Below are 288,358 nucleotides of genomic sequence, written 5' to 3'. Positions count from 1 at the left end.
AGAGAGAATTGAAGAAGTCTTGGAGGATAAAATAAAAAAGCTTACTAGCACCACCAAAGCAGCTCCACCAATAGAGGCGAATAAACTCTGGCTTGGCCAGGAATTTCCAAACCAGCCACAGAGGCCAGCTTTCCCCAGAAGGGCCCCAGAAATAAAAATAACACCATACTCTGATGACAATAAATATAGAGTAAAATCACAAGTTGACAACACTGTCACGTGTCAGCCCAAAAACCACATTGTCTTCCTCAAGACGCACAAGACTGCTAGCAGCACCATACTAAACATTCTCTATCGTTATGGGGAAAGCCATAATCTGACCTTTGCCCTGCCGCTGAACATGCACAGCCAGTTATTTTACCCAGCATTCTTTGCAGCACACTTTGTGGAGGGTGTCAGGACTCGCAGTGTGAAGAAGTTCCACATCCTGTGCAATCATATGAGATTCAGCTCACAAGAGGTCAGTCCGAGAGCACAGTACCCATACTGTTGGACCAAAACATGCATCAGAAAGTAGCTGTTTTGCAGGATTGGATGAATAATAGAATATTCATGACATTAAGTCAATACACTACAGGCACAACATTATGCAGACTCTCACACACTGGTCAATCTTGAGATTTTTGGCTTCAAGCTTCAATGTCTTCTTTCAGACTAGTGGATACAAAAGATACACAATACACCTTTAAAGGGCTAGTTCACCTGAGAAAATGAAAATTCGTCCATCTTCTACCCACCCTCGAAGCATCCTAGGTGTATGTGACTCTCCTTTTTCAGAATAATCCAATCAAAGTTATATAAAAATTGGTCATGTCTTCCGGTTCCTCACAGTCAGCAAAAGTAAGAAAAAAAGTGTTTATTATGTTTGAAATTTGGATATTTATCTTACAAAAACGCATGGATTGGCTACAGGGGGCCTTTATTCACCCCCCGGAGCCGTGTGAGGGATGTTTTATTACACTTTGTTTCACGTCTTCTGAACAGTTGACAACAAACACCCGCTTACCCCTACTGAAAAGAAGGAAAGAGCTAGGACAATTTTTAATATAACTTCGATTGGATTATTCTGAAAGTGGAAAGTCACATACACCTAGGATGCTTCGAGGGTGAATAGAAGATGGATGAATTTTCATCCTCGGGTGAACTAATCCTTTAAGGGTTTATTTTGATAAACTTTATCTATTTGTGTCAGTAGATTTCAACTACATATCTTTAAAGGCCATTTCCTCAAAATGAGTTTTCTCATGCACTGAGCCAGAAATCTCCACTTCAGAAGCCTTTACCAAACCCATTTTATTATTATCTATATTATTGTGTATTTTATAAGGTTTGTTGTTCATATATCATTCACCTGATTTAAATTACATTTTAGTCCTACAATCAGTGAAAACAGTATTTTCTGATTTATAGTGTGATAAAAGAGAAATCCCAAATTACCTCTGTAAAACCCTTAATCTCCAATACGTCACCAAAATGAAATATGCACTTTGAACCTAGCTTTATTCAATTTTCAGATTTCTGTTTTGCGAAGGTATGCAAATGTATGCCAGTTAAATTATATAATGCGGAATTTGCATATATATACAACATTTCAGAAAACTTGTAATATGAAACAACTGTCTTAATGTACTGTGATTAATCAACTGGGGAATATAGTGATATATATTAGTAAAATTATTTTTTTTCTTTACCATTTTCACCTAGTATTTTGTCAGAAGCCCTTAAACACCAGAGACTGGGGGAAAAAAAGAATGATAGTAAATGATACATAATAAATAATGCAATGCATTAAGAAATGGCGACTGTTTTTTATTAAATTAATAGAATGATAGGAGTTTATTTTTATTTTATTCTAATTTTGCATTTGAGCAGATAGACTAAAATATAATGCTTTGTCTTGTTTATTTTTATTTAATCTTTTTTCTAATTCATTTATAATTTTGTATTTATAATGCTACATTTATTTGCCCTTATATATAACTGCATTTACCATTAAGCACCTTTGAGGTGAATATGTTTGCAACTTTATCAAGACTGTAGTGTGAAAGCAATCCTAGATATGCGTAGACCACTTAGCAAGCACATAAATCATGATACAACATACTATTTTCGTCTTTAAGAGGAAGACGAAGCACCCAGTGCTAGATGTAAGTAGGCAGGTGCAGATCTGAGTGATTTAGAGAACATTTGCACTGATTGCATGTAGATTGCATTCTGGGATGGAACTTCAGTTGAGCGGAATGTGTTTATAATTCTGAAGCAAAGAGCAAGAGGTCAAATTTTTATCGACTTTGATGGAAACCTGAATAAATTATTTTATTCATTTTGGCTTATCTGACTTGCAGGTGAGGAAAGTGATGCCGAAAGACACATTCTACTTTTCCATTCTTCGGAATCCAGTGGCAATGATGGAATCCCTGTTTGTTTACTACAAAGCGATCCCAGCTTTCCGTACTGTCAAAAGCCTTGAGGACTTTCTGATCCATGGTGGGCGGAGCTACAACGCCTCTGTGCCTAATAACCACTATGCACGTAACATTTTGACCTTTGACTTTGGTCTGGATAATACAGCACCTGTGAACGACACTGAGCTGGACAGACGTAGCACTGAGGTCATCGCTGCCATTGAACGTGACTTTCCGCTAATCCTCATCTCAGAGTATTTTGATGAATCGCTGGTGCTTTTAAAACACGCCCTCTGCTGGACACTGGATGATGTGTCATCTTTCCGCCTCAATAGTCGCAGTGAACGCTCGCGCAGGCCCTTAAGCGCAGAGACCACAGAGCGAGTAAAAGAGTGGAATTCACTAGACTGGCGATTGTACCAGCACTTTAATAACACTTTCTGGAAACGCATATACTCCACACTCGGGCAGGCGAAGCTCCAACAGGAAATTGAACTTCTAAGGGCAAAGAGGAGGAATCTTGAGCAAATGTGTCTTCAGGAAGGAGGGGCGGTAGATCCTGCGCAGGTCCAGGATTCATCACTGAAGCCGTTTCAGTATGGTGCAGCAGTTATTCAAGGTTATAACCTCCGACTGGAGTTAAATAATGACACACGTCAGCTTTGTCAGAGGTTGATTACACCTGAACTACAGTACACCTCAGTTTTGTACACCAAACAGTTTCCTCTGCTGGCAGCTGCGCGTGCCACTGCTGCAAAAAAGATTGCGGCTTCCAGAAACACTGCAACGCACAGAGCTGTTAAGCGCAATATTGAGACAAATGTTCACACAGCAATGCCGAACAATACCTCACATAACAATACAAATAAAGCCATTGTGGATGAACATAGCTTGCACATTTTAGCTTACTCTGTTGTTCAAAATGAGAGGCAAAACAGTTTTGATGTAACAAGACACTATAAAGAAATAAAAAGAAACTCACATAAACATACCGCACGAAAACACTTTATAAACTCAAACATTCATAAAGAACCACAAGAACCTGGTTTACTGAGATGAATTCTTTAAACAGAACTCATAACAGAAATAATTAACTAAGGAGCAGTAAGTGAATAAAAGATTTGATTGTGCAAAAATCTGCTGTCCAACGTAAATAGTGTAACTGTGAATTATGAAGCACAGCGCATTACCAACTTGAAAAAGGGAAGTTTTCGGCCTCGCTGACTCCTGATTAGGCTTGAGTATGATTTAAATTGGATAAATTTGCATTCTTATCAATTCCCAGTTTCGATTCAAATGTGGTTAAAAAAAATGAAGTTAAACATATTAATTCTTTGTCTCAGTGTTCCCAGCATCATTAAATGTGACCTCACATTTAGAATACAATCAACACCATTCCATTAAGCACAGTTTATATTTTTTTTTTTTACAATGCTTTTAACAACTTTAATCATCCAAGTGCAACTTTATACAGATTTAAAGCGTTATCACCTGGCGAGCAGTGTTTCTGCATCACATTTTCAGCAAATGCTTTCCTCCGGTGCTCAATCTGCAGTGCTACAGCAAAAGAAATCATATTTATCCCTGAATTGTTAATTTGATTTTGTTGTTTGGGTCGAATGTGATGCAACAAAAAGAAATGTTTTGCTATTAAGTTCTCACAGACTGCTCGTTATAATAAAAATACAGTACAATGATAGCAGTGTAGTCCGATTCACGAACAAATGATTCTTATGAGCTGGTTCTTTTTGTGAGTCAAAAATATATGGAACGATTAACCATTGACTCCTACGATGAGATGGTTATTTTTAGTGAATCAAAAGCATATATCGAGACCAGTGTAGTCCAGTTTCAGAAGGAAATGACTCTTATGAGCAAATGCAGTTTAGCGAATCAAAAACACACATCCCAACTGGAGACATTGAAGAATGAACCAGTTCTTTTAATGAGTCGTTCAAAAAGATGAATTGTTTGACAAAATGTTGACTGAATTGAATTCAAAGACAATGACTCATCATCTGACTCACTTAATGAACTAGGCCTAGTTATCATTATAATGATGCCCGTATCAAAATGAATCAATGTTTATATTGATGTCCATGACAGTGGTTTGTTAAAGATAGCCTACAGTTTTTTTTAATAGGCTAAATTAAACAATATTTGTTAGGAATGGTAGCCTGTTATCAAAGTTTTGAATAAAATATGGTGTCTCTGTGTGACATCTATTAATGTATTTCTGCTTTACCCTCCGGCAAAACCAGTGATACCTAATTTGTGCTCTTAAATTGACACAGACTATGATTATGGTGTGAGACAATAATAAACAAGTGTGATTCATTGTCTTAGAAGACTAAGTAATGTCTCGTTTACCTTGTTTGCACTTTCTGTTTGGACTTAAATCATCTCATTTTTATGAAAATGATTTTCCAGTTGTAGACCAGAAGAGGCTTACTGTTCCTCTTCAGCTGTGTTTTGCGTTTCGGAAAATGCAAAGCTTTCTGTTCAATATAAAACCAATGGTTCGATTTTTCAATGTGAGTCAGAAGTTTATGTAACCTGGATAAAGTGTGTGTTTGGTCTCTGCAAAAGTACAGAATCAGCTCAACTAGGTTTTTGTTATAATTGTAATTGGGAATTGACCTATACAGCAGTATTGTGAATAACTTTGATAATAGGTATAAACTTTATAAATCCAGCTATCGTGTGGCTTTTCAATTCGATTTGTTATTAAATGTCACTGGAACAAAGTGGAAAATATGTCACTGGCGTTTTCAGACACATGAATCAAAGCCTAATGTAAAATACACCGAATGGATCTATTAGATTTTCCTTTACTATTTCTGACATTCCGTTCTTTTATAAATACAGTGGCTTCTAAACGTATTCAGACACTAAGGACACACACTTAAAGTTTGCTAGTGCTGTGGCATAGTTGTGCACAGGACAATAAGAGCTGTTGGCTCAGGTTTGAGTTTGACCTGGTTCGTGATCCCATTTTATCTTTCCTATCTGCATTCTGCTGTCCTTTAAATAACAACAAAATGACCTAAAATAAAATGATCTATAAAGAGAATGTATGGACTGCATTGTATTAGATAAAAATATCAAACCAGGTGAAATCAACAAACAAAACATAAAATATTAGAATTTTCTCAGGATTGACTGATGTTTATGTTATGTTTATACACACTAGATCGATCACGTGTAGTTCACTATGAACCTGATCCAAGTCTAAAAGTCCAAATAATTTGGTCTTGTTGGTTAATTAATTTATAATAAATGTCATTTCATACAATAATTTAATTGAAAAGTCTTTAAAGTGAACACTTCTTGGTTTGGTATTTTATTATGCAGTACAATGGCAAATATTTAATAGAGCCTTTGTTTCTCACAAGCGGAACCCTAATTAATGTAAACATTCTTTATTATGATGGATTTAATACAACGTACATGTACAAAACCAGTTTGAAAATCCAATGCATTACTGAGGCCAAATTAAATGAAGAAAGCAATCAAAATCAATGAAGAAAGCAGACTTATGATCAGGGCTAATGATTACTGGCAGGTCTTACTGAGTCTCTGAAGGACCTGGACCCAGAATGACTTACTAGCCTTCATAAAAGATCATCTACCAAAGTCTCAGAGCTTTAATCTAAATTTCTCTTTAATGTTATACAGAAATATACTGTATATGTATATCTCTGAAAGCTACAGTATATTTGGTACTGTTTTGTATTTATTAATAAAAGATGCTTCTCTGGTGATGGTTGTCTTCTGTCTACAAATCAAGCATGAAACCTGCTTTGTGCCCCGAGTTCAAATATTTTCTAGTGGAATGGGTTTTGTGGCATTTAAGTTAAGAATCAAACCAACGTCTTGTGTAACAGTGGGTTTGTCACACACCCAAAAGCCAAAGAGCAGAGGCGCTGCTGTGTTTGAAGGTTAGCTCTCTACGAGATGTTTTTCATCCGCGTTGTTAAAAGAATGTGTTTGGACAGACATGAGAGACTTTTTTAATCATCTTGGATTTTGGAATGGAGATCTGAATTTGTCACCTACAACCAAAAAAAAAAAAAAGAAGAAGAAGAAAAAAAGAAGAAGTAGCTTGTATCTCAACAGCACATTAAACAAGTTCATAAGCAATTAATCTGCTACATAAAAAAACAGTTATTATCAGGCTGCAATTGTATATGCGCTATAACTAGACAAACTGATGTTTAAAACAAACAGTAACAGTTAAATTAAAACAACTTAGATTGTCTTGACTATGTTTACAGGGTAGTATTTAGCTCCCTTTTTAAATTCAAATAATTATATATTGGTTATGGGTGTCTTATTTGTTTTGTAATGTGCATGTGTTACTGTGAAATATTTTAATATTAATCATCCATCTGAGTCCATGCGGTTGTGGAGTCCGAGCACTTAAGGCTATATCTACACTTTAAGATGAGACTGAAAACATAATACAATAAAAATAAAAGAAAATAATAAATGAACTATAATAAATTACATATTGCTATTATTTTATTATATACAAGATAAAATTACACTCAATTTGTTCAATAACCATGCTTAAAAATGATAGGTGAACTTTTATTTTGTGCCAACGGTTGTCTCCACACTTTAAGATGAGTTTAAAAACCTCTTTAAAATAAAATAGATTAAAATATAATAATAATAATATGTGTTTTCTACTGCATAGATTATAAAATTGCATTCCATTTGGTTAATAACCATGCATGAAAATAATAGTTGAAATTTTATTTTGTGTTTTTGAAAGTAAATAATATAAAATAAAATAACAACGCCAACTTCAGTAATAATAATAATAATAATAAATCCCCTATAATAAATGTTGCATTCTAAATTTATTATTATTATTATCATTTATTTTTTTATTTTTTAAATACTGTTTACGTGATAAAAACTGCATTCCATCTGGTCAATAACCATGTGTAATTGAAACAACTTTTATTTTGTATTTATGTCGATGACTGTCGCCCTCTCGTGGAGACATGTGAAAACACTTTAGCTCGCTGAACTGCAGACTTTAGCAAGCTGCTGCAGGCTCACTGCCTCCCACCAAACAACACAACAGCTGAGGATGTTTTTTCAGCTTTGCATCTACAGATCCAGTTGGAGATGAATCAGTTGGGCTGGTGAGTAACTTACCAGATATTACATGGCTTCTCAGCAAAAAGTGGAAGAGTTGTGCAAAATGTAGGCTAGTTGCCAGTGCTTTAAGTGGCCCAAAAGAGGTGCCGGTACTCTATTATAGCCAAAAAAAATAAAATAAAACATTCTGTTTTTGTTTTGTTTTGATGATTCCCCTCATCCCCTGAGGTAACACCAACTATATTGAAGGGCTTTTATATACAGCAGTCAACAGGCAACCTAATAATCCTTTTACTAGTTTGTGGATTTGCTTGAGCTAGAAAGAACAACTGAACATAAATAAAATGTGCAAAAGGATTTTGATAAAATACCCTTAGAAAGAGCTACTGCATTACTGCATTCAAACTTACAAATTGACTCGCATGATTCGCGAACCAGCTCCGAGCTCCTGAACTGACTCAAATGAATCACGCGCCGACCTCCCGAACTCATTCAAATAATTCGCGATCCCCAAACTGACTCAAATGATTCGCGAACCCGCTTTGAACTCCCGAACTGACTCAAATGATTCGCGATTCCGCTTTGAACTCCCGAACGGATTCAAATGATTCGCGATACACAAACTGACTCAAATAATTCGCGAACCCGCTTTGAACTCCCGAACTGATTCAAAAGATTCGCGAACCCTATAAGAACTCTCGAATTGATTCAAATGATCCGCGAAGCCGCTCCGAACTCTCAAATTGATTCAAATGATTTGCGATCCCCAAACTGACTCAATGATTCGCGAACCCGCTCCAAACTCCCAGACTGACTGGTTCGCGAACCCGCTCCGAACTCTCGAATTGATTCAAATGATCCGCTAAGCAGCTCCGAACTCGCGAACTGATTCAAATGATTTGCGATCCCCAAACTAACTCAAATGATTCGCGAACCCGCTACGAACTCCCGAACTGACTCAAATGATTCGCGAACCCGCTCCGATTTCTCGAACTGATTCAAATGATCCGCGAAGCTGCTCCGAACTCCCAAACTTTTTCAAATGATTCACGCTCTGAGCTAGGAAAAGCTGCAGTGAAGGCAAAGGATTAAAACCTCTATTAAAACAGATGTCCAAATGAATGTACCATATTTGGAAGTGGCAGTGCCGGCCCACTTAAAGCACTGCTAGTTGCCACAAAACTTGAGGGAAACCATACAGAATCTCAGAAAGGCATTTACCCTGTTATTTAACAACAATTTCTAGATTTTTTTTTTACTTAATAATGAAGTCCGACATATTATAATATAGGCTAGTGTTGAAAAGTTATCATGTGTCCATAAATAGTGTAAACAGAAACCTATTGTGTTTTAAGCCAAATCATCTCAGTTTTGTCTTACTGATAACTATATCAGCAGTGGTATTCTGTTGGAAACTGGTTAATGTGCTAATAAAGTTGGTTGTCTTGTCTGTTTTGGGATTTATAATGTAATATGAACTTTTCAGACAGCATTTTTCACAAGCCTACTGTTTAATCTTTGCTTTCATAAAATGTGAACTTCTTTCATCTTTCTGCTTTTGATCATTCCCCAATCGACAGAGAAGTGTGTATTCAGAGGAAGGCTGAGGCTGATGTTGTAAAGGCCTCAGGATTGTGGATCTTTTGGAACGTAATGTGGGTTGAAAACACCTCTATCCTCAGAGGTTTCTGTCTTTTAGGTGTGTTGCATTTGGAGAAGTGATGTAATTTTGACTTTATTTCCACTGGAGGTTTGTCGTGATTGAGTCTGTGCTGTGCCTGGAGAAAGAAATTAAGTAACGTGGATCAAATGAAAAAATACAGGAAGACTAGAAAGTTGAAGAGGGTTTAAGAGAGACATGTTTGAAAACTTTTTCTCTCTTTTCATTTGTCATAATTACAAGCAGTCTAAAGTTTCCCCCTCCCACAGCGACTCCAGCATCCTCAGACCCGATCTGAAACACCCACACCATCCGCAGTGATGCAGTCATTAGTGTCAGAGTTTCAGCGTGAATCATGAGACCTGAAAAGCACACGCGTTCACATTATTCTGACTGACGATCCACGAGTTGCGATTCACTGTCACATTGTTCTGAAAGTTTAACCATAATATAGTTAAGCATTAGTGTTGATGGTGTGAGACTGGAGTGATTAAATCATTACCGACCTATGCAGAGTTATAATCCAGTGCTATTGTTCACCTAAAAACAATATTTTTGCCGTACTCAATATTACACAATACAGTACAATTCAAGTAGTCCATTTGACATTTGTGCTATATTTCTTCTGAGGCCATTTCATAGCTTGTGGTTTTCATCTAAACTGTAGCCTTCAACATTAAAATATAAAGCAAATTATGAGAGAATTGAATTGGAATTATGACCAATCAAATACTGTTTAAATATATACAACAATGGAACAACATGAGGGTGAGTAATTAATGAAAGCATTTTCATTTTGGGGTGAAATAGCCCTTTTAATTAACAGCACATACACTTTCAGTCGGAAGTTTGGCGTTGGTAAGATTTTGTTTTTGAAAAAAAAAACAAAAAACCTGAAGCTGTATTTATTTAATCAAAAATATAGTAAATATTGTAATATTGTGAAATATGATGGCATTTTAAAATAACTGTTTTGAAGTGCAGTTTGTTGAGTGGAGCTGAACATGTGCTTTCTGATGACGTAAGACATCACGATCAACGATCAACCATGATTTTTTTTTTAATGGTTACACACAGTTTTAAGACTGGTTAAATTAAAGGACATTGTTTAACTTGAATCCATTTGTGGGTTTATTATAAATGGTAATAAAAAAAGCAGTCAAAAACAGACCAGATTTCCTCAAACCAGGCTAATAATAACTGCCATATTCATCAAGACTGATTTATGTAACCCCACTAAATCCAAGAAAAACACGAGTCCACAACCCAAAGGGGAGTACATTTAAACCAAAATGTAATAAGCTGTACCACAGAAGAAAGGGAGTATTTAACTGCTCTTTAATTACTGGAAAATGAAGAACAGATGCGCTGTGACTGAAGCAAGTCTAAAGAGAGCGCCCTCTACTGACTGATACACATATTATTTTATTATTTGGTTTAATGTTTTTTAAAAATGTATTTATATTTTAAATTTGTATATTTTATTATAAAATATGTAATATTTTATTTTATTATTAACTTTGAGTATTGTTTTATACATTTTTTTTTTCTGGACCCATTTAATGATCATTACTTTGCTGTAAGTTGACTGCATTCTTGTCTTAGATCATAAGCCAAGACCCAGACCAGGACTCTGCTGTAAGTAATGAGACCCGGAGGCAAATGAAGGCCAGGTTAATGTAGTTTGAAGAGGTCCCAGGACTGCGACCGCTGGTTAGGCCTCCAGCTCTGCCATATGATTATTTTAAGAGCTTCAGCAGGTGTTCAGTACCTGCAGGCAGAGCCGTTCACAAGGGGGAACCCAGGGGTCAGAGATTGACTGGTTAGCATGGCCCGGTTAGCCTCTGCTAGCAGATGTCGTAGCTGCACCATCTGGCAACAAAAACGTCTTTCTTCATTCACACTGACAGCCATTCAGAAGGAGCCTTGTGTTCTGGTGGAATACAGTTTTGTGTGTGCAATCTTATGGCAAATGAAACATTATATTAAAAATGTAGTTATATATGTAGTTAAATATTTTATGCAGTCCAAAATATTTTTCAAATATATGCTAAATGTAAACAGCATGGCCTAAGGAAATATATTTTTAAATGGACTTGTTTAAACCTTCAAATGTACTAATTTATTACAAAACACAGGCAAGAGAATACATTTCCAGTCTTAAAATATTGAGAAATATGATTTAAATATGATTTAAAAATATTATTTAATTTAATATAAATTTTCAGTTTGAGTATATTTTAAAATGTAATTTATTCCTATGATTCAAAGCTGAACACAATCCTTCAGAAATCATTCTGATATTCTGCCTTTTTTGTTTTTAAAATAAATTTAAAACATCTGAATTTAGATATTTGTATATTTTCTAAATTATTTTTTAAAGGAATGCAACAATCGAACAATTCATAAGGAAATGAATAGTGATGCTAAACGAAAGCCTTCTCCAGATATTATGAGATTTGTATTTCTTTGTCCTCTTGGCAACTTCATAATCCTGTGCTAAATGTCACAGCAGAAATTGATCCTGACTTTTGTTATCTTCCCAATAATTGCTTGGATGCCAATATTAAAGGACTGTAATGCCGTGATAATTGCTTAATTGACTAGGATCAATAACAGAACAGTCCTTTTCAATTAAAGTCCAGAGCAGATATGCTGGATGTCATGACAGTGTGCACTCTTTCACATATCATGAGGGTTTCGTACGGCGAGGACTTCTGTTAACAAGGCTGCTCTGGAGGCCAGTATCTGTCTCTACACAGGCTACACACAGACAGACTCTTGGGTGAACTGTCATGTGTGACTGCTGATAGAGCACAAGGTGTTAGTCAGGCAGGCAGTTTGTCTTCCTGACTGTAGGGTTTCAGGAAAATAAAGCAGCCACTGCGGCTCGTCGTGCTATTCCTTCTGAATACTGATTCCTCTTGAAGTGGTTGTGCGTGTTTGCTTGTTTCAGTCATATGTACAGTATACAGATATGCATTATATTTTTTTAAGTCTCTTCTACTCTCAAATGGTTATACAGTAAAACAATCATAACGTTTAGTATTATCGCAGTTTAGATTAAATTATCTCTGTGGGAATATATATATTTTTTTAATCTAATTTATTCATGTTATGGTAAAGCTAGATTTTTAGCAACGTTACTTCAGTCAGTGTCACATGATCCTTTGGAAATAATTTTAATATTGCTAATCAAGAAGAATTTTGTATCCATATCATAACAAATATTGAATACAGTTGTGCTTTTTCACATTTTTGAGAAGCTGATACACATTTTCAGGTTTCTTTGAATAGAGTTTTCAAAATAAAAGCATATATTTGTATCTGTGTGTACAAAAACATGTATAAATATATATTTTATTGACTATACTTCTATAATTCTTTTTATGGTGTTTTTTTATCCTTTTTGTAATGTGAAAGGTTATTCTACTTAAGTTCTGCTAAACATTGATAATGCACTATTAAGGGTCTTATGGGTTTCTATGTCAGAATAATGATTTCTGGGTGAGGTATTGCTTTAAGGAACTGAAATAAGGAACTCCTATTGAGACCTGTCAGACAATCTCTCTCTTACCAAACAGCCCTTAGGCCCCTCGTGCAAAAACGCTGCCACAGAGTTTTATGAGCAAAAGAAGTTAAACTAGAGGAAAAGCAATTACCTTCAACAAAGCCAAGGTTTGACAAGAACATTTATATATATTTATGTAGGCGACCTTTTTAGCAGATCATGTTCTCAACACTAGGTGGAGCTGTGGATGAAGCCACAGTTCATTCCTGTACACGCAATTTGTATGTCTTAATCCTGTAAATAATACTTTTTTAAAAAATGTTTTAACTCCTTAACATTTATGAATTAAAAGGAGTAAATGAATATGCATGTTTTTGCAGTCTAAATGTATCTTTGTAGTTGAGGAGTTTATGATAAAACATAGGCTAATGTATACTCGCATGCATGTGGCCGCACATAAATCTTTCTGTTTCCATCTGTGTATATCCATATTCATAGCGCTACATGCTGAGTGAGCGTGTATGTCTTTGAGAGAGACACTTGTTGTATGGATGGCATGAATCATGCTGAGGGGTTGAGATTAGCACTTCAAAAGGATTATTAATTTATCAAAGGCAAGATGGTGCTGCAGCACCGGCTCAAAGCCAGCAAGAATAATCGACTTCACACTCACACACAAAGATGCATGTATCTCAACGTCTCTCAAACACAATGGCACAACCCTCACAAACACACTGGCACACATCCATACACCCACACACTGATAACCTGCTGACATATTCATTCTACAAAAATGAGACAAACACAACCAAAAAAGTCAATTAAGTCTGGATCGTTTCAGTTCACACCCACCCACACACACACACACACACACACACACATATATATATATATATATATATATATATATATATATATATATATATATATATATATATATATATATATACATTGATAGATACACATAGTTAAAAGTAAATCACTAAAACATTAAGATAATATTTCAAGCTCGAATTGATCTGATGATATGAAAGGGCTTTAATTATTTTATTTTTTATATAATGTACATGGTGAGGATGATTAATGGCATTCTTTTCCTAGTCAACATTGTTTTCGTTATAATTGAATTACAGTAAAAAAAAAAAAAAATTGATTTTATTAATATGCAATAATTCAATTTATGGATTATCCAATAATATGTACATATTATAACATATTATCTAATAGCAGTGCTGAGATTTTCTTTGAGGATTTATTTTAAGATTTTTACATTTTTATGGATTTTTATTTAATTTCACATTTAATAATTTGTATTATTATTTTAAATAAAGCTGATTTCCAAAAGAAGGGCACCTTAAAGTATGATGCACCAGGCTGTATTCATGATTGCTTACTTTAGTTCTCATACTAATTTTTGTAGTATACTGTATATAGTGTACAAAGCATTGTTTTAATGCATTGAATACTTGCGACTTTTGCAAAAATGTGTAATATACAGCAAGACACATATAAATAAATACTGTGTACCATGATGAAATGCACTCAGATCACCAATAAATAAAGCTGGACTACATCCACGGAACATGCATAGTTTTTAAAAAAAAAATTTTTATTAACATCATATACGCTCTCAGTAGGTATACATTCTGATGTACTACTCTCTTTACATATTGTTTTTCACATATATGCATGCCTAGTCTTTGTACACTACCATCCCTCTAAGTAAAGCAGTATGTGTATCACATCAAGCTATGGGAAACTCAGGTGGAAGCATTTGTTTCTTAGCAGCTTCATTTTTATTTACTGGTCTATGCAGCGCAACAAATGCAAATGCATTACACATACTCAGACACACCTGGCTTGTAGAACAGCAGACACCTTGATTTGTTTTGCACACAAACAATGTGTGAGCACGTAAAAACCACAGCCAGACAGTCGTGCATGTTTTCTCCTCATGCGCTCACACACACACACACACACACACATGCTCAAACACAAACGCGCATCTCGGGGGACGGTGTTGCATTCAGGCATTACAAAATGCTCACACAAGTCTGTTCCACACCTTCACAGATTCAAACTGCCATCTGGACCCATCTGGAGGATTTGGCCACCAGAAAGGCACACATACACACAGTATCTCTCAAACACACAGCCTACATGTTCATGCATGCATGCAAAAACATATATGCATGTGGGCACAGCTCAGTTACTGATATAAAGAGTGTTGGTACACTATAAGGTTTACATACATGAAACTGGGGGACATTTTCACTAATGTAAACGTGAACGTGCACATGTTGGAAAGCTGCCCAGATCACTCTTGAGGACGAACAGAACATCAGTTCAGTCTTCCAATATGTTCCCTAATGTGGCAGTTGGCCAGCCAACACACGCATACATTCACAGACACTGAATGGGGCAAGTTAATGAGAGGGAAAGCTGGAAAGAAGAGGATATTTATTACAGGTGTGATACAGCATCTGCTAGTACAGTAGAAATGCAACAGAGTGTGTGTGTATATGTGTGTGTGGTTGTTTACTCAGCTATACTTAAGAGACTAAATTGTCTTGGGAAATTTAAATCTGACGGAACATTCACGGAAAAGTTCACCCAAAAACTAAAATTTGCTGAAAATGTGCTCAACCTAAGGCCATCCAAGATGTAGATGAGTTTGTTTCTTCATGGGAACAGATTTGGAGAAATTTTGCATTGCTTCACTTGCAAACAACCACACACACATATACACCAGTGGATCGAGAGTGAATGAGAGTCCAGACAGCTGATAAAAATAATCCACAAGAAATCTTCACCACTCAGTCCACTAATTAACATCTTATGAAGCCAAAAGCTGTGTGTGTTTGTAAGAAACTTCAGTTTTCGACTTCAAATTGTCCTTTATAATATTGCTTTCTCCAGTGAAAATGTAATCTTGTCCGAATCAGGAGAGTAGTATGCACAGATCAAGCACCATTTACAATAATAAAAAAAACTAACAGCCCAAAACACTTCTAAATATAGTAAATAACTATGTTGGTGGATTTTGATGTGAGAAGATGACAGTGAATGGGGTTTTTTTCACTGGAGGAAGCATTCTAATGGATTATGGACTGAAAAAAGACCAAAATTATGGTACTTTGGCCAAAAGTGATCATTTAAAATTAAAATGCCTCAGTAATGGATTTATTTATTATAAACAAAGTTTTTGATTTGTTTTACAAGACATTAATTGATGGACTGGAGTGGTGTGGATCACTTATGGATATTTGTCATGTTTTTCTGGAAATGTTAATTTTGTGCTAAACTATTCCTTTCATGAAGTAAATTGTTGTTTATGTGTGTGTGTTTTTTTTTTAGGATTTATTATAGAGTTGTTTGTGAGTGTTTTCATGAGCTCTCCTCATCCATGCATGCCTGCTTTACTGATGCACTGCAATACTAGGATTTATTTGAGCTGTTAAACTGCCGAATTATCACCATCAAACTCTCTTGACTGGACTGAAAGCCCTTGGTGTGTTTCTCCCATCATTATTTCCACTAGTTTATACAGAAATGCATGAACACACACAATGCTTATATATGCATAAGAGGGAGTATTGTTAATGATATACTTGTGTGTGTGTGTGTGTGTGTGGATGTGAGTTTAAGTTGAAGGACATGTACAGAAAGACACAATCAACCTCTCCCGGACTTTCTATTACGCATTCAGCAGGAAGGTTTACGTGGGGCATGTTTGTGTCATCTCAGTGCAGACTGATGAGGTCAGATACCTTAGTAATGATGAGAGAATAGAGCAACACACACGCACAGTCTGGTTAGCCATACACTGTAAAAAATTGTCCTGTAAAATAACAGTAAAGAGCTGGCAGCAGAGACGCCAGCAGTATACCGTTATTTTTACGGTATTCATACGTAAAATGACTTTACGGTAGTAGTCTGTAAACCAGAAAAACGGTATGTTTCTGTATTTCTATAATTTACAGTAAAGAGCTGGCAGCAAAGACGCCAGCAATATACCGTTATTTTGACGGTACTCATACGTAAATAGACTTTACGGTAGTAGTCTGTTAACCAGAAATACAGTTTATTTCTGTAATCACACTGTTAAATGATTTCACAGTCTAATACAGTTAAAAAAAATGCAGCATATATCTATGATTTATTTGAAAACTAAAATAATATTGTTTAGGTTGTTACTTTAACTTATAACATCTACTGTGCCTGTCTACAGTAAACTGTGAGAAGTTAAAGTAACAACCTAAACAATATTATTTTAGTTTTCAAATAAATCATAGATATATGCTGCATTTTTTTACTGTATTAGAAATAATCCTAAATTTAGCTGTTTCTTAAAATTCTTCATTGATATTTAAATACATTAAATACATTGATAATCAAATACCTTTATTTCAAAGAGCAATGCCAATGTCAACATGAATACAAAAAAAAAAATTCCTCACAAGTCAACTTAAAAGATGTATATATGTATATATACATATATGCAATATATTCTCTGCTGTCTGTAAAAATATACTTTCATAATAACATTTGAACATATGCAGAATTGGCAACATTTTTAAAACATACTTAAGAACATTTTGAAAATGGCCATTTTGAAACTAGAACATTTTAGCAGGATGAATCAAAAATATGCATCAATAAATACATTTAAAAATGAAACAGTAAGGTAGGCAACTGTGCCACTGCAAGCTAGACTTGCAGGTTACCTTTTAAAATTGTCCTATGAGGCTTGTGTTTTTACATCTTATTTGTTGATCCAGAAGAGATGACCATCACTTTGGTAGTTGCTGTTCCTCTGTGCAGCATTATTCCAGTACTTCCACTGTCATAAAACAACAAATATTCATAATGATAAATAAACTATACAATCAGGAATGTACAACATACACTCCAAGCTAATGCTTATAAATTTTATAATAACAGTTCTCTTGTGGCTTAATCCGTGTGTGTATGTGTGTGTGTGTTTGTGTAGATGTGTGTGTGTGCGTGTGTATGTGTGTGTGTATTGAGGCTTGAAATGCAAATTTTATGCAAAAAAATACAAACACATTAATTTAATTGTATATATCCATATAATGATGACAGGGAATGAAGGGGTTTACCTTTGAATGAATTCCAGAGTTGCAGGCTGCCTCTTCTTGATACTGAAGGTTCAAAATGTAGTAGATTGCAAACATATCAACAAGTCCTGTTGCAAATGTTGGTGTGATGCCCTCAGAGATTACAAGGCCCTCAAAGGTGATCACCCAACCCATAATTGTGATTTGCCCTGTTGCACCTGAAACTTCAAGTCATAGCAACATGGGAATAATTGTTGCTTTGTGTAAACATTTGTAAACTCAAGATCAATGGGCGATATGATATACAATTTGTCTATCAATGAATATAAATTAAATGTATATTACCAGGCAGTATCAGGCGAGGACTTGCAGGAAGACTGAGAGTTGTCTTAACGTCAGCTGCAGTGGCAGACACCTGAAGGGAACAAGTACATTATCTTTATCATAATAAGATTTTTAAGAAGAATATTTATATAAAGAACAATAATTAGTAAACACTAGAGGAGAATAACCTAGAGATGAAAGAAGTAGGCTTCTGAAGTACCTACAATCAAACTGCTAAATAGTTTTGGCATAAAAAATTTAAAGGGTAACAATTTTATTTTTACAGGTTTGGGGAGTTCTACTGCAGACGTCTAAAATGTAGTTTGAACCCCTTTGTGGCTCTAGAGGAAACTGCACATAATATGATAAATTGCTTCCAGTGATATCACTCAGTGGTCAAGTTGCATTGTGGATAATGTAGGCACCAGGTTTTGAAAAGGAAGAAGAATATTTGGAATAAAAAAGTTAAAACTTGCGTTTCTGCTGTATTGATTTGATCATTTGCTTTTAAAAATTTCAACAGTGTCATAGTAGGGCAAAGAAGACAAGTGCAATACTTTTTAAAACCTTGCACCTACTTTACCCATAATGCAATATAGTAACTGGCTGACAACATGGAGGTAATTTATCAGCTTACACGCAGCTTCCTGTGAGCTACAAAATAATTTACACTTCCGTTTTCACTAATGTAGTAGTATTCCCCAAAACACACTTAAAGGTTAAATTAGGTGTATTTTTATGAATTCTCATGTGCCGTACTGTATGTCACTATTATGGCACAGTTATGACAACAGATCTGACGGGAACATTTTGTTATTGCCCAATGGCAAATTCCTTGTAGACTGAAAATCTACAAACATGTATTAGTCTTGATCACGGCTGCTGGCTGATTTTTAGTTACACCGTATCAGTGATCATGCAAAAAAGTTTAACCTTAACCGAGTTGCAATGTTAAGATAGTGAAAGAAAAGCTAACATTACCAAAATTAAATAAAATACCACCCAAAAGTAATATGGTTTTGACTATTCAAATCTAAGCCCCACTGTTAAATGACATGTTCAAATCCCTAGCAAGACAAGCTCCTATCAGTCTGATATCAAGCATTCTTGGCAATATGAATAAGATTTGAATTACCGTTTAATTTGTAGATGCAAGACCAGATGGTTGTTGATGAAGAACACTCAACGATGTGCAGCACGTCATCTAAATTGTGTATCCTGTTCTGGACAATCTCCTATCCAAATGATGGTTCCCGAAGTCCCTCCAGGGGTTAATGGCTAATTATTTCTGTATTTCTTAAAGTTGACCAAAAGCAGTAGCCTCAATTTAAAAATATTAACGTTGTAACAAGCTTCTGACCATGCTCCAAATTACCCAGTCAATACGCAGTTTCAAAAAAATACTGTATTGTACTGTAATTTAAAACATCAGCATACTGATTAGGGCCTCTGTCTTGTTGTTCCGGTTTAAGGAGCCCACAATGCATTGCGAACTACAGTACTAAACTGTTTAACATGAAAACGGTATTTTAGTGTTGAAAATCAGCTGTAAATTTACAGCAATTGCTTACAGTGTACTGTACAAACCTGATTGTCTATCGCCCTACACCAACCCTCAATTTAGGTCCCCATCATGACAAGAGTCCACACACACACACACACACACACCGTGACACTGACACAGAGGGAGTATGAATACATAGTAAGGCTGCATGATTACGGTAATGAAATTAAATCAGAAAGGCAAAATTCCATACACTGAAATAAAACAAGGTGTAGAAATCATTTTCACAAAATTTTCAAACAAATGGCAAGTAACACATTTAATTAAACTTCTGAAGTATGAAAAAACAAAAGCATTTTCTTGTAAAACATACAAGATTTTTGTACAATGTACTTTTTTTTTTTTACAATGTAGAATAACTAATAGTGAGTAAAATTGCATTTCCATACAGTTCCAGTTACATTACATAGAGTTAAATAAAATTATATTGTTGCTAAGTTTATTAATTTATTTTGTGATGCCTGACCCCTATTCAAAGTTTGAAGATGAATCTTGTATGGCAGTTCAACATCTGTACTGTGTATATTGTACCTTTAAACGTTAATGCTGTAAGTTGTTTTAATTGCTGTTGAATCAGATTTGCAAGTAAATGATACTTTATAAACTGAAATATATTTATATCTTTATTTATTATACATTATTTTAATTTAGTAGATTAAATAGATTTTGTACATTTGTTCAAAAGAAGAAAAAAAAATGCTTGTGAAAACTGACTTGAGCTGATGCCACTAACCTGGCAAACTTTGGCAAATTCAGTGATTTAGTTTTTACTCAAAAGCTCTTAGAGTAGCAGCCCGGTGGCTTGTTAATGCATCTGTTGAAAGTCTGTTTTGTCAGCCAACCAGATTAGAGCTTGCCATGCTGAGAAAGTGCCTGTTTTGTGTGTAGTATGCATCAGACGTTGTGTGAATGCACTGCGGATGTGCCATCTGAGGATGAGACAGAATGCATCTGCCTCACTAGACGTGCTGCATTGATTCAGAATGAAGAATAAAGTTGTGTGCGTGTAAGAGAGTGTTTGACCTTGACTTGCAGAAAATCCAGACTTTATCAAGTTCTCGGTGTGAGCGTTTGTGCTAAAATGAGACACAGTTGGTAAACATGAGATATTAGAATATATTTAGATTTGCTTTTAAAAATTTGTGCCAGTCACTTCATCTTTTTAATTCATTTTGTATTAGCAAAATGCTCTGACAGTATTCTGCTTTAATTTATTGCTCTACAGGGTCTGTGCCTAAAGAAAATGTCAGTTTAATTGCAATCTGAATAAAAATGTGTTTCACTTATCATTTCATTATTTGCACTCGCATTTCTCTTCGTTAAGGGACTCTGGTACTTAAATGAACAGACTTGCTACCAGTTTACAGCTCCATCTTAGCTATCAAGAGTTTATAAAGGTTTTGAAACATGTTCTTACTGCTGGTTGTTTTTCAGCACATTGCACAACAACCATCTGTTCTGCTTAAAGTACGGTAATAAATAACCCCAAAAATAACCCTCAGGCCATCCAAGATGTAGATGACTTGGTTTGTTCATGGGAAGAGATTTGGAAAAGTGGAAAGTGCATTACATCACTTGCTCAACAATGGATCCTCTACAGTGAATGGGTACCGTCAGAATGAGAGTCCAAACAGCTGATACAGACATCACAATAATCCACAAGTAATCCACAAGTAAACCACCAGTCTATCTAGTAAAGTCAAAAGCTGCATTTTTTAATTTACAGTCATCACTTCCCACTAAAATATGAGCATTTTTTTGAATTATGGACTCATATTTTGGCCAAAAAGTTAAAAGTTAAAAGTTTTAAGCTTCACAAGACATTTATCGATGGATTGGAGTGCTGTGGATTATAGCCTACTTGTGGATAAGTGTGATGTTTTTATCAGCTGTTTGCACTTTCATTCTGACGGCACCCATTCACTCCGTTGGTGACCAATGATGTACATAATGCTAAATTTCTCCATTATTAAACAAACTCTACATTTTAGGAGGCCTGAGGGTGAATACATTTTTAGTAAATGTTTATTCTTAGGTGAACTAAACCCTACCATGGTTAAAACAAACACAATATTGAACACTGTCTGACTCTACAAATGATTGCAGTGTCGTGGCACAATCATAGGTGAGCTAGTGTGTGTGTTTCCGCACCATTGCATGTGTATGAAGTGCACACGTGTACCTGCCATTACTGATCGACAGGGTGCCGAGGCAGTGTCCTGCGTGGGAACAGACGTGACTGAACATCCGACTGATTTTGGCACACATCTCATCTCACACACACACACTTGCCCTGAAGATAAATGGTTCTCCTGTGCTTCTGGACTGCTGGATTGCTCATCGTCTCTCCTCTTGCCTCATACAGCAGATTACCTCACTGAACACCTCTGTCTCTGTCTTTCAGTCTGTTCATCCACCCCCGTTTTCATCCTCTTTTAACATTTATTTCTGATCTCTTGTGCAGTATGTGTCTGGCTGTGTAACCTCTGCTGCTGTAAGTTAACATCTGAATGTGTTTGTGTTTGTGTGAAAGAGATTTGGTTTGTGTTAGAGATGTCAAAAGTACCATTACTCTTGGTAATGTTTGTCGATGCTATATTCTTCAAGCTGACAGGTGGCAAAGCAGAGAAAATATTATAGCAACAGCCAAGAGCTGTGGGAAGTAGTAGTTTACAAATCTTTACCAGTTAACCAGGAATAATATTACTAGTTCATGTACTCTGATCGTGCTGGAAAAAATGACTTACTGAGTTTTTAATCAGTCTTTTTTTGCCTTGTTTTCCAGTTAAAACATGTCAATCATTAAAAAGAAGTTAACTTTAAATTTTAACGTAAATATTTTTTATTTTTACGTTTCTTGAACATGAGTGTATAATTTTTCTGCACTGGCAGATTTATTTTAAGCATAAACAAGTTAAAAACGAGAGGAAAGATGTGCTATGCTGTGAGTCAAAAAATCAAGATAAAAACTATAAAAACAAATCTTAATATCCTATGCAGTGTTGCAATGAAATATGCTGTGAATTTTCTTGTTTTAAAGATTATTTTTATATTTTATTAATATCTAATCAGGAAATAGTAGTGGAAAGTAGTACTTTACCTTTTAAGTGTAATGTTCTCTAATTATTGCATAGCAATCATTGACTTATTAGCAAGTTTTTAGTACAAACATCTAAAGTTCTATCTATATCTCTGTCTAGATAGATAGATAGATAGATAGATATGCCTGTTTCTTTCTCTAGAGCTGAACAAACATACTTTTAAGTTTGTAATTTATATGTTTGTACAGTCAAGTGATTTGATGTACACAGAAATCTTCACAAGAGCCTGCATTTATTTTAAGTAAAGTAATTTAACAGTGTATTATTTTACCATTTTAATTCATTGTACAAATACAAATGTGCTTTCAGACTGAAATGCTCAGTGCCATCTATTTTACAGGTTAAAACACTGTGCTTTTTATATTGTTTGGCATGTTTATTCTCGACTATGAAAAACAATGCATCTGCGTTGCTATCTTTGCTTGAAATACATCTAATGGAAAGTAAGTTACATCAATTTAGGTGTATGGCTCCACAAAGCAGGGCCTTTCTTTTCTCTCTCTCAAGTAAATTCCAGGCTGATGTGACTAAGCATATGAATGTGTTTCTTGGCCAGAATGCCTGTCTTGGCGAGGTATTAATGTAAACACAGTCACTTTGTCTTAGGTGAATGGACACCGGCAAGAAAAAGAAAATTGGATTTGTGTCAAAATATGGGATTTGTGCGATATGATTTGCAATGTAAATGCAGCCTAATAAACCTGTCAATGTCGATTATGTTGGTAATATTAATAAAAAACAATATGTGCAATTAAGACGAAACCACTAAATGTATATCTTTGTTCTTAATTATTGACTGTTTACAAGAATAATAAGTGGAAATGCATAATATTTACTTTGATAATTATTAAATGAATGCTGTAGGTTTATTTGGAGTTAATGGCTGAGTTAATTACATTAACTTAATTAATTATCAATGCAGTAGCTAATATGAAATGGCAACAAATCATACTTTTAAAGCATTCATTAATCTTGGCTTATCGTTATAACTTTTAGCCTTAATTTATTTTGCACAAACATGAATAGAGCATTTATCAGTTTACATTTACCTAGATTCATAAATGTTGTAAAAGTTGTTCATTGTTAGCTCATGATACCCAACAATTTAAATGTTACTGTTAATATAACTTAATATTACTAATATAAGCTAATATTTAGAATATAACTTTTTAAACGAAGATGTGTGATCCGTTGTGTATTATTATTATAATTTTTTTTGTGGTTTTAACTGTACAGTATATACTACAGACAACTGACAACTTGGCATTGTGACAAGCCCAGTCTGTACGCTGTTAGCTTTTGAACGGTTCCTGTTGACTAGCTGCGGCCGAGTGGAAGAGCGCAAGTAAAAAGGAACCAGTGTTTCTTTCTGTGTATTTTTTTTAGGCTCAGTCTGTTGGGAGAGTGGAGATCTCAGCGGTGTGTTTCTACTTTCCCAGAATCTGTTACAGTGCCTCTGCAGCTCTGAGCTGAACTTCCATCAAAGCGTGTCAGGCCGCAGCATGCTCCACTCGCACTGTGTATGTGTGTTTTTAGCAGTCCAGAAGTCTCTCTCTCTCTCTCACACACACACACACACACACACACACACAGAAGTTGTGCTGGAATTCGGTGTTGCTCTGTTCCAAATCCCAGTGAACTGTCCACCGAGGCAGCATTTTGAAGTCATCACAGGTGCGTTCTCCAGTTCCAAAAGAATACTAGAGCCATTTGTACATCGTTTATTTTTAGTATGCACTGATATTAAATTTCTGACTGATTTAGGCTACTGGTATTTACAGTTGTAAATACAAAACACAAGGATTATTGGAGTATGTTTTACAAGAAAATACTATTGCATACTATTTTTAACTCATGTTAATTGCTGTTTTTCTTTTGTAAATATTTGTTTCATTTACTAGCAATTTATAATTAAAATAATAAATGAATAAGAATAAGAAATGTCAAGTCACACATTAAATTAAATGTGACATTTTGATTTATTAATTTATTTAATACATATATATAATTTTTATTAACTTAATATATAATTTAATATATATATACTTTATTTTAATATTTCAACAAACGTATTTCAGTTAGTTGCAACATTTCAAATATTCATGAAATATTTTTATTTTGAACTTTAGGGTTTAGTTTTAGTTTCCAGGAAAATGTAAATATTAATGTTTTTAATATTAACTTTGAGCCTTAGATGACCGCAAAGTTGATCTAAATGTAAAAACAGGGAATAAGCATGCACAATTAAATATGCAATTTTTGCTACTGCTCATTTAAAATATTTAATAATGAATATATTACCAGTATAAATTATGCATTAATAATGTTTTTGATATTAACCCAGTCATGATGCAAAAAATCTAAACAATTGTTTCACTTTACATGTCAATAAGATGCAGAATTTGACAAGACTTTGCCAAAGTCAGGCTGTGTGACACAGTGTTATTTGATGTAAAAGCAAGCCAGAGGCTACTGACTTGCAGTATGGAGACCAGAGGTTGTTTCTCATTGTTGACCGACACTTCAATTGTCATATTGTTCTTATGATTCTCTTCCCACGCACGTTCTGCTATCTGCTGCTGTTGTAGATTTAAATTAGAGCAGTAATGACCTTATATTCCCTCTGGCTGAGAGACAGACAGAGAGAGGACGAGAGGCAGCGCCTGATCACGATGTCACATTTGCATTGATAACGGTTCAGCAGGTTTAATAAAGAATTTAGCTTTGTTAATTTATCGGCAGTGGCATGGACATGGAAGTGCGTGCATGCATACAAAAGTGATATTTCTGTGCTGAATCCGGGTGTGTGTTCAATAACGTAAACAGTTTGCACAATATACCTCATTTTTGTCTTCTCTGATGATGAAAATGAAATCAAGTCCTCCTACACATAATGCACCCAAGAAAGGGAGGCCTGACTGATGGCTTAAATGTGCGAGTGAAATAAAATGCTTCCATTAGGCATGAAGTGGAGAGAGAGCCTATCCTTTTTTCCACTCTTTTTCTGTCTGCCGGCAGCAGCGGTGCATTTCACACCCAGGTGTTTGAACATGGATTTCCAACCTTGTGTTGGAAATGAGCCAGTTTAACATCCATGCTAGCAAGTTCACAGGCGCACATGCTTGGTCTGGCCAGTGGCCACGCGGTCTCACCGCTAGTCTTCTTAATAGGTGGTGCTTTTCATTTGCAGCCAGGACTGTTGTGGCCGCGCTGATGCTAAAACACTCTGATCTGAACTACCCACAGTCTAACCTCATTCATTATTACAGTGTACACAACACAACGCCCAGATCTATAGCCAAAGATGGCTCTCATGCTAGCAGCTTTATCGTTGCTCACACTGCTAGAAAGAGCATTAGCCCTTGTGCTACCTGGAGTCTATGTCTTTTGAACGCTAGCCCGTGCTGTTAGGTGAGTATTTTGTGCTGGGAGGTAAAGTGTTAGGGTTGAAGGGTGGCATATGTTTCAAGAGTTTTAGTCTTGCTGTTTACCCTTCAGTGTTTTAGTATGAGCTGTGAGATTGATACTGGGGCTTTTTATAGTAAGCGAGCCAAACTTGAGCTTTGGGCGTTTTTTTTTTTTTTTTTTTGGGTCAGTTTAGATGGAGCCTCCATTGGGACTTAAAACCACAAATGGGATGTCAATACTGAATAAAGTTATATGGAGTGAAAAATTAGACAATTAGCAGCAGGACTTTTGCTCAAAAACTCAAACATTTCTCTGTGAATATTCTATTTAATTCAGTTCAGTTACATTTTATTTGTATAGCACTTTTTACTACAAAAATCTTTGCAAAGCAACTTTACTAATTTTTTTTGAATATATTTAGAATATATATTTGTACAGAAATTTAATAGTAGCCTATCAATTGTGAAACATTTCTTTGGTGAAATATGTCTTACATTTATATATATATATATATATATATATATATATATATATATATATATATATATATATATATATATATAGTTAATATATAGCAGTTTTTCGACAAATAATATATGCCCTGCTGTTTCATAGTGAAGCGCAGCACTGTGTTTATTTACATGATACAGTGTTTCTTTTAGTGGCTCAATTTGCAGTAAATGAACTTAGCCTCCCAGTATGTAACTAATTTGTTTAAATTAGCTTTTCTCTTCATTTTGGCGACAGTTGTTACATGATTGACCTATAACATCTGCTTACATACCTTAACTTAAGTTTCCTCCCGATTATAAAAGACCACAAATAAAACCGACTGAACAGCATTAACAAACAGAGTGCCTCCAGTACAAATTGATCCGTATAACCTCTTGAGAAATAAAAGTTGGGTTTGAATGTGCTCTCCAGTGACCTGCGGGATGAAATCTCTGTGCACGTTCCTCAAAAGGCATCCCGCGGTGAGGAGAAGATCTCATTAGTGCACCCAGAACTTTGATAAGGGCCCTTAAATGGAGAGAAGCACTGTACTAATGGCGGAGATGAGGTAGCCGGTCATCAATGATACAACCAGATATACATTCATCTTCATAACCGCGAGCGCTTCCATCAGTCTGACAGATATCCATTAACACTAACTACTGAGAATAAGAGAGGAGAGGAAGGGAATGAGAAATGCTTCTGCTGTTATGTGTGGAAAAATGGGCTTGCTAGGACTTAGTACAGTGTAAATGTGATTAAATGAATTTACATTTTCTGAATAAAGGTGTTCTTAGTGGTTAGAATGTCTGGGTGGTTTTAGTGAGTTACGATACGGTTGCTAATTACGAGATGTTTTAGTGTGTTTCCATGCTGTAACAAAGGTATTCGGAATCATTTAAGTGCAGTAATGGGGAAAGTGACTTTTAAAAGTGATACAGTGCAATATTTACGTAAAGTAATGCATACTTTCGCTTTGCTTTTTAAATCTGGGTGGGGCTGGCTTGCTTGTTCTGTTTCTGGCACTTGTAAAATGCTCTTTCACACCAAAAGTGAACTGAATAAGCTTCAGGCTGAAGGAAATCTAAATTCTAGAATTCATGTCTGTACAGTAGAGGGCGCAGCTCAAACAAAACTTTCATCTGTGCTGCCATTCTGGATTGCATGGAGAATAGGACACTGGAGAAGAAAGTTAAACACTCTTCAGCAATAAATGAAACACAAATGTTATGTTTATCTAAAGTCATTTTTGCTTATTAATATGGTTGAACGGAATCAGCCAGAGATTGGTTCATAAAATGTGCATTGGTTAATAAGCATTTGGCAGATGCTTTTATCCAAAAGGTAAATACTGCAAAAAAAAAAAAAAAAAAATCCCCATAAAAATTCATAAAGCAAGATAAATGGTTGCATAATATACAGTATTTAGATTTGTTTTCAGAGATTATAACATAAGAAAGAGTATTTGGTCTTATTTCACTGGCAAATTTATTTTCACTTGTTTTCAACTTTTGTATTTGAAACACTCGTATTAAATACACTTGAAGAGAGATTTGATTTCGAGAAATTCTCTAAAAAACAAGTCTTAATATCTTATGCAGTGTTCATTTTTAAGTATCTTATTATCTTGTTTCAAAGATTTGTAGACATTTTAACTGGAAAATTTGACCAAAGTACTTAAGAATATGATTTAAGCTGCAGTAAGCATGAGCAATATAATGGCGATTCTTCACTTGGCAAACAACACTAATTAAGATCTGATGGATTTCTGAATCCTTGATATTTTGGTAAGGTGGACTAACTACACAGGAACAAACTGATCTGTTTGGAGAGAAATCGGAGAAAGATGAGCTGATTTCTTCAGGGGCAAAGGAGAGAGGACCGATTTTTTTTTTTGCTCTTGGCTTGCGTGACGTGGGAAGACAGAGAAAGAGAGAGTGTGTTTGAACAGCGAGTCTGCGGACTGCTGATACGGATTTGGTGTTTGATTGGCGGGTGTGTTGCTGGATTGACCCAACACCACATTTCAGAGTCACTCAAAAGAGCACTGCGACACTGTCCCAAACACACTGTGTGTGTCTGAGACTGAGAGAGAATGAACGTATCTGCGCTTCACAATGGTGATAATTATTCACAGTGTCAGAGACAATAACAGCTGCTTTATAGAGATGCTGTTCTGACTTTCTGCCGTCTGACAGGCGAATTGTGAAAATATCTCTGGTGGTGAAATAATGTGATCATTCAGACAATCTCTCCAAATCAGTCAAGCCTCCACAGCTAGTGTTTGTCTGTCACTGCAAAACTGGGTTGATGAGTTTGCTAAATGTAGTTTCTAATGTCAGTAGGGGTTTGCTCATACTTTGGATTATCTGTCTACATTTTCTATTGCTTGTATTCATAATTTTTTTCATAATGTTTATTATAATTATATAAATTAGTTATGTTTCAGCAGTGGTGGACGAAGTACACAAATCAAGTACTTGAGTAAAAGTACAGATACGAATAATAAAATATTACTCCAGTAAAAGTAAAAGTACTCCTTTTTCAATTTTACTCAAGTGAAAGTACAAAAGTACTCAATTTTGTATGTACTTAAGTAAAAAAGTACTGAAAGATAGATGTTTGCAATTTTATATAGGCTAATTTAATTTTTTTATTTTTATAATCCTACTGCTCAAAATACCTTTTTCCAAAATAACCACTATATGGAGTCAAGATATATTTTTGTTGATATGGACTACCCTTACGAGAGTAATGTTCACTGTGAAGCTTACACTGTGATGTACCTGAGAGAAAACAGAGATGATAATCTGATTTTCACCAGTAAGAAAAAAGTATTTTAAAGTTTGTGGTTTTACAGAACACCACAGTTATATATGACAAGATAATAAGGCCTGCAGTTAGGAAGAACATCTTAAGGAAAATATAATTATATTTTCTTAATGATTTTTTTCCTTCTCAAACCTTGTCTGCGCTGTAAAAACACCCCTGGCCAAACGGGGTGCATCTCTTCCCCTCTTTGATAATTACTGTAGTTACCATGTTCTGAACATCACATCCTTTCTTTTCTCCCCAGATGTAATCTATCTATCTATCTATCTATCTATCTATCTATCTATCTATCTATCTATCTATATATATAGATAATATATATATATATATATATATATATATATATATATATATATATATATATATAGGTGGTTGAATAAAAATATTTGGACATTATTTATAAAAATTACCTCAAGTTAGCACCAGCAAGCCTGCTAGACATTTAGCATCAGCTACAATATTTACTTATTTTCAGTACCGTTCTGAATAAACATTCATGTCTGTCTAACGTTACTCGTCTAAAAAAAAAAGCCTCAAGTCCAAATATTCATTTATCACCAATTAACTGTTTGACAAGCACTTCCTGCTTCGAGATCTGAATTAAAAAAAAAAATATATCAAACATGCTCCGAAGTCCCAATCTGAATCAACCGAGTCGCCAACAGGCTCCGAAGTGCCGATCTGAACCAACCGAGTCGCGAACATGCTCCGAAGACCCAATCTTAATCAACCGAGTCGCCAACAGGCTCCGAAGTGCCGATCTGAATCAACCGAGTCGCGAACAGGCTCCGAAGTGCCGATCTGAATCAACCGAGTCGCGAACAGGCTCCGAAGTGCCGATCAACGGAGTCGCGAACATGCTCCGAAGTGCCGATCTGAATCAACCGAGTCGCGAACATGCTCCGAAGTGCCGATCTGAATCAACCGAGTCGCGAACAGGCTCCGAAGTGCCGATCTGAATCAACCGAGTCGCGAACATGCTCCGAAGTCCCGATCTGAATCAACCGAGTCGCGAACATGCTCCGAAGTCCCGATCTGAATCAACCGAGTCGCGAACAGGCTCCGAAGTGCCGATCTGAATCAACCGAGTCGCTAACATGCTCCGAAGTGCCGATCTGAATCAACCGAGTCGCGAACAGGCTCCCAAGTGCCGATCTGAATCAACGGAGTCGCGAACATGCTCCGAAGTGCCGATCTGAATCAACAGAGTCGCTAACAGGCTCCGAAGTCCCGATCTGAATCAACCGAGTCGAGAACATGCTCCGAAGTGCCGATCTGAATCAACAGAGTCGCGAACAGGCTCCGAATTGCCGATCTGAAAACTTCGACCAAAGAATGTAAAAAATAATTCTATTTCTCTAATAACTCTAACTCTACAACTCTATGAAAGACTCAGATCACGTATCTAAAAATAAATCGCTATAGTAAAAGAGAAATAATAAGAGGAGTGAAGTTTCCTACCGCTCTGCTGTGTTTGGTCCTCAAGCGCGTCTGACGCTCCGCGGCGCGTCTCCGCCCCTCACACGCGCGTTTACAGCGCTAAATTAATCATCTTTGCTAATTATTATACATTTACTTCATTGTCAGCTTCAGGTACTTCATTTATTATTGTTCAATGAACTGTTTGAAACAAAAAAAAGGTTGTATTTCAGTAATAATTCTAAATTATCAAAATAAAATATATAAAATAAATAATAAAAAATATGATTTTCAGTTACAATAGTTAATCCTAAATTCCGACATTAATAACTTACTTTTAGCAACATCAGACGCACGCGCTCACAAGATCTCAAGGTTCTTACTTCTGTAGACTCACACTAAACGGTTCATTTGAATCAGTGAGTGGTCGACTCCAGAACAGCTGCAATCGGATCATTCTAATTCGTAAACGAATCGTTTGGTGCGATTCGCGATCCGATTTAAAGGTTTATTTTGAAAAGATCAGTTCGTTCATGAATCAGACACCGCTTCTGCGTGTCGGAGCACGTGATATATTATAGGGAGTAACGATATGTTTTATGAAATGTAGTGAAGTTAAAAGTACGATCTTATGCTTTGGAATGTGAAGTAAAAGTAAAAGTTACTCAAAATAAAACTACTTCAGTAAAGTACAGATACTTGAAAAATGTACTTAAGTACAGTAACGAAGTAAAGCTACTCCGTTACTGTCCACCACTTTGTCTGTCACTATTTTATTAGTGGTTTATTACCTATTATATTATATTATATTATTGAATTAATCATATTAATGAAAAAAATACTTCAATTTTGACCAACTGTGAGTTTTGCATGAACACTCAACACTCATATTTTCTTCAGGAAAAACAAACAAAAAACAATGTATGTATGATGTGTATAAAGAATGTGTAGTATGGGTTTATGGAAACACATTTTAGTAGATGTACTAGGACCACTTCGGTCTTTGTTTCCATGGTGAATGAAATGATGCTGGCAGAAAGACCGAACTGAGTGAAACTCGTCCAAAACTGTGTTTGCAGGATTATATTCAAGATGCTTTGTCAGACAGACGTTGGCAGACTTGCTGTGTTGAATCTTTGCAAGCTTCAGGTTCAAAATCCTGAGCCTGGTCAACATAAAATCAGAGCTGACCCTATTTACTGTTCTACCTATTACACATTTCTTATCATATATTAACAATTCATCAGTGCATGTTATGCCAAATAAAAAGGTGTGCTGAATGTTTATCAAAATTTAAATGAATCCACCTTTAAATTGCTATACATATTCAACAATTTCTTGTTCAGACACTTGTTTCCATTCTGGTAATGTGAACTTTTAATCATCAAGTCATTTCCAGATGGATAAAAGCTTTAATGTTTTTTCTCTTGTTGAATAAAATGGTTTTATCAACTGTTTTGTATTGATTTTAACTACTGCAGGGTAGAAATACAGTTTCTTTTGATTAATTGTAGTCTTCTCAATTTAGATTTTTAAAATAGCACTGAATCTGTCATATAATGAAATATTGAATAATAATTAAATATTCAAAGTGACCTTGATGTAATTTTTTAAACTTGATTTAGTTTATTATATTTAAAGTTTAGATTATAATCATCATGGTAATTATTGCTCTTATTATTATTATGTATTATAATATAGGTAAAATATTGAATAACAATATAATATGACAGTCAAATTCAAGTGTTTTTTGACTTTCTACTGCTGGGTAAAAATATAGATTTTTGTGAGTGAGAATCAGTAGTCCTCTGAATTTTGATTTGACACTTTTTGGTTCTTCTTAAATAAATGTATATTAAACAAATGACAGTTGAGCGGCATAGTTAGGGCCCTGTTGTCTATTTATCTTCATAATTTTATAATGCACAAAGTTGCAAAGTTATTTTTATAATTTATAGAGAGATAGTCTTCCATATATTTAAGCAAACTGATTTTTAACGAAATAAATTTGAATTTGAATTTGAATCAGAAATCTGAATTGATGTTGATACCCAGCTCTCACACTCGTCACACACTAGTCACACTCACACTAACCTCAGTGTTGTGTTTCCAAGCTTGAACGGTCACAGTCACACACTGATTGAGAATGAGGTTTTGATGGACATTTGGAGGGCAATTTGAAGCAATTATTTGAGCACTATTTGTTTTTGAAAATTCTAATAATCTCTTCCTATTGAAATTTGAGGTTTGGACCAGACTGTCTGTCTGTCTATCCTCTATTACATTTCTATAGAATGAAGCACATGCCATGACAATGTATCAAATGATTTTTGCAGAATTGCAAGCAGCCGTGTTGTCCACTTTCTTGACCTCATTGTCTTGTGTGGTTTATGGATGGTTGGACACATGACTGAATTTGTGACAGGCAGGTGGACTCAAAAACTGATGTGCTAAGTTACTGTAGACAAGATGTTCTCGGTTGCTTTAGAGTAGCTGTCCATCACAAGCTCAGCGGAGCAGCATCATGAGTTTGCTCTCTGAAAACTTCACCTGTGCTCTTCTTTCAACACAGCCACAACCCTAGCACTTAATCACAGGGTTATTACAGTTTACTAAAACTAAAGCAAAATTGTGTTACCTTTGTTAATAATATTAATAATAACAAAAAAAAAAATACATTTATATAAATTATATATATATATATATATATATATATAATTTATATAAATTTAATTTTTTTTTGTTCTCATTCATTCATTCATTCATTTAAAGTTTCAAGTAGCGAAAAGGTCTATTTAAAAAAAAAATATTTGAGCTATTACACCATTTCTCAGTTTCATTTATTTTACCTTTATGTATAGTATGCTAAAATAATGAAATAAAAGACTAAAACCTATAGATATCTTAAAAAAATTATCACAGGGTTAGTAACTAAAATATAGCCTACTTCATAAAAATAATAATAATAATAATAATGTTACTTGCATATACGAAAGAAAAAAAATATTTGGCAACATTTCTCCTTTTCATTTAGTTATTTTATGTAATAAAATAAAACACTAAAGCAAAATAAAAATTTTATGAAAATATGTGCATGTAAAATAAATGTATAATCACTGTTATTATGGTTAGCTAAAACCATAAAAACTATTTTTTAAAATATTTTATTTATTTTACAACTTTTCTAATTTTTATTTAGTTTAACTTTATGTACTAAAATAACTAACTGAAAATGAAAGGTCTTTTCTTTTTCATAAAAATGAGTCATAAAAATCTACATAAGATCTAAAAAAATTACTAAATGTTTAAAAGTATGAAATATGAATAAAACACATTAAACACATAACAAGTAAAATATTATTCAAAAATATGAATAAAACTACTAAAGTATCTCACTAATACTTAAACAGCATCACTTAATCAGCGTTCTGATGGAGCACTGCTTTGTGTTCTCTAAGGAGCCGATGCAATTGATGATCCGGCCAGACTTCGTATGATCTGTGACTAAGCGTTCGCTTTAGGAAAATGTAGTCTTTCTTTAAGTGCAGACAGTAAATAGTATTAGCTTTAGCTTGAGTGGCTAAATCAACCATTAAAAAAAAGTTGGGAAATGAGTAATGGACTAGCATAGCAGGTTTAACATTAGCGAAGAGCTAACGCGAGCAGTCGCCCCTTTGACTGATCGTCCCATTAAAGCTGAGTGTGAAAGAGTAATGGGCCCTGAGCCTCAAGCCAGCATCGGGTTTAGCTCCACTGGTTAAACCGGCTATTACAGCTTACCACAGGAAAGCGCCAATGTGTGTGTACAGAAAAGAGTGTTTTTGCACACATAAAAACCTATATACGTGTGTGCCAGACCGGCTCTGTGAGAAATGGATGTATCCTTCTCCGTTTCGGCTCCCTTGCTGACCGCACAGCTGTGTAATGATGCCCAGTTGTGTTGTTAAAGCGGCTCCTCAAATGATTTCTAAAGATAAAAGCTCGACGTGAGTCACTCTACAAGCGTCTGTCTCAGAAAGGGCTGGAGGTGAGTTTTAGCCTGAATGCCTTTGATCATTTACCAGCATGGAAAAGAAAACGCAAGTAGCATTTTGGCAGATTTGGGATGTTTGGACGGATAGGCAGGTAATTCGACTGTAGGGTTTAATTGCTTGATTGAAGTCTTTAATTAGATAGGAAATTGCTTCATCTGGTTGTCGGGAGAGAGAAAGATGGTGCAAAAAATCAGACAGGAACACATACTTTTTGTCCTTCACACAATACAGGCCTCCTGCCGACTGCAGAAACGCACAGATGCTTACACCACGCGGCGAGCTAACAATTCACTGCACTTCCTGGAGACTTGAGTGGGGTCAGCGTGACAAATGGGCTGGAAAGCTCAAATCAATGGTGTGTGTATAGACATGCAAGCAGTGCAGGTTCTTTTCTATAGATCTGTGGTACGGTGTAGATGTGTGAACAATATTTTTCATATTTTAGTTGATTCAAAAACCTGACTTAATTGCTTGATATGCTTATTAAATTGCACTGAATTAAGCACATACATCAATTTTTGCAATATTTTAAAATATAGATTAATAGTACATAGATATATTAAGTTATATTTGTATATTAGATATATTTAATAAACAGATTGTTTCTTTGAGGGGCGTCATGCACTCATTATTTTTGTTATTTATTCCAGATGTGTAAGTTGCCCATGCCACATGCACTCATGCAACCCCATACCATCAGAGATGCAGGCTTCTGAACTGAGCGCTGATAATAACTTGGGTTGTCCTTGTCCTCTTTAGTCCGGATCACATGGCATCCCAGTTTTCCAAAAAGAACTTCAAATTTTGATTCGTCTGACCACAGAACAGTTTTCCACTTTCCCACAGTCCATTTTAAATGAGCCTTGGCCCTGATAAAATGCCTGCTCTTCTGGATCATGTTTAGATATGGCTTCTTTTTTGACCTATAGAGTTTTAGCCGGCAAGGGCGAATAGTACGGTGGATTGTGTTCATCGACAATGTTTTCTGGAAGTATTCCTGAGCCCATTTTGTGATTTCCATTACAGTATCATTCCTGTATGTGATGCAGTGCCGTCTAAGGGCCCGAAGATCATGGGCATCTACTATGGTTTTCCGGCCTTGACCCTTACACATTGTTCCAGATTCTCTGAATCTTTGGATGATATTATGCACTTTAGATGATGATAACTTCAAACTCTTTGCAATTTTTCTCTGAGGAACTCCTTTCTGATATAGCTCCACTATTTTTCGCCGCAGCATTGGGGGAATTGGTGATCCTCTGGCCATCTTGACTTCTGAGAGACACTGTCACTCTGAGAGGCTCTTTTTATACCCAATCATGTTGCCAGTTGACCTAATAAGTTACAAATTGGTCCTCCAGCCTTTTCTTATATGTACATTTAGCTTTTCCAGCCTCTTATTGCTACCTGTCCCAACCTTTTTGGAATTTGTAGCTCTCATGAAATCCAAAATGAACCAATATTATTCCATTCCATTGTAATTGGGTTCTTTGTATTGCTCACATGGTAGGAGAATCCTTTTTAATGCAATTTATGTTCACTGTGTCACTGCTGAATTGTGGATGCAGCCAATATAGCAACACTGAAGCTGGTGAGACAAGACTGAATTTGCAGTCATTCTGCAAGTGAGGTCAAAACTGACACATTTCATTTTTACTATAGATTTGACCGATATAAAAGCAATCAAACACCTTCTAAAGACCTTTCAGAATGGGTCAGTGGAGGAAAAAAATTATGAATCTCATGTCAAGCGAAGGTCACGTTGACTTTACAATCTAGCCAGAAAGTTGAAATGTACATGTAGTGTTTCACTGAGTCAACCTGGAAGCATGAACTTTGTCTCAAATGTTTCGCTTAAAAATGAAGGTTCATCGTGGCATTGGTGGATTCAAGAAGAAACTTTTACATCCAAGCAATCTTTCATAGTACAGAAGGTTCTTTATAGTAGAAAAGGTTTATTAAAATGTTCTTTCCACTAAGGCCTGGTTCACACGGGACGATTTTAAAATTGTCGGCAGATTTTCCAAACCTGAGAGACCCCACACACGGCGATAAAAAATCACGGGTCTAACAGTTTTGGTCGCTCCGTGTGTGGTGTGCAGCCACACGGCAATATCAACACATCACACACGAACCGATTTGACTCCCGAGCATTCCCAGGTCAGATGGGAAATCTCGCAAAATCCCTCGAGATCAAACGTGACTTTAGAGTAAACAATCATGGCGGACAAAGAGGATGCAGTGGCCATAGTTTGTGCTTTGTTTTTAACGGGAAAAAAAAAAACATAAGAAAAATAAGAAAAGGCGATGGTCAAAGAGGTGGAGACGACGCGAGCATGGACTATACTTGCTATATCATGATATGGAGATAAGTTGTTGTTTTATCTCATAGAAATGTTGTTACGTACTACACAGATTAATAACCGTTGAAATAAACGTTCATATATTAGTTTCCATGTACTCTGGTGGACTGCAGTTGTGGATGTAGTTATGCCCATCGACTTTATTTGTATTTGTTATATTATATACGCCGGCTGTTTTGATTTTGTTTCCCGGTACTATCACTGCCTCGTCACCTCGCTTTCTGATTGGCTACACGCCACAGTCCACAGGCTGCGTGATTGTTTGTCCTCGGGGGACACCACACACGAGAAGAAATCGGGCAAAATAAATCCAACATGTTGGATATCCCCGATTTGAGATCGGAGCGGTCCCGACATTCTTCCGAGCAGAGGAGATTAGTCTTAACACACCACACACGGCAGGAATATTTGATCAGATTATTTTACGATAATCGGAGCATCCTAAGATTGTCGGAAGGGCTGAATCGGGGCTAAAATCGGCCCAATTATCCTGCCGTGTGAACCAGCCTTAAGAAAAAATGGTTCTTTTTAGAACTAATTACTGAAAGGTTCTTTGAGGAACCAATGGTTCCAGGAAATGGTTCTTTAATAGAATTGCTGTGTTAACCATTTTTGGGAACATTTATTTTTAAGAATGTGAATAGACATACATTTATTTTGGTTTTAGTATAAATCTAAAACGATTAATGGGGTCCATTTCTCAGAACATAACCTGAAAATCAAAAGCAAACATGTCAATTTCCTTTCCATTTGATCTCATTGCCGACTAGGAGAAGTGGCAATCTAACTGGCGATTTATCTTTCCTATGGACGCGTAGTAAATTTATAATTTCTCATTTTCACCTCATTATCATCACTGTTATCCCAGAGTCTGTGCAAGTCTACTATTGATTTATTGGTTTCCTACATAAGCTTCCAAGTCGTCTCTCATATGCTAATATAATTATCCTAATGCGTATGCTGCCTTCAGGTCACGTCGCAATAATTATATTTACGAGATGAGTGCACATGAACGCCACCGCAGTGTCGTATGTACCCAGATTTTCTTTAAGCTCTGACTCGCAGTGGAGGCCATGTCGATTTGAAGAATCGTGGTGGAAGCAAATTGGTATTGATCATAATTAAGTTGACTTCAGCATGCATCTTGTATAGGCTACCGTTAATGCAGAACAGCAATAAATTTTACCCCAAAATCTTCTCAGCCTGTCTCAAAAATGATAAAATACTCCAATAAACTTCAATTACACACCTTGTGCGCATCCTTCGCAGTTTTATTTTATTAGTGCTCGAAAACTTCTGTTGTTTATCGCCAAGTACTGATAAAGAGATACGAAATTGCCCAATCCGTCAATTTTATTATGACCAAAATCACTTGAACACCCATCACATCATAATTACGACTTCCGCACTTGTAAGTAGGAGTGTCCCAGGCGGATTTGAAAGCAGCATTGGGCCATTTGCCGAGACTGATGGAGAGATGCTGTACTTGAAGTGAAGTTATTCCCACATAAACACTGAAGGGCACTATATCAGCCTCATTCATTTAGAGTAACCAAGTTGCACAATTAGCTATGGAAAAGCATCTAAATGTTCTTGAGAAAGAGAAGCTGGGCTATGTGAGAAGAATATGCAACTGGCCGCAGGTTTTCAGTCTTTGAGCACGCAAAACTGTGTGATATTGATTATACATGGTGAGAGCATTTTCAATTACCGTGCTCAGAAAGAGGCTAATCAAATTTAACCGTGTGCTAATCACCCTGACTTGAGCGAGTCTGCAAATGAAATGCTGAAGACTCACACCTGATTATGCTTTCTGTTTTCTACATCCCTCACTCTCTCAGCCTCTCCATTTCATTTAAATGAGCATGATAAACATGTTTCCTGAGAGAAATGACAGCGGGATGTTGATATTGGATGGGAAGCAAATTTTCTTTGATAAAAAATGTAGGAGTACAAACAACTCTGCATTCAATATTAACCACATATTTTTCAGAAGTCGTGTGATGTTTTCTCACCTCAATAATCAGACTCTTCATACCTTATAGACTTGACTCTGGACCGGTTTGGATTGGTATGTTTATTCTTTTGATTCTTCTTATAAGACTATTCCAAAATTGTGTCTTTAATTGCTTTTGTAATTTGGCAAGAATCTACAGCATCAGAGCAAACTTTTTTGTTTGAGTTACGATTGCTATAAAGTTATTTTATAAATATTATTTAAACCAGATTTTGTGAAGAAATGGCAAGTAACACATTGAATTAATGTTGTACTGTATATGAGTTATGTGACTTAATCCAGTCTGGTTCATATAACATAGCTAAGAAATGATGATGAAAGATTTCTATAATAATAGTGCTTTAAAGTATTACAAAAAAGCAGTATAGTTTTTGTTTAGTACATTTATTAAGTATATAATGAAGCACAATTATTCTTAAAGTAATGCCTAATGAAAGGATCGTTAATGGAATCATTAAGGACGTGCAGCAGTGAGATTAATTGTAAAAGGAATTGATACTAAATCTCCTCCTGTTAGATTTTCTTCTAAGAAACAGACCCTTGTAATGTTGTGTCTCCTAGAGTTTCAGAGGAGATCTCAAGGATGTCTCAAATGTCCTAGTGATGTTCAGTCTTTCATAAAGCCCAGCTTTAGTCTCATCAGACCATCAAACTTTTCTTTAAAGTTGTGGCTGCTCTCTTGGGGGCCTCTCTCTTTTCTCTCCTTGTTTTTTAGGACGGACTGTTCTAGATAGATTTATAGCTGTGCCATACTTAATTATTGATTTAACTGTCCTCCATGGGATATTCAATGACTTGGATTTCTTCCTGTTACCATCATCATCCCCTGTCTTGTGCTTTTCAATTACTTTTGATGTGCCAGGAGTTTTCTTTTTCCTTCACAATGCAAGATGTGCTACAATACTGATTCAGCAAAAGTTAGACCTGCAGACAACGCTGTATTTATACTACAAACGACTGAAACCATGTAAATACAGTTTAACAATTTATTGTTATCAGTTTATATAATTTATATTTATATTAGTATTGTCTAATGATTAATCGCATCCAAAATGAAAGGTTTTGTTTATTATATATATATATATATATATATATATATATATATGTGTGTATATGTGTGTGTGTGTGTGTGTGTGGGTACAGTGTATATTTATTATGTATATGTTAAATACATATACATATATAATGCTAAATATAACAACAGTAATAATATAGAATATAAAACTAAAACAATGTAATACTATAAACTGCATATTTTAACATTTTATTACACTTTACAATGATATAATACAGTGGGGAATATATATACATATATATATATATATATATATATATATATATATATATATATATATATATATATATATATATATATATATATATGAATGAATGAATGAGTGATGCATTTATATGGTGCTTTATTGTGTATTGTTGTACAGCCAAAGTGCTTTACAATAATTTGGCGGGATCTATATATATATCTATATATATATATATCCGAAGATTGCAACAGAATGAGAAACAAATACTATTTAAAGAAATGGTATTTATTTATTTTTTATCCTTAGTCTTACATAACCTTTTGACAAGATTTTATCACAGAGAACTAGAACAACCTAATTAGCCTTTTAAGGGTGTCATGTTAGATTGTGTAAATTAAGTGCTAAGTAAGTCTTGAGCTACAGAGGCTTGACCACTGACCTCTCCGTTTAATCTGGTGCTGCATGTACGTCACATGAGTGAAGAAATATGATTGGACATGTTGAAGCAGGTTTCACATCTTAAGTTGATTCAGCACCATGGACAGCAACGCAGCAGAGCCTGACCACAGCACACAATGAGCCTGAGCTTAATATTCACCCATCACTCCAGATTTGAGATGATGAATCCTTGTTCTATTGTTCTTTCTTGCTATTAGGAGTAAATATGCTCTTAATTTATCAAAGTAATTTTTAAATTGATTAATGAATCTGAATTTAAAAGCATGAAATTATCTTGAAAATAACAGTGTTGTCTTGACGTCATAACATTGCAGCTTTCTAATGATAAGTCACATGATATTTACGCCTCTGCTGATTGGCTTAAAAATTCTGTGGTAGATTTCACATCACATGCTTCCTTTGGAAGCCAGACACCTGCTGTTGAGATGAATGGGAATGATAACGGATGTCTCTTTCTGGGTATTATAGACTCCATGGGTGTGCCTATGTGTCAGATTATCATTTATCTTTTAACAAAGATGTGAACACACTTTTGGATCCGAGGAGCCTTGTGATGAATGCAAGGATATCAATCCTTATTTAGTACACAGACAGTTAAAGCATTCTGCTGTCTGCTCTATTGCTTGATGAATGGCCTCTTTTATACGATGAGTGTCGGTGATGAAAAGACTCACAGTGAAGTTTTGCATAAGTGCTCTGTTCTGTATCAATGCTTTAGTGCATCATGTCTCGAGAGGACCGGCATCGCTCTAGTGCTCTCTCTGAAACTTAAAGCCACCCACATACAGGTAAGAGTGTGATTAATGCCCCTTTTGCATTACAGGCCCATTGAAGGACCTCCGCTCCAATAAATCAATCACCGATTCATGCCACTCTCACTCTCTGTTCTGCTGTTTAACTCTCTGATCACACAGTCGCTGGCTGAACTCTGGAAATGAGAACAGATTTACAACCCGGCACGCAGGCCACTATCGCAGAGATTATACATAGAGAGCAGGAGGGAATGAGATAGCAGGGAAGAATTGGGGTAAAGGATTCAAAAGTGGGAGAAACAGGAAGTAGAGACGCAGAGCAACAAAGTAAGAAGAACAGATGCCTGATGTGAGGAGAAACCATCTGTATTTATCTGATAAAGTGAGCTGGTCGTTAACGCAAAATAAACAGGCAGGATGATCAGGATGGCCCAAATTGGTTTATCTTGCAAGAATGACAGAGGGGCAATAAGTTATCTGGGTTGTTAGATAGATACTTTGACATGAAAAAAAATTATATAAAATATACGTTTGAGTTGAAATTATTAGTCTTTTGAGAAGTGAGAGAGCATGAAAGAAGCACCGTAAAGGAAATCATTTAATACTAGATAATGTTTGTCAAGACTAAATAATAATAATAATAAAAAAGCTTGGCCAGAGAGTTTTGAAATGGTCTTAAGCTTTAAATCAGAAGGTTTAATGGTTGAAGTAGTTATAAGTTTGAGTAGATAGTTCATTCCAACATTCATTCTATTTTTAGAAAATTGATCAATTAAAACTTAAAATCAGTTTAAACCAATCATTGGATAAAAATATCAATAAAATAAATAACGGCATCAATACAAATTACTTTTAAAATCAATTAAAACCATTATTAATCAAAAGTATAAAGATATAAGAAGTAATAACCGTATCGATACTGATTACTTTTAAAATAAGTTAAAGGGGTCATCTGGTGCCCATGTTCCACAAGTTAATATGATTCTTTAGGGTCTTAATGAAAAGTCTGGAACTTAGTTTGGTTAAAATTTCTCAATGGAAGTGTAAAAAATACATATATATTTTTTACCATCAACAACAGCTCTTTTCAGAGCAAAACGTTTTGTAGCATTTTCTTTTAAATGTTAATGAGCTCTTCCGACCACGCCCCTCTCTTCCGTGCTTCTCTCTGAGGGACTGTTTACTTTAGCAGCATTTATCGTGAAACTTGCTGATTAGCACATTATTAGCAATGGTTATTTGCAAAGATTCATTAAAAAACCTTGTACCCACTTCTTCTGTAGGTGAAGCTGGACCATGAATTATTCGCATGAACATTTAGATTAGATCATGGGTGCATTTCCTTCAAAAACAGATGAATCCATTGCGTCTTCAGCGGCTCAGATGTCAAGAGTAAATGATGACTGCTATGTTCATTTATTATATCTGACAACGAAACACCTCAATCGCTTAGGAGACATTTTTGTTTACATCTGCTCCGGCGGTGAAACAATGGTGGACTGCTGGCAGACTGTCACTGATTACTTTTAAAAACAGTTAAATGTCCAGTAAGTTAGAATAGAAACTATATAGCAATCTCATTCAGAACAGTCTGAAGGTCTGAACAAAGTTTGGTGGTTGTAGCGGTAAAGTTCTAAAGGAGTTCAACAATTTTATTCCCAGAAGAAGATATCAATCTTTCTCAATCTTATGAATCTGTGTGATATGTTTCATAGGACAACGTATGCTTTTCAGTAAAAAAGTGGGATCAGTAACCATAAGCAGGTCCTATAAAAACATACAAATGAGATTATTATATAATGTTATTGCGTTAATTTAATTTATACATTTTATTTCACCAGAATACGTGGCTACTTTTAAATGGCAGTTGATTATAGTCTAATGTTGCAGATGCAAATTCCTGCTCTAACCTGCCAAGTCAAACAAAACATAAGACATAAAGCCAAGGCATTACGATTAACTTGCTCTAAATTTGCAAAGACATCAACAAGTTTAGTCCAGGAGCAGTGACACTGTCATTGTTCAGACGTTGCAACTTTTTGGCTGAATGACAGATCATTTCTTTCCCAAATGCTTGTATTATTCCTCTACACCTTTGCTTTGTACCATCTCCTTTAAAATAAATTGATTCCTAGTGTTATCTAATAAACTTGTGTGTAGACGCCCGTACCTTTAGTGTGTGGGTTTGTGTGTGTGTGTGTGTGTGTGTGTGTACGTGTGTGTATTTGTCACACCTGCCCTCATCATATTATTCTTACTCAATAACCTTATCGCTTTAAAGAGAAACCGAGAAAAAGAGAGAGAAGAGACCTGTCTTCTCTCAGCCTTTGCTTCCTGTCCTCTAGATGTTGCTTAATTAATTATGTCCGCATTGATAATTGATGGGTGTTGAGCAACCTGTCTCTCTCACACACATGCACGTGGAATATTAAAGTGTGTCTCAAAGCAATATGTCAGGTGTGTATTATCGTAATGGTTCATTAAACGCCTTGCAGTGTTTTGACTGTTAGATTGTCAGTGCGCTCTGATTCATTTAACATCTAAACCTAATGACAGTAACACCCACAAAGACCCCACCCCGTAAATTAGAGGTCAAGAAGCGTGTGCATTTAAGTGTGCAAAACACGTATGCTATGTGCTGGGGTTTTGTTTTGCACATTGCCTAATGATAATCAAGAGTGCTACATGTATTGATCTATTGGTAAGCCCCGCCCCACTTAGTTACCGCCCCTTTAAAACAAACAAAAACACATCTTGAGAGTCAAGAAGCATTCACTGCGCGATGAAAACAATTCGATTGCAGTTAGAATGCCCTCATATAATTCAAGCAATGAAAGAAAAAATACCCATGTATGAGTTATATTTTTTTTATAAAAACCATTTTAGACAAATTTTGTAATCATTGTGTAAAATTAGCTAACCCTAAACCACCCCCAAAGAAATTGACCACAACATCCACCCTGATTTTTTTTTACAATTCGACCACTGTGCATATCGCACTAAAAGAGGTGTGGATGATGCAAAGCTTTTCCTTCTAAATACCATACATCAACTTTTAGAGAATGGAGGAACATTTGTAAATGACCACAAAATGGTAATGTCACTGTAAATTTGTTCTGAGCATTGTTCTTGCTTTACGCAGTGGAGGGGGCTAGGTGAATGCAAAATTGTCAGATCAGCTAAGCGAAGAGTGTAGATTCATGTTCCTCCACAGTGGATGATAATAAAAGATAGTTTTATGGTGAACAGAGCTCAATTTCCACCTAGTACCCTTTGGTAAAGCAGAGCAAGGTATATGTAAAGTTGATGTATGTTACATTTTGTAGTTAATTTCAAAGTCATATGAGCTCGTTTTTATGTGTATGTTAATAAGAGCTCTGCTTGTTAATTAGTTGTTTCAAACTGTCTTTATTCATTGCATTGTTTATTTTTCATCTGTTTCTCTGTAAATGTGAACTTTATCGTAATTTTCTGTATACGAGTTGTATTTATTGGTTTAGTTTTTTCTTTGTGTAGTTTCACGGTACTACGCAAACTAGAGTTTAATGGCACTCTTCACGAGTGAAATAAAGAAAGAAGCACCTGTCAGAAACTGTGTGTCCCGTTTATGAATGCCAAAGGGCATTTACAACATTTGCTAGTATGTTGTTTGTTGATTTTTCCTCTGCGTTCAACACAATGAATCCTATAATTTTAGCAAAGTATGTGAATTTGATGTAAGTCATGGTTTAAGAAGTAAATACATTAATTAATGACATAAAAATGGCACAAAAAAGGACTAATTGATAATAATGCACATTTGTTTTCCATTTAATACTATCTTCTTGGCATCTGTGGCAACAAATTAGTGGTTCCAAATGGACAAAATGGATTTCAGCTCTCATTTACTATCAACATGATAACAGGTTTTCATTCGTGTGGCATTAGCCGGTCCAGTTTCACTGGGTGACACCCAACCCTGTATAATGTGACGAACCTTCCCACATTTCATGTGTCAGTTCAGTTTCATTATAAATCAGTTTTTCCTGCCAGCAGAAATCTACAGACATCAAGACCTGTAAAAATGAAGGTAGAATTGTGTTTATTTGTCCAGCTGAATAGACTTTCTATGATCTGACAGAACTAGCAAGCCTGTTTTTTGTTCAGTTAGTAATATTTAATGTCTATTCTCATCTTGAATATTTTCTACAATTAGCACATTTAACATTTTCATGTTCAGTTAAAGTTACGGAGCCCCGCACATTATATGCAGGAAAAAATTGGAGGCTAAATCGTGCGCACGATTTAGTTATTCGTTCCCCCAATGTACTAAAACGTCTACACAATTACTCTTGCGTTCCCTCTATTTACTATTTCGTTCACTCAATTTAAAAACTGTGCACACAATTTACTAATTCGTTCCCTCGATTTGCTAAACCGTGAAGCATGAAGCAAATGTTATTCATGGCTTATTCACCACAGTAAAATAAATAAGTTTTGATTAAAATACATCACATCCGGTTGCACTGTACAGTCTCTTGCTTATAAGAGATAGTGGAAAGGTGGCTTTAAGTAATTAAAATAATTTAACACATTTAACAGCTCTTCTCTGTCTTCCTGATTCAAGACTCCAGATCCAGTATTGACCGGACGCCACCACCCTTTTTGGGTATGATGAAGTAAGGACTATAAAACCCCTGCTTCATCTCAGCTGGAAGGACCGGCTCATTTGCAATTGCAATCTCCTCACTCAAGACAGGTGCATCTTGGACTGCCATTGAAGTCTCAAGAACTCTGCTGAACCAGGTAGGTCACCTGCCGAACTGAATTGCATAGCCTAATCGGATTGTGCGAATGAGCCAACGGGATGGGTTGGGAAGCACAAGCCCCACCCCCAAACTCCATACGAGTGACACCAAATGGGCAATATATGTACCCGCGGCGGGGCAGCGGAGGGGATTGAAGCTGGATAGGCCAGAAGGCATTGTGTAACTGCAACTGCTTGGCCGCTGGCAAGGAGGGGCATCATAGGAGAGAGTGAGGAAGTGGTGTCACTCATTGTCAGCCGACGGGGCTGAGAACCCGGTGGCTGGTGCCTCACGCTGGGGCAAGATGTGCTGGATCACCTTTGTCTGCTTCTGTACTGCAGAAAACTGCTAGGCAAAGTCTTTAACAGTGTCGCCGAACAGTCCAGCCTGGGAGATGGGAGCGTCAAGAAAGCAGACTTTGGCGATGTCTCTCCTCTCTGCCAGGTTGAGCCAGAGATGGTGCTCTTGGACCACCATAGTGGACAGCGCCTTCCCAAAGGACTGTGTCATGACTCTCATCCTGCATCAACCCCGAGTTGTTACTACCTTCTTGCATTTGTTTCAGAGCCTTGGCCTGGTAAACCTGCTGGATAGCCATGGCATGGCGGGCAGAGGCTGCCTGGCCCAAAGCAATGTAAGCATTGGATGTGAGAGCAGCTGTCAGCTTACAGGCTTTGGATGGGAGGCACGGATGATTCCAGGAGCACCGCAACCGCTCTCTCCACATGGGGAATGTCAACATTCTTCCTGGCAGACTCGCCATCGATGGTATTGAGGAAGGAGACAAGTGTCTTCTGGCAGTAAAATGTGCCTTCCATTACTTTGTTTGCTCCTCATGCACCACTGGAAAGAAAGGCACAGGAGCAGAATACCGTTGTGAGGTATATCCTGCTTTGAAAAACCAATCATCCAGCCGCGAGGGCTCGGGACTGGGCGGTCTGTTGACCTCCAGCCCAATACTAACAGCTGCCAGGGAAATCATGGTCATCAGCTCTGGGTCCGATTTGGCGGTGGCGACAACACCCAAAGGGGTTTGGGAATCTTCATCTTCAGAGCATCCCCCGATGCTGCAAATGACATCGTGTTGGATGCCCAGACACTGAAGACAACGATCGTGTCCTTCCTCAGAAGACAGATAATGACCGCAACCAAGAGGACATGGATGGAACGGCATCTTTAAAAAGACGTGAATCACAATATGTTGTCACACAATAACTCGTAGTGAACGACAGATAGGGAAAAGTTATTTTGGTGTATTTTTTCATCAGATATCACTTGGTTTCTGTTATACTGGAAAAAGTGAGACATTTTCTTTTTTAGGTTAGTGGTTACAAACAATTTTAACTACAGCAACAAAAACATGTTGAAAGATAATCAACTAAATTTTTTTATTTAAATGTAGCTAAAATTTATTGAAACTTACCTTAAAAAAATGCATGTTTTTTTCCTTTCTTTTTTTTCAGTGCAGTATCTGTTGATAAAATGCGACAATAGCATTTCACAAACTTTCTAAAGATGAATATGACTAGATCATTTCCAAGTACATGTATCATAACAATGCTGACAAATAATTCCATTACAAAAAGCAGTTTATCAATGAGTATACACACATAAAGCACAACAATACAGGACATGCATCATTTGATTCACTGAATCCCATTACAAGATGAACACTTAAGTCATGCAGATTTCATCCAGTTGAACATGCTGTAATGAGTTATTTGATAACTATTATTGAAAAGTCATAAATAAATCATCAGCAGTCTGGTGTGAATTTCTCACACATGATCATGCTGTATATCAGTAGATGTGGTCTGTCTCATTTCAATCTGGACTCTCTTCAGATCACATTATTATAAAAAATTAACGTGTGTAGAAATTATTCTAAAATAATTCCTCATTTTATTCAAAATGCATCTTGTTTATAGCTTAATGGAGTTGAGTAAGTCCTTTTTATTATCCAATGTTCCTCTTCACCAAAAAAAAAAAAAAAAAAAGAAGAAACGCTGAAACCATTTCATTATTAGTATAAATCATAACATTTAAAATGAGATTAATATATATAATTACATGAAAGGTCAGGACTCTGGAACATAAAGTTTGGATCTCAAAGTACTGGTCATGCAAAGGCTGATCATTGCTAGATCAAGCCCTTCTTTCTTATAATCTGATTGATTTGTTGAAACGTCATGTGAAATTTGGGAAAGTTTCCAAGATCTAAAACAGATGGGTATTGTTCAGTTAAACTAGCAGATGATTCCCCCATTTTTTTATTTTATACATATAATGAGGTCTGACTTCCATTTCATCCATTTAAAACCACTAATATGATGACATTTGACATGTTAATGATGAAACACTAATGGATATAAAATGAAGAACAGAAATGTTTCTTTATCTGCTGTTTCTGGGAGAATCATTTGTCATTTTCCTTTAAAAAATAAATAAATAAATAAATAAAATCTTTAAATGTATCAGGAATCATGCTATTTTATTTCATTACTTAACATGTATCAGTTTTTAATGTTAGTTCTTAGGAGAAAAAACATAGAAAAAATGTATTAAATTTCTCTGGGTTTATTTAGATTTCTTTGCTATACCCAGCAGCTCTCATATACAAAATCCACAAAGGACAATAACTGTAACTATAAAGTCTGAATAAAAATCATTCTAATTTTATGAGTTTGTTAAATTGGGTGTTATTGCAATGCTTTGAAATACAGATTATTCAGACACAGCATTCAATCATTCAATAGTTAATACTGTAGATGCCTAAATTTGCTCACAAAACAAAAATATCTACCAGGATCATACTGTTTTTTTATTACTATTATTATCTAAATACTATTTATTTTCTGTTTATTTTATTATTTCAGACTTGTTTCATCGGTTTAGAAATATCTCAGTTACTGAAGAAGTTTGGGAGAGGAAATGGTGGCTTTCTTTATTTCTCTGTCTGTAAAATGTGACAATAGCATTTGACAAATTTCTCAACTTTCTAAAGATGAATATGACTAGATAATTTCCATGTGCAAGTATTATAACCATAGTGACATATTATTCCATTACAAAAAGTAGTTTATCAATAAGTAATGTGTAGACATAAAGCAGAACAACACAGATGTATCGTTTGATTAATTGAATCCCATTACAAGTTAAACACTCAAGTCATGCACATTTCATTCAGTTAATCATGCAGTAACGAGTTATTTATGAACTTTTACTGTACATTAATAAATGAATTGCTGTCATCAGCAGTCTGGTGTGAATCTCTCACACATGATCATGCTGTACATCAGTAGATGTGGTCTGTCCCGTTTCAGTCCAGACTCTCTTCAGTCTGGAGCAGCAGTGAGGCATCCTGATGATTTTCTCAGCATCGTTCCTCATGAACACATACAGCATACAGTCCACAAGTGGGTTTAACAGATAAAGCATAAAAGAAAAGTCAAACAGAATAATTGGGTAATCGTTATTATTAAAAAACAGTAAAGTGCAAATTTGGAAGGGGAGAATTAGACAGGTGTAAATGATCACAACAGACAACAGAGGAGCCATAACTAACTGCTTCTTTAGAGGAGTGAGAGAGATTGAGCGAGAGAGAGACCTGCATGTGCCTACAAAACACACAATGATCACTAGATAGGGGATGAAGGGCAGTATATATGCCAGTACATTTATAAAAATGCAAACTAGAAAAACAATAAAAGGTATAACCCAACCGGTCAGTGAAGTACACACAAAACATTTGACTGAGCTATGACACCTGTGCCAAATGGGATGAGCGATCAGAACGTATCTCTCTACGGCTATACATGTCATGAAATACAAACCTGTGTAACCAGCCCACATTATTATGCCAACAAAGCTAAAGCTAACATTAAGTAACAATATGCCAACAATCTGTATGAGATCTGAAATAAGTAGATTTATGAGAAAAACAAGAGGAGCGAGTTTAGATTTGATGAGAGAATAAACAGCATAAATAGCCAAGCAGATGAAGGGAATTTCAATGCTAGCAATGATTGAAGCAGGGACAGTGAGTTCACGGTGATAGTGTGTTTTGATCATGCTTTGATTGTCAGAATCATATGGGTCAGCTGTGGTGCTGTAAAGATCGCTGTCAGATGTTGAGCTGAATGGAGATCTGGAAGTTTCCATCACTGGAAGTGCAGAACTAGTGAATAAATTTAACAGAAAGATGTGTTGCTTCTCTCTCTTGCTGTCTGGTCTTCAACGGAATAGATGCCAGATGGGAGCACTCGGGACTTTTTGCCTAAAACACATCAGCTGAGTCACATTATTATCAAATCAACACGTTTAGACATTATCCTAAAATAATTCAAAATTGTATTCAAAATGCTGCTTGCACTCAAAAAAATGACTCTTTAAACTTACTTATGTCAATTATGGACAGTGGTTCCACACAACCAAATTGTGTTTTGATAACATTAATGGAATTTTTTGAATCTATGCAAACTCCTTGTGTTGTGACAACACAACTGAATGAGGTAGAATCTATGTGAAATAGTAATGTTCAACCAACTCAATTTATTGACTTTGCTTCAACTTAAACTGGTTAAGTTAACTCAACATGTTTTGGTTTATTACAATCTAGCCAAATTTGTTTCACTCTATCAACATAAGGAGGTTTGTTTCAAATTACTCATTTCAATTATGGACAGTGGTTCCACACAATTAGTTCTAGTTACTTTAACACAATATTTTCTTTTTGAAGTTACTCCCTTCAACAAAGCATTTTTTGTATGTTTTGTCTTGTAATGAGACAAAAGACAAGATGTCACAAATGATCAAAGTGTATTTGTTAAACAAGCAATAAATAATTACACACAGTAAAATACAGTTTAAACCACATTACAAAATTACACAAAATAGCAAATACAATTCTAATTGGCATTCATGGGCAACCAATCAAACCTTATTCCAGGAACAGGAAGTGGCTCCAGAAATAACTTCTTCAGTATTCCAAATGTGTACCTGAGTTCAGGAGGGTTGCTCAAGTTCAGTCCATAAATCAGTCCCAGTAACATGGTTTTACAGACTGTAAACTGCTATAGGTCCTGAAGAACTTTATCCTTTAAAACTCCAACTTCTGCTGGACTGTCTTCAATGATGCAGCTTCAAATAGATTCCCATGAGTCTTCTGGATCACCTCCTGACTGCTGGCAACGTCTGTATCCTAGAAGTATTTAAAAGCATGGAGAACTCAAATTATTGTGTATTATCTTTAACAAATAATTTATTAACCTTGAACTCACCATATACTCCATACTGCTAGGGTCTTCATTTGGATACTTCAATTTCATTAGTCTGAAGATGAAAACAACAAAATTTAGCCTTTGTTTTTTTTTTCTAAAATTACATGAAAAAAAGTCAGTCATTCATCTTCTTATGGGAAATCCAGGCAAGCAGTCAAGATGGGATTCTAACAAACATTACAGTGGAAAATGTTACACATCTGGACCCTGTATGGTTAACAACAGAACTGGAATGTTCCCAGACCCAGAAACATAGTAAGGACATCAGTAAAACAGTCCATGTGACACCAGTGGTTCAACCATAATTTTACAAAGTAAACAAAAATACTTTTTTGTGCAAACAAAATTAAAACAGCGACTTTATTCAACAATTCTTCTCCAAATCGCATCTTCCACCATTATCAACAGCACGTAAATAATTCATGCACATGGTGCTGCTGACCTACAACACGCCTGCACTGAGCCTTGATTACACGCAGAGGAAAGCAATGTTCATGCCTCTTGTTACTGTCCATAATGGCAGAATATGTGATTTGGAGAAGAATTGTTGATTAAAGTCGCTATTTTTGTTTTCTTTGCACAAAATGTATTCTTGTACCTTTGTAAAAGTGTGGTTGAAGCATTGATGCCACATGGACTGTTTTACTGATGTCCTTACTATGACTCTGGGAACATTTCAGTTGCATTGCAGCCTTTATGGAGGTTCAGAAATCTCTCGCATTTTCATAAAAATATTAGGGATGCACCAATTGACCGGCCATAAATTGGAAACCAGACGGTTTTTGCTTTAAATACGCAATTGGTAATCGGCCGGTCTTTGGAATTTTTTTCAGCCGATTTTTCCGGAAGTGCGCCCGCGTGCTCTGACTACATTACTTCTGTGTGAAAGCAAACACATCCCGGGATTGATTCCAGCATTGAACTCGGGTCGGGGACGTAGTAACATTGCTGGGTTCAATCCCGGGACAAGCGCTGTGTGAACAAAAGCCAGATCTAATGCCGTGTCGTAGTGATGACATTATCGTGTGACTCTTTTACTGGCTGTTTTGAAGGAAGATCAACGTTCACTGAAAAAAAAAAAAGTGCAAACTGTATGAAGCAGAGATCAGTTAGTTCCTCACTTTCCACGGTGACACCGAGATCGTTCGCCAGATTCAGTGAAAGTATTACATGCCTAATGTTTTCGACTCGTACATTACACGTCACGCCCTGATGTCACGTGTCGTTACGGGATCTGTATTTGCCGGAATCGCAGTGTGAAAGGGGCTTTATTGAGCTTTCCCTCAATTTTGGACTGTAGACTGTGGACTGTCCTTCCTTCTTGTTTGTTGCTTAAAGATAAAAAAAAAAAAATCGTCCAGTTTGCTTGTAAAAGAAATCGGTATCGGCCATGAAAAATCATGATCGGGGCATCCTTAAAAAATATCATAATTTGTGCTCTGAAGATGAATGATGGTCTTACGGGTTTGAAACGACATGAGGGTGAATAATGACATGTTTATTTTTGGGTGATCTAGCCATTTAAACACACCTGAACCAGCTAATCAAGGTTCTTGGGAATTTTAAAACAAAAAAGTCTTACCTGAAGTTCCAGGCAGGTGTGTTAGAGCTGAACCCCACAGAACACTGGCTTTCCTAGAGCAGGTCTGGACACCCCTGCCTTGCATCAAAATAAATCTATCAGTTTATAGATATACCACATATTTTGTATTTATTGTATTAATAAACCTTATCTTATCTGTCTTTTTTTGTCAATTTCCAGTAACCAGTGAGAGAATAATGTTTTAATACAAGGTTGTGTTGAGTGCAGTTATTCTTACCTGTGTAGTGGGCACCAAGAGGGTTTCAGTATTTGTCCAAGGTCTCTTCTTCAGTATGAAAACATCTTCGTAAATTTTGCAGTCCGAATCAAGTTTGGCAAAGATTGTTGATTCTAATGGGCCTATGGTAATTCTGGATGTCTCAAATTCTGCACAAACCTGTACACATGAAGTGCAATGTGTTACAAAAAAAAAAAAAAAAAATTGAACAGCAAAAACCAATTCAATGATCAAAATATTAAGTGATTTATTTGTGTGAGTGATGAATAGTGTCATGTTTACCATTCCTAAAGGAGGACCTGATTACATATCTGGAGCATATGTATAATGTGAACAGCTCAGAGTAGTGTCCGGTTTAAAGTCATTGTATGACCACACCGCCATGTTCATAAACAAAGCTTCAAATACTCCCACTGTGCTGAGCCAGGGCTCTCAAAACTCGGTCAACATCTCATGGTTGGACATTTATTGATTATTTATCTTTTTAAATTAGTTAAAATATACATATTATAACAAATAAAGGTAATTACTTCCACTTTTTAAAGTCATTATGTATTACTAATACAATTAATTTATACAAATATATTTGGCACACAAAATGAGATAAGAGAGAAACTCCTATTCGCCATTTGATTAGTTATATGAGGAAGTAGCTGAATGACAAATCATTCTGTCTCTTAACATCTCTTATTGTAAGCCATATGTATAATATAAAGTAAAGGTAAGTGATAGGACGTTTTATTTTTGGATAAACATTTTATTAATAAATACAATCTCTCTTAAAATACCTTATTGGGTTATGATAATCAAAACAATTTGGTTTGATCTAGCGCAGAACTAAGACTTTAATGAAATATTTCCCCCACTTATAAAATGATTTTATTATTAGCTAGCTCCATACCGGAGAGCTGCTTTATAAAAGGAAATCAAGTTATAATTCTAGCGACACTTACTCTGTATTTTCATGTTTAATATTGAAAAGCTATCGATTGCATAAAGGACTGTTATATAAATAAACGTGACTGGACTTTTCTTTACTGGAGTGCCTGGAGAACCTCAGAGTTCGTGCAAACATCCATATCTCTGTGTTCTTAAGAGCTGCTTTTACATCGCGGTCAGTTTTTTGTTGTGTTTATGCAGTTATTGAGAGGAAGGCGTGCAGTATATATTTACATATTCATCCAAGGTTCGGATCGGGTCGGTTTGCCTCAAACTGAAGTGCTATCTTCTTCTTTTTAATTGAATCAGGAGAGTGTATTACAATCTTGCGCTACAGCGCCACACTGGTCAAACTGCATTAATGCAGGCTTTCAAATCAGGCAGATACGAGATCAAACCACTAACGTTACTCAAAAACATTTGCTGAAAATTTTATTTTTATCGTCGACGTTGTCGATAATGTCGAGTAATTGTTTCAGCCCTAGTGTATATATATATATATATATATATATATATACTAAAGTAAATACATTACAGAGAGTCGTGCGCTTTCACATCTCCCAACGCTTCAAAATCATCTATTAACGGTGCAATAAACCGATTACACAATACTAGACTGCAAAACAAAAGCACCTCAAAACAGAAACTCTAAGAGAAATTAAAGACTTTGACTTAACACAATAAAAACTTTAGATTTTCTTACCTGACTGATACCTCTTGCTCCCCTCCACACCGTCATCAAATGCGTTGGAAATCGTCACTTCCGGTTTTTTTTGAATCACGAAATTAAACCCTTTACGTTACTTTAACGATTGATAATTAAGTAAAATTTAAAATTAAACATTTTAAGTTGATTAAACACAATACAATTGTGTTTTGTCGGAAAACTAAATATATTTGTGTTGTTTTAACAAAACATATATGTGTAAAACGAACAGTGCCGGAAAACCATTTTTTTGAGTGTGTTTTGTAGCTTGTGTTTGTAGCTTACTGCAGTTGAGTAAGTCCTCCTTAAGGAGGACTTATTGGGGAAGTCGTGGCCTAGTGGTTAGAGAGTTTGACTCCTAACCCTAGGGTTGTGGGTTTGAATCTTGGGCCGGCAATACCACAACTTAGGTGCCCTTGAGCAAGGCACTGAACCCCCATCTGCTCCCCGGGCGCCGCAGCATAAATGGCTGCCCACTGCTCTGGGTGTGTGTTCACAGTGTGTGTGTGTGTTCACTGCTCTGTGTGTGTGCACTTTGGATAGGTTAAATGCAGAGCATGAATTCTGAGTATGGGTCACCATACTTGGCTGAATGTTTTTTTAGTTTTTTTTTTTTGTCTTATATGCTAGTGTTCCTCTTCATCTAAAAAACCTGAACACATTTTAGTATTTGTATAAATCATAACATTTATTATACAGAATAAAAGTTGGGATGCTGGGACATGAAGTTTGGAAACAAGTTACTAGTCATGCAAGGTTTTGTGGATGTACAGAAACACATTCCTACCTTCTGGGTCTTGTTCTTGTTAGCTGATCATTGCTGGATCAAACCCTGACTGCCCTGTAAAAATGTCACGTGATATGATGAAAAGTTTCCCACATCTGAAACAGCTGGGTGTTGTTCAGTAATACTAGCAAATTTTTTCAATTTAAAACCACCAATATGATGCCACAGGTGACATGTTTAGTAGCACAATGATGGATAGAAAGATATATCTGCTGTTTCTGAAAGAATCATTTGTGCTTCCTTTAATGCATAAAAATATTTTTCTTTAAAAATCTATCAAGAATCATGCTATTTTGTACAATAATTAAAATTGATCGGTATGTTAGTTCTTAACCTGTTAACTGTTACCCGTCCACCCTGTGGGACACCTACATTTACTTCACTATATTACAATTAAATCTAATCTAATCTTGACAAACTATAAATCGTTGGAAAGGTCTAAGACTCCCAGATATATATTTTACCAATACTTTTTGTTAAAAATTATGTAGGAAAAGTAATCGATTAATGTATGACAAGAGTGCACCCTCAAAAATCTAAATTATAACTGGAGGTTTCACCTTTGTTTTAAAAAAAAGACTTCTTCGTTACCTTTTTCTCTATCACATTTTAGAAATCATCAGAAATTATATATTGAGTGAAAACTTAAAATCTCAAAATTAATCCTTTAAAACCCATTTTAAAATCAGACATTGCATTACCATAAAAATGGTACATCAATATCATGTTACAAAATATTTTCATTCATTAATTTATACAAATTTAAGTTTGGATTGTGCACTACAAAGTCAATGTTCAAAAATGTGAGTGACAGTTAAGGGGTTAATAGACAAACCATGGTAAAATGGATAACCTACATTTTCTCCGGGATTCATGCAGATTTCTGTGAAGTTTAATAATAATCATTCTAATTCTAAGAGTATAATGAAATCAGGTCCTAATGCAATGCTCTGAAAGTCTGAATAGTCAGTCATGGCATTCAGTCATCAGATAGTTAGCACTGTAAATGTCTATATTTGCTCATAAAATGGACACATCTACCAGGAGCATAACAATTTTCTTCTTCACCATATTTTCAGTTCCATTAGAAAAAAATGTGTTTTTATTATTATTATTATTATTTTATTTGTATTTTTTTTAATCAAATACATACAGTATATAGAATCACACATAAAATATTTTGGTAGATATCCATTAAATATTACTAACTGAACACAAAAAAGGACTTTAGCTAGTACTGTCAGACCATGCAAAGTCTATTCGGTTGTACCAATAAACACAATCCTACCTTCACTTCTTCAGGTCCAGATAACTCTACATTGCTGCTGGCTGGAAAACCTGGTTTATAATGAAGCTGAACTGACACGTGAAATGTGGGAAGGTTCCTCACATTATTCAGAGTTGGGTGTTGTCCAGCAAAACTAGCTAATGCTATACAATAAACTGCTTTTATCACGTTTAATAGTAAATGAGAGCTGAGACCAGTTTTGCCCATTTAAAACCACAAATTTGGTGCTGCAGCTGCCACTACTTTATTCATCAATAAGAAGATGGTGTTAAATGGAAGACAAAAGTGCATAATTACTAATAATTTTTGCATGTTTTTTTTCTTCTCTTTTTTTTTTTTTTTATTGAGAATTTACCTAATTGAGAAGTCTACTTATCTTTATTTCAAGACCATCATGTTAAAAAAAGTTAAAAAGTTTATTAGATTTTTATAAAGCATAAATTTGGTCTATTTGTTATATTTTTGGTATTATTTAGATTTTTGACAGAATTAATTATTTTTGTAGGCTATGGCTTTACTCAAATTCGTTGGGCTTTCATGTCATTGCATACATTTTTTTATTAAAATACTTTTTCCCAGTCAAATATAATGTGCACAGATGGCTGTAATAATATTCTGATTGAAGTCTCTCTCCGGTACAGTTCATTTATTGGCTATGAACCTGTTGTGTTTTGTGCTTTTGTTGTTGACCATGTATGCATGAAGTCAGAATTGACCCTGTTTTCTAAATCATGTTCTTCTAATAAGCAATTGCACTTCATATAGTAAAAAGAAAGTTACATTTAGCATTATAATGTGCACTACTATGGAGTCAATATAATGCCATATATATATATTTATACGCAAAAAAATAAGTTTTGCAAAAGAAACTAGTTTTGCAAACAAAAATTTAAGTATTGACGAAAATAAATGTGCTTTTTGCAAACAAAAATAAAGAATTGCAAAAGAAAATAAAGTATTGGGAGAAAAAAAACAAAGTTTTGCAAACAAAAATAAAGAATTGCAAAACATAAATGAAACAATGATTTTGCAATACATATTTTCCATGGTCATATCTATTAATTTATTTGCAACGCTGCTTTTATTTTGCCTTTCAGACTAGTTTGAGCTTGCAATGCGGTTTTCCCTTTGCGCTTCACTTTTCTGCGCATCTCTCTTTGTGGCACTGTTTTGACCTGGGGGTGGAGTCAAGAGACGGGGGTGTATAACAACATGCTTCCCTGGAAGTGACGTCATTGGCCAGAGACGCAGCTCACTGATCCAGGTACTGTCATGATGATAATAATAATTTAATAAATGACTGTCATTGTAAGAAAAAAAAAAAAAAATGAAGCTTGATTCTTTTTGGTTTAGTTTTAGCTTTATTGTACAAGTTGGGCATTTACTGTATAGGCTATTATTTATTAACTTTTTCCAAAAGCATCGTTAAAACTAGCAGTAACTCTGAACTAATGTGAACAAAGAACGCTTATGTGCGCTGCCGTCCCTATCACAAGTTAAGTGATTTTAAACAAACACCGTTAATACACTTGCAGTTAACCAAATGAAACAATGCTACAAAAGTGTACACACTGAGAGAAATAAACAGCAGATGTTCATGGTAACAACTTCTTTAACTTGAGCCAACGCTGCTAATACAGATATACATTTGTTAATAAATTTAATAAAATGAAAACATGAATGTTTTTATGCTATTGAATAAAAAGAAACGATCCACTCGCGAGCCTCTGCTCATGTGTAGACATTTATCCTAAAATAATTCTTCAGATTTGAAACAAAAAACACTTTGTTTGTGCCTTACTGCAGTTGAATAAGTTCTCCTTAGGGCATTTCAGTAAATGTATAAATCATAACATTTATGAGGAGATTATCATATCGAACAATATGAACTGAATTTGGTACTGCAAATTTGGATAGGAAGTTACTAGTCAGGCAAAAGTTTTTTTTTATAGACGTACAGAAACACCTTTTTTCATCTAGGTCTTGTTGCTTATGCTGCTGGATCAAGCTGTTATTTTATAATTTGACAGACCTGTTAAAATGTCACGTGAAATCTGGGAAGGTTCCCTACATCTGAAACAGTTGGGAGTTGTTCTAGGAAGTGATTCCCAATAAACAGCTTTTATTTTTAATAGAGGATGTGGTCTGACTTCCATTTTATCCATTTAAAACCACTAATATTATGCCACATGTTTATTAACACACAAATGGGAATAAAATGAAGAACAGACACATATCTTTATCTTTTATCTTCTTCTTCTGGAAGAATCATTTACGCTTCCTTTAACGCATAAATAAATAAATCAGGAATCATACTATTTTTCAGATATTTAAAATTGATCAGTATATTATTGCTACTAGCAATGCTGCAAAATCCACCATAAACTGTTTGGCTGGTTTTAGAGGGGGGGTGGGGGGGTGTTTGGACACTTTTCATTATTTTAACCACTTTCGCTTTAGCTCTGCTTCTACAAATGAAACGAATTCTGTGCGTGTGGTTGTGTGTGTGTGTGTGTGTGTGTGTGGTCCTTCAATTCTTGTAGCTGGAGGTCAGTATTGTCACATTCTTTGTGTTGTGTCTTCATATAGGCACACACTCGCTCCATGCTCGCTCTCTGGGAATTTATAAACAGTGTAAAACAAACTTCAATAATGACATATGAACTTGAAGATAAAAATTGGGTAGCAGACAAGACATGTCTAAATTTGGTCAGACTACTCATCGTGTAGTTATATATACAAACGGACACACAAACGTTGGCCAGCTCTGGGCTTCAGGGTGCCAAATAGTGGTACTGTATTTTGTGTTCACACACACTTAGGAGAAAGGCTCCGTATAGAACCTTTAGTGAGACACTTCATAAATATAACTTTTTAGGGGTTTCCATTGTGGGATATAATTTTATTGATTTATTTTTATTGTTTTACTTCATTTTTGTTTTGATTAGAAATCATGTTCCAAAGGGCCCCTCAGTAAATTGTGTTCTCCCCCTCTGGGGGCCCATCGTCTGGCCCTAACCTTCCCACCCCATATGGCTCCCCTGGCTGAGAGAATGTTTGTGCTTTATTTTAAATGCAAAAAAAAAAAAAGGAAACAACCAACTCAACTTTTAACCATGTTTCTCTTTCTAAAAATACTTAAGTCTGTTGGAAATAGTCAAATATACTGTATCTTCCCATTAGAAATGAAAGGGCAGGTATAGTAGCCAAAATTAACCACACACACTGTAAGTTACTTTAGCTATAGAGCTATTGAGTTTATGTGAATACTAGTATAGCTCTATTGTTCGGTCTTTAAAGAATTTGAAAAATGGGCATTTTGCTGTCAGATCTCAATCTAAATCACATTTTGCATTGTGTTTTATGCAAAACCAACTTGACTAAATCAAAATAAATAAATTAAAAACACCATAACTGTACATTTTTATGTTTTCTGAAGTGAAGCAAATTCAGTCCACTGAAAAGTCCACTGAAAACATATCTTCCCATATTTTTGGTCATAAAGGTGAATTAAGGTGCTTAAAAGGTTCTTCCCAGCGATGCCACAGAAGAGCTATATTTAGTTCCACAAAAAATATTTAGTTCCATTCAGTCAAAGATTCTTTACCATTTCTGTCTTACCTTTTTATAATCTGAAGAAGCTTCTTTTGCCAACAGAATGTTTCTTCATATGGAACCATTTAGACTTTAAGGTTCTTCTATGGCATCGTGAAGCACCTTTATTTTTAGCAGTGTAGGCAACGTACAGGTGCTTCTCAATAAATTAGAATGTCGAGGAAACGGTCATCAAATTGTGAGATTCATGTATTAAATAAATTCAATGCACACAGACTGAAGTAGTTTAAATCTTTGTTTCTCACATTTAACAAAAACCCACCAATTCACGATCTCAACAAATTACAATATGATGACATGCCAATCAGCTAACCAACTCAAAACACCCGCAAAGATATCCAGAGCCTTCAAAATAGTCTCTGACAATCATTGACACCCTTCACAAGCAAGGAGTGTAAGTCACAAAAAATGTATTGCCAATAAGCTGGCTGTTCACAGAGTGCTGTATCCAACCATGTTAACAGAAAGTTGAGTGGACTGAAAAAGTGTGGAAGAAAAAGATGCACAACCAACAGAGAGAACCACAACCTTATGAGGATTGTCAAGCAAACTGGATTCAAGAATTTTAGAGAACTTCACAAGGAATGCAATGAGGCTGGGGTCAAGGCATCAAGAGACACCACACACAGAAGTGTCAAGGAATTTGGCTACATTTGTCGTATTCATCTTGTTAAGCCACTCCTGTACCACAGACAACATCAGAGACATCTTACCTGGGCTAAGGGGAAGAAGAACTGGACTGTTGCCATTGGTCCAATGTCCTTTTGTCAGATGAGAGCAAGTTTTATATTTCTTTTGGAAACCAAGGTCCTAGAGTCTGGAGGAACGGTGGAGAAGCTCATAGCCTAAGTTGCTTGAAGTCCAGTGTTAAGTTTCTACAGTCTGTGATGATTTGGGGGTCAATGTCATCTGCTGGTGTTAGTCCAATGTGTTTTTTGAAAACCAAAGTCACTGCACCTGTTTGCCAAGAAATCTTGGAGCACTACATGCTTCCTTCTGCTGACCAGCTTTTAGAAGATAATGATTTCATTTTCCAGCAGGATTTGGCACCTGCACACACTGCTAAAAACACCAAAAGTTGGTTAAATGACCATGGCATTGCTGTGATTGACTGGCCAGCAAACTCACCAGACCTGAACCCCAGAGAGAATCTATGAGGTGTTGTCAAGAGGAAAACGAGAAACAAGAGACTAAACAATGCAGATGAGCTGAAGGCCACTGTCAAAGAAACCTGGGCTTCCAGACCACCTCAGCAGTGCCACAAACTGATCACCTACATACCTCGCCAAATTGAGGCAGTAATTAAAGCAAAAGGAGGTCCTACCAAGTATTGAGTACATGTACAGTAAATGAACATACTTTCCAGAAGGCCAACAATTCAATAAGTGTTTTTTATTATTATTGCTTTTATGAAGTGTTCTAATTTGTTGAATTGGTGGGTTTTTGTTAAATGTCAGTCAAAATCATCACTATTAAAATACCAAAGAATTCAACTTCTTCAGTCTGTGTGCACTGAATTTATTTAATACATGAGTTTCACAATTTGAGTTGAATTACTGAAATAAATGAACTGAACCTCGACATTCTAACTTATTGAGAAGCACCTGAATGTTGAAGATATACATTATTGTCAACACGTCTAAGTGGTAAATAATAATAAAAAAGTGTATAAAAATGTGAACTATATAACATTTTAAAAACAAACATCAAGAAAAGAAAGAAACATAAATCCTCTGAACATTTTGAACATTAAGATGTTATTGTTTGAAACTGAAGTGCCACAGTCTTTTCTTCCTTATTGTGATGTATGTCCAAGTAAAATGTTTTTTGTTTTTCAAACATAGGGCGGAAATTGATTATGTTCATAGGGAGTTGATTGGATGGTTGGAAGGTTGTGGTTTGCTATTGGTTGATTTCATGTGAGTAACATGTTCCCTGCCCTCACAGTGAAAAACACTTTAATTTAATGGTGCCTCTGAGCAAAACATGTTAAGAGAAACAAAGGAGACATTATAGAGATCTCATTTGTTATTTTTCTTTTCAGTTTGGCTTCCCTCTCACGTTATCTCTCTCTAAAAGACACACACACACACACACACACACACACACACACTGACTTTCTATCAGAACCAGACACCCAGACTGCAGTTATCCTGTTTGTCAATGTGAGCACTATCTCTCACGCTCTGCTCAAATAGAGGGATAAATCTCTGAGATAAATTAAATATACCACTCTCTTCCCTGCAGAGACACATGGCCATTAAACAGACCTGATTTACCTCAAAAACTTCATATTAGTGTGTGGCCCGAGGATGCTACTAGATTTTATGCTTGTTTTTGCCTTGATTTTTATTGCTTCCCATGTTACCTAAGGCAACAAGCTGTAGTTTAAAGTCACTCACAGCTCTCATCTGACTTGCTGTAAAGCGCTGACCTTTTGTGTAAGCTGCCGCTGATCCTTTGGTGGCACACAGGAGAGGTTGAAATTGTTTGTATTGCTGCTGATCTCTGCCTGGTTAATAGGACGCCATTTTATATCGTATCCCGGTCTGTGCATCATCCAATCATTTATTTAAATGTTTTTTTTATAAAACTAATAGTAGAAGAAAAAATTGAAAAAGGGACCTTTGACTTCCAGTCCACCTGCAGCACATCAAAGTCCTGCGGTTGAGCTCATCATAAACTCTCTGATGAGCCTCTGATTGCTGTTGTTAAATTCACCGCTGACCCATGAGATCGGGAGTGCACAGGTCTGTGTCATCGTTCATTTCCGGCTGACCTGTAGGAAAACAGCATGAAGTTGTTTGTGTCACTACTAATGAGGGCTGATTGGTGAGGGGAGGCTTGTGCCTTTTCACCACGTCGACTTCAATGAGACAGCACATTCATCAGCGATTACCACTCTTCTCCATCCCTCTCTCTTATTTCATTACGGCTTCGCTCAGACCAGAGAGAATCGATGTTTCCTTATTAAAAGCGCTCTTATTGAAATGAGTAGCAAACTGAGGTTTTAATGTGCCATAATATGGCACAGCTGGTGAAGAGCATTTCCAGAGCGGGAAATCAGCACCTGGGGTGAGAGGGTGGAAAAGGACACACTCATCCACAAAGAGCTAAAGAAACAAACAGAACAGATGGAAAAATATGGTATTTAAATGATGGTGCAAAATATATGTGAACAGAAAATGAAAAAGGAAAAATGTGATCAGATTTTATGTGCATCCATAAGTAATATAAGCACTAGGTAATAATATTTATTGATTGCATATATATATATATATATATATATATATATATATATATATATATATATATATATATATATATATATATATATATATATATATATATATATATATATATATATATATATATATATATGTGTGTGTGTGTATATATATTTATGAATCACAAATCATTATGCTTTTTTTCAGAATATATAAATAAAAAAATACATGTTATGAACATGCTTATTCAGTGCCAAAACTAGAGAAAGATAATTTTTCTGTAAAATTGTTGTTGTTAGCTTATTATCTGATTTCAATAGTTAGCATTTGTGTACGTTAACATAAATATTTTGTTTCCTTAAACCACAAAAGAAATATAAAAATGTATTTTTGTTTAGAATTTGAAAAAAAAGGGAAATACATATAACAAAACAATTGTATTCATGTCATTGTGTGTATGAAATGTCTTTTTGACATTAAACATAGAACAGTTACATAAAACACAGGTAAAAATAATGGAAAAATGTGATCAAACTTGTATGCCATCTAAACGTAATATTATAGTATTATAGTTTTTACTAATATTTTTTATTTGATTTATGTTTTATTTATTATGTCTATAAGGTTTATATTACTTAGTTTTAGTTATTTTAGTACTCCAAACTTTATGTATATAATGTTTTAATATTTTATTTTATTTCAATTATTGTTTATTTATTTCAAGTAAGGAAAATCTGTCAGTTCCGATCATAACCCATGCAGTGATTTCTGTGGATGTGCTATTTGAGACTCAACAGGATCATACCCGAAACCTGTTTCCCCCGTAACACACCCTAGGAAATGAAACAGCTTGTAAAGTTATGTTCAGAAATCACCCAAAGAACTTAAACATCACCAGGAGCAACATAAATAGTTCGAACGGGCTACTTATAGAATGAAATACAGGCAGACGTAGGAAATTGAGGATCCCACTGCATAGATAAAACACAGACAGCCACAGCTGCCAGCAGCCACCAAACACAGAGAGATTTCCACCGTTAGCTGATCGGCCAAGGGATTTAGTTTTGAACAAAAGCAAGGTTACTGGAGCTCACAATGAATGGAGAAAATAACCTTTTCATTTTACACTGATAAAAGCATCAGGCCAAAGTGGAGGAAATTACAGATTAAGAGTGTCTAATTGTTCAGTGTTCTGTTGGTTAATGGGTCTGAGAAAAATAAGCAAGCTTGAGGTGATGAAAAGTAGAAATGTTTGAAAAACCTGTTTAAAAAATGAGTCGGCCGAGTTTTCATTCATAGATAAGTGTTGAAAAACCTTTACCATCTTCATTTTAATGTTCATCACTTGCAGAAAAGTTAATTTATTCAAACCATTTTACACATAATAATTATTATTGTATTTTTTTATATATATATATATATACATATACTGTCATTTAAAACTATGGGGTTGGTAAGACAAAAAAAGTGGTTTCTTCTACTCATGAAGGCTGCATTTAGTTGATCAAAACTAGAGTAAAAAACAGTAATATTGAGAAATATTATTACAATTAAAAATAACTATTTTCTGTTTAAATATATCATAATTTATTCCTGTGATGCAAAGCTGAATTTGCAGCATCATTGCTCCAGTCTTCAGTGTCACATGATCTTCAGAAATCATTCTAATATGATGAATCACTGCTCAAGAAACACTTCTGATTATTATCAATGTTGAAAACAGTTGTGCTTCTTAATGTTTTCTCAGAATTCTTTGATTAATAGAAGTCAAAACAACAGTCTTGAATATATTTACTGTCTATTTTTACCATTTTAATGTTTCCTTACTGAGGAACAAGTTCTTTAAAAAAAGAAAAAAAACATACTTACTCCTTAATTTAGGTTAACATCATTTGTCTACATTAACATAATACCTTTTTTTTCTGTCTTTTTTCGCTCTAAACCACACAAGAAATATCAAAATTCATTTTTGTTCTGAAAATGAAAGCATGTTTGGTGGATTCATGCCATTGTTTGAAGAGCTTCAATGAGCGTCGATCACACCACCGACACAATCCAGCGAACGCTGGCATGTGTAAAAGCTTAACAGTGGAACAAGAATTCATCAGCAGTCAGATGTTTACAACAAGCAGCCGCTCTGCGTTATTCCCAGGTTACATGCTCTATTAGACCTGGTGATTAATAACGGTTTATTTTGTTAACTGTGCAAAACACATGTGGAAACGATCTGAGGGGTTTAAAATATCCTCTTTATTCCAACGAGGCTGACAGATAGAGTTGAACAAAGACGTCTATTGTGGCTGATCAGCAGCTGGCTGTTTTATTAGCACGGGTGAAGCCTGGTTTAGTTATCTCTCGAAGCAGAACAAGCCTCTATTTTTAATTTATGACACGAAAGGTTGGGCAGGGTTAGAAGTGTGAGTTTCTCAACCTGTTCTTCTTCTGTTTCCTTTATCTTTTCGGAGCATGTCTCTTGGGAAAAGCATTGGATGGATGTTACATATTTGACACATTTTTTCATTCTCTTCTCCTCTTGCTGGTGTTTTGTGCATGCATGTTGTGTTTATGATTTGCCACACCTTCCGACACACAATCTGGAACTAATTAAAAGTTACTAAAGTTGTTCTGAGTTTCAGAAGTTCACAAGTGCGAGAGTGACTTTTTGATAGCAGATGTGGCACAACAGTTGCGTGGAGCGTGTGGGCCTTTCTGCTGCCTCTTGAGACAAGAGCCGCTCACAGCCAAGCAATCAACAACACTCTCCATCATCACAGAGACCAGCAACCACACAGACCACAGCAACTGAAAGGAACGGATTAGGGAAAGGGAAAAGAGGGAAGTGATACGAAAAGAAAAGGGAAACAGAGCGCAGGCGAAAAATATAGGAGGGTAGGAAAAGATAGGAAAGGATTAAGGAAGAATAAAGAATAAAGAAAGAAAGAAAGAAAGAAGGAAATTGACATAAACAGTGAAAGTGGGAAACAGGAAAAGAAAAGAGAAGAGGAAGAGGATATCAAAAGGAAGGAAATTGAAAAATATTAAGAAAAGGAAATTAAAATAAGAGAAGAAAAATAAGGAACAAAGCTATTCATTGAGAAAGGGAGGTGCAAATGATAAAGATATGTAAAAAAAGAAAATTATACGGAAAAAAGGGAAAATATAAAGAAGGAGAAAAAGTGAAGGGAATGGGAAATATAAGGACAGAAAGGAAATGAAAAGGAGAAAGCTATTGGTGGGAAGGGAAGAAAGAAAGAAAGAAAGAAAGAAAGAAAGAAAGAAAGAAACATCACATGAACAGTCAAAGGGGGAAAGAGAGAACAGGAAAGAGAAGTGGAAAAATAAGGAAAAAAGCAATAAAATGAGAAAGGGAAGGGCAAATGATAGGAGGACAAATCTCAAAAAGAAAGGAAAAAAGGGAAATAAAAGAGAAAAGGAAAAGATAGCGAAATGGAGGATGGAAATATTGGGAATGGGAAAATGGAAAGATATAATGGTTTAAGGGATGTGGAAGGAAGAAGTAAAAATTATATTGGAAAAGTGAAAATATAAGGAAGGAATAAGGAAGTGAATTGGAAATTAAATGGACAGGGGAAGGAGAAAGCTAACAAAAGGAAGAGGAAAAAAGGAAACGGAATGTGGAAAGGGAGAAGAAAAGAGAAGGAAGGAAGGAAGAAAAGAAATGAGGAAAGGAAAAATTTAACGAAAAAAGTATAAAGTAAATGGGTAAAATGGTAGGGGAAAAGGAAAGAAAGCTGAAAAGGCAAATGAAGTAAATGAAAAAGGGGAAGGGGAAAATATAAGGAAGTAAAAAGGAAAAAGACACAAATTTAAAGGAAAAGGAAAAGACACAGAAGGGAAAACTATCAAAAGGAAGGGGGAAATAAAAAAGGGAAATGGAAAAAATAGAGAAGGGGAGAGGAAAGATATCAATAGGAAGGAAAATCATGAAGGACAGGTGAAGAACAGGAAGTGAAAAGGACAGAAATGAAAAGGACGTTATAGGAATAGAATGAAAAGGAAAAGGCAATGAGACAGAAACAAAAGGAAGAGGAAAATATAAGGACGTCAAAGCAAATGAATGATAGGGAAAAGGAAAAGCCAAGTAAAAGGAAGGAAGAGAAGAGGGAAAGGGTACAGATTTTGAATGGAAAAAAAAATGATGAAAGGGAAATCTGTCCTTCAAAGTTGTTTTCGATGAATACAGCAGGAAGGAAAGCGCTCGTGTGTGTGTGTGTGTTACTGACAGGCTGATTTTTCCACTCTGTCTCACAAACACTGATTAGAATCTGGTCATGGAGCCGTTGCAGAAACACTGATGTTAGAGAGAGAGAGAGCTGACCCAAACAGAACAATGACGCTGCTGCATTTTTCATTAGAAGCAGACGCAGAATGCAGTTTAAGACTCCTGAGAAGAAGAGAAAAATGAAAGTTCAGTGAAATGAAATGAAAGTGCATGCTGCTACAGCTGTCAAGCTCCAAAAAAGACAACAGAGCACCATCAAAGTAGTTCACACGACCCAAGAGCAGTAGCCTTCATCTTTTAAAGCCACACATCAGTGTCACAGCCAACAAAAATACTTTTGTTAGACAATCTACTAACAATCCCACAGAAAATACATATAATCTTCGCTTCAGTCAACAACCGGGTGAGCAAATGATGACAGATTTATAATTTTTAAATGACTATGCATTGAATTATTAAAGGTGGGCTGCTTCATCTCTGCACCAAATGCAGTTGCTAACTCATTGTCTTCCATTGGTCAGAAAAACAGGTAGTCCCGCCCCCAAACTCATGCTATTGATAAAGTTTTGCATTTCAAGTGGGAAAACCATCTTTTTTATATAAAGTTGGAGAAGAACAATTATTTGAACATTCAGAAAACTATACAGCAACTTTAACTTTTTGTTTTTATTTAGTGGAGTGTTTTTTCCCACCCTTTCTTCTTGTTTTGCCTCCAGCCGGGCTTTAATATCAGCAGTCAACAGACGGCCTCTTCAAGCGCTGTGTGTGTGTGTGTGTGTGTGTGTGTGAGGGTTTTGAGGTTTGTTGCAGCCTGAGGTCACTGCATTACTGCAAGTCCCACTCAAGTCTCTACATAAGATTTTTTTGCACTCTTTTTTTCCTTCTCAACTTGTCATCCTTGGTTTATCTCTCTCTACTAAAATCCTTCTCCTCACTTTACTCTACAACCACTTTGAAATCGTCTTTTTCTCTTCATCCCTTTTTCTCCTCACTTTCACATTTCATATTCTGTTTATTCCTCAGCCCTCTCCATGCTCTCTCTGTCTCTCTCTCTTTCTCTCTTGCTCTATTTTTCTCTGAGAAAGTATGAGCGGTTAAAGCACTTTCATGAATAGGGTAAAAAATAGGTCCTGAAACCTTTTTCCTTGTTTAACAAATGGTCAGTAAAGGAACAATGCTTGACCTGCAGAAAATGTTAAATGTCAACCTCAGGAGGTCCAAGGCCCTTTGCTTTTCCTCGACCAACACCTTTCTTTTTCTTTTTCTCTTATTTTTACACTATTACCATGCATTTCTGCGTGAATAAACTTTCTATCTATTTATCTATCTATCTATCTATCTATCTATCTATCTATCTATCTATCTATCTATCTATCTATCTATCTATATATCTATCTATCTATCTATCTATCTATCTATCTATCTATCTATCTATCTATCTATCTATCTATCTATCTATCTATCTATCTATCTATCTATCTATCTGTCTGTCTGTCTGTCTGTCTGTCTGTCTATTTATCTCTGTCTGTCTGTCTGTCTGTATAGTTTTCAATTTAACAAATCAATTTAACAAATTGTCAAAATTATGAAATTATTAGATTTTTCTTTCTTATACATTTTACAATAAGCTTGTACCTATTATGTTGCACATATTTAAGGTGGAATACAGAAATTTTCTTGAATATTATAGTTAAAGAAAACATTTTCATTAACATTTTCCCTACTTAAAATAAAATAATCATCATCTGAAATAAAATACTAAACTATTTAATTCAGCTAGTAGCTAAAGCCACATTTTTCATTTTAACTTGATGTATTAAAGCATCAAGTTAGCTGTGTTTATCTTTAGTAAAATGTTTAAGTATATCTCTGCAGTTTGATTTTCACAGATTGGCACTATGCTTTTTTGCCTTCTCACCCCCAGTTTTCTACAGCAGGATGGGCTTTCCTTAAATGACAAGTATTATCACATCTTTAATCCCTTGTGGTTGCCATGGAAACTCAAAAGTCCCGGGACATCACACACACACACACACACACACACACACGGCTCTATGATGGCCCTGTCTATGGAAACACACTGAGATACATACAATAGATATGGGTATAGATGGATATGGATATGTAACGTATGCAGGAACCCCAGTATGAAACATATACATACAGTACATCAGAGCTCTGTCCCATCCATGCACGGTTTGCATATCGCTCTCACGAAATCAGTGATTTCATTCTGTGCATGTCCGCTAAACTGCAGTCAGCTATTAATCTTTCAAACAGGTTGGAGTCACTGAGTGTGTGTGTGTGTGTGGGGGGGGGGTGCTCTGTTTGGTCTGTGCGACATTCAGAATCCAACTGAAAAAGCTTTTAAATTCCAGTTCAGCTGTAGAATTTCAATTGAATTTGAGATGTTCAGCATATACATACGGAACATTAGAGTAATTATGCATATTTATTCTTATTTTGAAGACTCTGGGATAAATTAGCAGTGTGCTTTGTAGAAAATTAAATGATGTATTTAAAAAAAAAAAACTTAAATGTAAATGTCCTGTTGAATTAAATGTGTATTAAGTATTTTAATTCAAACGTAATGAATGAGTTGCTTGATGAGGTTTTAGGGTTTGTTCAAGTATATGAGCAATAATTTTTGCTCAGCATGCGCCAATCAGTATATTAAATGGGTACTCCACCCCAAAATGAACATTTTGACATTGTCGTTACAAACCCATGAAAGCTTTGTTCGTCTTTGGAACACAACTTAAGACATTTTGGATGAAAACCGGGAGGCTTTTGACTGTGCCAAGTAAGTTACTGTCAAGGTCCAGAAAAGTATGAAAGACATCATCAGAATAGTCCATCTAACATCAGTGGTTCTGAATTTTATGAAGCGACGAGAATACTTTATGTATGCCAAGAAAACAAAAATAATGACTTTATTCAACAATTCATCTCCTCTGTGTCTCTCAGCATCACCGTAGCACCATTTTGGAGAACATCCGCTGAACTCAAACTGCCCACACTCGGTTTTCATTCAAATCAATCAAAGCGTAAATACAAGTAGAACATTTATCTTTGTGTCGCAGCCGAGAGACACAGAGTAAATAGTTATTTTTATTTATTTTTTATTCGTGTCCAAAAACTGTTCTCGTCACTTCATAAAATACAGATTGAATGGCAGATGGACTATTCTGATGATGTCTTTCATACTTCTCTGGAGTTTGACAGTGTATTTTATTTGGCAGTGAATGGGACAGTCACAAGCCTCCCGGTTTTCATCCAGAATATCTTAAATTGTGTTCCAAAGATGAACAAAGCTTTTACAGGTTATGAACGACATGTGAGTAAGTGATTAATGATCTTCATCTAATCTTCATTTTGGGGTGGAGTACCCCTTTAAAATATTAAAGGCTATGTATAGAAGAGCAGAAGTCTGCAATAGAGCATAATATTCCTGTGCATAATATGTGCAGCATAATATGTGCAGCAGGGACATTAAGAAATCTCACCAGTGACCTTTGCAACAAGACAAACACTAAGCAATTACAGCGCCCAATGTGTGTGTGTGTGTGTGTGTGTGTGTGTGTGAGAGATAGGCACAGCCACTAAGATCAAGACAAATAGTCTGTAAAGTCATCAGCCTTTTAAAGCTGACCTTAGATCAGCAAAAGTCCGAGCCTCAGCCAATCAGATTTAACACTCAATCTAAAGCTGCCAGTCGTGTTTAACGGAAACTAGCCAATCATTATGTGTTGTGACAACCACAAACTGCCATTAATTAATTGTAGTTTCAGAAAATGTAATATTTATATATTTATTTTGAATAAACATTAATTAACGTGTGTGTATGTATAATAATACAATTTAATACATTTATTATATTTCACATTATATAAATTATGAATATTACATTATATAAACTAAAATTAATTAAAATAATGAAAGATTTATATATGTATTTAATTTAAAATAACTAGGTATATTAAAATGAATCAAAATAAACTGTGTGTGTGTGTGTGTATATATATATATATATATATATATATATATATATATATATATATATATATATATATATATATATATATATATATATATATATATATAGTACAGACCAAAAGTTTGGAAATATTACTATTTTTTATTTTTTATGTTTTTTATGAAAGAAGTTTCTTCTGCTCATCAAGCCTGCATTTATTTGATCAAAAATACAGAAAAAACAGTAATATTGTGAAATATTATTACAATTTAAAATAATAGTTTTCTATTTGAATATACTTTAAAAAAGAATTTATTCCTGTGATGCAAAGCTGAATTTTCAGCATCATTACTCCAGCTTCAGTGTCACATGTAACATCCAGTCTATCACATGATCATTTAGAAATCATTCTAATATTCTGATTTATTATGAGTGTTGGAAACAGTTCTGCTGTCTAATATATTTGATGAATAAAAGGTTAAAAAGAGCTGCATTTATTCAAAATAAAAAAAATTCTAATAATATATATTCTAATAATATATTTTCTTTACTATCACTTTTTTATCAATTTTACACATCCTTGCTGAATAAAAGTATTGCTTTTATTTTAAAAAAGAAAGAAAGAAAAATTACTGACCCCAAATTACTGACCAGTAGTGTATATTGTTATTACAAAATATTTATATTTTAAAAACATAGCTTCTTTTTTTCTTTTTCTTTTTTTCTTTTTATTCATCAAAGTATCCTAAAAAAGTATCACATGTTCTGAAAAAATATTAAGCAGCAGAACTGTTTCCAACTTTGATAATGAATCATCATATTAGAATGATTTCTAAAGGATCATGTGATAATGATTCGAAAAATTCAGCTTTGCATCACAGAAATAAATGATAATTTAAAGTATAATAAATTTAAAAACAATTATTTTAAATTATAATAATATATCACAATATTACAGTTTTTCTGTACTTTTGATCAAATAAATGCAGGCTTGATGAGCAGAAGAAACTTCTTTCAAAAACATTAAAAACAGTAATGTTTCCAAACTTTTGGTCTGTACTGTATATATATATATATATATATATATATATATATATATATATATATATATATATATATATATATATACACACAATTTTTTGACGACAGTCTATCTTTCTGGCTCTGTCTTTATGTATATAAATGGATGAGGGGGTGGCATGTGTGCAGCAGCTCTTCTTCAGAGCAGCGGTTCGACTGAAGGAGGAAATGCTCGGAGAAGTGGAGTAGTGGCACAGAAAGCTGATTCGGGTTGCAGGACAGGCCATCACAAAGTGCCGGGGCGGCCCAGTTCAGTCTTCATCCCTGTCTTTAGAGCATAAGAGCAAAAGAGAAGAGTGTGCACTTCTCTTCTCTTAACTGGGTCGTCTGCGTCTCTTTTATTCCCTTCAACGACTCCTCTGATCCGCCTGGGAGCCATGTGCATTTGCTGTCCCTCTATGAGCTGATGCGTATCTGCATAAAGAGAGACACAACAAAGACTAAGCATCAATTCTTATAATGATTCAGCTGGAGATGGATGACCTGCCCGCAGGAAAGAAAAATCGCAAATGAGATCTCGTCAGTTCCTTTATTGTTTCTTCTAAACAGCAAGGAGAATAAATGTGGACTTTTGCTCAGAAGTTTCAGTAGAGCCTTAAATACAGGGTTGAAATATTTTACAAAAACGAAATCCATGAAATAAATCATGAAATAGCCTTCATCTGAAATAAAAATTGTATTTATTTATGCTGAATGGCAAGGAAACATTTCTGTTTAATTTGATGTATTTAAATTGCAGAGAAAAATGAATAAATAAAAAAATAAGAAAATGTAAAATATTAATGACACTATAATGGTATCTCATCGATACTAATATAACACTGTTTAAATCTCAAGAAAAGTCTGACATTGTGCTCTGATCTGAGATTTCGTTATGTAAATGTCCTCATTAAATTTTTCCCAGACCAAATTATATGAGTTGTAGTATACTATCCGCATTAAATTTATAGCACTATAGTTAAACTGTGTCTGTCTTTGTAATACATCAAAGCATATGGGAAAGTTCTGAAAGAAAGTAGTTGCATAAATTAAATATAAATATGGTACTTTATTACATTTCTTGAGCTATGAAAGAGCATCCTCCGAGCAAATGTCTCCTCTAGGCATTCTTCAGATTCTGAGGAGGAGGAAGGGAGATCACATGAGATATATAATGTATCTGCATGTGTGGCTTTATATTTCTAAGCATTGATTTCATTTCAAAAGTACTGTAATAGTTATGATGTTCAAAATCCCGTCTGATTACATAATAAATCAGCTGATGCATTATGTGCATAAGCACTTAAAGGGATAGATATGCCCAAAAAAATACAAAATCAATTGCTGAAATTTTTCTGAAATTTAGCATCACTTGTAGTGAATGGGTGGCCAGTCAGAATGAGAGTCCAAACAGCTGATAAAAACATCACGATTATCCACAAATAATACCACTCCGGTCCATAGGTTAACATCTTGTGTAGTGGAAAAACTGCATGTTTGTTAAAAAACAAATCCATCATTTAGGCATTTTAACTTGAAATTGTAGCTTTTAGTCCATAGTCACATCTCCTCTAGTGTAAAAGTCCATCTTCTGTTGTCCTCTCACATCAAAATATACTGATATATTTGGTCAAAGCTGTTTTGAGCTGTTTTCACTTGTAAACTGTGTTTGATTTGCATATTGCTCCCCTGATTCAGTCAAGGTGACTTCTCAGCTGGAGAAAGCTATATTTCAGAAAGAGGACTTTTTTTTTTTTTTTTTTTTTAGCTGGGTGCAAGGGTTTGAAGTTAAACATCTCTTGGTGGATTTGTTTCTTACAAACACACATCTTTTCACTGTACAATAAGTTAATTGATGGATTGGAGTGGTGTGGAGCACTTGTGGATTATTGGGATGTTTTTATCAGCTGTTAAGACTTTCATTCTGACGGCACCCATTCACTGCAGAGGATTTATTGGTGAACAAGTGATGTAAAGCTACATTTCTCCAAATCTGTTCTAATGAGAAAAAAAAACTCATCCACATCTTGCATGGCCTGAGGATGAGTTAATTTTCATTTTGTGGTGAACATTTCCTTGAAAGGAACCACATATGCAGACTCCAGTATAGAACTCAGATCAAAGACTTTTAAACAAACTACTGTATGTGTAGTCAGCCATATCTACGGTCCCCTGTTAATGTGTTCATATAATGTTTTATTTGTCCAGGACACTCTTGAAATAGAGATTTTACCCTCCAGAGACTAATGTGGTAAAACAAAGCTTCAGGCGTGCTGCCACATAAGGGCCAGGGAGTCATTGATCAACACAGATTAACTGATTTTAGTTAGGTTTTCACTATTGCAGCGGTCTCACATTTTACGGTAACCAAGGGCAACCACATGTCATGTGCTTTAGGCTATGCTTTAGTATAGTGCACCTGCTGATGGAGACTTGGATACACATGCAATCATTTTTACTGCACTCGCACACACACTATGAATAGACCAGTCTAAATAAATGCACCTATTTTGCATGACTGATAGATAGATTGATCTATTAATTAGTTGTTTAGATGAAGTAAGGGGAATTCACTAACAATGAATCACACCAGTTTGCTTCCACATGTTACCTGCATTGTACATATGTGCTTGTCTGCATGCCGCTCTTCTGCATTTGATGAATTACTCCTGCCATGAACAATAGAAAATGTACACAAACTGTTTTCTGTGGGCGGTAATGGTGTAACGTTAATTGCGGCAGGAGTTTTGCGAATAAGGTGTGATCTATAATGAACCTAATTTACATATAAAGGAGGTGTGTTTATGCTGAAATTACTGATAATGGCTAAGTAGATACAGTGCAATGCTATTTCAGTGCATTTAAAATGCATTGTGGGTGGCTAGTAAATAAGGCAAGGGCTTTTCAACCCTGTGTGCTGTATGTGTGCAAGAGTGTATTTCCCAATGGATAATAAATAAATAATACAAACACAAGTTCATATAAATTTTATAAATCCCACTTCTGCCCTTTCCACAGGATATTACACCTAAAAACTAGCCGTTGGTCTGTGCATCAACAATTTACACCCCATTCTGCAATGTTTCTCTGACGTTATGTATTCATGGTGCTTACAAATGAACAACACAGTGACAGAAAGGTTTAAAATCACTAAGCCAGAGAAATAATGTGATCCTGTTGACATTTAATTAAAGAAATGAGCCTCTATAGGCCATGCGTTGCGGTGATTTTGACGGGTAAGGGGTGTTCTTGGTTGCCAGACTAGAGAAATTATCAAAAATAAGAATACAAATAATCAAAATAAACAAGAAAAAACACTTTCTGAGGCAAACTGCAGGATATTGCCAACTTCTGTAGCGATTTAACATAAGAATAGAAATTTTTGTCACAGAGGTATGTTGTTAGATTAATTTAGAGATTATTTATAATTAATTTAATAAAAGTGGTTAGACTGCCCATTCATGTTTGAAATTAAGTCTAAATTAATTACATATATTTTGGCATTTCTCCTTAAATGATGGATTAGTTTGTTGATTGACTGATTAATGTGACGTACTGTTTTCTTTAAAAGTTCAGTTTACTCAAAATAAATGTTTGGAAACTGCTTAAAACCTTATTTTAAGCAAACCTAAAGGGAAAATTTTAGTTAAGGAACCAAGTAATCAGCCAAAGGTAAAGAAAGCTAGGTTTTCTTGAATGAATTAAAGGAACGGTTCACCCAAAAAAGAAAATTTGCTGAAGATTTGCCAATAGAATCTCTGCAGTGAATGGGTGCTATCAGAATGATAACAGCTGATAAAAACATCACAATAATCCACACCAATCATCTTGTGAAGTGAAAAGCTGTGTGTTTGTAGCAAAGAAATCCATTATTACGAGTCCATAATGCACAATATTGTTTTATCCAGTGAAAAGTATCTGAATCAGGAGAGAAATATGCACAGATTAACAGTGTAAAGCAGTTACAATCAACTATGTTGGTGGATGTGAGAGGACAACAGGCGGTGGACTTTTTAGCATTATTATGGATTATTGAAAAATGTAACTCCTTATTAATGGATTTATTTCTCTCAAACACATAGCTTTTCACTTTTGAGATGTTAACTGTTGGACTGGACTGGATTATGATGTTTTTATCAGCTGTTTGGACTCTAATTCTGACGGCACCCTTTCACTGCAGAGGATCCTTTGGTAAGCAAGTGATGTAATGCAAAATTTCTCCAAATCTGATGAAGAAACAAACTCATCAACATTTTGGATCACCATGTTTTTTGTGCATGCATCATGATACTATATAATAAATAGATTCAAAGTACTACCATGTAAATATTTTTATTTTAAGTATGATGTGATGTATATAATTGCTAGTTTGCTACTTCAGTACCTTTTGTAAGGAGTAGCTTCAACCAGAAAAGGCAGATTTACCGATCACGGCTCCACCGAGTTCCTCTGGGCTCTCATTGTGCGTCACATTCACAGACTTAATTAGGTCTATGAATAGGTCAATAAATAGGTAGACTGTAATTATACCATGTGCTCTAAAGAGAAAAGCGGTAAAAAGAATCGCGAGGGTCAAAGCACGAAGTGTCTTTTTTCCCTCTACAGTTTCCTGCAGTTGCACAGACTTTCTTTATTTTTCTCTTCCTGTGTCAGTCGTGCTAATTAGTGCTTCTCTACATCAGCGATTTTCTGACTGGAATGCGGCGTGACAGGAGAAGTGTTTCCTTACACGCACTGCACTGTGTGTGCGAGCGTTAGACAGCGAGAGCGATTGTGTGCATAAGTTTTTGTTGAGGACGGAGCCTGTAATAGAGAGTGACTGGAGTAGGTCAGGTAAATTCAGCAGTCAGCACTGTGGGCAAATTAGAGAGACAGAGGCAGAGAGAGAGAGTGAGCGAGAGAGTAGTCCTAACACTGAGCCCAGGGCCTCGTGATCAGAACATGTGATTAGCATCTGCTATTAGAATAACTGATTAACTTCCTCAGCACTGTCGCTAATGCTAACATCAGTTCTGCAGTCTCAACGGCTCAAGCAATAACCAACAGTACATTTATATAAGCGTTTCTCTCCTTTTATGCAGTATTTATTATGTGTGCTGTCAAAAAAGGTCATTTTCATGCTCCAAAAGCATTTAATATTTTATTTGCTGATGCTAAAAATTCAACAACAATATCAGAAATGTACTTTCATTAGCTCAAATCATGCTAAAAAGCTGTATTTTTCAGCCCACCAGTGCATTTATTCAGTTCTGTCATTAATTTCAATATTTGCTGTCCACTCTGTCGAGAAACCTCATTTTCATGCTAAGTCACTTTGGTTTTTGGCTAGAGAGCAGAAAATATATATTTTTAGCTCAATTAATTAGCGAATGAATGAAAATTGGTGGTAGATAACATTTATTTTCTTCCACATAAACAATTAAACGCTAAATTATTTTCAAATGTTAGTGTTTTGCTAAAGCAAGCATTACTAGTGCTCATATTTAAGGTTTGTAATTTGAACAAAAAAAACCCTGTAATTTGTTTTATAAATGCACCTTGTTTGCTACACTTTATGAAAAAGTGTGCTTAGTATTGAATTTGCATATACTTCAAATCTTGAGTAGTTCTTTATAATTATAATTTCATTGTAATGTTATTCAATATTTTATTTTAAAGTAAATATATTTTAACTGTACTAAAGTGCAATGTCAACATTATGAATGAGCATTACAAATATTTAAAAACATGACATACAAGTTTTAATAGAAATGCATTAAAGTTTACCAAAAATACTTGTTATACATTTATCAGTACACTTTAACCATATTTCAAAGATATTACAAGTAATTAAGAAATTGCACAAAGATGTATTAACTCTGACTTATGTCAAAAACATACTCTTAAATTCAATTTATTGTGTTTAATCTGAATTTATTTTCTAACATATTTTCCTTTTACATGCAATAAATCATCTGAAAACATTTCTTTCAGTTTGCACAAAACACAAGTATATTTGTGTATATACACAAAGTGTATACATAATTTTTACAAATGTGTATTTTTAAAGTATACGCATATTCAGAAAAATCTGCTTTTACATTATAATTTTTCAAAAATTAACAGCTCAAGCTATATGCATTAATGCCAGTACAGTATATTGGACTGTTCTGACTTGCAGATTTCTCTCCTAAATCAGATAAGACAATTTTTCACTAGAGAAAGCAATACTGTGGATAGAGGAATCTTATTTTAGCCAGAAGTTAAAAATGTATTTATTTTGTACAAACATGAAGCTTTCACTTTACAGAGGTAAATTGATGCACCACCCACATTTTCATCAGAAAACTAAAAAATACAAAATCTTTTTTACATTCTTACTTTTCCAAAATCTAATAGCTTAAACATTGAGCATTGCAGCCAGTAAAATTATATTGTCAGAGTGTGCTTAAGTACTTCAGACAAAATCAGCTGTAAGAGATTTGCTGATACACCAGTATGAATAATCCTGGAGAGTGTTGATTTGAGTTTCTCTGCAGTGAGGGCTGAAGTGCCCTCAGGCCCTGCAGGGCTCAGATTGGGAGCTCTGTGTTAGCTCTGTCCATCCAGCTAATGCTAGCAGACTAACAATTTATACTCCATCTCGAAGACCTACATAGCATACTGCCTACACTTCAAATCATTCACAAACATGCTAACACATAGTCTAATTTGCAAAGAAATGCAACAAAAGCACAATGGTATTATTTTATAATATTCATTGTATTAGTCACTCACTCAGGAATGAAACTAGTCTGAATGAGTGGGTCCACTGAATCACTCCCTCAACTGATTCCCTCAGAAATTAAACATGTTAACTGTAAGAGAGTATTTCATTCATTTTCGACACGGCTTAATTAATAAACAGTGTTGCAAAGTCTGCTATTTTACAGCAGAACTGGCCTCATTTACACTGTAGCTGTGGGTTGTTTTAAATCAAAAACAGTCTTCACCAAAAAACTATTTTGATGCAAGGAAAACCACAGAAATAAACGTTATTGGGGTCTTTTTGAAAGCTGTTGGACTGATGTTATTTCATAGACCTGACAATCCTCGCCAGGAATGAAGCTAGATTGAATAGAGTCATTGATTCATTACATTCGTCAATTTAATTAATTTAACATACTACTGTGTATTTCTGATACACACAACTGTGTATATGTATGTGTGTGTGTGTGTGTGTGCGCCTGTGTCTGTATATAAAGTATACTTAAAAAAAAATGATATACTGTACATATATAGGCCTATATATAAATTCATATACCATGGTATTTAAACTAGGATACTTTCAGTAATATGGTATTATTTTTACAGTCCAAAGGCTATATTTAATTTCAACACTATTGCAAGGTTGTTACTAATTTTCTCTCATTGCATTGTTTTGTTTTTCATTAAATATGGCATTTACAAGTTAAGATTTATATTATAACATGATAATTGATTTGGTGCACATACATTGTCTATCACACTTTAAAGCATGAAATGTAAGTATTTGCATTTAATATTGCACCACACACGTTCAGTACATGCACATATACTGACGTGCAGTTTCATTTTAGCTCCGAGATGTTAGGAGAGTGTCAGCTATCTGCACTTCACTCATTAGACGCTTCCACTCCTTCACATCGTCCCGCAGCTAATTACGGTCTGTTGACAGATGTGGAAGCCTTCTCAGCTAAAAGTTGGTTGTTTTGAATTATTTGCATAAATAGGCGATTTCTAAGTTGCTTGTTAGGCTGAGGCGAACACAACACACCTACGACATCCACCTCTGCAAAAACTTCACGGATCAATGCTAATCTTGTTCACTTTTCTTTCCATTTCCCCCTTTCACTATCTCTCTCTGTCTCTCATACTCTCAATGTAGTACTGCTGAAATGTGGGCGAAGTAGAAAATTGAGATGTAAAGTGCTATTATCTATCAGACACACACACACACACACACGCCACACGACCATGTCATCACGCCATTCATCAGCAAATTCAGGAACACGGCTCCGGTGTCCAGAAGGTCAAAGCAATGTATCAGTAACAAATAACATGCCACTGTTAGCGTGTGCGTGCACAGATGCTTTAGACATATATACTTTACTGTAACCAGTTCATAATGGACAGTAAGTGCACTGAAACACTGTTTTACACTCGCCAGGTTCAGGAACTCCAGCTGACTCACTGAAAAACTCAGTTTGGCATGTTTGAAATGATCAGGACCTTTCTAAAATCTCAGAAGTTTACAACGACTTTAATAAATACTAGGGTGTAATCACGATCTTCACTTGAGAATACTGATGAGCAACTCGTTTATAAGGATGTAGTAACACCTGAATAATTACTATCCGGCAAGATATAGATAATATTCAGTCCAGAGATTCTTGTTAGTTACTAGTAGTTACTAGAGTGCTAATATTGTGTTATACATTAATGATGGAACAGTATTCTAAAGTGTTACTGACTATTGTTTGTACATATCAAACTGCAAGAAACTGCTTTTTAAATACAAAGTCTGTGTGTCTCGGTTTTTTATTTATTTAAAGGGTACATAACATACACAGTTTCACCTAATCTCATGTTAATCTTGATTACCTATAGAGTAGTACTGCATCCTTCATATATCCAAAATGTATTTAGTTTTATCATTTTTATAAAAGAAAAATAAAGCATTCCGATTCTTTCAGGTAAAAGCCGAGCTCCTGGAGTTTATAACACTGATGTTTCGTGTTGTTTCCATTAACATATATTCACTTATGTGCCGATTTCCAACTAATGCAATTGTACTTACATGAATGGGGTCTTATATCACAGGGACCACTCCATGTTTTAATATCAAACGATGTGCAAATCCAGCGTCGACTTGGGCCTTGTTTATGAAACATTCGTCACTCAAATGACCAGAACACACAAACACACTTGATACACTCCATTGCTGCCGCGGAAAAACAAACTGCATGCACTCCTCTTGTAACGCTGGGTTCTTGGGGAAGCTGAACACGGTGAACTATATGGAGACATTCTCGAACAAATCCTATGCAGTGCCGCCAACGATTTTGAAGCACATTGATGTGCACTCGCCGTTCCGTTCTCATTTACGTCATTAAATCCACGATCGAAAAAAAAACAGCCTAAACTTGTACCAACCCAGAAGTAAGATTTTCGGCACAGAAATTCTCAGTCATTCTTCTAAATTATTTTAAAAACTTTGGCCATGTTTAGCTTGAGAATCCATCTCTTTAACACTGTGAACAACTCTGAATACACGAAACACCATTGTACCCCCCCTTTAAGATATAAAAGATCACTGTTTTACAGGAAAATGCAGTTTCAGTCTTTCTACTTCAAAATTTTACATTTAATTCTATGCTACCATCGTGCTTAATTGTGAAATTTAATTCACTTGCAATTTCTGAGAAAATTGTTTCTTCATCAAAATTTGAGAGCTGAATGTACTGATCAAAGACAATAATAATAGTAATAGGGTTTATAAAAAAATTGCTGAAACATTAAGAAATTCTACACAGTATCGCAATTGTTTACTTACTTTTTTTTTTTTTGCCCCCCAAAGAAATGTTTGAATTTATTTATTTATTTTTTTCCCTCTGTAAAAAAAATATTTTTGAATGGAAAACATAGAATTTGTGAACTTCTAACAGAGGGCTCTGATCAAAGTCCCACTGTCATCTGAGCTTTCTCATACACATAGGCACAGTGTTATCGGTTGACACTAATGGTTTCAAGATCCACTGATGGTGAGGCAGGATCGGCTGGTCGATAGTATTGACGATTCGTCAGTCACTGGCAACATTTACCTGTTTTGGTCTGCAATAATCCTCCACTTATCTCTGCCATCAAACACCATGAACACGCTGACCTGAGAACAGCCCTAATCGGACCCGTAATGTCTCTTATCAGGGGCCAAATAGAGAAAGCATGATCGAAAGGTCAGCTTTATGGTACTTTCATAGCTTATGAAATGATTTCAGGCCATTTTGTTCTTATTTTTCTGTGCAACTGAGACTGTGGTGTGCAGCTGGACGATGATGCAAGAACTGACATTTTGATCTACATTTTGCATCATTGCTTCGTCTAAAAGTTGAAATCTCACACTCTACTATTCAAAAGTGTTGGGTCAATAAGATTCTGTGTCTCTTATGCTCATCAAGGCTGCATTTATTTGGTTAAATATCCAGTAATGTATTTTTTAATATTTTATTACAGTTTAAAATAACATGCATAATTTATTTCTGTGATAAATTTTCAGCATCATTACTCCACTCTTCAGCGTCACATGATCCTTCAGAAATCAATCTAATATGCTGATTTGCATGTATATGAGTTTACTGCAATTTTTTATCAATTTCATGCATCCTTGTTAAATAACTGCATTCATTTCTTTCAGTTAAAAAATAAATAAATTCCCTGTAACTTTTCTGAAGTCTAAGTATTTTATCCTGCAAGGTGCTATTTTCAAATCTCTTTTAGATTAAATTCCATAATTGAAAAACCATCAGTATTATTTGCAAAGTAATTTCAATGTCATGGTTTTACCCAGCCAAACAGAAGGCATTACCTCAAAAGCATGTGCATAAAACCATGGATTTTAAAATATATTTGCAAAAATACTCACTTAGCCAGACGCTGTTTTAACAAGGTTGTCTCACATCTTTGACAGCTTTTTTACACAGAGTTAGAGTGCAGGTACATGGAAAGAATATTAAAGCAATGTAAGTTTAGTATGAAACAAACAGAGATATGCTCTTGCCTCGAGTTTGGTCGTACGAGATCTTGAGGAGTTACAGGATATTACATCATCTGTCAGGTGCAGAGAGAGAGAGAGAGAGAGAGAGAGAGAAGGGTCTCTACTTTCTGTCCTGTTTCTTTATTCATTCTGTCTCTTTGTCTACATGCCTTACTGTGATAACTCATTATTGTCCTTTTGTGACTTGTCAGGGATAATGTATGTGAATGCTGGCTTACACCTACAGTAGCTGAGTTTATTGGGAATGGTATGCTATCAAACTATACATTTTGTGTAATATTCATATTTCCCTTTCCCCCTCCATTTTATATGCCAGCATGATTTGTGCAGGTCTGCTGGGTTTATAGGCTGTTTTGCAGATTGCACTGTGTATGCACTCATGATTTCCCGCATTTGTGTACAGCTGTTGGATTGTGAGTTGGACTATATTTGGATTTGCGTGCTACTCATCTTACTATTTGTGAAACGTGCAGTTTGTATATTGTGCATGATATGTATTTTCAGCAAAATGCATGTAACAATACGATAATGCAATGGGCTTTTGACCTTCCATTTCCATTGTGATGGAACCAGAAGACTTTTTTATCAATTCTTTTTTGACTCATTGTTTTGATTTGATTTGACTGTCAAGAGTCATTTACAAAATGTGAAGCAACAGTGTTCAACACTGTATCCTACAATGCATTGCACACTTCTTAATTTAGAATGTTTAAAGTTCTTCTCCTTTGCTAACTGCTGCTAATCAGGCTGTGAAAATACATTTTATACAAACGTTGATTTAAAAACAGCATGCAATTAAAAATGCATGGAATTGAACATTTTGACATTTTACACAAATGGTGATTACAAAAATGCATGCAAATAAAAAATTTGACATTTTAAATAAAATGGCAATAAAACATTATATGCAATTAAAATATATTGATATTTTACACAAAGTTGCAATTAAACATTTCATGCAATCAATAAAGTTGACTTTTTACACAAATTCACAATAAAAAGTATTGACATTTTACACAAAATTGCAATTAGAAAATTGCATGCAGCTAAAAAATATTGACATTTTATACAAAATGATAAAAAAAATGAATTTAGTTAAACATGTTGACATTTTACACAAAATGGTGATTACAAATTACATGCAATTTGAAATATGTTGACATTTTACACTGAATTAAAATAAATAAAACTTTTTTTCTGTATATGATAACTGGAGACCACTTGTTGCATTATTGTGGTGAGGTCATGTGCATACTATTTGAAATGTTTTTTGTCATGCATTTTGTGTGTGCATGCATTCAATGCAACATTTGCCAAACAGTGTGCACGATGCCATCACCCACATGCTAACAAACCAATGAGAATTTGCAACAAAATTGGCGAGTCATAGCAAAAGAGCTCGGGCTGCAAAGTGGATCTGCTCACCCGAATCCCTACATAATTGGCACAGATTTGCAGAAAATTACTGTCGTTTGGCAAAGACAGTTACATTAATATTACCACATTTCATCATGCAATCTTTGTTACACTGTTACACCTCAGATGATCAGGGAATTTATAGCAATGCTAGTATTAAGTTTCCATTCTCTCAAATGGCTTGGGTGTGCAGTGCCATTCGCAGTTTATATGAACTGAACGTCCCTGATGTATAGTCTCTTGCAAATTATACTAGTATCCCACTTCACACTGGTTTATTAGAATAAAAGCATTTCTGTAAAAGGTCAAAAACCCAGATGGTTATAGACTCAAAATCTGCATTCTGTTCAATTTGAGAGAGATTTGCTTTGCTCTTTCAGCACATGCACATTTACACATCTGTCTCTCTGGTGACAGTCTCACTTGTGTGCCATATCAAATAATCATTCATTTCTAATCAGATGTCCAGATGGCAAAGCACAGCCGATATAACGCATACACATCATCACCTTGTCCGACTGCCTTCATATCACGCTCATGTTTGTTTGCATATCACGGTGAGGATTCCTTTACTGGTTTATTCCATCACTTCTAACCCTTCTTCTTACCTTTTGCCATTTATTACAGGTGCTATTTAACAGAATGCCGCTTTATGAAGCCCTTTTCCCTACAGTGTTGATTATTTCTGGTTGTGCCCGCATTGTTGAGGAATTCTGTCCTCTCGAAGCTATAGCAAAAGCTGCCACACACAAAAAATGTTCACTGTGCATTTCACATGGATGAAAAAATTACATGCAATTATTAGAAGGTCTTTTCATGGCGAGATTAAATAGGCTTTATTTCACGGGGATTACCTACTTCTCAAATATACTGTGAAGAATTGCATTGCAAAATCAGAGCAAAATTTACATTTATATACATTCCCCCTCAGTACTGTAAAACTTCTGGCTTAAATAATATTTTCATGGTCCAAATATAATGCTGAATTTGGTTCATAAAGTGTAAAATACGTCCGAAGGGAGACTATGGAGAGATTGTGTTGATTTTTTTAGCTTGTTTATTTATTGTGTGTGTGTGTGTGTGTGTGCGTATGTGTGTGTGTGTGTGTGTGTGTGTGTGTGTGTGTGAATTCTTATATGGTTTTATATATGATTTAAAAAATACATGTTATATTTATTAATATTCATTATTTCCTTTAAGTATGTATTACATTTTAGATATAAATACGTAATTAAAAATGTCAATAATGTAAATAATGCACTTACCAAGTTCAATGATGTATTAAATATTATACTTAAACACATAAAAATATTAAATTATATATGTTTGTGTGTGTGTGTGTGTGTGTGTGTGTTTCACAGGTCTGAGACAACACTTTTTTTAAACCTGGAAATAAACATCATTTTAGGATGAATATATTTTCCATTTTCTCACTGTTTAGTAAATATGTGAGCAATTTAATAGTGTGGCTCCATAATAAATGCAGAATTCATTTACTGGGGCCACTGTGGAAACATCAGCTTGAAATCCTCCATCTGATTAGATTTTTCCTTTATGAATTTTTAATCTCAGCCGTATTGTTGTTATAGCTTGTGTTTGAATGATCAAATGTGGGTGAAAACGCTTAATCAGCCAGACTTGGATCAGAGGAATAACTCTACAGCTGAAGAAAAATAATTAGATAGCACAAGATGTCTTTTTCTCAGGAGACGCTTGAGTTAAAGAGTATAGAGTAGATATGTGCTGTAATCACAGGGGTCTGAATCTCCAGGCCGAGGGGAACTAGATCCTCAGAGCAAACCCAACAGAAGCTAAGTTTCCTTTAATGTATCCCGCTAATGCTATATATATATATATATATATATATATATATATATATATATATATATATATATATATATATATATATATATATATATATATATATATATATGGAGAAGATATGTTTAGTATGCATTAGGTCTTATCTAGCTGAGTGCTAATGAATTCTGAGCCGAGTGTACGTTAGGCATCAATTTCAGATAAGAAAGCTGATGCCTTTTTGATCTACTGAAGACCCCAAATATGACTGAAGGCAGGAGAGAGAATACGAGTAGGTGAAGCATCATTATTGACCTAATGATGAATTTGATCTCCCATAATGCCTCTGTCCATTTAGATTTCCTTCTCTCTAGTGTACATCTGCACTCACCTCTTTTCACCTCTCTTTCCTTCACTCCTTGTATTTTCTTTAACTCTTTTCATTTTAGTAACTTAGTCACTTTCCATGAATAGACAACAGAATGGGGCAGAAATTCATCTTAATAAATAAGTAAATAAAAAATGAAGCTCATCAAAAGTGTCAGTAAAGACATTTATCATTTTGGTAACACTTTAGATAGAATAGGTAACACATGTTAACTATTAACTACGACATTTCTATCAATAAAATCTTAATTTGGTTGTTAGGTTTAGGTTTTGGATAGGATTAGGGATGTAGAATAAGGTCAAGTAGAATAAGGCATTAATATGTTCTTAATTTGCACTAATACATGGTTAATAATCTAGTAATATGCATGCTTATAAGCAACTAATATGTGTTACCTATTCTAAAGTGTTACCGTATTTTTTTTTCAAATACATACTGTTCTTTTAAACTTATTTTTCATCAACAAAACATGAAAAATTGATCACTGTTTCCACAAAAATATGAAGCAGCGCAGCTGTTTTCAATATTGATAACAATCAAAAATGTTTCTTGAGCAGCAAACTAGAATATTAGAACCATTTCTGAACAAACATGTGACAATGAAGACTTTTTCTCAATATTAATGAGTTTTTATTTTACTCTATTTTTGGTCAAATAAATGCAGTCTTGGTGAGCATTAGAGAAACTTCTATAAAAACTGAATTAATAGTTAATTTTACATAATACATTTAATTTTATTAATTTTACTACACTGCATTGAAAGTCAGTTTAACAGATAGCAAATATGGAAATGGTGATATTGTTTTGTCATTGTAATCGTGGAATTCAGTCAAGAATCTGTGATAATTGTGAAGTGACATTCAGCCAAGTATGGTGACCCATACTCAGAATTTGTGCTCTGCATTTAACCCATCCGAAATGCACACACACAGAGCAGTGAACACACACACTGTGAGCACACACCCGGAGCAGTGGGCAGCCATTTATGCTGCGGCGCCCGGGGAGCAGTTGGGGGTTCGATGCCTTGCTCAAGGGCACCTAAGTCGTGGTATTGAAGGTGGAGAGAGAGAACTGTACATGCACTCCCCCCACCCACAATTCCGACCGGCCCGAGACTAGAACTCACAACCCTTCGATTGGGAGTCCAACCCTCTAACCAGTAGGCCACGACTTCCCCCTTAAATGTGTGACAGGCCAAAAATCTATTTTAATGATGTTAAATGTGTATGAAACTACCTTCCTGTATTTCAGTAGACTTTGGGAATTTATAGGGAGATTTATGTTAAATGATAGTATGTCTAATATATCTCATAATTCTCACAAAAAACATGTGCCTCTAATGATTAAAAAAGAAACGGGACACCAAAGCAAACCCTTTGTGGATAACTGCATTTTCATTCTCATTATTTTTCTATTTCCCACCCACTTGTCCCCATATCGGTGAGTCTGTTTTTTAAATTCAGATCCCCTGCTTTCCTCTGACATGCTCCAATTTCGTATTCCTTCCCTCTTTCTCCCTCTTTCCCTTCTCTTTCATTCTCACAGGCTGCATCTCCTGAGATCTCTTGCTCTCGCTCTGTAACCCATGAAAGTCATGATGACTTTGACAGCCTAGCTTCAGAAACAGGTCTAATTTAATTTATTTGATTTTATTACGGTAATCAGCCTGGCCAGGCACTGAACCCTGTATATATATATGTGTGTGTGTGTGTGTGTGTGTGTGTGTGTGAACACATGCATTAGTTTGATATTACTTCATCTCAAATGGATAAGGTTTATCATTTTTTAAGTATTTAAGTCTGTCCAAATCAATGTTCAAACTCAGAGCTGTCTGATTTCACAGACGTGACTCTCTCATAGCTCAGGAGACTTAACTTCAGTTATGTTCATTTTTTTTCACCTTTGCCTGAAATTATCAAGTGACAATAAAAACAGAAACTATTTATTTATTTATTTTTAGGAAATAGTTTGAAAGGATTTTGAGGTGGTTTTCCAAGTATATAAAATGTATAAATTAGTTTATATAATAGTGCATGTATATATTTAAGAAAAATATGTTATGCTAATATATTTAATATAAATATATATAATATAGATCATATGAATATAAATATATACATGTAAATAATGTAAATATTTTCTAAATATATACTATATGTGTGTGTCTTTAAATATACACAATAAATATACACAGTACATATATATTATGTACACAAAACTTAATGTTATTAAGAATTAATGTACTGTAAATTAATGTTTTGATGATTGATGCATACTGTTTGCTACATTCATATTTGGTTTACGTCATCTCAGTTTATAATTTTATGACAATACTTATGACAATATCTGTTCAATTCATAATCAATAAAAAATAAATAAACATATATACAGTACACACACACACACACACATACTGTAAATACATACAATGCAAAATATTATGTTTATAAAAAGAAATATACACATATATTAAAAAAAATATACATTAAATAAAAAATTGTAACATATTGTTATATCGTACAATGTAGATTAAAAAATAATTTCTATAATATAGAGATATTTGACTTTTTAAACTTTTTGATAAAATCAAGAGATTATAGATAGATGGATAGATAGACAGACATAAACAGAAAAGTATAGAATGATCCAGAGATATAAAACGATTGAATGATAGACAGACAGACAGACAGACAGACAGACAGATAGATAGATAGATAGATAGATAGACAGACAGACAGACAGACAGACAGACAGACAGACAGACAGACAGACAGACAGACAGACAGACAGACAGACAGACAGACAGATAGATAGATAGATAGATAGATAGATAGATAGATAGATAGATAGATAGATAGATAGGACAGGAATTCTGGAATGTGTATATGTGTACTGTATCTCTTTGGCCATGGCTTGGGCCTCATTTGTGTGTGTGTGTGTGTGTGTGTGTCTGTTCATGTAGTAGTCTCAGGGTCAGTTTTTAAGCATATTTTGATATATGTAAGAGGCGCTGATTTCTGTCTGTTAATTTCACACTTGGATGACCACTCAATATGTTTTAACCAGAGGAAAATCCTCTCCATCACCTTCCCCCTTCTTTCACTCTCTTTTTTGCTGACAAAGGTATAAGAAAGAGAGAATAAGAGAGAGAGAGAGAGAGAGTGAGAACAACAAAGACACAGAGCCAGAGGCATACAAACGTGCGGGTCACTAACCAAATCCCTGCTCGGGATCTCCGGCTCTCAGACCTCTTTTACCGCTTCTCATATCCCCACCCCAGAGCTCACACCACAACCCCACAGCCTGGGGCACACTACCCACAATCCCCCGCTCAGCCACAACATCAGAATGAGAAATCAAATTAGCAAGAACTTCCTAAAAATAACAAAAGAGGAAACTGATTTAAGGTGTGGTTTAAAATGCTAATTGTTTATCCTAGACAACAATATGGTAAGCAAACTGAGACTTTCACTGCAATTCATCAGTTCAATAATATTCCACAGAGAAATGTCTTTACATTACATTTACATTTAATCATTTAGCAGACGCTTTTATCCAAAGCCACTCACAAATGAGAAAATTAGAAGCAGTCAGGTCAACAAGAGAACAACAACAGAATACAAGTGCCATGACAAGTCTCAGTTAGTCTAGTATAGAACGCATAGCCAGGTATTCTTTATTTTTTTTAATAATTGAAAAGACAAGAAAAGGAAAAGTGCTGGTGTTAGTAGGTTAAGTGCATGCGAAAAAGATGAGTCTTTATATGTTTCTTGAAAGTGAGTAAAGACTCAGCTGTACGAATTAAGATTGGGAGGTCATTCCACCAGCTGGCCACAGTCCAGGAAAAGGTCCGTGAAAAGGAAAAGGTCACAACATCATAATGAGAAAGGTGAAAAGGAAAAGGTCCAAATATTGCAAAGGTCCGTCTTTGCAATATTTGAAAAAAAAAAAAAAAAAAAAGATTAGCTCCACCTATGAAATGACTTTCCTTTTTGGCATCATAATATATTTTATTATTATTATTATTATTATTATTATTATTATTATTATTATTATTATTATCATCAGTCAAAACGTGATGTAAAAAGGCATTCTTTTCTATATCATGTGAACGTAAAATAAAAAAATAAAAATAAAATGTGTGTGTGTGTAGTGCTGGACAATTATAAATTGCAATTAATCACATCCAAAATAAAAGTACTTGTTTATATGATATAAGCCAGGATTTGTAACTGTGTGCGTTTGATGCTGTTTGGTTGCTAGGGGGCATGACTTGGTCGCCATGGAAATGGCTGTAATGTCAAATTTATGTTGAGAAATATCTCACCTGTTCATGTAAGACCAAACTGTTTTAAAGCAGTGAAAACACTAGTTCAGAACTGAGGACCAAATGTGTTGCCTGCTCTGCCCTTGATAGTGTGAGCACAAAAAAAAAAATCCATAACCCGAAACTTTTGTGCATGTTCAGCATCATTTTTTTCTCTCTCTTACCCACTCTTTTTCTTTTCCATCAGTCTGTTTTGTTTGCTGGAGCTGGATGTGAATAACCTTGGCATTCTCATTAGTCAGAGAGACTGAGCATTGAGTCGTTGTCTAATAGAAGTGCACTGACGCTGATTGGTATATTGCTTTTTCACAGCGGGGGGAAAATAACCATCTATTAAATATTCATCTCTTTCCAATCCAGCTCATAAGACTGCAAAACTCTTTCTCCAGCTGCACTTCGATTACGAGAGTCACACGCAGACACACACACACATTTTTATAGCTGTCTACATGTCAAGGATGGAGTGTCCAGTGCAGACGTTCATGGTCTGGTAACATGAAACTGTCAGAACGTGTGATAAAACACACACACACACTTTAGAAACAGACAGACGTGTGATTGTCTCTGTGGACGGTCTGTGAAAGTCATTAGACATTTTATACCATCTCTTTGTGATCTCAAAGACCCCCATCTTAAACACACACACACACACACAACCCTGTACAAGGTCTCACTCCTCTAAGAATAACCTGACACTTACATCAATCTGATGCCTTTTAACCTGTGACTACATACTGAGTTTAACACTTGCATATTGCTTACTACACAGAATATACATGCTATGTATGTTTTTTTGTAGTAGAATGTGAAACAGTAAGCCAAACAGTACTACAGTTTGCCACACTGTTGTCTAGTTGTCATTAAACAGATTTTGCATTGCTAAGTTATTTTGCATTTTAGATACAATTTAGTGTAACAAATAATAAGTAAAAAAAAAAAAAACTTGTCAAATCTTTAATGAAAGTCCAAATCAATCACATTGCAGTGTTCAAATCAGTACCTGGTGACTCTTTATGCAGGAGTCATTTGAATCATTTGCTTAACTGATTCGTTCAAGTACAAGAACGACACAAGTGACCATCTTTATGAGTGAGTCATTGCATTGAATCATTCATTAAACCGATTCGATCAGAAACTTCATTCTGGAGTGTATCTGTATTTATTGGTGAGTCACTGAAAAATGTAACTGAATCATTTAAAAACTATGGATCATTCAGGAACAAAACAAAGGACTGTTTTTATGAGTGATTAATTAGCCTAAATCATCATTCATTCATTCATTCATTATTTTTATTTACTTTGTTTATTTTTTATTTTTTATTTAACACATAATTAAATAGCCTACATGAACAAGTAGATAGCAACTATGTCTAAAATATGATTTACATAGAGTAAAAAAAACTACATTGTATACAATGTAGAAGAAAATAATAATATAACAGTTAAATTATATTTTAAAATAAACTCTCACAAAGCCACAAAAAACTTGCATTTGTGTTGTGAATAAAGCAGAATGAATCCAAGAAGGAAAGTTTTATTTTATTTTATTTATTTATTTTAAGATCAGTTTTGTTTATGAATGAACAATTTGGCATACAATATCAGTTGTTAACATATTCAAGGCATTCAACCGTTTTTTTTTTTTTCCAAAACTATCCGGTCTCGAGTCATTGAGTATTGATTCATTGAATCATTCCAGCGATTCATTCCAGAACACTGATTCACCACTGTGCCTGATACTCAGCAACTAATTCAGCTTTGTATATTAGATAACAGTACTTTAGCACGTAGAATTAAAGTTAACAGCAGCTATGCAGGCTTGCAGTTCAGTTAATTATAACAGTGTTGGCATGCGCTGCTGGTTTGGATTATAGACAGCGGTGTTTGGTGATTTGATGCTAATGCCCCGCTGAAGTCTTGCCTACTCTGATCAGAATCCGATCTATTTTAAAAATTCAGTGAAATACAAAACATCTCGCAAGTCTTTCTGGCTGAAGAAAAAGCAACTTGAACTTCAGAGGAGGAGAACGACAGAGAGAGAGAGACCCCTGCAGAAACAGCGTGTTTGAGAAAACAGCCTCATTAAAGACTCATGATAGCTCATGTAAGGTACCCTTTTTGGAAATGTACCATGGTAACTATAGATTCTGCCAAAATGCCATACTTAGAAGTCATTGTTTCCATTGCTCACACAAAAACAACACTTCTAGATTAGATAACATAACTAGCCTATCATAGAGATGTGCTTACCTTTGTACTATGGTGGTGAAGTGATGATATCAAATAGTTTTTATTATTGTTATTGTTTACCTTTATTTAACCAGGAAATTCAGAATTCTTGAGTTTATTTAAAATCTTATTTGCAAAAGGGTCCTTGCCAAGCAAGATTTCATTGTACTTTCATGATTAACATATGTATAATTCTTTGCAGTACCTACTCGTTTCAGTGGTATAATATGTGAATTTGTTTAATGGTATTTATTAAAAAACCATGGTCTTAGCATCTCATACAGTGGAATCACTGAAAATGGGGTTATTTTCCTGTTGTTCATAAAGAATTCATTATCATGATGAGAGCGTAATCCGATGATCTTGTTCAATTAATGAGAAAGCACTTATCATCTGATGCTGTGAAGGCTGAACACAAGTTTTAATGGAAGGTTTAAGTGTCCATGACCCAAAATATAGCAATGAACAAATTAGGAATATATTTCATTAAAAGAGACGGATAGCTCTCAGAGGAGACTTATTTTGGAAAACAATAATAGAAAATATAAACTGGAAAAGGGCATGTCTTCTGCTAGACAAATAATGTTTTTTGGGGTTTTTTTCATCAAAGCAAGATAATGTTACAATCATTATATAAAATACATCTCACTAATGGAAAAAGTCTTCAGAAATGATAACTTGCCCCATTAATCTAGAGAGTTTTAGCATTTGAAGGTTTGCCTTGAAATCCCATCATAAGTTCGCCTGAACATTATGTGATGTAATATTATATTTTTCATACACTACTGTTCAAAAGTTTGGTATGTTCACAGAGGCTGCATTTATTTGATTAAAAATACAATAAAAACGGTAACATTGGGAAATATTATTACAATTTAAAATAACATTGTTCTATCTGAATATATTATAAATGATATATGCAGTAAATATATATATATATTTTTTTTGGGGGGGGGGGGGGGTTCTTTGATGAAAGGAAAATTCAAAAGAACAGCGTTTGAAATAGAAGTCTTCCGTGACATTAAAAGTTATCCATCAGTTAAATGCATCCTTGCTAAATAAAAGTATTCCAGTTCTTATGTGTAGTCATATGATGCACATAGTCAGCATTGTGATTTGGCTGAATAATTGTTTTCTGCTACCTATTAAATTGTTTAGTTTTTTTATCATGTATTTAGGTATGAAGGCTTTTAACATCATATGTCGCCTTGTGTCATTTGATTAGTTTCTACTACGTGACAGATACATTTGCATCAAAATAACGTTTAGATATTCTTTGGATGCACAACCTGAGACATCAACAACCAAAGATATCCGTTTACAGCCTTTTAAAAGTTAATTAGTCCATTTAGTTTACTAAGTTATACTTGATTACTTTTTGCATTCAGTCCACAAACCATTTCTGGTTAGAAATCTGGGAGGAACGCTGCTTCTGTGGTCTCATCTGTGATGAATTTATATTGGTCATGAAAGTGCTGGTATAGGAAGTGATGAGGGTTTGATTTGATGTCACCCCTGAAGCTCGCACACAGCGCCACGAGCGCCTCTGGCCTACACGGTGGTTAATGCATTCCCTCTGCTGATGCGTGTGTTTTTAATTCAGCTTTAATTAAGAACGACGGTCTGAGAGGGGCTCGGGTGGAGGAAAGTTGGGTTAGCAATCTGAGATGAAAGAGTGCTGGAGAAGGAGCGGCAGATCAAAAGGATAAATGGTTTCAAAATGATGTCGATTGTTTGCTGAGAGCTGAAGTTTTTCTAATACAAACAGAAATTAAACAAAGTTCAAATCATAAACACGTTTTATAACTCGCTCGCTTTCTCTGTCTCATAATTTCCCCATTTATACACACGAACTGTGACAGTCCTAAACATTTAAACATATGATCCCATTTTCTTGCATTTTGTGTAATTATTGAGCTATTTATTAAGCTAAAGTGTGTGATTTCTGCTAAACTAGTGTTTTCAAGTAGGTCTCCCATTGCTTAGACAATCAGATTTTCTATTGTACATGATTCACTCAGTGACTAAGTGGATCCACAAAAACACAAACACACACACACACACAAGTCAGGTTAAAATGCAATTTCCTGCCCCGCAAAAACAAGCATCAGAGACATGTTTACTTATTTATGGGTTGTATACGTAGTTCATATCTTTTCTTATTGTGACATGTCTCTATGGAGAGAACGTTTGCATGACAACTGTCACCACGAGCATGCAGCATAGCGCTGACCAATCCCACAGTCCCACACTTCATACATTTATAATGTGAGACTGGGATTGAACAGACCGCGAATAAACTTGACTCCATTTCAGGCTTCACGGGACCTGAGACTTTTAAAGGAATAGTTCACCCATAAATGAATGTTTGCTGAAAACTGTCTTACCCTCAGTCCATCCAAGATGTAGATGAGTTTGTTTCTTCATCAGAACAGATTTGGAAAATTAGAAATTTAGCATTGCATCATTTGCTCAGCAATGGTTCCCAATGGGTGCCATCAGAATGAGAGTCCACAGCTGATAAAAACATCACAATAATCCACAAGTGATCCGCACCACCCCAAAAGCTGCATGTTTGTAAGAAACAAATCCATTACTAAGAAATGCTTAACTTAAACCATTGCTTCTGGCCAAAATATCACAATCTATAATCATGTTTTAAAAAGTACATCTTTTGTTATAAAAATCCACCCACCTATTTATTTAGAACTGTTTTGGTCTGTTTTTGCTTATTGTTGATCTGTGCATGTTTCTCTCCTTATTCAGATTTTTTTTTTCACTGGAGAATGCTATTAACATAGCAGGAAGCAACGGTTTGAAGTAAAAAATATTTTAATGATGGATTTGTTCCTTACAAACATGCAGCTGGTGGATTATTGTGATGTCTTTATCAGCTGTTTGGAATCTCATTCTGACGGCACCCATTCGCTGCAAAGGATCCACTGCCGAGCAAGTGATGTAATGCTACATTTCTCCAAATATGATGAAGAAACGCTCTCCTATATCTTGGATGACCTCAGGGTTGAGTACATTTTCAGCAAATTTTTGGATGGAAAATTCATCCGAAGTCCATTTTTGGATGGACTTCCTTTAAGCAAGCTGTTTGGTTGTTCGTACCTTGACCTTTATAATAATAATCTGTTTACACCTCCAGTTCTGTCCATTTTCAGACCGCAGTTCACGTCATTCCAAACTATGTCTTCTGTAGAACACAAAAGGAAATATTTTGCATAATTATTCATTTATTCAACAAATTCCTTAAAGGCATATTTTATGCTAAAGAAGGCCAAGAACAAATATAAATAAACTATTGAAAATTGGAGCTTGTCCTTCAGGAGGATGGTTTTATCGAATGAAAAACGGTTTTCAGAAGCTAGACACAAACAAGACCATCACTTGAGGATTCACTCTTTCCTTGTCTGAAAACTTCAATACAGTGTCAGCCGTGAGAAATATCATCAGAACAAAGCAATAAAAAGGCTTGTGCAATCAGAGCTGAGTTCATATATTCTGCTCTGAAGTATTGAGTGTGTTTGTCTGACGCTTGACCCTGCATTAAACCTTCACATAATTAACTTTTTATTGGGAAAACAGCTCTGGCATCCTGAATAAGAAACTCCCGAAAATGATTAAAGAAATATGAAAACGACAGAAAAAGGCTTTTTGGAACAGATCACACTGTTTAGGCAAATTAATCAAAAGGCTCCTCTCAGTAAAATCTTATTGACTGGTAGTCAATCAAATCCTGAATTAATTTAAACAAGCTGCATTACAATGAACTGACAAGACTGTGTTGAATAAATCCACCTAACAAAGGCATGTTTAAAGGGGTCATATCATGAAAAATTGCATATCTCTTTTCTCAAGTGTATGAGGACTTTAACATACAGCAGCCATTATTGATCATCCTGTTAGCGGTTTAGCAATTCTGTTCGCTCAGTCACAGTGAGATAATGGTTACCCAGCATGCTCTGTGGCCGTGGTCAAACCAGAGCAAGGTTGATTACTCACTAGGACTGTAAATATTTCTGAAACTATTTCAGGTCTTCACTTTGATATTGTGTGTTGGCAGTGTTCTGTTAGTGTTATTTATATACTACAGCATCTATACATGTTTTGAATTAGCCTTTATTTCAATGCTTTTGTTTTTGTTTTAAATACAATTTTAAGAATTTTGTTTTGTAATTTTTATTATAATATTTAGTTTTGATTTATTTACATTTTAGTTATTGTAGTATTTCAATGTATTTATATACTAATACAGTATTTATTAATATTTTGAATTGGGTAAATTTTTTATATTTTTAGTTTTCGGTTAAATTTGTTTTAGTGATTTCAAATGCTTTTGTCCATATTAGTCGGCTTTTGTACCGTGTCAGTGTTAATTAATGTTAAATTAATATTTTGGATTAGCTTCTTTTAATTTTTATTTCCAATAATTGCCAAGGCAATTTTTCTTATTTTATATGTTTTTCATCTAATAGTTATATTTTATTTATATTTTTATTTCAAGGAATGAAAACTATTTTTAATAGTTTTATTTAACAGTGTATGATGATTGTCTGTCATGTTTTTGATATATATAGTATGTATACTAGCACTAGGTATCACTAGATTGTATTTAATGGGTACTTCACCCAAAAACGACAGTCTGTCGTCATTTATTCATCATCATGTTGCTCCAAAACTATAGCACTTACGTTCTTCTGAGGAAGTTCTCCAGGAGAAAGTAAGTCATACGAGTTTGGAACAAGATGAGAATGAATAAATGACGAAATTGACAGATTTTCATTTCTAGCTGAATTATTCCTTTAACCTGATGCAATCTAATGCAGGCTTTGCAAAGAGGCACAACTCTACTGTCCCTAACAGTCACTGTATTCTGCAAGAAACTGTCATAAGACTGCAAGAATAGCAAGATCCGCTTGTTTTGAATCCGCAGGTCATGTGAAACCAAATAATGACTTTTATGTGCAAGAAACTATCTCCAAAGAACAATAAATGCTTAAATCACATAAGATCCCTTTAAAGATGCTGATATTCGTAGAGCTACACAGTCACGGCCATTAATAGAGTTTAAATTGGTCAGGAGATTTCTTATCCAGACAGGCCGCTGACAAAGACACACGAGGCAAATGATGAAGCGACATCAAGCATCTCGCTGATTAGTTTGCGTCTCTAATGAATCAAATCAAACAAACAGCAAGAAATCTACATTCCCGCCAAACATATGTGAAGCCGAGGGGAAAAAAGCAAATGAAAGAGATTTCTCTCCAAGAAATGTCATAGATCATTTAACTGCTCCGAAGCAAAGCACTGTGGGAAGGTGTCTTCAATCCTCTCTTCATAAAGGTGACTTAGAATTCTAAACTCACTTTCTCCGCGTCTTGACTCCGAACACCGTCATAGATCATTTTCCATTTCATAGCTCACATTTTCTCTTCGCCACTTAGGAAAATAAATAAAAAGAAGGAAAACGGGAAACTGTTAGACTGGTTTGAGCAGCTCTTGTACACACACACACACACACACACACACACACAGGGCCAGTAGTTGTAAATTGACACATTACCAGTTTGCCTTGATGTATTCATGAACAGCTTTTCCGGTGTTTTTTTTTTTCTTCTTTTTTTCAAAATAGCAAGATTGAGTCTCAGTTGCTCTCGAACAGAAATGAGATTACAGTCTTCCTCACTCTGTTCCGCACTTCTATTGAAAATATCCACTCGCAGGGATGTTTGAATTAATGTAATGCAAGGTGCGACTCCGAGTGTTTGACAGCGCCTCTCTTTCTCTGCAGTGCTCAATTATTAATGGCCCGATGTGCCATATTGATCGTCCATTGCTAGAAACGTCTGTCGCTCTTTTCGAAACGGTTACACAAGGTTCATTTACTGTATATAGCTAGATAGATGCCGTATTCATTATGTGAATGTGTATTTGTGCAGTGGGTAGACATGAGTTCCTGCTATATTGAGCTGCTGAATCATAGGGGACGGGGATGATGATTGTGGTGATATATCTTACCGTCTGTCTGCTGGCTTCCTCTAACGGCGTTGCAGTCTGATGGTATCCTACCCTCACATATGCACTTAAAGAAATAGTTCAGGCAAGAATTGAAAAGTCATCTTGAACTCACTCTCATGTCACTGCAAACTTCAAATATGACTTTTTGAGTAGAACACCAAAGAAGAATTGGCCACTTTTATTCCCAATATACAGTATTATAGAAGATTTCTATTTCTTTTGAACTTTCAATTCATCAAAGTATCCTAAAAAAAACTGTTTTCAACACTGATAATAATAAGAAATGCTTTTGAGCAGGAAATCGGCCTGTTAGAAGGACTTGTGAAGGACTATGTGGCACTGAAGATTGGAGCAATGATGCTGACAATTCAGGATAAGTTACATTTTAAATTATACTCAAATAGCAAACGGTTGTTTTTGAACAAATAAATGCAACCTTAGTGAGCATAAGAGGATACTTTCAGAAACACAGTTTAAGCAAGCAGGGTCTTAAACTTTTGAGGACCAAAAATAGCACTATAAAAGTTTAATGAATGCAGTCCAAATGACTCATGCAGTTGTTTTTTTGTGAGAAACGGATGGAAATTTAAGTCATTAGTCACTGAGAAACAGCTCGTGACCTCTGGCGACCCTCACAACCCACAGCGGATACTGTAATCCCCCAATATATGCATCATATATGCAAATTATATAAACGGTAGCCTACTGTAATTTCTAGTTGATGTATGGGTGTTTCTTCAACTATGAGCATTTTGGGCCCTGTGGACTTAAGAGAGGGTAAACTATGAAAACACGATTTCAAACTCTAACTAGTTCATTTATTTCGCCCACTAGCATTGTCCAACAGTGTAAAGACAGTTTTACAGCATTTTTTGTTGTTGTTGTTGTTTTAATTTCTTATCTACCTTTATGGTCATTATTTATCACTTTTACAATACAGACTTAGATATCAGGAGAATTTGGTTCTCTACAGAGATGTTTTGCCACATTTCTGCAATTAAAGATATGATTGCTGCTTAGTATGGCTGTAGTATAGTTTCCTTTTGCCTGAAAATCTTCAAGTGAGTGGCGGGGCAAACCGAAAGTTGATGCTGAAAGTCCAGCACTCTCCTTCACTGCTGATGCCGCGACTATTCTTGTTTGATGTGTTCCCTTCGCTGGCATTTTCCACATTTCGTTTTTCTCTCTTAATAACCAATGTATCCATTCTGATATTTTACCGAACTGATGGCTGCTGATGACTATTTGAATGGAATTCTGCCAAAGTGCACGCTTGTAAGTGTTCGTTAAATGTGTAATGTTAATTACATGTCTGCTCATGCCTGAAAATAAAATATGAAAAACAAAATAATTTTGCGTGACAAAAACATTATAACTTATATTTGTTTAGTGCATTTTTTTAATTACTGTAAAAACTAAAATAAACTGTACTGAAACTATTTTTTTTAATTGTGTTCAGCATGGTGGGCTGTGGAAAAAATGTTATGTGTGCAAAAAAAAGGTTGATAACCACTGTAATACTGCACCACTACAGCCAGAATGGAAATTATACACAATTATATTGTGTCTAATTTTAACATGTGACACTCTTCAATTGCATTGTTTCTTTGTTTTACTTACTTTTTAGGGGAATAATATATGCATCTATTTATGTATGCATTTATGTATTTTCCATTGTCATAAATTCTAAAAAAAAAAAAAAAAAAGATTTTGTTTTGATGTAAGTTCATAGTGTTAAATCTAAACTCTGGCAATTGTAATAAAACCTGTGTGTGAAAGACATTTGAAAAGTAGCAGAAATAAATCAAGTCCTGGTTAAAAAAAAGATAGTTTTCACGTGACCTTTATATAACAACAGCACAACAACTGCATTCTCTTTTACCGTTTCATAAAGAAGCAGCCTTTGAAACATTGAAATGCCTGAAGTCACAATAAGTTTCACGTATGTCTTTCTTACAGATGCCGTGTTCATTATGTGAGTGTGTCTCAGACTGTGCTGTAGGCAGACTTGAGTTCCTGCTATATTGAGCTGCTGAATCATAGGTGACGCTGATGGTGATTGTGGTGATATATCTTACTGTCTGTCTGCTGGCTTCACAACTCCTGCAACAGCCATTTACTATGATGCTATCTCACAGTCACATGCACACGGGGATGCAACACAATTAAAGGAATACTTCGCCCCCAAAAATGACATTTGCTGAAAACTCTCTCACCCTCAGGCCTTCCAAGATGTAGATTCGGTTGTTTTTCTTCATCAAAACAGATTTGGATAAATGCAGCATTGCATCACTTACTCACCAATCAATCCTCTGCAGTGAATGGCTGCTGTCAGCAGCTGATAAAACATCACAATAATCCACAAGCAATCCACATCACTCCAGTCTATCAATTAACATCTAAGTGAAAAGCTGCATGTTTTTAAGGATCAAATCCATCATTGTGACATTTATAACTTTAAACTGTTGCTTCTGGTTAAAATTCATAATCCATAATAATGCTTGCTCCAGTGTTGTGCTGTCACATCACAATCCACTTTTGTTTCGGAATATTTTTGATCTGTGCATATTTCTGTCCTGATTCAGATTAGATGACTTTTATAAACCAATATAAAATAGAAGACGATATAAAAAAAAAGATGTAAATAAATGAATATAGTTACATGAAAAATTATTGCTGACCCAAAACTTGTAATTGGTATTTGTGCATTTCTTTTCAACAGGGTCTTATTTTATGTTATTAAACAATGTGTTTATGAAGTGGATGGATTCAAACTTTATAATCATCTCCTGGGTTTTGACTACACCTGGAAAACAAATCTAAAGGGAAAATAATTACTCTTATGTTTTATACACATACAGCACTGGGGGCTCTGGGACCCCAAACACAAAGGAAGTGAAGTCAATTACAGTCAGTTGAATTTGTTTTCTGCTTTTAATCTCTCTCTCTCTCACTCTGTTTGGGTTTGAAAAAAATCAATAAATGTACAAAGGCACTAAACTATTGTACATGTGCTTTATGAACTTTATGAAGGTTAGCCAAATTGATCAAAATAACCAATTATTGTCACATCACGTATACATTCAGGGCAGTGTAGAAAATTAGTTTGAATCCAATATGAGTGTTGTTTTTTTTTACTTCACACTGAATTCTGCTCACACCGCATTGCAAATGTACGTGTGTTTGTTCTGAAGCGAGAGGAGTGAGTCTTTTGTCGCAGTCCCTGTTGCATCCCTGCGTGCATGTGTTTGTGTTTCGAAATGCCCTTTACAATTGACCTCTATCTTCTTGCAGTTGATTAGAATCTTAATGTGTCATAATGTTATTTGCTCAGATCCGTTCATTTCCCTGAGGTCTCTGCACCGAGAGCTGACCGAATCAGTTTGATTCATTCATTTGGTCATGTCAAACCTGTTTTCTGAACTCAGGTGTGGATCATCGAGTCTGCATGGAAATTGAATTTAGTATGACTTGCAGTTAGTATGAATAACAGTTCTGTTGCTCAAACTGTAGAGTATGCTGTCATAGGTTTGAAGTTCATTTTTTGAATGCAATATGAGTCCATTTGAGACTCGCTACTGATGATGGCAGAGATATGCAAATATAAATATATATAAATTATAAATATACATATTCATTTATGCAATGTTTGAGTACATATGAATACATCTGTGGAACATTATGCAACAAATATGAATTCTTATTTAATTCATTCTTAATTATTCAATATTAATATTATTAAAACAAAATACTAATTATACAATTAGTGTTACATACAGTAAAAAAACTAAAGAATAAAACAGTAAAATTACATATAATAAAATGTTAAACCATTAACAGTCTAAGTGGTAAACATCCTTCTACATTGTTAATTATATGATAACTCATAGTCCAAAAACCACAAATTTGACAGTATTTTATAGTAAAATTACATACAATGTTAAAGCATTTGCAATCTTTTACTGTACAGGGTTTCATCGTATCATTTAAGAGTATTTTTGAATTGAGCAAAAAAGCCCAAAGTGTCGTTTAAAACCACATACACACTGTACAGTAAAATGACATAAAATGCTGTTTACCCATGAAGAGTGATTCTTTCACTCTAAATTCTACAGTATATGATAAGGTTACACGCAGTTTACCAATTAACATTTTTACTGTAGAATTTTTACAATATTTTTTTCTGTAAGAACTCATTTTTTTGGTTGCACTTTATTTTACAGTACGTGTACTTAAATGTACTTATAGTGTACTTACAGTGTATTTATCTAAGAAAGTTCTAGTAATACAAGATAACTACAGTGGGGTAGGGTTAGGTTTAGGGGTAGGTTCAGGGTTAGTACCTAGTTATTACATAGTTATTGTATTTACTATAATAAGTACATAGTATGTACATGGGGAACAGGACTAAAATAAAGTGCTACCATTTTTTTTTAAAGTGATTCCTGTTGAAACTGGACAAAACAACCCAAAATGTGACTCAAAAACGTCGCTAAATTGAATAATTGCACTATTCTGACACTTCCCGACCAACCACATACTCTCATTCCAAACACTTTGACCAGTTACATGCCCTCTAACTCCCAATAAAACTCTTGAACTTTCAAAAGAACGAAACTCTCAGACTTGTGAGCTCCTCATGGAGATGTTTCTGCTCAGTGGTGTGAAACGGCAGATAATGAAAACGTGTAGTGGAGATGGATGGGGACTCGGAGGAAGCTGATGCAGCAGGTGAACCTTTCCCTTCCCCTCCAGGTGTTTCTGTACGAGGGAATCGGGTTTAAATATAGTCGATCAATATAGGAGAAAATACCAGAGTTCATTACCGGACGCCTTCAGGCAGCAGTAGAACTGTATCAATACAAACACACCACGTTTAACTCATCCATATTAAATATAGCAAGAACTTATGTAAATTGGAACACTTTTTAACATTGAGATGTCTCGAAAACATCCCAAATTAACACCATAAATGTATGTTTATATTTAAAATGGTCCAGCCAAACGTGTAAATATGAGGTGTGAGAATGAAGGTCTTTTGTCGGTTTCATGTTGCCTTTCTCTCTCTGTCGTTCTCTTCGTGACAGATGTTACAGTGTCTCAAGGGTTTTCATTGGACAGTGCAGAAAGAACGGTGGAGCTGTTAATATTTATCTTACGCTCACACACACACACACACACTCTCATTCAGTCACAAGTCCTTCCTGTGACCTTCATAACTGTCATTAAAATGGCTGGCAGACTGAATGGTAATATACACACTATAACGGACACACACACACACACACCACATAGACATGTGGCTAACTTATGTATGGATAAATCACAACCTTAATGTGGTTAGTTGATGAAGCATTAAAACAATTAACGGCTAGAGGTCATTTGAGATGGGAATCTCTGTAATGGTCGAATTGTCATTGTATCGTCTCAGCTGATCTCTCTAACAATGATCCAGACACGTCACAGAGATCTTTTGATGTTCAAACACATTCTTTAAAGGAACAGTTCACTAAAAATTAACATCATGTCACAATGGACCGACCCTCATGTTTATTTCTTCAGCTGAAGGGAGAGAATGTTAACCAAACGATTGATGGTATCCATTGACTTCCATACTATTTTTCCAAAATATAGAAGTCAATGGCTACCATCAACATTTAGGTTACCAACACTCTTCAAAAAGTTAAAATTACATATAGTAAAATGTTAAACCATTAACAGTCTTTTACTCTAAGTGGTAAACATCCTTCTACACTGTAAATTATATGATAACTCATAGTCCAAAAACCACAAATTTGACAGTATTTTACAGTAAAATTACATACAAAGTTAAAGCATTTGCAATCGTTTCATCGTATCATTTTAGAGTATTTTTGAATTGAGCAAAAATCCCAAAGTGTCATTCAAAACCACATACAGTACAGTAAAATGACATAAAATGCTGTTTACCCATGAAGAGTGATTATTTCACTCTAAATTCTACAGTATATGATAAGGTTAAACACAGTTTACCAATTAACATTTTTACTGTAGAATTTTTACAATATTTTTTTCTGTAAGAACTAATTTTTTTTTTGTCAATGGCTACCATCAACATTTTGGTTACCAACACTCTTCAGAAAGTTATTTTGTTTTCAGGAACTGAAAGAAATTCATACATGTTTGGAACAACTTTCATTTGTGAGTGAACTATCCTTATCCTTAAAGTTTCAGTTCCTTTATAAAAAAAAAAAAAAGATCTTGCTGACCCCAAACTTTTGAACAGTCGTGTACAGTCATGTTCTTTCCAGAGGAAATGTTTGCATCAGTAGTGCTTCAGCATGCGGATGAATGGTGGCCTGTGAACCATGAATACAAGCAGGAATGACATGAGACTTGAAATTTTCTGCCAAATCGAACCCGACAGCTCTGAATTACTCTCATTATTGTAGCTTTACTGTAGTGAATTGGTAGAAGAAGAGTCTAGAACAATGATTTTCAAAACTCTTAATGGTCATTTTCTAATGATGATTATAATTTTATGAGTTGTTTATTATGAATGTACCGTAGCATTGGCTGTTTGCAGATGTTCTTCATAAATATAACATTGGCTCTTCTTTAAAATCTCGTAACATCTCAGATTTATCTTCTACTCCCCTGCTGTTTCTGAATCTTCTTGAAACATTTGTTCTAATCTGCGACTTGCTCTCCCAGAACTGTTCTCTTATGTTTCCCAAACATCATTTCTTTTAAATGTTTAACTTGACACACTCCTGCAGTGTTTCATTGGACTTCCTCAAAACACATCTGAGATATACCGGTATATTTAACGCAGCATTCGCTTTGTTTAGCTGGAACTAATGTCATAATCCTTCCTTTGTTCTTGTGTATTCCATAAAACTGTCACATCTAGATCTCACCAGTGTGCGATTTAACAATGAGTCACTAAGGCTTGCTTGAGAGAGATAGAGAGTGACAGAGAAAGAGAGAGAGACATAAAGGTGATTTCCTATGCATAGCATGTTAATGTGTCTGTGTGAGGGAAATGGATTGCTCTATACATCGCTTAGCTTAGAAGACAATAGATCGTTTTGTTCCATAAAGCCTTCTTGGCTACATCTTGAATCATAAGACACACACACAACATCTGAAGAAAGAAAGAATAATTCTCCATAGAGCAAGCAGATACTCCCTTACTCACAATGCATTTGTTCACACACACACACCGCTTTTGCCCATTTGTCTGACCTCGTGGTGAGAAATCCCATGAATGCAACCAGATTAACCCTTCTAACACACACACATAAACATACATTATAATTAGGAGTGCTAATTTAACAAATTCATATTGAATAACAATACCAAAAAGTTATATCTAAATGCACTTTTTAAAAACATTTTAAGATACATATTAGATATTATTACTTTTAAAATTGTTTTTATCTAATAACTTGTCTAAAAATAATGAAAGTGATAAATTATTAAGTTATATAGGCTTATTTATTAATATAATTCAGTGTTATTTTTGTATCATTGTAATAAAAAAAAACTCTAATATTTTGAATCATTTAAGTTCAAGTTAAATAATTTAGTTATTTTTTGTCATTTTTAGTCTGTTTGTTTTTTTGTCTATGTAATATATGTTAATTTTCTTTCAGTTTTTGTTAATTTTAGTACAAGTAAAACTAAATTAAAATGAGAAATGTTGCCCAATAAAGAAAAGAAATAAATAAAAATAAAGTCAAATAAATACATTTTTATTTCAGTTAACATTTATTTCAAGTAATTCATTTTTTATGGTTTTAGTTTTAGTTCCAGTTTTATTATTAATTAGCTATAATAACTCTTACATGTTAATTTGTATTGTATATAAACATTGTTATTTAATACTTATTTAAATAACATAAATGCATAATTTACATTTACATGGCTAATGTAAAAAAAAATGGATGTTAGGCATTATTCCACATTAAAGAATCATTTTAAACAATATTATGCGACACTGTCACATGACCAGCATGTTTCATTCAGTGAGTAATGTCCATTTAACATCTTTTAAATAAGAAATAAGAAATTAGTTGAAATTGCATTGCAACTGATGTTACTTCAGGTTCATCCTAATGGAAATGAAAGAATTGCATCTTGGGAAACCATGTTCTGTGCAATGTGTACTGTTGAATACTGCATATTTAGCAAATGTAGGTCAAAATAAAGAAAACATGCACTTAGTGTAAAGGTATTATGCTGCAATAAAATATCCTCAATATAGCCACTGAGTTCCAAAGTCACTTTTTGTAAAGCTTTTTTAATGTTTAGTTCTAATTTTAGGGCTTTTCTCAGCAAATATTGATATATGTGATTAATGTGATTAATTAAATGCCATACCAAGTAATTAATTCAATTAAATTTTGCAAATGATTGACAGCCCTAATTTGAATGCATTCAGGTTCTCCTTCATAGGATAAAAGCACCTTGTAGCAAAGCAGCTAAAGAGACAGGCATGTCTTAACTTGGACCTTCATATGCTTCTGCTAAGAGGAGACAAGGGTGAGTGATGTGTTTCAATCAGGGTGGGAAAAGGGCTTCTCATGTTTCACAGTGTGACCATTTGAAGGCTCATGGGCCTTGAGTTGATGCTTTAGGTTTTTATGGTTGGCCCACTGTGGTCATAACATCCACAGCGATGATGCAATGAGACAGTCTGTCACCTGTGGTCTCCCTCAAGTCTGAGTAGACCTGCACACACATACTGTACATGCATGCTAATTTTTCCATATGCACACACACACACACACAAACACACACTCATCTGAGCAGGCGGCAGGAACTGAAGTGGAGAGAACATCATATGAAAACTCATGTGACACCTTATGATTTATTATTTTGATTCTGAATGCATTTTATCTAATTACTTTGCAAAATCCACTAGTAATTTATTGAGTATAGCTGCCTATTATTTCCTGGCTTATGCTAGATATTTAATGACAATAAGATGTATTGTATTGGAACAGGGCCTAAGAAAGTCTATAATACCTGTGGGAAGTGATTGCATCCATCTCAATGGCAGTTGGTGCTTGTGCAGGACTCCTGGGAAGTCCATTTCATGCTTTTAAGAACTTGCAAAGCAAAATCAGTCACTATTAAAACATCTACTATTAATTTGCAATGTATGTGTTGCTTGCAACAAAAAAATATTATAGTTAACTAAAACTAAAATTGTAAAATAAAAAAGTGCTATTTAAATCATCGTTAACTGAAATAAAATATTGACACATACAGATCAGAATGTATTGTTTTATATAATATTGGGGAAAAAATCAAATAAAACTCTGGTTCTACGAATGGCTACACGATTAATCGCATGTGATTGTCATGCTTGTCTCTTTGGTAAAGCCAAATATATATATAATGTACAAACATATGTAAATATCGATAATTGCGACATTGTTTTCTGTCACATACTGTTGCTCAAACAAACTGTTGTGGTCACTTTGAATTCACATTTCTCAAGATTTTTGTCAAAAATTTGTTAGAGAACTGTTGCAGAATGTATAGGGCATCTATAGTTATGGGCAGTGTCAACAAAGATGGCCGCTTTTTCCACTAGCAAAATAATATTGTGACGAGTGGGGCGGGGCTGAGATCCGGGGGAATGGAGCGAGGCCGGTGGAGTGATTGGAAATGAGTGACACCTGCGACACTCACCGGTCTCGAGTCCCACGGAGGAGCTCTGGAAGGATAAAGGGAGGAGTTACGACAGTGAAGGACGAGAGAAGACCAGGCCTGGGATTTATTTTGTGTTTTGGTTTTGTATGTGAACGGCAGTCGTCCTTGAGGGCTCGTGCTGTTTTGTGTTTATTTTATTATTAAAGGGGGGGTGAAATGCTATTTCATGCATACTGAGTTTTTTACACTGTTAAAGAGTTGGATTCCCATGCTAAACATGGACAAAGTTTCAAAAATTAAGTTGTACATTTGAAGGAGTATTTTTGTTCCAAAAATACCTCTTCCGGTTTGTCACAAATTTCGGAAAGTTTTTTTTTCGAGTATGGGTCTGTGTGACGTTAGATGGAGCGGAATTTCCTTATATGGGTCCTAAGGCACTTCTGCCGGAAGAGTGCTCGCTCCCGTAGAGCACAGCACTGAGAGCACAACAGACTTCACTGATCAGAGCGAGAGACCGAATTGTCACAAAAGAAGTGTGTTTTTGGTTGCCAGGGCAAGACAACCCTGCACAGATTACCAAAAAAAAAAAAAAAACAGCATTAAGGGAGTTTATTTTTACAGAGCATCAACGGAGTTGTGCAAGTGTTTTTGTTTGTTCCCTGCATTTCGAAGATGCTTGTTTTACAAACAAGGCCCAGTTTGACGCCGGATTTGCGTATCGTTTATTTCTTAAGGATAATGCAATCCCAACGAAAAAGGGTCACGATCGTGTGTTGGAACCGCAGGCGGTGAGTAAAACTGCTTCAAATATCTCTGTGTTATTAACTTAGCTATCAGCGCATAAGCACATCAAGTAAACAACATTCGATGTTGTCATCAAACTGCACTTTCCACATGTACAGCTTAAAAAAAAAAAAAAAGACGACATAAAGTGGAACTTAGTCATTTTCCAAAACCGCTAAGCAAATATATACAGTTTCAGTACATACAACATAGAGACGTCGTTGCTGATGCTGCTCTTGTTAAATTTCAGCCTCTGGATCTGATTCTGGATCATAAATATACGGCTGAATCTGACTGTTAGCCGTGGTTTGTTTTGGATGATGTTTTTTTCCTCACGGTAATGTCACAGTTTCCACATGCTCTCAACGCAAAAGCCTACTGGCGCTCGTGATTCTTTAGCTCCGCCCACACGGCACGACTCCAGTCGCTCGTGTTTTTCCGGGAAAAAACGGTACAGACTATCTTTCTCTTATAAATATAATAAAACTAAAGACTTTTTGGAGTTATGAAGTGAGCAGTACTACTCTATAGGTACTCAAGATTAACAGGATATTGAGTGAAAACGAGCATTTCACCCCCCCCCCCCTTTAACATTTTATTTAAATGTCCGCCGGTTCCCGCCTCCTTCTTCCCGACTTACGAACTACATTCCAAATATATTTCAGAGTCTATAGTGCACTGTTATATGAGACGTGCTAATCTTAATCTTATTATTTTAGATTGATAAACTGTAAATTAGGATGTTTGTGTTAAGTTTTAAAGAACTGAATAGAAATGCAGTCACCAAACTCTGCACAATGCTCAACTACTTTTCACAAATCTGTTCTTAAAACCTTAAAAACCCAGTGTGTGTGTCAGTTCTCAGTGTTGTCAGAGCCAAATCAAGAAGTCCCTGATTAGTGAGAGCAGCAGCATGCAGTGAGGATGTTTCAGCTGTGAAAAATGTCTCAAAGTGGGAGCGCAGCACCGAGCTCTATAGATGCTGAAGCTGAAAGTACAAGAGCAAAGTACTAAGTAAACTTCAATATAAATCTAAAGAAAGTCTGCTAGAAAAAATAAATAGAGGTATTTTATGTACAGGAATTAACCTTTTTCTACTGACGTCACAATCTGGTCCTGTCCCCATGATTCATCCTTTGAACCCTTATTCATTTTACTATACAAACGCTCAAATGCAGCGGGTCAAGATTATTCTGCTCTCTTTATAATTCCAGAAGCTCATCCAGAGATTCTCTCAGGGCTCATTTCAGAATGATGATGAGCTTGGATCTTTGTTTAAGTTAAATGAATTCAGTGTTGTGTCACGGTCCAAGCGTCATCTCTCCCACTGTTAATAAAGTTCAGAAAGTAGGCGAGGACAATGCTAAATATGCTGTGATGTTTAGTGCATTTCAGACATGCATGACGCCCTGGTAGTCTCACACACACAAGCAGTCAGTCTACCTCACGAGGGAGTCCACTCATTTAATATTCTCTCCTCACGTGCAAGGCTGTGCTGTGACAATTTGCTGTGAAGAGCGAAATGGGATGGGTTTTTTTTATCCTATACATGCATACAGTATATGGTGAATGGATGTTAAGTCCTGGCAGGAAATATATACTAAAGTAACACTGCTTGCAACTCATAAAGCGCTCATTTAAATTGTTACATAAATTGTTAAAAATATTATAATGTAAATTAAGTTTGAATTGAAAGTAAGAATGGGTTTATGAATAATTTTACAGTAAATATCTGTTGCTGTTTCATGAATGAAATTCATAACAGCTTTAAATGTGTGTGTGTGTGTGTGTGCATGTACAAAGAAATGGAGCCCACTTTTTAATCTTGCTTTGGATGAGTGTGTGTGTGTGTGTGTGTGTGTGTGTGTGTGTGTGTGTGTGTGTGTGTGTGTGTGTGTGTGTGTGTGTGTGTGTGTGTGTGTGTGTGTGTGTGTGTGTGTGCGCGTGTGTGTGTGTGTGTGTGTGTGCGTGCATGCCTGTGTGTGTGTGTGTTGTATTTGAGACCATAGGGGGTGAGGGTGCGGGGACTGATGGTCGTTAATCTCCGTTTGTCCTTGAGAAGATGGAGCAGTCTTGTCCTTCTGCCAGCCATTTGCAATGCCAGCCACACACACACACACAGACACACACAGTGTTGCTGTATGCACTAATTGTACTCTGATGCAAATATATATCAAGACGTCCCCTATCTGTCCACCCCACAAACACAGCGCACACATTAAGACTCTCTCCATCTCTGATGGTGATTAAACTGGGTCCCTGCAGGGTTTGGCTCCTGACTGCCCATAATAATACACTCGCTCAGTCTCATATATCTGATTGCTGTCCACCACCCCCCATCTGTACATCCTGAATGACACGCCCCTCTTTTGACCGTTTTATATGAAAGAAACATACAAAGTGAAACAGGATTAGAAAATAAAACCTTATAGAAGCAAATATCAATCTGTGACAATTAGAACAAAATTTTTAAAACAATAACCACATGTATGACAGTATACCAAAACTATAACAATTTGGTTATGTATAATTACATACTGTATATAATTACATAGCTTTAGCAAATATAGATACGAAAACAATATAAAATGTGTAGAGAGCAAAAAAAGCATCTATAGATCTAATTAGACAAAAAATAAACAGACACACACACACACACACACATATACATACAATAACTGATTATATATAATATATGTGGACCAAACCACCACTGAAACACTAAAAATGCGATGCAAATGTTTATAGCTAACAACCTCTGGGTATAAACAGCTTTCATTTTGTGATGCTAACTGTTTGCGAGTAGGATGTGATTCTGATTAAGACAAATGACAAGAGCAACGTTTGTGGGAAAAGGATTTGTAACCCCTCAAAGATGAATTTCCCACATACAGTCACCTGGAAAATGAATTATGCTGATGACTTCATGCTATCCTTCTACATTTTCAATGAATAATCCATTCTGCATTAGAATGCACTGACGAGTGATGTTGTCACATAAGTATCTATAGTATGCATATAATCAGCTTTTGCCTGGTTGCACCTGGCCTTCCAGCGAGACTTCAGAACAGCTTTTGAATATTAATAAAACAATTGCAGGCCGTAAACATTTGAAGAAATGACCCAAGCCTGTTGCTGTCACAGTGCATCACACAAGCGGAGGGCTAGTCTCAGAATGCTTATTCAGGTTATTTTGTATGAAAGATTTATATTATTTACATTTTATATCACTTTCAAATTGTAGTCGGTTACTGAATTCAAATTACATTAAAAAAAATGTAATTAACTAATGTAATCCATTGCATTACACTATTTCCGAAATAAAATTAGATTACTTTTTGATTACTTTTTGATTACTTTTGATTCTCGTTTGACATTGATTTAAATAGCATAATCTTGTACCACATTGATATAAAAATAAAACTTTATGAGTGTATATTACTGTAGAAGTAGGCATTTTTGGATAAGTTAAGATGAATTATAAATGATGAATGGCTAATGTGTGAGTAATCATGTAATCAATGAAAAAGTAACTAAAAGTCTGATTACAAATATTTTAAAATGTAATATAATCTTATTACAAGTACTTAGTTTTTAGTAACTGATCAGAAATCAGTTACTACCCAGCATATACCAACCAAGATTTGCCCAAAAAATCTAGGTTGTACAACTATAACCTGCATCTGCACTTCTACAATACATAAACCTAACTTTGTGAAACTTTTTAACATAACGTTTGAACTGAAAAGTTAAGAGATAAGTTTTCACAATTCTTTAGACATCCAAGAGTTGGAACAGTGAAGTTTGAGTAATTAAGAATTGAATTCATGTGTTTCGTGCAGGATATGTGCGGTAGGTCTCTCACTCTCACCAGCTGTCCTTTTCCTGCTCTTTTTGATCTTACTGAGACTTACTGAGGTTAATAATGATGCACATTAATATTTTATCAGACTTCTCAATTAAAGCTTTATTTTCAGGAGAAGATTTCCTCTATAATGAATTCTCTCTTTCACTTGATCAAACAGGCACCCACACACTCTTTCTCTCTACTTCCAAGCTCACAATCACATTTATAACACAAGTAGTGTGTGTGTGTGTGTGTGTGTGTGTGTGTGTGTGTTTGTGTCAGTAAGGTTTTGTCTTCACTGTGGGGAACAGATGTTTCCACAAAGCCAGTAAAACCTGAACTCACTTACATTGTGGAGTCAGCTGATGATACAGAAAAATCATACTCAATAATTATCTAAAAATGCACAGAGATTTCAGAGAGGAACCGTTTTATGCATATGCAGTATAAATAACATTAGATAATGCATTAGTTATAAATAGCCAAAAATAAAATATTTGGAGCAATATTTTTTATATGTATAAATTGTGTTAACTTAAAAAGATACACTATTGACAATGCTAGTTCATAGTGCATCAAACTAGATTTTAATGTTAACAGAATAGCTCACCCAGAAATGAAAATTTATTCACCCTCAGGCCATCAACGATATAGATGAGTTTGTTTCTTCATCAGATTTGCAGAAATGTAGCATTACATCACTTGCTCACCAATGGATCCTCTGCTGTGAATGGGTGCCGTCAGAATGAGAGTCCAAACAGCTGTAATTAAGTAATCAACACCACTCCAGTCCATCAGTAAACATCTTGTGAAGTGAAAAGCTGCATGTTTGTAAGAAACAAATCCATCATTAAGATGTTTTTTACTTCAAACCCTTGCTTTCAGTTAAAATATGAGTCCTTGATTTCTACAGTGAAAATAAAATCTGAATCAGGAGAGAAACATTCAAAAACAGTCCAAAAAGTTCATGTGATACAAATATTGTGATGCTTTTCAGCTGTTTGGACTCTCATTCTGACGGCACCCATTCACTGTAGAGGATCCATTGCAGAGAAAGTGATGTAGTGATAAACTTCTCCAAATCTGATGTAATAAACTAAACAAAAAGTAAACTAACCTGCATCTTGATAGTAAATTTTAAGCTAATTTTCATTTTCGTTGAACTATCCCTTTAAAATGTATTAGTACATGTAAAAATTATTATTGAAATTAATGGACCCACTTTATATTAAGTGGCCTTAACTACTATGTACTTACATTTTAATTAATAATTTAGTACAATGTACTTATTGTGTACAGACATGTTTTTACATTGAACTAATATTTACAAAAAACTACATGTAGTTACATCTGTATTTAATTTCTGTAATTACATTTATAATTACACTGTTGAACCAAACTTTACACCTTAACCCACCCTTAAACTTACCCATACCTCCAACCCTCTCCCTAACCTTACCCCTATCCCACCTCAATAGCAGCAAAAGTGTTTTACAATACAATATGAACACAATAAGTACATTGAACTTATTTTTTAATATAAGTACATAGTAGTTAAGGCCACCTAATATAAAGTGGGACCAAATTGATTAATAAATGCTATAAAAGCATTATTCATTTCGATTAGTCAAGTGTTCAACATGTATTTGTGAATAATGATCGTTGCACATGGTAACACTGTATAACTCACCAGTTATCCTGGAAACATGTGTTCCAACATAGCTGTATCGTGTTCACTCTGCAGTCTCTACATGTAAAATAATACAATCACCGAAGCCTGAATCAATATTACTGGAACATGTATTTATTTATTTATTCAGTAAGTAGTCATTCAATAAGCCAGATAATGTTCAGCCAGCTGATCATTGTCATATAAATAAACCCCTTTATGAGGCTGTAAGACCTGATACAAGTGCTTTTATGCCATAATGACCACCGACTGTACATTAGCGTATAAAAGTGTTACAAAGTACCATTAGCGGGGTATAAAAATAAAAGAAGTCAATGGAAAGTCACCAGCATGACAGAAAAATCATGTTGGTGTCTCTTCTACATGCTTCCAACTGGCATGAAGAAATGAAGAACTTCCAGTTCTCTTCATCTGTTAGGCAAATCTGTCTCTCTTTCACTTTTATGCTTTCATTTTTAGCTCAGCACACCATGCACAACCCCAGTTGCACATATAAACTCCAGAGACATGCATAAAGCATCACCGGCGCACACACATGATCTTCATCAGATGGCCCTGACACTTCAACACATGCTTTTGCACGGTTGAATTCCTGCACAGTCCTGAGACTTGTTAGTTCATTTGTCATTTCTTAATTTATTTACATGTACACATTTCATGGAAAAGGTGCCAGTGGTGTTTCCTCCATCTCTTGTTGATGTATCCTGACAGGCTTTAGCACCACACACACACACGCTCAAACACACACGCTCGCTCTCGTAACGGCTCCTGTGCTGCTTCTGCTTTGATAAAGCATGCCCACATCCCAGTCCAGACTCGACTAGAGGAATTAATCATTTTGGACCATCATTTTCCCTTTCCAATCAGACAAATCCAGGCGCTCCCGGATCAAAAGGAACACGGGACATGAGGAACAAACTCATTTAAACACAACCCTGAAACAACAAACCTGCTCTCTGAAGACTGACCCTGCGTTCCATTTCACAAATTGGTTTAACAAACAAATCATTCCAAACCATTTGAAGCGATATTGGACAGACGGATATCCAAACACAGATCCTGAGTCTAAGAGTCCAAATGTTCTGATGCTGAAGCCCAAATCTAAGATTTAACAATATTCAGTGTTTATAGGCCTGTAATAAGCAATCGTTAACTCAACTTTTATTCATTATCAGTTCTTAATGTGTTCTTCAGGAGGTCAAACTAAATATTACATGTGTTATTTGACATTTATTTTATAAAAACATTGTCTGAATACAATCAAAGCCTTTATTTGCCCATCTTTGTGATTTTCTACTAACAAAAAGACCTGATAAACATTAAATAAACATTATGGAATATTAAGCTAAAAGTTTTAATTAATACAAAACGAAGGGTCCCATCATACACCCGGTGCAATGCGGTACATGGCAAGTATTTTTTTACTAGTTTCAGACCGACACAGTTCTCATTTTGCCGTCCTGTGCCGCGTTGTTTAATAGCAAATGCATTTGTGCCCATTTGTGTGCTCAGGGGCATGCTGGTCAAAAAAAAAAGAGATGTTCAGGAACATTGTTGGCAAGTTTTTTGCTTTTTTGAGGAACTGAAAATAGACCGTGCTATAGACAAACTCAAACCTGGTCTAAAGTCTAAAGTCAATGGCACAATATATATATATATATATATATATATATATATATATATATATATATATATATATATATATATATATATATATATATATATATATATATATTGTTATTTAAAGATTGCATTAGGAGAAAATGTGCCTCTGGGCGGGTCCACAACGGGTGTTCACTTTGCTTATTACACACAGGTAGCACACAGACATGCCAAATGTAAAAAAAACTCAAGGATTACTGTGTAAAATAATATTATTTTGTAGGCTCTATAAATATAAAAATGTAATACATGTCATAATGGAATTTCATTGCATGTATCAGAATTAGCCTAACTATTTGCTTGTGCATGAGCAGATCTGTTTCCTCTCTGGAGACACATTCAGTCTGTGCGCCTTAAAATCCTGTCTTTTAAATAGTGAATCTGCCATGGAGCGAGTGCAACTCACTCTAAAAGGGAATGGGAGATGAGACTCTGATTGGTTTATTTCACATTATTCCCAAAAACACACCCAATACTCCTTAAGAGAATAGGGACAGTCCTTTTAGACCATGCACCGGGAGTGCCGAAGTTTTTTTTTTCAGTCGCTATACTAGCAAAAGTGGATTCGGAAATGCCCTAAGTGCACCTGCTCCATGTGCTTTAGACCATGTGCTTAGATTGTTAATGCTTACAGTTACAAATTTAGCCTGTATCAGGGTTCCTCAAATCTTGTCCTGGAGGGCCAATGCGCTGCAGAGTTTAGCTCCAACCCTGATCAAACTCAGCTGCCTGTGATTTTCTACTGACCTGAAGACACTGATTAGCTTGCTCAGGTGTGTTTGATTATGGTTAGAGCTAAACTCTGTAGTGGATATAGAAATATAATTAAAAATTACAATTCCTGTGATGAATTTTCAGCATCATTACTCCAGTCTTTAGTCTCACATGATCCTTCTGAAATCATTATAATTTGCTGATTTGATGCTCAAGAAACATTATTATTATCAGTGTTGAAAACAGATGTGTTGCGTCATATGTTTGTGGAAATTTTGATTTTTCTCAGAATTTCTTGATTAATAGAAACACGTACTTCAAATGTACTTTAAATGTATCTCAAAATGAATGTGAAGTACATTATAAAAGTGTTTATTATCAAATTAAATGATTAATTACTGAATAAAATATGAATAACCCCTCCTTTTAAACAGTATTGCATATATTAAATTGATTTAGAATATTTTCTCAAAAGAACAGTCTTAAGTGTCAAGACTACAATTTAGGTAAAAACTGTGAAGATCTGGGACACAGCAACTTTTTTGGTCTTTAAAATTCTAATATTCTTCAATATTACTATCCTACAATAAACAGACTAACAACTGAACACACTTTGATTTCTGAATAAACCCCTTCTCTTCATAAATACATATATATTGAATGTAAAGTTGTTTTCTATAGGCTTTGTGAGATTGAATGTTTCTTAAAAAAGATAAATCTGCGATGCGCGAATGCCTGTGAATATTTAAAATCAAATATCACTGATGTCGATATCAGTGTACTAGGAAAAAAAAAATACCAGCCAGTACCTCAGAGAAATTCTACTGATAAAGAATGAAATGAAGTAGGGATGAAATATATTACCAGCAGACAAGATTGAGAGGGAGAGATGGAGAGAGACGAGCTTTGATATTAAAAAAGACAAGAATGAAAGGTGACAGACAACTAAATAATCTCACCTATACACAATAATGTCTTCTCATTTCACACACACACAGATACACAATCCTGCTATCACACACCCACAACGCCCTGACAGTGTCATTAATATGAAGTTTTAATTATTTAAATGGATAAAATGTCTCCTGGTTTCATGGCATCTCTGCTGTATCTCGGCGTGAGATTCAATTACATTAATAACCAGTGATTTGATTCTGACCCACATTATGGGTTCTATTAAATTCACATTATTTGGGTTGAGGTAAGAGAGATCTTCAGAAGCAGAGGGGGACTTGTGTGTGTGTGTGTGTGTGTGTGTGTTTTGATGTGAAAATCAAGCCTGTATCTGTACTGCCAGTGGTGATGTAACAAAATTGCACCCCCCCCCCCATTATATTCAACAATGTGGCATACAGTACATGCAGTGGAGACAGCTTCATTGATTTTAGTTTTGCCACTCACTGAACGCCCATACAACAAAAAATGCACCCCCTTTATATATATATTATATATATATGTATGTATGTATGTATGTATGTATGTATATGTATTTTCAGTTCATATATTTAGGCAGTTATGTATTTATATTATATCATAGAAAAGTGTAAAATTTTAAATATAAATACATATATAAGTATATAATATAATATATAATATTTTTTTATTTATACATATGTATTTACTAAAATATGCCTAAATATATGTAAAAATGTATATATGGGCAGTTTATTTTAATACAATAATACAATTCATAATTATTGTAAGTATTATAATTTTATTTTTATTTTTTAATTATATATATATATATATATATATATATATATATATATATATATATATATAATTTCATATGTTATAAAATATAGCTACATATAGATATGTTATCAATTTATATACTTAAGAAAATGTACTGGTAATGTTCTTGGTTTTAATGGAAATTCCCATTAACTCTGCAAAGTTAAAAATACAAGAAAAACTTGTTAAAAAAACAAAAAAACAAATTAAAATCAATATGCAAAATTAATTCATATTAATACAGTACATCAAGTACACATTGGGCCCTATTTTGACGATCTGAAACGCAAGTGTCAAAGCGCGAAGCGCAAGTAAGTTTGTGGGCGGGTCTCGGCGCTGTTGCTATTTTCCCGGCGGGATAAATGGCTCTTGCGCCCGGCGCAAATCTAAAGTGGGTTGGTCTGAAGTAGCTTCATTATTCATAGGTGTGGTTTGGGCGTAACGTGAAATAAACCAATCAGAGCGTCATCCAACATTCCCTTTAAAAGCAGGTGCGCAAGCTCCATTATGGATTGCTATTATTACGGCGTATTTACCAGGCGCACGCCAGGAGCGGTTCAAAGCCGAGGAGACTGATGTTCTTGTAAGAGCAGTGAAAGACAGAGAAGTTGTGTTGTATGGGGATGGGAGAATAATTAGCCTGAATAATTTGTGAGCTAGTTTTATGCCTATTTTTTTCACATCTTCGTGTCACACCACAATGATTTCCGTCATCTCATGTGTTAATATTTTTTTAGTGTAACAATTTATGATTTGCAAAAATAACTGTTGCATCTGTGTAGATTACATGAGCAAATTTATGCGCGTTGTGCACGCTATACATTATGGCCAAGCATGCGCCCTTAAAATAGCATAATGAACAACGCGCAACGCGCCACTGACTTTAGACTAGGTTTTTTCTGGTCAGTGGCGCAATTGTGTAATGGAACAGCAAAATAGCACCAGGGATCGTTTGCGCCGGAACACGCCTCCTTTTTTGCGCTGAACCGCCCAGGGAGCGCAAGTTCATTCACTAGTTTAGCGACGTGCTTCTGTGGAGGGAAAAGCGCGCTTTGCGCAGGTGCAAAATAGGAATGACACATGCGTCGGTGTACAAAGTCAATTGCGCTGGGTGCAAGATAGGGCCCATTGTGTGTGTGTGTATATATATATATATATATATATATATATATATATATATATATATTTTTTTTTTATATATATATATATATGAGTGTTATGAGTGTACAAAATGTCTTTAATCAAATTACTTCCTATGGACACAATACAGTCATCAGTGAAGTGCAATCTTTTAACCTGTTCTAGTATTATGTGCATTGCGTCCCAAAGTTCTGTCGTGCTGTTTTCAGCTTAGACAGTGTCACACGGTGATGTTTTATACGTCCAGCTGGAGGAGAAACTAATATAAGCGCACTATCCTCAGCTCTCTCTGTCTCTCAGTCGCACACAGGTACATACATTATGTTCGGAGGGTGCTGCGTGTGATAAACTGAGGGATTTAGGTTCATTCCCAGTATTCCCTTCACTCTCATTATGATCCCCGAGAGAATTCCTCTCACACCGTGTGAAACACAAGTTAGCAGGGAATATTTGTGTTGCCGTGTGTGTGTGTGTGTGCAGCAGCTCCATGACTTGTACCCTACTGTGGTTAAACATATAATCATCCATAACCTTCTAAAATGGCCTATATCTTCTTCTCTAGCACGCACACACAAAGGCTGTTTACTCACAGCGTGTGAATTATCAGACCCAGAATGTTCCCAGCATGGCATCGTGGGTAATGTGACTTTTCAGCATGGGTCCACTGCAATCATACACTTAGAGAAAGAAAGAACAGGAAAGAGAGAGAAGAAAGACACAAAGCGAGATAGACTGATGATCGCCTGGGAGAAGAATGCAAGGGAAGAAAAGAGAGAATGTGAGATGTATTTTACATTAAATGAGTTTAGGGTCTCTATGGCGTCATTTGTGGAAGGATTTCTCTTTACTTCCAAGACTGGGAAGCTTTTTTTAGAGCCTAGCTGTGTATGTGTGAACCGTAATTATTTTAAAGTTTTCAAACTGGTTTTATTGTAAATTCAAAGGCTGATTATATTAAATGAGAGTTTTGTGTCTCGTAGTCTGTAGCTACAGTATCTGCATGCTAGTGTATTGCAAGTCGTCCAAATGAACTTACTGTATCCATTGCAAAAAACTAAACAAAACAAAACAAACTTAAAACACTGCCATGCAGTTTTTTGTCCAATATGAGCATTATCATAAAAATAGCTCCCTATGATTAACAAAAGCAAGTAGCCAATCATAATCTTCCATTGCACTCATACTTCATTTATTTTCTAAAACATCAGTTACTGATCAGCTATATGCATTCAAATGTATTTGACAGTGACTGCTTTTCTTTTTCCTGAAAATGCTTGTACTTGCATCACACTGGATTAAATCCTATGATTTACCCCCAAAATTACAATGTTTTGAGGTAGTGTATTGTGCATATTACCAATCCGCTTTTTAAATAAAACATTATCACTAAATCTTAAATGCATTCATTTGATCAGATTGTTGTTGGTTTTTTTTCAGTTAGCACAGGTTGTTTATTTTGTTTTGAATCTGACTGATTGCCCAAAACATCCACAAATAATACTTTTGTTCACTCAAAAACTGAGGTGCATAAGCTCCAATATTTGGTAATAAAATAGTATAAAGAATAGTAAAAGAAAGCCTTGCCACCCCTGCTGCCACCCCAGTTGGCAGCAACGAATTAAAGGTTATGGCCAATTTGAAAATTTACCAGCGCTAATCTTTCTTGATTCGTGATCCCGCTCCGAACTCCCGAACTGATTCAGATGATTTGCGATCCCCAAACTGACTCAAATGATTCGCGAACCTGCTACCAACTCCCTAACTGATTCACATGATTCATGTTCCCGCTCCGATCTCCCGAACTGACTCAAATGATTCGCGAAGCCGCTCCGAACTCCCGAACTGATTCAAATGAAATGCGATCCCCAAACTGACTCAAATGATTCGCGAACCCGCTCCGAACTCTCAAATTGATTCAAATGATCCGCGAAGCCGCTCCGAACTCCCGAACTGATTCAAATGATTCATGATCCCGCTCCGATCTCCCGAACTGACTCAAATGATTCGCGAAGCAGCTCGAACTCCCGAACTGATTCAAATGAAATGCGATCCCCAAACTGACTCAAATGATTTGCGAACCCGCTCCGAACTCTTGAATTGATTCAAATGATCCGCGAAGCCGCTCCGAACTCCCGAACTGATTCAAATGAAATGCGATCCCCACAATGACTCAAATGATTCGCGAACCCGCTCCGAACTCCCGAACTGACTCAAATGATTCGCGATCCCCATAACTGACTCAAATGATTCTCGATCCCGCTACGAACTCCCGAACTGATATAAATGATTCGCGAACCCGCTTTGAACTCGCGAACCGACTCAAATGATTCGCGATCCCGCTCCGAACTCCCGAACTGACTCAATCTGCCTAGGGCACCAACTCCCAGAGGAAAAAAAAAAAAAACAGACATAAGGTTGGCTTGACCTTGAACGTTCGAGAGTCTCAAATTTAGGGACCGTCTCTAAAGTTACATGCAATATTGGTATACACTTTTCTAACATCAGTAGCATTTGAGGAGAATGACTTCTAGTCATAAAAACAACTGTTCATTTAGGTGTCAGCTATAATGCACAATTGAATTAAATGTTTGATATTTATTAAAATAATCTTTAAATCATATGTAAATTATGCTACTCTTTCACATGGGCTCAAACGCAAATTTGGCCGGTATGCACCGGTACTCAGTACCGCCACTTCCAAATATAGCTCTTGAGCGTACCGCCACCTCTCCGCGCACCAGGAACGTGCTTTTAGCGTACCGGTACGCTCATTTGGACATCTGTTTTAATAGAGGTTGTAATCCTTTGCCAGTGCTGCCGTTTTCAGAGCGCCCTTCACAAGCTTCCTAATTCATCCCACCGAGAGCAGAGACTACATCACCCACACACCCATGACTTTTACAAGTGAGAAGCGCATGCGTTGCTTTTGTCGCTGTCAGTAACAACTTAACGTGGCCGGAGAGAATTTGTGAAATGCGCACAAAAATTCAAATACAGTGAAAAACACTTAATATGCTCTCCATGCTTCAGATTCTGAGTACTACAACAAAACGGTCAAAATCAGATGACTTGCTGGCTGACACCCCGCCATATCGTTGCAGGTCAGACGCAAACTAATGAAGTAATGCAGTAGCTCTTTCAGGCAGGGTGACCAGATGTCCCGAAAAATTCCGGACAGTCCCGAAATCGAAACTGTTGTCCCGAATCCCGAATCTGGCCCTAATTGTTCCGAAAATTATACTAAAGCAAAATCTTGAGTAGTTATTGTCTGATAAACATTAAAAACTGTCTGCGGAGGTTGAGTCGTTCTGCAACCAGCCCCCGCCGGCTGCTCATTGGCTGCAGGATCTTTTTCTAAGTTCTAAAAAAATACCGTAGGTGGCTAGGCACGAATTTAGATATTCATTTAGCAAAATAATCTATATGCACAAAGACAATACGACCTTTTTATCCCCTTTTTGTTTTAAAGCTTGATGAAGAGAGTGCAAGTTGCTGCAGCTGCGAGGAAGAGAGTGATGCACGCGTACAGGAGTGATTGACAGTTCGCGGCACTGTGTACAAAAAAAAAAAAAATCCGCTACACAATTATATATAAAAAACACTATATATATATATATATATATATATATATATATATATATATATATATATATATATATATATATATATATATGCTATAATAGAGTACCGGCACCTCTTTTGGGCCACTTAAAGCACTGGTGTCAGCTACAATGCACACCTTATACATTTTTAATATATATTAAAATAGAGTATAAATCATTTAGGTAAAAATGAGGCCCGTTTATCACTTTCAGGCACATTCCTGTGAAAGTTTTTTTTTTTTTCAGGTTCCCTAACAAAAATTACACATGGTTTTAACAATAACACCACCATCGTTCTTGTAACCATGGTAACTGCAAATTAACCATGGTTTTGTTCCTTCAAATAATAAGTTACGAAGTATTGATATACTGTATTTTTTTTTTTTTTTTTTTTGCTATAAAAACAGACCTAAGCCATCAATAGCCTTTAAAATGACTTAAAATGCATCATATTAAAAAATTATGATGCAATAATGGTTGCTTAATAATAACACTGTTACAATACATAATGTAGGCAAATACAAAATAAACAATTTATGTACATGTTATTACAAATGCCATGTGATTGCTGCTGTTACACTTACAGGACAATCAAATCCTTGTTTAAGCTACTGACCAAACATTTAATTCAAATATTCACTAAATCTTTCATTTTTGGACACTTTTTTGCTATAGATGACAACAGGCTTTATAATTTCTTCAACAAAAATGAGCATATCACAACCCTTACAAAAATAAACCATGGTTTTATCATAGGAAAACTGCTTAGTTTCCTTTTGCATGATTTCTGAATGCTTGAGACTATAAAATAAATTAGAGTCATAATAAAGTTATAGCCACAGGTAAATGTTGAGAGCTATGATTGTGATTTGTAAATAATACAATTTATTCATTTAGTTTTTTGTTTGATTAAAGTAATTTTTTCACCCCTACAGTAGTTTTTTTTTTCCATCATCATATTTGAGGAAGGGGGGCACAACAATGCAATCCTGCTTAGGGCACACATTTGGCCAGCAGTGGCCCTGGAGGTGTTGATATACACGTCTCTGGGAATGTGTGCTCTACTACATACACACACACACACACACACACACACACACACACTGAAGCGCGCGTGGTGTTTTCAGCTCTTTACTATATTGATGCATGATATAAGCTACACATGTGCACGTCAGAGTGCTATGAGAAGATTTCACCATTTCATTTGATAAAACTATCGTCATTCATTCGTATCGTATACACAGACACAAACTGCAATGTCTTTACGACAACCTGTCAAGATAAAATTTCGGTGTAACTTGAAGAAATTCAAACAGAACTATAGTACTATTGCACAGTAGAGTATGCTATACGTCAAGTAGGCCTATTAGATAATAAAATTGTTTATTAAAAAAAACACAGAAACTCTGTCTACAACCCACCAAAAATAAAAGTTTGGTCTAACTCAAAGAAATTATGTAAGAAATTGCTTAGTAAAATACTTACTAAAATACTTTTAATACTTAAAAAAAGATATACTAAAACATTACTTTATTATTATCACACAAGTTTTCATAGAAGTTTTAATATAAGCTTGCCAAAACAATAACACCATATTTTACTAAAACAATTTCTAAAAGTACATTTGTATTTGTGCCTATAATGCTTATTTATTTATTATTATTGTCAGCTAATAAAACTTATTCTTCAGGGACCATATTCATATAACATCTAAGGCTAAATGTAGCTCTTGACTGGTTGAGTTAGATGATGATTAACACTAAACTGTAGAAAATCAGATGAGTCTCCCCAGCTGGAAATGTCATTGGCTGTTAAAGTCTTGTGTTTCTTATAATAAATTGACATATTGATAACACTGAATCTTTTATAATGCTCTTAATTACATGTCAATGCATACTGTATGCATTAGTGAGTGTGGTGGTGCTTATGGGGTATGTTCACTTATTCCTTATATGAACTGTTTCAAATGCAAGACATTGATTGCATGAGATTAAGTTTGTAAATGATAGCCTGTGTCCTTTTGTAGTGTGCACATATAATTATCATCAAACTGTGATAACTGTGACTAAATTCAGTATATATACGTCTGCCATATGTTGTCACCCCTCAAAAATTCCTGCCCCCTTCTTGCCACCCCATCAATATTTTTCTAGATCCGCCCCTGTATACAGGTGTATTTGACACCCCTAATTTATTTATCCACTAAACATGTCTGAATGTAGAATAAAACATATTCTAGGCCACTAATATGCCTGGAGTCGTACATAATATTTGTCATAAACTATTATCCATTTCCTTCGGTCTAAAACTTCTTGAAATACACAACGTGTAGCTGTAAATAACAGTAAATCTGCATCAAAGCTCAGTAAATTCAGAATAGAACCACTGTGAAACAATATAGAGTATATTAAAGTGTATTTCCACTTTGAGCTGGTTGTGTTTTAGTGAAGGGAGACGCAGAGATTTTCTGCTTGTGGAGAGTTATCGAACACTTCCGCCCCAGAAAAGCCATTCACTTAAGAGCCTGCTATCATCTTCCCTGGGGACCTCTCAACACACACACACACACACACACACACACACAGCCATCTCATAGAGAGCCCCGTCTGATAGTGTCGCCCTGTGTCGCTGGTGTGAGGAGCGTTTGACTGCCCATTAGAACAGAAAAGAGCAGGAGAGAAAAGTGAGGCTTCAAAGTTTAGAAACACGGCTCACATACTGCTGCCCCATGCTTAAAATACTTCACTGGGGATGCAAAATTGAATCCTCTTGAGTACGGCAATGTGTGAGCATTGGAACCGCATAAGTCAAAAGATAACTATCTTTTGTTGCGCAAGGGGTGCATTGCACAGATTTTGGCATGTTTGTCATTAGTCACTGTATTATTATGCACATGTACAAATTTAATATGCATTGTACATTTCTTCATCTTTTTTCCTCATGTTGTATAACTGTGACTTTAGACAAATATTCTGCTGATTTTGGGTTTGTTAGGTTGACTTCATTCATACAAATGAGATTGTATGAAGGACGATGGATTAAATTTATCAATGCTAAATCATACAAATCATGCTACAAATCTCCTAAATCATATACAAGTGTGAATGCTGCAAATGTAAGGGTTTTGACCAGAATATATACAAATCATATAGATATATATAAAAAAGAAAAAAATAATTTTCACAACGTCTCTAATAAACATTCAAAACTTTTTTTTGTTTCTAAACTATCTCTTATGCTCACAAAGGCAACAATTATTTGATCAAAAATACAGTAAAATTACAAAATATTACAATTTACAATTACTATTTTCTATTTGAATATATTTTATTAATTTTAATTAATTCCTTCGATGCAACGCTGAATTTTCATCATCATTACTTCAGTCTTCAGTTTCACAAGATCCTTCAGAAATCTTTTGCTGCTCAAGAAACATTTCTGATCATTGTCAGTGTTGAAGACAGTTGTGATGGGTCTTTTTTTTTGGGGGGGGGGGGGGGTGATGCATTTTTCAGAATTATTTGATTTATACAACGTTCAAAAGAGCAGCATTTATTTGAAAGAGAAATATGTTAGCATTAAAAATGCTACTGTCACTTTGTATCAATTTAATGCAACCTTGATGAATCAAAATGATTAATTTAGCTCAAAAATAAAAAATAAAAATAAAATTCATACTGATTCCAAAGTTTTGAATGGTTGTGTAACATAGACACTAAATAAAAACATGCATGGTCTGAAACAAGCCTTACACAGAAATGCTTGTATAGACACGCTGAATGCATAGCCTCACTCTGAGAGAGAATTGGGGGATAAAGTATGAAATGAAATATGGTATGGAAAATGAGAGTACGGATTTCGTTACCCATAATACTGACAATGAATGTGAGGAAACCATTTCACTTCCAGAAAGCCTGATGTGTGAGAATTTCAGATCTCAGGGGATGAAAGAGAGAGAGAAGGAGAGTGTTGAGGTGAAGAGGGGTCAGACTGATATTGAAATGGATGGAGGATGTGGGGGATGGGAGACATGGAGGAGTGTGAAGGAGAAAGAACGAGAGGAAGGAGACTTCTGATTGTGGCATAAAGAGTACAGGTCAAAATTACAGAGTGTGTACAGTGGACGAAAAAATGAAGAGTAGAGATATTTTGAATTTTGAAAACCCAGACACAAAGATAAACTGAAAGCATTCAATTCTGTTCGGTTTTGATTCGAGGCAAAACAGAGAGGCAGCCCTCATGTTTGCATTACAGGAATAGTTCACCAAAAAATTACAATTTATATACAGTATAGATGAGTTTGTTTGTTCTAGAACAGATTTTTGGAGAAAAGTAGCATTACATAATTTGTTCACCAGCGGATAACTTGTAGTGAATGGGTGCCGTCAGAATGAGAGTCCAGGCAGCTGATAAAAACAATCCACACCACTCCAGTCCATCAATTAACATCTTGTGAAGTTAAAAGCGGCATGTTTCTATTAGAAATAAATCCATCATTAAGGTTTTATAAACCCTCGCTTCTGTACAAAATGCGAGTCTGTATTCAATGAGAACACTTCCATGTGGGATATAACAGAAATTGTGTGCTTATAAAATACTGTATAATGACATAATATGACAAGCTGCAGCTCGACAAATAAAACCTGGAGAATGAGCCCCTAATGATTTAGAGTCAAAAACAATAAAACCAACTAAATAGTGAGGAAGTAGAGTTGTTATTCTGAAGAATATACTGTAATTTGCCAGGAGCTGATAACATGGGGTAGTGCAAGCATCATCGAATTAGTTAAACTATTTAATAAACAAACATTCTAGTGAGGGTGACCATGTGTAGAATAACAGCCGTTAAAACTCTCTGGAAAATTCTCCTAAGAATGAATGCTGCAGATTCCGTGGGGGGCTGTGAGTGAGCCGGAGGTGGAGCGGAAAACCTGGAGTGGAGCTGAAGCAAAGTAAGACTTTAGTTGGGAGAGGAGACTGATTCTGATACTTTTCCCTCATTTTGAGATGATGGAAAATAAGAGAACATCGAGAGAGAGAGAGGTAAGGCAGACTCAGAGGGAGTCCTAGAGAAATCCCCTGCAGGTGCCTCATGAACAGTACAGTGTGCAACAGTAACAAGCCTGAAGTGAGGTGTGTGTGTGTGTGTGTGTGTGTTTGTGTGTGTCTGTGTGGCTTTACTTAACTACACTTAAGGGAAACATTTGTCCCCAGAAATGAACTGAATCTGTGAAAAACCTCCTCTTGGGAGCCCCCTCTTTTGGAAAATCAATATATATATTGGTTTACTATTTATATTTTAGAGAGAGAAAGAGAGAAAGGATTTATGTAAATAGGCAAACACATATACCACTGTAGTCTCTTATGCTCACCAAGGCATCTTTTTCTTATTAAAATATAATAAAAACAGAAATATTTTAAAATTATGTATACAATTTACGGTAACTATTTTCTATTTTAAAATGTCATTTATTCCGGAATTTTCAGGATCATTACTCCAGTCTTCAGATACTTCAGAAATCATTCAAATATTATGATTTGCAGCTCAAGAAACATTTCTGATTATTATCAATGTTGAAATATTTTTGTGGAAAATGTGATACTGATTTTTTTTTTTTTTTTTTTTAATTAAAAGGAAATTGAAATTAGATTTTTTTATATAACATTATAAATGTCTTTACTATCACTTGTGATACATTTATTGTGTCACTTCTGAATAAAAATATTACTTTCTTTAAAAAATAATTTACGGACCCTTATATTTTGAACTACAATATACAGTAAATATAACACTAATTCTAAGCATTTTAGACAAAAAAAGTGCTCTTTAATCATCGCTAATGATGTTATGATAATGAATGTATTAATTATTTATGAACTGACACAGATAATACATTGTGGGTTCAGCCAATAGTCCCACTTAGAAAACAGTTTAATAAACATACTCAGTGTTTTAATTCAAATTAAAACTCAACATATAATCAATGGAAAGACCCTGTATGATAGAAAACAAACGTCTGTGTGTTCCAGCTGCGTGCTGAATGTGTTGCTGTTTGAGCACCGTGTGTCTGTGAGCACAAAGCTCTGGCCTCATTAGTTAGTGCGTTGCTCCCGCGCCGCTGTGTGAGGGAGGTGGCATGTCTGATCTTGGCATAGCAAACGGAAAGCAGAAGGGCAGACTGCTACTCTTTCACCCCTCCAGACTGGACCACACACACACACACACACACACACACACACTGCTGTCTGGACAAGAGACTTTTCCCTGGGACCTGTAGAAGATTAGACAGCTGTTCAAGATGGTACATTTGAAGATTTGGCAGATGCTTTTATCAAAAACAACTTGCATTCAAGATGCGCTTTATTAGTTTATGTGTTCCCTGGAAACCAAACCTGCAACCTTGGTGTTGCTGGTGCCACTGTAAAAAAAAAAAAAAAAACTCTTCCACCTATTCCAAGGCATAGTTCAGCCAAAAATTTAATTTGCTGAAAATGCACTTACCATCAGGACATCCAAGATGTAGATAAGTTTTTGTTGTTCATTAGAACAGATTTGGAGAAATTTAGAATTGCATATGGATCGCCAATGGATCTTCTGCAGTGAATGGGTGCTTTCAGAATGAGAGTTCAAACAGCTGATAAAAACATCACAGTTATCCACAAGTAATATGCACCACTCCAGTCCATCAGTTAACATCTTTTGAAGTGAAAAGCTGCGTGTTTGTAAGAAACAAATCCATCATTAAGATGTTTTTAATTTTAAACCATTGCTTCCAGGTACAGTAAAATACCAGTCCATAATCCATAATATTGCTTTGTTCAGTGAAAAAGTCGTCTAATCTGAACGAGGAAAGAAATATACACAGATAAAAACACTGTTTCCAAGTGAAAATGGTTCTAAACAAATATGCTTATTACTTATAAAGCCATGAATGGATTAGCACCTCAGTATTTGAACGAGCTCTTATCTGCTGCATTCTCAAAACTCTGGCAATTTGATAATACCTAGAATATCAAAATCAACACGATGTCAGTTTAAATCTAGATTAAAGACCCACCTCTTTGACCTGGCTTACACATAACACACTAACACATTTCTAATATTCAGATCCGTTAAAGGATTTTTAGGCTGCATTAATTAGGTAAACCAGAACTGGGAACACTTCCCCTAACACCCGATGTACTTGCTACATCATTAGAAGAATGGCATCTACGCTAATATTAGTCTGTTTCTCTCTTATTCCGAGGTCACCATAGCCACCAGATCCAGTCTGTATCCAGATCAGAGGGTCACTGCAGTCACCCGGATCCAGTACGTATCCAGACCAGATGGTGGATCAGCATCTATGTGAAAGGACCTCTACTGCCCTGAAAGACAGCGGAGACCAGGACAACTAAATGAACCGCAGAGACAGATCCACATTCAAGACCTTGTCTGTTAGACGTCCACCAGGACAAGACCACAGGAAGCAGATGAGTCCTCTGCACAATCTGACTTTGCTGCAACTGCTGGTTTCGTCTGGTCAGAGGAGAACTGGCCCCCCAACTGAGCCTGGTTTCTCCCAAGGTTTTTTTCCCATTCTGTCACTGATGGAGTTTCGGTTCCTTGCTGCTGTCGCCTCTGGCTTGCTTAGTTGAGGACACTTTATTTCCAATGATTTCATCTTCTTGATTGCACAGATACTATTTAAACTGAACTGAGCTGGATGATGACATCACTGAATTCAATGTTCAGTTGCTTTGTTACAATCTATATTGTTTAAAGCGCTATATAAATAAAGGTGACTTGACTTGACCTGACATATATAAGTGGATTTTGATGTGTAGATTATTGTGATGTTTTTATCAGCTGTTTGTACTGTTTGTACATAGCTATGCCATCAATAGACTGCAGAGGATACATTGGTGAGCAAGTGATGCTAAATTTCTCCAAATCTGTTCTGATGAAGAAAAAAACTCATCTTGGATGGGCTGAGGGTGGCTGATCTTTCAGAAAAAAATAATTTCTGGTTGAACTATTCCTTTAAAAATATTAATTTAATGAGTTAAAGTTACAGAAAAGCATGTTGCCGTGACTTGCTGATCATATTTTTTAATAGTTCAGCATGCATATGTAGCTATCTAACCAAAACTTTGAATTAGTACAGCAAAAAATAAGTCAACATGTACTCAGACCTGTTTCGAAACCATCGCCCATTCAATGAAAATCAATGGGATCCAAAGCAACATTAGACCCTTTTGACTCTTAAAATGTCACTGCTAGTGTAACTTTTCAAGTTCATGGAGAAATGGCCAAATGAAAGTTTGCTCTCTACTTTGAAGTGAATTGTTTTTGTTATATATCATTTTTCATTTCTGTTACCCATGTACAATCTGCTTTCAACGTGTCCCAAGATTTTGCATCTGTGTTTGCGTACTTGCATAGAGTATGTTTCTGGCCTCTGAACAAACAAAGAGAGTGCAGATAGAGTGCAAATGGTCTTATTTTTAGATACATAGACTGTGCCTTGATGAGTTTCACAGAGGCGACATCAGTCTGTGTGCTGCGGCAGGTGTTGGTGATCACTGTAAGAAGTGGAAAGGGAAACTCAAAGCAAAAAGAAAGTAAATAAAATCTAATTAGTGGCAAAAACTCCTTTAGCAGCGGAATGAGCTGAGGGATCATGGGAAAAGTGGTGAGAGAGAAAGCGAGAAGAAGCACAAATGATCAAAAGAGAGAAAGAGCGGAGCACATTCCTGTAAAAAAGCAAGCCGATGCTGCGCTGAATCTAAGAATTAAAGGAAAATGTAACCCCTTCCCCCAAACCTACCGTCACCTTCCCCGTCTCCACTCCCCAAGAGCATTTCTGACTTCGAACTGATAATCATAATGACGGAGAGGTCACCGTCTGTGTCACCGTGAGGAGGTGGAGGAATCTCTCATTAGACCGTTCTGCAAAACGGCCACTTCACACGATCCTCTCCCGAGAATCTCACCATTTAGACACTGAATAAAGTCTGTGGAATTAAATCAGATATCGGCTGGGGAGAGCTTCTTTCTAGAAGCACCTTAAACTGGCAGGAGGTGTATGGTTTTTATATATATCGTGTGTGTGGGTGCACACATCATCGGTTTGGCCGGGATTTCAAAGAGGCTCCTTCAGCGAGAGCAAGAACGTCTGATTGTTTTTGTTCATCAGATTTCTCAGATTGCAAAGATTTTCAAAGTCTTAGAAGTTGTGGAGCTGAGCACTATAAATGTCTGAAGACTTTGGTGCGTTGACAGATAAACGCTGCAGGGAGGCCTGACATCAAGGTATTACGAACAACTGAACGGAACGGCAGCCAATGAAAACGCAGCCTGTCAGATTCAATGGGCAGTAAATGTATCTGACGGCTGGTCTGGTTGGCTGAGAATTTGACTTAAACAGAGTGTTTTCAAGCTTGAGGCTAATGTAATACAGCTCTGGACCAGGGGTTGCACTGATACTGAACTAGCTCTGCTACTAGGTCATGTTTTGAGTCTATAACCATGTGACAGCCATATAGACCGAGAAAAAAAAATCACATCAAAGGTTTGGGTTTTAAGATTTTTGTTTTTGTTTTTTTTTAATAAGTCTCAAATACAAAAAAACAAAAACAAAATGCAAATAGCGTAAAACTAATAAAATCAGAAATACAGGATAAACTGTAATATTGTTAAACATTATTACCATTTAAAATAACTGTTTACTGTTTGAATATATTTCAAAATACAATGTATTCGTGTGGTCAAAGCTGAATTTTGAGCATCATTACACCAATCTAAAGAAACATTTATTATTATTATCAATGTTGAAAATGGTTGTGCTGCTTCATTTTTATTGTGGAAAATTATGTGATGCTTTTTTTCCAGGATTCTCTGACCAATAAAACACTAAAAATAACAGCATTTATTTGAAATAGAATGCTTTTGTAACATTTTTTTTTTTTTATGTCAAATGTGATCATTTTAACATGTCCTTGTATTAAAGTATTAAAAGTATAAAATATTAAAGTATTCAATTCTTTAAAAAAAAATCATACCCCAAACTTTTTTATAGTAGTACATATACATTTAATAATTCATATACATGTACATAATATTTCATTTATTTGACATAAAATGTTTAAATATTATATATGTATATATATATATTTTTTTTATTTTTTATTGCATATATATATATGCGCTGACAGGAACTATAAGTGGATGCAACATGACATTTATGCACTGTAATTGACAATGTAGGGCACATGCTTTTCTTTTCACCAACATCATCATTCTGTTTGGAATTGCCAGAATCAGTGTTGCATTGTGTTTGTCAGTCATTTTCTTAATGTAAACACTGACCTACTGACTGGTCAACTGCTTCTCTGGCCGACTAAATGAGCAGCAAGCCCAACTCTGGATGTATTTGTATAGATACACGCTTAAACGCAAAACAGATTGTAGCAATAAAAAAATGAAATGCAGATTAAATGATCTAATGCACAGATTCACATGGTCTGTGAATTGTGATTACATTATTCTGCTAATGTACAGCACCTGCATAAGCGGTTGGCTTGGCGTCGGGGGGAATCGCTCAAAGTCATCTGCATAATTCGTTTGTGAGGCAGCTTAAAGCAGCAAGCCATTTGATAATGAGTTGACAAGCTAGTTTTAAACTTGTCAACAAAATTTAGAGTGATTATAATTTTGGGGGGAACTTGTTTACCCAGCTGGATGAAGGCCATGTTTATCTGGCTGATATAGCTGGAAATGGAGATCTTTGTGATGCTGCAAATTTGAGAAATCTGCGTTGTGCTGTACTCCTGCTGCTGTAAGGATTGCCATATTCAATAAATACTGTTTTAATACAGTTAAGAATATACATTTTAAAGGAAACCTGCCTTTATAAATACTGTAGCTCTTTTGAAATAAAAGATCTTGGTAAAGTGTAGACATACTCTGACATGATTTTGTGACTGAGTTTCACACTTTTGAGTCCATTTGACATCAGAATTAGCTTCAGTTGGTTAGTGTGAAAGTGGTTTCAATTCCATTCTTGAACATATCTATTAAACATGTATTAAATATGAATTAAAGACTGTGTTTCACTCAAGCTTTCGAGTTCACTTGACATAAGAATTTAGTTCAGTTGGTTGGTGTGAACGTGGTTCCATTCTTGAAAGCATATACATAATATGTTTTAAATATATTATAAATATTTATAAAGAAAAATTGTCTAAAGAAAGAAGTCTGTCAATTGACTGTGACTTACTTTTGTGAGTCTAAAGGGTTTGAGTCCAGTCAACATCAGAATTCACTTTGGTTGGTTGATGTGAATGTGGTTTTGTATTATTAAATCCCAAATCTGTCAAATTTAGTGCTTTAAAATAATTCCTTGACTTTTTATTAGAGATCTGAAACTGACTGTGCACCACAGTTGCGCTACACATGAGGTGTTTAAAGATCAGACTAACACAGCATATCCTCGTCTTCACATTACTTCCTTAATATATCTTTGTTAAATGACAGTAATTATCCCTGAATTTGACTTTCATGTAGTGACATTTATAACTTACTAGCAGATTTTCAGGCCATTTTAACTGTAGTATTTAGTGCATGATTAGCTTTGAGTGAAGCTGCCACAGAGTTCATCGCTGCTTTGAAATCAAATTAATCTGTGGATAAGTCAGTGGAATTACTAAAATGCTTTAAAAAGGAATATCTGCGTTTCTTTAAAAAGGTGGTTTGGAGAACACTTCGTGGTTCACAATTGGAGTGACGGCAATCCATCTTTCCGGCTACCTGTCACACTTACTCCAGTATAATGCATTTCTCAGGACTGCTTGTCTCTGAATAAATTGCCTTCAGTGAACTACTGCGGTGCTGAGGTTAACCAATCTGTACAGAGTTCATTTGCATATCATCTTAAAGGTGCAGTAGAAAAAAAAACAGTCAGTTTAATTCTAAAATCAGAGAGAAGTTGAAAAATTACCTTGTAAAATTGCACTTTGTGCAGGAAACCTTGAATAGCATTGAAAATGGACTTGAGGAGGACAAAATACTACGCAAGTTTATTATAAGCTCCGCCTTTCTATCACTTTCAGGCATAACTCTTGTTATATTTAACACTGAAGTGCTTCAACATTTAATTTGGTGTTTTTTATGCATAACAAGGCTTCTGTGCCGCATGACGGCTCATTCTGTCTGGTTGTATCTCACATGTGGTCTTTGTCAGTCTATTTTGGACTCTCATCTTCCTTCTATAAGCCGTGATTGAAGATTTGACACATTCTCCTCTCAGAGAGATATGCTTTTCTGCTCGTTTATCTCCCAAAATGCAGTTATTTGCATTCATATATGTCAGTGATAAAACGATCACTTGAATCAGTACTACAGTTCTCGCTCTCGCTCTACTTCTAATGACGTCTGTGTCTATTTATCTCACGGTCTCATCTTCTAACCAAAGGCTCTGCTTAGTGGCTTCATTACAAGAGGCACACATTATTTCTGTCTCTTTGAAACACACATACACGTATTTGCCTTTCGCATGTGTACCGAAATACACTTACACCCACCAGTATATAAATAGCTGTGCAAAAAAAAATCTAAGCTGGAATTCCCATTAACGCTGCATTTTATTCAGCAAACTCTATTCATGTCTCCTCTCGGCTCAGAGATGGGTTTATTTGTGTTTTAATTAGAAAAATTCCCTCTTAATCGGCTATTCAAAATTAGGCTCTTAAAAAATGTTAGAAGAATGATTTAATTAGCAGGAAACGTCAGCCAGTCCCTGCCAGAAACGCTGCCAATGTCTCGCCCATCTTGATTGCATTAGTTTGTGTACTGTATGTTGGTGCGTGTGTGGTCCAATCATGCAAACACACATGTATGTTTTCCAAAAGTCTGAGTGGAAATGTTTCTCTTTTGAATTCATTTATAATTAAATGCAAATCTTAAAATGTCACAAATCTGCTTATTTTATCTCAAAATTTTTGAAAATCCATTATTTCTTCTGCTTTTTACATTATTACATTCTTATTTATTTACCAGTTTAAGTGAAATGTATGTGAATTTATGTATGCATGTGTGCATCGAGTCTGTCTAAAGGATTGTGTACATTTGATTTATTACAATGACTAAGCTACATGCAATCTGTTTTTATAAAATATGCATGCATTTTGACTGCAAATATGCATGAGCCTGTGCATGTATGTGCAATGTGCGTGTGAACATGTGTTGTGTTTTTCCTTTGGAAGCTAAACACTCTTGCCACATTTAGCTCATTTATCTCACTTGTTTCAAACTGTGTTTGTGGTCTTTGGACGTGTTTTAAAGGAGCATCATGTTTAAGAACCAAACGAAGCTAAAAACAAAACATGGACATATGTGTGAGGTTGTGTAGATGTGTTTATTTTAAAGCATCATGGAATGGTTTGAAGAATGATTGTAGTTCTCAAACTTAACAACATCCACAAAACTCCAAAGTTTTAGTCTTTAAAAAAAAATGTTAACTCAAAAATGGAAGTTTTTGAAAATTGACTCACCGTCAGGCCATCCAAGATGTTGATGAGTGTTTTAACTTATTGGAAAAGATTTGGAGAAACTTGTATTTTTGTCACTTATGATAGTGGATCTTGAATGGGTGCCATCAGAATGAGAGTCCAAACAGCTGTTAAAAATAATCCACAAGTAATTCACGTGACTAGAATCCATCAATTATTGTCTCATGAAGAGAATATCTGCATGACTGTAGGAAACAGATTTTTTGCTTCCATCAAAAATGAGTCCTCTACCTAATAACATTGTTTTCTCCAGTGAAAAGTCACTGAATCAGGAAAGAAATATGCACTGATCGATTTAAGTCAAGGCTTGACTGTTTCAGTGGACTTGTTTGCTTTTCCCCTACAATAAATGAATTGATAGACTAGTGCTGTGGATTACTTGTGGATGATTGTGATGTTTTTATCAGCTGTTTGAACTCTCATCTTTGACGGCACCCATTCACTGCAGAGGATCCACTGGTGAACAATTCAATGCTAAATTTCTCCAAATTAATTTAATTAAAAAACAAACTCCACAGTTTGGATGGCCTGAGGGTGAGTACATGTCCAGCAAACTTTCATTTTTGTGTGATCGGTTCCTTTAAAGTGTGTTATTTATACATCTCTTATATAAGACATAGATCGTCCGGCCATTAAAATATAATACAGTAATTGAGACCGAGTTGGAAACTATCTTTATCCGTGTGCGTGTGTGTGTCTCACCCTCAAAACTTGATTTAGTATCAGAAGCCGGAAAGAGGGAAGAGACAGGAATAATGGCCTGATATCCGACTTCACCATTCGGATAAGAGACACCAGTACAGCTCAGTCCAGTAGACTCCACTTCCTGAGATATAATCCAATCTCAAAGATCGAATGTCGTCTTCAAAACAGTACGATCCACACCACTAGACCAGCTAAAGGAGTAAAGGATTATCTGTGGTTATTAAGTCCAGAAATCTACTGGAGTCTCCGCCTAGCAAGTTAAGCTTATGAAAAATCATTAGTTTCAAAATCATAGACTGTGCCCTGGAGTTTTTATTCTAAAAACAGACTGAAATAAATACAAATATTTTAACTGATATAGTTCAATTAAGTTTTTAAATTTTTGATATGAGGTACGATGCCGGTTTACTGAAGACTGTTCTCTTTAATTGAACTCTCTTCAGTCAGTGGGAAGAAAACATCACAAATATACACAGAAAGCAAGCTGTGAAGAAGTCAAGAATAGTTCCCCAAACTAAAAGTTGTCATTATTTCCTTGCCCTCATCTTGTTCCAAACCCGTTTGTTGTTTATTCAGTTAAACTCAAAAATTTCATATAGCTCTTTTCCAAACAACTTCTGATCTGTCTAATCTGTGAAACTCCCAAAAACACAATAGAATTACTGTAGTCCATACCAGCGGTATTATTTCTGACATGACGTACAGCTATGATGACCAGATCACTTAGACCAAGCTATTTTGTATTTACAGTAAATAAAGCATTGCCAGACAACTTTGCTTTATGTATTTCCTAGGCATCAAAGTCATGCACATATAAATGTCAGGAAACACAGTTCCTGGCTGCATCTTCGGTAAGTTGTAAGGAACACTATATCGAGTCCAGTTTCAACTCATAATTGTTTGTTTCAGTCACATTTGCACTGTTTTACTATTAAAAAGTGACATCAGTGCATATCTTCTATTGAGAAGCACCCTATTAAGGCAGTGTTGTCATTGAATTTCACAACTTTAACAAATAGATATTCTCCACTTAAGGAGTTTCGAGTGCTTCGAAACCATTGTATAAAGTAACTGGTTCAAATGATTCCAAGTATCGAAAGTTTCTCCCATCACATCCTCAGGCAGTAATCTGACTCACGAAAGAACTTATGAATTGTTTAAAAGGCTTACGAGCTCAAACATTCAATTCAGTGTGATTAATCCTTTTCTAAATGAACTCACCAAAATGACTCATTCATCGTTAGCTCAATACAGTCATTAGTGTGTGTTTGCCAGCTGTGTCTCCAAATAAGCAAAAGCGTTTTGTCACTGTTCATAGTTATCCTTATTTTTATAGCATACCACTAGATGTGGTAATTAATGGAAGTCGTGGCCTAAGGGTTAGAGATTCTGACTCGTAATCCAAAGGTTGTGATTTTGAGTCTTGGGCCGGCAGGAATTGTAGGTGGGGGGAGTGAATCTACAGCACTCTCTCCACCTTCAATACCATAGCCTTGTCCAAATACCCACACTTGCGATCTTTACACTTGACTACTTCTATTGCCGCGTTTCCACCAAAATTCCCCGCAGGGACTTTCTGAGGGGCATTTTTTTTACCAGGAACTTTATTTAGTTCCTGGTTCCTGCGGTGGAAAAACAACAAGTACCAGGCCAAAGTCGCTAGTTCCTAGGTAAAGTTCCTGCGGTGGAAACGCGGCCTTTGATGTATTTCCTGTATTTGGCCCAAGTGTTCAAGTGAGTATGAAGTGTGTGTCAAACTTTTCATTACCTGATGGGACACCCTTAAAGTATTGTAAAACTTCAAGTTTTTACATGTCTTTATTTTAATTTTAATTTTAAATACTTTGCATTTTAAAATCAACTTCTAAATGTCTGTTCAGTAGTCTCTATAACATGAGAATTTTAAAGTCTTTTAAGTAAGTGATAAAAAGCAGCACTCACCTCTGCTCCAATTAAACGTGTAGCACATTGTTTTACTACCAAATTATGTGTAATATCTAATTAATATTAATATTTAACTTATATTGGAAATGTTTCCGTGTCCTCTCCCTATCTTGGCAAAAAGTTGGTATTCGAGATTTGGTATTCAAGTGTGGATTTATTGTGCATTAAAGGCACTGCACTTTGGCGTTTTTAAGATCTAGACAGCCTTGCGCACTTACTTCCTATTTCGTGCATGTGCTCTCAAGACTGGGACAACATTGTGATTAACCAATCAGATTTGAAGAACAAGTTTATAGATTTTGTGAAGTTTACGCTTAAAATCTGTGTTTGGTGCTTGTACATCAGTGTCATTCATCTATCATTTCCTCTGATTTTAAGGATTACTCATGGTGAAGGTTAGGTTTAGGTGAAGGGATATGGTCAAGAACATATTTTTGGAGTAAAATGTTGTTCCAGGGTCAACAAAATATGCTGACCTAGGAACACATCTAACTCAGCAAAATCAGGACGTGCGGCCAAGACAGCAAATGTGTGTATTTGGACAAGGCACATGACTGAGGTGCCCTGGAGCAAGGCACTGAACCCCCTACTGCAACACCCTAACCGCAGCATAAATGGTGTGTGTTCACTGCTGTGTGTGTGCACTTTGGATGGGTAAAATGCAGAGCATGAATTCCAAGTATGGGTCACCATACTTGGCTGTGTCACATTACTTTCATAATGAAATGGAATTGATAAGAAGGCCCACTGACAATGAGTAAAAGGGTAGCTTAGAGGACAAATGTGTTTTCACTAAAATGGTGGTGATGGGTATTGAGAACGGCTGGAAACTTTGCACTGCATTCATTTCAACCAATGACTGCAATGAGCTGATTCTTTACAGTGATTCAAAAACATACAGCGCAAATGACATTCGATTTCTAAAAAAAGAATTACTCATATGAGCCGGTTCTTTATAGTGATTCAAAATCATAGCGCAAAGGATGTTCGATTCTAAAAAGAATGACTCTTATGAGGCAGTTCTTTATAGTGATTCAAAAACTCAAATGATGTTCAATTCTAAAAAACGAATGACTCTTAGGAGCCGTTTCTTTTGAGCGAGTCAAAAACAAAATTTGCAATCAGTAGCTGCGACCCAAATGACACATTATGCACTAAGTACTAAACTATGAAGTTTGACTTCTGAATGAATGACTCTGAGTCGGTTCTTTTCATGAATCAAACACATACATCTTGCAACTATCCGTTTTTAATCTAGTGTAGTTCAGTTTAGTTACTGAATGGTTGTTCATATAGCAAATTGTTAGAGATGCACATTATTAGTTTTGCCTGTATTTTTTTATAAATCTTAAATATATTTTTTTGTTGTATTTGTATAAACAGCGATTCTAAAACATAGCAAATATTTTCCAGATCTACATCATAAAGCCTTTTTTTATATATAGGTTTAGATTTTTAATGAACTAGGGGTTTCACCAATTCTGCCACGTATGTATGCCTTTTACATAAGCCAGTCATTTATCCCAGCCGACCGGTCAACTACTTTTCTGGATGGCCAGTCAACTAGTAAAAATGAGCAGTTCATTTCTATTTCCCTGCTTCATCTTATTCATTTTTAGCTTACATCCATCCTGCACTCTTTGTTCTCTTCAATCAGGAATTCTAGCTAATGAGGGTCCCAAAGCACCAAACACTAACTCAATCACCATAATCCAGGTTCTCTAACATGCATAGGCCACGTGTGTGACATTACAGACACGCTCACACATGCACACTGAATAAATGTAAAAGAGGCTGTTTAAAGAGCCGTACTCTGTGTCTAGGGTTCTCTAGACCTCGGTCTAACTGCTGTCTAGAGGGTCATTGACGGTTCTGCATGAGTAACTGAAAATAACAATCATTCTCCACAAAAGCAATTATGTCCTCTATAGCACCAGGACTCCACTTGTCTCATTGGACAATTAGTGTAACGGTCTGTTACGGTAAGCTGTGATTGGTCAATGGGGCTTGAGTTTCACAGCTTAAATGAGCAAATGTCACACACATTCTCAGTCAGTCACACATCAACTCTCAGTATGAGTCTTTTTTCAATACAGTCCAGCTTTACCAGTATAAGCTATTTTTAATAGCCGGACAAATCTCTACGCTGTAAAATTTTTTGGTATTTTAACAGTAAAAAAATGGAGAAAAAAAAATGCCACAGTAAAAACCCGTTAACTGTTTGGAAATTCTACTTTGATCACATGATTAAATTATATTTTAAAATGTATTCCAATAGCGAACAGTTATTTTAAATAGTAAAAATATTTTTACAGAATTGCTGTTTTTACTGTTTTTTTTTTCTCATCAAATAAATGCAGCCTTGAAAAACTATATACAGTATACACAAACCTGCAGGCAAACCTCAACCCACAAATTCTCTATAGTGACCATAAACTAAACCAAAGGAAACAAGCTTCACTTAGCAGAATAAAACAGTCCACCTTCCACCAGAATGTCTCTGTGATCTCTGTCCTCACCACTAATGTAATTGTGGTATGAAGCCTCGAGTCACCGGCCCTGAGCTTCAGTAGTTGTATGTGTCTCTGAGGCCTGTGTACACTAAAGACTGGCAGCCAGTCAAATCCAGAGCGGCTCCAGAACGGTGTTAACATCTGGAGTTCATCAGTGCTCACAGCGTGCTGCACGAGACAGGTGTCTTAATAATGAAAACAGCAGCCTTCATAAATGGAAGAATAAAAAAATCAATAATAAGCATAAAATAGCTGGGAAAACAATGTGCCTGGTTACCATCAGAAAAAAAGTGCACTTCACTAAAATGGTTGTTATTACTTTTGCTCTGCCATCGCCTACGCTTCTGAACTTTCTGTGTGTTTTTGCATGTAATCAATGCTCTGCGTCCATTAAATAGATGTTCATCTGCCTGTTGGTGGAGATATCGTAGATCTTGTGGTAATAAACATCATGTAGGCCAGTGGCTCTGACCTCTGCATCACACCCTTTATTCTTCCGCCATGAGCAAACACACACACACACACACACACTAACCTGAAGGTGTAAAAAGCAAAGTCTCTTTCGATCTATACCACTTTATATAGCTGTTTTCTCGAACACACTTTTTATGTCTCTGCATTATAATGACTTTATTGGATTATACTGTATTTAAATTATAGGCTAATTATAATTAGTACATATTAACAATACACCTACACCTTAAAGAAACTGCTTGGCATTGCATATATCATATATCATTTAAATAAGCTACAATTAAAACCATTAACTTGCTGTAGGCTACTAAAATTACTCAAACAAAAACTGATATAAAAATGTATAAAAAGTATACATTGTATAAAACAACAAAAACTACAAAGAAATCAATACAATTATTTTGACAAAAATGGAAAATAAAAACCTGATTAAAAATATTAATAAAAACTACAATTTATTTTACAATTATGTACAGTATATATATGAAGCAGCACAACTGTTTTTTTTTCATTTAGTAGTAGTAGCAATAATAATAATAATAATAATACATATTTCTTGAGCAGCAAATCAGCTTATCAGAATGATTTCTGAAGATCATGTGATACTGAAGACTTCAGTAATGATGCTGAAAATTCAGCTTTGCATCTCAGGAATATTAAATTAATATAAAATTACATTCCCACAGAAATCAGTTATTTTACAATAATACTGTATTTTTCCATTAAATAAATGCAGTCTAATCTAAAGGTGTCATATGTGCAAAAAGTATAACTGTCCCATTTAGGCCACATTACACCTACTGTAATTTCTCCAACACACACTTTTATTTCTGTGTATTACTGTGGCTTGTATTGTTTTTAAATTAGGCTAATTATAATTAGTACATCCTAACCTTACGCCTACACCTTAAAGAAACCTTTTGGCATTGTTAGATTTTAATTAAGATATTATTTAATCCCTTTATGAAGCTGTTTCCACCATGAGAGCTACACAAAGACGGCTATTTCAGCCACTCTCATTTGGTCTCGACAAAGATAGCAAACCTGACCCTCACCCACTCACCTCGTGCGTGATAAGTGGATATCTGCCTAATAGCACACCAGCGGGACAGGAAAATCAGCCTCTCCTGTCCCGTGCAGTCAGGAGTGCACAATGAAATCGATTTGTGCATTATATCATGGCTACATTAATTACAGGGCAGTGCATTTCTAAAAAGCCCTGTAGCCACCCGTGATCATCACTCTGACACTCAGCTGGACGCGCCGGAGCTTCAGCACCAGTGGACCAGCGCACTTATGCAGTGCTGACCCATGTATCACTGCCACCGCAACGTCCAGCTGTTCACACAGTTCAGTCTTTTAAAAGAGTGTTTTGTCTGTTTGCTGGCCCAAAACTAAATTGCCTATATATGTGTGTGTGTGTGTGTGTGTGTGTGTTTGTGTTTGTGTTTGTTTGTGTGTGTGCGTGTGTGTATTAACATATTAACACTATCTATCTATCTATCTATCTATCTATCTATCTATCTATCTATCTATCTATCTATCTATCTATCTATCTATCTATCTATCTATCTATCTATCTATCTATCTATCTATCTATCTATCTATCTATCTATCTATCTATCTATCTATCTATGTGTCTGTCTGTCTGTCTCCCTGTCTATAGGCTACATATAATACTCCGTTTTTAACATTACAAAAACCCAGTTTTTATTATGTTATCATGTTTTTATTGTTTTATTGTGTTAGTAGCTGTTTTTTTTTTGTTATTTTTACCTATTCAAAATAGCCGAAATGCAGATTGATTGGAATGCACAATGAAAAACATGATTTGAACATTAATGCAACTATAACTTGCACATTAATGATTTCCCTTGCGCAAAAAAAAAAAAAAAAAAAGGAAGAAAGTCAAACCGTGCGTGTGTGTGTGTGTGTGTTCGTGTGTTCTCGTCCGGTAGGCTGCGCTATGCTCGCACCCGCAGGAGTCGCTCTCCCCCCGCCTTGAGTGCGCGCGCTTCCCCGGTCCCACGCCGAGTGTGTGTGTGTATGTAAGAACGCGCGTTTGTGAACGCCGGAGCACATTGCTGTTGCAGGAGCTTCGGCGAGACGGTCGCTCTACCGATGCGCGGTCGGATACGGAACTTCTCATGGATACGGCAAAGTAGCGCGCCGGCGCCTGTCACTCACCGAGCGGATTTATTACTCTCGAGGATAGGTATGCGAAATGAAGCTTATTGCTTATTGATCAACTAACTGTGTTTGAGAGTGAAAGTTGGCTGTGCAGCGGATGGGGGCAGACTGAATGAAGGGGGGCAAGTACTGAAGCAGGTTAATTCCGCAGTAAAGGCATGCGTTGCGTTGGCTGTGTTATCTTACGGGTAAATTGTGGATGTGCTTTGATGTTTTGAGTGCATTCAGGAGAAGTAGCCTGATTTTAGTTGTCATGGGGGAATATCTGCACCTGCAGTAGAGGACTCGTGGACATGCAGAGGGCAGAGAAAGTTGTTGGAGGTGTGGTGGATGTTAATGCATGCATGGTGCAGTGACAAGGTGGAGAGCTCACAGGGTCCCGAGCATCCACGAAAGGGCTGTAAATATACAGGCGGCCCCCGGTGCATGTGTGTGTATGAATTCTCAAGGGGCCCAGTGCATCTTTTAATTAAAACCCACGGAGCACATACACACTAACTGCACACTTCAGATCCTCCATGAGAGAGAGTGTGTGTGTGTGCTGCACGTATTAATGTGCTGAATTCACTTTTTTTCTCTCCATCCTCATAAGATTGGCTTCACACCGCTCTGCGCTCGGATGATGTTGGCGTGCTCCGCACATCAATGGGAGACACACACTCTCTGAAATGCGACACTGCCCTGCGTTAGGCGAATACAGAGTGATAAAGGGTCAGCTAGACCCAGATATGTGCATACATAATCATATGCATGCATGCATATAGAGAAAAGTGCATGTAAATGCACTGTGATTGCTAAAAATAAGAAACCATCTTTCATTAGAAACGTAAAGGGAATTGTGAACTAACTCTGGTTTGTTTTTCCACCAACTCTCACTTTTATAGATGACTCACTTATTCCTAGCATTAGATTAGTTTTGATATGCTTTTGCGCTGCTTGCAGCCTCGGGTTGAGTTTTGGGACAAAGCCAGGCTGGGCCAGGCAGGCGGTGTATATTTATGAGGGATCTTTGATTGGTAGTTTGGTTTGTGAAGAGATTTTGTGATCCACTTTTGAAATGAAAGGTCCGCTCAACCCAAAAATGAAAATTCACCTTCATGTTTGTTCCAGCACTATGACTTACTTTCTTATGTAGAACACAAAAGGAGATATTTAGAAAAAATGTCTCCGCATTCATACAATGGAAGTCACTGTGGGCCAATATTGTTTAAATGAATTATTAGTACCATTTAATACAATTTAAAAATAAGAATTGAGATCCACAGCCATATTGAAATGTAAATGTAAACATTTATTTAACTAAATTTACTATAATATTTGTGAAAGGCAAAGGAAGATATTTAGCAGAAAGTCTGTGCTGCTCTTCTCTATACATTGAAAGAGTTTTTCACTGTCTGTCACTGCCTGTTCCTCCCAAATATGTAGCTAACATATGATTTCTGTAAACTATATAACACCCAAGTTGTATAGACTGCTTTTATAATGGCCTTATTGTGTGATTTGGAGCTAGACTGAGTTTGGTCACTATTCACTTCCATTGCATTTCATTGAAGAGCAGAGCAGCTTGAAATATATTTTAATTTTTTGAGAGTTTTGAGAGTAAATTAACTATTATTGTTATTATTTTCAACAATGCTAATCCCAAAATGGCTGATGTCTAAATCTAGCACTAGATAATATGACTCAACCTTATGTTTGTTAATGCATTTGTTTCCCTTACACACTCTAATCACCATTGGACAGCGCGGCAAAGTGATGCGTTCATGCTCTGCTAATGCACAAACTAGAAAACATCAAACCACAGCGGAAACACATATTAAGATTATGCTCAAAGTTTGTCTAAGAACCGAGTGAGTGAAAGAGGAGCTATTTAGTCTGTGTGGAGCGACACACACACTTTTGTCCGTGTTCCAAACAGCTGTCTGTTCAGACACATGATATGTTTTTTGGAAAATTTTTTTTTTTTTACTGGTCCACCTGTTCAGTGCTGCTTGTCCTTTAATGCGTGCATCAGTCTGTGTGTGTGTATGCGGGTAGAATGACCTCCACGTCACTGATCAATGCCGACGTTCTCTCTTAGAAACGGAGGGATGTATCCCTGTGTGGGGCGACCCTTCCCCCATCAGTTCCCAGCGCAGCCCTGTGTGTGTGCGAGCCCATTCTCAGCATCTGTCTTTGCCAAATGCCAGGACTCAGTGGAGGCTTCACATTAAAATCAGCAGCCCGCTCTGTGTGTGTGAGGGGGTAGGGAGTCCTAATGTACCGTTATTGCGTCTCCCAGCGTCCACCCCATTGTTTGTGTGTGTGTGTGCGTGCTTTTGTTCTCTGCTTGCACTGGAATGCTCTTCGGTTCTGTGTCAACTGTAGAGACCCCCTTAGATCCCATCCTTCACCCCACGGCCTCTCTCTCCAATGTTTTCCTTGTTTTTCAGTCTTAATTTGTTTTGTCTCGCCCTGCTAGTTTGTCATTTTTCATAGAGGACTGACAGACGGAGTAATTAGAGTAGGCTGTGTCTGAAAGTTTCTTTCTGTGTGCGGTCAGCAGGACAGGGGCCACACTTATAAACAACTGTCTAAGACAGTCAAACACCAGAGTCTCTGGTGCTGTGTCTCAAAGCCTAGTGAGCTGCCTACTTAGGTAGCATTTTTGGGTATTATAAATGTATGTCATAGCTTGCTAAAGAGACTGTGGCAGATATTGTGGCACTCTGTTGTATCTTAGACTTATGGTACTAAATAATTACTATTTTCATATGCTATTATTTAAATGGGACTTTAAAAACACTTTGATATTAACATAATACATGTGAACAGAAACAGTTTTTTGAAAAAAAAAAGGGAATTTTCCATGTGAACAATTCATACACTGTTACTTAAGTGGTTCTCCAAATAATACCGTGGTATCACCATGATATCATGCTCACAGTATTAAGATGGTACATGTGCAAAAAAAAAAAAAAAAAGTGATGTGACAGGTTTTCATTTTTTTTTTTTTTTTTACCAAAATTCTTAATGTAATGTTTTAGCAATTTAAATTTTGTTAACTAAACGGTTAAACTCTTTATGCTGTTCAGGGTGTAATGTTCTTGGTTGACAAATATGACCATTTGAAGTAAAGCTTTCAGGAATGAAGTTATTTTTACAGAAACATAAAATAAAAAGTTTGTATAGCTGAAAACTAAAATTAAAGTTTCTGTAATTAAATTTGGGTCATTTAACTGTTTATGTTGTTCTTGTTGTTATGCTTTTGGCTGATGAGTTCTTGGTGAATGAGGCACTGAACTGATTTTTTCTTCTTTTATTTTTTTTTTTTTTTTTTTAACGAAACACCAAGACCAAACTTTTTTATTCAGACAAAAATACATTTTCTGTGATTTAAACCTTTTTGGCTGTTCAGGGTGTCCTGTTCTTGGATAATTAATTAAGCCAGTCATAATATGGTTGTTCAAGTATGAGGCACTAAAAACACTTTTTTTGGAAATGAGACTCCCAATTTATAAAAAATAAAATAAAAATAAATCTGAAACACAGATACTGTAAGTTTTCATTTAGCCAAAAAGCAAAACTGAAAATTATGTTTCTGTAAATACATTTGGGTAATTTGTTAAAGAAACATATCTGTTCACGGTTTTGTGTTCTTGGGTGATAAATGAAAGTCTTATTAAAAATCTTCAGCATTGAGCTGCATCTTGATATATTTTGATAATTTTTATGTATTGTTACTCTAGCAATAGCATAATTATTTGTTAATGGTTAAGTCCATCTAATCTGCTGACATTCAACCTGTTTTAGGTTGCATAATTTTGGTGCATTACCAGTATCTTTGTAATTGTAGTTTCAAAACCATGGTATTTCCATGGCACTATATCCCAAAATCATGGTATTTCCTTTTTTTTTTTAAGACTGATGCTGTCTCACTCAAATTGTGAGGACAAAAGTTTGTCTTTGTCTTTCATTTGCGTTTCTCAATGATCATAGAAGCTAATTAACAGTGTTGTAATTAGTCAGGTAATAAAGCTTCAAGTCAAGAACAACTGCTCAAGGGAGCATCTCTTTAATGAGCGCTGATGCCGATGCGGCATAGACTCCGTTCACTGGCTTTGCAGTGTGTGTGTGTGCTGTTTGCTTTCTTGGGAAAGAAAGTAAGAGTCTTTTAGTGTGAGTCAAAATGAGTACATTGGGTTCGATCCAGCTCGGTAGACCAGAAGAGAGAAAGAGAAAGCGAGTGAAATGCAGGGTTTGGTCCAGTTTGGTCGACTGGTGGTTGAAATCTGAGCATGTGATTTTAAGGCTAAGAATACATCTCTGAACTACACACACCATGAGATGAACACGATGCAATTGCTTTTCCAAGATTTCTGGAGTATGTTTTCCTAGGAAATACTATTTAGTTTAAAATTTCATGTTTAATTCAGTTGCAGTTTCTTGGTAATTATTTGTGAAATTTGGCAGTTTTGTGTGAAAATGTTTTCTTACTTAGAATTAGGAATGACCTACATAACTATATACCTACATAAGTTGACCCCATTAATTGATACATTATTGCACGACTAATCCATAATAACTTGATGAGTGTTTTGTGTTGGTGTATAGCGTGATCTGTGTGTGTTTGTGTGCGGAGGCTGGTGATTGAAACGCTCTGAACACATGCTTGTCGATTCGGTGATGCCCTTGTCTGTCTGTGTATTGATCCAGGATGCCACCATCAGTGCCAACCACACATATACACACACACACACACACACCCACAAACACACTGAAACACCCTCTGTGTTAACAATTTGAGAAAAACTCTTCTCTTCCTGACAATCAAAAGGCACTTGATCATTAAACCAGCCAATCACGGCTCACTTTAATAGCAGCTAACCTAATCACAGCATTCTTCTAAAGAAGCAACTCAGGTAGGAAACTTATTGGCTTGTCTTTTAAAGAAACTCATTCTGTCCATCAGAGAACTGACGATTATCTTAGTATCAGAGCAATTCGTTGGTTGTGCAAAATCACAAAATAACGATTTTTTGATTGATTTTGCTTTAGCTTGTAAAACGTGGTTAAAGTCTACATGAAATCAGAATTGTCATTTAATGTCATTCACCATCCAATCAGATTAAATCCTGTCTCTCTCTTCATTTCTTTTGTCTTATTCAATAGGAAATGTGTGAGCTTGTGAAGGCAAAATGGGTTTTGTGAACTTCGTTTCATGTTGACTAGTAAAAGTAATGACCTTCATTGTTGTTGAAGGAGTGGAAAGGTTTTAGAGAGATGCCAAAAGTCATCGGATAGGTGTACGATTACAATATAACATATGAAACTTTATCCCGGGCCAGGTCAGCTTTTATATCTGAAAACACGTGATGTTAAATACTTAAAGCTACCCAAAAGCGATAACCATGTGTTCTGTGGAAACCTTTTTTGAAAGATTTTTTGGTGCGTCTCTAATAATCATGGATTAAAACCTGTTAAGGGCTAATTAACTGTAGCAAATCATGTAAAAATGACAATCTTGTATTATAGGGAAATAAAAAATTCCACCGAATAACAAATTTATAATGATGTGCATTTTGTAGTAGATATGTTGAAGCCAAAAAATTCAGTCACAAATTCATTGACTTTCGAAAATTAAGTTTACGTTGTTTTTTTTGTTTTGTTTTTTCAGGAATGGATTGGCTTTGAAGAGCAAAGTCGTTTTTATTGTCTCTAATAACAATTTATTTTTATTTAAACCCATGAAAATGCAGATTCTTTTGTAAATAATAGTAAAAAATCACCTTTTAAAAGTATTACCTTCCCGCAGATTCTGTACTTGTACAAATTTGTTTTCTGAACAGCAAAACAAGGCATTACCAAACCTGATCTAAACTGCATTTGTAAGCTGTCTGAAATTCAGTTAACGTGTATTGAATAAGTAGGTTATTTATAAAAAAATTTTGTCATTCAGAACACTGTTTGTATCGTAGGCTACACATACACAGTGTGCAGTAGTAGTTAGACAGCTGTCTGAATTCACTCTTTTTACTCATCTTGTCCCTAGTGTGGATATAATTTCATTTTCACGAACTGAAAACCTGATGCTACAAAGTACGTTAACTTGTGCAGAAAAACACATTTCGAAGTGATTAGAAACTTGAAATGGACCACCCACCCAAGTCCGCTCACACACATTCATCTCTCTGCTCATTGATATCGCCCATCCTCCTCCAGTGTTTGTCACTGGTGTGTTTTTCTTAGGCTCTGATTCATTACATCAGTTGAGATAAATTCTGTTTTTCAGTGGCTTGATGTTACCGGAAGCAGGGGAGCCGCTCGTTTAGGATGCGGCAGTGGCGGGTCGATAGCTTGTTAGAGCTCCGTTTGACAAGATGTCGTTCGCAGAGGTAATTTACCCGTAAACTCGCTAAAGTTGTGGCTTACGTCACTGGCGTCCCCATGTGGATGAGCTCAAATCAAAGGCTCATTGATCGGCATGCAACCTTTCTAAGATAAACACCTGCCTGTGTGTTTGTGCATTTGCTATAGTAGTTTATTGTTGCTCTGTTGGTCAGTGTTCGTTTGAATGTGAGTGTGTGATTCATAATCGATCAGGTCTTCGATAAAGGAGTTTTGTTGCTTTTTCCTTTACTGTGGTGATACCATTTTACTGAATAATCAACATACAGTAGTTATGTATATGACAGTTAATAATTCTAGTATTATTTAGTAAAATGTGATAGTACTAGCAGCACTGATAGTGGTGGACAACAGAGGTTGTCATACTGAGTTTTTCTGGGAAGATTTCTGGCCCATATTGTAAGGAGGCAGCTCATTTCTTTGCAAAATCGCATTGAAAAATTTAATTTCATTACAAATTATAAAAAAATATATATATATTCACATGGAAGTTATTCAAATAATATTTTGAAAATAATCCAGTAAACTTTTTACAATTATTTAATCATGATCTCATTAAATAAGTTACTTTTACATTTATGTTTATGCCATTTACAATTAGTTTTATTATGCCAAAGTTTTACATTTCAACTTAAATGTAAAATTGCTCAACATTGTGCTACCTTACTTTTGAGGCTGTTTATGTAAGATTTAAAGTGTATGACTGTATTGGTTTGATGTGTTTCAAAATATTTTGGGTGTAAATTAACATGATCATAGGTTCAATTCCCAAGATGTATGCCTTGAATGCAATGCGTAATAAAAATACATTAATATGAATCTAAAAGTAGCTTGAATATGAATTGGATCTGCTTGATTTTTGCACAAAAAATTTGACGATTCTAAAAATAACATATTGTGTGTATGTGGTGTAATACAATGCCGTTCAGGCAATTTAAGGTAAAAAAAATATATATATATATTTTCACACATAAATTATTGTTGCCTCTCTCTGCGCTGCCTTTCTGAAATGCGTCCATTTTTACAAAGCTCATCGTTCTGAAAAGTGAGGTGTGCTGTGATTGGCCAATTATCCAGTATGTTGTGATTGCCCAAATACCTCAAGTGTGTGACGGAAATGTTATGCCCCTTACCATATTTGGAAACACACAGCATCTCCACAACATGGTGGCTGTGGCAACAATACTACAGTGAGTATTAAAGTTCTGCCTTCTTTCTTTGCGTTAACATTTGGGCTGGGTTATGCAAATCTTCCTCAGTGATGTAGATATGTGGGGGTGTGTTTAAATGAGGCATTTTAGGAAGGTATGGCTGAGTTCTAACTGTCATAAAGGATTTCCCTTTGGGTTTGAGACTTTGGAGTCTACACGAGCAGCTTGAAATCGCATCATATGACCCCTTTAAAAACGAAATAGTTCAATATTTTTTAAATAATCATGCAATAATCAAACTGATAAAGTGCATACAATGAATGCAATGCAGTTAAGTTGGGTAAATGAAAATCTCAGAAAAGGAGCTTAAATTGGAGGCACTTGCTTTCAACATAACTAGAAGTACATCTAGTAGGCTTTGCATTCCCATTGAATGCATGGACCGATAAGATGTAAACTTTTAGAGCAATGCAATTACTTTGGATAAAAGTGCCTGTCAAATGCAATGATCTATAAAAGTTGATTATAATGGACGAGATTGAGTTTCGTTGTTGTGATGTGCCGCTTGCCTCCAATTTAGAGTCGGAATGTTAAAACTATCTGTTTAGAAATTATTACTTTCTTTTCTTGTGTTTTCACTTGTTGATTTCATTTTAGAATCCATATTGTCAGTGGAAGGCTTTCTTCTCTTGATAAATAGCTCTTCATGGGGGTGGCATTTTGGCCAGTTTATTTTTGTTGGGCACAGGATTTTTAAGTTTGGGCACTGGATTGCACAATGGGCCCTGGAGCAAAGGGGCCCATTCATAAATTTAGGGAAGTTCAGCAGTAGTCATGGGTGGTATTTGTTTAGTGCATGAAATCATGTGTGTGTATCCATATGCATTCATTCATTGTGTAGTATGTGTGTTTGCACTTACTTAGTGGTTTATGTAGCTCTGCACTCAGTTTTATCATATGTTTGTGATTTGTGCATGTGTGTAAGCTCATACTCTATTGTGCTTTGTGTTTGTTATAGCCAAGGGGATTGGTAAACTATGGCTGTTCTGCTCGTAATGGAAGTGAAGCGTGTTCAGACTACACATCTGCCTAGAGCTTTTTCTGTGTGTGTGTGTGTGTGTGTGTGTGTGTGTTTGTCTTTGCAAACACTTGTATGTTCTCCACGTATGGAGGGAGTGAGTTCAATGCAATTGTGGAGGTGTTTGCGACTCTGAGATCAGAGCGACTCTGTTTATGTGGGTTTAGTTAGCTGTACCTCAGGGACAAAACTGTCCACAGAAGTTAGCTTAACCTGACAGAATCCTCCCTTAAGGGACGTCCTCAAAGGTAAAATAATTCATAAATACAGTAAATACAAACTGTTTTTTTTTTAGAGGTTGGGTTTGGGATTGCCTGTAGTCATAGAATTTGCTTTAGAAGCTGTATGTACAAGTAAACTTGTGTGTGTGATCTGGTTTAGTGAGTTTTTACAAGCTGTAATTGGGTTTGGAGCTGAACATTACTGCTAGAAACACAAACCACACACATCGAAGGAGATAAAGTTTGGAAAAGTGAGGTTTAATGATGGAAATGGGGCTTGAAGACAGACTGGAAGCTGTTTCCTTGCAGCAGATATGTTAGTGACTTGGTCTTTCCGAGTGTATGTGTATAAAGTGTTCAGATTTGATTAGTTTTGAAGGTGAGGGAAGCCCAGACACACTTATACACACACACACACACACACACACACACTCTCACACATACATGCCTGCATGAGTCAGACATTAATGACACTGTTGCTTAGTGTTTTTGGCAGTGTGCGGTCAGTGCACTTTTACCTGACATAAATTCACAATTATAAACACATACACAACACACAATGACACACTGATAGAAGCAGACACACACAGACACACACTTACTTAGCTGTCAACTTCTATTGTTTTTACATAGAGCTATTACAATTTAAATGAAATGGACTAAATATATCCCACACTGAAATCTGAAAAGGTTGAATTTGCAATTATTTTACCTATTGAGCATTACTTACTGATGAAATTCCCAAGTTGTGTTAGATATAGCTCACTTTGTGGGGCAAAAGTGAACTCAATTTTTTTTATTTTTTTTTATTGATTACAATAAGTTAATGAAGCACACACATCTTGAACGTTATTAATTTAATTGTGTTTAATTCAGTTATTTTTTATGTAAGTGATGTAAATCCATTTGTTTTGGAACTATATGAATATGTTTTCCTGCATTAATTGAAACTGGGCAGCTGTGGCCTAATGGTTAGAGACTTGGACTAGTAACCAGAAGGTCACTGGTTTGAGTCTCGTGGTAAGAGTTGTAAGTGGAGGGAGTGAATGAACAGTGCTCTCTTCCACCCTCAATACCTATGGCTGAAGTACCCTTGAGCAAGGCACTGAACCCCCAGTTGCTCCCCGGGCGCAGGATATATAGCTGCCCATTGCTCCGGGTGTGTGTTCACGGTGTGTTCACTTCTCACTGCTGTGTGTGTGGACTTAAATGCAGAGCACCAATTGTGAGTATGGGTTACCATACTTGGCAAATGTCAAGACTTTCTTTCTTTCAGACTGGAAGGTGGATTTTCTGTTTCCAGTATCTCATATTAACAAATGTCACATGTTACATAAAAAGTTATCAAAAGTTTTATGTTTGTCAAATTTGACACATTGAATATTATGATCATTTATTTAATGAATTTAGGCTTGATCACTACACATGAACTTTGAGTTAAGTTTATGTGGTAATTTGACGTGAGAAAAAAAAAATCAAACATGTGCATGTTAAATAAATTCTAAAACGGTTATCAGATGTTTTAACTTTGTCAAGTTTGACATATTGAATATTATGATGTTTTGTTTAATTTAGTTGGGCTTGTCCACTACTGAGGATATTTTAGTTAAATTTATGCCATAATTTGATGTATAAAAAAAAGTTTCCAACATGTGCACATTTCATGAAGTAAAAAGGGTTATTAAATGTTAAAAGTTCACACATTCACATATTTAATATTATTATGATTTGTTTAATTCAGTTACGCTTGTCTTTAACATAGGGTGTTTGTGTTAAGTTTATTTAGTAATTTGATGTTTAAAAAAAACAAATTTTCAACTTTTGCACCACTTTCCGCAATTCAGTAGTTAAGCCAAAAAAACAGCTGAGTTACATTACAGTGCCAGTCTCAAGAGTGTGTGTTTCAGTCCTGGTCACACTCTCCTTCGATCTCTAGCAGATTGCAGGTCTCACTCTCGATCCATCTGTCCGCGTGGGCTTGTCTCTCTTTGATGAATCACTTATCGAAGGACAGCTAAAGGGTCGTTCCTGCAGCAGTAGTGGAGCTAAGAGCGGGGCCATAATCAGTCCCAGAGGGTTCGAGCAGTGAGGACAGTAGCACCAGCTCTGATAGTGGTAATTACCCTGACCGTATATTCCCACGGCATGACAGGGGGACTAAACGTGCACACACCGGCAGCAAACTCCCACCGAACACAGGCACTCACTCCAGGAGCGACTGGAAGAGAAAGAGGTTGTTCAGAGCACACCTGATTCATTATTGTGACAGGAACACGCAAGACCCATTGTTCTGAGAGGATGCATTGTGTTCTGTTGTAGGAACTGTACATCCAAAGAAATGAATTGAAATATTAATCTGTCACCTTCTGTAGTGCTAAATTAGTGCTACATGACAGCAAGAGCAATCAAAATTCTGTAAATGTGTGTGTGTATTGGTATATATGGTTTATGAGGACACAAATGTGTCCCCATATAACAAAAGGCTTAAAAAAAAACATACAAAAGAGTTTTTTATGAAATTAAAAAAATGCATGTTGTTTTCTGTAAGGGATAGATTTAGGTATAGGGCAATAGAAAATACAGTTTGTACAGTATAAACCATTAAATCTATCTAAAGTCCCCGTAAACCATAAACGCAAGTGTATGTGTGTGTGTATTAGGGTGGCAAAACAATTAATCATGATTGATCGTATTCAAAATAAATGTTTGTTTACATAATACATGTGTGTATTGTATTGTATTTATATATTTAAAAAAATATTATTTATAATGTACATATATTTATATTTAAACATAATATATATTTTTCCTTAATATATGCATGTATGTGTGTATTTATATATACATAATAAATATGCACAGTACACGCACAAACAAACTTTTAATTGGGATGTTATTAATCACATTGATTGTTTTTCAGCCATAATGTATATATATATATATATATATATATATATATATATATATATATATATATATATATATATATATATATATAAAACAAATGTATGTGTGTCTCTGTGTGTGTGTGTGTGTATATTAGAAATGCACCGATATAAATTTATTAACCGATTATTATGATTGTTTGATTCTTAACCAATGCCAAAACCAATAGTCAGGTTTTCTTTTTGGCAAAAGAAAAAAAAACTGACACCGCAGAGACTTTGAGACTTTGTTTCTTATCAGAACTAGCAAAACACAAAATTTGTTGTGATAATTGAATTTGAGGCGTATTGCAAATATTGGTTAGTGAAGGGAAAGCAGTGGATCTGGCTGTATATCATTCTCCAGTCCTACACACAATAGTTTTGTTTTAAGGAACAGATTGAAATTGCATTTTTTTTTTTCAAAGTATATATGCAAGAATAAATGGTGTTTGTGCAGTTGGATAATTTAAGTCAATAGCAAATATTTATTAATGCCAACTTAAATTTTGGTATGTTTCAAATAAAATCTTTTTCGTGTACGATCTCTTTAACTGTGTGTATGTACTGTATGTGTATACATCTTCTTGTGTCTACAAGTGTGTAAAGCCTTTTAGAAAGGCCAGAAGAGTTCAGCCCCATTCAAAGGAGTCTGATTACCAGAACAGGATGTATTTGAGTGTTTGTGGACAAGGGACAAAAAGAAACCAGGAAAATAGAAAAAAGAAATGAAATCCCATACCTGAGAACTTGAAGTCAGCAAGTCTTTTGAGAACGTGCATGTTGGATTTTTTTCTGCCATGGCAATCTCAGGGGAGGTTAAAGCAGGTCTGATTTACTTCACCTGACATGCTGTCAATCTTTTTGTCCTTCAGTGTAACGGCGAGTCTTTTAGACAGCGGATTTCAAGAACTCTCACACAGACCAAACAGACCATCAGAAAACGATTAGGACGTCAGAACATCGGTTCTCAGAAGCACAGACTTGATAGAAGGGAGTGTGCTGCTGGAGAGATGCTTGACTGATCTGAAATAGACTCTAGGAACTGTAGTGTTGATTTGAGGTGAACAGAAACAGCACAAACAATGTGCTGTTCTCTTGTGTACCTGCTAGGTGTTAAGAATGCTATTCAAAATGAGGTGCAGATCTGTTAAATGGAGCAGAGGCAGGAGATTTAGTTTTTTGGGGAAAACACAAAAATTGAATTCTCTACTTGTTGCATTGAAGTTTCATTGTCAAACTAATGTAATGTTCTGCATTAATGCGTCCAAACAAATAAAACAAATTAAAGTTTGTCAATTTCCAGAATAATAAATATTATCTAAATATTATACATTTGATATGAATGCATTTAACGTTTTCCAAATATTGTTAATATTTTTTTATTTATTTACTTTATTATTATTATTATTATTATTTCAAATTTGCAATATGATAAGGAAAGTAATTTCTTACTGGCTCAAAACACTCTCCGACTGGTTACATTTAGAGTTTTCATATTAGTTTCATCAATTTGAATTTAAAATTGTTTTGAAAAAAAAGAAGTTGTATTTATTTGTTTTTTTAGTTATTTATTTATTTTATCTTTTAGTTTGCATCAATCACGTTTCCAAAGTTAAAATCATCCAATGATTTGAAGTACTTTTGATTCAAGTATTTAAATCGCAGAATGGTCAAAAATCGCCTTTACCACATAGTTATTTAACATATGAACCATTCTTTTGTTAGATCTTTTAGTTTGTGTCCATCTAGTTTCCATATTTATAAATATTAAATACATTTATTTTTACATTTAAAAAGAATTCACCATATTATTATTATTATTGTTATTATTATTATTATTATTATTATTATTATTCAGTTTTTTATATATATTTTGGTTTGCATTCATCAGTTTTTCAAATATAAAATCATTATTTGGCTTTTGATTTTACAAATATTTAATCCTAGGATTGCAAAGTTTTGATTAGAATTTATATACACATATTTTTAGTAATATTTTGTTTTTGTTCATATTTTCCACAAATATTATTGTTATTATTATTGTTTGAAATATAATAAGGTAAAACTGTTATTAACTGGCCCAAAACACACACACACACTGGCTACAGGCCATCAGACCATCTGTAATTGTTGAGCCTTGCATTAATTTAAGACAACAGATTTTCATAATTCTGTATTCAGTTCTCTGCGGGGTGAACAAGTGTGGGACTATTTGTGTTTCAAGTAAAATATTTGGCTTTGGGATAAATTTAGAGGGTGATAATTTTATCAAGAACAGCTTTGATTTGTTCCCCGCCTGTTGTCTTCAAGCATCACCTCACACGGGGGCATGATGGGGTGCAAACGATCGCACGAGGATTCGCGGAGCCCTGCGGATGATGGGAAGCTGTGATGGAGTCACGGCCGTGTTCGAGAGATGGGAAGCAGATGGTCTGATGGTCCGCCTGGGGGGCTGATGAAAAGAGAGAGAGGGAGAAAGTGAAATAGCAGCACTTGTTGCCTAAAGCCAGTGTTTTGAAACATGGCTGCTACACAAAGACAGCATGATGGCCACTCAGATGGCAGGTTTTAGGTTGGAGCTCCAAACACTTTCCCTTGATAATCGGCTGTGCTTTAATGGATTACAGCCAGAGGTAATTACAACAGGAGCTGTAGTACACACTGCGAATATAAACCTGCAGGCAACACCATCCTGATGAACTGTAAAGCTTATCAAACTGGACTGGGTGCTATCACAGTCTATACACAGCGATGGTAGAAGAGTCAACCTATAGCGGTTTCGCTGCACCACATATTTGTGTAGTCATCAGTGGGCAAGATGGCTTTATTTTACAGTTTTTCCCAATTGCTTAAACACATTCTTGAAACTATGCCTTGTATTGTCAAAACAGTAAACACAAGTCCATAACTTCTAACTCAATTCCCCAAACTTCCTATATTGAGATCAAAATGAAGCTCTCCACTCAAAACAACTCAATCTTGTTGAAAATGCTCTCAGATATGACACACAAATAGACAAAAACACACATATACTTCAACACAGTTTTACACACTGATGAGATAAATTCAAAACAATACTACAAAAACCAGTAATAAGTGTGGTACTCCCATAATGTATTATACCTTAATTTAATGTCCTGTAGAGTACAGTACAATACAGTAAAGAACAAAAATAATTATTCTGCCCCAGTATCCCATTTTTAAAACACTGAAGATAAAGACTGAATATGATTCACAGTTACAATTTTACTAGTGTTGTGAACCTAGCCATTCCGCCCCATCCCACCCCATAAAAAAAAAAATCATAAAATGAGATTCAATATTTTTTATTTTTAAAAATATATATCATTTTTAATCTTCTGGTTTGTCTCCAAGTTTAAACATAGAAAAATGTCGTACGGGATTATTTAATTTTGATTTGTTAAATATTTAAATCACATTATGGCCAAAAAATTGTCCTTTCCACATGATTACCATATTAAACATTTTTGTTGCTTTTGAATTTGTGAGCTTTCATACATCAAGTTTTGAGAAAAATCAATAAAAAAATATTTGTTTAATTTTAAAAATATTTTAATCAAAATATATAACAATTCTAACATAGTTACTCAGGCTAATATATAAATCATTTATTTTTTATTTATATATACTATAATATATATAAATACTAGAGACATAGCTGTACTGCAAATTAAGATTTTTCAGAGATTAATTCTGCATATGAAACTGTAGCTGATATTTTTTACATCACTAAATTGACTAGAAATACCTTGATTAGCAAAAGAGAAAAAAATCATTTCAGATGTGAGCAATTCAGTGACTTTTCAACTTTGCTCTTTGTGTAGGCCTGTCCATCGTAGAAATGCTATCTACTTGAACCAAATGTAATCAAGATGACGCTTGTAGGCCTATATTTCACTTAAATAAGACCAGTTAGTGTAGCTAGATGTTATCATTTTCTTGAGTTATTTGACCAAATGTTTTACAGCGAATGCAAAAGCTGCGAAAAATGAACTTCAGAATGTATTAAATCAGTCATGTGTAAAATGCGTCCACAAAGAGGCAAATTGTGTATTAGTTTTTATTCGGTTCATCAGTTTCATCATAAGCACCAAATAACCAAAAACAGAAACGAATGTGATTTTGATGTGAATTGAGTTCTACCCCAAGTGTAATAGCAGACAGCGTATTTCTTATAATAACTCTGAGGGGCAGGCATTACATTAAGAGCGGCGTAAGTTAGCGGTCTGAAATTCGCAATAGCCGCGTGTTGAAAGCTAATGCCGGCGTAATGGTTTCTCCATTTAACAAATAACGCCTCTCGCCATGTTACAATGTGCAAATTACTCAATTTACTCAAATTAGACTTGAAAGGCCATTAAGTATATAAATATATAAGCAGGAGCTGGTGCTGGAGTACATAAATTGTAGTTGTCCGGCAGTGTTGGGTTGCACAGTGACACACACACACACACACACACTGTAGCCCGTCCATCACTGCTGATGTGGTCCTCAGAGACTGCTCGCAGCGCATGCCCTATATTTATGGCTGAGTCTGGAAAATACATTGCCGCCTGCCAAAGAGAGAGGGAGAGAATTTAGGAACTAAAAAAAAAGAAAGAACAAATATACGTTTGTGCAGCACAGAGAGAGAGAGAGAGCTGATGTTGGAAAGCAGCACAGGCAGCTTCCTTTTAATAACTCTGGTAGGCCCCGCTGCTGCTGATGCAGGCCGTGAGTCACTCTAATCTCCGGCGAGAGGCAGACAGAGGCAGGGGGTTGTATTTTGGCTGCTGACATGCGGGGGTGAGCGCGAGATGAGCAGCTCTCGGTTGGGTCCACGGGAGATGTCGGTCACGACGCCACCTGTGTATCGAGGCGGGAGTCGAGGTGCGAGATGTGACGAGCAAATTGCAGCTTCGACAAGGAGCCTGTGAGAGCAAGGTGTGCGTCTCCTCTGGTGAATGTGGTGATAATAGATGGCCTCAGAATTGGGAAAGGCAATCCTGAGAGAACAGAGGAGCAGCCTGGAGACGGGTGAAGGCATGGGCTAACTGAGCACTTACACCAGATAGCATCCCGCTGCGTTCACATTGTTTGGCATTCCCTAGAATAATTCAATTCAATTCAAGTTTATTTGTATAGCGCTTATTGCTATACAGATTGTTGCATAGCAGCTTTACAGAAAATTAAGTTTCTACAATATTTAGTAGTAGCTTATCAGTGGTGACTGTTCATACTGTAACGTTTCCCTTTGCTGTGCTACACATCCCCCACATACCCAAAAACTCTGCAGTTATGCTGCATTGCTTATACTGACTTCAGTCAAAGGAAGAAGCTATTATTATTTTCCGCAAGGGTGCATTCAATTCATTAAACATGGCAGGAAAGGCAATTATATTAACATTGCAAAATATTTCTTTTTTTAAAACAAATGCAGCTCTTCTGAACTTTTTATTCATCAAAGAATGCTAAAAAAATATGTTTGTACAAAGTGGCAGCATTGATAATAATAAGAAATGTTCCTGGAGCAGAAAATTTGCATATTAGAATGATTTCAGAAGGATCATGTGAGGACCAGAAGTATTTTATTATGCTTGAGATACTATTATAGTTTTATTAATATTTTAAATCTGTTTATATTTTTCCATTTTCATTTTAATGTCATTTTGAAATTCCATATTTCTTAAGCTATATATAGTTTTTTATAAATTTTTATTTTAAGCTGAATTGACTTTTGTATTTAATTCTATTTCATTTAATGTTTATTATATTTCAAGTGAGAATTTTTTTTCTTTCCAACCCCCCACCCCATTTGTAGTTTATTATAAAAAACCTGTTTAAGACTACATTAATGATGCTAAAAATTCAGCTTCACTTTGTTTGACAGGAGTGTTGCTGTATAGGAATAATTTAATACCAGAGCACATCCTACTTGTGGAAATCACATTTTTATTTATTACTTGCCCCTGAAACCTGTTGTCTTAGCTCGTTTTCTGGCTGAAATTTCAGTTTCTACCATTTCTTTGTGCCAGAAGGGGCCAATTACAGTTCTGTGGTCTCTTCAAGTGACATTTTTCTTAGCACTTCTTGGGTTTCTATTGTCTCTTTCTGGCTCTTCTCTTGGGACTCACACGTGATGCCCTTTAGCATGGCAAACGGCCAGTACATCTCTTTTTCAGCTGTAGAAGGGCTCTAATATTTCTGCGGATGTCCCCAGAATGTATGAGTATTAATGTCGTATTTTAAAGCTGAGACTCGACTGTACTCTACATTTATGGTTGAACTGGTAACTCATCATGACCGTTCACTTGGGTGCGGAAATTTAATAACATCTTTTTTTTTTCATAATACCCCTGATAAAGCAATCATATGCATGGCTACACACGATACGATGGAACAAAAGGGCTGTACAATTAAACAGCCAGGTTTACAACAAGCCACTGACAATGTGAATTACGTTAAAACGATCCCCGTAGATCAGCAACGCTGCTTCACAGAATCGTAAAAATGGCTTGAAGATTTTCCCTCCGTTGTTCTCCTCCTCCGTCTCTATTGGGAGGGAGTTGATTTAACAGCTTCCCAGGGTAAAACCTTCTCCAGAAGGCCTTAAAGTCACTTGCGCCTGAACTGTGAAAAGATAGAAAGTGGCCATCATTGTACAATCCCAAAGATTTCAAGCATCTATTCTGCTTAGACGGCAAAAAAACCAACAACAACAACAAAAAAACATGTTATTTCAGCATGCTTTTTGCATTTTTACGTACATAAGTGTTTGCCACAAGGGGACATCTGTCTTAGTGTTATATTTTGTGCTCTTGTGTTTTTGTGCTGTGTCCTGAAAGCAACTTTGACCCCATTAAACTGTGTCGTGTACACGCTTCCCTGTTCGACTGCTGCCATCAATGCAGCTCTAGAATGCTAATGTGACGTTTGCTCAGGTTTCTTTGCCTACAGTCTCATGATAAGCTGAAACGACTAAAGGTCAAACTTATTAGCAAACCCTGTAGTGTTTCCCCATAGAGTGTGAATTATGGCACAGCTGCAATGCCTTTTTATCTTCCAGCTTTCATACATTGTTGTACATTCTCACCCTTTCTTTCTTTAAGCTTATGATGAAGCGTTTGATAGCATGAAAATCTCTCAAGTTAAACTAAGTTAAATTTAATTAAATTAATGTAAAAACATATTACAATATGTGACCCTGGACGACAAAACCAGTCTTAAGTTGCTGGGGTATATTTTTAACAATAGCCGAAAAAACATTGCATGGGTCAAAATTATACATTTTTCTTTTATGCCAAAAATCATTAGGATATTAAGTAAATATCATGTTCCATGAAGATATTTCCAACCGTAAGTATAGCAAAACTTAATTTTTGATTAGTAATATGCCTTGCTAAGAACTTAATTTGGAAGACGTCAAAGGCATAAGTAGATTTTTTTTGCACCCTCAGATTCAAGAAATTCAGACTTGAACATAAACTATGGTCCATGGTAAATTTTTGTAAGTGTCATTGAAAGATGGCCTGAAATGTTATGTGTTTGTAAGTTAAACTATGCTTTTATTTATTTACTATACTTTTATTTCTATTTTATAGCTAAATGTTGCCACTTTTGACACCCTTTGTTGTTTGGTTGAATGGCTGAACATGACTAGTTTGTTTCTGGATTCCCCTCTGACAAAGTCCAAGTGATATATTTCTTAAGCTTTCCGTCAAGCACTAAAACAATGTTTGTCACACTTCTGTCTGAAGTTTGTAAAAAGTCAGCATGCAAATCAAATGTGGATATAGTTTTGGGTTTTTTTCAGTACTTTATACATCTCTCTATATATATACCATAACATAAGCTCAGTAATAATGGATTTATCTCATTTAACTCCCTAGCCTTCCAGTGCACTTACTACTGAATTAGGGGCGGATTGAGACACACCCAGAGAAAGAGCTGAATGAAACGGTGATGGAGAGAAAAAAGGGCTGTTTAATGTGTGCATGTCAATCATTGTCACCAGATTCTGGCATCAAAACATCATTCATCTTTCGATCTATAGAACAGCATTCACTGTGTCTGTTTGTCGGTGGGCACTGGGCAGTGAAGGGTAATTGAATCATTTGGCTTGACTGGGTGGTTTCAGGTGGCAGTTGATTATTTAGTCTCTTGCTTTTTATTCAAGTTGTTTTAGTCTCTTTATCTATGCCTCTCAGTTATTCTGCTCTGTGCAAAACACTTTTAATGGTCTCCTGTGGAATCTCAGTGGCATCATGGGACATCAAGCCTATAATTTTATCTAGCGAGAGGTTTCTGGAGGCAGGCAAAAGGCTGTAATTGAGTTTGTGCGGCCAAATGCAGGAAACGCATATTTAGATAATCGGATAATTGAGTGTTGACTTGTCCTTGTTGATTGGAACGTTTATACTGCAACGTCAAGATTACATGCCATCTGTCTGTCGTTTTTTTGTTTCTTAGAAGTGTTATTCATGTGTGTTTTATTAAATAGATAATTCCAGGATGCTAGTCAATTGAATTTCGCATGGCCTAAATGAACCATTTTCTTTTCATTTGTGGATGTTTTTCAGTCAACTAATAAGCATAAACTGTCCTTAAGCTTTGATGTTTGCCGTGTTTGCCGTCTGTTCCTTTCTGCGTTCATTAGCTTGCTGAACTGTCTTATGCAGTTTCCGCTGACCTCATTAGCATATTCACAGCCTAATTAGCATGTCTTCTCTAAATGTCGTTAACTCAAGTTGGGATCAGACCCTCAATCAAGAGCATTCATGTTAAAGAGCTCTCAACCAAATATGGTAAAGTAGAAGTGATTGCGGAACAGAGTTTCGAGTATTGACCTTATCAAGTGTCAGTGCGTGGACTCCGTCATGCCTGATGGTCCGTTATATAAATGATCTTTATAAAGCTCTGCCCACACTCTCCAACAGTCTGTTCGAAGCCATTGAGTCTTGAAGTAGTATTAATTATGTAGACTTCAGTATCCTCTATAAACTACAGTATCTTATGTGGTCAATCATAGCTGGTTTCCAGTGTTCAAGTTGGGTGCTTTCACATCTCTAGTTCGATTAATTTTTGATCCGAACCAAGGGCAAACAATTATACATTGTAGCATTTTCAGCTTTTTTGGTAGCTTTTCACACCACACTGATTGCTTTGCTTCGAACCAGTTGAAACGAACCAAAATGCAGTCACATGACAACATCCACATCACTCATTGGCCATGACGTATTTCCTAAACTGCTTTTCGATTGGTCAGAATTTACATGTGGGAATATTCCAACATAAGAGGGAAAGCCAGCAAACAACACGGAGACAACACAACTATGGAGAGACGACTGTGCGGGCTGGTTTTGTCCTTGCAAACAATACATATATTGCAAACAATACATTTCTATAATGAAGCGCAGATGCGGCTTGAAAACAACGTTCTAATGCACTGCAAACAGCGAGCGGGAATCGCTCGCAACTTCAAGCGGAGGCGTGCATTAATTCTTCTTAACTCTGATATGCTCATGGTCATCAGACCAAATTTCTATGAGGCTCCGTACCTCCTCACTACTCAAAGTTTGTCCACGAGCTGCCATGCTAAAGTGCAAACTGTCAACAAACACTTCCTCATCCCGTAATGCACAGCGCAGCTGACTACGGCAGCTGGTTTAGTCCAAAAATGATCAGTACTTTTTGCAGTTGGGTCTGTTCGAGGTGGATCACGTTCTCACCACAAACGAATCGCTCCAGAGTTCTTTTGAAAGCGTACCGAGACCACCTCTTCAAGCAGGTCTCGGTACGCTTGTTTAGTCCGCATCGAGTGCGATTGCTGCTTTCACACCTGCCCAAACGAACCGCACTAAATGGGGAAACGAACTCTGGTACGATTCAACTGAAGTAAATGAGGCAGGTGTGAAAGCACCCTTTGTCTACCTTAATGGCTTTGTAGGGATTTTGGGCAGAAGCTTTTATCCAAAGTGACTTATAAATGAGGACAAGAGAAGCAATCAAAACTAACAAAACAGCAACAATATGTAAGTGCAAATGACAAGTGTCAGTTAGCTTGACTCAGCTTGTAGACTTACTGTATGAAATACGCTGGAACACAATGGTAATTTACATAAAGAAATACTTAAGATACAGCAGTGTATGTAAACTACTACTTCGAGAGAGGGAGGTTAAATTATTATTATTTTTTTTCACAATATGTACACTTTCTTATGTTTTATATTTAATATGTTGATAATATCAATAAGCACCACCATTTTGGGTCTCATTTCACAGAACGCAACATTGTTTATTGATATCTTTTGATCATGAAAAAACTCAATTATTAAAGAAAATTATGTCAGGAATTTCAGTGGCCTTCAAGATAAAAATATAATGATACTAAAGTGTAGTTTATGACCTGATTATTCAGTTAAGAAGAAACAAATTTGTAATGCCCTCAAAGACTTCTAAGATAAAACATAAACCAAATAATAAGAATCTTAATAATGTTTTCTAAATAATTATCCCAATAATTCTATGTGCTTAAAGTTGAAAGGATTTTTATGTTTTATCAAAAGCATTTTTTGTGACCGTAAGACCAAACATGAAAGATAAAAGAATACAGCAGAGATAAAGGGAGAAATAATGAATGCCAAATGTCAGCAGACAATAACACAACTTGTCAGCCAGAAAATGAAACCAGCTTTAATAAATCAACAGTAAACATTCACTGAGGAAACTCATAGGATCCTTAATGAGACCTTAAATCAACAGGGAAGCTAAAGGCTTCGTAATGTTAGCTGGGGATGGATGGATGGATGTTGAATATTGATTTATGGATGGATAGATGAATGACAAAAATAGATGAATGGATAGTTATAGATGGATTATTGGTGGATATGAATGGAAGGATGCATAAATGTGAATGGATGGATGTTGGATATAGATAGATGGGATATCGATGAATAGATTGATAATAGATATAGATCGATGGTTAGTGATAGATGGATATGGATGGATGGATGGATGATGGAAATCAATGGATGGATGGATGGATAGATGATAGATATGGATGGATGAAAGAAATGACTGAATGGACAGATATAGATATATATGGATGGATGCATAAATGTGGATGGATTGTCTATGAATGGATGATCGATAATTATGGATGGATGGATAGATGTGGATGGATTGATGGAAGGATGCATAAATATGGATGGATGTAGATAGATTGATGAATGGACAGTTATAGATGGATGGATAGATTAGTATGGAAGGATTAATCAGATAGTTGGATAATCTGTAGATACAGAGATATAGATCGATAAAGATAGATTTAGATATAGGTGGATGGATGGATAAATAGATTTATATGATTATATTGATTGATAGATATAGCTGGATTGATGTAGATAAAAATGGATTCATATATAGAAAGCTACATTATAGATAAATAGATGGATGACTGACAGAAAGACCGATAGAATGATCCATAGATCGATCGATCGATAGATAGATAGATTTTGAATTGTCAGTCCAATCCAACTTTTCCTTGCAGTGTATCCGTTTCTATTCAGCTTCTCACTTTCGAATTGAAAAGAAGGTCTATTAGTGTAACAATGGCAGTGATTGGACACAAAGAGTCCCGGACTGTCCCGTGTCATTTCCTGATCCCGAGGCCAGAAAACAAACACTTGTTGGGTCAGATGTAATGACGCAGCGAGGGCATTGGAAAATGTGCTTTAACCTCATTCACTGATAGAATATGTCTGCCCATCAGTTAGGGCGAACAGCCAACCGGCCGCTCGTCCTGAAACATCCTCAGCCCTCTCTCTCTCTCCGTCTCTGCCTCCAGCGGCAGTGGGAGAATGTGCCTCTTTAGTGGGAAATGATGTCAGGCGCTCTCTCTGTGAGTTTGGCACGGCCGCGGTGCCCCTGTCTTGGCAGTGCCCACGGTATGCCAGCCCTGTGAATACCCAGAGGTCACTGGCTGGGTGTCATGGCAACTGGATAAAGTACCCGTCTGGCCCAGTCACTTCTCAGGGAGTCCGGACAGCCGAGTGGCACCACCTAAATCACACACACGTACACTTTCTCACACAAACACACACACACTTAAATTCACACAGTTATAGCATTGTGAATCAATGTATTTTCAACTTCAATAGTCAAAGTGTAAAGCTTGTCATCTGTGATTTTGCCCGATGCTGTGAATTTTTTATAGCCGCCAGCTGTTTTAAATGCCAGTACATGCATGTTTATGCATTTGTCAGTGTGATTGATTTCCTGTGAGCTGATTTCTGCCTAGTTGTAGTAGTTGCTGAGATCTGCGGAACCAGGACAGATAACGCATGTGCGTCATTGATGCGTCTATTCGTGTTCATTTGGAAGATAAAATGTTTTACAATGTGAAACATTGCTAAAACATGCCTTTCAGATTTTTGAAGGACATTCAGCATATGTTTGACCTGTTTAGTGACAAAAATACTACTGAAATTACACATGTTTTAAAGACAGACAGATTGATGAATGCATGGATGGCATTGTGTGACATTTTTAAGCAGTTCCTCAATTTAGGGCAGGGTTGTGTGTCATTTAGAATAAGTGAGAATTACATAAATTGCATTTCAATCAGGTAGAAAAAGGATGAAATTTAGTTTATAAGTTTTAAATCAAATTATGTAATGACAACCTTAGAATCTTTGAGAAAGTTTAAAAAGCCTCAAAGTTTAGTGGTTTATAGTACATTTTTTCTATAATAATAAATTCTAATAATATATATATGCTGGTCATATAATTACAATATCATCAAAAAGTTTATTTATTTCACTTCAAAAAGTGAAACTTTTATATTATATTCATTCATAACACCCAGACTGATATATTTCAAATGTTTATTGCTTTTAATTTTGATGATTATAACTAACAACTAAGGAAAATCCCAAATTCAGTATCTCAGAAAATTAGAATATTGTGAAAAGGTTCAATATCAAAGACACCTGGTGCCACACTCTAATCAGCTATTTAGCTCAAAACACCTGCAAAGGCCTTTAAATGGTCCCTCACTCTAGTTCTGTAGGCTACACAATCATAGGGAAGACTTGACAGTTGTCCAAAAGACGACCATTGACACCTTGCACAAGGAGGGCAAGACACAAAAGTTCATTGCAAAAGAGGCTGGCTGTTCACAGAGCTCTGTGTCTAAGCACATTAATAGAGAGGCGAAGGGAAGGAAAAGATGTGGTAGAAAAAAGTGTTCACACAATAGGGATAACCGCACCCTGGAGAGGATTGTGAAACAAAACCCATTCAAAAATGTGGGGGAGATTCACAAAGAGTGGACTGCAGTTGGAGTCAGTGCTTCAAGAACCACTATGCACACGCGTATGCAAGACATGGGTTTCAGCTGTCATATTCCTTGTGTCAAGCCACTATTGAACAAGAGTTCTTAATTGGCCAGCAAACTCGCCTGATTTTAACTCCATAGAAAAATCTATGTGGTATTGTGAAGAGGAAGATGTGATATGCCAGACCCAACAATGCAGAAGAGCTGAAGGCCACGATCAGAGCAACCTGGGCTCTCATAACACCTAAACAGTGCCACAGACTGATCAACTAAATGCCACGCCGCATTGCTGCAGTAATTCAGACAAAAGGAGCCACAACTAAGTATTGAGTGCTGTACATGCTCATACATTTCATGTTCATACTTTTCAGTTGGCCAAGATTTCTAAAAATCCTTTCTTTGTATTGGCCTTAAGTAATATTCTAATTTTATGAGATACTGAATTTGGGATTTTCCTTAGTTTTCAGTTATAATCATCAAAATGAAATAAAAGAAAACATTTGAAATATATATGTATGTATGTATGTTTGTATGTATGTATGTATGCATGTATGTATATATATTTTTAATTTACCCTTTTTTAAATGTAAGATGGGTTTTAATATCAATGCGCACCTCCATTTAATTGATCTCATTCAACATTGTTTACTGTAAAAAAATTTTTTTTTGCATAATTACTGTAATTGCAAACTTTTTTCTGAACAGCTGTTCCCTTTCAAACTTTAAAAGGACAGTTCACCCAAACATTTAATTATTTCATTAATAACTTCATGTCGTTCTAAACCAATAAGACTGTCATGATACTCTCACTGAACTGGAAGAGAAGAAATCGTTGAATTAAATCAAGATTTTGTTTTCTTTGTGCACAGAAAATATTCTTGTAGCATTGCTGTCTATGCAGGGTCAGAAAGCTCTTGGATTTCATTAAATATCTTTATTTGGGTTTTATGGTTTGTAACTACATGAGGGTGAGTAATAAATTACAGAATTTTTATTTTTGGGTGAAGTATCCCTTTAAGCCATGTATCCCAAAAGTGAAAATACGACTGTGACCCATTATATCTCAAAACGAGCATTAATATTATGGTTTAGTTTCTACCATTTATTACAATTTTAATAATTTAATTATGCATTAATCTAGTGATTAGACTTAAATACAGCAAGACAATAAAAAAAAAAAATCTGTTCTGCAGATCAGTTAATGGCCACATGTAATATCAAAAATATGTATTGGTTGTAAAAAAACTAAAAAGTATTTATCAGTAAATGTCAGTCTCTAGTAAATGTCAATATAGAGAGCTAGTTTGAAATTTAGTTTGTGTGTGAGAGGGAAAGATAATAGTAATGATTAAAGCTGGGCAGTTGTGCCTGAGATCTTTAGAAAACATGAGGAATTGCCTGGAAATTGGAACAAACAGCCAGAAGCACTTTACACTGGCGCGCACACAGCTAATCCATTCAACACGGCTACTGCAAGAGAGTGTGTGTATATGTGTGTGTGTGTGTGTGTGTCTGTGTGTGTGTGTGACTGTGATAAGAACTGCTGGTCACTTCTCACTCCCACTCATCTGAGAGCTTTTGCACATGTGTGACTTTGTCTGGAACAGAGAGAAAGAGAGAGATTTTACATGTACTTGTTCTACTAAATGAAATGCAACATGTCTCTGTGTGTGTGAGTGTGCATGCATGTTTGTGTGTGTGTGTGTGTTTGTGTGTCTGTGGGTGTTTTATTCTGTACAATTGTTTTTTATCTATCTATCTGTCTGTCGTTCTGTTGTTCTATGTATCATTCTATTATTCTACCATTCTATTTTATTGTTCTTTCTATCATTCTTTCTATTATGCCTTGTCTGTCTGTCTCTTTTGTTCTGTCATATTATCTATAGTTCTGTTGTTCTATCTGTCGATCTATTTACAATTCTGTTTATTCTATATACAACGCTTCAAAGTTCAAAGCTTGTTGAACTTTCTCAAAACTTTGTAACAACCGTAGTTTTTCTGGACAAACTATTCTTTTTAAGTTAAAACTTGGTTGAATTTCTTTTGACTTTCCTTTAAGTTAATTCTATTTTTTTAATTGAAATCTGAATTTGAAATTAAACTGAAATTCAAATGTTTATCTTGTTTTTACCTGTAGAATATTATACAACCCTGCTCTGCCAATGAATGAAACGAAGTCTCACCGATGTAAACTAAGGAATCTGTTCTTCTCAAAAATACATCACAGTTTGAACGTTAAATGTTTTGTTGAATGCCAGACTGACTTAATTATGTTTGTGCTGTATGTAGGATTCTGTGTTTCTGAGTATTTTGAATCAAAATATTCTATTATTGGGCTACATAATTGGGTGGCTGTATTTGCAGGGTTTCATTAAATTCAGACGTAGATAAACTTTGTTCCAGGCTGTCAGTGAACCTCCATTTACATTCTGAATTTACATTTCGAATCGAACTTCAAAAGAAAACAGCAGTCGGCCTGTAAATATGGGCTCTCAAACGGCGAGGAATGAAAGTGCTTTGGAGGTGGCGACTGTTTATACAAATGAACACCAAGCTAAACGTTGATCACAAAGAAATGCTTGAAGGTCATTACTCCTGCCAAAGGCTGTGTCGCAAAGAACAAGCCGCAGGATGATTTTTTAATTTTGTTTGTTGAAGTGCCAAGCGCTAGTGTATGTTTGTTTAGCAAATGAATAGGCTGGAGGAGAGAAATTCCCTTTCAAAGCGGAGTCATGTCCTGACAAATAATGTGAATGTGGAGGCGCTCGTCACGTGTTCATAACAGCGCTCCGCTTAAACGAACGACCTCGTGGGTCCAGACAGAAGACATGCTGCCAGAGTGAAAGGTGTTTACATGAGCGGGTCAGCGGGACAGTGAAGGTGCTGGAGCCAATGTGTTTGGAAGTCAGTTTTTGGTCTGTTTAGTATATCTATCTATCTATCTAGCTGTCCATCCGTCCATATCTGCCGTTCATTCTGTTATTCTATCATTTGTTCTATTTTTCTATTGTTTTATCATTATATCAGTCATTCTATTGTTCATCCTGTTGTTCTATCTAGCTATCTATCGTTCAGTCTACAGATGTAGAGATCCCAATTTGCCTGAATTCACCCTGTGTGTTTGTGCATACTTTTACAGATACATATACATGTATACATAGGTATTTTTACATTATATGCTGCGAGAGATGCTTATTTTCTGAGTGCCAATGTGTTCCAGTCTGATTCCACAGAGTGAGGCTGCATTACCCATGATCCCGCTGTGTGGCCATCTCCCCAGGGCATTCTGGTCTTGTTATGCTGGTGACACAGTGCAGGGGTTTTATTGACAACGCTACACACACACACACACACTGCACCATTCTGTTTCCACTGTGCACTCAATCTGGAGTTGACATCTTGATAGTGCTTTTTCCTTAGTATTCATTTCAAATGTGCACTAACTGACTTCATTTAACCAGTATTATATATAATTGTGCCTCTTCATCTCACATTAACATTATAAAGTTTGTGACTGGTCACTGGGCCTCGAAGAAATTAGCAATTAGCTTTGGGTTTTGGCCCAGAAAGAGGTTTTACTTCCGCACTCATTTTTGGAGGGAAAATCGGTGGAATTCTCTAGAGTCGTTTTAAATATGGTAAAAAAAAAAAAACTGGGCTGAAAATAAATCATCAAATTTGTCAAATTAATAATAACCGCACCCGCAAGGGGTGGGGGATAGTGTGGGCATATAAATGACTTCTCATTGGAAACATCAGCTTTAGCTACAACGTTTAGTTAGGAAGCAGATTCGTTTGTTGTTGTAAGACACGTGTTGTATTGGACCTAATAATCATGGCGGGTGTTCATATAGTCGAGATCCATTGAGAGACACAATGACCTGCTGTTTGTTGCTAATGTACGTTGGGAAACAGCTAAACAATTCTGTTGTCATAGGAACAACAAAATATATTTCTATTTTAAGGAAATAAAGCGAATACATACTCATGGCCAGGTAAAGTGCTTATTAACGGTACATTTTCTCAATTCATCTGCCATTGGCAGGTGTAGCTAAATGCTAATTTTGTGCCGTGTGTGGGCCTGTGGTTATACGTCTGTGTGTTCATCCATATAGGACAGATGTTTGCGTGGGCTAGCGTGTATCCTGCAGAATAGACGGTGTAGGTGTTTGCTTGTATTCAGTGTGAGATGTGTGTGTGTGTGAATGTCAGCTCTCCGTGTGAGATGGATCTGTGTGTGTGTTGGTGAGTGTGCAGTAGAGAGATTGGCATAGCGCTCGTCTCAGCGCACTCCTCTGCGCAAAGTGGATAATGGTTTGGGGAAATGCCTTTTGTCGTTTTATTCCTTGCGTCCTCTTCTCGTCTTTCGAGGCAGCGGTGTTGAGTAAGCCTCCGTGTGTGTTAATAGGTCCATATGTGTCTGCTGCCACTGAATGACAGGTTACCCTCTGTGCCAACTTAAACGTCCACACACATACTGAGATAGAGTCATATCAAACTAGACCAAGGAAAGACATGAGGGAATGTGATATGTTAATTTAGTCTTTTTTTATATAAAAAAATAATAATTTTTTTTTAATAAAAGCAAAAAAGTTAATGCATTTAATCAACACCCCCCCCCCCCCGACCTATGAACATAAACTTAATTATTTTTTTACATTTATATTTTACATGTATATGTGCACAGTTTTTGCAAAAAATAAACAAATAATAAATAATAGTTATTTAGTCAATTATTCATTAATTATTTAAGCATGTTTCTACATGTCCACAGTAAGTCTAGTTACTAATTTGGGGCAATTAATCTTAATTCCCCCCCCCCCCTGTAATTATTGATTTACATGGTTAATTTAATTCATTTGATTAAAAAATTATAAAAATAAAAAAAAAGTGTTGTTACAAATTTGGGGGATTTATTTTTCCAGTAATTATTGTTATATGTGATTACTTTCATTTACTAATTATTATTAACAGTAAAAAGTTATTAAATTAAATCTTGCCCCTTATAATTTACATTATTATTTATTAATCTATGTTAGTAGTCTGTGGTAAGTAAAATTATTATTATTTTTCTTTTAGGATTTTTTATTTTTCAAATATTTTTATTTTTTTATTTTCATGTTTTCTGTAATCATACAATGGTAATTCCATGTTTTTTGGGCATGCACCACATAATACTAAGATTTACAATTACTTTGGATTACTGTGTAAATGGCATTGTACTGCATGTGAATATGGCAATCATTAGGTATCATGGTATATATCAGAGTACCATGTGGTTTATGTTCTCTCTCCTTATAAGGATTGGAAAACGAGCACACGTTCCAGTTTTCCTGGAGAAGGAACTTTGGATTTATGAATGTTTATGTGTTTGTGCAAATGCGAGTATGTTTATTTCTCATTCGCGTTTTACGGTTGTAGATTTGCATTTGTCTGAAATTAATTTTCCACATTTAATATCAGATGGGCACACGACCAGGACTCTCCGCCAGAGTATCACATCATCTTAAACTACACACTCAGAAACACACACGTTAAGAGCTCTACCTGGACCTGGCAAATATCTGCAGGCATTTTTCTGCTAAGTTCCACTCCAGATGTGCCCATGTAATTACCACCTCAATAACAGCTGTGTGTGGGTGTACTTGCAAGTGTGTGTGCAAGTGAGTTTGATTACTTGCTCAGGTTGAAACAGGAAAATGAATTCCTGGCGCTACTGTTACGCCAATTCAGCATTGTGGAAAGGGCCTTTCAGAGACTATTTATATGTGCTTTGTGTGTGTGTTTTCCCTCATTTTCAGAATGAGCATATGTGGACATTTAGGAAGTGGAGATTGCTCTAGGGCTGCACGGCTTCGCAGTTTAATAAACGACGATTATGTGCATCCATTTCTGTATGATCTATATGTATCATATTACTTACGTGCGTTTCCATATTTTAGCGAATGAAAGTGTGAAATATCACAGCATCATCACATTGCTCAGTTAACACAATATGCCTCAGTCTGCATAAATATGTCTAGTTGTTTGAGCAGATGCAAAGCCTATAGAATCTCAGTGATGTCATGAGTTTATGGCAGATACCTGTACTATTGATTTTAATGAAGAAAACACTGATGTAAAATGAAAAATAGGTTCTTATAATTTACCCTATGCATCTCTGGGAACATTATCAGTCATATTTGCATGGGAACAATCATCTCATTGTAAGCATCATTGGAAATTGGGCTTTCAATCAATGTATTTTTGCCCCAGATTCTCTCAGTTGATTGGCTGATGGGCAGGACTTTACTGAGGGTGACCAAAAACTGATATAGTGATGTACATGATTGACACACGGCCGGCTGTTAGTTGAATTTTAATTTAATTTAGCCTTTATAATCTTATTTTTGCTGTAAGCATTTGTGAATATTAAAAATTGATGTTTTTTTAATGGGTATGTATATATATTTAAATATATATTTTAATCATATATATATTTTAAAAAGTAGAATTGTTCAACAACTTAAAGTAATGCAAATGAAAAAGCTGCTCACTGTTGCTTATGATTTAACGATCATTTCGTATTGCAATGCACTTTGAAGATTGGGCAGCTTAGCTGCTTTAAAAGTGACACATTGCATACTCAAATGATACACATGCATACGCTTTTTGCTATTTGATTACCCACATACAGTATGTGCTTCCTCATGTAGGTGAAGAGCAATTTTAAAAGCAGCTGCTGCCTGTCCAAAGAAACCAGAATCCCAAGAGCATAATGCAGTGTGATCAATCCGCTGATATAACCCTGTGTGTGTGTGTGTGTGTGCTGTTTTCCTTCTTGGCATCAAAGAGAGAGCATTGATTTCCCGTCATGTATTATTCATAAAAATGCAAATCAGCTAAAACCAAAAAGAACCACCCCAAAGCTTTTTTAATTCAATATGCAAGAATCCCTAGGCGCAATTACCATGGAAACCACGATTACGTCATAATCTCCAGTTGAGTAAAGTTATGGTTTTCACTATGCCCTTTATATAGGTTTCTACATTATTATGCATTTTTATATGCACTAATATTAAAATCTCGAGCCTGGTTTGCTCCACCCCCAGCGGGCGTTGCATATGATCGGGCAACTTGTCAGCCTTGGGAATCAATTGATCCATTTTTAATGAGCCGAACTGGGCAAGAGGGCACAGAATTCTTCTCTTTGCCTTGAGGGGTGAGAAAGTAAAACGGGTAAGCTCGTTGTATGGTGAAAACATTTGGTTGTTTGTGTGCCGCATCGAACCACCACCATACGGGTAGTTACATAAATTCAGCTACCACAGACCTCCCAAGAGGCCAGTGTGATGCTGTAGACCTGAATTTCACCTCATATCAGTGTATATCTGCAGAGCGCAATATTCTCTCACACTATACGGGAGATGGAGATTACTGAGAAGAATCTATTGACTTACTCTATGTACACACATACAGCATGTTATTTCTTATTTCATACAGGCCTGAATAAGATAATTTACTTAAAAGATGTTCACATATAGTCCAAAAGGACAAAAGAATACCTGAATTTAAAAAATAACCCATTCAGTCATGCTTTATTCTTAATACTGTTGTTATATAGATGATGCACAAAGTTTTTTTTTGTTTTTTGTTGTTGTTTTAATTATGGTTATTCATGAGTCCCCAACAGTTAAACTGCCCACTGTTCTTTCAGAAAATCCCTCCAGGTCCTGCAAATTATTTGGTTTTCCAGCATTATAAAAGATTATATGTTCACAGATAGTACAGAAGGAAGCACAATGCATGAAAATCCGATGGGGCTGAAAACTTCTAATTCTGTTTAAATATAATTTTTTTTTTTCATTTAGTACTTCTGAAGGTACAAAATATACTTGCATTGTTTCCCAGAAGACAAAATAAGTAAAGTTTAGCCTGATTTTCAAATTCAAAAGTTTTCACCCCCCAATGCATTGTGTTTCATTCTTGATCATTGATGAACATTTGAACATTTTTCAATACTTGCATATATACACACTTACATAAGAATATATTGTATATTGTAACCACAGCATCTGTTGCCGCTAAACGCACCTCAGAGATCTATACAGCTGTACATAGGGTCTCATAATCACACATAACTGCCTTTTGATTGTAAATAACCCCTCTTATTTGCTGAAATGTATTTAAAACTGCTTTCATATACAAATTTAGGCAGGTTACACTCCCCCTTAGCATTTGGTAGGTCAACGCCAACAGTGTCTTTTCCATCAGATGTATGAGCGATGCTGTTTACTTGTTTGTAAGCAGAATGTTTTAGTCGGTTCCCTAGAGCACGTTGTTAGAAGTCTGTAAATTTGCAGCTAGGGGAAAGGTGACTCTAAAACGCATTCAGTTAGCTTTCATGTCTCGCAAATTTCAGTCTAGCTCAGAAAAAGTTTTTTTTAAGCCACGTATCTGGTTGATTTCGATGATTTCAGACAGTGAGAATTACATGCTGTGATGTGGTGTCAGACACATTTACTTAGCTATCTAATATTAGCATCATCACTTAGCATCATAAGCGCTATTAGCATGGGGGATGTGTGTTTGTAGGCTTCAGAGAAGTGAATAACTGAGAGTTAGGCTACTGTGCTTTCGCTTCCTCTATCTGTTCATCGTTATCTCCTCAAGAGTCAAAAAGCAACTTATCAGTGCAGATCAGGTCTTCTGACAGTCTGTTTTTGGGTTGGAGGGCGCAAGCAATCTGTGTGAAGAGCTCCTGTGGGATTGAATGTGGCTTATGGACTGTATTTATGTAGATGTATGTGTGTTTGTATCGTGATTGTGTTTGTGTAATTGAGAGTAACTGAAGATGGCCGAAGAGTGTTGTGTTTGTGGTAAAAGCAGTGTGTGTGTGTGTGTGTGTGTGTGTGTGTGTATGTTCACGTATTTGCATTTGAATGGTCTCGGGGTCATTGAGATGCAGTTGCTATTGACAGCCAGATGCTTAACATGACTGGTCACTGGAGTCTGAGCCGCTGGAGAGTGTGTGAGCAGCGTGTGTGTGTGTGTTTTGTTTCAATGGTCCGATGTATGCTGATGATATATGCAACTGTCAATAAGTCACTTATATCATTTCCCCAAAATATCACCCTTAGGTGTTTATTATTTTTTGTGCACGGTTTGTTTGTTTATTAATGTTTTATGTATCTTTTAGACTTTCAGACTAAATTTTTGCTATTTCAAACTAGTATTTTATTTATTTTGTCTTATTTTTATTGCATATTTCAGACAATACTCTTTGCATGAGAGAGAGGATGGAAATCAATGGAGAGAGAGTTATGAAGCGTTGTTAAATGTTTAATAATCATTATTATTGTGCTCTGGAGCTCATATTTCCTGCATGGGGACTGTGAGTGGGTGTCTGATTACAGCACAGTGCCTGAAGTGTGTTTTTGTGTGTGTGTTTGAGTGTCAGGATGGCTGAGATAAGTGTGTGTCATGATTTAAGATGCCTCTGCCATTTCAGACTGTCGCCACTAAAGGTTTATAGCTAATTAGGTTAGAGAGCACTTGATCTGTCAGGTGTGTGTGTGTGTGTGTGTGTGTGTGTGTGTGTGTGTGTGTGTGTGTGTGTGTGTGCTCATGCTCTTGCTCTTTTGTAGATTGGATTGGTTTTCTGTGTTCGCCTGACATTCGACATTCTCACATCAGACTACATGAGACAGTCTGCCACCTCGTGCACACACACACACACACACGCACACACACACACACACACACACACACACACACACACACACACACACCTCTACTCGTTAGGACGTTCCTTTGACATTTCAGAAGTGTGGCTTTCACATTATAGCAGAAGACTAAGAAAGAAGTACCAAATGGTACTGAACATATTGGTATTATGCAAGAACATAATTTGATTTATAGAAGATGCTCAGTCATACATGTGTGACAGTTTGATTCCCAAATAAATGACTCTTATGAATCGATTTGTTTTACTGAACAAACAACATACAGCACAGCCAGTGTAGTTCGAATCCCGAATGAATCAGTTTAATGAACAAGTTATTTTTAGTGAATCAAACACATACAGCAGTGCAACCCCGACTAATGACTCGTATTAATTGTTTCTACTTAGTGAATGAACAACACTGCTCAACCAGTGTTGTCTGATTCCCAAACGAATGTCTCTAATGATTCTGTTTATTTTAGTGAACCTTTATAGAAGTTAACTGAATCATTAGGAGCAATCAAAACTTGACTCATAATCATGATGTAAACAGGCATACTATGGTATACAACAATGGTAATCATTCAGTATCATAGTATATTAAAGTCTATTAAAGTACTACGGTACTGCATTCAAATTGTACGTATTTGCATTAAAGGAAGCACTAGAGCCATTGTGATTTTAGTATCACTGATGTACTATTTTATACTATTTCATAAGTTTGTTTTAAAGTTTGTCATTTTGTTCTTTTTGTTATTTTTTTATGTCTATAGTTTTAAGTTTTAGTTTTTAATTTTAGTTAATTTATTACTTTAATAATAATAATAATATAAAAAAAATATATATATATATATATATATATATATAGAGTGAGAGAGAGAGAGAGAGAGAGAGAGAGAGAGAGAGAGAGAGAGAGAGAGAGAGAGAGCAATATATAGAGTGAAGTCTTGATTTTGGCCACTAAACGTCCACCCATCAACCATTCTGCATCGAAAAACATCATTTAGATTAGCACTTCATCTGAAAATATAAAAGTCTCATTAAATCTAGTAAAATCTAGCAACACAAACGTGGCCAAGCAGAACCGAATGTCTCAGGTCTCAGTACTTGTGTTTGTTGAATAAAGCTCATAATTATGTTTCTAAATTTACATCAGTAATAACACAGAACCCGAAGTAGCTTCAGACTGGAATGCTGCTGTCCGCGAGCCCGACCGCGACACACACACACACACACACACACACACACACACACGCAGCGGTGTATATAATGTCTTATTTTGCTCCAGAGGGAGTTCTGATACCTCTCTTTTTCTTTATCTTTCTCTTCTCTCACTATATCAAACCTGATCATATTTCTCCTCCACCCCCTCATCCTTCATTTTTCCTTCCTTACACACACACACACATACACTATTTCAGTTCCTTATGGTGTGGCTTCTTTTCATTTGCCTGCAAGGTGTCAACGGTTCCACGACTCCATAAATAAAAGATTCATCACTCAAAAGCCAACAGAGCAACAGTCTCTCGCTGATTCTTTTCCACACACTTTTTGTTACCTAGCACTCACAAATATTACACACAGAGTAACACAATCTCTATAGACTGACCCCGGGTATGTGTTTGCACACACGTTGAAGAGTTTGACATTGACTCGCCGCAGCTGCTGCTGTGTAAGAGCAGTAATAGTCAGGTCTGCTGCTCTCGTTTATTTTACAGCGCCGTCCGTTCCCTCGTTCAGCTCTTTGTCGGTTCTCACACAGTCTTCTACTGTTCTCCTCTGTTCTGGCGCTCTGCCCTCGCAGACAGGAACTCAACCGTCACACTTCTAATGTTCTTTAAACCAACGCTTTTTACACTTCCACTGTGTGCGTTATTTAAAGAAACAGTTGTATTTTAAAACCTTCAACGGCTGGTTTTCAATGTTTTTTTTACTGCCAAAGAGCGCAGCTTTTATTGGACTATGAGTGGAATAAATATTCTTGTTTAGTCAAGATGAAAAAGCCATTTGACTTCTGGCATGTGATGCATTCAGAATAAAACATGATATTTAATGAGAAAAAGAAATGAAAGTAAATATAAAATTAATAAACCAATACATCAAATATTGATTGGATTGTGAAAATGGTTTTTGTGTGACAGGTGATTGGAAATGAAGGTTTTAAAAATAAGAACGTAAAAGGCATCGGAAATTTTGCTTTTGGGGCAAAGACGAAAAAGGGCTTTAGCATAAAAACGCTAAGTGTAGTACTGCTTTAAAATGTTGTTGCCCCCCATCCCCCTAAAAAAAAAAAAAAAAAAAAAAAAAATACCTTTTTCTGTGTAACTTAATTCCAAATTTATTTGTGTTTTTCTGTGCAAAAAATAAATATCATACACTTTCCCCTGTTTTACAGAAGATACCCACTAAAATGTCATTCAGTGTAGCAGTCTTGTCAGGCATATTTACAGCAAAAAACTATTTATTACATATTAAATTATTAATTACTTTCACCCCAAATATTAATTAGTTGTAATTTAACATTTTTTTTCAATTTTCCACTAAACCTAGGTTTTGTCCATTATTATTTGCTCCCTTATTCATTTATATATTTTAAAATGTACATTTCAGAATAAGCATTTGAAACCTTAAAAGTAGACGCTTTACTTATATTTAATGTGCTTTCTATGGACATAAAATCACTTTTGTAAATTTCTTCTGATGTGGACATCTTAACATCTTTGACCCTTTTACTTCATTGATGAGTCATATACAATTATGGTTGGCTTATTTTTTATGTTCAAAATCAGCATGACTTTTATTCTTTATTGTAGCGCATATCTTAATGAAACTGCTTCATCATCAAAACAACTTGTCCTCCAACAAATACGCTTGTATAGGTCGTTTGTCCAAATCCCAGAAATACGACCCATCAGAGCGTATACCACAATTGCGCACCTATCGGCAAAAGGTCGTTTTAATATTAATATTTCGTACTCTTTTATTTGCCCTCTGGTTTTCTTTCGTGTAGCTCAGTTAATAGATTGTTGCGTTATACCTTGATTTGTAATCATACTATCATGGGTTCGATCCCAGGGAACGAACGTGCACGAAAATGTATATGATCAATAAATCATAATTTAGCATGATTTCTGTGAGGGTTAGGAATAGGGGTGGGGTGGTCATTCGAACAAATAAGCCACCTACAGTAGTAAAATATGTAGGAAATACTGTGAGATCGGTGTAAAACACCCACACATTGCATTTAAATGAATGTGCGTTTTGATTGGTAATGACGTTATACGTCAATTCATGACGACAGACGCAACGCGATACTGTCATTATTTTTAACATAACTTTAAAAGGTAAATATAGGTCGTAATAAATGCTTGCACAAACAACCTATATTGTCGTTTTTTGTCGGAGGACAGGCTCCATCAAAAACATAATCAAAACTCATGTTATAACCTGTTACAGCTATAGAGTTACAGCTATAGCCAGCTTCATAGCTCAAGCAGTAATAACCACTTAATAACCAAATCATGTTGTTAGTAATCATATTAATATGATATGCTGATAAATTAATTCCGTTAACTCTATTTAATTGCATGTTTTAATGCTTGCTGAGAAAAGCCCCTAAATGAAGGTTCACACAGATTATCTTTAAACGTGATGTTCACACAAAAATGAAAATTCTGTTCTCATTTTCTCACTCTCAGGTTGTTCCAGAGTTTCTTTCTTCTGTTAAGCACAAAAAGATTATATTTTGAAGAATGTTGGTAACTGAACAGTTGACGGTAGCCTTTGACTTCTTTATATAGTATGGGGAAAAAAATACTCTGAAAGTCAATGGTTTTTAACTGTGATCAGAGTAGGGTCCTATCTATTCCTAACGCTCCTAATATTCTGTAAAGTAATGCTTGTGTGCTGTACGATGACCGTCTCGATCAGCTTTGTTTACCACCCGCATGCTCGTCTTTTAGGACTCCGTCCAAATGAACAGAGCCAAACCGGATCCAGTCTGAGATTTCACTTTTGGAAAAGCTCCAGGAGTTACCAGAAAACAGTTGCGGTATCCCAATTTGTGCCGGGTTTTGGGACCCAGAGTGTGTAAAATACAGAAAAAACCTCTCAGTTCCGTTCTGCTGAAGTTATCATTCAATGTGAAGCGGCTGGATGGTCCAGGCCACAAACAAATCTCTGTTGGTACCCTTCCTTAATCTGATCTGATGCGCTTTTTGTGTGGATGTCACACCACCCACTTAGTTTAAAAGAAAATCCCTGGTCATGGCCTGTCCCGAGACTTGTCCAAGTGTTCTTGGATCAATGTTGGTGTGGTGCGGCTGAATTGGACTTTGTGTTACCCTCCGTTTCTGTAGTCTCCTGATTTGAACGCATCCATGATTCTATCCAAGTGCATCCTAAATCTCTACATCTTAGTTATTTATGTTGGACTAGTTGAAGTTGACTTCCTTAACATTAAATATTGAAATGTGGTCTGAAATTATATAGGTTATTTTGACTTTTTTTTTTTTTTTTTGAATAGGCTTGGCTGCTACCCAAAATTTGCATGGTTAATTTACTCACAAATCAGTAGATCTCCCAAAAACATATCCGAGTCACATTTCACATGAAATCATATGTTGACTAAAGATAATTTTGAACCATTAAGGCTTTTTTTTCCTGTTTATTTTCAATATTGCAATACTATATTTTTTATATAATTTATAATATTTAAATACATTTTTTTATATTATTATTTTATAAATTTTGTTAGATTAACAATATGTGTAGTTTGTGTGTGCATTTGTGTGTCTGTTTTTTATTTTATATATATATGTATATAATGTATATAATAAAAACTCATTTACAGATTTACAATGTATAACATAATATATAAAACTCATATTAATCATTATATATTATATTATATTATGTTTTGTTATGTTATGTTATGTTATGTTATATTATAATTTGTTTCCTCGACTTGTTTTCTGAGATTTACCTGAACAAAATTTGATATATTAAACCATTACAATTACCTTTTCCTACCTCGTAAATTGAACTGCAGTCAGAATCTATTTTACCACACATCTCTGTCATGAGGAAAAATCGCCTGTGGTTCGTATCATTTTATAGCGGTTATCAGTTCTAACATCATTGGATGTTTCAGAGGTTTGACACAAACAGGTTCACTTTTATTTATTCATTAATAAACTTAATTGGCTGCTAGAAACAAACCCCCAGGAGGGCGTTCTTCCTAGATGAACTGAATGGCCTTATCTTGTTGTCTAATTTCATGTTAATGAATCATATTAGACCTGTTTTTTTCCTGTACCATGTACTTGAATGATTCAGATAATATATGTATCCGCACCTCATTACTCTGCTATATGAATATAAAAGGCTTTCTGTGCAAGTATCAGACTGTGATCAATCTGAACTGTATTTAATAGAGCTTTAAAAGATGCTGGGGAATTCATAACTCACAGGTGTGTGTGTGTGTGCTTCCGCAGAAATGCAGGATAAGTGAGTGTTTTTGTATGGAAGAGAGTGAATTTAATCTCTCAGATAAAGTACACCTTAAACTGACCTGCAGGTGGGAAATAGCCTTTGTCCTTCAGACGTGCTTTCGTAAAATAGCCCGGTTCTGTCTTTGATTGGAGTTTGTCCTTGGAAGTCGCAGAGTGTGTCTGTGTGTGAGACCTGGAGCACTGGCGTCGACTTTGTGTGTTGATAAATTTCTCAGGGCTTTTAGAAGTGCAGTCACACGCTTTTTGCTCAAACCCAGAAATACGCAACAAATCTAAGCTACCTTGGAATGTTTGCCAGAAAAGGACATCCATGGCATCGTTCGACCAACTTTAACATTTATTCTAGTCGTTTTTACTCTACTCAAGTGAAATATAGTCTGGAGCTGTCAGCACCCCGATCTATCCAAATATGTGGGTTCAAAACCACACTTGGCTTATATAAAAACCTCATCCTGACATAAAGGATGAAAGAATTTAGGCAGTCTGTGGAGGTTTCCCGAATTTGCTGGTTGAACTTATACAGCGTGACCGGACCGGGTCCATTAAAACCTCCTGAAAAAGAAAGACAGGAAAGGGTGGGCTAATTTAAACAGCATTAGGTTGTCATCAACTTGCTACAGCACAAGTTAACCAATCATCAGCTGTGAATCTATCAAGCTTTAGCCAACTGTCAGTACAATGGACTTGTCTGGTTGGCCAAACATCTGCCAAAAATCTGCTGAATGCTGGCCATTCATTAGCTACAGATTTTGACGTTTGTTTCAGTGGACATTGAAACAAAATGTGGTGTTTTGCGCCATTTTAGGGTTCAGAAATCCTGTGATTAACTCTCAATCAGAAAAAGTCATTCAGATTTATGAACTGCTTCAACGGAACCGTTTAAAACAATGATTTGAGTTGTTAGTCTTTGACGAATCTACTAAACTCTGGCCAACCGTTAACTAATACATATGTTTTGTCTATTTGTCAATAGTCTTGGGAAACTGACTTTTTTATGTTTTTTAAATATAAAGATTCATTTAAAACATTTGACTCAAATCATTGATTCCTTTGTAAATCGTTCTACTGACCATTCATTAGCCACCGATCTATTGACCGCCGGTGCAAAAGGCCCCAAACAGAAATGCCCAAAAGTAATTACAATCAGCAAGAGGAGAAAATACAGTTTTCTGATTAAATGGAAGAACTTGAACTCAGCCTCCTCACACCTCATTAAATAAATTATTGTAGGTAGACCTGCATCCGAAGACAAAATGAATCTAATGTGCCTGTGCATAATGCATTTAATTCTTGTTTCCTCTTGAGAGAGAATGTGAGACGAGTCAATCAGTGTCTTACTGACCATCTCCATATCGTTCTGCCTGCTGGTGTGTGTAAATGTATTGTAATGTCTGGTCTATGTATAGACTGTCTGTCTCTGTCTCTGTGTGTGTGGAGGTTAACAGGGTGTGTTCTGTTGAGGCTTGAGTTACATAGGCGACCTGCTTATAGTAAGTGATTTACCAGTCCTCCTCTTGACAGACAATGAGTGTGTGTGACATTTACAGATGTCTTTTGAAACGCTGCACACTTTTTAGTGCACTCTGCTCACTGATAACCCTTTAACCTGCAGACAAAGAGAGTGAGACTGAATGAGTACTTGTGGAGACAGAGATATAACAAAAAGTAGAAAAGCATTGAAAAGAGTAACGAAAAACAGTCTCTCGGTCTCATGGGGCGTTCATATGTACAGCGTTTTGCAGCGACAGAGCAAGTGGAAATCATTTGCTTTCAATTAGAGATTTCCAAGGACATAAGCGATGTGTGTAACGAGGGCGTTTAATAACGTTGATAACGTAATAAAGTTGACGTTTATGCAAATGAGCAGCGTTAAGATCGGCACCCCTGTTTTGGAATTTGTCTCTGGCAACATATAGCAAAAATGATTTGGATTAATCTGTTGGTAATCATTTTCATGCTAAGATTCATTATGCACTGCTGCAGTATATATATATATATATATATATATATATATATATATATATATATATATATATATATATATATATATATATATATATATATATATATATATATATATATAAATGCTTTCCACGCAATGTAAATTTTTTACGCTCGTTTTTAAAATGGAAGAACATATATGCAGTATTATGATGTTTTGAATTTAATTAAAATTTAAAATGAATTTTTTTTAATTACCAGCTGAGAAAGGTTCCTAATATTCCACACACACACACACACACACACACACACATATATATATATATATATATATATATATATATATATATAGTTTTAGTTAACATTTTAGTTTTTATGGAAACAGAAACTGCATTATAAAGCATTGTGAATGACATTGTGTCCATTCAAACAATTTAAAATTTTGTCATTATTTGTAATAAGTGTTTAGCTGTTTATATACTTAATCACTGGCTAAATGCCAATGTTATATTTGTTTTTGATCAAATTACATAGTGCATATACATGCATAGTTTATTCACTGATGAACCTAATACATTTTACCTTTTTATTTTAAGTCCTTTTTAAAAATTTCCATATACTTTTTGCATAAAATCAAAGTTTACAATGTTGCGATTCACCTCAAGTTGGTTGGTGTGTTGCATGGCCTTTCTGAAATTCCTATGGAGACAATAAAATGGAAAAATACTTAACCTATACATCGCATTTGGCATTAGTTTTTCAAAAGCTGATTAAAAGTGGGCAAAAATCCTCTCCCTCTGTGACCTCTCTCCTTTCTCATCTGTTTCTCTTCTTTCTTACCTGTTGTTAGATCCATACATGAAAAGTTCAATACCAGCTGGACTCTTTCTGTTAACACACACATGCACACACACAGAAGCACACACTCACTTTAATGGCTATTGCAGACTGTTGACTATAATAAGCTAAATGATTGAGATATTTTACTTTAGCCTCAGGTTATTTGGGTGTTCAGAGCAGACGTGACATAGATAGACCTCGAGCGTGCTTGTGTGTGTCATTTGTTTTTCAATGTAATTGATACTCTTTCTACAACTTACTACCGCAGCAGCCTTTCCATTATATGTAATGAACTTACCAGATTTCCTCACTGTGTGTGTGTGTGTGTGTGTGTGTGTGTGTGTGTGTGTGTGTGTGTGTGTTTGAGCTATATGCGATCACACATATGGAAACTTTCCAGATTGTGTGTATGTGTGTGTCTTGAGTTACCAAATGTCAAAAGTCTTCATAAATGTAGAGTTTTCTTTAACTGATGTATGATTTCAAAATGTTATTGCTGTTTAATCAAGACTGCCTGGAACTTTAATGCATTGCATGCTATCAGCCTTTTGACGAATGTGGATTTCCTTATAGTTTGAGGATAAGAACTGAAGTAAATCTGAGTAAAACTCCCTTTGGAGATATTCGAAGGCGCCTTCATTTGGAAAAAATATTAAACGATGAATAATATTTAAAAAAGTTTTCTTGTAGGTTTGGGATTTGTGGTTGGTTTGAGCTATGTCCTCATTTAGATGGCCAATTAAACGTGTTTGTGCGCGTATAAAACATCAGAGAGCTGGAGTGTATAAATGTATTTAGTCATGTCTTTTCAAGACATTATATGAAGCGTTCGTGTGTGAGTGTGATATGACAAGCGTGTGAAATTTCAGTTGCTCGCAGCAGAAGTAACAAAGGGAGGATCAGATAGCAGGGAGAAGTAGAGATTGAACTAAAGAAAGAAAGAAAGCGAGGTGGAATTTGATCCACTGGGGGCTGAGATTTCCCATGATGCACTGGGACGGGAAGCTTCTGTTCATAATGATACGCCGTTATAATCAGACATTATAGATTCTGATGTCAATACAGCCTTATTTCGATTTGTATGATAGCGATATATAAGATATATAAGAACTCTCTTACCGTGGTAAAATCACGGTTTATTGCATTTATAAAAAAAAATTAAAAAAATAAAATAAAACTGACAATTCATCGAAGTGAGGTGTTTAAGTAACTGTAGCATATTAAATTTTTTTGTTAAATTTGCAAAAAGTGCCATTCGGTATATAAGTATGTTTATCATTGTCTGTCTGTTGTTCTGTGTTTGTCTACTGTATCATTATATTTGTTGTTTTGTCTGTTTGTCTTTATATTTGTCATATCTGTCATTATGTCTCTCTAGTTATATCTGTTGTTGTATATGTTGTTATACAGTGACTCACTATAATTGTATGTGTGATTATCTATCCTTATACAGTATCTGCATCTTTCTGTCTGTCAGTATGTCTATTTATCGTATATGTCATTATTATCATTCTGTCTGATAGACTGCATGGCCTGAAAACATTCACACTTCAAGTTTTTAAAACTACAAACTTTGTCTTGACAAGTTTTCTTCATCTAGGTTTTTTTTTCTCTCTATCTCTCTCTCTCTCTCTCTGCAGTGGTTAATGACAATTAAATAACTTCAATCCTTGATTGTGTTTTCTTCATCTACGGCACCTCAAATATTCAACACCTGCTGTATATTAAGTAGATTTTTGTAGGATTTTTACACTACATTAATGTTTTCTTTAAGAAAAAGAGTGAAATAATTTGACAGGAGGAAGTAAAGAGAGAGTAGAAAAACAGAACAGCTTGCAGTTATTAATTACCAAAATCACAGTCTGCTTTTTAACCTCATTATCACGCAGACACATTTTAGGCAATTTTCCAGACGCAAATCCTTGATTTCAGGCAGTGCTCCGAAAGGCAAATGCTAATGAAATGCATATAAGATGTAAATATTGCACACCAACACAGTGTGAAAGGTAAATTTGCTCGGGAATTTATGTGCAGGCCAACTTTGATCTCACAGCGTGAAGATTCTGCATAATAACAAGCTCCTAACGGAAAGTAGGCGTGGTTTGTTGCCGGGGTCTCTTAGGGGGCCAATCAAATCTCAACAGTGTTTTGTCAGCCAATAAGCAGAGACGTGATAACAGCCAATGAGGCCTCTGGTGACCACAATCAAAAACACAAAAGGAAAATTCCTCCAGTGAGAGTTTGAGCGAGCTTATGCAGTCAAACACTCTTCTTCTCTCTCTCTCTCTCTCTCTCTCTCTCTCTCTTAAGCAGCCGAGATTTCTGTGATGATTATATTCTGTGTTATTTCTTTACAGCAGGGCAAAAAAAAAAAAAAAAAAAAAAACTCCTGCTCTCTCTTTCTGGATCCCTCTTCTGTGTTTTTCTGCTCTCATTCCCTTTTTCTTACTAATTTTCGGTCATCTCTTGCTCATTTTTTTCTTTCATTATCACGCTCTGATCCTTTCTGTTCTCTCATTTTCCCTCATCACACCATTTCTTCTCTCCTTTGCCAGCTCCCTTGTTCCCTGTCCTCTTCTCACTCTTTTCTTCAAACTATCGACTTCCAATGCCACTGTCTCTGACAGTACAACACAATAAACTCAATACAAACTACATTAGAACACAGTATACACAATAGAATGCAACCAAATAAAACTATAGCAGTGAGATTTTAGTGTTATTCAAATTATAATGTTTTGAATTGGCTTCTATTTTTGTGTTTTAAGTTAATATTTCAATGTCAGTGTAAGTCTTTTATTTTAATTTTTTTCTTGGTCGTTTTATTGCATTTAGCTTTATTTTAATAGTCAGTTTTACTTTTACTTAAACTTGTTTTATTTCAGTTAGTAGCTAAGGCAATATTTATATTACTAATATTTCTAATATTTTTTATTCTAATATCTATATTGTATTTCTGATTTATTTCAATTAATGAAAAATATTTTCTCTGTATTTTATCTCAGCTTTATTTCAGTTACACAAAATAAATACTTTATAGAATGCACAATAGAATAAAAAACAAAGTATAATTTTCCATTTCATTTTAATGTTTAATTTTGCGATGTGCTTTTGTCATTATTTTTATATTATTTACATTATTACGTTATTATTATATTATTTTTAAAACATTTAATATGATTTATTTATATTTTTTATTTTTTTATAATTTATTTGTATTTATTTATTTTCGGTTTCAGTAAAAAAAAAATGTTAGCTACAAATTAATTTTACTTTAGTTAGTTTTTATTTAGGTTTTTCATCTAGTATTTATATCTTATTTTATTTCAGTTTTTTTTTTTCAGTTAATGAAAACCATTTTTAATTAGCAATAACAATACAGTGCAACAATAGAATGCAAAACAACAACAGAACACAATACGCATAATACTGAATGAATAACTCAACAGCACAACACAATAGAGATACATAATAGAATCCACAGTAGAATAGAAAACAGACTGACACAGTAATGCACAACACAACTGTCTCTGGTCACTCTGTTGGTGGGACAGCGAGGGACGGTTTGGATAAATCCTGGCAACTGTTCAGGATCTCCCTCCCTCTCTCTCTCTTTCAGTCTCTCTCTCTCTCTCTCTCTCTCCCATTCTCTGTTTTTTATATTATGCTCTTTTTTTCTTCTCATCTTTGTCTTTTCACTCTGTTCTTCCATTACAGCAGAACTGACATGCTCTCTGGGGGTTCGGCATATGAGCTATCCTTCTTGTGTGTGTGTGTGTGTGTGATGAACTAACTCTCCTGACCGCCTCAGGATCACGTCTCTGAGGATTTCTGGTCAGAAGGAAGATCCTCTGTCAGGTCTCTGTCTCTCAATCGCCTCAACACTGTAAAGGAGAGAAGTAGGTCGTCTCACCTCAGGAGAAGTGAAGTGTGTTTACGTGCGAGTGTGTGATAGTGAACGTATTGTTATTCCAGCGGCATGTTGAGGTTTTTGTGTAAGTGAAAGCCGCAGTAGTGTGTAAGGACTTGCTGTCTCCTGGAGAGGAAAGATGTACAGACGTGTAAGACCGATATTTGTGGTGTCAGTTTGTGTGTGTGTGTGTGTGTGTGTGGAGGTCTTTGTGACTGAATCTCAGATTTCCGATTACAACAACACAGAGATGTTATCAAATCCAACAGAACCTCACTGTTCACAACACTTCACAGTCCACAAAACAACAAAGCTCAGATTAACTCAACATAGGCCTTTGACAATTATTACATAATCAATGAATATTTTGTTTTGTTTAATTTTGTTTTATATTTTTATTTTACTTTTATTGTTATTTTATAGCTTATATTTATATTTTATCATGTATTTCTTAATTTGTTGTGTTCATTTTATATTTTATTCCATTTTTGTTTTTAGTAATGCTTGTATTATTTTTATTTTATAGTTTGTTTTATATTTTATGTAGTGTTTTATTTATCTTCATCTTAACATTCTTTCATATCTTATTTTATAATTGTATTTTTCTTTTGTTTTATTAACCTTTTTTTGTAAAAGAAAATGTATATTTTTATTTTATTTTATTTTATTTTATTTTATTTTATTCACTGTGAATGGACAGTAGCCCCTAGTTATATACAAAACAATACAAACAACCACAATGTGAACGATTCAATAATAAAAGTGTTCTTCGACTCAATGAACACCTTTAAAGACAAACACAGCGCTGGTGTTAACATCACTGTTTGTGCATCCTACAGTAACTCAACACTAACAATGATACAGCACCGGCTGCACTTCACATTTTCAATCCATAACGACTCCCAGAGTGCATCTATGTCTGCATTATGATGTTTCCGAGCAACAGAGCTTGAAAACGGTTTCATTTCATTAGTAGCCCTGCAACTTTTTCATCCACAGCTCGATCCGAAATCTTGACGGCTCACATTACGTTTCCATATTTGCTAGCTTCTTAAAACTTTATTCTACATATCCTCCTACTCCTCATTAATAAATACTAGTTATACCAGGAATCATGTTTCTGTGAAGTGCAGATTTGCTGTCTAAAATCTTTTTTCACTGGGGTGTGTTTGAGGGCGTTTTGATTTAAAACAGGTTTTTTGCTTCAGTGACTGAATGGCTTGCTTTTAACATTAGAGTGGCTGCATAGCCGTGAAGGCACAAAGTAAAATATTAAAGGATGGAGGGTGCTTTACATGCTAAAGAAGACTAGCGTGTCTGTGACACATAACCGCTGGACTAGAACACAGAAATGTGGTGTCTGCATGCTTCGGCTTGATTGATGTTTAATATAACCTTGAGCATGAATACGCACCTTCGTGTCAGCAGGGTTCAGTTCACACTGTTCCTATTATTCCTACAGAGATACAGACGACAGGGTCGATGTCGTTTTCGAAACTGTAACACAAAGGCGGACAGCATGAACCTTTTCTATCACTCTTTCGGTTTCATTTGAATATTTTGCTATCTTCTGTCTTGCTCTATTTGGGTCAGTATTTATAAAGCAAGTTGTTTCATTTTGATTGTAAAATTAGAACCTAAAGCTGAGACAAATATACTAGAGAGTAGAGCTTTGCCATATTTATCATCTATGATAATAAATGTGCGAGCTGAGATATGAATATTAGACATGTCGAAATATTCACTTTATACAACAGTTCTAAAAACAAAAATGTTAATATTGAGTGAGTTACATTATTACAGACACAATATTGTCTCTTTATTTCTATTTTATCCACAATAGTCCCAAACAAAGCGGGAGGAGAACATTTGCTCACCTCAGGCCATGTTTACACTAGATCTGGAAACAGGGCATTTGGGTTGAGAGAGGGGTACTATCAGAAACAAAAAGTGTTATAAGTGTATCTTTAGCTTGTCCTCATCTACACTAGGAAAACTGGTTTCAAAGTGCAAGTTTCTGAAAACGCCACTGTTATTGTTTCTGTGTTAACACCCAAAACAGGAATATTTGAAAACGGTGATGTCATGCTTGTTCATAGTATCTGTTCGAACAAACATACACAACAATGGCGGAGTACATGGTACTGTTGTTGCTGCTCAAAAGTTTGCTAGTGCTTCGTCAGCAAAGTGTGGATTTTCTTCACCGATATTACAGCCTACAGCAGAGACGCAACATATACAACGTATAATTGTCCCTTCCAACAGGTACTGCTTACTAACAAGGTGACAGCGCCAACAACTGGCGTGGCATACGTAAGACTGTAAGTCTTTTTAAATTAAATTAAATAAAATGTTGTAAAATAAAACCAACCTTGCGCTTGCTACCGCAATGCTCTACCACTTGGGCTACAGGGACACGTTTATTACTACTTAACTAAATAATAAAAACAAACATCAAAAAATCTCAATACAATCACAATCCGTATAGAAGGCGTGTCTAATGGGGAGACGATGAGTCAGGCAACTTCATCCTTGGGACAGACTCAGAAAACACTAGTTTATTAGTAAATAAATAAAAAAATATTATTACTATTTCCCTCTGTCACATTCACGGTAATTACTGTTTCCGGTGCTTTGCGACATCTTTCGAACTCAATTTGAACGCAGAACTGTTAATCTGCGCTGATAAGACTTATTGATATGAATTTGGATCAGCATAGGCAACATTTGTGAATGCACCTTTTCTGCGATGTCGCGCGTATTACAGGCTGCAATTTACAATCGCAACTTCATTGTGCTATTGATCCTTTCATGCCAATTTTCACTAAGTTGGTCAGCTCCCGACAGCATGAGGTGTTTTATTAATGGTGAGTATAATTATTCAAACCAGTCATCTATTACGATGTCTCTGTAACAAAAGCAATTGCATGAATACTAAAGTTTGAAACAAAAATGAACCATCAACAGAAATACTGAACACGTATTACCCTCCATGTTTAAAAATACAAGCGCAGCTGTTTATAGGTTATTGATGTCACAGAATTTACCGATATTTTGGAATGGATGTGTGAATGGTGCTTTTCCGGAAAAAAAGACTGAATGTCGTTGACTGTGTGAACACTGCATTTTTAAATTTACCGGTAAAGTTATTCCGGTAAATTTACGGCAGTTTACTGGTATTACTGTGTGAAAGAGGCTAATGCCGTGTTAACGTAGCCTTAGTCTGAAAACTCCTGGGTAAACAGAGCAAAACAGATACTTTTGAAAATGAATGGCATGGCTTCCCACATTCTCTCTGCGTATACTTGACAACCGTGTAAACAATAGCATCATGCACACTGTTGTACCCATAGATATCTAGGCTATGGATAGATTCCCCATCTGACTGTTTCAAGCGTCTGCCATCTGAATATTAGGGATCTACCTATACACACCTATTCATTCCTGAAAGAAAAAATTTAAAAATCTGTTTTTGAAAAAAATCTAGTTAATAAATCAATGATCCATTCATGAAGAAAGCCAATTCTAAACGAATCAGCTGTTTTGAACAAATCATTTGAATGCATGATTTAATAAATCACTCAATTGAGACAGATACTTGCCACCACGCATTTTTAGCATCATATTTATTTATGCATAACAGGCCTGAACCAGCCAAGATACCAGAATAAAAACACAATTATTTATTGTTATTGAAAAAATATCAAGAACTAATTTAGTCAATATCGCACTCCCCTAATACTGAGGGAAAATCTTGGGAAAGTAAGTCCAAATAGGCTTTAAAAAAGTACTTTTCCTCAAGTTAGAAATGAAATGGTTAAAAGGGTTATTGTGAAAGAAAAACTTGGGCAGATTGTGAGTACGGACTGTAAGGATAATGTATTGTATGGCTCCTCTGTTATAAAAATCATGCATTCAGATGGCAGTTCATTCAAGCTGGAATGAGGGACGTAATTTTATTCATATAGATGACAATGTACATCCTGCAACTAACGGTTGTCGCTCTTCCCCTAATTGTTTTATACTAGATAGCAGGGCCTTTTTATGAGACTGCAAATTGGTCCAGTGATGTCCCAAGGAAAGCTAAATTGAAGAGAGACGTGGTGATTATGGAGGTTTTGTGTGGAAAATGTGTAAGGAGTCTCAGAGCAGACCGAAGAACACATTTGAAGGTGGTTCAGTTCATTGTAGTTTCTAGTGTGAAGTATTGTCCACAATGCAGTGTTGTAGTCGAGACCCATTCATGTGAATCAAGACCAATAGGGTCGAATCCAATTCAAGGATTCCACATGCTCCAAAGTCAAGACAAAAAATGTGGTCAAGACTTAAAAAAAAATAAAATAAAAATGGACTTGGACTCAAGAACTGAGATCCAAGTCCAAGAGCATATTTTCATGGTTTTGGTCTCAGGAGCATGTCTCTCGACCCTCTTCTGGTCTCATTCATTTGGAGTCCAACACTGCCATAATGTTCTAACATACGAAGATATAGACAGGAAAATCTGAAAATTCATTATATACCATTGATATTTCTATTGTGACATTACATTTTTGCGCTCTTCTGCTCTACAGTATTTAATTGTTTAAATATAGCTTTTGTTTTGTCAGAAGGAAACTTGGTCGCAAACCACTGCAATGCTCAATAGGTGAATGAATCATTCATTTAAATTGGTTCTTTGCAAATGAGTCATTCAAACCAAGTCACAATTCTTGAATGATTCAGTATCCTTATTAATTCGTTATTGATTCATTATATTTCATTCTTCCTTATGATTCAGTCAAAGTGATTGTATTCTGCAGTTTCAATGGATTTCATTCATTCATTATTTTAGTCTTCATTCCTATGACAAATGCCATAATAAAATGTATATATCTTAAATGAAACATATTAAATATAATAATAATAAAAATAGTATTATCATGAAATATAATGCAGTGGACACTGCACATGCGATTGTAAAGGAACTGAAAAGATAATGTAATTTAATTCATAATTACTTGGTGAAAGGAGCACTTATTTAAAATAGTTTGGTGAATTTTTGCAGATGAAATATTTGCCCAGGCAGATTTCACAACTGGTTCAGAACTGAAGCAACATCTGCTTGGTTTGAAAGTGTCCCCTGTGATCTGTGTTTCATACAGTAAATTGCTACGTTTTCAGATGTTTTTGCCTACAAATTTCAGGATTTTTTAATACTGCAGGATAATTTATTGCCTTTTTAGCTAAATCTGTATTCAACATTGGCATATTTGAGAGTGTTTCTAAGTTTTTCTGATGTTTGATCTTTCTCTCTCACAAACACACACTGATACTGCGCATACTGATGTTCAAGAAGAAGTGAGTGCACAGCATTTCACAAAATAAAACAGCACAGCTTAACTCATCCAGTCCAGAACAACACACAATAACATTCTGGACATGACAAGAGAGAATCACACAACTTTTCTCTCTCGCATACTTGTTCTGCCTTTCTTTGTCTTATGCATAATACATACAAACTCCACTGATAGCTTTGAACTCACTGTCCTCTTCTACCGCTCATTTTTTCTCCTAGGGCTTTTGCTCTGCTTCTGCGGGTCGCATGACTGCATGAGGGACCACCAATTCACAAATGTCCCCTCAAACACACACATACACCCACTGCGCTTGTTAGTGCTGTCCGTTTAGCCGCAGCATATGTGAAGGAAGCGAGTGTGCGTGCGTGCATGTGTGTGTGTGTGTGTGTGTGTGTGTGTTCAGAGGTCGTTGGCTCAGACTGACAGGACACTTACAGAAACCAGTGCCAGAAGCAATAAAGATCCCGCTCTAATTAATGACACCAAAACAAGCACACACACACACACACACACACACACACATGTAGTCCATCAGAACTCTCTGTTATGGAAATGGCCATTCATTCTCCCTCACTTCCTTTATGCAACACTCAGAATATTGGATTAATTGTCACATACAGATGAAAAGACACACAAGCAGGAGCAGAAAAAAGACAAGGGAGGTCAAAAATACCAGTGCTTAGAAACAAAGTTAATGCTAATTTTTTTTAAGTCTTTCTGCAGTGCTGTCTGACAGTAAAAGAAAATAGAAAAATGAAATACCTTCATTTGGTCCATTTTTGATTGCGTATCCTTATGTGAAAAATAAAGCTGATGTCTAATGAAGTGGTTGGGAGGAAGTAAAATCATCCAAATAAATGTCCAACTTGTGATTCCGTTTTTACTGAGACATGCATCGTATTCATAAAATATTCACTTGGTTTTGAGTAAAGCTCACTTGAATGTTCTAGATCATTAGACATGAGTTTATGGTGCCTTTCAGGCCTTTGTGAAACCAGTTTTGGTACCTTCATGCAGAAATGCTGTCTGTGAAGTCATTGACTGACTGGGACATTAAACAACAGACAAAGTTTTAGTAAGTAATAAACATTACAGTCATGTATTCTTAAACCCAATAGGTGGCTGTTTTGTTACCTGTTCAAAAACATATTGCAATATTGTTTAATTGTGATTGTGTTTCCCTTACAAAAATTAACCATAGGTTTACTATGCTAACCATAGTTTAACCGTGGGATTTGTAATAAAACTGTGGTCGTACAAATGCATCCCCCGACCAAAAATAAAACCAAACAAAACATGGTTACCCTTTTACTATAGCAAAACCATGGATAATTATCATAAGGCTTGTTCTAGCTAGGCAAATGAGCCTTTATATACATTTGTTAATAATGTATATAATGTTAAACAAAACTAATACTTGTAAACCATCTGATACATTTTTTTATATATGTAATACTCGACAGCACTGCTTTGATTATGTTTGTAACTAGAATAGCAGGCTAAATGGCTAACAATATGCTAAGCTATTATGGTTAGCCTCTGAGCTTATAAAATGTAGCACATCTTAAAAAATGTTTATTATACCTTATAGGCCTATTTATTTCTACCATTCAGTATATGTCACATATAATATAAAAGAACAACTAAACACTAATGCAAAGTTTTTTTATACAGTGTACACTTGTGTGATGGTTAGCTAAGTATGATGGTAATTCCCTTAAAAAATTTAACCATGGTTTTGCAAACAATAAAACCAATAAAAAATGGTTATTGTGGTTAAACCATAGTAACCACAAATTAACCATGGTCTTGCAACACTAACCATAGTTTAACCATGGTATTTGTAGTAAAACTGTAGTTATACAAATGTTACAAAAAAACAAAACATGTTTATTACACTTTTTCTATAATAAAACCACATATTTTTGTAAGGGTTGACTGAAGGTAATGTCTAATTGGTTGAATGTTGGTATTATGACAGCACTAATGCACATACAGACAATTAGAAGAAGTGCGTCAGTCCGGCTTTTCTTAAACATGAAACTGAAGTGAAAGGATCATGCCGTTGTCTATGGATATCAGAACATCTCACACACACTCTTGTCATTTAGAATTCTCTCTGTTATGGAAATGCGCTTTGTTCTACATCACTTCCTCTCTGTTTTTTGGAATATTGGATTGGTCGTCACGTTACGCACACGCATTCGGATGCAGTGGAGCGCTGCAGCTTTTCTTAAACGTGGAGCTGTCAGAGAATAGATTATAATGCAGTGTTCAGATAACAAAATATCAGCAGATAAACATGCACACAAACACTTTCCATTAGAAAAGAAAACACAAAGCATGATTTTTCAGTGCAGTTTTTGTGAATGAGCCAAACGCAGGATCCCAAGTTCATTAATGTTTCCAAACTGCATTTTGCAAAGCGTGCGTGGCTCGTAGTTCATCTGTTTTGGTAAAGTTTGCGTGACTTGTGACTGGGAAATTTGTCATGTAGTTATTTTAGTGTGCAGTTTCTATTGACAGTGGCTTGTCATAATGGCTTTATGTATTGATAATGCTTTGTGCTTATGTAGATAATGGCTTTTTATTGATAATGTTTTGTGTTTTTGTAGTTAATTTGTGTGTGTGTGTGTGTGTGCGTGTGTGTGTGTGTGTGTGTGTGTGTGTGTGTGTACCAATGCGGGAGTAAGTATGATCAATAGTGTGTACTAATAGAATAGTTGGCAATGTTTTGTGTTTATGTCCCATCTAGGACATTCTAAAAATGTTGGCTAACCTTACTTAAAGGTTGTCATTTTTTAAATATTGTTAATGGAAGGCATAATGATGTTATCTATGTTTGATTCAAGTTGCCACAAAGTTATGTGAAAGCATTTTAGTGCAGCATTGTTTGAAGGTCAATGAAAGATGAGTACTGCAACAAAAAGTTATTGTTAAGGTTTTTTTTTATAGTTATAATAATAATTGTTCAACAAATGATCAAAGTAACATTGATGTATTACCTTTTATTAAGCTGTACTTTATTCTACTACATATTCAACAGTTTGCTAAGTGCATGTTTTCATAAATGTTATACTAACAACATAAAAAAGCATTATATGGGACTGATCAAAGTTGTATTACTCCTAAAAGTCAATGTAATTAATAATGTATAAAGTAATATTGATGCCTTGCCTTATACTGTGTTTTAGTGACTAGATCTTCAACAGCGATACTTGCTAGGTTGCTAATACAAATATTGAGTAAACTTGTCCAGATAAGTTATGCTAACATTTATATAAATGCATAGTTAAAATTGCAATAGCCTCATTTGAAGTTGCTGTATAGTAGTCCATCTGGACATTTTAATATACCAATAACCAAGATGGAAAATTCAAATTCGATTTTTTTTAGCTAGGTAGTTTTGATAGTGTCTATGTGTTTATGCACTGCGGTGTTGGTGTTGGCCTCATGATATGCGTTTTTATTGTGTTGTGTAAAGTCTCTGGCCAGCTGAGCCGGAGATTTGGTCAGTCTAAACAAGGCTTTAGGGGAGACAAGACACTGTTTGCGTACTGAACCTTGACTGCTCCAAAATGCCTGCTGGTTTTAATCTGACAGACTGTCTGTCAGTGTATGTGGATACAAAGAGAGAGAACAAGAGTGTGACGGAGAGAGAAACCAAAAGAAATAGACCCAAATAAATAAAATAAGCTGATCTCTGCATTTTGAGTTTGTGTGTGTGTGCCTATTCCAATTTGTGTGACTTGAGTTGGTTAGTATGCAGTAGGATATCATTAAGTGGAAGGGGATGTGTGTATGTGTGTGCTGAGTCATGTGTGGGCTGACCACAGCAACTCTGTGTGTGTGTGTATTTTCTGTATGCATGAGTGTTTTTGTGTGGGCAAATGTTGGATATTGTGTATGTGCATGGTAAGGTCAGCAGGGCATTTTTGTGGACTGGAACACATCCTAACCATCCCGCAGGGCACACACAAAACAATCTGTGTCTAAAACTAGAGTTGATGTACCATACCAACACACACACACATCCAAAATGACTTACTTGAAAGCATGAACTCACAAACACTATAAATTGAGGACATACCTTAGACTGCTGTTGTTTTGTAAAAAACAAATTATAATTAACTTACCCTAAATGAAAACGTAAGTATTTTTAGAATTGAAATATATATATACACTTATATATACATTTTATTGGATTTATGATACTTTTTTCAGTTTAAATCCCCAAAGGCTTTGCTGGATTCAGCTAACTTCTGGTGACAATTTTGTATCCCAAATATAGCTAAGTAAACCCACACTCACAGACTTCCTCTCCAGCAGCACTTTATCATAACCAGTATATTGCTGAATCCACAACATTTTATCCTTTCTCTAGATCTTTTTTAAAACCATGTCATATAATGAGTGTGTGTGTGTGTCTTCGTTTTCACGGGTTGTATTTTTGATCTTTCATTCTCTATAATTATTTTGTTCCTGACTTGCATTCTCCTGCTGTTTTTTTCTTGTGTGTAGAGTGTGTATGTGAGTGAATTTTCCTGAATTGCATCCTCCTGGTTTTTCTCTAGCATGTAATTGTGTGTCAATGTCCATTTTGAGACCTGGGTAGTTATGTCATTCGGCTTGCGGTTGCCTGGCTACCAGCCCTTCTTCAGAACATAACTTCCTTTGCTTGTGCTTGATCTTTTTGACTGATCCTTAGTGACCTATGAGCTTTAGATGTGAAAGGTCAGGTTGTGTACTGTCATGTCATCTGCTCTTCCTAACATCTTTCTCTGTTTTTTTTTCTCTCTCTCTCTCTCTGTCTCCAGGATGGGTTTGGTGATGGGATGGCAGTGAGCATGGCCCTTTGGGCAGGCATATGGGCCATTCTCCTACAATTGGCCCTCTTGCTGTTCTTCTCTCCACCTCCAGGCCACTGCCAAGGTGAAAGGTCCCACCTACAGTTTACTCAACCACTGTACCATGCATCAGTCTACGAGAACTCGGCCGCCCGCACCTATGCTGCCAGCCAGGTGCGCATGGGTATCCCTCTCCAACATCACTCGTGGGAGGTAAGGTACCGCATCACCTCTGGGGACGAGGAAGGATTCTTCAAGGCTGAGGAGTACACTCTGGGTGATTTCTGCTTCCTGCGGATAAGAACAAAAGGGGGGAATGCTGCCATCTTGAACCGTGAAGTTCAGGACAACTACATGTTGACAGTGAAAGCTTCCATTAGGGGGGATACATCCGAGGCCTGGACTAAAGTAAGTGTGCAGGTATTGGATATGAATGACCTTCGACCCCTTTTCTCCCCTACCACATATTCAGTTACCATTGCGGAAAGCACACCCCTACGCACCAGCATAGCTCAGGTCACTGCCACGGATGCTGACATAGGATCAAATGGAGAGTTCTATTACTTTTTCAAGGAGCGGATGGAGCTGTTCACTGTGCACCCAACTAGCGGAGTTGTTTCTCTCAGTGGGAAGCTGGATGTTAACACTCAAAGTCGCTATGATCTTGAGATCCAAGCTGTAGACCGGGGAATGAAGCTCTATGGGAATAATGGAGTAAGCAGTACAGCTAAACTTTTTGTTCATGTAGAACGGATTAACGAGCATGTGCCCACTCTGAGTATCGTTACATTAGCACCTGTATGGACTGAGAAGTCCCCAGTAGTAGCTGTGGTCACCGTAGAGGATCTTGATGAAGGGGCAAATGGAGAAATTGAAACAGTGAGCATTGTGGCTGGGGACCTTCTTGAACTCTTCAGCATCGAAAGGACAGATGTGTCAAGTGAAAAACTGGTGGATGAGGAAGTCACTCAGAAAGGATCAAACGAGTTTGTCCTTCGTGCAACAGAGCAGTTAGACTGGGACAGTTATCCATTTGGATTAAACCTCAGCTTGCAGGCTCGGGATCGTGGAACACCTCAGAAGTTTTCTGCTGTGCACACGATGCACTTACGACTGTCACGACCAGCCCAGGTGTTAGTCGCATTTCAGAAGGATGAATACGAGGTCCTGTTGAGTGAAGTTGCCCCTCCTGGAACTGTTGTGGAGGCTGTGAAACTCCAGCCAGAGCCAGATGATGCTGAGTACATTCTGACTCCATCTGCTGATTCAGGGTTCTTCAGTATCAACACCATGACTGGCGTCATCAGCACGTCACGTTGGCTCACCCAACTCACACAGGAAGTATTTGAGCTAGAAGTCTTAGAAGTAGACAGTGACCTTAGGGTCAAGGTTAGAATCATTCTTGAGGATGCCAATGATAATGCACCATCATTTGCTCAGCAGTCTTATGAGGTATTTGTAAATGAAAGTGTTGCGGTAGGCACCACTGTTGTTGTGGTGACTGCTTCTGATGGTGACCATGGGGAAAACGGGTACATCACATATAGCATGGCTAGCTTGACACAATTACCTTTTAGTGTTCAGCAGTTCACCGGAGCAGTCACAACAACACAGGAGCTAGACTTTGAATCATCTGTAGAGAGATTTAGTTTTGTGATCCGTGCTTCTGACTGGGGTTCCCCTTATAGGCGTGAGAGTGAAGTCAATGTCACTGTGCACCTAGAGAATGTTAACGATAATAAACCCCTATTTGAGAAAGTGGCTTGTGTTGGTGTAATCTCTCGAGACCTTCCGGTAGGTGAGGTTATCGCCACAATGTCAGCTATAGACATTGATGAGCTAGAGCTAGTCAAATACAAGATCCTCTCAGGGAATGAGCAAGGGTACTTTGACTTAAATCCCGATTCTGGTGTCATGACTTTACATCACTCCCTAAACACTGCAACACCCAAAAACTCATTCAGTCTAAAAATTACTGCTACAGATGGGGAACACTTTTCCGATCCCATGTTTGTGAACATATCTGTAGTGCAAGGGAAGTCACCGCCCAAGAGCTTTAGTTGCACCGAAACCAGAGTAGCCCAACGTCTAGCTGAGAAACTTCTGAAGAAAGCCAAAGCTAGCAGTAAACCCAAAATGGAGGAGGGCTTTATTGACCTGTTCTCTGTGAACCGCCAAACGCCTCAATATGATAAATCCTTCCCAACTGACATTACTGTGCGTGAGGATGTACAAGTTGGCACGAGTGTGTTTCAGGTAAAAGCTTTCGATGGAGATACTGGGTTCAATGGATTACTCTTATACGCCATTGCTGATGGCAACACAGACAGTTGTTTTACTATTGGAATTCTGAATGGCGTAATAAGCATCTTCCTTCCTCTAGACCGTGAGAGGACAGATCGCTATCTTCTAAACATCACGCTGTATGATTTAGGCCAACCACAAAGATCATCCTGGAGGCTTCTAACGGTTTACATAGCAGATGCAAATGACAATGCACCTCAGTTTCTTCAAGATGGTGGCTACCAGGCCCGCATTCCCGAAAACACCCCTATTGGTACCGAAGTCATCCAGGTGGAAGCTACTGATAAAGATCAAGGTCTCAATGGCGAGATCCGGTATGCCCTACTCACCAGCACTTCACAGTTTGGCATCAACAGCTCCAGTGGGATTATATATGTTGCAGGTCAGCTGGACCGTGAGTTTGTTCCGTTCTTCATATTAAAAGTGGAAGCGCGAGATCGAGCAGAGCGAGTGGCTCAACAATTTTCGGTAACAACTCTTAAAATCTATCTCGAGGATGTTAATGATTGTCCACCAGCCTTTATCCCAAGTGTTGTCAGCGCCCGTGCACTAGAAGACCTCCCAGTGGGCACTGTCATTGCATGGCTGGATACACAAGACCCTGACCTGGGACTTGGAGGGCAGGTGCGATACTCACTCGCTAACGACTACGATGGCCATTTTGAGGTGGACAAGATTAGTGGTGCCATTCGTCTCACCAAGGAGCTGGATTACGAAACTCAACAGATCTTCAACCTAACAGTTCGAGCGAAAGACAAAGGCCGACCGGTGTCTCTCCTGTCAGTTAGTTTTGTTGAACTGGAGGTGGTGGATGTTAATGAGAACCTGTACGCACCATATTTCTCGAACTTCGCCATGAACGGATCAGTAAAGGAAAGCGTTCGGATCGGGACTTCTGTGCTCCAGGTGTCTGCAAGGGATGATGACACAGGAAGAGATGGCGAGGTGCAGTACTCCATACGTGATGGCAGTGGTCTTGGGAGATTCACCATTGATGAAGAAACAGGTATGTGTTGATCATGTTTTTCATTTTGAATTTTTTTTAAAGCTCAGTGATGTCTTGTAAAGTGCATGAAATTTTGTTGAATATGTTGTGGCTTACTTGTACAGTTTTGTGCAGTCTTTCATTCATTGTGAGGTAAATAGCTAACATGGTACGTTAACAAATCTTCATTCTTTTCAGCTTATTGTGGTGTTTTAAGTAGTTTACTTTACATCCATACTCACTAGGTATTGAATACAGCTAATATGCTGTCGATAGTGACGGTAATACGGAAAGTGAAAAAATAAAACATAGTTATATGCCACTCACAGTGGCTTCATGGGACACATAAATGAAGAGTGAATAGGCTTTATTGGTTTATCACCTCAGGCCAGTTAAACACTGCATTGGCCTACATTTTATTTAGGTCGAGTTTTGACAGTTGAGACTGAGGGGGAACGTTTGAAGTGCGATTTGAAATTTTGATAGTGTTATGGTTAATGTTTCATGCACTGCATTCATTTCACATGCACTGTTTTGATGGGATCATTTGTTTTTGTCCAGTTTTTTTGGACAAAGTTGTTACATGTGTGTGTCTGTGAATAATGATTTCTCTGTAAAGGAATATGTGTGTATGTGCCGGAAAGTGTGTGTGTGTGTGTGTTTGTGTGAGGTAGATTTATGTGTTAAGCCTCTTGTCGGGTGGACTGAATTCCACACAAAGCTCTTTTATTTACATTTATTGCAGTTGTCATGTCATTCTGTCTGACCCACACACTTAGCTTTAACCCTCAATTTTTTTCTGTTCCCCTTTTCTCTCACTCTGTCATTTTCTTGTTCATATTGACAGTGAGTTTTCTGTCAGTGGAACCGAAATATCTGGGTTTTTATTAGTGTTGCTTCTGAAGGCAAGCATCACTATTATTATTACTCATACTTAGGGCTAGGGATCAAATTCTTGACTGTAAGTGTTTAACTTTAGTATGTCATCTGTCAACCACATATCAACACGTTGAAAACCAATCAACCACATAGCAACATACTGGCATTAAACCACAATGCTATTTTTACAAAGGCAAACACCACTCACATTTTTTAAGTCCATACGACCAAGAAATCCACAAGGGAAGATGAAGTATGTGTGAAAGTGTGTGTATGTGATATCCGTCAGCCTGTAAGGTGGCAGAGGTACAATAAACTGTGAAAAAGCAGTAGGGTATGTGGCATAAAAGAAGTGTTCTTGTTGTAAAATCCAGCTTTAAGCTGGTAGCTACGTTTTGGAAGCTTATTTCTAGTAGATCCAAGAAGGCAAGTGGGTTGATCAGCCACCATGATCCAAAAGCCATTTGACCACCTTGAACTTGGTATGTTTCTGTTCCAAGATGGTCTACCGCCTAGCTCCAGCTTATGTCCAGCTGATTATATTGCATTCGCGGCAAACCCATCGCGCATTTGCACCATTCGCGTCACCTGGCCTCAATTTACGTCTTTGTATTGACTTTGTATATAATCTACTTGCACAAATAATTTTATTTATGTTTGGTGTGAATACACCATTACAGTAACTTCGAACAACAGCCACTTGTCCGACGAATATAATCACACAGAAAATGGAGAGGTTACACAATGTTTAATTTGACATTCTTATGATTTAATTAATCTAACGGATTACATTACTAACTACAGCTTCCGTCATGTTATTTTTAATTAGCAATGGACTAAAATTTGTAAGTAATTTACCCAGCACTGGATAAGAGTGTACCAGCCGGATGAGATTGATGAGAATTGAAAATGCAGTGTAAATTGAGAGACTGAGGGGAAAATTAAAATGAGTCTGGATGAAAGACTTTGGGGTTCAGAGGCCAGAATGGTATGTGTGTGTGTGTGTGTGTGTGTTTGTATGTCTACTCACCCACAAGCTGCTTGAAAATGATCTGGAGGTTTCAGAACGACTCTCAGATCTCCCGTGGTCTTTCACCTCTCCTTGGAATGAGGGAATCAGGAAAAAGGGAGGGGAAGCCATGAATATCTGTCTCTTTTAAGATGGAAACGAGAGGGTTCACTGTGGCCTTTAAAGGGCATGAATCACACACACTGGCGCAGAACAGCCACCAACTACTTTTTAAACCCCGCTACAACTCGCTGACAGCAACAAAGCAAAGTATCTCCAGCTCTGTACTTCAGTACTGCGCTACGAGTGGTTTAAAAATGTAGTTTTGTGAGATTTGTGTCCTGGCAGCAGGTGGATCAGTGTCTGTCAGGAGTCGACTTGAGTCTTTGAGGATATCACACCTGTCTTGGGTTATTTTTGTTAGCTGCAGATCTTTCAGGTGTCATTTTAGGTTGTGTTTCTGAGGTGTGAAGTATTTTTAGGGCAAAAATCAACTCATTTACAGTACTTTGCAGCACTGAACATTCCAACAATGGCTTACAAATTTATATTTTAGTTTTTTTTCTTAAAGTTTTGAATATATTTTATATATTTTTGTACATACATTTTCTTTATTAGTTTGTGCAGTCATATTTCATGTGACTTAATGAATGAAGCAGGTCATCTCAATAAAAAAGTTTTCAGTGCTGAACAGCTTATGAGGCATGAGCTTAATTATTATATTATTATTAGTATTAAAAAAAGATAATTATTATATTAATTAATTAAATTCAGTTATTAATATTGTGAAATATATACACACATACACACACACACACACACACACACACACACACACACACATATATATATATATATATATATATATATATATACACACACACACAGACTTCTGATGTGTGAAATGTAATATTATTAATAATATTACAATAATTATTTTGGTTGCACTTTATTTTACAGTATGTGTAGTAACATGTACTTATAGTGTACTTACAGTGTATTTATATAAGAAAGTTCTGGTAACACAAGGTAACTACATGAGGTAGGGTTAGGTTTAGGGGTAGGTTCAGGGTTAGTACCTAGTTATTACATAGTTATTGTAATTACTTTAATAAGTACATAGTATGTACATGAGGAACAGGACTGTAAAATAAAGTGCTACCATTATTTTGCATTAAGTAATTACTATTGAATTGCCTTGTAGTATTTTTCAATCCTGACTTTAAGTATGCATATCTTCAATGGGACTGTCTGTCTGTTTGTTTTAACAATGAAAGAAGGATTTGAAATCTGTTTTTGAAACACTCCTTTTATTTCTCCAATTCTGTTTGGTGCTGCAGAAATTACACGCTGTAGGAGGCAAGACTTGATGGTTCTGCATTAAAGATTTACATATAGCCTGTTTCTATGGTTGCAACCATAAATGATCTGTGCATACTTCTTTGTTTTACTCTTAAACTTTTTTTCCTTCACTCTTTCTCAATTTCATATAAACACACACATATAAGTAAATGTTCCATCCATTTGCACATTTGCACACAAATGGGCCAATCCCAGGGGTCAAAGGTCAGGGAACCAATGTCAAAGGTTGTGCACATTTTTGTCACTCACCTGTCACTTTTCCAATGAACGAGTCAATCCAAAATGTTTGCATACAGATGTTGTTTGTCTGTATAGATTTGATGGAAAGAATTAGGATTAAAAAATAGACTCTGAGGCAGTTTGCATGTTGTACGCTGTAAGACATGATTGCATGTTTGGAAATGCACACACACACACACACACACACTCAGTGCACACACATTTTGCAGTAGCACTAGCAAGTGAGGGAATTTATTGCCCTTGTTAGCTCTGTGCTGGCATGAGCCATAAATCACCCGGGGATGGAGCGCAACTCTACAGACGCAATTACAGCTTAAAGAGCATACGCGCACACACACAAATTGAAAGGAAACACTTCACACGTGTCTTTGTACATGCAATCACGACTTAGAAAGCAATTTTCCCCAACACACATAAGGAGACTCAGCTCGAAAACATAAGGCATGTGCCTACAAACAGAAACGTTATATCCAAAGGATTTTCCATGCACTTATGGCCGAGATGCTCTTTATGCATTCTCATTTCAGCTTGGAAGCCTCTATTGTTTGCACAGCACAAACAACGATTCAAGGCTGCTCAATTGTACACGGAGCATCAAAAATGTCAAACACAAAGTGTGAAGAAAAGCCCATGCTCATTACAGCCGCCGCTGAGCAGACGCTTTACATCTGCAGGGACTTACAGTGCACTAATTGCACTGATGGTCCCTGCAGAGCATCCTGGGGTTAAGTGCTTTGTGCACCGCTGAAAGAGCCCTGGTTTACGTTTAGACACCCGCATCCTTTACTGTTAGACTACTGATGCTGTACTTGAGTTCAGGTGTGTAATTAAGCGAATAGACTTGGTTATTTACAGCTTATAATCACATGAAAACAAAACAGACCCTGTTCTGTTTTTGTTTTTTGTTTTAATGTAGGTTGCTGCATATGATTCATTAGTGTAAAGTGTGCTGAAACCACATTTCTCTTCCAGATGACATCATTGAGCCCTTTTGATGTTTTAGCTCCGCCCCTCCTGGCTCGTTTTAGTATGTAACAGTCATTTTATATGATCCAATACAATTTTGATGGATCTAACTGACTCTAATTAAAATAGTATTACATTTTAAATTAATTATTTTTAATTTTGCTGAGAAATAAGTCACATTGTTGAAGGAATAATTGATTGCAAGCTTTTTATGTTGGAACTGGAAGCTTTAGCCATTTTTACACATTCAGATTTCACTCTCAGATGTGTTGCATTATGAACGTATTAAATAGGGTTTATGCATTTCATGTTGATTTTAAAGGCCATGTAAGTTCACAGATTTCTCCAGAGTTTATTAGACACAACCTTATCCAGAACTGCACCCTGTAAATGTGCATGTCATCTCAGCTTTGTCAGAATTGGTCAAAATAGAACAACTGATGCTCTCGGCTTCCTGTTTTCCATATATGGGCTGCCATGTGAGATCTAGTGCCTCAGAGTCTTCATATTGGCCATTCAAAGAATCTGTCCATGGCTCACAATCACATATTTAATGTTTTTTGTCACTTTACAGAGCCCAGGGCTCTCTCAGAGACAAGTGTGATATTTCAGGACAAATAATTCAGTCATATCTGACACAATTTTTTTCCCCCTGTGCCATTCCATAAAAAATGGTTTACAGCTACCAAAGTCTCCAGACTGTGGCGTCCTGTTGGTTTCAGAAAGTACACAGAAAGTGATTTATAATGGCACCCTCATTTTGTACAAAAAAGAAACACAAAAAAACACAAACACAGGACTTGCTATGGAAGGTTGTTTTTCAGACAGTGCTAATGAATCACTTTTTAAATTACGTAAGCCAGATTTATATGAACCTAGAAATTTTAAGCTTAGATCAAGAGGCAGTGTTGTAAAATCTTATGAGTTAAATACCTAGACAGAAATGTTAAGCATTGTAGATGCATCAAATATTTCATTTGAGTATTTAAATGCACTTATGGTGCTCAAAATCAGACGGATAATAAATATTGTGATGTATTCATTCATTCATTCATTCATAACCCTTATTGATATTTATTTAAATAGTAGTTGGTTATTTTAGTATTTAAAGTTAAAACAAATTGAGAAATTATGCCTTGGCAATTAACTGAAATAAATTAAATCTTATTTATTTATGGCAGCGGCACTTACTGGCACTTAGTGCAAATAGCAGTGGATTCTATTTAAGTGAAAATATCAGTATTCTTAGTTTTATGCTTTTTACACTAAGTGCATTATAAAACAGTATGCATTAATAACGTATTGAGTGTAAATTAAAATTTAATTCAAATTATTAAATGGATGGCACCACTTTATCGTGACAATAATCCCTTCCTACACCTACCCTAACCCTACCCAATAATTTATTTTCAACTTTTTGATTATTTCCTTCCTTTCTGATGTGATGTGAGTTTTGAAAATAGTAGGAAAAAATGAATCCAGGTCGATCAAAAAAAAAAAAAAAAAAAATGTGCTAGACAAATGACCAGCTAAACCACAGGAGCTGATGTTTGACAGCCGTCAATCACACACTGGTGGGCGGAGTTAGTGTAAATTGCCAACATGGACCATTTATTTATTGTTTGTTTTTTGTTAACATTAAGAAACCTGCTGGGAACAAGCAAAAATAAAAATGTTCATTCACCATAAATGTTTCACGAATGTTGTATAGTTCAACAGTTCACAAGGTTTTGAAACACAGCCAATCTCTTTATAGCAAACTAGCTCCGTATCCGCAGTCAAACTCTTGCAGTCAAGTTCATGTCACATCATATCCAATCAAACGCTGAACTGACACTGTCATCTACGTAAATGTCACACGGGCCATCTTCATACACCTGTCTCTGCTGGTTTCACTCTGATTTTCCCGTCCGTCTCTCACAAAGGTTCAGTGTTTGGGTCGTGTAACCTGATGTGATTGGATGAAACCCTTCCTTGTGCCCCGTATAACCCTGCAAGGCTTTGGCTCCTAAATATAGGAGCGCAATAACAGGGGGAAGTGGATGAGCACACCGAAATGACAGACTCAATAAAGGCTTTGTCTGTGTTTTTGTCCTTTCATGTCTCCCTTTCTTTTCATTCTGTCTGTCTTTTCTTTTTCTGTCTCTATTGCAAAGTGTGCGTAGGAGTTTCTGAGATTTGTCTGCTGAAGTAGCACTGAACACAAGAGATGCGTCCTGCTTATGCAATGCATGCATTTGCGTGCTCTAAAAGCATAGTGCTTAAGTGCAAGTATGTTGAAGAGATGTCTGATAGTAGAAGATGAAGTTGTCCATATGCATTATCTGAAAAACATCTCAGAGAGACCAGATTCACATGCATTTTTAATAATAAAAGTTTTTTTTTTTTTTTAAGTTGTTTTGGCAGCCATTAGGATACCAGTGTTATTTTAGTCTTGATGATGTACTTTCATAGTTTGTATTATTCTTTATTTTTATACTTCCATTTTCACTTTAGTTAAAATTCTAGTAATTTTTGTGTTTTTGAAATAAAAAATGTTTTCTATTATTATCATTTATTACATATATTATCCTTTTTTTTTTAGTTACTGAGAGGAACACTGCAGGGAATTTACAAATGCAAAAATGTATTCACAATAAAAAGAAATACATATATAATTTCATAGTTCAAATGTTTTCAAAGTTTGAGTTTTTTTTTCCAGAAATGACAAATTAAATCACTTATTCACTTTTAAAATGTATTTCAAAGTTGTAAATAACTAACTGAAAATATATCTTACTTTATTTCTGGTAACAAATATTCCAAGTAAAAAAAAAATAATGAAAAAAAGATGAATAAATTATTATTATTATTATTTTATATAGCTATCATTGATAAAATGTAAAATTAAAAGGCTAATTCACTGTTAAAAATTATTTCAATGTTCAAAAGTCTTCGAAGTTGTAAGTAACTAGCTGAAATAAAACAAGATTTTTAGATTTTATTTTATTTCTATAAACGTACTCCACATAAAAAACATTTTTGTTTATTTGTTTAGATTTTTTGTTTGTTTATTTAATTATTTATTTTTAGTTTTAATTTTGGTTTTAGTAAAAATAATAAATAAAAAATGATCCGTAGTAATGTTGGGCATAAACTACAAGTAAAAATGCTTTGAAAATGTATTTTAAAGTTCAAATGTTTTCAGAGTTGTACATAAAACTTGTTATTATTGAAGTTCATTTTACAAGAAAATACAGTTACATGTTTAATTCAGTGTTACTTACCGATTATTAGCTAAATTTACCAGCAATTTACAGTAAGAATTTTTTTCCTAGTATTGAATGCACTTCTTGGAAATGTATGCATGATATCGCATACGCCTGGGAGTTTGCTTATTTATATGTTAGCATGTCTCATATTTCTCTTTTGTCAGTATAATGTAAAATGCAGTTATTATGTATGTATGAGTGTGCATGAATGCACCGGCTCTCTTGAGAATATGTCTTCCGGCCTGATGCCACTGTACAGAAATAGTGGGTCACTTCAGCTCCAAACCGTCGTGAAATCAACCAGAAAACAACTTGAGCATTTCCAGTAAAGCCTAATTCCAGTCTTTTGCTTCATTAAAAAACTAATCTAAAATATTCTGCTCAAGCTCTAAATGTGTGTTGCTCCGTCCTAAATAAACCATCAACATTAGATCTAATCATCAAAGTTGATTATTAGAGTCAATGCTTCCCCTCTAATACAATACCGACTTCACCAGCTGCCCATGTTTCTTTCCTTTTTTCAGTTTGTTCTCTATGGTAAGTGATTTTCTTCATATTACAGTGAATTCGAAACCTTTATGGAGTTCAGAAATAGCTGCCAGCCGTTCAGAGCACAGAAGATAGTGCTTCTCATTTGCTCGGAACCAATGATGTGTTGCAGCAGTCAGTGGTTTTCTTTGAACATTTTTCTTGTTCCACATCTTGGCCTTTTGTAAATCATTTGAAGTGGACATATCCACTTGAATATGAGAAAAACTGGAGTTTTGAGTTAATTGAGTGATATTTTAATGTGTAAAGCTAATGTAAACTTCCTTCACAGAACTCATTTGTAAAAACAAGTCATTCTGATGTTCCTGGTGTTAAATTAATATTACGCATTTCAAATATGTCAAGCCATATCTCAATAATTTGCATATTGTTTGTTGACTAGTGTTTAGCATTGAAATATTTGTGCTTTATTAGAAGACAAATTGCCAAAATGTGGATTGGTTAGTTAGCTTGAGCAACAAATTAGCATATCAGAATTATCATGTGACAGTGGAGACTTAAATGATGCTTAAAATTCAGCTTTGATCACAGAAATAAATTACATTTTTAAATATATATGAATAGAAAACCATTATTTTAAATTGTAATATTATTTCACAATTTCACTGTATTTTTAATCAAATAAATGCAACTTTGATGAGTTTTAATAAACAAAAAAATTACAGACTCCATCTTTTGAGTATATGTAAAAGACTATGTTTCTAAACTATTTCTAAACTATAGCTGTAATTGGCAGCAAAGCATAAATAAATCATAAATAAAAGACTAAAAAGTGTATTAGACCTTTTAAGCATCTAAGAGGTTGCCAGTTTGACTTGACTTTGAGTCTGGAGTTGTGAGTTTCTATCAAACTGTAGGCTGTTATGTAATTGTGATATTGTGTAATTGCGTTCTGTGGTTTAGAGTTTCACAGGCATCTGTGGTTGGTGCGTTGTGTTGGGCGGCACTGACTTGTGCGGTTTTCTCCAGAGCTGTGTTGTGAGGTTGTGTTTGGGAGATAGTAAAGTCTGCTCCCTGTCATCACTTTCTTAACACCCTACTTTAAAACCACAGGGATATTTTGATGTGACTGAATCTGTGAATTTCCTTTTCTGTCACACACACACACACACACACACACATGCACAGACACAAGCTGCTCAGACAGTGAATGTGCCTCCTACGCATGTATTTCGCTTACACAAGTGTCTAACACACAATGACTGATAACACTTTCTATACACACACATACACTATACACATCCTGCTAAAGTGTTAATTGGCTTTATTTTAATTCGATTCATGTTGTGTGTTTTTGATGGAAAGACGATTATGATAGTTTTCGGGATCTGTTATCCGTACTTCATTCAGGTTGCTAGGTTACAGCATGGAAAACGTTCCCGAATGAAGTACGATGTCCCACTAAACGCACATGCAGTATCACAACACCCTGTTTCTAATCACTACAAATGTCATTTGTAATTACAGCGAGGAGGTTACAAAAGTGTTGGGTTTGTTCTTTCCTGTATGGGTCCAATGAAAATTCAGTTTAGTACATGCATCTGACCAAAAAATAAGATTCTGTCAACAATTTGCACTTCCATTCGCAATTTTGGAATATTATTAAAATAATTGTTTTCTATTTAAATATATTTTCCAATGGAATTAATTTCTGTGATTCAAAGCTGAGTTTTCAGCATCATTACTCCAGTCTTCAGTGTCACATGATGAAACAGTTGTGATGCTTAATATTTTTAGGGCTGCCCTCAACTGAAGACTTTTCTGATCGACTAGTAGTTGTTCATTTTAAGCTTTTGTCGACTAATCGCACATTTATTAATCATTATAAAGAGTCTTTAATTTCCTACATAGCCTATGAGCATTCAAGTACATGCATAAAGCTTGCCACATCGCACCACAGAAGTAATGATTATGAATGTGTCAGGAAGAAAACAGTATCTGTATTTTCCTATCTGTAAAGCAAGTATACACAGAGTTTGGAGTTTCGCTCTGAAGTTCACTGAGACCGAGACGGCAGAAAGCGCATCCTGTTTGCTTTCATTATTTTACAAAAGCGCAATGTTTTGTTGTGAGTGCAGTGCACACAAAGAAACTTAGAGTCTTTACAGATTCGAAAGATGTATTACTCTTATCTGCATGACCCAAAATGTCAGCATATTTTAGGAGTATGTGAGCGCACCAGCGCCTCCATTTGTCACGCAGTGAGCGCTACTGTTCAGCTTCAACATCAGATTGAGCAGCCATGTAAAATTGCTATTACTTCCATATTTCAGATGATACTCCGTATTTGAGGTTGATGAATGATAGGTAAGCATTAGGATGTCCTGCTTGATGTACTGTATTACCATAGGCTGGCCGTTAATGATGGGGACTTGGCCTGTCAAGCTCCAAAAATAATGAAAGCTCTATAAAAGTAGTACATATGACTCATGCAATACATTCCATATCTTCTGTACACATAACTGTACACTTCTGTAGCTTTGTATGAGCAACAAACAGCAGTTTAAAACACGAATTTGAGGAGAATCTTCATGCCAGACTTCAAATTATGCATCTTGATGTATCTTGTTTACACAAATGTAAATAAAGCGTGAGACCTAAAGGAAACATTTTTGAATGCATATTTGTCATTTTAACTGAACTTAAGACTGGTGGTGATGCTTAAGATATTTTTGGTCATTGAGGGTTTCTGTAAAAAAAGGAGAAGACAACAAAGAATAGTTTACATATAGCGTGTCGATTCAGCGTGGTAAGACTCTCGCTCTCTCTCTCTTTGCATGTGTGAGAAACAGCGCTATCAGTAAAGCGACGGTGAGTCATGCGTCTTCACAAAGAGTTTACAGAGCATCAAATACAGCTGTGCTTTGCGTCCATTGAGATGAACTGAAAAGTACAGATCGCTTGATGGAGAGAGAACTATGAAACTCAGATGCTGAAATTAATGCAAGCGTCACGCGCTTCAGTCTATGTAGTAAACAAATCCGCACGTCTCTGCCATTCATTAACCCTCTGGAGTCTAAGGGTATTTTTGGGGCCTTGAGAAGTTTTGTCATGCCCTGACATTTGTGCTTTTTTCAGTTTCTTATAAATATCTAAATGGGTAAAGTCTAATATCACTGTAACCAGCACAAACTGGGCTATAATAATATGTGAAACCCATGCATGTACATGATTGTATTTTTGAGAAAAAAAATGTTATGCATGGTTAGTGAAAAACTAAAAATGTTAAATCACTTGAATAAGGGAATAAAACACATACATAAAATTGGTTGCCGGAAAAGTTGAGAACTGGAGCTTGTAGCCTAGAATTTTTCTTTCTGAATGATGTGAAAATCATCTTGTTTACTCACTCACAGAAAACAATATATTGATTTAAATTTTCTAAAACACTTTTTGTTGGTAAAAGTCATATGCGAGTAGGCGTCAACTATCATGAATATCATTGTGATTTACACCTGAGAAGACAAAGGCCCGCATAATGAGCTGCATAATGAGCCTCTCATTCAACTGTGCCACTGTGAGGGAGGACTTACAAGAAAGAGAACAAAATAAAAGTATATAATTTTATGTTTGTAGTTTATTAAGAATATATTTAATTATCCCACAACATAATTTAATATCCACTTGGGGGAGCAGTTAAACAGTTTATTAGGAACAATCAAAGCTGACTTTCAAATTTTTTGGCATCCTTTCTCTAGTCACACAATCCTTCAGAAATCCTTTTAACAATCTTATTTTCTACCAAATAAACCCCATTTATTATCATCATCATTATTATTATTATTATTATTAATGTTGAAAAGAGCTGATAATATTTTTCAGGTTTTTTTAGGGGGAATAAATCGAAAGAACTGCATTGTTTTTACATTTGTTAGAGTTATCTCTATTTGTCAAATTTATATTATTTACATCAAGCTTTTGAATGGTATAGTATTGTATATTGTTATTGAAACTTCATAATGTTTCACTTGATTATACATTTAGTCAGGAATTATAGTTTGGAAAAAGTATTTGGAAAAAGTCTGACTAGTAAAATGTTTACACGTTATGTGAAAACTAGTACAAATAAATAAAAAGAGACTTACTCATGTTTATGATCTCTGCTGAATAAAGTGCTTCATTCTTTTTTCTGAGGAAATCCATTTCTCAAATCCTCAACCACATCACATCTTTTTGGGGTGAATTATGTCTTAGTCCTCTCATCGCGAAGCAAACAGTAAAATAAAATAAAAACTTGAAGAACAGTCTCGCTGCTTTTTCTTCTGTGTGGGCGTATTCAAGCCGCGCGCTTCAGTTTGAATCTGAATAGCGCGTTCAGCGCGGGGGCGTGGTCACATTAAATATAATGAGCGGAGATATGAAAAATAGACATCGCGTTGTTTTCATATGGATTACTTTATCTCAGAATATTTGTTTTCGGCAGCACTTGTTTAGTTTAAAAGTAGACATTCCAGGCTTTCTATAGATATCTCTCTCATGTCTCTTCGTTGAGTATACACGGAGTTACAGTTCATTTTAATGAAATGTTTGTACATGACGATCAGCGGAGACAAAGACTGTAGACAGCGCACCTTGTTTGTTATCTTTATTTTATAAGTGCACAAAGGTTTTTTGTTATTATGTCTGTATCCAAAAAAAACTAGACCCTTTACAGATTCGATTGATGTATTGCTCTTATCTGTACGATTAAAACTGAGAGTGTAATTTAAGTTCTTTTTGGGGTTATCAGGTGAAAATGACTCAAAACGCATATATGCGTTAATCGACTCGAAAGGGTTAATTCACAAAGAGTCGCGCAGGACACGGATTCATATTTCATTGTAAGTTTCATTTTCATGACTGGATTTTAAGATTCCGTCCTCGTTTTCTGCTTCGCGGAAATCATAGCGCTGAACCAGGTTTAAACGGGACCTCGGTACTACCGGTACTTAAAGAAACCTGGTAAAATCACATTTATATTTTTTTAGTACCGACTTCGTACCAAAGTACCGGGTCTTTTGACAACACTATTTTTGGGTGAAATGTCAGAATTTATATTTTTAGGTGTTCTGTCCCTTTAAGAGACAATTTCAAAACTAATGTACGACTATAACTGTGCAAGGAAACAGAGCTTTGACATACAGTACACACAACACATTTGCAATGCAATAGAACTCATCTTGAAAGCACCATGATCAGTTATTAAACCAAAGATTAGTCAAAGATCAAAGATTGGAAGTGAGATTACATAAACACACAGAAAACTCTCACATTTCCTCTCATCCTAAACACGGCACTCTTTCACTCCCTCCTTCAGTGAGACTAATTTGAGGCTTATTTGTATTCTGTTCTTGAAGAATCTATATGAGGCCTGCATATTTAATGAGCCAACTATCTCACTTACACTCCCTGAGTTACAGTAAGAGGATGCTGGAAGAGGCAGGATGTAGATAATTGAGCTCTCATTAATAATTGATCACAGAGATTATGCCAATGAACAGCATTACTAACACACATATTTGCACACACACACACACACGTGCACGCTTCATGCCATTCGGATGGCACTCTTTCATTGACTCGTATCATTCTTATCTAGGTCAGGCAGCGGGAACACAACAACTGACAAAAAGCAAAATAATCTTCCCATTTCCACTCGTTTATTTGCGCTCACTTTCTCTCTCTCTCTGCCTTTCCTATCTGCTCGCTCAGCTCTGACAGAAATATCAGCTTCCAGCCAGGACTGTGTGTGTGACTGCTTAGCTGTAGAATAAGGACAAAATTGTACACAAAAGTAAGCAAAATTTGACACAACCTCCCATTTGGAAAGCAAATAATAGTGATTAAATTAATATATTAAAATGCATTTTATTATTAGAATGTTTTATTTTAATGTTAATTAAAATATGTTTTATTAAAATACAGAAATAATTAAATCTAGGGTTTGAGTTTTGGTTGTGTACAATAATTAGATAGATGTCTAAAGAATGTCCCCTTTTTACAATAATATAATATTACAATTAATTATTATTTTAATGTTAACTAAACGTCTCATGTAAATGTCTCAATGTAAGTTTTCTGAATAAATTAAACCTAACAAATCATGTCTATGGAATCTTCCCTTTTAGAAGAATATAAAATCAAAATGTGTTATATTTGAATATTTTATTATTGTTTTAATAAAAATATAAAAAGCTCTTTTTAGGGTAGGGTTTACATTTTGGTTTGTCTGTAATAATTATAATTAGCTTTATATAAAACAATATATGTCTATGGAATATCAATAATATAATATTAAAATGCATTCTGTTATTAGAATGTTTTATTATATTTTTAAATAGTTTTTATTAAAATTATTTTTTTTTGTCTACAGTTATTATAATTAGCTTTATAAAAACTGTAAATGTCCCCTTTTTAAGAATATAATATTAAAATGTATTATATTATTAATTTTTAATTATATTATGTTAATTAAATATTTTTTTATTAAAAATATATGTATACTATATATAGAGAGAGAGAGAGAGAGACTCTTAGTCTTTCTTTATTTTAACAATTGTCACATTACCAAGAAATAAATATTTATATAATAACAATACATACACCAAAAAAAAAAAAAAACATACAGAGAGAGAGAGAGAGAGAGAGAGAGCAGGCTTTGAGTTTTGATACATCTATAGTAATTACATTTAGATTTATAAAAATGTGAGATGTCTATGCCATTGTCCCATTTCATAACAATGTAATATTAAAATGTATTATAATATTAGAATGTATAATTATTTTAATGTTAATTACAATAATCACAGTAGAGTTTGCATTTTGGAGCAAATATAGTTCGGCTTAAAAAGAAAATTAAACAATAAATGAATTTCGACTTTTAAATAATATAACATTGAAAGGTATTATATTTTTATAATGCCAATATTAATAAAATTAATACTAATTCATAGTAATTATAATTATATTTGTACAAAACCATATATATATCCCCTTTTAGAAGAATGTGAATATGTGCGTGAGTGCGTGTGTGCGTGTGTGTGTGTGTGTGTGTGTGTGTGTGTGTGTGTGTGTGTGTGTGTGGTTGAGTGAGCTGCTCTGGTTGGTGGTAATGGTGTAAGATGACTCTGGTTTGTCAGGGCTGGTCCAATCTGTGTTTCTGATTGGCTAAAGTGAGTTTATATTACCTCCGAGAATAGAATACACTCTCTTCTCTGTCTCTCTTTCTCTCTGTGCCTCTTTTTTCGTTGTCTACTCTCATTGTGAGGTTCCTCGGGCAGTTCTGCTGGTGTTCCGAATATATTACGTGTGCTTTCACTCTAGCACAATGAACTAAAGGATTTTATGAATCCTACAGGCTAACAGACTGAATTATTGATGTCACACACACACACACACACACACACAGTCGCACACAAAAGCTCAGGCTGTTTTTCAATACAGAGAGAAACCTGATCTGATCCTTTTTCCTGATTCAAGTCTGATTCTAGTTCCTTTTCAGAAAATTTACCATGGTAGCATGGTTTCAGTCAAAACACAGAGGCAAAGTCTCGCTTTTTGTGGCAAATCTGTGCCTGAGATGAGCTGCTTTTTAATTTTTTTAATGTTCGGACTATGGACATAATTTCATTTTTAGTCCCTGAGACTTAAGACCTCAGTTTAGGGTTACATGGAGCGATTAAAAATGTCGGGCTGTTGCTGGGGTCAGAGGTTCAGGTCTTATTTTGTCTGTAGGGTTGTGTTTTCTTCTGCTCTGTTTCTGTTACGTGACTTATGGAAGTGACCTCCTTATTGATCTAATTTTACCACAACCTGTGTGCTGCTGTGTTATCACAGAAAAACAGAAGCTTTTAAAGGTGACTCACCACCAGCGTCACCACAGAACAGATAAATAATGAGGTTTCCAGAACACTCACCATTGGCCAGCCAAACAGGAAGCCCCGCCCTAAACTCAAGCCATTGGCTGAGACATTAGCTATGTTTCCAACCAAAGATTCGAGTTGAACTTATGTTCAAAACTGGAATATTGCATAAAACAAATGCGAATAAAGCACCATTTCCATCCAAGGAGTCAAAGAGAACAACACCGTCACAGCCTGGTAAACTGTGGCACTAAATATGCCTTAAGAATATAGGAGAAGCCACTGAATATAATCATTTTCATTTACAATAAATTACTCAGAGCGAGCAGACAAAACACAATAAACGTGCTCTCGGAGATGGATGCCAGCTGTTTGGGAATGCAGATGTGTAAGAAATGTATACCGAAATACTTTGTTGACAGAATTTGCTCAGACTTTTCAGAATGACCATAGCAACACACACACACACATATATATATATATATATATATATATATATATATATATATATATATATATATATATATATATATATATATAGATATATATATATATATATATATATATATATATAGATATATATCTATATATATAGAGATATATATATATATATATATATATATATATATATATATATATATATATATATATATATATATATATATATATATATATATATATAGATGCTGTTAGTGAGATTGGTCCACTGCTATGACTTTTTCGATGCGCATGTAGGAATTTATTCCCCCGTAGTTTATGCACATTCTTTCGTATCGGATGAAAAAGTTTATCCGACTCAAATGTGCGCATAAGTTTTTCATGCATGTTTTGGAATTTATGCATGTCTTGGCGTTTTCATCTAGCATTTTTTCTTGCAACATTCCAAAATGCACATTAAGTTAAAAATAGGATGATGGAAACACAGCTATTGTTTCTGTGTTAGGATCAAACAAACAGCAATGTTTTAATAGAGCCACAAATATTTCAAGAAAATTACCTGAAAATTGTTTGCTTAGTACACCAATCTTAGATACAAGACAGTATTTAACATTAAAACAATTCCCCTAAGTTTTAATGATTTTGTTTAGTAATTTATTTTTTGTAAAAGCAATTATTGCTAAGGTAAAGTGTGTAATTTCTGCACCACTAGCATCAGTAAACAGACCTTCTCTAATAATGACTTTCTACATACTTAAGCAGGAAGCCACGCCCAAAAAACATGCTATTGGCTGAGCCATAGTTTCTGTTATACTCAAAACAGCAATGTTTTTGATAGTGCCAAAAACTTTTCAAGCATAAACTGCTCATTTAGATTATAAATCTGAGATATGTGACCAGATTTCAACAATATAACAATTTGCACAGTTCAGTTTTAATGTTTCTGCTCTGTATTTGCTTTTTTTGACGGCAATTACTGCTATCAGAGTTAATATGAGTTTGTCAGTCTCATTGTAACTAAATGATCGATTCTGAAATTCAAATGTTCAGCTTGTGATGTTTTGGTGTTTTTATCCATTTTATTCTGCAGGTGTCATCTACACTGCAGATCTGTTGGACCGAGAGACGCAGGACTCCTATTGGCTGACAGTGTACGCTACTGATCTGGGAGTGGTCCCGCAGTCAGCAGCACTACAAGTGTACATACAGGTAAAGTAGTGTGCATCCTATCTGAGATAGATAGATAGATAGATAGATAGATAGATAGATAGATAGATAGATAGATAGATAGATAGATAGATAGATAGATAGATAGATAGATAGATAGATAGATAGATAGATAGATAGATGTGTGGTAAATCTGTGTGTTTGAACAGGTTGAGGATGTTAACGATAACGCCCCCCTCACATCTGAGCCGATGTATCACGCCACCATTCCGGAAAATTCCCCAAAGGACCAGTCCGTCATTCAGGTCCAGGCGCAGGACCCTGACGCCACGGCAACCGAGCCCCGCCTGTCATTCCGTATCTCCAGCGGCAACCCGCAGAACTTCTTCAGCATCAACCCGCGCACCGGTCAGTGTCCTGTCAATCAAACTCCTTCTGTGTGATAGACAGAATAAATTACTGTCAGTTTTAATAAGTTGAGTTTGTATGCGTGTCTCTTAAAAAGTACCATGGTACAGTGATGATATCATATGGTCCATCTCTCCGTCATTCTATCCATCCAGCCTTCATTATCTCCAACTTCCAACCGTCATTCTGTCCATCTTCCACCTATCTGTCCATTCATCCATCTATCTTTTTATCATCCATCTATTCTATCCATCCATCCATCTATCTATGATTTTATAGTCCATCAGTCTACCCATCTATTGTTCTATCATCCATCTATCTATTTATTAGGGGTGGCACTGTTCAACTTTTTCACGATTCGGTTTGTTTCAAGGTTTTAGAGTCATCTATCTATCTATCTATCTATCTATCTATCTATCTATCTATCTATCTATCTATTATTTACATATACTGTGATTTACCATGGTACCTTTTAAAAAAAAAAAACACACAAAAATAAAAAACATGGTAATATCTTTTGGTCTTTTTTTGTCTTTTGTCTTTTAGTCTTTGGTGTAGATCAAGCTAATTATTCCTACCTGTGCATTAATTAATTCTGCTCATTTAGTATTTAAATTCACTCATTTACATATCAGCATCTGAGTGTGTGAGTTCTTGAGGTCTGTTGCTGTTCTCCGCATTATGACATCATCGTTTGAGCCTACTGTGAATCCTGACTGCTGATTGGCTGGTGTTATGGATTTGCCTTTGATTGACAGATTAATTTCATAGCCACATGGCCCCTCCCTCCAGCCTCACGCCCCATAGTGCATGTCAGCAGGAAGCGCCGATCCTAATTAAAAACTTTGTAAAGGTCACAAAAGGTCAAGCTGTCAGAAAGACAGAAGGCAACAGCAAACAGGAAGCAGACAGAGAGAAAGATCAGAAAGTGTTGGGAGGTGTGATGCCATGAATTTGTTTTCATAAAAGGTATTTCCTGAAGAACTCAACACATACATTTTCTGCAGATGTCTGTGTGTGTGTGTGTGTGTGTGTGTGTGTGTGTGTGGCAGAAGTTTGATCTTGTTACAGATCTATCTATCTATCTATCTGTCTGTCTGTCTGCTGTCTGCTGTCTGCTGTCTATCTGTCTGTCTATCTATCTGTCTGTCTGTCTGTCTGCTGTCTGTCTGTCTGTCTGTCTGTCTATCTATTATTCTCTCTCTTTTGCAGAGGTGTGAACTGTTTGATTTCAGTCTTGTATTTGTTTGTTCTAGTGAAAGCTGTCTAAATGTTAATCAAACGGTTGCAGGCCTGGCCTCTGCTCTCATCTGTCAGCATCATGAGAAAGGCCTCTCAGCCTCGTCCTGTTTAAATGTATGTGTGTAACAGAGACGATTACACCTCACCATCTCGCCGGCACACACACCCCAGCTCTGTGTGTTGGGCTTTTATTGGGAAACTTGTTTGTCTGTTTATGTATATAGATTACATGAATTATTGATGCCAAGTCAAATATACCCAGTGCACAGAGAGAGATGAAATGACCGCTCTCAGGAAACCTCATTCAATTCAAGGTTTAAATAACTTGTGGAGAAGTATTGAGCAATACAGTAAAGATGACTTTAAAGGTCATTTTAATTATTCTCCTATAAAGGAGAGTTGAAACTGATGTTTCTGAGATGGCCTGTATAATGTTTCCTTTCAAGCGGAGAACATGATGCACAGCTTTGAGAATTCTGACCTTGTTATATATATATGTGCTGTATGTGTGTGTGTTTTCTTAATGACATCTTTGAGTCACTGGAGTTTGTGTATGCCGCAAGGAAATGTTTATTTATTGACACATTTCTGAGAAAGCAGAGCCAGGGTGTGTGTTTTTTTGAAAGTGTGTGTGTGTAGTCAGCATGGTTGGGGGCAGATGTGTTATGAGGATATTTTGAAGATGCAATGCAGCGTTTTGTGAAGGTGACTCCAAAACCAAGCATCTTTAGTTCTTTCACAAGACTGGAGTTTGCACACGCTCCCTAGACACGTCTGTGTGCTCCCTCGACAGTCTAACACATCTGCTGGGACAGTTAAAGTTATATTGTAGTTTACACACATTGCCTGGACTGATCCCTGCGCTGAGGTATGTGTGGTCTCTTATGATAGTTTACACATGCTTCTGAAAGATTTATTAACTGACATGGGGGACGTTGCTTGGACGCAGATGTGTTTGTAACTGAGGAGTTTATACACAAACCCTAAACAACTCAGTTTATCGATACCAGAAAGCCAGCCTCTAGTATCAATACTGAATGCAGGCAACAAATAAAAGTCCAGAAGATAATAAAATAATATAATCTTAGCTCAGTCCACAATAATTAAATTCAATGCATCTTGTCAGAAGCATAACAAAGAATTCGCTACACGGGGCCAACCAAACCCCAAAAAATTTAAAATAAAATATATATTATTATTATTATTATAATTATTAATAGAAAATACTGTGTAGTAATATAATATTACCAGTTATGGTGATGTTTATTTTTTTATTGATGTTATTATTATTATTACTTATATTGTTGTTATCACCACACAATAATCATATAATTATAATGATAATAATAATAATAATTGTATTGTGCTGTTGTGTTTACTAATTACATATAATAATAATTTAATTATCATATAAAACATTTCCCACCAGCGACAAAACAAAATAAACATTAGTAGTAGTATTTTGCTTTTATGTTGATAATAATAATTATAATGATAATAATAATCTTGGTGGCAGTGGTTTATTATTATATCATATTAATGCAAATTAAAATTATTATTTTAATAATTTGCAGATTCCATAAAGCATAGAGAAGAGCAGTTTTGAACTAATTTTAATAAATATTACAGTGAAAGAAAAAAGCTATGGCTAAAATGGTCTTATTACATGGAATTATGAATGATAAACTGAAGCAGGTTCATGTACTATTAATCAACGCCTTACTTTTGCTGATCCACAACACTGGTCCTCCATGGATTCAGTGTATTCTGTTGCTTATGTAGAGTGATAAATTCATTTAGACTCTCTGGGTTGTGCACAACAGTGGGAAATTGCACCATTTGGAAGTGCGTTTAAGCTTATTTAAGTTCAGAGTCTGTTCTCCCAAGTGCATCTCCAAACAAATGCAGAACTGAGCGCTTTACACACACTCCCCAAACAACAGGAGCACAACTCTAGTATTATAGTTCATTCACCTCAGTTTACTGACACACTCCTCCATTCTCCCTAAACACTACAGCCTTCTGAACACACTTCCTAAACTCCATCATTTTGCTTGGATTTATTTGCTCTCATTGTGCTTCCGAACATCCCTCCAGACGTTACACATGATGGATGGACAGATGATTGAATATATATATATATATATATAAATATATATATATATATATATAAATATATATATATATATATATATATATATATATATATATATATATATATATATATATATATATATATATATATATATATATATATACTGTATATGGATAGATGGAGGAATGGATGTGTGCCAAAATGATGTTTTTATCACAGCTGCCAGTAGCAGGTGAATTGAGAAAATTTGATGACCATAAATATTTGTTACTGGTCATGAAATGTCTTTTACATAATTTTTCATTAAAAAAAAATAGGGTTCATTTATTATGTGTGTGTGTGTGTGTGTGTGCGTTTGCGTGTGCGTGTGAGTTTCTTAATGTAGCAATTTACTAAGAATAATAGGGTGATATTAAGTATTTGTAAAGAAAAACTACTTAATAATTTATATGAATGCATAAAATTTTTTTACATATAAAATAAAAATGTTTAATAAATATAATAATACACAACTTATGTAATATAATATCTAAAAATACATAATAATACATGTGTGTATTTATTATTTATATAAAAAGTATATAAAAAAAATCACATTTCAGATTCATTATTGTATTTTTTACAGTTATAATTTAAAACATTGTATTATTTTGTAAATATACATATTTGTATCTATATAATATTTGTTATTCATTTATAATTAACTACAGTATGTATATAATGTAGAACCAAACAAATTACAGAAAGTATAATAAAAAAAAATATTCTATTCTGTGTTTTATTAAAAAAACAGGAGACACATAACTAATACGTAATGTGGTACAAAACATTATTCATGTGTGCATATGTATTTATAAAAATAAATAAAGATTCCTTGCATGTTTTCCTATATAATAATGATATCATATCTTAGCCAGCATCGATGTGAAACGTTAGCTCTCATAACAACATCAAAACTCTCTTTTTGTTGTTTCCTGTAATGCACGGAACAGATCACACAAGTGTCCCGTATGGGATTCCATAGGGAGGAAAACCAGCTTTTAAAATGATTTCCGTGGCTGAGTTAGAGTTGAAAGCTGCTCTGCAGTCAGTAAACAGTCTCCTGTAGACGAGGCGACAGCATGTAAGATCACAGGAGGAGAACTAAACACAAACATTTCCATCATTATTATACAGTCTCTTCAGTCGAGCGCATGAACGGCTTTCATTTCATTCTCTCACGTATGTCAGGTAAAACAGCCAGGGCCAGACTCTCATTCTAGCAGCGTCCTGACTCACTCGGTTTGATTCACTCGTCAGTCACAGTCTGTTTGGACGGATGAATGGTCACCAGTCTTCAAACTTTCGACAACAGTGCTTGTTTTCAGCTTTAAACTCTTCAAAAGGCTTGCGAAATCTCGCTCTTTCTCTCTTCTGCTTGTCTCAGCAGTAATTTGTGTCTCTTTGAGTCTCGTCTGCAGGTTTCCTCTCCTCCAACCCTGAGATCTCCTCGTCTTCCCTCCCCCTCCATCTCATCCTCTCTCATCTCTCTCTTATCCTCTCCTAACACCTTCCTCTCCTCCCTCTCTCGCTGTATCACCCTCTCATTCTCTCGTTCACAAGGCCTTACGTGTCTTTTGCTCTCTTTTTCTCTCTCGGTTTCTTACTCTTCCATTCCGTCCCCCTGCGACTCCGTAGCGTCCTTCCGTCTCTCTCTCGTTCTCTCTGTTCTGTCTTCCTCCTCGTGATGAAAGACTCTAAGAATAGTTCTCTCTCTTTCTCTGATAATCACTGCATCTTCTCCAGCATGTAAACACCCTGTTTTCTACGGCACGGGAGATCCGCGTTCGTTCTGCTCACCCTGATTGCGATCATTCTGATTATCCTCCATAATGGATCATTTGGAATAATAGACGACTCCCAGAGTTTTTTCAAAAGCATCGTTCATCACTTCTGCGATAGCATGGCCTGAGGAGCAGTAATAAGCCATATCTTTAAAGTACTTCTCTAGTGCTGTTTCTTTATAAAGCCTTACGTTTTATCTGTAACGTACTGACAGAATTAGGCCAGAAATACCCAAGAAATGTATGAACCCACACAAGACCAGTGAGAATAAAAAAAGACTGTCTCTTGAGCAGCAGCTCAGCGAGTCAGAATGATTTCTGAAGGATCATGTGACACTGAAGACTTCAGTAATGATGCTGATCACAGGAATGCATTAGATTTGAAAATGTAATCAAATTGAAAGCAGTTATCTCAAATTGTAATAATATTTCACAATATTACTTTTTACTGTATTTTTAATCAAATAAATGCAGACTTGGCAAGCGAAAGTGACTTGCGCAAAAACAAAACAGGATTTTGATATTTTGATTTGTATATATTATATTTATATATTACATATGAATTGTTAATATATTTAATAAATATTTAACTTTTTCATTTTTAAAATTAATTATACATTACTAATATTCAATTAAGCACAAAATCAAGATGTAATCTTATATTTTTTATTATTATTTTATTACTCATGATTACTTAAATTTATCAGTTATACCAGTTTCTAAAATTGAAGTTTATAAATTTAAAGTTATAGTTAAAGCAGAAATACTGAAAATAGCTGTTTGATTGACAGCTTGATAAAAGTAGGTATTTAAATAAACTTGTTTAATCACGTCCTTTATTAAAAAATAATCGGTGTAAAACTTTTGTCAATCAGTGCAAACGACAATGCAAAGGCTCGCTGTAAATTATGAATGCCGTTTTGACATTTAGAAAAAGCGTGCAATTTTAAAAACCAGCATGAATCGCCTCTGCACTGAAATCTGCCATTCTCTTGTTTCTTTGTCTTTGTCAGATGGCTGTTGATTTATAGATGCAGTGTGATCTCAGCATGCATGCATGTGTGTGTGTGTGTGTGTGTGTGGCCAGTTTACCTTTGGTGCATGTTTCGAATTTATGACGCCGACCCTGCCAATGAATCACAGACACACTCATATGGGGCAATTCCCACCTGCAGCCATTCGACGCACAAAACACATGCAACGCCGGCAGTTTCCAAAGGTTTTGACGTTATTTTTATCCACAATGAGTTTCTTGGGAAATCAATGCCTCCCGAATAAACCTTTAACGACTGGAGGAACAAAAGACAAATGCACTGTGAAATAAATGCATGCGGTGATTATAAAATAACTCAAAAATGAAAAAGAACATCTCATGCATATTCTAAACGCAACAGATAACTAGCCTGTATAGGAATGCTGTTGTATACTATTGCTGTTTTAGTTAAATGCTTGTAATCACTCGTCTCTCTAATTAATATGCTAATTCCAGTGAATGCAGCTGTTCTTTAGCTAAGCGCACACTCATTCTCACTGATTGGATCCTTATACAAAGACACCCTCATTAGCAAAACCATTGCTGTTAGTTAAAAGTAGGTTAAAGGGATAGATCACCCAAAAATTACAATTCTGTCATTTCATCACCATCATGTCACAGTTTTTCTTCTCTTGAACACAAAAGAAGATGTTTTGAAGAATATTGGTAACCAAACAGTTGACTGTAGCCATTGACTTCCATACTATGAAAGTATAAAAGCGTCAATGGGTACCGTCAACTTTTTGTTTAACAACATTCTTTCAAATATATTCTATGGTACTCAATAGAAGAAAGAAACTCAGGATTGAAATGGCATGAGGCTGAGTAAATGATAACGGACTTTTAATTTTTTGGGTGATCTGTCCCTTTAAGAGAAACTTCTGACTATAAAATTGTACGTCTGAGGGATTTACCAATTTTTTGTGTGTGTGTGTGTGTGTGTGTGTGTGTGTGTGTGTGTGTGTGCGAGGAGCCTATAATATGGACGTCGCATAAAAAGCCTGTGTGGGTGTTCAGTGTCCAACGTTAAAGCTCTAATCTGTCCGTTTTCCCACCGTATGCGGTCTTACTTTCCCACACACTCCGGTCAAGAGCGGTAGCTGTGTAACGAGCCTCTGGTTGCCATGACGATGAGATCAGAAGTCTGTAGACGTTAAGACCCTGCATGCCCACTATGACCAGTAAACCCCATTCAGGTAGCAGCAATTATCCAGTGGGGCCTCTAACGGACTGTGTGTGTGTGTGTGTGTGTGTTTCAGGCATGATGTCATCAGCAAACTTTTGTCTCGTTTTGTTTGCCCCCTCGTTCCCCTCCTCTCCTGTCCTCCTCCTTCCCTGCGCCGCTGTGACTTGATTCAACACAGCCGCCCCTCTCTTTCTCTTCCTCCTTGTGTCTCTCTTCATCTCTGATATGGGTCAGTGATGGGGCGCCCTGGGATGCGCCTGATCAGAAAGAATATTTAAGGACCCGCAGGCACTTTGACAATCCATGGAGAATGTTACTGTAGGAGCACAACAGCAGGGCTACAAAAGTAAAAAAAAAAAAAAATCAACGTATCTATTTTTTATTTTTTTTTTGGGTCTAAAGTGTAATCTTTTAAATTATAATTGTAACTATATATATATATATATATATATATATATATATATATATATATATATATATATATATATATATATATATAAATATAAATATAAATATATATATAAATTGCACTACCCACATTCCCTATAGGTAATATATTATTATCTAAAAATTGGGTTCCATGAGATTTTTTTATGCTTTCATAAAGTCTCTTTTGCTCACCAAGGCTAAACTTGATAAACATACAGTAAAATATGTAATATTGTGAAATATTATTCCTTAAGGAGAAAAATTCAGCATCATCACTCCAGTCTTCAGTGTCACATGATTCTTCAGAAATCATTTTAATATACTGATTTGCAGCTCAAAAACATTTCTGATTATAATCAATGTTATTAAGTTGCTTAATATTTTGTGGAAACAGTGCTACATTTTTCAGAATTCTTTGCTGGATAAAAAGTTTAAAAGAACAGCATTTATTTGAAACAGAAACCATTTACAAATTTTGGGGTCAGAAAGGCTTCATTATTCAGCAAGGACGCATTGTTAAATTCAATGCATCCTTGCTGAATAATAAATCCTTTCTGACCCCCAAAATTTGTAAATGATTTATTACTATTAATATTTTATTATTTATTGCATACTTTGTTTTGTATATATTATTTACTTGTTGCTTGTTCATCTTTCAGTATTTTTTCTCACTACTATATATTATCTATTATGTATTTCTTTATTTTTTGTGCTTCCTTCAGTGCTTTTCAACAGTTCTCAATCTATAGCACCATGCCAAAGAAATTGCATTTTTATTCATTATGAATTGCATCTAACAACAGTGAATCTAGTTTTTGTGAAACTTTGATCACTGTCATTACTTGTAGTTTAGAGACTGCAGAAGTGGTTGGATCAGAAAATATTTCTAAAGCGCCTGCTAAAACGAGTGATTTTGTGTGTTGCAGGTCTGATTACCACAACCTCACGGAAACTGGATCGTGAACAACAGGCTGAGCACGTACTGGAGGTGAGACACACTCATGTGAACCCACATTGACACATATTGCTACGTTCACACAAGTACGCATCGGAGAGATTTGAGCCATGCTAATTTGCACTGCCTCCAAATTGCAGATCAATTTCGTGTGGGACGGGAGAATTATGACAATTTTCACTTCATATGAATGCAAGATTATCGACGTGTTCTGACTGAGTCCTATAGACGTCTGTTTGAAATTCAAAATGCTTGCTCTGCTAGTCTGAACACATATAGTATGTTTAAGTGCTAAAGTCAGTGCTTTCGAGTGGGTGTTTTGTGTTTGTAATGAAAGCGATTTGTCGTGTTGAACTTTTGAGGACGAACTTGTCACTCGTGTTATGTTACCCGTTCACCGTGTGATCCCTTGACACCCAAACATTACACAGACCAAACGCCCCTTTAATTTATTACAACCCCCCTCTTTTTTCTCATTTATGGCTCCCTCTTTCTTTCTCTCAGACAGACAGATTGAATTTGTACAGGCATGGCACGGCAGTCTGTGAAAGGAAATGAATAAAGTGAATTGAATTAATCGTTCTGTTGTTGTTGCCGAGATGGATGGCACACCCAATGTCTTTTGTTTTTAATGATATCATTGAAACGTTCCACTGCACTCTACTGATTGGCCGGCGGCCACGTGTGACTGTTCTGATTGGTTGATGGGCAATGGGCATGTTTGCTAATGAAAAATAAAAATGGATAGAATATTAGAAACAGGAAATGAGAGAAAAGCGCAACATGACTCATCATCCCTCCGTTCTACAGAGAGAAAAAAATATGTAGAAGATCAGATACATAGAGAATCAAATTTCTCCTTTTCTGTCCATCTATAATGGGTTTTTACCATGAATAGTAGTGTTTACTAAGGCAAGCATCTCTTGTGCTGTGACTGTTACAAATCTGTAACTCGGCCCACAATTAAATGAAATTAAATCAAACATTTTCTTGAGCAGCAAATCACATATTAGAATGATTTCTGAAGATTCATGTGGCGTTGAAGACTGGAGTAATGATGCAGAAAAATCAGCTTTGCATCACAGGATTTTTTAAAATATATTAAAATAGAAAGCAGCTATTTTAAATTGTAATAATATTTCATAATATTACTGTTTTTGCTGTATTTTGGATCAAATAAATTCAGCCTTGGTGAGCAGAAAAGCCTTCTTTCAAAACTATTAGTGTTTTGAATGCAAATGTGAGCTCGTGCTCATCACTGTTTTTGTGTCCAGGTGACTGTATCAGATGGCGGACCTTCTCCCAGACACACCACAGTATGGGTGGTGATCCAGGTGTTGGATGTTAATGATAACAAACCAACATTTCCAGAGAAGGTGTACCAGGTCCGTTTACCAGAGCGCACCCGTAAACAGCGAGGCGCTCCTATATATCGAGTGTTTGCCTACGACCAAGACCAGGGCGCCAACGCTGAACTCTCCTACAGCATCGTCGATGGCAATGAGGATGGGAAGTTCATAATCGATGCCAAAACCGGTGTGGTTTCATCACCCAAGAAACAGTTCACAGCTGGAACCTATGATATTCTTACCGTGAGTCACCTTTGGCCCTTGAGCTTCTATAATAAGTTCTGTCATGACAACTCTTGGAGGGATTGACATGATAATGTACATGACAATGATAATGTATTTGGTCTTGGCAGAATAGATCTGCTATGCTGCTGCTGCTAAGGGCAGAACAAGTTCCTAGACTTGCTACTGCCAATACATCAGCAACATGCTGCTAGGAGCATTTAAGAAATATTTCTGCTGTAAATATAACATACATAAAATAACCCCCATATAGAGCATACATTAATCACCTCATAGCAGATCTATACAGGTGGAGCTGGGGAAGGTGGAGGATTTCTGAGCAAGCTGTAACTGCTACGGCAAGCACTAGTTATATATTTGAATGTTGAGCATCAATGCCATTGGCTACCGATACAGGAGAGAACCAATCAGCTTTGCCATGTGATAATGATGTCATTAAATCAGATTGAGTTAGACCTATAGGACTGCGCCATCTAGAGTTTCATGCCAGAACTCTGCATTTAAACGTACACTTGTATGTGATTATAAAATGAAATACTGTGTTTTATATAATGACAAAAAAAAGAAGAATAAAAAAAGAATAAAAGAATGTGAAAATAATAAAATAACAAATAAAATAAAACCAATACAATTATAAAGAACAGAATAAAATAAAAATAATATTATTAATAAAACAGACAAAATAAAATATAAGAATAAATTAAAGAATAATAAAATAGAATACAATAAAATTAAGTAGAAAATCAAATAAAACAAAACAAAAACAATAAACAGAAAATAAAATACAAATATAAATAAATAAATAAATAAACAAACAAGCAAGCAAGCAAGCTTGGTAGACCATCATGGCCATGTTTATAGATGTTTAGACCAATTTGTTCATGTGCCAAATACCTGACATGTTCCATAAACATGCAAAAAAAAATTCCTAACCTAATTAGAATTATATAAATCATCCATATGTGATATTAGGACAAGAAACGGTCTCACCAGGTTTAACCAGAAGTGTAAACTCAGAGATAATAATTTCCAGGTCTTGAAAAACTCCCTTGACATATATAGCAGTTCAATTCTCATAATGAGGGAGTTGACATTTAAAAAAAAAAGTTATTGTAAAAGGTTCGTTCTTTTGTTTGCATTCAGTGCAAAGGTCAACACTGAATGCATTCTTCCATTTCAGTTCATTCCTTTTAATGCCTGGTGTTCTTGTCTTCCTGACATGCGTTTAACCTCTGAGCGCAGGTGAAGGCAGTGGATAATGGACGTCCTCAGCGCTGGGCGACGGCTCGTTTGCACATCGAGTGGATCCGCCGTCCTCCGGCCAGCCCCGTTCCTCTCGCCTTCGACGAGCAGCTTTACAATTTCACCATCATGGAAACTGACAAAGTGGCAGATATTGTAGGCGTGGTGTCCGCCCAACAGCAAGGCTCCGCCTCCTTATGGTTTGACATCACAGGTGAGAGCTTGGACGCTTTATGTTAATGTGATGATCTATGCAATTTAGAGACAACTTTAGCTGCAGGATAGAAATGCAATGGATTTTTAGCATTTAGTGAAGGATTGAATATAAATGCCAGGGGTTGGGATTTACTCTAACGATGTTGAAAATTTTAAATGCTGTGTTTTTAGAAATAATTATACTTTATTTAAATATATATATATATATATATATAAAATTGGATTTTAGAATGATGGGTTTGGCTTACAGCTAGATGAAATTCAATTACAGAGTCATTAGGCCAAATATTTACATATTATGGTTTAGAGTTTTTGGGAATGTTTGTGGTTCACTGCATGATTTGTGGCATTGTATTGCTATCTTTTGTCATTCCACGGTCACCATGGCGATTGCTTGCCGCTATCTGTATCTGTGGTGATGTAAGGTTTGTATGCACACAAACAAATGACTAATACATTTTAAATAATTGATCACAAAACAAACCTATATTATATTATATTATATTATATTATATCATATTATATTATATTATATTATATTATATTATATTATATTATATTATATTATATCATATTATATTATATTATATTATGAATACAATAGTGGAAAGTGTGTTAATTGTAATAATGCTATCTAACACAGTAATATTGATAAAGCTGAGTGATGTAGATGTTCCGGTGTCTGTTGATCTGGTAGGCATTGGGAGAGTCAGATTTGCAGCATGCACGCGGTTTGGTGTTCAGATACCTTCTGTTTGCTTCAGCAGCACCTGCTCTGCACTCTTTCGCTGCTCTGCCTCTCTTTTTCTCCTCCTCTTCTTGAGTCACAGGCCACTTCCTCTTTATTTCTTTCATCCTTTGACTCTTCATTCTTTACTTCTGTTGTTCTCTCGTCCATCCTCTCTTCCTCTCTCTCACTCTTTCTCTCTTTCTAAATGCTTCATATGGGAAGGTCCACGCTCTTTCCGTGAGATGTTCTATATACTCCAGACCGCTTGCGGCAGGAACTGTTCTACAGAAGGTATCTTTATCAGTTCAGCCGAACTCTTTTCCTCTTCTCTCTGTCAGTTTTTCTTTCTGTGGTTTCTCTCTTTCTGTCTTTTAACTCCGTATTGTGAACTCTCCTTCTGTCTTCAACTCTGTCTGCCTGTCTTTCTCTCTCTGCATGTCCAGGACTCAATTCTTTGTTTTTAAAATTTATTTATTTAATTATTTACAGATTTGTTTCGTTGCCCAGTGAAATTTTTCAGTTTTCCCGCCACAAAGAAAAAAAGTTGAGCCCATGTTTCTAATAAATAAAGTTGTTACAACCCCCACATTTTAGATTTGATTAACACTGAAGAGTTTTCAATTCCGGTTTGATAGCACATCAAAAACGAATACAAAGTTCAAACATTACAACAAACTAATGAACCAATCACAAGCAATAGCGCAGATAAAAAATACAATAGAAAAGTGATACAAATGAAATACAGTGCTTTTTAGGTAGTATCCAGGTAAGACATAGATAAGAATGATCAAATATAAAATAACAATCCATAATATTCGCTGTATAAATTAAAGGTAGATTATAAGCACAAAATATATTCAGTCAAAAGCAGTTTTCCCTTTTTCTTTTGTTGTTCGATTAACATTCAAGAGGTAGTTCACCCAAAAATGTTGTCGTCATTTACTCACCCTCCACTTTAGTTGTTTGTTTCTTCTCTTGGACACAAAATAAGTTATTTTAAATAATGTTGTTACCAAGCAGTTGACGGTATGGGGTTTTATGTCACTGTCACTTTAAGACCTAATGCACGGATCCACTATACTGATACACATGGAATTTTATTTTTCAGGATGTTAATGTTCACTTAACTTAAAATCCTCTCCAAAACGGTGATTTTAACATAAACCGTTTTCTAATAATGCTGCAGCGGACAAAAACAGACCAAAATAGACCAGACTTCTCTTTTTGCGTCTTAAATGGTTTTTAAATTGCTTGAATGTTAACATTGACATCTTCTAAATGCCTACAAATACTAAACTAATGTAATGACGCGGTGACAGTTTCATCAGTTCAGTCCTTATTGTCTAGCTTTCTCTGTCTGTCTCTTTTTCTGTCCTTCTGTCTTTGTTTCTCTCTCTTTCAGTGATTCTATTTGTCTCTTTCTTCTCCAGTCTGTCTTCCTTTCTCCCTCTCTCTATATTTATATATGTTCAGCAGAACTGCTCTTGCTCTGTTGCCGTTTAACCATCAGCTAGCTCTGCTTTCCCATCATCCCTTGGTGTTGTGCTGTGTTGCTTAAACGTGATTGGTTGGGATGTGAATTTGAGGGTGTGTCTCTTGATACAAATGTAATTTAAATGTGCGTTTGATGTATTGCTGTATGCATGTGTGTGTGCACTTTGCATTTACTATGCAGTGGCAATAATGGTTTAATTCCTGATTCCATGTGTGTGTGTTTTGTTTATGAGTTACCTAAAACCCTTCTGGCGGTCGTTGACCCAGCCTTATCATGTGTGGCTTGATTAAATGCATCATTAAACAGCCAATCGAGTGTGCATAAAGGTCAGGGGTCAGCTTAGGGTTAGCTTGCCAGACGAGAGAGAGTGTTTGAGGACAGCGAGGGTGGATGGTGATGAATGAAAGTATGTGTATGTAAGTGTATCTCTCCACCAGGTGTTACAGCAACAGGCGGCACGAGATGATTAATGCGCCCTGGGTAGAACGAGTGTGAAGAGGGAGCGTAGCGCCCTGCCAAAACACACTTCACCTGTGTTCACACGCATAGGGGTTCAAACACACTCATGCAGCAAGGCAATCTATGTCTTAAAGGAATAGTTCACCTGTAAATCACAGTTCGGTAACCATTTGCTCGCTCTCATGTTGTTCCAAAATGACATTAGTATTTTTTCTGTTATAGACCTTAGTCAGAATGGTGATGCCGCTTTTTTCCATTCATTGGTAGCAAAAAGATTTAAAGGGCTAAAAAAACAACAACAACAACAACAAACTGAAAAGTATTGCACGTGACTTGAACACTAAGTTTTTCAAGTCTTTTGAAGTTTTGTGTGAACAGACTGAAATTTAAGTCTTGTGTCATTAAAATTTTAATGATATGTGACTCTGGAGCATAGAAGCAGTCTTATGTCACTGGGGTATATTTGTAGCAATAGCCAAAAATACATTGTATGGGTCAAAATTATAGATTTTTTATGACAAAAATAATTGGGATTTTAAGTAAAGATCATGTTTACATGAAAATATTTTGTAAATCTCCTTCTTTAGATATATTCAAACTTGATGTTTGATTAGTAATGTGCAATGCTAAGAACTTCATCTGGACAACTTTAAAGCCGATTTTCTCAATATTTAGTTTTTTTGCACCGTCAGATTCCAGATTTTTTTAAATAGTTGTATCTCAGCCAAATATTATCATATCCTAACAAACTAAACATCTATGGAAAGCTTATTTATTTCTAAAAAAGAAAAATACCCTTATGACAGGTTTTGCTGTCCAGGGTCAAATAAGATAAAATGAGTGATACAAAATGTTTTATTCATTGTCTTGTGACTATTCAAAATGTAGCAATACTAGCCTAGAATGAAGTTTGATGCCTGTGGCAAGATTTACACTGGATGATAACTGAAATTTCAGTTTGTTTCTCAAACAAAGTTATCATATGATTCAACCATTTTTATGGTGCGTTTTGGAGCTTGCCAGCTTCTGGTCTGCTTTTATTGTGAGGAAAAGCATAATGTGAATGTTTTGTGAACTAACATGTCATGCGATGCATGGAAGAAAGGTTTGGATTGGCGTGAGGGTGGGTATATAGATAAATCTTTCAATTTTGAGTGAACTATACCTTGGAGTTGACTTTCAATGTGCGATAACAATTGTTTATTCGATCCATATTTTTGGTTTGCCTCTCTTTTGTTGGTGTTAATAATCTATTCTTTCCTCTTTGAGCCGAGTCTAGAGAGTGCTGTGTGTTTGTGGGCAGCATGTGTTTATTTGACTCATGTAGGATGTGTAGGAAAATATAGACTTGATCTCTTAGAAAATGGAGGAATCTTTTTCTATCACTTCAGAGTAGCACACGCACATGCATACATATGAGTGTATACGTCTTTATATATTGTGTTAGTGTTTTTTATATGTAAGATGTCTTTATATGTGTGTTTATATAAGGATATATTGCATATGTGGTGTGTGTTTGTGTGTGTGTGTGTGTGTGTGTGTGTGTGTGCATTGCATATGTGGGGTGTTTGTTGAGGATTTACTGTGATGTCTGTGGGTATAATGAGGAAATCCCATCCTACTCATGTTTAGCATTTCCAAACCCTGTATCGCCCCCATCTGGTGTACCGGATTACTACAGTGGTGTGAGTTTGAAAGTGTGTGTGTGTGTGTGTGTGTGTGTGTGTGTGTGTGTGTGTGTGTGTGTGTGTGTGTGTGTGATGTAGCATATAGAGTTTGTGTGTTTAATCATGTTTTCTGTTTTCATGTAAGGCGGTGATGTGGACAGTACGTTTGACGTTGAGAAAGGAGTCGGCACTATCGTCATCGCTAAACCTCTGGACGCAGAGCAGCGATCGTTCTACAATCTCACTGTGGAGGTCACAGATGGGACTAATATAGCATACACTCAGGTAAACACACTCACAAATAAAAATAAATAAACATTCACGGACATTTGATACATGATACAAATACACTGATTTATACTTATTTATTGTTTTATATTAATATAAATATATAAATATTGATTATCATTTATTACTCTTAATATTATTATTCTGTAATATTATTCTAATTAATAATATGTATATGTGTGTGTATATATATATATATATATATATATATATATATATATATATATATATATATATATATATAGTACAGACCAAAAGTTTGGAAACATTACTATCTTTAATGTTTTTGAAAGAAGTTTCTTCTGCTCATCAAGCCTGCATTTATTTGACCAAAAATACAGAAAAAACAGTAATATTGTGAAATATTATTACAACTTAAAATAATAGTTTTCTAATTGAATATACTTAAAAATAATAATTTATTCCTGTGATGCAAAGCTGAATTTTCAGCATCATTACTCCAGCCTTCAGTGTCACATGTAAAATCTAAAAAAATTTAAAGTATGATACATTTAAAAACAATTATTTTAAATTATAATAATATATCACAATATTAAAAAAAAATCTGTATTTTTGATCAAATAAATGCAGGCTTGATGAGCAGGAGAAACTTCTTTCGAAAACATAAAAAATATTAATGTTTCCAAACTTTTGGTCTGTACTATATATATATATATATATATATATATATATATATATATATATATATATATATATATATATATATATATATATATATATATTCATATTTATGGTTGGGGGATCGATTCATGTGTAATCTGCATTCCTCTCCACTTAATTTCTAGTTATCGTATGGCTTTTTTTTTCACTTATGGACTTTTTTGCATTGCTTTTCATCCTTAGAATATGGCCAGACATGATGTTAAAAGGCAGCATGATATTTTTCTAATCTTTTGGAGAAGCTTTTTGGTGTTTTGAAAGTGTGTAGGGAGGAAGCTCACTGGGTTTTGGAGCAGAGTTGGTGTTTGTCCGCTTAACAGCAGCTGTTTAGTCGATGATTGATGCTGATGTCTGATGCTGAGGGTTTGATTGATCACGTCTGTCATCGTTCAGATTGCCTATCCCTGATGTCAAGGTCCCATCGGATTGATAGCGCCGTTGCCATGGATACGAGCCCATTTCAGCATAATCTGTCCTTGAAGGTCAGAGTTTAAAGGACACAATCCATCCTGAAAGGAAAAATGTGAGAGAGTGAGGAAAAGTGAATGATGGATCTGTTTGTCTTTCAGGGTTAGAAGCTGCTACAGTGCTTTGGGAGGAAGAGCTCTCACATTTATTCAGTTTATTCACTCACTATAAAGTAAATGAACATATACACACACACACACATAAGAAAGTAAACACAAAAGATAATTAATTCAGTTGCATATGTTTGACAAAGTAAAAACACACATGTGAACTGCGAGTGCTGGAGGGAGGGTCAGAGAAGGGACAGATGGGGAAAAAACGAGTCTTCTCCAAGACTAGTTCTCTATTTAGAAAGCACCATCTTTCACACACTTTCTTACTCAAATATACATTCATTCACTGTCTGTGATTTACACACAAACACTCACAGATGGAGCACAGCGTGTCTCCGCAAGGCCGAGTGTGAGACGGAAGTGCACGTCTGTTATTACTTTATAATTAGCTCGCAGACACTCACAGTTGTGTGCTCTGATGCTGTCTGCGTGCTCCTCTGACCGGTGGGGATATTAATACAAGTTAGCCACAACGGAGTATTTGCCTCAGCCCATTTGTTTGCGTTTCAGTGTTCAGTCAGCTTCAGTTGTGTTGTGTGATTTTCATTAAGTTCAGTCAAGTTTTATCAGTATTTATCAGAGAACTTTGCTTAGAATCGTAGTAAACGAAACTCTTGAAATGTAGAAAATCCGCAAACAAATCAGTCAATACAAGGCTGCGTTATTTAGATGTGACCAAAGTTACTAATATTATATACAGTGCTTGATTTTCGTGAGCTTTGTTATTGTGTAGAGATGAGAAAAAAAAACATTTCCAGATAGCATTTTCCACTTATTATAATTTATTTTGACTAAAAATAATATATATATATTTTGTATAATTCGTTTTATTTTTTTCACTTTAGTTTTAGTAATTTTAGTGAACTTATAAAAAGCCTATAAAAACTTATTATATTATTAGTATTTATTATATCAGTTAATTGGCCAGACAACATATCTTTATATATATATATATATATATATATATATATATATATATTTTTTTTTTTTTTTTTTTTTTTAAGTTTTAGTTTTTCATCTAATATTTATATTTTATCTTCCTTTAACTTTATTCCAATTAATGCAAACATTTAAAAAATATATATTTTTAGTTTTCGTTAATGGTAGCAACACCTGTACTGAGAAATTACATTTCATGTTGACTTTCTAGTATATGTTAACACTTTAAATTAGCTTTTATATTTTTATTTATTTATTTGCTAAGTTTAAGTTATAGTAATTTAGATTACTTCTTTTTTAATTACTTGTATTTTTATTTCACTTAAGTCTTAGTAATTTTAGTAAAAATAGTAATTTTAGTACAACGTTTTTGTTTTTAATCTTATATTTGTACTTTATTTAAACTTCATTCCAGTTAACGAATGTATATATATATATATATATATATATATATATATATATATATACAATGTATATATAGAAAAACACTTCTACTGAAAAATTACATGACATTTTGACATGTTTTTTTATTTTTCTTCACAGGTCCACATTACTGTTCTGGACAACAATGACAACGCCCCCATTTTTTCCCAGCCCACCTATGACATCACAATCACCGAAGACACGCCCCCGGATACTGAGGTGGTTCAGGTGTTGGCGTCTGACCGTGACGAGCGTCACCGTTTGACCTTTAGCCTTCAGAGCAGCGTTGACCCCAGCAGCATGCGGCTCTTTCGCATCGATCCTAACAATGGAGTCATCTACACGGCTCGCAGACTGGACCACGAGAGCCGAACTCAGCACATCCTCACAATCATGGTAACTCAGATTGCCTTAAATAGATATTATGAAAATACCACATAACCAGTACACCGCATCAGTCACATAGTAATGCACTAAAACTCTTTAGAAATGCATCGCAATGCTTTGCCAACCATTATTTTGACTTGGGTCAGTAAACAACCACCACTCACACTTATTTTTCAGGAAATGGAAGCTCAAGCTTTATTTTTTTTTTATTATTATTATTTTTATTATTTGAATTGTATTTCATATATATATATATATATATATATATATATATATATATATATATATATATAAATTAAAGTAAAATGTAAAAAAAAATATATATATATATATATATATATATATTTTTTTTTTTTACTTTAATTTGTTTTAAAGTATGAAGACTTGTACATTTCATAAATAGATGCAAACAGTCTACATGAGTTTGTTTTTTTGTTTTTTTTTCAAATATATTTTGAGAGAATATTGTGTCTCTTACTGGATAGATATATAGATAAATGAGCAGAGTTTTCGTTTGATTAGTGTTGGTAGTTTGCCTCCCTCCTGTCTCTCTTTCTCGCTCTCCATGCTTGAGTGCAGGTATGACAGGAACAGGAGATTGCTCCTTGTGCTTTGGCAGCCGTCACTAGTTTAATGTCGTCTGCACCTGTGTCGTTTCTCCACTGTGATCTAATTATTGATCTGATCTGTATCACTCCTTGTTTCTGCTCTCCCCTGACGAGGGTGAGAGACAGTGAGTGTCATATCTAATAAGCACAAGGATATTCCTGCTGCCTGCAAACAGATGAAATTAGTTATTATAATCCGGAGAGAGATGTTATCCACTCCATCTGGACGTGAGCGAGTTTGTTTTGTCTGCATGAGGTTGTGTGTGTGTTGCTGTTTCCTTGTGTTGGATATTGCTGTCTGTTTCAGACAGGGAATTAATTTTTGTTTCCCTCTACTGCTCTCTTTATTTTTTTTTCTCCATCTTTCTTGCTTTCTTCTTTACTTTGCTTTTTATATTAGGTGAAGGATCAAGAGTTCCCGTACAGACGTAGCCTTGCTCGTGTCCTGATTGGTGTAGAGGATGTGAATGACCACGCCCCTATTTTCACCATGGTGATGTATGATGGACAGGTGTATGAATCAGCAGCACTGGGATCAGCTGTTCTCACAGTGACTGCACTCGATAAGGACAAGGGCCAAAATGCACAAATCAGTTACAGCATTGACTCAGGTATGCACACGCTCTCATACACTACCTGACAAAATTTGCACAAACTCCAATGAAATTGTCTCATGAAAGTAAATGTGTAAAAAGAAAAAAAAAGTCACTATTTTATTTACATTAATAAATGCAAACACACATACAATTGAATGCTTTATGACATGTATTTGCTTTTATACAATAATGTGTGTGTTGATACTGTATAATTGTAAGGTCTTTTTTTCTTTTCTTACGCTCATTTTGTTCTTTTTTAATTTAGGAAACACAGGAAACACTTTCCGGATTGATCCTGTTTTAGGCATCATCTCATTGGCTAGGGAGCTGGACCTTTCCAACATCGGTCACTACGTCTTGTCTGTTAAAGCAACAGATAACGGTTCTCCAGCATTGTCTTCAACAGCTGTAGTCCGGATTGCGGTCACCTTGTCCAATAACGCTGGTCCCAAGTTTCCCCAAAGTGAATATCAGGCAGATATATCAGAAGGTGTCGCCATTGGAACTTCAGTCATCACAGTGAATGCTCTAAGTCTGTCTACCCTTACCTATGACATTCGCCAAGGCAATGGTCATCGGACATTCCGCATCAACCAGTACAGTGGAGTGATCACTACACAAAAAACATTAGACTTTGAAACTGTTCCCTCCTACATGCTAATAGTCACTGCAAGCAACATGGCTGGACAGGCCTCAAATGCTACAATAACTATTACAGTTATCGACCAAAATGACAATGCCCCAGTTTTCGAACAGCTGCGGTACCATGGAAGTATCAGTGAAGGTGCCGGGCTTAACAGTGTTGTCCAATGTGACAATGGACAACCGCTAGTCATACGAGCAAGTGATGCTGACCGCAACCATAATGCCCTGTTGGTGTACCAGATAATGGAAGAATCTGCCAGGCGCTTCTTTGCAGTAGATGCCGGGACTGGCTCTATAAGGACAATTGGTCAGCTTGACCATGAAACCACACCTACATTCCGCTTCCATGTTAATGTCCGAGACAGTGGACATCCACAACTCTCAGCTGAGCATCCTGCAGAAGTTACTATTGAGGTGCAAGATGTCAACGACTGCCCGCCTAAGTTTTCTCAGGCGTCTTATGAAGCTGTCCTTTTGCTTCCAACGTATGAAGGTGTGGAAGCCCTACAAGTTTTTGCTACCGACCCCGATAGTGATGGCCAGTCAGAGCTCACTTACTCATTGACTGATGGCAGCATAGAACATTTCAGCATTGAGTCAAGCACTGGACTGTTGATTGTAAGAAACAGTACTTTTAGCAAAGAACGATTTCGATTTAACGTCCGTGTTTCAGATGGACGCTTCTCCAGTACCGCTCTGGTAACTGTCCTGGTTCATGAAGCTCTGGACAGTGGTCTGGCTTTTACTCTTAATACCTACAACGCCAACATTGAGGAGAACAATGGTAACATAACAACAGTTGCTGTCGTTACAGCACTAGGGAACAAGTTGAATGAACCCCTGCGTTATACTTTATTAAATGCAGGTGGGAAATTTCGTATTAGGCCAACGTCCGGTGCCATTGAAACTGTTGGAATCCCTTTAGACAGGGAGGAGGAGGAGGAATATGGACTTTTGGTCCAAGCAGGCCGTGAGGAAGATCGGCTCCGTGTTGCAAGAGCATTGGTCCGAGTTCAAGTCACTGATGTCAATGACAATTCTCCAGTTTTTGTTGGATTGCCATACTATGCTGCTGTTCAAGTGGAAGCGGAGCCTGGGACAGCGATATTTCGAGTGACAGCAGTGGACCGGGACAAAGGACAAAATGGAGAGGTGAACTACTTTCTGCAGGATGAACTGGGGCATTTTGAAATAGACCGTTTGGGCGGCGAACTTCGCTTACGGAGAGCTTTCGAAGCTGATCTCTCTAGTGTTGAATATCAGGTTCTGGTGTTTGCCCGTGACATGGGAACACCACCTCTTTCCTCTTCAGTCACCTTTCCTGTCACAGTAGTAAACAGAGCAATGCCAGTGTTCGACCGACCATTCTACTCAGTGAAAGTGAGCGAAGATGTACCAATATGGACTCCAATTCTGGGAATAAACGCCAGCAGCCCCGATGGCCAGAGTGTCCTTTACACAATCACGCACGGTGACCCAGGAACACTCTTCTCCATTGGATTTGACACAGGTGTCATCAGTGTCATCGCTGCTCTCGACTATGAGACTAGCCCTTCCCACAGACTCATTGTCAGAGCAACGGACTGCCTCACAGGCGCTCGTGCAGAAGTGGATGTTGAAGTTACTGTTTTGGATGTAAATGACAACCCTCCAGTCTTCGAGCAGCCCTCATACAAAGCTGTAATTTCTGAATCTGCCATGATTGGCACTGCAGCTTTGCAAGTTCTTGCAACGGACAATGACTCTGAGAAGAATGCAGCCATTCGGTACCAAATCATTCCAGACCGCACTAACAGCACCGACCACTTCCACATAGACAGCAGCAGTGGTCTAATTTTGACAGCTCGCTCCTTGGACCATGAGTCCATCCAGCGCTATGTGTTTCTTGTCAAGGCAGCAGATAATGGCTTTCCTCCACTGAGCAGTGAAGTGTGGGTCACAGTCGATGTCATGGACACAAATGACAATGCTCCTGTATTTAACCAACTGCTCTATGAAGCCTCTATCAATGAGTTGGCACCAAAAGGCCACTTTGTTACATGCATCCAGGCCTCTGATGCAGACCGTTCAGACACAGAACGCTTGCAGTATGGCCTGGTGTCTGGAAATGAAAAGATGCTGTTTGAGCTTGACGCTGCCTCCGGTGTCCTCACTCTGAGTGGCCAGCGACGCATGCAGCGCATGCCTTCCACCATCACCCTAAATGTAAGCGTTTCTGATGGAGTGTTTACTAGTACGGCACAAGTGCACATTCAGGTAGAGCGAGCTAATCTACACGCCCCCCAGTTCACCCAGGGCATGTACGAGGCTGATGTACGGGAGAATGCACTAGTGGGATCAAAGGTCATTGCAATCAGGGCACAAGACGCTGATCCTGGACCTTTTGGGGATGTGAGTTATGTGCTGCTCTCAGATTCCGCTCGGGACTTGTTCAGTATTGATGGCAGTGGACAAATTACGAGTCTTGAACGTCTAGACCGGGAAGAACGAAGTGAGATTGTGCTGTCCATTGCAGCTGTGGATGCTGGTGGCCGATCTGGATATTGCAGTGTCCGGGTTACCATACTAGACGAGAACGACAACGCTCCACAGTTTGGCGCCTCAGAGTACCATGCAAGTGTGCGGTCCGAGGTTGAGCCTGGTACCCTTGTGACACAAGTACAAGCTTGGGATCTAGATCAAGGTGCCAATGGACAGGTGAGCTACAGTCTGTACACTGAAGCCAGCCTGCAAGTTACTGAACTTCTGGATATCGACCCAGACAGTGGCTGGGTTGTCACCAAAGGCAATTTCTCCCCTTTGCGTGGGTCTGTACTGTCCTTTTTCGTTAAAGCCTCTGATGGTGGGGTACCTATTAGGCATTCCCTTGTGTCAGTCTACATACATGTTTTGTCTGCCAATGCCCACATACCTTCCTTCAGCCAGCCACAGTTCTCATTTACTGTGCCAGAGGACATGCCCATTGGTTCCTTGTTGGGAGCAGTGCATCTACACACCTCAACTAGCCACTCGTCCTTACCAGTAAGCTTCTCAATGGTGATCGGACAGACTCCAGAGAGTAACAGTGATGGAGTGTTTGTGGTTGACAAAGAAACCGGCATGATCAAACTAGACAAAGCACTGGACCGAGAGTGGACACCAGCCTATCATTTCAAAGTGATGGCAGTGTTGCAGCAGGGACGTTTGGACGCAGTTTCGGCTGTAGATGTGGAGGTCAAAGTACAAGATGTCAATGATAACAAACCTGCATTTGAGTCAGATAACTATGAAGCATCAGTCACTGAGGGTCTTTCTCCTGGGACTAGGATTCTGCAAGTACGAGCTTTGGATCCTGATTGGGCAGCTAATGGTCAGGTGACTTACAGTCTTGCTCCCCCTGGGTTGCTTGGTGGCTCTGGTGGTGAGGACATTGAAGAACATGGAGCCTACTTTACAATTGACAGCAGCTCTGGTTGGATATCAACACTGAAAGGGCTGGACCATGAGCAGAGCCCTGCCCATAGTCTTACAGTCTGGGCATTTGACCTTGGAGATCCTGCCAGCCAGTCATCCTCAACAACTATAACTATAGCAGTGAGCGACTCCAATGACAACATACCGCAGTTTCTTCAGCCCCGTTACTACGGAAGTGTTCGTGAGAGTGATGCACCTGGTGAAGTAGTGGCAGTATTGAACACACGGGACAACGACAGCTCGCCTGGAAACCGACAAGTCACCTATCATATTACAGGTAAGAACTGAAAAAATAATCATGTTCGTAATATCTATTTTTTGTAATGTCTATTTTTGCAGCTAAAATATTGAAAAACCTTTGAAATGAGAAATTGAGATGCAACACTAAATGAGATATTTAAGGGATAGTACAGCTAAAAATGTCATTCCTGTCACCATTTTCTCACCTGGATGTCATTCCAAACCTTAGTTTTCTGTGAAACACAGAAAATGATATTTTGAAAAATGTCTTATGAAATGCTTACATTGCAAGTCAATGGGGATCAGTGTTGTTTTGCACACTCATTAGGGTTACCATATGCGCCGCTTTTTTGGATAAAATTGATAGGTTTGGTTATTTCCTCTGCAACAATTTACATGTGCGAGCAACAACCATGCAGTCTCCTTAAAAAATAATTTTAATAGAAAATCATCCATAAAGAAAGACAGAGAGAAGTCAAACTGCCTTTTCATTCCCGTTGTTTTGAATATATTCAACAAACACATACAGAGTGTCTTCATACTGTTGGCCATGTACCATATCGGTGTGCTCTCAATCTAAACATAGCCTGATTTTCTAAAGCCCTGTTCTGCATGTAAGCATAATGTTGAACAGCGCTATTATGGAATGTCAGAAGTCCACAGTAATTACACCTCATTCATCCTCTCCTGATAATGGATTATACACTCTAGGGCTACTAGCTGGATTTTGCAGGAGGATGTAGACTGACTTCTTGCTGGAGAGAAAAACCACTCTCGTTTTATAAGGATTTTATTAAAGCTGTGATGCAACTGCATGCAAATTACACCGGTGGGATTTGCGATGTGGAAGCGCATCACTTCACCAACGAAACATAATACAGTGACATTTCCGAAAGCAGTAGTTTAGGTGGATAGCGTCTTTGAAAAGGGCAAATATAAACCTCCTTCTTATCAGCATCTAGCTCAACCAGCTTTAAATATACCTTTATATTCAGCCAGTGTTGAACACCTTGCCTGGTGACAAGGAACAGATTGCACGCACATACACACACCTTGCACATGCTCCTAAGCAGTACACACTTGTAAATTAGGCGCTCAGAAACTCATAACATTGAATTAGGGAGCTGCCTTGTTCTATAATTCATGCTTTTACACTCACACACAGAGAGAGGAACACTTCTCGGCCTGAACAGAATTTCGATTAAGCTCAACCTTTACGCTGTGATCATGATTTAGACTGTGCTGCCACCAGCAGGAGCAGTATTTTTAACAAGATTTACCACGCACAATACACACAAGCCTCTGACTCTTAACTAAATTACAGCCCACAGCATGGAAACTACAGTAAACAGTGTGACACTGGAACTTGTTTCGTTCCTTATTGTTAGTGTGCATTCTACCGAGGATTGTTTTGGATTATGTCTTTTTCTGCTTTATTTAAATATAATTTTACATTTAAGTTTATGCATTTGGATAAAAATGAATTCAAAAACTACATTCGAGGTACACATTTTACTTTTCTAAACTAAAATAACTAAAGTATAAATGCATATATAAAAAATAAATAATCATAAATAGCTATTTATATAGATATCACCTTTCTATCCTGTGATTATTGTACAGTACGTATTATATACATATGCATGCATTTTTCACAGTTTTCGTCCACTTTTATGATGTTTTTGTATTTTTTAAAGACAAAAGAAATAATCATTTAATCATTTAATCATTTAAAGTCTAAAATATTCAGTTAATTGATTGCAAATGCACTGAAACGCATTCAGAAAGAAAGTCAAACAACTTTACACTTCATAAAAATTAGTGAACTATCCCTTTAATTAAATCATGGCCCACGGCATGTAAACTAAAGTGAACTGTTAAACAAACCCTTGTTTAGTTGGCATGTGTTCTACTGAGAATAGTCTCTTTCCTTTTCTCTCTCAGTGTCCTTCCCTACAGTCCACACTTTTATAACGTTTAAATCCTCTAGTTCAAGACAAACTCAAAGGTCAGACAGACTCTAATACTCTTCTCAGAGCCCAGCGGCTCAAACTGGCTCAGAGAACTGCACACCGTATCATAATACACACTGGAGGGAAATAAAGAGACACATATACAAACAGATTTGAGTTACCCAAATGTCTTTATTCTCTCACCTCTCGGGGTATTTTACTGCTGTGTTCAACAGAGCACAGAGCAATTAAACAGTAAACAGTTACTCTGTGGTGGTTAATTGGATGATTTGAACTTTTATTTAGAGGTTCTTGGCTGAAAGTCGTTTAAAGGTTCATAAAGGATATCTTAAACCATTTTAGACCATGGTGCACTCTGTATCTCAGCTTAACAATAGCACTGAATACCCTCGACCTAACGGCTACAATTTAACAGCCGTTAAATAGCTCTTCGTGTTACTGCCTCGTGAAGGTGAAAGGTCGCTGTAGAAACACTAATCAACCAGAACTGACTGTTACTGGCTGGAAACAATTCACTTGAGTTTAATTGGTTGACAAGAATGAAATTTGTTGTTTGAGAGAGATGAGATGTGTATAGATATTTGATTTTCAAACATAGAAGGTCCGTGTGTGACTCGTACTGTACCAAATATGACAATTAAAATAAAATTATTTTTTTCCAGCATGTGACCAACTGTGAGCTATGTACGTGTATTATTATATGCATGCCATATTTTTTGTATTTTAATGTGTCATGCAATTCAGTACAATTCTGATTGCATTCTATTACAAATTGTATTTTTATGGGTTTCTTAAAAGATGGCTTTAATGCTCACTGAGGCTGCGTTTATTAAATCATAAATAGTTAAAATGGTAATACTGTGAAATGTTATTACATGGTAAAATAAGTTTTCTATTTGAATACATTTTGAAATATAATTTAATTTGTGATGGCAAAGCTGAACTTTTAGCAACATTTCACACGATTCTTCAGAAATTATTATAATATGTTGATTTGCTGCTCAAGAAACATTTATTATTATTATGTTGAAAACAGTTGTGCTAAATTTTGTTTAGAAACAGTGATACATTTTTTTTTTTAAATAAAGAGTTCAAAAGAACAGCATTCATTTGAAATAGAACATTTTTGTTACATTTAAGTGTTTATAGTCACTTGTAAGTTTGCCACATCCTTGCTGAAAGAAAGTAATAATTTCTTTTCTTTTTTTTGTACGGAGCCCAAACATTTACAGCACCGTATATTGCATTACGCCACTGCAAAATATCAAATAGGCTGTCATGAAATTTTGACTGGGATATACAACACCTTTGATTATTATGCTATGAGACATGTGGAAACATTTTTTATTCTATTTTATTTTTTGTATTTTATTATGTTATGTAGTGGCATTCAGACAAGTAGCGTCAGTTTTCAAGAGCCGAAATACATCGAGGCCACTCTGCATGGGTGTGCATGATTAAAAAAAGTGTGCAAGAAAATGAAATTCAAGTTCGATCTCATATGAAGCACAATAAAAGCATGCAGTTTGTGAAAGTCATGCTGAACACTCCCTCAACCCAGTGAGCGAGAGCGTGGGATGAGAGAAATGGAGTAGGAAGGCGTCCAGGCCTTTGTTGATGCGTCTCTGATAGAAACTGTTCTGTTATCAGCCCCCAGCTGAGTTAAATTACACTCTTTATTAGATGAATAAGGCAGCGTGTGTTGATACTATGAGTGTACAGTAATTGGATGCTTGTCAACTCGGCAGCTTTGATTATAGAGTCATATCCATTTAACTCTCACTCAATCTCTCGTTCTCTTTTTTTCTCTCTTTCCACCTCTGTCTGCTTGATGTTTAAAAGATGACCTGTCCTAATGAGCCAGGTACGGCTGAAGACCGTGTCATAGATAAGGAAGGCCATTATGAATACCTGATTGACGGCAGTGTTGATCATTTAAATGTGAATATAAAGAACTGATTATTATAGTTCATACTGATGAGTATGCCATCAGTGAGAGGACTAATGGAGGTCATTAAAACTGCAGATAATCCTGGAAGTGAGCGTGTGTTGTGTTACAATCGATAGGGGATTTTATTGCTACTTAAATTGTCACAGACTATTGAGAGAGTAACTGTCCGGTATAATCTCTTCTCTGTGTGTTTGTGTGTGTGTGTGTTTAGGTGGCAACAGAGGAGGGGTGTTTGCTCTCGGCTTGGTTCAGGGAGAGTGGAAACTGTACGTTAAACGACCGTTAGACCGCGAGGAACAAGAACAGTACCTCATCAATGTCACGGCGACAGACGGACTCCATGTTTCCACGGCAGCCGTAGAGGTCATGGTCATCGACACCAACGACAACAGCCCCGTCTGTGACCCGGTGAGTTAAAACTCTAAAGTGCATTCGGTGGAAATGTGTAGAAGTCGTCAGAACTGGTTCTTCTGCTGTTTTTTCAGTTGGCTCAAAATCCAGATTTCAAATCTACATGGTAAACATGAATGATTACAAGCCAAAGCCAGGAATATTTTTGGAACCAGTGAAGACTATTTCTGCAGCCAAGAAGTCTAGGGGAAATTATCTATGAGCATAAAACATGATCTTGTTGAAAACCAGGCCAGTCTTTTTTAGCAGGGGGCATTTGGTTTGAGCCTCAACCCTAGATTTTTGAGCATTAGAAGTGTACCATTTTTGAGTAAATAAAGTGTAAAATGTACATAAATAAAGAAATGTTGCCATTTTAGTTCAAATGCAACTATAATCCAAAAGCATTTAAACATAAATGAAATCTTTAAAGGTTTTTGGATTATACTGTAGTTAAAATGGCCAAGAAAGTTTGCATTGCAACATGTTGATTCCAAAACCAAACATTCAGATGTGCCCAAAAACTTCAAGACTTGAAATGCAAGTGTTACAGCCAAAACATTCAATTAAAACTTCCAGACATGCCTGAGTTTTCCAAAAATGAATGCATTGAGAGTTTGCCTGAAATCTTTGCCTGTGATGGCCAAAAGCATTTGAATGTCCAAACATGTTCAAATCAGATGTTCAGATGTGCCCACAATGGCCAAAAAATGTCTGAATGCACCCAAAATGATTAAATCAGATGTTTATACATGCCTGTAATGTTGGAGTGTGGCTGTGATGCTCCTGTGATTGCCAGAAATGTTCAAACCAGGTGTTCAAAATGATGCCCAAAAATGATTGAAACAAACATTTGAATGTTGTTGTAATGGCCAGAAATGCTTGAATTTATCTACGATGTCCAGAAACCTTTAAATCAGGAGTTTAAAGATGAGTGTTTGAATTTACCTACAATAACCAAAAGGTTTTGAATGCTCCTGCAATGGCCAAAAATGTTAAAATCAGATATTCTTCCATGTCTATAATGGCCTAAAATTATTAAATGTAATATATAAAATGTACTTACGATGGTCAAAAATGTCAGATTATGTGCATAATATGATCTTTTTTTTAAATGATTGAATTTAATGTTTGAATATGGTTACAATAGCCAAAATTTTTGCATGTTCCTTTGATGGCCAAAAAACAAAGAAATCCGTATTTTCGTATATACCTATAATGGCCAAAATGATTGATTCTATTATTTCAATGGGGCTTGCGATGGGCAAAAAAAATCAATTCAGATGGTGTATATGGTGGCTAAAAATGATCTAATTCAATGTTGAAATGGGCAAAAAAATAAAAATTAAATGCACATTTGCATGGCGGAAAATGTTCAATAAATTTGATCAATACAGATCATTCATATGTGCATTTAATGGGCAAAAATGACTGAATTAAATGTTTGAATGTACGTATGATCCCTGCAATAGAACCATCACAGAAAAGTCTAATGGTTTCCACAAATAGCATTAGAAACATTACAAAATACCATAAAACATTTTGTGACTTATTCCATTAGGATTTATTGGTTTTAACAAGCCACCAATAGAAAGTGACCAGTTACCAATAGAGACCCACAGGGTCCATTATGGTTTCATTAAAACCAATACAAGATTACCATTATAACTAGTAAAACCATTACAAATTGTGTAATGGGGTCTATTGTTTTTTTGTTAGTTTTTTCAGCAGGGATGGCCAGAAATGTTCAAATGCAGTATTCAAATGTGCCTTCAAAACAGTTCATAAACTGATCATTTCTCCCAAACATTTTCATTTCGCTCTCCATTTTTGGCACTGAAAACATGAGTAAAGAAGTGCTCTTGACACTTTACAGCACAAGCCAACCTGCATTTGAAGCCTGAATCTGATCGGAGCTTTGTAATGAGTGTGTTTTGTGCCTGCAGGCCGTGTACTCGGTGTCCGTGTCTGAAGACGTCACCATAAATAAGCAAATCCTCCGGGTCAGAGCTACAGACGCTGACACGGGTGCAAACGCACAGATCCAGTTCTCCCTGTTCGGTTCTGGAGCAGAAGACTTCATCATACACCCACACACAGGTTTGTGAGTCCGATTTGAAGAAATGTCCTGTTTATAATGCTGCTGTTTGTTTATAAGTCTCTTTTATTCTGTTGTGTAGGCGAGCTGAAGACCGCCGCGGCGCTGGACCGTGAAAAGGTGGCGCAGTACTCTCTTGTTGCCCGTGCGACGGACAGCGGTGGTTTGTGGTGTGAAGCTGAGGTTGTGGTGGTTCTCTTGGACGTGAATGACAGTCCGCCGATGTTTAGCATGCCTCATTACACCGCTAGCGTCTATGAAAACACCGCCACTAAAGCTCTGCTGACCCGAATACAAGCCATAGACCCTGATCTGGGTACGAGCGTGTCATTTTGACGTTTGAGCTGTGACAGCATAATAGTAGGATTTAAAAGAAAGTCATCTAGCTTAGAACTGCTTATGTGCAGTTAAACCTGAATGGATTGTGTATGTGTTTTATTTTGCAGGTGTTAATCGTAAAGTGGTCTATTCCCTTGTTGATTCGGCTGACGGGTTCTTCTCCATTGATAAATCATCTGGGATTGTTGTTTTGGAGCGTCTGCTGGACCGCGAGGTTCAGTCTTCATACCGTATAACGGTCCGTGCGTCAGATCAAGGCGTTCCCGTTCGCCTCTCTTCCCTTGCGAACTTAACGATCACAGTTTTGGACATTAATGACAATCCGCCCGTGTTTGAGAGGAGGGACTATCTGGCCACGCTTCCTGAAGACGTGGCAGTGGGTACAGAAGTGGTACAGGTTTATGCTGCCAGTAAAGACATTGGCACCAACGCTGATATTTACTACAACATCCGATCCGGAAACCAACAGGGCCATTTCACCATCAACATCAACACAGGTGAGATGCATTACATATTTACTCTATACATGAATATGTTGAAATGAGATGATAAACATAACATAAAATACCAACATTTTGAATAAAGATTTTTTAAATGTTTCATATTTGCATATAGTGGCCAAAAAGTATGGAATTGAACATATGAATGTTCTTATAATCCACCTCTGGTAGCCAGAAATGTTAAAAATCTGATGTTCATACAGTACATGCCAATAATGGGCAAAACTTATTGGATTTAATATTGAAAAGTGCCTACAATGTCCAAAAAATTTTAAATGCACCTGTTGTGGCCTAAAACAATGAACTTTTGAATGTTCCTACAGTATAATACTTTAATGTTCCAAAAATGTTGTTTAAAATGATACATATCAAATAATGGCTACAAAAAAGAATATATATATATATATATATATATATATATATATATATATATATATATATATATATATATATATATATATATATATAATATTATTATTATTATTATTATTATTTTATTATTTTATTTTTTTATGTGCCTTCTAGTATTGGGGAAAGTTACTTTTAAAAGTAACTTCCTTCAGGCTGAAGGAAGTACCTCTGTCTCTGCACCTCACTCCCAATTTCTCTCAACACGAGAGATGTCAGTGAATAAATGGGAAATCAAAGTAACTTGCATTATTTATTGGAAATAGTAACTGATATTTTGTTGTTATATAAGTATAACGTTACATTAATTTACTAGGTAAATTGAAAAGGTAATCAGATTACATAACTCACTTTACTTGTAATGTGTTTTCTCCAACACATATTTCAATGCACATTTGTATGGTTGTATGATGCCCGGCAGGGGTGAGCAATATGGCAAAAATTTCATATCAGATTTTTTTTTTTTTTTTTTTTTTTTTTTTTTTTTTTGATAAATCATGATTCACAATTTTATCACAGTTCTTTTTCATGTTAGTTTTGCAATTTTGCAAGTTGTCTGAGCATTACAGCCAAATTAATTTCCCTATTATAAAGCCTTTCAAGGCAACAACAAAAAAAAAAGAATGGCAAATATTTAGACCAAAGGGGGTCAAGATAAAAAAGGTCAAATGTTTGTTCTTATTTTTTAATAACAAAGATAAAAGAATGACAAAGATACACATTACAACTACACATAATATACAAATAAAAGAAACAGTGCTTTATTTTCAGGTACAATAGGTGTATTTAGCAGGAGCATTCAAGAAATTGAATGAACAAATATAAAAATAAAACACTATATAAACTGATTCTTAAGGCAACTGTATTAAATTTCTTCAGTCAAGAGCAGTGAGTGATTTTTCTCTTTATAAAAGTTCTAGTAAAAGTTTTATTTTTATACCACCATTTACTCACTCAAAAGTGGCTTTCTGCCTCTGAACGTGTGAAATGTGGAAAACCACACATTTGCTGGTCCACAGTGACTTCCATGGTATTTTCTGCTACTGTCAAATTCACTGTTGACCAGCAACTGTTTGGCTACCCACATTCTTCAAAATATCTTCTTTTTTGCTCAGCACAAGAAATAAATTAATACAGGTTTGGAACAATGTGACAGTGAGAAAATAATGACAGAAATTAAATTTTAGGGTAATCTATCCCTTGACAGTAATGACAGCAGGCTGCATGTTTAATAGGCCTACTGTCCCTTTAAGACCTGCTCACATCTAATATACAGGCACATATATGTTTTTCTCTCAACTGTTTACTTTAATTTTAGACATAACCAACTGACTCTACATGTAAACCCTGTGTGTTTTGACAGTATTAGCAAAGGTCAGACCAGCACGCAAATGAAACATTTAAAAGCACAATCAAATAATGATAGAGTAACTACTGCTGTGAACGCATGTGATTTTGTTCAGTATATGACAGAGGCGCCAGAACTGCAGCTGATAGAATATGCGCTGGAGCACGATGTTTCTACAAAAGCAGATTGTGGAGACATTTTTATCGTCTACGATAAAACATCCTCACATCGCACACCCCTAATCCCCGGATAATATCAAATGAAATTTTTGTTTTAATTTATACATTTATGACTTTTAAAATATATCCTATAGATTCACTCTATAACAAGATTTGTATTTTGTGTCTTGTACAGGTGCCATCTCTGTATCTCGACCGCTGGACTTTGAGTCCTGCAAGGATTATTTCCTAACAGTGGAAGCAACTGATGGCGGGACTCCGCCCCTTAGTGCTGTTACCATGGTGAACATCAACCTGACAGACGTCAATGACAACGCCCCCATGTTCAGCCGCGACGCCTACAGCGTGTCCATCAGCGAGGACGCTAACATAGGAGACACCGTGGTCAAGGTAACCACGCACGAAATTCACATACAGCACGTCTTATTTTTGTGTCTTTGAGGTCCACAGTATAATTGGTGATTGATCGCAATCATCTAGGTGACGGCGGAAGACGTCGACAGCCAAGCGAACAGCGACATCCTGTATTCCATCGTCAGCGGCGACCGAGAGAACCAGTTCTTCATCGAGCCAATCACGGGGCAGATCAAAGTCAACAAGCAGCTGGACCGAGAAACGGTGAGGATTGTGGGACGTCGGCATTAAAGGCATCAGATAGATCAAAATCCCCACAAAGACTATATTTTAAACTGATCAGGGAACAGCTGAAGAGGAGAAGAAATCAAATCCTTCACGGCAGACATCCACACAGTAAAGCCTTTAATATCAGACACAGTGTCACAGTGTCATTTAATATGAAGAGATTAAAATAATAGCATTACACCTGTGAAACACATTCTAGATAAAAACATTATGATTTTGGAGTTAGCTTTAAGTAAAACATATGAAATATTTAAAATAACCCTTATGTATTTTATTTATAAATTCTGTTCATTTTGTTTTAAGTATTATTTCAGTCTTCATTTCTTATTTGATATCCTACATTTTTTATAAAAAAGGAACAACTGCGATTATTAGACATTTTTTTGTAACATTATAAATGTCTTTACTGTCACTTAATCAGTAATAAGTTTAATGTGTTCTTACTGGAAGTATTAATTTATTTAAAAATAAAATGACTGAAACCAAATGTAGTTAAAAAAAAAATATATATATATATAGATAGATAGATAGATAGATAGATAGATAGATAGATAGATAGATAGATAGATAGATAGATAGATAGATAGATAGATAGATAGATAGATAGATAGATATAGATAGATAGATATGTGTGTGTGTGTGTGTGTGTGTGTATATATAGTGGTACATGATGTTATATAACTGCAACCACTAGATGGTGCTAAAGTTTACAAGCAGACTTTCCTTTTCAATCCCAAGTCAATTAGCTTAATGAAGTCATTGTTGTCTTCAGCTTACTGAGTCTGTGCAATTATAGATGGTTAAAAGGGGTCAAATCATTTCCAGCCTCTTTTAAAATAAGACTTTGATGAATGATGTAGACTTAGTTTTGAAACGTTCAGTCATTCCTCTATAAAGGCCATTAATTGTAGCTAATTTTCAACAAAAGAGAAAATAATGATTCATTTGGAAAATGAATCCCTTTCTGAATAATGCTTAACATTATAATTGGAGTTTAAATGCCACAAATGTCAGTGTTTTTGAATGAACAGCAAAGAAAATCGGATGAAAAATAGCAAAAAGAAGAGAAAGTGACAGCAGGGAGTTACAAACCTAGATTGTGTGTCTGTATGTATGGAGCTTCAGATCGTCCGACAGCCTGTCATGAACTATTTATGACACAGTCAGAGTGAAAGAGAATATATAGATGTGTGTTCATCTCTTTACTTTGTACTTTTTTTCATCTCTTATTCTGTAGGTTTTAAACCTCTCTCTCTGTGTATCTGTAGATGGCTGGTTACTCGTTGTCTGTCAGAGCGCTTGACAGCGGGACGCCTGCGATGTCCTCAACCGTTCAGGTCAACATCGACATCTCTGACGTCAACGACAACCCGCCCACCTTCACTCCAGCCAACCACACTGCTGTAATACAGGTGCGATATAATGAGTGACAGCTAAATCAGCCAATCACGTTCAAGCAATTCCAGCAGTTGAATGTGAGCTTTACTCATTAACAGGAAAACAAGCCTTTGGGAACAAGTGTCCTACAGCTGTCCGTCATCGATAAGGACGCCAGCCACAACGGCCCGCCTTTTCATTTCCACATCCTATCAGGAAATGAGGGGGCGTGGTTTAAACTGGATAGAGAGGGGCTGCTGACATCTAATAAGGTGTTTCGTAGGTCCGAGGGCACAGATTATGTCATTCACGTACAGGTAAAGAACAAAAAAGTTAAATAAATTGCATTCACTAGACTACACTAGCAAAAAAAAGTTTTTTTAAAGTTTGAAAGTCTTTAGTGCTCACCAAGACTGAATTTATTTAATGAAAAATACAGAAAAAAGCAGTAATATTGTAAGATATTATTACAATTTTAAATCACTGTTTTCTATGTGAATATATTTTCAAATGTCATTTATTCCTGTGATAAAACGCTGATTTATTCCAGCCTTCAGTGTCACATGATCACTCAGAAATCAAATTAATATGCTAATTTGCTGCTCAGTAAACATTTCTGATTATCTTTTTTTTTTTTTTTTAAAGGAAACTTGAGGATACATTTTATTTAAATGCAGAATTTGGATTAAATACAAACTATATTTCTGTGGTTGTGATTGACGCTTGATTCAGCCAATCACTGTCCGCTGTTTCCCCCCATAGGCCAGTGATTCGGGCAGGCCGCCCCTGTCGTCGATGGCGAGCGTGTTGGTGCGTGTGATAGAGGAGAGCGTGCACAAGCCAGTGGCGTCACCTTTACACGTGCACATCGTGACCATGGAGGACGAGTTTCCAGGAGGTGTGATCGGTCAGATCCACGCCACAGACCAGGACGCCTTTGATATTCTCACCTACGGACACACACACCAGCAGAGCAGCCTGTTCAAGGTATACCAGTGTGTGATCCACTGGTTTGTGTTTCCATTATGCATGCATCACATTGATATTTTCACACTTTTTCTCACTCATTCTCATGTTTGAGATTGAGTCCAAATGGAAGTCCACTAAAATCTTAAAGCAATTATCATTCAGTTATAATTATTATCGAGTTATTATTATGAATTAGTAAAACATTTATTATACAAATGAGAACGTGGACCACAGAACCATTCATAAGCTGCACAGATATCTTTGTAGCAATAGCCAATAAAACATTGTATGGGGCAAATTTATAGATTTTTCTTTTTTGCCGAAATCATTAGGATATTAGGTAAAGATCATGTTCCATAAATATATTTTGTAGATTTCCTACTGTAAATATATTAAAACTTAATTTTTGATTAATAATGTGCATTGCTAAGAACATCATATAGACAACTTCAAAGATGATTTTCTAAATGTTTAGATTTTTTTGCACCCTCAGATTCCAGATTTTCCAATAGTTGTATCTCAGCCAAATATTGTCTGATCCTAAAAAACCATACATCAGTGGAAGCTTATTTATTCAGCTTTCAGATGATGTATTAATCTCAATTTAAAAAACAATGACCCTTATGACTGGTTTTGTGGTCCAGGGTCTAAAGAAATATAATTAATAACTTGTTTTTGTCAAAAGAAAAAAAAAAAACTATGAAAATGAAGTGATGGGATTGATGGGAATTTTGCACAACTAAGAAATACTTTCAAATCATAACTACCATAACATTTAGAATCTTTAAAGTTCATGCATTTTTCATAGTTTTACTCGTAATTCATTCATATGCACAATTTTTTCTAATTTCAGCCTTTTCAACATTCTATTTAAATGTTTTTGTTGTTGTTGATGATGATGTTTTCATAAATCCATAAAGTGAAATCCATTGTACCTACTACCATTTGGTGATTGACACAAAATGATTGTCCATATACAAATATACAGCAGGTTGTGAAATGGGGTAAATACTGCAGCAATGCATAACACAGTTTTCAGCTATTACAGTTGTGCGGAAAAAAAAGAATATACGTGTGTGTGTGTGTTCATGATTAATCACATCCAAAATAAAATATTTCGTTTTCATACTATATGATGTATATGATGTATAATTATGTATATGTAAATACAAACACATGCATGTACATATTTAAGAAAAATATGTTTATATATTGAATATATTTATATATAATATATAATTATAGAAATGTATGTATATAATAATTCACATAATAAATAACACACATATATTATGTAAACAAAAACTTTTATTTTGGATGCAAGTAATCATTTGACAGCACTTATTTAGTTACATATATATATAATGTTTGTATAATTATATACAGATAGAATAAAATTAACTGTAAAATATTTCATAAATTGCATTTTACTTTTAGTAAATTTATTTTATTCTATCAGACATTATCAAAAATCAACAAAACTCTAATTTTGAGTTAATAGGGTGAATCAAAATTGTTGAGAAATCTTATTCTTTTTCTGGTGCAGGTGAGTCCTCGAGACGGTCGCATCATCGCTCTGAGCGGCTTGGACGCGGGCCGCTACAGTCTCAACGCTACGGTAACAGACGGCCGCTTCACTGTGAACGTGCCCGTGAGCGTGCATGTAGAGCAGGCCTCGGCCGAGATGCTCCACGAGGCCGTGACCATCCGTTTCGACCGGGTCTCCCCTCACGACTTCGTGTCCCGTCACCTCCCCTCGGTCAGACGCGTCCTGTCCAGTGTGATGGCGACGCCGCGGGCCGACGCTCTGCACGTGCTCAGTGTGCAGCCGGTGGAGTCCACGGGGCAGCTGGATCTGCTGGTGGCGGTGGAGACGGTGGACGGCGGTGGGTTCTACAAGGCAGCGCTGGTGACACAGAAGCTGAGCTCGGCGCGCAGACAGCTGGACCAGGTTCTGAGAGTCTCAGCGGTTCTGGATAAGAACTGCTCGGGTCTGGACTGCAGAGAGGCTCAGTGTGAACAAACCATCACGCTGGACTCACACAGTCTGCTCACATACAGCTCCACCAAAACCAGCTTTGTGTCGCCCAAGTTCCACAGGAACACGCGATGCGTGTGCAGCGGTGAGTGAACAAATCTTTCACCCGGGATCATTTCAAACAACATTTTTCATTTAAAAGCCCGTGTTTTCCAGCACAGTTTAATGCTTTTATTCAAACTGAATGACAAAACAGGAACACAGTATGAATATAGGCTTTTATATTCATGGTATTTCTGCTGTAATTATGACCAAAACAAAGTTTATTCATTTATGTATTTAACTAATGGAATGTTGTTTGACTATGTGAGCTATTAAAGAATATAATGTATTTATAGATTTAAGTACTACAATTTTATTATTAGAATTTATTTATTTTAATATACTTTTTTAATAAAAAACTGTACTTATATTTAATTAACCATAGTTCAATTTGTAATTCTTGAAATTTCAACAAGTATGTTAATGAGGGGTGTTATTGATTTAGATTTTAATTTAAGTTGGAGTTAGAGCATTTCAGTATATTAATAATAATTGATTTATTTAAATACTTTTTAGTTATCTCGTGGCATATTTGGAGTTTTGATGAATATTTATGTTTACATATTTATGAGTTTATGATCAAATTTATGATTTAAGATTGTAAGATAAATTAATTAATTTATTGCATATGTGCAAGTTTAGTTTCAAGATCATACATTTTCATAAAGTTTTAAATTAGAAATTTAATGAACCATGATTTCTTAATGTAAATGTGTAAACACAGGTTTTGCACCAAAATAAATAAACAAATACAAATCAAATAGTAAGCGAGGCATGTGGGTTGGACAAACACTATTGTGAATGTATGGAAATATTGCCACGAGTCTCTTCATCAATTACATGGTGCTGTTTGACTATGTGAACCATTAAACCCTTTCCATCACACATATTTTGGAATAAAATTGAGGCAGTTTCTAAACAACTCTAGCACTGTGCTGATTCTCAATCACAAAAGCAGTTCTAACCTAAAATTACACATGTAAAACTTTCCTGAACACAAGGTTAAAAGCCCATCTTTAAAAGACATTAACGCAGGGTTAAGCTTAGTGTGAAAAGCCTTTACATAAGCCACCTATTAAACATGCGCTTACAAAATGACTCTTGAACACGGGCCACGTCCTCGCACTCATAAACAGCAGGAACTGAAACACATCGTTTAAATTAGGAAAACTATTTGTGGTCAGTATTATCACAGTACACCACTATAACGGTCGTCATTTCTCCCTCGCTTTCTCTCAGACGGGAGTTGTTCTGCTGCGTCGGAGGTGTGTGTGGAAATGAGATGTCCCGGTGACATGCAGTGTGTGGGAACGGACAGCAGCAGGGGGCCGTACGCGTGCCAGTGTCCCCCGGGCAAACTGGGAGAGTGTGCAGGTAACATATAACCCTGTGTGAAAGCTCTTTATGTGTGATATATAATGTGGCACCTTCTTACAATATGAGCCGTTTCCTTTCCAGTGACTGATGTTTTGTGTGTGTGTGTGTGTGTGTGTGTTGTTCAGGACACACCTCTCTGAGCTTCTCTGGGAACAGTTATATCAAGTACAGAGTGACGGATGGAGAGAGGAGCGGAGAGATGAAGTTAGCGCTCCGCATCAGAACGCTGCGGAGCAAGGGAATCATTATGTACACGCGTACAGATCCGTGCAGCGTGCTGAAGGTACACACCATCAAACACTCTTATAGCATTCATATACTTTAGTCTAATGACTTTTTAACATGGAAAGGAAATGAAAAGACATTATGAAATCTTAATAAACATCTTTGCTGCTCACCCAGGCTGCATTTACTTGATCAAAAATAGAGTAAAACAGCAGTAATATGAAACAATATTCTAATTTACAATAATTGTTTTCTTGTTTGAATATATATTTTACTATGTAATTTATTCCTGTGATTTAAAGCTGAATTTGCAGCGTCATTTCTCCAGTCTTCAGTGTGACACGATTCTTCAGAAATCATTCTATTATTCTGATGTGATGTGCAAGAAACCTTTATTATTATTATCAATGTTGAAAACAGTTAATATTAATATTTTTGTGGAAACCATGGTACAATTGTTTTTCAGGTTTCTTTGGATAAATCTCAAATTTCTCTCTCTCTCTCTCTCACTCTCTCTCTCCCTCTCACTCTCTCTCTCTCTCTTCTTTCTATATATATATATATATATATATTATTATTTATTTTTTTTCATAGACTATATTTATTTATTTGTCTGTGGTGAATAAATAGATTTATTTACCACAAACTTATGAGAAGTAGTGTACAGTATTGCAGTATTTTTGTATATTATTGATGACATAATGACAATAATATTTATACATATTGTTTGGACTATTTAGCAGGAAGTGTTTTTTTGTGTAAAAAAAAAAAAAATGTGAAGCACAGTTATTGATACAATTTTCCTGATTTGATTCTATTCTGATTCACAAACTCTCAGTTTGATTTCATTTGATTCAGTTCGGATCAATTTGGTATATTTAAGCTATCATGTCTTGGATACATTTCAGTTCGCTTACATATTCTTACATTTAAACTTTCTGCTAATGCTGGAAATTGTACAGAATAGTTTTTTAGACTGATCCAAATAAGTCACTGAACTTTTCATTAAACTTTTTTTTTCTTTTTTATCTAATGATAAAAGGAACCGACTCATAAGAGTAATTCAATTCCAGGGGTTGTGGGTTGATGAAAAGCTAATAATTAATCAAATCATAAAAATGAAAATCTATAATAAATAATTTTAAAAGAAGTACAATAAATGTAACATGAACGTGCAAATCTGTTGATAAATGAAATGTTTTATGTTGAGTTTGAATGACACAAGTTTAAGAATCTCTGGTTAAGGGGGTTGCTATATGGTTGCTTTTCATGCCATTATTTCACAATGTGATCTTTTTAATCCATCACATTCAACACAGACTGTATCTGCGCTTGATTGACAGATTGAAGAGGGAAAGCTGTGGTTCCAGCTGGATTGTGGCAACAGTCCCAGGCGCATGGGGATCTCCGGCCGTCCGGTCAACGACGGGAGCTGGCATCACGTTATCCTGGAGCTGCGAGGAAACTACAGCAGTCTTTCTCTAGACGACATGTACGTGGAGCGGCGTCTGGCCACGACCAAACACCGACCTCTGGGAGCAGATTTGTCCATTTATTTCGGAGCGCAGGTGTCACCCCCGGACGGCCGTAGCTTGACGGAAAGAAAGGGTCCGCGGGTCACCAACGGCTTTCAGGGCTGTTTAGACTCTGTGGTTCTGAACGACAACGAGCTCCCGCTGCAGAACAAGCGCAGCCCGTACGCAGAGGTGGTGGGTCTGACGGATCTCAAGCTGGGATGTGTTCTCTATCCGGACGCGTGTGCCGCTCAGCCCTGCCTCAACAGCGCCACCTGCGTCAGCCTGCCGTCTGGAGGTGTGTGTGTGTGTGTGCGTGTTCAAACCCTGCTTAACTCACCAAAAATGTCTGTTCTTAGGATTGTGCCATGATTCATCTTAACATTATAATTAAAGCTCCGGGTTGCTTCATTTAGTCTCCAGTTAATCTGCTTGTGTGATGTAATTCCTCTGGTTAACAAGCTTTGCTCAGTTTTGGCGTGAGTCAGATCAGCTCAGCTTCTGTCTGTCGAGTGAAGCCGTAACTCACATCTTCTGCGTCTGATGGAGACCGAATGAGCAATTATGATGATTAAGTCAGCGGCAGCTTTCCGCATGCTCTCGAGTACATCTCATCCCATCGTGCTTTCTCTCGCGTTTCTTCTCCTCTTGTGTCATCTCTTTTCCTTCCTTTTATCGCCTCATCATTCAGTCTTCTCATGCCATGTTTTCACCTAGTCTCTTCTCCTCAGTTACTTTCTCCTCAAATCTCGTCTTTTCTTGTCTCATCTGTTCATGTCTCTCACCTCTTATCTTATCTTCTCATTTAGTTTGTTCGTCTCTTCTCGTCTCACCTCAGTTCTCCTACTTTCTCCAACTCTTACATTGTTTTCGCATCTCATCTCATGTCTTCTCATCTTCTCCTCTTTTCTCCGTCACTTCTCGTCTCTGTTTTTGTCAATTACTACTCTTTTCTCATTTATTTTCTCATTTCCCTTTTCGTCTCTTTCCTTTTTTGACTCTTTTTATCTATTAATGTCTCACTGCAGTAGGTAACTTTTGTAAAAAAATATATTTTTTACATATTTGTTAAACCTGTCATTATGTCCTGACAGTAGAATATGAGACGGATAATCTGTGAAAAAAATCAAGCTCCTCTGGCTCCTCCCAGCGGTCCTATTGCCATTTGCAGAAATCCATCGCTCCTGTTAAGAAACAACCAATCAGAGCTGCGGTCCGTAACTTTGTTTGTGTTCAAAATGTATAAAAATGTATATAATACGTGAGTACACCATGAATCCATTTTCCAAACCGTGTTTTTAGCTTGTCCTGAATCACTAGGGTGCACCTAAAATAAGTGTTTATATTCGAACTATTTTAGATTGCTTCGGGGATACCGCGGTGGAGTAACCCAGTACCTTTGTGATTCTTCATAGACATAAACAGAGAGAAGTAGTTCCGGCTACAATGTTCTTCCGCAAGACGCAAGCAGTTCTGTTTATTAACCGCTAGAGTGTCAAAAATTACCGACTGCAGCTTTAATCTAATCAGTTCTTATCTCGTCGTCTTTTCGTTTTTCTTTTCCTCCCCTCTTACTATCTCTTCTCTCTTTGTCTTTTCTCATCTATTTCTCCTTTAGCCCTCTCGTCTGTTTTTTTTCCTCCTCTTCTCTTTTGGTTTCTTTTTTAGTCCCGTCTCGACCTCTCTTCTGTTTTCTCCATTCTTCTTCGATCTAATCTAGTCTTGTTTCCTCTTTCTCTCACTGGCTCTGATGAATGGAGCAGGGTGTTGTGGTTGTTTTGGGAGTTGTTGTGTTGCTGTACTCGTCCTGTTTGTAAAGGTCGCTCGTGCAGGAGTGTGCGCGCGTGTCTGTGTGTTTGTTTTTGTGGGGAGACCTGATAAGAGCAGCGCACTGTTTGCTCACTGACATTTTCCACGCGATTTCCCACCGGCGTGTGAACGTGTGTCTGCCTCTCTCCCGTGTCTCTCTCAGGTTATTCGTGCAGTTGCAGCGCTCCGTACACCGGAGGACGCTGTGAGACCGAGATCAGCGTCTGTACACCGAGCCCGTGTCAGAACGGAGGTGTGTGTAAACCCATCGGGAACGCCTTCATCTGCAGCTGCAAGAGAGGATACACCGGCGGGACGTCAGTCTACTAACCTTTCACTTCTTGATCCAAAAATATCCCACATGATGTTTCTAAGAATGCATTTAATTCCATACTAAATGGGGGAAGAAAGTTTTCTGATGACTGATTTGTTTAAAAACAAAAACAATTTACATACAGTTTTTAGATATATTTATGAATAAATATAAAATATATCTGTATTCTATTCATCTAAAATATTTATATTGAGAGAATATACACTTTATTTAAAAGTATAAGTATAAATAGGGATTCATTATAAAACTGTAATATTGGCTAAATATTTGTAGCAGATCAGATGTATATGTATATTCAAGTGTAATTAATTTTAATAATTTGACATACATTTGCAATTTAAATACACATACATTTACATATTATTAAATTATAATTCATAGTATTAATAATAACTATTATTATTATTATTATGTTCTTTTAATATTTCATATATTAACAAGTCTATATTCTTTCTCTCGATGGATGGATGGATGGATGGATGGATGGATGATGGATAGATAGATAGATAGATGGATGGATGGATAAGTATTGTTATTATTATATTTAATATATTAACAAGTCTATATTCTTTCTCTCAGTTGATGGATGGATGGATGGATGGATGGATGGATGGATGGATGGATGGATGGATGGATGGATAGATAGATAGATAGAAAATGGATGGATGGATAAGTATTGTTATTATTATTATATTTCATATATTAAAAAGTCTATATTCTTTCTCTCTAAATATGTAATATTTAACATTTTAATATGGAATTTTATTGTGAAATTGTAGTGTTATTAGTAAAATACATGTGTATTTAAATATTTAAAATAATTTGATTTAAACTGAATAACCTTAAAAATAATTGTTATATGTTATATCTTATTATGAGATAATAATTATATGTATATTATCTATTTTAATTTTTCAGAACAGTTCAATAGTCTCTCTCTCTCTCTCTCTCTCTCTCTAAACACACACACACAGAGATATGTGTGTGTGTGTGTGCGTGCGTGCGTGTGTGTTAATCAACAAGCATCCAGATATTGCGTGATTTTCTTTTCTGTGTAGTTGTAAACGATGACGCTGTGTGTGTTTGATGTACATAGTCAATTAGATAGATGAACTTAAACTTTCCAAAGTGAAGAGCTGCCAACAGAATTTAATAACCAGCATCTGTTCTTTTCTAAAACATGTACTCGAGTCTGTTTGTGTTGGCAGCGCACCATGAAAACTGGCACAGGTTTAGCACTGACTTGCATGCCATGTTTGCATACATACTGAAGCTTGCGTGTCCTCCGTGTACAGTTTTAAACCGCTGCTGTAAAGCGTTTCTCAGTTGTCTTCACTGTCTGTGGCCACGAGAGGGCGGCATCCGTCTGTCCACATTAGAGCAGCAGGAGTCTTTTTTAAAGATGGTTTCAAGCCTCTCTCTGAACAGAGGAGATTATACTGCTGCAGTCTCTCTTGGCTTATGCTAATGTAGTTCATTACAGACCACAGACACTTTTATTTGGAAATTTTGCGCTATTGAGACGACTACATACAGATATCAGAGCGAGTTAAACATGGCCTTCATGCGTGTCTTTTATCACACCTGAGACACACACACACACACACACACACTTCTCATTAATTATATAGTATATGGGTACCTTGAAGACAAAATGAAATGTAAATGAAAATTTAATCTGTGGGCCATTAAAGGGAATATTAGTATGATGTGTTTAATATATTAGTGTAAGAGTGTAATAATAGTAATAATACTATTAAATGTGCATATTTATGTGTGTGTGTGTGTGTGTGTGTGTGTACATATAAGGTAAATAATATTGATTCAAATATAACTAAAAGTTAAATTGGAAATAAACCCAACTTATTTTATTTCAGAGACAGTAGTTCAGATTATTTTATTTGAACCTTTTAGTTTATTTTGACCTAACAACACAAAATGACAAAAAAACTGAAAACAGAATATGTTATAGTATATTATTTTTATACATACCCCCATACACACAAATTAATATATTATTTAATAAAATATTACATATAAAAAAATATATATATTTATACAAAATAATTTTACTTTTGTTGTAGTAATAAAATAAAACAATTATCATCTGTGTGGCCTTTGTTGCCTCTAAACTTGTTTATAAAGCAGTAAATGTTACATTTTGATTAAAATTTTATGAAAAAGCCCAGCAATATTTATTACGGAAGTAAACAAGGTCACATTTGATTTCACATGGTCTTTAATGGCTCTTTGAAACACACTGATTAGCTCCCAGAAATGGCTGAAAACAAAAGTAGTTTTTTTTTTAATTCTTCGTCCTAACCAGCTGTGACAGTTTGCTTGGTTTCTATGAAATCTCCCAGCTCCAAATTTCTCATAAAAAATATTCTGATTGGCTGTTACTGTGCGGTGCCTCCCAGCGTTTTCACTTTCACTGTAGACAGACGGATTACTTCAGGCTGTAAATGTATCCCATCATGCCCCCTTTCAGACACGATGTCAGTTTTTTTATAGACCGATGCATTTCTGCCGAGTCACAATAAATTTTACAGCAGGCCAAGGACAGTAAAGTGATGCAGTAAAAAGGCAGCAGGCCACAGTAACCAGCGAGTGTTTATGTCTCCTCTGCAGCTGTGAAGAGGACGTGAACGAGTGTGAACGCGAGCTGTGTGAGAACGGCGGTATGTGCGTCAACACTTTCGGCTCCTTCTACTGTAACTGCACGCCGGGTTTCGTGGGCAGCGCTTGCTCTGTTCGCCCTGTGCTTGTTCCGGATATGCAGGCTGGCCACGCCTACGTCGGGAAGGAGGAGCTTATCGGCATCGCCGTGGTGCTCTTCCTCATCCTCATCCTCATCCTACTATTCATCGCCTTTCGGAAGAAGGTCTTCCAGAAGAGCTATTCCCGGAATAACCTTTCCATGGTTCAGGATCCTGCTACGGCCGCCTTGCTGCACAAAGCCAACGGTGGCCACTATCCGCCGCTACGCTGCGCCATCGGAGAGCCAATCAGCTTGTACATGGAAGGAAGTCTGTCTGGCCCTCCTCAGGTTCCCGTCCGGCCAATGGCGTACACGCCGTGTTTTCCCGGAGACGCTCGGGGAACCCTGGAGAAACGGCCAGGGGACGGCCGAGGCCCGGAGCTGACGGAAATGAGCACGTTCCATCCGTCAGACTCGCCGCGGATTCTGGGCGGGACCAACAGGAGGGGCGTGGTCGTGTGCAGCGTGGCGCCAAATTTGCCACCCGTTTCACCGTGCCGGTCTGACTGTGATTCCCTACGGAAGAGTCCCTGGGAAGAGGATGGTGAGAGAGAGATCGGTATATCTGTGTTGTGTTTGTGTGTGTATCAGAGTATAAAAGAGGATTGAAGTGAGCGTTACTACTCCACATATCTGAGTCCACTCCAGGATTTCCATTTGTAGCTAGAGCACAGCTTAAAGAAATCTCCACCCAGTTACTGCTCCACACATTTATAAATCTAATTTTAATTTATTATATTAATTGAATATTAATAACAGATGAACAATAGTAACTATATTCCAACCTTTAATAAATAAAAAATTATGTCAACATCGCTCACATCAAATAATCAACATCAAATCAAATTTTCATTTTCACTTAACATTTGGTATATTGCATTATTTTATTTCTAGTAATATTTCCCAAAGTATACTTAACAATATAATATGAATGTCATATATGATTATAATATAAATAGCAAAAAAACAATAGTAATGCTGCACGTATAAACAATTATATATCGTTATATATATATATATCGTTATTATTATTATTATTATTATTATTATTATTATTTGCTCATTTGTGTTGAGCATACTGAGTATACTTAATACATTTTATTTTACAGTAAAATATTTCCAAATTTTTTTCCATTAAAATGTTTTTTCTAAATATAATTATATATTTTTATATTAAATTATTTTAATATAAGTAGCTGAAAAATTATAGTAATGTTGCATGTATATGCTTGTGCAAATCATTTTGCATGCATTTCGCATATATCCATTTAAAAAAATTAAGAATATTCAAAGGATCTGTAATATTATTATTATTATTATTATTTAAAGTTGCTGATTCATCCATCAGTTTTTACTAGACATAATATATATATATATATATATATATAAATATATATATACATATATACATATATATATATATATATATATATTATTTTTTTTATGACACTATTAATAGTTTATTTGAAATTGCGTGTGAATTATGCTGACAACAGTTGTAGTTGTTAAAGTGTATTGTGGTTGTGATGGAGAAGTGTTATGCGAGCTTGAACACGATGACCCTCTCATTAAGAAAATAAAACGTTTCTCGCTCCAGGCAAAATCAAGCAACTCCTCTCCGCATCGCTCACATGCTCTGTTGTGTTTGCACGCATATGTTTATGCATGTTTATGTGTTTGCCAGTATGAATTTATCAGACGGCTTTGATCAGTTCATGCCCGCCAACTGTGAAATCCATCTTTCCCTTAACATGTTTTATTTAAACGTCGCATTTAACTGCATTTAACCTCACGCAGCTCAGAGATTGGCCGAGATCTGCCGTTTCACACATCCTCGTATCTCAGTAACCCCCTGAGGCTTTTTGGCATGCACATTTTAATATTCAGACTCTTAATGAACCCTATGGCAGCACTAGCATTGGCACAGCATTCAAACTGTATGCCGATGTATGAATGGTAAAGCGACCTATGACTGTTTTCAGCGCAGATAACACGACCTGCTGCCAGATTTCACATTATCAGTGTACGCAGTGGCAGAGCACTGCACTTTTATCTTCTTAAACTCAGCTCCGTTTCCTGCTGTGTCAGTTTAGGCAGACACGCACAGGATCTGGGGGAAAAAGCTTATATTTGTTGAAACTGTTTCCACCTGCAGCTTCCCACTAGCTAAGTTCATCTTTGTTAATGGTGTTTTCTGTAAATCAAATCAAAATATGGTTTCATATGAGGGTTACAGCCGAAATTGAAAACCGAGCTTCAGGTGGAAACCGTTTCATGCAATAAAAGCTTTTCAGATTTTGCTGCGTTTTAATGATGCTTTTTGTAAACCAAATCAAAAGTCACTTTATTTGAAGATGACATGGAAGTAGACCTGTTATTCTATAAACCGTCCCCCACAGAATCAGCAGAACTTAAGCTGAATTGAGATACCTGACACTGAAGTTCTACACATCCCTGTGATCTGAATAATGAATTTCAGCATGTTAAAATCCACTCCACAAAATCTACAGATTTTTTTACCCCAAAATCAGCGCTGCGAATGTGGAAAATGACCCTCTAAACTGATTTTTAAACTGTTTTTTTGTATGATTTATTTATTGATTTATTTATTTTTATTTTTGCATTTTGGTTCATATGGAAGTCTGGTTCCACCATAGAATAAAAAAATACAATTGCAACATTATATCTCACAATTCTGAATTTGTTTCTACAGTTAAGAGAAAAAAACTCAGAACTGTGAGATACAATCTCAGAATTTTGAGTAACAGTATTATAGAAATATAAGAGACAAAAAACTAAATTATAACAGATAGAAACTCAGAGTTATGAGTTAGAATCTCAGAATTGTGAGATAGAAACTCATACATTTTAAGAGATATAAAATCTAAATTATGAGATATGTAAACTCAGAAATATGAGGTATAAACAAGGAATTATGACCGATATAAACTTAGAATTATGAGATGCAATTCAGAATTATGAGATATGTAAAGAGAATCATGAGATATAAACTCGCACTTGCACTTCTGGTAAATTTGAATTCCAAAAAAAAAAATTTTTGATAAAATTTCACAATTATAATTTCACGTGGCAGAAACGGCCTTCCTTAGTTTTACATGTTTGTTTTATTTTCTGTTTTGTTTCGGTTTTTTGTGTTTTCTTTAAAAAAAAATGGAATATATATATATATATATATATATATATATATATATATATATATATATATATATATATATATATATATATTAATAATAATAATAATAATTAAAAACTGACTTTTTTTGTTGTAATACATTTTAAAAAGTAATTTATTCCTCTGATGCAATGCTGAATTTTCATTGATTATCAAAAAAACATTTTAAATGTGTATCCTGTCACTTTTCATCAATTGAATGTGTCCTGGCTAGATAAAAGTATTAATTTCTTTCCTGACCCCAGGCGTTTGCATTGACTCTCATTGTAGCCACCTGGGATCTTAAACACAACTTTATTTCCTCAAGGACCAATAACCAAAAATTGTAACTTCCATTTTCATACATCTGTTGCCCTTTTTGTGAGTATTATACATCAGGCGATCTGTGAGTGGCCCACGGGTGTGCTTTTGAGAGAAAAAGAAATTTCTTTAAAAGAGTATAAATCTTCACATCAGGAAATACCGAGCGAAGAGCGTTTATGGAAGTATGTATTTGCAGTCCATTTACTGGAGAAGCTGATGTCAAAAGCCATTTTCCCTTTGGTATTAAATTCTCTCCCATCGGAGTCCTCCGAAGCTTTTTACCACCCATAATAACTTCCTTTTTCATTTTCTTGTGGTTTGCGGTCTCTCCCATTCAAACCCTCTTAGGTCTTAAAACTCTCCACCTGTGAAATACAAATCGAGACAATTATACGCAGCTGTTATAAGCAGCCATTTCCATGACACCATTAAAGCAAAGATCAAAGGAAAAATGTCTGGGAAAAGAAAGGAATTGAAGGCCAACATCAGAAGAGAGCACTTCTCGGATACAGAATGGCGTGGAGATTCGCCCACAGCTGATGCGCACAACACATGTGTGTGTGTGTGTGTGTGTGTGTGTGTGTGTGTTTACTGTAAGTTAAGCTGTGATTGGTTGTCGTCCTGATCTTTGTGTTCAGGGAAAGTGGATTTGCTGGAAGAGGTCACATGTTTCTCTGGCAGTAACAAGGGCAGCAACTCAGAGGTCCAGTCGCTGAGCTCCTTTCAGTCTGATTCCTGTGATGATAACGGTAAGTGTGTGTGTGTGTTGCTCCTGCTCATTGTGAAAGGTTAAAACGACATGCGTCTTTCCTCAAGACTTTTCATGCAGTCATCTTCATTTTCCAATTTCCAAGATTTTTTTTTTTTTTTTTGAGTGAGGTGTGCGTGTTTGTGTGTTTGTTTGTATGTATTAAGTCCATGACTTAATACGCTTTTTGTTGTTGTTGTTGTTTTTACAAACTTTAATAAAGCAAAACATGTTGATTCTTCATGTTTACTTATTTATGTATTATTTGTCATTTAATACCTTAATATTGAACTTTAAGCAATGAGACATGAATGATTCTCAAATCTGCAACAGAGAATCATGGGAGTTGTAGTTTTGTCACACGGACCTGTTGCCTTATAATCGGTAAAAGTATTTTCTATCAAGAATTATTGCTTTATCAACAGTACAAAATGCAAACAAGCTAATTCTGTAATTGACATTGACTATTATGATTTATTGTAATGCATACCAATTTTTTTAAGTCTACTGATTTTAATGTTTTTTATTGCTAACAATACAGTTAAAGATTATTTTTGTTTGTTAATATATATATGCCAAATAATAATTAATAATAAGACTATGATAATTAGAACGTGTACATTAATATTTTAATATTATAATTATGAATAAATAATATCTCACTTAAGCATGCATGACTATTGTATTAAAAAGTTAAATATGACATTGCAGTGACTTTAATTAATGCTCATCTCAACCAAAGATTTGAATGTAGCAGGTCTGTGTGTGTGCGCGCGCGCGCGCGTGTGTGTGTATGTGTGTGTGTGTGTGTGTGTTGGTCACATCACCATCTCTCCTCAGATTCGCTGGAATGATGTCATGCTTGCCTTTCATTGGTCACAGCTAAATTCATCTGCAGCCGATCTGGCCACAGAAGCTTCTGCAGTGGACCAACAGTGTTACCGAAATTGTGGAGTTTATTCTTCTGTTTGATTGGCTTGTGTGTGTGTGTGTGTGTGTGGGTGTGGGTGAACGTTTCTGACTGGTCTTCATTGCTTTCTCTTTCCAAGCTTCCATAGTGACGGTAATTCGGCTGGTCAATGATGCAGTCGACACGATTGAGAATGAAGGTACTCTTTCCCACCGCTGGACTCTGAAGCATCTTCTTTAAAAGCGCTTGAAGTCTCATGCACAAACCTTTAAACACCCTTTTTTTCTTTCTCTCTTTTTTTTTTTTAGAATTACACACATAACCATTTGCTTAGAAGTCAACATGTGGAGCATAGACTTTTATTAGGGCTGTCTCTCACTTAAATAATTCATCTCATTTTATGCAGATTAATCATTTGAAGTATTCATGATTAATTGCATGTCAATATTTGATACAAAAAGCCCTCAAGTACAGATAATAAAAAAATATATATTTTATGTCCATTTCACATTAAAATGTATTTTTTTTTAAATATAAAATAACATTTTTTATAATAATCCGAAATTACTTTCAATTTACAGCCCTATTTTTAATGTGAAAATTATTATAATGATTACACAACCTATCCCTTAAAAGAAAACCTTTTGAACTTTTAGTCTGCAGTCATTATGATTTTACATTTAACTTTTTTTTTTCTTTTTTTTTTTTTTGTTGAAAGCATTCTCAAAGGGTTTTGTCTGTTTTAGCTTTGTTCTTCTCATTTCTTCCCCAAACCATAGTTAAGTACACTACAGAAGTAACTTTACATTATTAAATACTAAGAGTGTGTGTGTGTGTGTGTGTGTGTGTGTGTGTGTGTGTGTGAGAGACAGCATTACTCATGAGAAGAAACGTCACCCCACTCAGCAAGATGATCGAGCAAACACACACACACACACGAGCCCCTGCTCAAATATTTTCGCTGACGAACTCACACCTACAAACACATCCCCAGATCATATATTACCCAGAACGGAAGAGCACAAATCTTGCAAACACACACACACACACGTTTGAAGTTGTAAAAAAAAAAAGCTTTTCAAGTGTATCTTCAAAGCTAGACATGCTAAAGTAATGTAGGCTGATGAGCCTGTTTGAGTTTTCCACTTGTCCTTTGATTCAGAGGTTGTAAATCTAACAAACTTCTGAATCTTGAAACTAGTTCATGCTGAGACATCTCAAAACTAGTTCAAATTTACATATTTTTAAACCATCCCTTCATTTTGTCAATGTACTCTTCTTTATTTTAAAGGTCCATGCAATATATTTGTATAGTTTCATTTGCCAATACAAAGTTCAGTTAGCATTAGTATTCTCATACTGTTCATTTCTTGAAGTGCTATTTTAGTATTATTTTATTGTTATTTTAGTACTATTGATATACTTTTATAGTATTTAGTACTATTTTGAATTAGGTTTTATTTATTATTATATTGATGGATTTGAAGTTTTTGTAATTTTGTGCTTTTGTTATTTTTATTTGTTAGTTTTTTACATTTCTGTAGATTTAATTTATATATAAGTTTTAGTCATTTTAGTACTTTGAATTAAATTTATTTTAAATTATCAAATTTGTTCCTATTTTAATTTATCTAGTATTCATTTTATTTTATAGTTTGTTTGTTTTTTAAATAGTTTTAGTTCACAGTAACAGCACTGCTTTAAAGTGGACTAAATATACTTAAATAATATAAATGTGAAAAATGGCACTTTTAAAACCAGCTCACAATGACAAATAATACACCTATTTGTTGTAATAGCTGATTAAACTATTTTATTATTATTGATATGGTCATTTTCAGCTAACTAGCTTATATTTTCCATCTGACCCTGGAGCACAAAACCAGTCTGAAGTCTCTGGGGTATATTTGTAGCAATAGCCAAAAATACAAAGTATGGGTCAAAATTATTGATTTTTCTTTTATGCCAAAAATCATTAGGATATTAAGTATGGAAGTTCATGTTCAATGAAGATATTTTGTAAATGACCTACTGTAAATATATCAAAATGTAATGTATATGTATTGCTAAGAATTCATTTGGACAATTTCAAAAGCAATTTTCTCAATATTTAGATTTTTTTGCGCCCTCAGATTCCAGATTTTCAAATAGTTGTTTCTCGACTAAATATTGTCTGATCCTAACAAACCATACATCAATGGGAAGCTTATTTATTCCGCTTTCGGAAAAGGTATAAATCTCAACTTCGAAAAATGTACACTTAATAGGGTCACATATTAGGATTGCTTTACATGTGTTTTAGTGGATATACTTTAAACAGTCTGTAAACTGATATTATATTCATATTTAGTCCAGAAGGTTTTGTTCTAACGATGTAAATCTAATCTTATGAATGTTGTGGCATTGTGTGTGTGTGTGTGTGTTTGGGAGTGCTTGATTTTCACAGTAATTGACTGCAGACTCACTTACTTCTCTTGGTTCACATTTAAATGACATTTGAGCTGTGAGCTTAATCACAGTCAATCAAACACAACGATGAAGATCAAACATGAGCACTTTAATAAGCTGGGAAGGAATGCACACATTTTTACACCATCAATCTCTCTCTCTTTCTGTTTTCACTCTCCATTATCTCTCACCCTTTTAAATATTGACCATGGTATTCATAATTTCCCTAATATACTAGTTACTGCAGTTTTTATTTAATAGTAACAATAAACACCACAAGCTGTTTTTTTAATATCTATAATAGCTTTAATTTAGTTTTATTAATTTCAGTAATTCAAGCTAAAACAAGCAATGTTTAATTAGTAGTTTCAGTATTAGTAATTTTGTTTTGCACTTTTGCCTTTTTAATGTTTTCTTCTTTCTTTAATGTAGCTTTAATTTACATTTATTTTGGTTTTAATAATTTTAGAAAATCAAGCTAAAAAAACTTAACTTTAGTCATTGTTACTGTAGTTTTGCTTTTTAAAATAATTCTGTGTAGCTGTAATTTATATTTATTTTAGTTTCAGTAATTTCAGAAAAACTAAAAAGAAACCAGATTATTAGATTTAAATTTCTCTGTATATTTAATTTATATTTATTTTAGCTTTAGTAATTTCATTCAAACTAAAAGGAAATCACATTTAATGTTTTATGTTGTTGTCATTGTTAGTTGCTTTTTTAATATTTCTATGTGGCTTTGATTATTTATTTTAATTTGAGGGATTTTATTAATACAAATGAAAAAGAAACCACTTAATTTTTTAACGTTTTCATTACGTATGTGCTTTTGCCATTGTTAGTTACTTTTTAATATTTCTATGTAGCTTCAATTACTGTTTATTTTTCTACCCCAATTCCAGAGAAGCTGAGACGTTGTTTAAAATGCAGTCAAATCAACAATCTGTTATTTGTTCATTCTCTTTAACTTTCATTTAATTTACAAAAGTACAAAGAAACAATTTCCAAAGTTTTCACTGACCAACATAAATGTATTTTATAAATATGTGCAAATTTAGTTTTTGATATAGATGGCTGCAACACACTCCAAACAAATTTGGGACATATTTACATTAAACACTGTCACATCAACGGTCCTCATTGTTTGGGAGTTGAGGACACTATTTGTTAAAGTTCTGCAAGCAAACATTTTGTCCAGTCTCGTCTGATACAAGACTTCAGAAGCTCAGCACTCTGTGATCGTCGTTGTCTGATTCTTCTTTCATCATATATTTTCGATAGAAGTCTAAAACATTCACTCTGTGTCTACGAAACCACGCTGTTGTAGCACATGCAGAATGAGAGCTGGCCTTGTCTTGATCTAATAACCATGGACTTCCCATGAAAGACATCATCTTGATGGGAGTATATGTCTCTGTATAATCCCAGTAAATGGCTCCATGTCAATAGTACCTTCAGTCACCCATGCTGTTTGCTCTGCTGCACTCATATACCATGACAAACATTTGCTTTTGCTTCTGTCACTAATGAAAGTCTGGATGGTCCCTTTGGTCTTTGGGACTGAGAACTCGAAATCCATTTTTCCTGGAATCAAGTTGAAATGTGGACTCATCTGAGTACAGCACACATTTTCGCACATTTCTTTTTGACTATCTGAGATGAGCTCTGACCCGGAGAACCCAACAGCATCTCTGCATAGAATTGATGTTTAGCTTTCTCCCTGAGTAACAGATTTCAGTTGCATTTCTTGATGCAGAAGAAGACTGTGGTAAATTCAGTGGTTTTCTGAAGTACTCCTGAGCCCATGAGGCTATATTTAACACAGCAGCTTCTTATACAATGCTATCTGAGGGCTCAAAGGTCAAGCACATTCAACTGAGGTTTCATACCTCGCCCTACATATACTGTGTTTTCTCTGGATTCCCTGAATCTTTTCACAATATTATGTATGGTACTTGGTGAAAGACCTACATTCTTTGCAATTCTGCATTGCGGAATGTGATTTGTGATTTGTTTGACAACTTCTCTTATGAAATTTGCCACAAAGTGATGATTCATGATCATGTTTGCAAAGGCTGAGATGCTCCTCTTATACCCAAACATGATACCTTGACCTATTACCAATTCACCTGCTTACTGTGAACCGTTTCAAAACCATAAACTATATTCTATAAACTTTTCACTTTTATTTTGCCTCTGTCCCAACTTTTTTGGTATGTGTTGCAATGTGTTGGAATGTGGAAATCTTTTTTTTTTTTTTTTTTTTTTTTTGTCAATTAAATAAAAGTTAAAGAGAATGAACAAATCAAAGATTCTTGATTTTATTGCATTTTACAAAATGTCACAACTTCACTGGATTTGGGGTTTTAGATTTATTCATTCTTTCAAAAAAAAAAAAAGAATGTTTAATTTTTGCAAGGGTATCACAAGCAACAATATATCACAAAACACACAAAACAACACAAGTACTTTTCGCAGAAATAAATGTCAAGTATGATTTCAAAAGCATATCTTGGTGGGATGTTAGTGCATTTGCATATGGTGTTTGTAGACAAACACAGAGTTAGGATGGGTTTGGTGCTGCCCCACAAATCTATCTCTCTTTCTCTTTTTCTCTGTCTTCCTGCTTCTTTTCTGCCTGCCAGTGTCCGTTATGGATCAAGGTCAAAACTTCAACAGAGGTGATTCACGTTCTCTCTCCTGCTTTGTTCAGCTAAATCTCCCGGAGTTCTTGCCCTCCTTCCTTTTCAGACTTTGTTCTCTGTCTATTCCTCCCTCTCTCGCTCTCCCTTTCCGTATTGCTGACAAACTGAGCTGTTGCATTCTGGGAAATGTCACATCATCCAGCAGCGAGCTGCTCTTTGCCGACACACACACACACATCAGAGTACCTGCAGTCCTCCGTCACCCCTTTCCTCTCTTTTTCTCGTCTGTCTCTTCCCCCGCAGTGCTTCCATTGCTGACTTTGTGTTTTTCTTTTGTTTGATATTGATGTTTTCTGATAGTGAGGATTAGGCCGTGTACAGTGTGTGTGTGTATGTGTGCGTGTGTGTCCCTGCGCTTCTGTGTTTCCATGCATCGCTGCATGCAGTCCTCACTCTTTTAATTTGCATTTTTTTATGAATGTGTTTCGCTTGTCAACAACGTGTCACTGACCTCTGAACCTTGACCTCTTGTCCTGGCTGTGTCTTCGATCACCTCGCAGGCATGTCCACTCACTACAGCAAGACCTGCATGTGGAGATGCTCAGTGTAATGTTTCTGTCCCCACCAAAACTCAAATGGATTACAAATGGGCAGCTGAGACTCATTTGAAAAACGTGCCTGGGGAGACATTTCTGAAAAATTATATTAGTTGCTTTCTGCAGTTTCTGTAACACTTTCAAAGTGAAATGAGTTCAATTTTATCCAAAACAGATGAACATGTTTGTGGAAATGTTTATGTTGGTTGTTGTATGAATTGATACATATTTGTTTCAGTTTTAGTTATTTTAGTATATCAGTTAATTTCCAACTAAATGAAAATGGGAATTTTTGCCTTTCCAATTAGGTTAAATTGCTGAAATTATGTTAAATAAGGTTTATATTTTTTAACAATTATAATAAACCCGGTGAGTCGTTTAAACAGTAAAACGTGTTTATATATGTATATATATTATTATTATTTATTTTTTTATTATTATTATTATTTTTTTTTTTTTAATGAACCAGAAATTTGAGAAAAAAAATGTATACAAAAATGTTTAACAGTATTGTGCAAATACCTTTTTTAATTGATAAAAAGGAGAATATGTCTTTATTAATTGATAATCCGCCCCAAAATCATAATTTGTGCAAGCATGAATAAAAGTTGATGGTGTTTTACTGACACAAGTGCTGGACACTGCGGTGAATTGTATGTATAGGTACGTTTTTTGCAAAAGCATAAGCACGTTTTTCCAATGAGCCTATGTTGCAAACGGGAGACCCTACAGTCTTAACAAATGCTCCGTTTGGGACAGGACTGATGTCTAACCTGTTAACCTCCCTTCAGAATGACCAAGCATGCAGCCCTACATGATTACGTTCCTACCGAAGGACCCCTTAGTTGTTTGCCCACTCGATTTTTACTAACTTCCTGTTTCCTGTTTCACCAGCATACCACTGGGACACTTCTGATTGGCTGCCGAGCACACGCTTACCAGACATCGAGGAAGTCCCCACCTATGAGACGGGTGAAGTGGGCGTGGCCTTAGAATCTGACTATTACCTTGGCGGATTCGATATCGACAGCGACTACCCGCCTCCTCAGGAGGAGGAGTTTATGTCCCAGGACCAGCTGCCTCCGCCCCTTCCCACTGAGGAATACGACACCTCACCCGCCAATCAACCTGTTTCCAGGGAGAGCACTCTGAGCGGGGACCGCAAGCCCCGCCCACACTTTCACCCCAGCCAATACCTGCCTCCGCATCAGCTGCCACTCGGCTCTGCGGGGGAGGAGTTTAGCACTTTTACAAGCAGGGAGGAGCGTCTGTCCGTCAATGCCTCCTCTGCCTCCGACGTATCCTCCGTGCCCTGCGGGTTTGAAGACTCTGAGACGGGAGGAAGCTTGGATAGTTTGGAGGACACGCACATGCACCCACATACACAGCAGACTGAGGTCTGACACGCCACCTGCCAACTACAGACACAGTTAGTGACGTTAACAGGACGTGTTTTCCCACATATAAGACACTAAACTCTTCGTCTGTCTCAGTTGTAAGACAGATTCGGTCTGAAGACTAACTCTCAGTGCTGCCCTCTGCATGAGCAGCTCAAATATAAAAGCACAGGAAGTGGAACCGGAAGTGATGTCATGGTTGGGGACCAGACGATTAAAGCAACAAGAAGCGTCATATTGAACGGAGACCAATGATCTGTAGACATGTTTTCAGAAATTGCCTGGTGCATTTCATTATTTCTTCCAGTTCCTGATTTGTTTGGTGCTGTGTTTGAAATCTGGATCTGTCCTAAAACCTAGTGAGCCGCCTACCTAGACGATATTTTGCTGCCTTCTAAGATATAAATTGTAAGTTTAAATATTTTTTTTTTTAGAATTGCATAAAATTAAATCCTTTCTAGTTACATATTTTAGATTATTAATGCAAGGAATAAACTTACATCTACATAGAATAGAGAATGACAATCAACTATAATGACAATAAACAAAATACTAAAAGTAATAGAAAAAAATTATATACAAAGCTATTACATTTTATTTGTGTTACACTTTTTTTATTATTTATGCAGAAACAAAACTTAGAATTACATGCAATGAAGTATGAAAAAATATATATACTAATAGTTATACCAAACCTGCTGTAAGTAAATACAAAACAATACATATGTTTTGTTTAAATTCAGTTTAGATATTTTTATTTGAATTGTATAAAGTGACGTCCTTTGTACTTAGACTTTTTTATTTATGCATAAACAAAACTTAGAATTGCGTACAATAAACCTAAATTAAAATTAGAATTTTAAATACAGCATAAATAAAGTAGTAGCTCACATATACATCCCTGAATGCATTGTAAAAGAAAAAAAACCTTATCCAAGATGAAGAGATATACTCATTTAATTCAGAAAAATATTAATAAAAATAATGTAATTTAAATATGACTTTTAGTTATGCAATATTTGTGTAAGTTCATACACATTTTTCAAACTCTACTGAAATCAAATGTGACTCAAGGCTCAAATTAAGCTAAAAATAAATCAATAAACCAGCCTAAGGGGGTCTTCAGGTCTTAGCTGGTTTAAACTGGTTCAACTGTTTTCCCAGCAAGCAGATGTTTAGCTAATGTTTCCCAAATGCCCAAACCCGTTCTAAAACCATCCAAAAAGTCCAGCTTGGCCAGGCTGGGAGACCAGCCAACCACCTTAGGCTGGTTTCAGCAGTTTTTTGTGTTCAGCGGGGGGGCGCTTTGCATCAAACTTGGCAGTTGAGTTGCTTTCTTTGTAAACCGTTCCAAATCGCTCACTTATAAGGGTCCATTTGAGTTCGGATGCCACCTTAGAAGGCAGCTCACTAGGTTTTGCAGCCGATCTTGTCTGTGTGCACAGGTGGACATATATATGAAACCGTTTTCTATAAACAGTCAAAAAGCACACAAGTTTTATGTATCTTCCCAATATTTTTTTTTTTTTTTTATAAATGCATTTACTTTTTTGCACTAAACTGATGGATATGTTCAGACTTACAGCGGCCCTGTCTAAAATAATCCTGTCATGTCACATTTAAGGCCCTGGACTGGTAGCAGCGTCGTCTTTTGTGTGAAGCATTAGTGGTCCTGAATAGCACTATTTTTCAAGCTGATCGTTTTAGACGAGCGTTTTAAAGGAACGTGGGCAACTCTCTTCTGTAGCTTACGTCTCCTCTTTTTTTTGTCTTGTCAAAACATCACGGTAACATATCAGAAAGCCATAAGCAGAAGAATATCATCAATAATGTTTGTGTTCGCAGGCACTTACAATGCAAGAATGACACATGCCTGTAGCACGCAGTCCAAAAACCTCATCCGGTTCTCAACCGACCCAAACCAGAGAAAATAGTGGAACGAGAGAGCGAAAGCAATAACGGCAAGTCAGAAAGAAGGAAATGCCAAGTCCTGAAAAGGAATACTGAATAAAAGATGCAGGGAAAGAAAATGTAAAGAAAGTGAAAATCAATAAAATATAAATCAAAATGAGAACGAGGGAGGAGAGAGAGAGACGGAGACGTGATACTGTGGACCAGCTTTGGATTGGAAAGGCGTATAGGCCTGAAGGGAACAGGACTGAGATGTTTGGCGTGAGCTGATTTCAGAGCTTGCACTGTCATTTTGAATGCCATTGGGCGGAGCGTTTTTTGTAAAAGCTGTAATTTTGACGGCAATTGTTGTACAGTGTATATACGTAAGTTGTTCAAATGCAGATTTTGTAGATATTGAACTGCAATCATGGCAGGGTTTGTGCACCCAGCAGATGAAAAGGACAAACACGCAAACTCACGTACTTTCGCTGGCATTTTTAACAGATTTGCGCATCTTTTTTTGCAGCTGCTTTTTACCTTTTTTCAGAATATGTTTCCCCGCCCCTTTTTTTAAATTGTATTTTTGTTTCCATTTCACTGTGTTTATATTCTAGAAAAGGGAATTCCTCTACTCCTGATGGATTTGCGCAGGGGGTTTTATTTTTATTCATTTGTTTGTATTGTTTTAATTTCGTCTTTGATTCGTTTTGTTTTGTTGACCGTGTAAAACAGTATTAAAACATGCTTGTTATACTGTACGTGTAAAAATGGTTTTCTTCACTCCTGGATTTTTGTTTAGTTTGTTTTGTTTGGTGTTTTTTTTTAAATCAATGCTAAAATTAAAGTATATGTACAGTATATGACTTTGAAGTTTGTGGGTAATTTATTTCAACGCAACATGAAATACTGTAAATGTCTCATCTTATCTTTTTAGTTCACATGCTGAGAAAAAATAGGTAACATTTTAAAGTAAGGTCTGATTAGTTAACATTAATTCATTGACTAACATTAAAATGCGTTAATATATTTTAACGCTAGTTAATAAAAATAGTTAGTTCACGGTAGCTCAGGTCCATTAAATAATATTAACAGACACATGTTTTGATTTTAATCATGTATTAATGTTGAAATTAACATTAAGTAAGATTAATACATTTTATTCTTAGTTCACGTTAACTAATGTAGTTAACTAATGTAAACAAATGGAACCTTACTGTAAAATGCTACCAAAAATATTCTTTAAAATTAAATATATAAACAGTAACACTACACAATAAGGTCCCATTATTTAATTAACTTAGTCAATTTCCATTAATATAATTAACAGATTCAACTTTGGATGGTAATATATTAGGACATTTTGTAATTAACAATACATTTTACATTTAAAATTTTAGCTTAAGATTTAAGCTTTAGAAATATTTTTCATTGTTAGTGTGTTAACTAACATTATTAATGTTATCAAATGTAAAGTGTATTAACAAATATGGCCTAGTGTGTCCAGTTTTAATGATCTAAACAAATTATATTTGATCAGATTAAATCCTGCCTCACATTATTTCCATCTGAATAATGTCTTTCTGCAGGTAAATGTTTCATGTCTTTACACCTAAAAGCATTGGAAATGTGATACGTTGTGTGATATTTTTGATGTTTTGACCCAAACACACATAAAAAAAA

General features: G+C 35.8%; 2 protein-coding genes and 2 long non-coding RNA genes across 7 annotated transcripts in view; 3 read left to right on the top strand and 1 right to left on the bottom strand.

The window, feature by feature from the left end:
* The window catches only part of gal3st2 (galactose-3-O-sulfotransferase 2), a 10,865-nt gene extending 4,698 nt beyond the window's left edge, over positions 1 to 6,167 (top strand). Inside the window, exons 4-5 of the mRNA XM_052575454.1 lie at positions 1 to 460; positions 2,346 to 6,167. The exon at positions 1 to 460 is cut by the window's left edge and continues 183 nt beyond it. Coding sequence (XP_052431414.1) covers positions 1 to 460; positions 2,346 to 3,464 — 1,579 coding nt within the window. The 3' untranslated portion in view covers positions 3,465 to 6,167. The remainder of the gene's footprint in view (positions 461 to 2,345) is intronic.
* A 1,259-nt stretch (positions 6,168 to 7,426) lies between these two features.
* LOC127972124 (uncharacterized) lies at positions 7,427 to 109,008 on the top strand. The gene is made up of 3 exons (XR_008157002.1): positions 7,427 to 7,564; positions 58,503 to 58,669; positions 108,909 to 109,008. It is a non-coding gene; the product is annotated as an uncharacterized LOC127972124 (long non-coding RNA).
* Positions 51,388 to 55,582, bottom strand: LOC127972123 (uncharacterized). 2 transcript variants are annotated; one of them, XR_008157000.1, is made up of 5 exons: positions 55,328 to 55,582; positions 53,686 to 53,844; positions 53,448 to 53,525; positions 51,866 to 51,917; positions 51,388 to 51,786 (listed from the first exon to the last, which is right to left on the bottom strand). It is a non-coding gene; the product is annotated as an uncharacterized LOC127972123 (long non-coding RNA). The 2 variants fall into 2 exon arrangements; XR_008157001.1 differs by lacking the exon at positions 55,328 to 55,582 and adding an exon at positions 54,859 to 55,122.
* Positions 109,009 to 146,553: 37,545 nt separating the features above from the next.
* fat3a (FAT atypical cadherin 3a) lies at positions 146,554 to 287,522 on the top strand. 3 transcript variants are annotated; one of them, XM_052576896.1, is made up of 30 exons: positions 146,554 to 146,702; positions 203,838 to 207,177; positions 224,782 to 224,900; positions 225,068 to 225,266; positions 234,001 to 234,062; positions 235,304 to 235,621; positions 236,864 to 237,077; positions 241,576 to 241,715; positions 244,463 to 244,738; positions 245,738 to 245,948; positions 246,199 to 250,308; positions 254,407 to 254,603; positions 256,532 to 256,685; positions 256,766 to 256,999; positions 257,130 to 257,519; positions 259,633 to 259,847; positions 259,938 to 260,075; positions 261,368 to 261,511; positions 261,596 to 261,793; positions 262,239 to 262,463; positions 263,992 to 264,568; positions 265,765 to 265,899; positions 266,028 to 266,185; positions 267,471 to 267,939; positions 269,614 to 269,767; positions 272,416 to 273,089; positions 276,680 to 276,790; positions 277,839 to 277,898; positions 282,793 to 282,828; positions 284,283 to 287,522. In XM_052576896.1, the coding sequence occupies exons 2-30, from the start codon at positions 203,856 to 203,858 to the stop codon at positions 284,789 to 284,791; spliced, it is 13,749 nt and encodes a 4,582-aa protein (XP_052432856.1). In that variant the 5' UTR covers positions 146,554 to 146,702; positions 203,838 to 203,855; the 3' UTR covers positions 284,792 to 287,522. The 3 variants fall into 3 exon arrangements, with proteins under 3 accessions (XP_052432856.1, XP_052432857.1, XP_052432858.1); XM_052576897.1 differs by lacking the exon at positions 282,793 to 282,828; XM_052576898.1 differs by lacking the exons at positions 277,839 to 277,898; positions 282,793 to 282,828.
* Positions 287,523 to 288,358: the final 836 nt, after the last annotated feature.

This window comes from Carassius gibelio, chromosome B15, assembly GCF_023724105.1.
Source record: "Carassius gibelio isolate Cgi1373 ecotype wild population from Czech Republic chromosome B15, carGib1.2-hapl.c, whole genome shotgun sequence".
Classification (NCBI taxonomy): Eukaryota; Metazoa; Chordata; class Actinopteri; order Cypriniformes; family Cyprinidae; genus Carassius; species Carassius gibelio.
The sequence above is the reverse complement of the archived record's forward strand: the minus strand, read 5'-3'. Positions and strand labels throughout refer to the sequence as shown.

Coding starts and splice junctions, on each gene's coding strand:
- fat3a (XM_052576896.1), top strand. CDS start 203,856: ATGGCAGTGAGCATGGCCCTTTGGGCAGGCATATGGGCCATTCTCCTA. Junction 241,716..244,462: donor CTAATATAGCATACACTCAG/GTAAACACACTC, acceptor TTTTCTTCACAG/GTCCACATTACTGTTCTGGA. Junction 261,794..262,238: donor ATTATGTCATTCACGTACAG/GTAAAGAACAAA, acceptor TTCCCCCCATAG/GCCAGTGATTCGGGCAGGCC.